Consider the following 247,082-nt stretch of genomic DNA (forward strand, 5'->3'; position numbering starts at 1 on the left):
GGAAAATAGGAGGAACGGATTCCTTGAGCACGCGTTGAGTATAACTCGTGCTCTCAATGAAAGCACCAAATGTTTGTGCAAATAATCTCACGGGAGAATATTCGCTTCTAGATCCTTCAACCTTCGATCTTCCTTCTCTCTCTTCCTCGATTCCTGTAAAACAGATTGGAGTAAATAGACCACACCTGTTGGCCAAAGGCCCTCCGATGCCTAAGTTAATTCGAGTGTTTGTAGAAAAACAATAGCTAAGCAAAGGGTACGGAGTAGTGTTTATGTAGGGTGTGAACCGGCAAATGGGCAGTGTGTGGTGGCGAGCCGTGTGGAGAGAATATATGGAGAGTGGAGAGGGAGAAAGAGCTTCGGGTATTTTTCTCGGGTATAAGGAGTAGGTTTAGATGTACCTTGAATGATGAATGAAGTCATCTATTTATAGGAGCCTCGGGGCTAGGGTTTCGTAGAGAATATACTGAGTTTATTCTCTACCCAAATTCGTAGGGATCAAGTTGGAGTGAGATAATATCTAATTAAATGATATTATCTCTTTTTATGGAGATAATATATGAAATAATGACATTATCTTCTCTTTATTATGATAATATCTTAATTAATGATATTATCTTATTAAATAAAGATAATATCATGTTAATTAAGATATTTATCCCAATTAATTAATTGGCCAGATAAACTGGTTCAATTAATTAATTAAAAGAGATAATCTTCTTTTCCACGTGGCGAGCTGTGATTGGAGACGGAAATATCTGTTCCCACAGATGCTCCTTGCACAGTGTGAAATTCATTTTGCTCTTTTTGGGTCCAAATCTGATGTCCCAAACGAGAGAGACAAATGCAAAGGAATACAAACAGAGTTGGATCAAGAAACAGTTAGGGCTCAACGCAAGCGTAGAACAAAGCTCCTAACCCATACAAAATTGAACTCATTAATACGGGGGCATGGGAGCCCATCAGAAACAAGGACACGCATCAGAGACGAAGGTGGTCGGTTGACCCAACTTTCCAGTTCCACAGCTCTTACACCGATCAATGCTGAAACGTGGGCAGCTCAATTCCTTTTACGGGGGATCCTGTTCCATTCGATATGGGGGAAGACATACGAGACCTTCCTTATCTCCTGAATGAGGGGATAGATTGTCTAGATTCTACTGCCAACAGCCCCTTTGATCCCATCACACAAAACCTTAGAGTCAGTTTCAAAAGACACACGATCAAATTGCATTAGTTTTGCTAACGCCAACGCATAATTTTGCTTGTTTGCAATAGTTGTGGTTTATTATTTACAAGAATCCCTTTTTAGGGTTGTGTTGTTCATTTTTTCTGTATCGCAAAAGGTATAGTTAGGTATTATCAATGTTTCACCAACCTCTCCCACCCTTTATATATTAGCACCTTGACCGTATGTCAATTGGGTGTTTTTGTTCTTTTTTTTGTTCATTTTTTTTTTTAAAGTTTTAAAAAACTGGTTTACGATTCTTTTGTGAAAAAAAAAATCCAAAATGCCTAAGGAGAAAAATTGCTCTAAACCACTACACTAGTGGGTCTTATCCTTTTTTTTTTTTTAAAGAATTGTGAATATACTATTTTATCCTGATTTACTGAACTATCTTATCTTTTGGCATATTTGTTAACCAATGGCAATTTGTGTGATTTTGAATGTTTCAAGACATTCTCATATTTATAAATATAGATTTTTTATTTTTTATTTTTATATTCTTATTTGGGCAAGGTCGATCTTGAAATCACTTTCTTTTCTGAATTTCTATTTACATGGGAAGAAGGGAAGTGTTTTTCTTCCATAAAATAAAGCTAACGTTGGCACGCACATGTGGGCCACAAAAAATTAAAAAAATTAAAAATAATAATATAACTTCTATTTAATCCACATGGTGTTATATAATTGAATTTGTGGGCACTACATGCATGCCACGTCAACAAACTAATAGACTTTTTGACGAAATCCAATAGCATGGACTAAATTGATGAGAACGTGAAAGATGATCCATGACCAAAAAATGCTATAGCTAATAGTTTCATGAATCTGAGTGACATTTTGTAAGTAATTTTTTCCTTTTTATTAGTGGGGAAGGGGCATTTAAACTTGGAATCTCTCACAATGTTGGAAAGAAAAATATTATCTTATAACAAAATGAACTAAAATATCCAAATTAATATGTTTATAGTCATGTTAACCAATGATATCATTTTGGGTTTTTAATCACAATGGTCCCTAAACTTAAACTAGAGTTTTATTTTTTATCCTCCAACTAAAATTTTGTGCCATTTTGGTCCTCTAACTCTCTCATTCGTACTGATTCAGTCAAAAGTTTTTTTTTTTTTTTTTTTTTTGGTCTGAATAATTCAGTCAAAAGTTAGGAAGGAATGGGATAAATTCACACATATCACGAGACTTGAACCACCGAAGACCACTTGGAGTACACCAAAGCCCTGACCAATGCAACTAACACACATTGGTTATGTATTCTGCCATACTTCTAACTTATTGCCGGACTTGTCAAGAAAATAGAAATGCCACCCTTTCCAGTCGTGTTCTAGTCTAGTCCAAGTTCCAACGCTCTGTTCCTAGTAGAGCTGGTTTCTTCTCTGCTACCTCTACAACTACAACCAAGCTCTCTTCTGTAAGGTTTAGGCTACAACACCTCCGATTATGTTCAATGATACATCGTCGTTTATGTCACTTTCGGTCTCTCTCCACTCTCTCTGTACCAACTTCACTAACCCATCTCTTGCAATGCAACAAAGATATCCACAAGCTCTCTCTACTCGGCCGAGTAACAGAGGCACGCCAGATGTTCGACACAATGCCTCGAAGAGACTCGGGCTCTTGGAACACTATGATTTCAGGGTACATCCAAAACGGGCTTTTGAACAAAGCCCAAGAGCTCTTTGATTCATTCCAAGGCAAAAATGTGAGAACTTGGACCATTTTGCTATCTGGATATGCGAGACATGGGCGTGCACATGAAGCTAAAGCGGTGTTTGAGTCAATGCCTGAGCGTAATGTAGTTTCTTGGAACGCTATGATTACTGCTTATGCGCAAAATGGTTTGTTAAGAAGTGCTAGGGATGTTTTTGATCAAATGCCTGTGAGAAATACAGTGTCGTGGAATTCAATTATTACCGGGTACTGTCATTGTGGTATGATGGGCGAAGCTCGTGAGCTTTTTGATCAAATGGAGGAGAGGAATATCGCCTCTTGGATGGTTATGGTTTCTGGGTATGTTGAGATAGGTGAGTGTTGCGAGGCTTGGATGGTCTTTTTGATGATGTTGAGGAGCAGCATGCGGCCAGACCAGGCCATATTAGTTGCCGCATTATTAGCAGTGATGAGGTTCAATAAATTGGAGTTGATCGAGAGTTTGAGGGTAATGGCTTTGAAGACAGGGTATGAGAGCAATGTGGTTGTGGGCACGGCATTTTTGAATGCTTATATAGCAAATGGGAGTTTGGAATATGGGGTGAAACTTTTCGAGAGAATGCCAGAAAGGAACGAATATTCATGGTCGACAATGATTGCAGCATTTTCACAAGGTGGTAGATTGGATGATGCCATTGCATTGTATGAGAGAGACACTGAAAAAGGTGTTGGTACACAGACGGCAATGATAACTGCCTATGCTCAGAATGGGAGGATTCAGGAAGCAAGACATATTTTTGATGAGATTGCCAACCCTACTGTGGTCACATGGAATGCCATGGTTGCTGGGTATGCCCAGAATGGAATGCTTGAAGAAGCAAAAAATATTTTTTACAAAACCCCTGTACCAAATGCTGCTTCATGGGCAGCCATGATTTCTGGGTTTATCCAGAACGGACAAAGCAGAGAAGCTCTGGAGGTCTTTGCTGAGCTTCATAGTTCAGGAATTGTTCCAAATTGTTCAAATTTCACCAGTGCTCTCTTTGCGTGTGCAAACATTGAAGATGTTGAGATGGGTAGACAGATACACTGTTTTGTTATTAAAACAAGGAACCAATTTAATTCATTCGTTGGAAATGGGTTGATATCCATGTATGCAAAGTGCAAAAGCACAGATGTATCACAAGCTTGTAGGATAAAGGGAGTGGAAGACTCCATATCTTGGCTTTCAGAGAGTCTCACATTGGATGATGCTCGAAAAACTTTTGAACGAATGCCAAGACGAGATGTGGTGTCATGGTCTGCTATTATATCAGCTTATGAACAAGCTGGGCAAGGAGATACTGCCTTCAAATTGTTCTTTGAAATGCTACGGAGAGGATTGAAACCAAACGAATCAACAATAACCAGCCTCCTCAGTGCTTGTGGGTACCTGGGCGCGACCAAGCTTGGGGAACAAATTCATGCCTTGATACACAAACTTGGACTGGATACATGTTTGTTTGTGTGCAATGCTTTGATAACAATGTACTTCAAATGTGGAATTCTAGATGGCCTTGGTATCTTTCGAGAGATGCCTGATCGAGATATTGTCACTTGGAATGCTGTTTTGACTGGCTGTGCTCAAAACGGATTAGGGAAAGAAGCTGTTGAAGTTTTCAAACAAATGGAAACCACTGGGATTTCTCCTAATGAAACTAGTTTTCTGGCACTTTTATGCGCTTGTAGCCATGCTGGGTTAGTAGATGAAGGATGGACCTATTTCAATTCCATGAGCCAACATTATGGGATTACCCCGTCTGTTTATCACTATACCTGTATGGTTGATCTCCTTGGGAGGGCTGGATGGCTTTCTGAAGCTGAAGATCTCATTCGGAGCATGCCAGTAAAACCAGATTCTGTCATTTGGGAAGCACTTCTTGGTGCCTGTAGGATCCATCGTAACACTGAACTTGGCCAGAGAGTGGCTGAAAGGCTTTTCCAAATGGGAACAAAGAGATCCGGAACTTATGTCTTATTATCAAATATGTATGCATCTAGAGGTATGTGGGGGAAAGTGAGAGAAATAAGGGAAATTATGAGCGATAGGGGAGTGACCAAAGAACCTGGAATCAGCTGGATTCAGATCAAGAATAAGGTTCACTATTTTTTAATGGGGGAGAAGGCACATGATGAGATTAAAGAGATTAACATGGCAGTAAATGAGTTGTACAGACGCTTCAGAGCAACAGGTTATGTGCCGGACACTAATTTTGTTCTACATGATGTGGCAGAGGAGCAAAAAGAGGATGACCTTCTCTACCACAGTGAGAAACTTGCTGTTGCCTATGGAATCTTGCAGACACCAAATGGGGCTCCAATTCAGATTTTGAAGAACCTCCGGATATGTGGTGACTGCCATTCGTTTATGAAATTTGTCTCCAGTGTTGCCCAGCGCAAAATTATTCTTCGAGATGGAAATAGGTTCCACCATTTTCAAGATGGTTTGTGCTCTTGTGGTGATTATTGGTGACCTTGGTGGCTAAGAAGAAACCTTGATTTCTACCTAGTTGGAGAGTGCAATCACAATGTTTCATATTAGAGGGCACAATAATCTCTTCACTTCCAAATTCCAGTTAAAGCCCTTTTTCATGGCCATAAATGGATGAGAAGAGTTCCAGATATGATACCATATATTTAATCTCACAGGAAATGTAGTTGTCACTGCCTTTTGATGTTCAGAGGATGGTCCTGCTAAATGTCAAAATTCAATTTTATAGATACGTAGGGGATTTATTCAGAATTTTTCTATCGTACAGAATGATGATTAGGGATGCACGGATGCTGCATTTCTTGTTTGTATATTAATACCTGTTCTTTAATACTAACTGCCTATTGCATCTATTTAAAGTAAAATTTCATATATTCAATTCTGAGAAACAGAGGCATCACTCGAAAAGGAAAGGCCAAAGGGGAAATTCAGATTGAAAGAAGAGAGAGATTACACACCAGTTATACTCTTGAATTGAAAATTTCTTTCTAACATCTGGTGATTGTTGAGAAAGGGCACATTAAAAGGGATATTGAGAATTTTCATTAAAAGCAGGATGTTCAAACATAGTATCATCCAAAAACATAAAATTTTGATTACTGGAGATCAAAAACAAAGTATCACTTACAAAACAGCATGTTGCTGATCATACATTTACAACAGTATTTAATGTGGGGGAAAAAGAATGGAACAAACGGTAAGTACTTCAGGACCAAGGAAACAATTGTGTGACTACTTTTGAATTAATTTCAATATAACCTACAAGTGGTGGCAATGACCATAGAAGTATTTTCCTCCCAAAACATTCCATGAATTCTGAATCAACCTATCAGAATTCCTCAGAAGTATAAAACAGAATTATAACTGGAACAAGGGCACACCCCCTCACCCCCTTCAACCTTTCCAAACTCATCTTCCCACCTTCTAACTTCCTGATCAAGGGTCTACTCGTACCGGTTTTCCTTCAACTGTTCAAATCACATAGGCAGCACCATACCCACATAAATAAGAGTAGTCTTGCCTGTGAAAATCTGCGTAAAACCACCATATTTTTAAGAGGCAGAAGCAACCATTCTCAAATCTTTACAAGAAGGATCATTCAGATTTGCTTCTGAGACTATAAACATTGCCAATTATTCCAACAATGCTGACGGCTATTGCAATTATTAACATCAACCATGACAAAGTCTTCTCTACAAGGCTCAAACCATCCCCTTTCCGGCCTAACTTTAATGCGATAAGGGAAGGAAATATAAACCCCAATGACACAGCTGTTGTTGCCCCTGTAAATTTAAAAGCCGTCCAAATGTTGGGAATCACGGTAGATCCTAAATAAATAAGTCCCAACAGGACCAGTGTCAATATGAAACATCTCTTCCTACTCTCCGTGAGTGGTGGCGATCCCTCAAACACCAAGGCATCCACAGTTTGCCTCAAGGAAAAATGGACAACGGGGAAAACAAGAAGCAAATGAAAAATGTATCCAACCCTGACAATATAATTTAGCACTGAGCTGAAACGGATTCCAAGGTCCCTATCAAAGTTGGTCAGAATATCAGATTCTGTATCTTTCCCAAAGAGTAGATACCCTGCTATGGCTGTCAAAGAATAGATCACAACGCAAAGAACAGTTGTTATCCTTCCAACCCGATTCATCTTCTGAGGAGACGGCCCTTCAAGCTCATTATATATAGGTTGAACATTAAAGTGGCAAACATAAGCATTGGTCATGATAGGAATCACCACAAGCAAATCCAAGATCGCCTTTTTTGATCCGAAATCCGGTGTCATCCTTGGAGACTCGATTTTCCCTTCAACAAGCTTAATAAAAGCAATGCCACAAGCAACCACAACAAACACAACTGCAAGAGCTACAGATGCAGCTGAAGTCAAGCTCAAGGAATCAATCTTATCCAAGGCACAAAGTGGTGCTAGAAAAACCACCACCGTAGCAAAAATCAAAAGCATTCTGTGATCCCAGACCCCATGCCCCAACCATTGATCAAAAACCCCCATATGATGAAGTGAACCAGACATAACATCACCCATAATTATCAAATACACCACCAACACGCCTGCATTGTTGACAATTATGCAAATCTCCGATAAGATCCTTGCCGGTCTCCCCAAAGCACATTGGACAACCTCCCCATACGATGAGGCCTTACACGAAACTGAAAATCTAACCAACAATTCAACACTAATTTCTGACAAAATACCCATCAAAATTATCAAGATAAAACCCCAAACCAAGCCAAGAACTTTCATGGTAGCAGGCAAAGCCATAATCCCAGCCCCAATGATAGAAGTGGTGAGATTAAACACGGCCCCAGAGATTCCAGACCCTTGTTTAGACCCCTCAACAATAAGGGGATAACTAGCAATATCAAAATCAAGATTATCATCAAAGTCATCACCACCATCCTGCCCATTTAAATTCTTCGAATCTAGAAAGCTTTCCTCGTCAAAAGAGGACAATTTAACATGGGATTTGGGAGGAACTGCTGGGTTTTCAGAATCATATCGTGATTGCAATTCTAAATGTGAGTTCTTGGGGATAGCTGAATAGTTACTATCCATTATAATATGAACAAAGAAAAACGATTTAGATCTGAGAAAAGAATAGGAAGATGCATGAAAAAACTTACACACGGAAATGGGTTTTTAGAATTCTGATGGGAAAACCAAAAAAGATTTGAGCTTCTGATGATTTTCTCGGCGTGATTCGATTAAGAGATGCGCTGGATCTTTGGATCGCGAGGTCAACAATTTCTCTCTCTTCTGCGACCAATGGAAGAGAGAGGTGTGGGAAGTAAATAAGGTTTCCAATTGGCTGATATTTCAAACGTGGACTTCCGCGCCGTGGATTTTGGAATTATTTTTTTTTTTGGTTGATGTTTCAATTTGGAATTCTTTTTTGTTGATGTTTCAATTTGGATTTTTATTGGTGAATTAAAGGATTTCTGTGAAACTCAACAGATAGATTCCCCACACAAGATGCGGGCTGGGCTAGACATATGGTACGAACAAAGTAACACTATTTATATAAGTATGTGAAGCCTTTGGGTTTGGGATACTTAAAGATTAAGATAGGCCATGTGATAGAAATAAAAATATAGGCTATGTCTTTGGTATTTAATCTGAAAGCTTCCAAAGAAAAGGTTAGTATATAATCTGAAATTTATGTAGGATTTGGTATTTAATCTCATAGCTTCCAAAAATATGTGAAAATTTGGCGTGTTTCATAAACTTACAAGCAATTGCTCGATTAAAAAAGTATATGTGGGTTAAGACGTTGGTCAGGGCAGTGAGTCTGTCTCCAAGTTCGAATTCTCATCCTTATAAATTAGAGTAAATTAAACTGTCGCTTGTATTAAAGGATAAAGTATCGCTCTATTAAAAAAAAAAAAGGGTTTCCTAAACTTAATAAATAAACAAAAAGGAAATTATGAGTAATCAAACAAACAGGCCCAACTCATAAGACATAGTAGTTGTCAGAATCCATTGGAGCCCAAAGGAGCCCATTCAATGAGCCTGTATTTAGCCCAGCATAAAACCACCTAGGGTTTGGATTAAGAAAAGACCAGATTGATTTCCTCCTTTCCTTCACAGAAATCTATTTCTTTCTTCTTAGATAATGTATTCACTTTTTAATTACTTAAAACAGAAACAAAAGCAAAACATTGGTAGGTTAAGCTGATCCTAAGTTATAAGGGGACCCACCGTTTTTTCTTCCCAGGTACAATCATAGTGATTAGGCTCCTCAGTCAACAAGGAGAATTTTTCTTTTCTTTTCTTTTTTCTTTTTTTTGGGTGTGTGGATAATTCAGCTTTGAGGGTGCTTCTAGGAGATTCATGTAAAAAAGTACTTGTGTTCAGATTCATCTACTTCAATTTAAGATGTATTTAGATGTGTCAAATCACACTCATTCAACGGTAATTAACTTAATGATAATATATTTGTATTAAGTTAACTATTTGTGTGGTTTGTGTATATACTAACTCTTAAAATTATTGTATTATATTGACCCTTGTGGCTGGCGACCTTTACGCCTGAATTATGAGTGCAACCTTTCGACTTTCAAAAAGGGTAGTGGTAATGCTGTACCAAATATCATTATTTTGGTCAAATTTGTCTTGTACAAGTGGTTGTAATTGGAAACATGGTTTAGTTTCTTAAAGTTAATCAAAATTGTGGTTTGACTCCTTTATGACATGTACCATTTGAATGTGACTTTAATTTAATTAGTCTTTGGTTGAACCTGTACAAATACAATTCCAAAGATTTCCAGATCATGGGGGAGACTGGGGAGGGAGTCTTAATCAACAATCACACACCATATTTTGTCCCTTCTTTTATGCATTTCTGGTCCAAATAATTCAGCCTCTCTCTCTCTCTCTCTCTCTCTCTCTCTCTCTCTCAATACCTCATTCTGGACAATGACCTTTTCCCCTATTTTTCGCATTATTGTTTTCTCAGTTGGATCAAAGGATAATAATCTTCCAATATTTTATTTAAATACATCTTATGATAAATCCATGCATGAGAAATTGTGATTTACTACTCATTTGTCGAAATTGATTTAATATATCACGATATCTCATGGATGAGAAATTGTGTATATCTCAAGAAAGTGTTGTCCCTTTCTAAGCTGAATATGGACAGACAGAGAGTGGTGCACCATACAAATAACATAAATGAATGGATGAGGTGGATAGATTACTGGAGCAAAAACAATTTTTTTATTTTTTTTTCAAAAAATTTCCATATGCTGTCTATAGGTCATTACGAATGTCTACGAACTCTATCGATCGCAACCAGCCCCACCAACCAAGTGAAGGTAGTCAAATGCTTAAGTTGTACTGTGTTTAACTTGTGAAATCTCAGTGGTTAACGTAAGAACCTTGGTTAACGTAAGAACCTTTACCACCTAATAATACGGAAGGTTACAATAAGTTTGATTATGACAAAGGAAGAACACAATGAATAGGAAGAATATCCTTCCATTGATAATGATGAGAGAGGTTACAAGTATATCGCAAGTAAACAAGGCCATTGTTCCCTTTTGGGAGTCTAAGTCCTTTTTTATTTATTAAGGAGGACCTTCTATTTATTATGGTATATGAAAATTTTCTTTGAGTCGTTTAGAGCGGCAATTTGCCCATTGTATCTCGCTATATTTATCAAATTAAGACTGTTTTTTTTCGGCTATTATGCGACTTTTATTTGTCTTTTATGCGTAGTTAGATCGTTGGAGACTGATTATTCTCTGCCCTTTGTTCTTACATGTTCTTCTAGGTTAGATGCGATGGGTTATATGGCGGTGAAGCTTCTATATATGGTGGTAGTCATGATTTAGGCATACTATGTTAGATTTTAGTTATTTCAGTTTATTAGTTGTTTATGTGGATTTTCTTTTTAGGTTGTTGTCACTTTCGGTTGGTTTTCTTTACGAGTCATTACTTATGCAATTATGTTGAGATTTGTATCTTATACACGTCTTTAATGTAATACTGAAGTTGTTTAATGAATATCTTTGTTTGTAAATAAAAAAAAATGAAGAGATTTAAAAGAAAGAACGTGAATTTCACGGAAATGCATGAAATTTCACTCAACCGCTCCCAAGAATTTCTCCTCACAACCAGCCCATCCTATCATCACTATCGATTCAAAATAAGCATCAAACTTTTTTTTGTGGGTGAAAAGCATCCAGCTTATTAGACTAAAATGTGACGGACCCACCATACTTAGAATAAATTGTAATGTGGGGCCATGGTGCCGTATCCGAAGGGTGACGATAGTAAGCACCAACTTGGCTAATGCCGACATGCGGTTCAATGAATGGCAGACCCACAAGGCTCGACCAAGAGAAAAAACAAAGAAATTTAAAAAAGGTGAAGCACCTGCTTTTTCTGTATATATTAAGTACAGATGATGGGGATCACCGACCATATGGACAGAAAAATCATGTTGATCGCAAAATTTTCGATTCAAATTTTATTTTCGAAGATGATCTAAATTTTGTATAAAAAAAAATATTAGCAGTAATTATATTTAATAATTGAACACAGAGGCCAAATATTCATTATAAAAGGTTAATACAAAAATAGATGCACAATAATCACAAAGGATTAATTCAAATACATTTCAACGTAACAGTCACACACCTGAGCAAATTAAACATGAAATTCAATGTAACGTAGAGAAATGAGGGGGGAGGGAGAGGAGATGGGAGGGGATGAAGAGGGTAGCGGCTGAGTTCTCTTTTATTTTTTCTCTAGCTCTTTAGGTTTCTCTCGGTTTTGTTTTAAATTAACACATTTTCGTCCATATATCGGTTTTGTTTTAAATTAATAAGAATTTTCATGCAACGGAGATGTCACTATGACGGTTTTTCAAGCTAATAACACATTTTTATGTGAGAAAATTGAAATGCATGATAGCGTATGATTGGCTTGAGATACTGCCTGCGATAGTAGCATTCCCGTTTACTAACACTTATTGAACTTAAAAAGACAATAATTTTACCCTCTATATTTTTACTTTGATTTTCTAAATTTAAAACCCAAAATAATAATAATAATAATAATAATAATAACAAGGTTGACCCCATGGAACTGGCGATGGCACTTGTTCGCCACGGCCGCGGGTCACAATCCCTTCCAGTTAATAGAGAGCTGAAGGGTTGCGTAGGAGAGAAAACCTTTTTGGCGTGTTACATGTTTTTGAATTGGGCCCCATCCTTATTTCTGTAATTTTCCCTCTGTTTTATATATACAAATTAAGCCTAATTGTCTCCTATAAAAAAAATTTAAACAAAACTAATTGTCAATCCTAAGCTGCAGTCTCAATCCTGCCCAATTTAAAGCATGTTTGTTTGATATGTGTGCATATATTTTTTTAAATAAATTATTTTTGTATATATATTAAATTGTGATTCACATAAATAATGAGTATTTTTTTTAAGGAGGAAGGAGACAAGCAATATCCATTGATAATCCTCACATCTTTCTTATATTTGTTTTTTGAATTTCTTTTTGTTATTTTTTCATTCATTTGGTCCCCACAGGACCACAAGAAGGTCATAATCAATGATCATTTCACTATCAAATGCACCAAATTTTAAAAGCCAAAATTAAATAAAACTTCAAAGTACCTTGGTCAATATATCACGATAACTAATCAATAATGCACCAAATTAGTCAATATATCACGATAGTATCATCAGTTTATGTCGTGATACATTAACAATAAAAATAGAGGAGAAGATTACTCGCAATTGCTTAAGGCCAAATCATGATGTCAAGAAAGTCCTTGTAATCAAATCAATGATAGGATGTGGAGAATTAAATTAAGAAAGAAGCCTTTTGCTAGAAATTACTCGCAATTTCTTCGTATAGTTTAATGGACCTCACTTGCAATTTCATCGACGCATTCTTACCTATGTTCTGTGTGGTCCCAAATTTTCTTTATCACGTCTATTATTTACTTCTAATCCAAGTCATGCAATAGAAACCTAAGGTTGCAATCTACTTTAGAGTGCAATTACTAAACTCTTAAAAGGGACAAGGCCATCAAGAAAAGAGAAATACATGGACAAATTAGTAAGTTAGGTTACACAATAAGTAATGGTTGGAAAACTAGATTAAAGTCACTAGCTCGTGGCCCTGTGATGTGTTTTTAAGTTGCTTATGCGTGTGAACTGTAAACTACGTTACTCAATAAGTAATGGTTGAAAATATATCAAGCTCCCACGAGCAACTAACGTTGAAAGTTTTAAAATATAATATATTACACCTCGATGGGACAAGAATACTATTTTGATTGTTTGACAACATGAAGGCATGCGGAGTTAGTTCATAGTTGACAACAACGAAAATGACCATTAGCTTCAGTTGTGTCATATATTATAAATTCTCCGGTGCGAGATAAATGTAATAAGATTGTTGTTTTTTGAGTACAAACGATAGTCTAAATTATAGGAGATGAAGATTTTTCATATACATACAATTATGATGTTATGAGGGTTCGAACCCGAGATATCTAGTCTGCAAGTGAATATTTTTTTTCACCTGGACTAGACTCCGTTAACAATAAGATTGTTGTTAGATGTGAGTGGATGGTAAACTGACTGTATGCGACTCACATTTCACAACCATCCCTCCCCATTTATCTTGGAAAACCTCATCATACGCACAGTATATATACGATGCATGCACAAGTTCAAATACAATCCAGGGAGAAGCAATTCGAGGACGGTGGCTTTATCATAAATTTGTCCCTACCTAAAAGAACAATTGTGAGGCCTTTGCATAAAAATATTCAAATAAAAAAGTGAGATAAGGATGAGAACTGAGAAGAAGAAAGGGCCACAAAAGGCTCTCTCTTTTTTTTTTTTTTGTGTTATAGAAACATATATAGATAATTATAATTTTAAAAAAAACGGTGACAAAAAATCTCATCATTCATTATATTATCTATAAATAAATTGTAGAAAAGTTACTTACCTCCTCCTTGATGATGATGACCAAGGATGTCCTTATCATAATATAATCTTGTATCTATACTTTCTATGAATATGATACTGTATTTATGTCCGAAACGACATTGTTTGAATATTAAATAGCATTTTGTAAAAGTGAATTAGGTCAGTTGATCAAGATATTGTGTATGCCATCTTGCACTTAAGTTCAATCTCCCAATCCGTTTAGAATATAACTTTGTAAATAAATACATAAACAAACTATAGAACTTTTCCGTTTTGGATTTAAATTGAAAACCATACTGAGTATTATGGAGAGAGAGAAAAAATAACATATAATACGAAATGGCATCAATTTATAAACACAACACAATATCACTAGCAAAAAGAAAATTTTAACAAAGAATCCAAAAACGCACATCTCATTAAACTAAAAAATCCAAACACTTTGTCATGCACGTGTACAAATTAACTATTGTTTTTATTATTATTTTTTCAACAATTGTTCTATATGAATGAGATTCAAAACAAGAATTTCCACAATAAAGTGGAGATTGAATTTCATTAAATTAAACTATTATTGGCAAATCTTATAAATTGAAGAATTGAACATGCAGAAAATAGCATTTATTCTTTTGTTCCAATTGACTTGATCACATGATAAGATATGGATGGTGGTAATTGGCAAAAACAAAGTTGACCTTCACCCGCTGATAACGACCCACCCATGGATGGAGGAGGGATGATTTTCATATGGGTTGGGCTAAAATAGTTTCGTGGGCTGTGGAAAATGACCTAGAAGATTCTCCTTTTCTTAGTTTGGGTTCCGGAGTATAGCACAACCACTCTTTTCTTTTTCCCAAAAAGATAATAAATAAATAAATAATTATTCAGTGACCATTTGACACTTGTTGACTAGTGATATCAGGTTGAAATCTCATAACACCTTAGCAGTGTGTGTGAGAAAATCTTCTTAACTTCGACCAAAAACGAAAAACATAATGCTAAGAACACTAAAATAAATTTCAAAGTTTTAAATTCGAACTTATGTCGTAGTGTTTCATTTATTCATATTTGAGTATGTTCACGTATTGCTTATGTTACCTTGACGTCATTTGTGACTACATCGGAAAGATAATAATAAAAAAATGTTTACGGTGGACCAATAATGAAGTAATATAATTAGATAAATGCTCTCAAGACTCATTTGGGTGTAACCATCACGCACTATGGTCAAGAACCTAATTCCAAAGCAACGTCTTTTTTGGTTTTGACAGAAAAGGTAAGAATTGAGATATGGGGGTCTAATTGTAATGACTCATATGGCATTATGTAAGAAAGAAGGCAAGAGAAAGACAAGCCAATGGTGTATATGCTAAGAAAAAGACTTGTACGTGAGACAATGGGACAAAGACAAGCCGATAGAGAATTTCCTAGTACTATTCGCCTTAGTCTTTTCTTATCACTTGAGGTTAAGATCTTAATCTACTATGAAAATAAACACTTCTCGTTTCATTTCTCTTTCTCTCCCACTCAAGAGAATATGGCCTTTGTTTTATTCTCATTCAAGGGCGCAAGTCTTGTGCCCTGTCACAAATGGGACCACCTCTGTATGGGACTCCGAACTTGACCACTTTTATGATTTTTTTAATAATATTGTTATACATGTTATCAATTTACTCATATATATTTTATTTTTGAAACAAGCGATAGTCTAAAACTACAAGATGAGGAGATTTCTCAAGATGCTTTTGAAATTGAACTGAGACTACTCGTCTGCAAATTAAGATCATTTTTCACTGAACTATATTTATTAATAATCTAATATAAACTTCGTCCGCTTATATCATAACACGTGATAATAACACCATGTGACATGATTATAGTCATACCCAAAAATTTATCACAAGTCATTAGTTGGAGAGGTTTTGAAAATGCTTTAGGTCAAACATCACTTTACCTACTTTAGAAAAATTGGTTATATGGTACTATCTACTTCATGTTATGAAAAGAAAATGGAAAATATTAAACAATCGTCACATACAAAAATTCATCCACCCCTTGAGCACTGCACATCCTTTAAGTCAACCCCATAACATGTCACAAATGAAGTGCTCGCCAGGGACTTCATTTTCTGAACATGCATTGCCTCCTTTTAAGATAAGAAACGTGTTCATATTAGAAAGAGAGATGCTAGATTCCTAGCTATAGTAACTAAGCCACGCATGATGGAGAAAAAACTTACATGAATCGGGTTCATGAAATCCTTCTCTCTTTCTTAAATTAAGTTTTTTATGCATGCACGATAAGTAATTATTCAATAATCAGCCACCCGATTAAGTGGGTACATATATAGTAATTTAACTTGTCAATTAAGTAAAACAGTTTAGTATAATGCTTTTAACTACTTGAGTTATTTTAAATGAGAGCTAGCTTATCTTTCCGAAAACCCTAGCTCCTTATGTCCCAAAAAACATTTTAGAGCCGTTTTCACTAGGAATGGGGAGGAAGTCACTGTTCTTCCTCCCCTCTCTCATTCTCCCTTCCTCCCTTCTCTCTTCCCTCATTTCATAGACAAAAAGTTTCCCTTATTTGTCTTCATTTTGTTATAATTTTCCTCCACTCATCATAGGCGTATGCGTCTCGACATCGGATCTCTACATGCGTTTTAATATCGGATCTCTACCACTATCCTTTTTGCGGTTTCTTCATGTTTGGAATGAGTCACATAAATTTTTTGAGTTTTCTATGTAGTTTTCACCTATACTTTTGTGATAGTTTTTCACCTCTTTTGTATGAGAGTTTTCCACCTCTCTTATGTGAGAGTTTTATTTGTATTGTTATGACTTGATATTTTCACTTTTTGGTTGTTTTGAGTTCTCAATTTTAATTGGGATGTCTATGCCAGAATTTCTTTGATCATGCATGATCGTTAGTGGAGGAGCCTCATATTGTTAAAATTTTGATGTTAGGTCATTTCGTTATTGTAATGACCATTTGTGGTTAGTTTATATTGGTCATTTGTGACTAATGGTATTTTTGATTGAATTATGAATACAATTCCATAATTTTTATATAAAAAAAACACTTCAACTACAATTTTTTATTTATTTAATTTTTTATGTTGTAAGAGAAATAAAAGGATGGCCACGTATATCAATTAGACCACTAACGTAGTTAATGCATGGTCCTCTTTGAAAAGAATGTGTTTGTCAACCAACACCAACAAATTAAAGAAAATATATTAAAGACAAAGGACATGACCAGCGCCAGCTATATGAAGAGCGTGGTTGTCACGCATAACCAAGCGTGGGGTTAAATCCTAATATATCCTTCGCTGGACGTCACGCTCAGCCTGTGAATCTTTCGTCCCTCGTTCGTGTGTCAACAACAACTACAAGTCTACAAAGTCACAGTACAGAAATATCTGTAATTTCGGGGAAACTTTAGGGGCATTCTTTCTAGTTGAGGTTAGTAGAATAACGTGGCAGTAGGTCATTGGTTCGGGGCATGAACATGACGTTTCCGAACCGGACGGGATGACCGGCTTGGATTCAAAGACCAAATCAAAGACTGTGGGACTGGGCAGTCACCGACAGGGTTTCGAAGTGCCTGAGGGAGTAGGTGTCTTTTAAGAGTTACGAATTTAGAACCCACTCTATAGGTTATGGTTCATACTTGTACGGCTCAGATTCCATCCTCCCATTGGTTGAAAAATCTTCATTATGGTTCGTACTTGTAAAAGTAAATGCAACCTTAATTATTTTTCTCTTATACTCTTACGGCCCGTTTGCTCATTATTTTGTGATTATTAATTATTAATTACTAATTTCTAAGTTTTTGTTCTAGTTTTTATTATTATAGAAAAAGCGATGGTATTTATTGATGAAACAGAACATAGTACAAAGCCACAAAAGTACCGAAATAGTTACAATATATCTAGTGACCTAATACAACATGTTGGTTTGATATGCAGAGAATTACACCTAAACCAACAAATACTCAAACTCATAATTCAGTAACCTGAAGAGCATGTATTCATACTAACAATATAGATCCACCACGCAATAATAGAAACGGCAGATTCGTATCGCAGCTGAAAACGAAAATACAAAGCAAACTTCTAAAGAGTTCCTGAGAATTAAAATCAAATACAGCAAACTCATAATGCTTAATAGACTAAAACAAACAAAGAAACATGATCACCACTCCACATCATCTCCGACAACCGAAGAGACCCATAACGCCATACCAGCTAAACCCCAACCCACACAAACCGTCAACTTCCATTGTTGTAACTCCAAACTATGAATTGTAGCCAAAACCTTATGTATGTGGGCCAAAAAGGGTGGCGACAATGATGTTTCGCGGTGGCTCTTCAACAACAACTACAAATTAGCATAGCAACCGCTGCTACCCCACTGATGTCGACATCGCCACCTCCGCATGGATAGAGAGCACCACTGACAACTCTTATTACAACACCGAGTAAAAAAACAACCAAACTAGAAAAACCTGCAACCATAAACAAAAAAAACAAAACCAAGAAGAGAAAAATAGGGGTTGAGAGAGGAAGAAAAAAGAGAGGAGATTGTTTTTGGTGGGGGGGTAAGGGAGGAGGGGCAGAGACCACCTCCCCCCTTGATGCTGCGTTGAAGGGTGTGGAGGGCTAGGGTTTTTTGAGAGAGAGAGAGAGAGAGAGAGAGAGAGAGAGAGAGAGAGAGAGAGAGAGAGAGAGAGGGTGAGTTAATGAGATTAATTTCTAAGTTTAAGATAGAAGAAAGAAAACTATATGAGAGAAAGAAGCAAAGAGGCTGGTTGATCCTAAAGAAGAGGGAGGAAAAAGGAGGAAGGACAAAATGTAATGAAAATGCTCATATAAAATGAAAACTAAACATTGGCTCGGCCTTGACTAAAGAGGGGTTGAGTCCAACTCAATTTTTATGAGTCTCACCGTGTTAACATTTTATTGTAAGACACAATCACTTATATACTACTGTAACAACAATAATAATAAAATACACATGGGCTATAGCCTAGGTTAACCATCACCTAGGTTCGTCCTGAAATATATTGAAGTGTTGTCCAATTCAAGAAGTCTAATCCCACATTTATAAGTCCACCAAACAGCAATCAGGACACTTGTACAATCTAATTGAAATAGTCCAGTATAGTCTGAGCCACCAAATACGGTCAAATAGAATTATTATTGGCACTCCAAAACAATTATCATAATATCATGCACTCCCTTATTATAATAGGATAAGGGGAGAATATTTTCTCTGAAAAAAAAAAAAAGATAAGGGGAAAATTTCACTTTTGGAGAAGTGTTTGAGGACCTTTTTAATTGCCAATAACAGTTACCAAATTTTAAAACTAAAAGAAATTTCAAATAGGTTTTATTGTTTCAAACATTCTCCTTCATTTCTTCATCCTCCCTTCCTCCTCTATTTTGTCTCCCTCCTTTCTTCCTCAATTCTCTTAGATGTATCTTTAGCTAGAAAAATGAAACTTAAATTCATATATATACGGTTCAATGCAGATGTGTGCATTGCATTATGGACTACGAGTGAGCCTTCACATGCTCAACATATGACATTGGAATAGTCAGTGGTGAATCCAAGAATCTTACATCAAAGGGTCATAGTGTAAAACTTCCAAAATAAAAATTAGGATGATATGGAGGCACAACCCTTCGATGGCGGTGACAGCACCCATGTTTGCAAGGGAGGAGATGGAGGTTGAGGGGTTTGGGGAGATTGGGGTTAGAGGAGATAAAAGAAAATTGAGTTTTGGAGGGGTTCATTGATATCGAGTGGGTGGGTTTTGTTTTGGGATTCTAGATGGCTCCTTTTTTTTTAAAATTATTTAAAATTTATAACTTAGGCCAAAATAACTTTGTTTTGGCCAGGTCATTTGAAATAAATAAATAAAATTGTCTTGATCAAAAGGACGTCGTTTCGTTTTGCCCAGGCTGTTCAAAAGAAAAAAAAATTAAAAGAAGCTACTGTGTAGCTTCTCTTCTTCCCAGCACAGCCTTCTTCTTCCTTCTCAGGCCTTTCAACAAAAAGAAGCCTATTTCCATGGTTGCCAAATGGTCCCCGATGACCCCCCTTTGGATCTGCCCTTGGGAATGGTCACTCACCGTTTATAATGCATACATCATAATGAACTACTTTCGTATGTATACGTGTGTGATATATACAACTTGAAATTTAATCTATGAAACTGAAATGGTTAGGTAGATCTTTGTATGACCCGATGATTGGGGCCTAACCTAGGAAGAAAACAGCTCTGCTACATCCCCAACGAATGTGTTATCATGTTTTTATCATGTTTAAGTAAAACGTTATTGTTGTGGTAGCGTACTGAATAATGCTATGGAATGTGAGAAGGGTAGGTAGGGGACCATGGCCGTACCCCAAAAAAAAAAACACAAAACAAAAGGTTTGGGGAGGGTGGGCTAGGGTAGGGTTAGGGTTTACGCGAGCATCGCTCTCTCGCACAATGCGAAAGGCAAAAAGACCATATTATTGCCACAATAATATTTTATTCTTTTGCTTTAGCAAAACATGTTGCATTACATTATTATTTTTAAACAAATCCTCCTGAGCCGTGGACCCAAACTGGCCAGAGATTAGTCTTTATCCAACAAATGGAGAAAAAAAAAAAAAAAAAAGAAAGAGAGAGAAAAGTCTTTGATAGAGAGGATCACCACTTTCCCAATAAAAAAGACCGACCCAGTGGGCTGCTCTCTCACTGACAACTGACCACTGGGAAAAGGAGAGGCAAAGGATGAAGGAGAAGGAACCAATGTTCTGTGAAAATGAATCATTTTCTCATTTCTCTTGATATTTTCCCATTCGTTCACGATATTCACGGGAGAAATTGGTTTGGAAAATGTCGGGATCTGGTGATCCAAAGCTTGACTCTCTCTTGCTAGTTGTTGCCCCTATAAAATATGCATCTCGTTTTTTTGTTTTTCTTTTGTCTGAAAACGTACATGTCATCGAATAAGAAAAAGAAATTAGTAGCGGGGGAAAGTGACTGGTCGCCAAACCCTTGTCAAAAAGCTGGGCGGGCTGTCACATTTGCTACGTGAAAGCCCCTATACATAAGTAGGGTTAAGTTCACATTAATGCTTCTTCAGCTTTACGCGTGTCTCATTTTAATTCTAAATACTACTTTGTTTGAGTTAGTTTATACATTACTAGTCTCTAATTTGGTTTATGATCTTAGGCTAGAGACTACATCAGACGGTCACACACGTAATTTATTAGAATTTCCGAATTATCTATCTCATTACGTACGCTTGAAATAATACTAGAAGAACCAATTGCTTTTAGTCAATTATAGCGCTCTACTACTCGAGCAATAATTCTCACATAGTAAGTAGTTGTTTAAGACATATCAAATCACAAAAACGAATGGTAGTCTTTTTTAGGTCTCTTACTCTTGTCTTTTTTCATTTCTATCTCCAATCAAACGTCATGAATCCTTCTCTTTCTTAGGCCGCTCTTCAACTAAAAATTCAAACACTTGAAAGTTGTTTAGCCATTTGATTCTCATCATGATCATTTCAATGTTTAATTAAAGCATTTTGCTCGTTTATTTATTTGATAACAATTACATGATCAATTCGGTTTGATTAAGTACACAAATGATCTTTAGTTACAAGGTAATTTAAGAAAAATGAAGTTTCTAGTCATATGTTGATACCGCATTACGAGATATATAGAAAGACATAATTGAGATGATAAAAGAGGGAGATAGTTAGATTTCTTAAATTGTGAAACTTTTGCAAACAAAGTGATTATGCAGCCTTTTTCATCTGTGAGATACTATGTAAGATTTATTAATGAGTATAATTATACAGCCAGCTTGGTAGCTAGGGTTTTTGGCTTTGTTCATTTGTCTGTTTGTTGGCATTAGACTAGACTTGTGCCGTAATTGTTTTATATTGAATAATGAGTACAAGTGGAGAATTTGATTTGCCCATGAGAGTACTCCAACTTTAAGCCATCCCTTGATGCTGCTAAAACAATCACCCCCCAATTCTCCAAAAATCCATGCTTTTTCTATATAATAAAAAAGGATTACTAAAAGAATCTTCAAGATGGCATAATAAGAAATTCTTCTTTCAATAATGATTTTTACAAAATGGGCCAACGCGATCTTTTCTTGCTGTCAGGGCCAACTAGATCTAGTAAAGTGAAAAAAAAGGTTTTGACTTGCAAATTAGTGATCTTAGGTTCAAATCTCCATGACACATTAATAGTGTGTGTTAGAAAACTCCATCTCCTATAGTTTGTATTATCGTTTGTAGTAAAAAGAACCGTTATATTAGAATCCATGCACACATTCCTAGCAAAAAAGTAAAATGCACATTCATTGTATCTTCTTGATTCAAGTCACATCTATAATTTTTCACATGTAAAATTAACCATACAAAACGGCTTAATTTGTGTAGGAGCTGCGAGAGTAAATAATACAAGGGTCATTGTCGGTTTCCTTTCATACTTGTTTTCTTGTGTTTAACTGAAACAAAAAACTAGCCGTATGGATAAATGGTCCCTTTCAAGATGAGTTTCTTTAATGTGTAATGAGTTTCCTTGGCATTACCAACACCTTTCCTTTTCTTAATCAATTTTATGGCGTCTCAATCAATCAAAGTTCTTGACCAAAAAAAAAAAAAAAAATCCAACCAAGCTTATGTCTTTGACGAAGGCAACAAAAAGGAAGATCAACGGGGCTAGGTTCTTCATCATAATAAGTTTTGCACAAATTTTTTTCCTCAAATGATAGAAGATACATATTAAAGACATATATGAACCTTTTGTGGGAAAATTAATATGGGAATTGCTATATTTTCATTTAGAAATATTTACTATTCTATCCGAGGTTCTACTTCCGATTCTCTTCTTTTTTAATATCGCTTGTATTCAGAAAGGACATAATCTCTCTTCACAGATGTCTAAAAGTTTGTATTTACGTAACTCATTTTCTTGCGCGGTTTTCTTTACACATTTAGGAAAGGCTGGTTCTTGGTTTGGAAAGGCTTCGAATTTTCATCATTTGACGGCATTCTCATATGTGGTGGATATGGGCATCCAACCGAAAGTAAAGGCCGACAGTGCATGCCAAAATAAAATAATAAAATGAAATTATGAGCTGGAAATCGCTAGGAAATTATTCCAAAATTGAAGTCCAGAGTCGGGGCCACAACAAACACTACGCCATGGAAAACTGTGACTACAGTTGAACTGTAGAAGAGTTGTAGAAGGCCAAAAAAAAAAAGAAAAGAAAAAAGAGCCCACCTGATACATACGCCAAATTTCTTTTGTTTCTCTGCCGAGTGCCACGTGCGCACCACGGCGAATAATAGAGCGTGAGACTTTTGGCATTTTCTTTTGTCGAAATTTTATATATTTATTTATCTACTCAATGGCCTTGCTTTCAGGTATATATATATCTATATATATATATAAATATCACGAAGTGTCCTTATATTTGAGAGTGGAATTAATTTCTGCTATGGGTTCGGTTTGTTCCTAACTATAAAGTGCTTTCAATCGCTTTAGAACTCCTGTCATTGAGGCACCAAATAGCTCGTCAACTGAATATGGCAGTTTACCAACCGCACTACATCTTGTAGTTTTAGATATAATTGATATATATATGTATACAAATGTATTTTAATTTGATAATTTTGTTTTCTTACATGCATGATGGCGTGTGTTGTGTGGTGTCAGATATAATTCTGAAAAGAAGAAAAAAAAGGGAAAGAGAAAGAGATGGCATGCTTAGATTGACATTTTCCTTTGTTTAAAATAGTAGATGCTTTAGTGGTCTACGTACTCCTGAGACTGAGATGGACAAAACCCCACGTTACGACTAGAAAACCGCACCTTTTATTATATCATTATCTTCGATAACCATCCATCAAATAAATTATTGCCACAATAAATTTTCAAACCAAATCCCGATATAACGCGATACGATCCGCATTTTATCGCCCCCAAGATTAACAACTCTTTCGCAACTTCATATCTCATATCGCAATCATGTCCTGTCTCACTGTATCACGTGATATAAATAAGTACCGGGAGTGGCCTAGTGGCATGCTCTGTAATAACTGCCAAAATCTGAGGGTGAACATTTTTGGGGACCGTCCAGAAAGCCTGTCGTTTAATTGAGGTATCTGATGGTAGTAAAAATCGCTTTCCAGGTTAATTTCATCTCCTTTTCAGCTGGGCTTTGCTTGAATTATAGCCGTCGATATATCTTAAAAATTTCCTGGTCAATACTCTTAGATGAATCCAACGGTATATATTGCATTTATAGGCTGAACGGGAAGTAGTTGATTATTTCTCTGGCTCTGGTTCTACATTAGCTGAAGGACAGTTGTCAGCTACAGATTCCGCGCCGATGAACTCGACAAATGTAGCCGGCTAAGTGGGACCCGTCTCCATTTGTACCTATTTATAAGTTCATCTACATATCAAGAGGACCTATCATAAGCTACCATAACCTATTGCTTTATGAGTTGATAAGCAGAGCTACTTATCATCCTCCTTATCTGTCGCCTCCTATAAAAATCACCCATTTCTGCAAGTTTAATGTCTCCTTTCTCTCTCTCTCTCTATATATAAATACAAAAATTTCTGGAGAGAGAATCTGGAGAGAGAAAGAAAGAGAGTTTACTATAAGTTTCTAGAGAGAGAAAGCTTTCTCTGAGCTCTGTCTCTGTCTCTCTCTCTCTTCTTCGTCTTCTGGATGTGTGGTTGTTTGTTCTGATTTGGTTCTCAAGGTGAGAGCTTCTCTCTCTGTTTTGGAATCTCTAACTTTTAATTTCTTTTAAAGTCCTTTGTGGGTATTTTTAGGTTGATATTTTCTTTGGGGTTTGCTCATTTATACCTTTTTCTTTTGCATCTTCGATTCCACATGGGTCTTAAAGCTGCTTTCTTTGCCTCTTTGATCCTCAAAAAAGTTAATATTTTTTATGACTGTTTTTTATAAAACCTGAATTTTATGTCGATGTGTAGTCAAATTTCTGAAAGAATTGGTAAAAATGGTGTTTTAGTCGTATGATCTAGTTCTGGGTATGCACCTTTTGAATTTTTGCTGGCTGTTTGTTTTAATTTTTTAATTTTATTTTGAGTTTTGGGCTATTTAAGTTGACCCTTTATATATTGATTTGATTTATAATATTATTTTATTTTTGCAGATCTAGTTATAATCTTAGTGATATTTCTGGTTCTGGAATCAAAGACGAGGGGTCAAGATGTCTTCTCTCAGCAGGGAGCTTGTGTTCCTGATCTTACAGTTTCTAGATGAGGAAAAATTCAAAGAGACTGTACACAAGTGGGCTACCTTCTATATATATTTTTAATTTTTTTAATTAATGAGTTTTTATTGTTATACTTGCTGATTGTGTACTGATGCTGCATCATTAATTGCATTTTGATGTAAATAGGCTGGAGCAGGAATCTGGGTTTTTCTTCAATATGAAATATTTTGAGGATGAGGTGCATAATGGTAATTGGGATGAAGTTGAGAAGTACCTGTCCGGATTCACTAAAGTGGACGATAACCGGTATTCCATGAAAATCTTTTTTGAGATACGGAAACAGAAGTATCTTGAGGCATTGGACAAGTAAGCTTATTATGTTTCACTTTCAGTTCAGTTCTCTTATTGCAACCATAACTTTCATGGGAAATTTTTGTCTGCATTTGAGGAATTCTGTGGTTGGATTGCATATAAATGAGACTGTTTGGACTTTAATAGGCATGATCGGTCCAAAGCTGTGGATATACTAGTAAAGGATTTAAAGGTTTTTGCCACATTCAATGAAGAACTTTTCAAGGAAATCACCCAGCTCTTGACATTGGAGAACTTTAGGTATGGGAATTGTGTTATATGAATAAAGTCTTAGTCGAACACCAGTTGTAGCATCATGCACTGAAAAATGGTATCTTGCATTATAGGGAGAATGAACAACTATCCAAATACGGAGATACAAAGTCTGCCAGGGCAATAATGCTGGTTGAACTTAAGAAACTGATTGAAGCAAATCCCTTATTCCGTGATAAATTGCAATTCCCCAACCTCAAAAATTCGAGACTACGGACTCTCATTAACCAAAGGTAATTTCTCTGAAACCGTGACTTCAGTTAGATAAGATTAGCTGTGCACTTCAGTGACTTATGGATGCTGTTGCAAGTGGTATCTTATTTTAATGTTTTCATGTATGGAGAGTGCATTTGTCTTCCATGGCGTTCAGAATGAAATTTCATCAAGTTCATAGCACAAAATTGTATTGTTAACTACATTATCATTATTGCTATTCAAAAAGTTGGTTATGACATTGAGTGCTGTGAAGAAAAAGAAGAAATCATCGAACTTGACAAAAAAAATGCAGAAGAAATCAACTTTCTTGCAATGCCTAAAACATGTGCTGTGAACCTATTTTGGAGATTCTGCATTGACACTAGCACATCACTGCTTGTTCCAGCTTGTGGTGTTAGATTTTTTTATTTTGGGTGAACAGTGTCTAAGTAGTTTTACACGCTATGAACTATTACTTGTGAAAATTTTGGACTTTCTGGTTGTGCTGAGGGTAACTAATTTTCCTTCTGCAAATTAAAGCTTAAATTGGCAGCATCAGCTTTGTAAGAACCCAAGACCAAATCCAGATATAAAAACTCTTTTTGTGGATCACTCGTGTGGACAACCGAACGGTGCGCGGGCTCCATCACCTGCAAACAATCCACTGCTTGGATCCTTGCCAAAAGCCGGAGGATTTCCTCCGCTAGGTGCACATGGGGTGGGTAATCTAGCTTAACTGGCGATATATTACTAAAGTAGCAACTCTTGTAATAAAAATACTTCTTGTGTGGAATTAAACATTCCCTTTCGTTTAGAAAGAAAAGAAATAAAATTATGTTGTTATAAAGGTCTTATTGATTTGTTTGGCTTTGCATTTCAGCCTTTTCAACCTACACCAGCCCCAGTTCCAATACCCCTTGCAGGTTGGATGTCTAATCCTTCCACTGTTACTCATCCAGCTGCTTCTGAAGGAGGAGCTATTGGTCTTGGTGCTCCATCAATTACAGGTAAGATATCCTTTTGTTACTACTGAGGTTCTTAGTTTTATCACGATGCTGATGACATGGTTGAATGGTTCTGATTGAGGTGTTTCATTACGTTGTGCAGCTGCCTTGAAACATCCAAGGACTCCCCCAACTAATCCTTCTGTAGAGTACCCATCTGGGGATTCTGATCATGTATCTAAAAGAACAAGGCCCATGGGGCTGTCTTCTGAAGTATGCACATATTTGTATAGATCGAATTGTGAACGATGATCATTATCTTCTTCCTGACTTACCTTTTATTGGTATTTGTTCTTTTGAGCAGGTAAATCTCCCTGTTAACATGTTGCCAGTAACATTTCCGGGTCATGGTCATGGTCAAGCTTTGAATGCACCTGATGACTTGCCAAAGAATGTCACACGGACTTTGAATCAGGGTTCATCTCCCATGAGCATGGATTTTCATCCTTTGCAGCAGACTCTGCTTCTTGGTTTGTATTTTTACAGTAGCTCCTTAATTTAAAAAAAAATATTTGCAGACCTTCAGGCAGTAGAGCTATGTTTGATAGTTGGTTTGTCCCTTAGTTGCTTTCTGTTCATATGTTTTGACGTTTGACTGTTCTCCCTGTGATGCTGCAGTTGGTACTAATGTGGGGGACATAGGGCTGTGGGAAGTTGGATCTAGGGAGCGACTAGTTTTGAGGAACTTCAAAGTTTGGGATCTTGGTTCATGTTCAATGCCTCTGCAGGTATTTCCCCTTTCTATCCTTGTTCATAAATGACAAAAAAACATTGTTCTGTATTCTCTATGGTTGTATTATTTGGTTGACTGAATAGTAAATGTCTTCATGAAATTCAGGCTGCTCTAGTTAAGGATCCTGGCGTATCTGTTAACCGTGTGATATGGAGTCCTGATGGTTCTTTATTTGGTAAGCTTGACAATATTGAAGTACCTGTGGTAAATGTGATATGCACACCATAATTATTGAAGTAGTAAATTAGATATTTATTTATTTATTATTTACAATCCAAATACAGGTGTTGCTTACTCAAGGCACATTGTTCAAATATATTCTTATCATGGGGGTGACGATATACGACAGCACCAAGAGGTATATATTGAAGATACTGTTTTCAGTTCTTTTCCACTTTTTGCTATACTCTTGAGTTTCCTGTACTGATGCTGACCTCTGAAATTACTGTCCTAGATTGATGCTCATGTTGGTGGAGTAAATGATCTAGCATTCTCCCACCCCAATAAACAGCTTTGTGTAATTACCTGCGGGGATGACAAGACCATCAAGGTTGTTTAGTTGTCTAACATGTTGCTTGTCTAATTGTAAGAACGTTTTCTGTTCCTTGCTGATTCCGTTTATAAATTTAGGTGTGGGATGCTACAACTGGTGCAAAACAGTATACTTTTGAAGGTCATGAGGCTCCTGTTTATTCTGTCTGCCCACACTACAAGGAAAACATTCAGGTCTTCCTTCTTACTAATTACACCTTTCCATTCTGTCTCTGGTTCCCACTCTGTCCTTTTCTGATGCTCATTTTTCACTTTTGTGCTTCAGTTTATCTTTTCAACAGCATTGGATGGAAAGATAAAGGCTTGGTTGTATGACAATTTGGGATCTCGGGTTGATTATGATGCTCCTGGTCGCTGGTGCACAACCATGGCTTACAGTGCTGATGGTACAAGGTTAGTATACATAACTCAGGGTTGCTTCTTTAAATTTTGATGGATGGCAGACTAGATGATTATTTAATTCTTTTCCCTTTTTGTCCTTTTGTGGTGGGTGAATTTTTGCAGGCTCTTTTCATGTGGGACAAGTAAAGAGGGTGAGTCATATATTGTTGAATGGAATGAAAGTGAAGGGGCCGTGAAGAGGACCTATCAAGGCTTCCGCAAGCGTTCTTTTGGTGTTGTGCAATTCGATACTACTAAAAACCGATTTTTGGCTGCTGGTGATGATTTCTCTATTAAATTTTGGGACATGGACAATACTCAGCTTCTGACAACTGTTGATGCTGATGGAGGCCTCCCAGTAGGTTCATTTCCTTCAAGTAAATTGAAATAATAGCGATATAAAATAGTACTTGCTCATCTTCTTTACCCTTCTTAATTCCTAGGCAAGCCCTCGTATCCGCTTTAACAAGGATGGCAGTCTCTTGGCTGTTTCTGCCAATGAGAATGGGATTAAAGTATTGGCAAATGCAGATGGAATTCGATTGTTACGAACATTTGAGAATCATCTTTCTTACGATGCATCAAGGACCTCTGAAGTTGTGACAAAGGTAGTTTTTTTTCTTTTTCGTCATATGATTAGTTTTTTTGGTACCTTATCCTTTATTAAATTAGCTTTTGCTAACACTTGACCTCTTTCAGCCTGCAATAAACCCTATTTCAGTTGCTGCAGCAGCGGCAGCTGCTGCTGCTACCAGTGCCGGTCTGGCTGACAGAAGTGCATCTGCAGTTTCTATTTCTGGAATGGTTCGTTGGATATGCATCTTCTTTTGTATATATTGGACCTTCATTACTTTGCTCCATATGCATTTTTATTTTAAATTGCTTATTTTATTTATATGTATTTAGAGTTGAAATACCTGCAGTTATGATTCTTCTAATTAATCAAACTATTATTCATACCAGAATGGGGATGCTCGGAACTTGGGGGATGTGAAACCTAGAATAGCTGAAGAATCCAATGACAAATCAAAGATTTGGAAACTCACAGAAATCAACGAACCGTCTCAATGTCGTTCCTTGAGGCTACCTGAAAACATGAGAGTGACCAAGGTATGATGTATGCTAACTGCCTTTATTCTTGGAAGATTTCACTTCATATTGATGGATTTATAATAAGGTTTTTTAGGTTTTAGACATAAATTTTTTTTCACTTTTGGAAAAAGCCAAAGCTTTTTCAAAAAAGACAAAAAAACCACTCAACTTTCAAATCAAAGACATACAAATGTATTGGATTCCTTAGGAAATCTAAAAATAAATAAGGGCATTTTTGTCCATTTTTGCTTCTTTTAAAATTTCTCTCTCCTTTTGCTTTTTCCAAAATGTCCCTTTATAATATCCCTGGTCCTGCTTCATCGCACCATAAATATTTCATTGTATTCTACAGTTTACTATATTCATTGTGTGTGGAAAACATTATGACCTTTTTCTTGGCCATGACCTTGGCTCTAAATGATAATTCTGTTCATAGGGGTTAAAATATGAACAAGAAATATTTTATTTTCAGAATGGTGCTTCCCATGATTTCGTCTTTTCATACTTAAAAGCATGGAAATCATATATGATCTTTTGATGAAACACATCGAAGCATGTGATTAGGCCAACTTCATGGAGCAGCAACAACTTAGCTATAAAAAGAACATCCTCTTTGGAAGCCTAAGACTAAGGTTGTTTGCTCAAGTTTGACAATGGCTCCTTTTCATCTAAAGAGAAATGTCTATGGTGAGCAAAGGGTTGGTCAATATAAAACAAATGAATAACCCAAAGGGTCAATCTAAGAGTAACTACCAAGAGTTGTTAAAGAGTCGATTAATTCAGGTCTTAGAACGACTTGATGTAAAGAAGAAACTTTCTATTTACAAAATGGTTCCCAGATGGGCTCTCTAAATTCTCATTTGGATTTATGATGCTGTATCAATGGGATTTCTGAATGGGACACATTCTGTCTTCAATATATTCTCATTAGGTTCCTTGATTTTGTTTTTCAGATATCGAGGTTAATCTATACTAATTCAGGAAGTGCAATTTTGGCATTAGCATCAAATGCCATACATTTGCTCTGGAAATGGCAGAGGAGCGAGCGTAACTCTACTAGCAAGGTGTGTAGATGCATAGTAGTTTCCATCAATCATTTGTAGTTCTTTCATAATAAATCTAAAAGATGAGTTTCATATTATCAATACCACTGATGTACACTGCAGGCAACTGCTAGTGTTTCACCTCAACTCTGGCAACCCTCAAGTGGCATTCTAATGACCAATGATGTTGCTGACACAAGTCCTGAAGAAGCTGTTCCTTGCTTTGCTTTGTCCAAGAATGATTCTTATGTAATGTCAGCATCTGGTGGAAAGATTTCCCTATTCAATATGATGACATTTAAGGTAACACGCCTTCAGAGTAGTTAGCTTGATTTTTCCATATATATATATATATATATATATTTTCATTATACTCATTGAAATTTCTTGTTGGCAACTACAGACAATGACAACTTTCATGCCGCCGCCGCCTGCTGCAACGTTTCTTGCTTTCCACCCTCAAGATAACAATATTATCGCTATTGGAATGGATGATTCCACTATTCAGATATATAATGTCCGTGTAGATGAGGTATGATGTAATCTGTGGACAATTTATCTCAGCACCTGCTGTTTGAGATGGCTATTATTTAGTTTTAATTTTCTTGATGCAGGTTAAGAGCAAGCTTAAAGGTCACTCTAAAAGAATAACTGGCCTAGCATTCTCTCATGTACTAAATGTGCTAGTTTCATCAGGAGCAGATGCTCAGGTATTAGAACCTAATCAGCTTTTGTACCTTGAATTAATATTTTCTTATATGGTTTTCCTTCTGGGGTAGACTGAAATTGAATCAAACTCCCAAATATGCTTATATTACCAAAGTGAGATAATTTCTCTGACAGGCTTCGAAACAAATTAACCATTATAAGTGTGGCCTTTTATTAATAGTTATTTTTTATAAGTGTATTCCGTGTTCTAGTTTCTGATTCAACATGCATTTATTTTTCCTATTCAAGCTTGTTCGCTAAACTTTCCAGTGACTCCATTTTTCTCCTTAAAAAGTTTTAAGTCAATTGTTAAATCTGGAATTACCATGACAAAAGTATTTCTCTGTAAATATAATCAGGTCCTTGTGAAGTAATACTGAAATCACTAATAGTAGTTTGGTTATTATTTCTTTTTTCTACTTCAGCTTTGTGTATGGAATCCTGATGGATGGGAAAAGCAGAAGTCCAGATTCTTGCAGCTTCCAGCTGGGAGAACAACAGCTTCACAGTCAGACACGCGTGTACAGTTTCATCAGGACCAGATGCACTTCTTGGTTGTGCATGAGACTCAACTTGGCATATATGAAACAACAAAACTAGAATGTGTAAAGCAGGTACATTTGTCTCTAGGTGCATGTCATGGAGATTTATGAGTGTCCTTCCAAGTATTTTTTAAATTTAAATTCCTTTTCCTCTTGCTTGTTTAGTGGGTCCCACGTGATTCTGCTGCACCAATTTCCCATGCAACATTCTCATGCGACAGCCAGCTTGTATATGCCAGCTTTTTAGATGCAACCGTGTGTGTGTTTAGTGCTGCAAATCTCAGACTACGATGTCGTATTAATCCTTCTGTTTATCTTCCTGCTAATGTCAGGTAATTCCCTCTTTCTGCTGCCCAACTTCAACTGACTTTCCACCTTTATTTCAATGGTGCTTTTCAAGATTTAAATTTGGGTGGTACTTGTTCAGTATTATTTTACAAGTCCAGGACATGTTTAAACCTGATTTTTCTTAACAAGAGTTTAAACACCATTTTAATGTTAGATTTTGGAACATACACTTATTAATCTGGTTGTGCCCGTCCTGGGCGGAGGGTGGTTTATGCTATCATGGTATGGCTAGAATTGTTGCATATGACAAAACAAATACTGAACTTTGTAACATTTTAAAGAAAAAATTACCAATTTTAGCTCCCCACTTGTATGATTTATTTACCACTTCTATAAAAACCCAAAATTTGGTTGCTTACACAGCCTAATAGAATAGGAATTAAACGACACTTGTCTTCAAGGCTTCAACCATACATTAGTGTGTTAATCTCTATATGCATCCTAAGCACAGAAGTTTTCTTCCAATATATATCGGTATATGAGCTTTAATTACACATTTGACACAGCCTAATAGAATAGGAACTAAATGACACTTGTTTTCAAGGCTTCAACCATACATTAGTGTCTTAATCTCTATATGCATTCTAAGCACAGAAGTTTTCTTCCAATATATATAGGTATATGAGCTTTAACTACACATTTTATGAAAATCATATCAAAATGCAGACATTAACTCATCCATGCATCTTTGCTTTAACTAAGGAGATCATCTTTGGACTTCAGACTTAAAAAAAACGGAAATCTTTGTACCAGTCATTCTATTTGTAGCATGCCTCTTTGATTACTTTTCTGTATAAATGTCAAGATACTGGTTTGGGAAATCTAAATCCTCCCAGGTTTGTGATAGCTGTGTTGACAGTTCTTGACTCCAGCACTTTGCTTCCCCTTTTGCAGCAATAACGTACAGCCCCTCGTGATTGCGGCACATCCACAAGAACCAAATCAGTTCGCATTAGGACTATCGGATGGTGCTGTTCATGTCTTTGAGCCCCTCGAATCTGAAGGCAAATGGGGCGTGCCTCCACCCGTTGAAAATGGGTCAGCAAGCAGTGTGCCAGCTACTCAAGTTGGAACTGCAGGTTCAGATCAAGCACAGAGATGATCAAAAGGCTGGCAGAGCACAAGTTCTTTTACATGCTTGGCTTGCTGGCCCATTCCAAATATAGGTATTTTGCATTTGACTACTTGCTATTTTTCCTAAGAGTGGTATTTATATTCCTTTGACACATTTTTGCCTTTTTGTTCTTTGTTTTTTGTTTTTCTTTTAACGCATTTTTGTTATGTATTGCTGCAGTTTGTGTTCTTGATGCAATGTAATTTACTCAAGGAATGAATGATGTGCAGATATGTAGATTTAACATGTTGGTTCAGAATATCAGTAAGGTAAATGCTGTAGGAGTATTGGCAGTGATCATGTATTTATTTTCTGCGTCAGAAAGGAAGAGTTTAATGTCTCTCCCTTATGCTTTTCGTCTTCCAATTGATCATGAATATATAATTCTTGTTAATTTTCTATGTCAATTTCCGTTGCTGTCTCAGTTTTCTTTTCTTTTGACTTCGGCTGTTGTTAGTTGGATGTTAACCTGCAAGTCATTGTAGGATAATAATGGACCTTTGTCCTTTTTTAAGATTCTGGTTTCTCTTGAGGAAAATGGTAGGGAGATGACATTATTGAACCGTATTGCCCTTTTTAAAGATTTCCATTTCTCTTTAGGCATGACAACGTTATTGTATCACATTGTGTACCACTTGTCTAATAGCGGTGCGACATACTTGTTTTGCCCGACTCTTCCTCTATTAGAGAGGGGTGGCACACAATGCGTTACAATAATGTGGTCTCCGTGACATAAACCCTTTCTTTTTATGCAGAAATGTGGACGCACCTTATGAATCTATGACGAAAAATCAAACTGTGACATTAGAAAAAGCGTCAAAGAAAATGCATAAACTCTTGCATTTACCACATAACAATAAAAAGGGAAATCAATGTCATAAGAGAAAAACTGGATATCGTAAATAATGTGTAGTGAAAAATATAAAAAAGGTATACAACAGTTATTTTCTAAAACCCTACTAACTTCTAATATGCATTTTGAAAACCACATTCTTGTGCAAATTACCGCATACGCAATTTTCCCTACATTCCGTAATGCTTTTAAACACGTCATTTTCTATCCATGCTGGTGCTGCAAAGCTTGCAAACTAGGAAGGTGAGTCGACTGAAGCTTCCTAATACCATACAATCCTGCACGACTCAAGCATTGATGCGAGTGCCCAACTCAGTATCCCAATCAAGTAGAAAGTAGCCACGAGGGAAGCATCTTTTCACAAATAAAAGTTATTTCTTCCTTGTTAGCGAAAGGATAGAGGCAAGCCACAACAACATTTGAGCAAGAAAAGTAGCTACTGTTGTTTCAGTAAATTTCCCTGTCTTCATAAATTAGTATCGGCAGTCCAATAATTGTGTACATCCAAGATTCCTCTGTAAAATACCAGGAATGCCCATGATGGTAAAATAAATATCATGTAATCTCTTAGGATCCTTCCTTTTTTTATAAGTAAGCATCTCCATGCAAACTTGGGAGCACGGTTGAGAAGAACATTGCTCGCCTGCTCTCTAGCTTCCAACAAAATTTTCCTTCGTTTTCAATGTTTTCCATTCCTACTAGCTTCCAAGTTCCAAGCAACATTAGCAATATTTTAAGCAAGTGTCCTTTCATGCTTTATTTTCTGTTTGTTTTTCTTTTGTCGAAAAGAAGTTCCATTAACAAGGAAATATTACATTAGGGCAGTTACACAAAAGTAGGCTCAATAAAATCAAATTTGAGAGATCTAAGCATGGTGCCCAAACATAAGCCAACCAAACGCCGAACAAGACATAAAGCGTACCAATTACCAAAGCCCATACATACGGAAGTCTCTCTTCTAACGGGGCCTTAACCAAAATACAACACTATTTGAGTAAACCTAGGAGACCCCATACGCACTTGGGTTTGATTTATAGGCGATAATTTTGAGGCAATCCAATATAATACTCTCTCCCCTTCCCTAGTGAATGACCCAAACAAAAAAAAAAACTGGGAGAAAGACCCTGGCCGTCACTCTGAGCAGCCTGCCTTAGTTGGAACTTGGGGGATGTGAAACCTAGAATAGCTGAAGAAATGACAAATCAAAGATTTCAAACTGAACTCAACGAACCATCTCAACACCATTCGTTGAGGCAGTATTCTTGGAAGATTTCATGTCATATTGATGCATTTGTAATGTCCTGCCCTATCATTCCTATGGAACTTAAAAAATATATCAATATGTTGTAAAATTTACGGTGATCTTGTATTCTCATTGCCAAATTTGTATGAAGCACAAATTTACAGAGTTTTGTAGAAATATCAGGCTCCAACCGAATGTAGAACAAAAAATAAGTAGTTTGTTCTTGGGGAACAAGGAACCAAGGAAATCAGTATTACTAAGCAGATGGATACAATCTGTTGTTTCCATTGAATACCAAATCTCTAATAAAGAGACAGAAGAACCATGCCTGGGAAGCTTTTCATTCCAAAATAGATTTTAGAACAAAACTCAATATGAAGCAGAGATAATTTATAAAGCTACAGTTGAAGAGAATATGGAAACCCACATCTACCTCCAACCATATGCACAATAAGGTTCTTTTATACATGATTAAAGTCTATTCCTGCTGCCATTAGCTTACAGACTACTAATTAATACTTCCGGGAACTACTTAGGTCACTTAAATTGATCTTCAAAATTCTCAAATGGAAACAATTAAAGGAAGGGTGCGAGAGATTTTGAATGTTTCAATCCTGCCGCCATTAATGCTTCCGGTGAAATGAGATTTTGAAGGTTTCAATCCTGTCACCCCTGCATTCACATGGAAGGATGCGAGAGATTAAAGGACAATATACTGTTTTGGGTTACAATTTTAAGCCAGGTTTAGAAGGCATGACAGAAACATAACTTTTCCAATGAGTACATATACGCTTGGTGATGAACAAGTCTCTCACGAATCGCAGGGTAGCTTTCCAAGTCCATCTTGATCAGGTTATACAAGTAAGGTAGCAGTCATTGCCAAGAGCAGTAATTGCACTATTTCTTCTACAACTCAAGTTTGACAGATCTGAAGGAATTTAATAAATAGTCATGTTGAGTTGATATGAACAGCCTAGGAAAAAAAGAAAAAGAAAGGAAATTAGCTTCTCACAGAAGATTATGTGGTGTTGGGCGTACGACTGCAAAAGCTGGATGTAACCACTTGACATTGCTTCTCTAAGAAGATCTTCCTAGTGATTACCGGAGAATACGAAACAAGAAAGAAACAAAGGAATCTGATGACCATAGATAAAAAAGGAACTTGAGAGGAAATACAAAACAAAACAAAGTAAATATCTTGGGTTAATTACCAATTTAGCAAGAAGAGGTGGATGAGAATAGCAGAGCCCGTTGCCATCATCAGTTCTGATCTTCTCTTCCTTCTCATTCTTCTCACACCCTTATATCTTGAAACAAAAGTTGTTCCAGTTTCAGAATGAAAATGATGATGTCAGCTGCGGTACTAAAAATTCAACTCCCACACCTTTTTCACACATCCCATCCACCTTATTTCCAAAATATCAAGGCACCGCAAGTTCCCCAAAGCAGGCAAAAAGTCACAAAAATCACTGTCATGAAGAACTAGCCTCCTCAAATTTTGTAACGACATCATTGAAGTAGAGGAGCGATACAAGAACTGTAAGCCGCAGGCATACAATTTACTTTTCACTGAAGATAATTGTAGTGAGGATGTAAATTACCAGAGCGGATATAAATTAACAAAACTTGTTCAGTACCTTGGTGATCCACAGGTCCTTCAAAGAATCGCAAGGCATCCTTCCAAGTCCATCTTGATCAGGCTATATAATTAAGGAAGCAGCGGTACTCATTCAATTTCCAAGATCAGTGACGGTAAATAATAGCAATATTACTTCTACAACTCAAGTTTTTGACATACATGAAGGAATTTAATGAATAGTCACATGTTCAGTTAATATGAATAGCGCAGAGAAAAATTACAAGTTCTTGTGGATGGGATCATTAGAAAAAAGAAAAGTTACCTTTTCATACATACAAGATTATATGCAGCCACATGACATTGCTTGTTCAAGAAGATATCGTCTTCCTAGAGATTATCTGAGAATACTACTAAACAAGAAAGAAACAGAGAAAGCTGACGGTCATAGACAAAGAAGGAACTGGAGGGAAAAACAAAGTAAACATGACGAGTTAACTTAATTACCAATGCAGCAAGAAGAGGTGGATGAGAATGGCAGCGCTCATCGTCGTCATCAGTTCTGACTCCGTTTCCAGTTTGGCTGGATCGGAACTCTGTCTTGGTTAATTTTAATGTTTGGGATGTGAGACGTCTTGTCCCACAGCTTGCCGCTTCCTATTTCAAAACTTGTTTGAGAATCTCACTGATTTCAGCACCACAGTAAGTCATGTTTTCAGCAACTTATTTCTCCAAAATCTCAAGGGACGGAAAATTCCCCAAAGGAGGCAAAAACTCACAAAAGAAATTGGTTTCAAGAGCTAGCCTCCTCAAATTATGTAACGACAGCATCCATTCGACATGCCAGTTGGTGCCATGGTAATGCAGGATGGTTAACTCTTCCAAATTTGGATGTGGTTGTAAGGCATTCAGGATTTGTCCATCCCTCCATATTTTCTCATAATTTTTATCTAACTGAGAAAGACAGATTCAACTCGACCAGGAGTTCCTTCACCAATTGTGCCTCTTTAGCCTCACTCACAGTGTTTATATCACTCAACCCATTTATACAAAGACTCCCTCGAAGCTGGTTCATTTCTCTCAAACTTCCCAACTTAAATGTTGTTTCATTGTTGTCAGTGTCACCATAGCCATGGCCTCTTGTGACAGAAACATAATCTAGTCTTTCCAGACTTGTTAATCTCTCAATCTCTTCTGGTAATTTTACACTACCAGAGAGGTAAGTATAAAGATGCTTTAAGTTAATCAGCTTTCGCATAGTGGCTGGTAATTTTACAAAAGACTTGCAATAAATGAGACAGAGTCTGCAGATTGTATAAATTACCAAGAGCATCAGGCAATTCTTTCAAACAACTATTTTTCGATAGATTGGGATAACGCAAATGAATGAGTTCACCTATCGCTTCAGGAAGTTCTTCAATCGAGTTTCCCTTCAAACTTAATGTCCTAAGACATTTTAATTGTAAAATTAAATCCCAGCTTATTGTTTCAACGTTCAAATCACAAGCTAGGAGAGTGCGTAGCTTTTTGTATTTGCAAATTGAAACAGGCGATCCATTATAAGGGGTTGATGTTGCCTCTGGGCCCCTTATTACCATTGCTATCCTCCTTAATATAACAATAATTTTTTGGAAATTATCTTGTGACATCTACATATCAATCATAATAACTTAGTAATAATGGTTGGAAGAGTTTTTGTTCGACCTCTTCTAGTTCCCAAATCTTACTGTTCAAAACATTCAACCATTCTCTCCTTGTTTTCTTAAAGCGCATTAGGCTCCCTGAAGTCTTTGCCGCAAGAGGCAAACCTTTACACTTCTTTACAATCTTTTCTCCAATTTTCTCAAGTGCATCATCTCTTTTTCTGTCCCCAAAATCCAAGTGATTGAAGAGTGACAAACAACTTTGTTCGCTCAACACCCCCTCTTTTCGTGTAGTCACCAATATCCTACTGCCTACAAACACCATTGTACAAAGATAACCTTAATTGCTCCCACTTTCTATCGTCTTCAGTCCACACATCATCTGGGACAATATTGAGGAACTTCTTACCCTGAATGAATTCAGATATACATTGCTATAGAGTTTGCAACACATTTGAATTCATCCGGGTATCAGATTTTTTCAGACCTTCAATGATGGCTTTAGCAATCTTGATCTCAAAAGGGTTTGAGACACAAACCCATACTCTATTCTGGAATTGGTTCCTCACCCTTTCATCATTATAGGCTAGTTGGGCAAGAGTTGTCTTGCCCTTTCCTCCCATCCCTAAAATGGAGATGACAAGAGGACCCCTCTCCTCTTTGCTGCTCTCACTCAGCTTCTTCACTAAATTATCCTTTTCAATTTCCCGATCAAATATCTTAGATATATAGACTAAAGACGAAGTTTTCGGGCATACTTCAAGTTGTTCAATGCTTTTTTTGTCTCTTGAAAATTATACTTTTTCTTTCATTAGCAGTTTCAGTTAATTTTTCGTTCAGAGCTTTTATCTTATGAGCAATGTCACGACGAACAGTTACCCGATTCACTCGCCTAAAACGAAAGTTAATGAGAGGGGTGGAAGAAACGTACCACGGTAATTTTTTGTTTCTTATAACTTCTTGTTTCAGAATTCCAGTGTTCCATTCATCCAGAACGTGGTCCACTCATCCAAAACGTGGTCCATCTCGTACGATAAATCTTTTAGCTTATCCAACCAGTCTCTAACACTGGCCTCCTTCACTTGCCTCTGCTCTACATCCTCCACTCCAGGAGAGCATGAATAGCTTTGAGATTGCTTCTGATAATTTCAACTTGTCTGTCTACACCCACCACAACTTTCGCCTGGTGTTCTATCCGTTTATGGATAATCGAAGTGAATCGATCTAGAAGTATGGAAATGAGTGCTTCAGCCATTGCTATATTGTGCTGGTGATGGAAATCCAAGAATGGTATTTTTTTGAAAAAGAATTGTTGTGCTATTTCCTTTCCTCTACCTAAGTTTATGTAGTGAGACTAAATTGTCCAGGCCAGTGCATGCATGATGTAATCCTTGACAAGTACTCCACATGATTAATTATCAGCTAATTGCCATACTTAAATTTGAGATCAACTCTACTTGCTGCTTAGCAAATAGAATTTTGTAACTGGACAAGAAACGAATAAAAGTGCAAAACAAAGGTTCAAAAAATGACAAGAAAGATCATTGGATCACCTGGTAGGAAGACAACTGCAAATGGATGCTTTTACTTGAAATATACAGGCTAGATATTTTTAATGATGAAGCCAAATAATATTTTTGCTTCTTAAGAAAATTAGGTATCACTAATATTTTTTTCTTCTCTTGAATCAAGATTTGAACCTAGGGAGAATTCAAGCATTAATCTTAATTAGTCATGATCAAGGAAGGAACTAACTTTTAGAGGACAATGCATGCTTTGACAAGTTGTCTTTCTCAAACATTGATTACTATTATTGCTCAGTGAAAAAGAAAACCATGGACCTAGCTTTTGTTTTCATTTTTTTCTTCTTGTATCCAGATGTTGACCTAGGAAGGAATTTTAGAGGTCTATGAGCCAAGCTGTCTATGAGTAATACTACTCTTACCATATTTGCATACTACATTCTCATACCACTTCATATAGTAAATGAAGTGAGCAACCACCTTAATTAAAAAGTGCCAATAAATAATAAAAGAAAATGAAATATTAAACTAATTTTAATTGATGTGATTGTTCACTTTATCTGATGGCACACAAAGTGGTATGAAAACGTGGTATACAAATGTAATAAGAATATGCATTATTCTATTTTAAAAGGCCCAAGGGAAAAAACAAATAAACCAAAGGAAAATACTTCTTAGAATCGGGTAGTCAGAGACAAAGGAAAATGAACCCAACCATTTGCTTCTCATTTTTAATGTTGTTTGATGTCATTGCTCAATAGAACATTATGTCTTCAACATTGATTTTTACGGATAACAGGGAAATTTTGTTTTGTCCAACATTGATTCCCAGATGAAGTATGGAATTGTAACATTCTCTCCATTATCGAATGGCTTCATAAAAAACGGAGCAGGAAAAACTTCACGGTACTGTAATGTTTCGTTGTGTTATAAAGCATTCCATCAAGAAATTTTCGGTACATATGAAATGCACCTAACACCTAACTACTTCACTAACGCATGACATTTGGATGTGCATATAAAACGCATCACAAATCACTGATTAATAAATTAAGTTGAAGAATCCATTGTTTTTAGATAATGTACAAGGAAGCAACTGAAAGCAGCAAAACTTTCAAGCAGGTATATACAACGGTTATTTTCATAGACAGCCTAAGGATTTAAAAGCGGCGGAAGTGCCATGCCCAGGAAGCTTATCCACATTTTCTTCCATGACAATTCGATTTTGGTAGAAAACTTCACATGAAGCACATAGAGAATTTCTACACCTGTAGATCTAGACATTTTGAAACCCACATACACGTCCAACCATATACAAAATTTACCAGATCCCTTCCATAATGTATTTATATACATAGTTGTATGTCCATGCTGCCAGAATCTGAAAGTTAACTTAAATTACCTCCAGAACTATTCAGGCCGGAAGCTTACCAGGTTGGGAAGGTCAGTCAACTGAAGCTTCCTAATCTCGTTTGCTGTCACCTTGCAGGACTCCAATGTCAGAGATTTTAAATTCTTCAGTGTTTTCAAATGCCGAAGTCCAGAATTGGTGATCCGAGAATTTGAAACGTTTAAAGAGATCAATCCCGTCAGCCCTGCATTTCCATAGAATGTGAAAAATTAAAAGATAATAATGGCATTGGCTAATATGATTAAAATATGATCCCTCCCACAGAATTGAAGATCCAACCAAGGTTTTAAAAGCGGGTCAAGATCACTGCTAGAGAAAGAAGTAACTCCCTCTTATGAATACAAGTGCACTATCAGAATTTCTTTTATACTGTGATACTGCCAACTTTATAACTTCAATAGAGTAACAATAATTACATGCTTTACTTTTTTTAACTAAGGAACAGGTATGTCTTCCTATACTTGGAAGGCATTCCCAACCCCCCACTCCTCTCCCCCTTTCCTGGCCATCAAGGCATTTCAGGGATGAAAAAGAATGCATGCATGCAATTGTTATGGCCATAATTGCAAAACAAAAAGCCAATCCCAGTATCCATGAAAAGATCGAAGGGTCACACTTCTTACAAGACCATATATATCAAGAATACAGTGTCACCAAGTGGAAATAAAATTTTGACCACATATTGTCCTCTGAACTGATACTGCCATCATTGGCAACAGTGAGTATGCATTTATATCTTTTGCACTTGAAATTCCCATGTTTGGCCCACTAAAATGGTCCAATCTCAAACACTGCCAAGTTCCATTCAATAGCCAATATAATAGATAAAGCTAGCATATCCATCATTCTTATAAACCAAAGTTTATAGGCATACCAGAAATCAACTCCAAAGCTTTATCAGTCAGGTTGCAGTTTTGAGACAGATTCAGTAGGGTCAAGGATGAAAGATTTTTAATATTTTTTATTCCAGCATCCGTCAATCCTCCACCGCATATTTCCAGGGACCTCAGGTTTTTAAAGCCTGAACATTGCAAATACAATGGTATAAAATGAACTAGTTTAAATCTTGGTAAAAACCAAACTCAAAACTGTTCTGTGAATGTCATTTAATAAAGAAGGCCTCTTATAATCCGCTAGTGTGTGACCAACAGCCTCTCAGGTTAACTATTAGAAGACCAATTTGTTTCCATGCTCCATGGTATTTCCCGGCAAAATTACCAATAGTATGTATCTCTGATTCATATCAGACATAAAAATGCAACCATCATATACAAAAAAACATAGAAAATTAATTATCAAATTGTCATTACAATGATACACTTGACTATTGCTCTATAATCATATCCTCCAGTGTTTCCCATCTATAGCGTTCCAAAACAAAAATACCTCAAGTTCAATATGATAACAGAACTCAACTCTAGTTTACAAATGGTAAGCCTGCTACTTCGGCAATACCAATTTCCAGGTACATTGAGAAACTAAAGGGCTGAATAACTCGTTCATTTTAGAGTCTCACGAAACAGAGTGTACTTACAGAGGCAAACTTGAAAACTGGAAACTACAAATAATGGATGTATTTCAAGGATGTTACAACTTGGAAATTCTCTATTTTATTTATACCACTTAAGAGGGTGCGAGAAATGTTTTCGGAATAAGCAATTAAATTAAATGCAAAATGGTACTTTTGTATTTTGAATAGGTTAATTTGGTTTTTATGTCCCATCTAGAGTTACCAACATCACAGTACTTCTGGGTTCACAGTATGGTTATGTCAACGCAATCCTGTTCCCTGTACATGGTACATTGTGCACATACTCGGACAGCAATTTGGTGTTGCAGTTTGAATTGTTGCACTTACCACTTGGGTTGCTAGTGCACATCTTGAAGTATGTTTCATAAATGCAAAATCACTTAGAATCACATCAAATTAGTAGCTTACATGTATTCAAGGTAGAATAAGCATCCTTCCCTTAAATTCCAGTATGTCCACATTTTGTCACTTGATTCCTCCCCATCTATCAGTACAGTGTTGGGAAAGCCAGTATTTCAGAATCGGATTGCCAAAGTACCACAATATGGTAAGCACAATCCAGATCGCTATTCCCAAGAGGATAGGGAAATCTGGTAAATTCTGGTCTGGTCCCATCAATTGGTTGGTTAGCTATAGGCTTTTGGCTTGTGGGAAGAGTGGGTTTTTATTTTATTTTATTATATATATATGGTCTCAAGTCCAGGTGATACTTTGAATAAAAAGAACCCTGGGATCTATGTAAGTGACACCATATTATGAATGTGTGATGTAAAACTTCTCTTAGATGTGAAGTCTTGGTACTATTCATGTAAACCTAAACAACCCTGCATCACTAGTGGCTTGCCAGGTTCCATATATACTGCTGATATCAGCAGGTCCATAAGTGCCCAAAGCAGTGGTTTCTGTGTGTGCGCGTGACATTGTCAGTAACTAACATGTGGCTAATTTAAGTAATTGAACCATTACAGTGTTGCATAACATACTTCGCAGATAGTGTGTTCCAGAGTCTGTAATTCGAGCTCCAAATAGATCGAGGTGTGTCAATCCAGTTAAACCTGCATCAACAAAGAAAAATGTGTGCAGCATTTATAAAAAACCAGATGACTTACTGGGAAACCATAAAACTTGAACCACCACCACCAAGTATCCAATTATTCAACCTTAAAAGCTTGGAAAAGGCATCCGAAATTTTTGTCATCAAGGGCTAGATCTAGTTAGCATACCATACATCAGAATGCAGTTTCCATCTAAGGATACTTACTTGTAAGAGCTGCAAGTCCACTATCAGTAATTTGGCGAGCGTCCAAATTAAGTGATTTAAGAGACGACAGGCCAGACAGTTTCCTTAAACCACTGTCAGTAACAACAGTGAATGAAAGATTTATACTTTCCAGATTAATTAAACCTACAAAAAGCAAACACTAATCAGGTTAAGAAAGAATAAAATCCACAAATTAAAATTGACAAAATATTACCTTAAAGAACAATAAGAACAGAGGTTGGTCAGTGATGCAGGATGCGTAGGACCTAAATTTATTAGTTTCCTAATGTATTTGTTAGTTTCCTAGATACTGTAGTTTTCCAAATTCTAGTAGGATTTCTACTTTTCCAGATTTCTAGTTTTAAGTTTCCTATTTTATTGGGGTTATGATTTCTGTCTAAGCAAGGGATTTTTATCCTATTATGTCGAGGTTTTAGTTTGCTATAAATACCCCTATGTAGTTCTTTAAAAAGGGAGATTTGAATGTTGAGTAAACCTTTTCCCAGGACTCTCTGATTTTGTCCCTTCGATCTATATTTCTTCTCCTCGATCTCCGATATTCTTCTTTGTTCTACTGTTTCTGTCCATTATCTTGTCTTTTCAATCTCTATTTCTCCTCCTCGGTCTCTTATATTCTTCTCTGTTCTATTGTTTGAGTGCTTAATCTAATACAACCTACAGGCTGTACTACATCTCATTATTTTCATCTCCTGCATGGTGGCATCAGATAAGCCAGCCACCCATTTTTACATGAAATAGCCTAATTCAGCATTTTATTCCTAATAGTCTTAAACATCACTAGAAAACACCTAAAATCCAGAGGGTTTCCTTTGATTCAAGTGCATCTTTAAGAAACCAAATCAAATTCTTAATTGCCATATACAGGAAAGAAAAAAACACCAGCAGGCAGGCGAGACAGAAAACGCTGGCACTACTAAACAAGCCACATATAATGAAAACAGGTCTTGGTCCATGGAATCCCAAAAGGGTAAATGCACAGTTATGCACAATTTTACCCTGTCTGCCAAAATATTAGCCTGGAACCTCCGATGTTTTCTCTATACATTAGTGACAGTGACACAAGAATGTTTTTGCTAAATTAATTATACTACTTATCAATACCAAAGAAAAAGACAGAATGTGACTCAACCCAAACTTTATTTTTCTGTTTATTTTTTCTCAAAATTTAGAATACCACAACTTTCATTTTACATACGTTTTTCCATTAAACTTTTCTGTTTGTAAAGCATTTGTTGAGATCCATAAAACATTATGTATTAAAAAGAAGTCAGGATGATGCATCTATGGGGAAATACACTCACATGATATGAAAAATGAATTATGCTGCGTCATGTTTTTGTGAATTTCTGAGACATAAACTTATTCACTTTTATTCGTTCATAATTTTATATTTATTGCAAGTTTTATTTGATAGATCTTGACAAAAGAAAATTTAAAATTTTATGAAACAGATATGTAGAATCAAAGTCATGATATTCCAGACTTTGAGGAAAAAAGAAAAAGAGAAACTATGGTGCAGTAGTAGTTTTTAGTAAGAGGATGGAGATTTTGTCAATTCTTTGTACTTGTATGGATGTCTCATTTCTTTAGTTTGACATTTCCATTGAAAAGTATATAGCAACCTTGGACGATTAGAATAAGCCATTGTGACTAGAGGCCGGAATCTAAAAATCCCTATAATTGGCTGACATCTTATCTTAAGCTTTTGAAAACATAGGTAAGTTACCAAAAGTATAACCATGTTAACTTGATGATCAAACTAGACATAAAGACAATTTAGTGAAAAATAAGTATGCTTATGGATAAACCAACTACTACAACTAAAAATGCACGATACTCAGTTATAAACACAGTTCCTGTGTCTCTGTGTGTGTCAGTGGGCAGGTACGGCGAAAACTGAATCAAACTATGGTCACAAACCATAATCAAAGGAAAACGTCTAACCTGACAGATGGCGGAGCCCGTTGCTTCCAACTTCAGTTTCTGACAACTCCAAACATTTCAAACGCTGAAGGCCTAAGAGCATATAATACAAATATCAATATTCATCAAAATCAGAGGTGGAAAAATAGGAGGGAAGAAGAGGCATCCTCATCTTTAATTTCATAAGTGTAGCTAAAGAATTGGCAAAGCTATTCAAAATCAGCATGTTGCCATACTTAAAATTGTAAGGACGATTTTAACCTAAAATATCACATGTATGCATAAGTCATGCCACCAAGATACGATATAAGCAGAAACCATAATGCAGAAAACCCATAATGAATGCATACCAAGATTGTCCTTTCATTAGGTGCCACATGTTGTATTGGGTATCCATCATAAAAACCCAAATGTTGACATTGATTGAAATTCGAATTGACAGTGGAATCAGCAGCCATTAAGAAGAATTTAAAATTTAAAATTTATTTTATAAAAGCAAACCAGAATAGATATTTCAACTTTTCCAAGCATTTTAATTACAGTAGTTCACTGCAGGTGTAGGATCATTTTTTGAAATCTCACATGATGAAGTCACCAAAAACCATGTAACTTGTGTAACCAAAGGAAAACAATAATAATAAAAACTTTTAGCTTGAATCAAATCCTTGGATTTATGCCATCAGACTCAATGCAAAACAGAAGTGGATGTTCTTTTTTTCTTTTTTTGAGAAGTGGTAGTTCAGTTAGCGAGGAAAAAAAGAAAAAGAAAAATACAACTGTGCATGGAAACTCTCATCATCTTTGCAAATATTCTGGAGACATTCCAGTTTGATATTAGAGACAATGTACAAAAACATGTTTCCATTACAGAATTTCATGAACATAAACATAAGGCACATAAACTATCCATATTATGCATCTGCTAAACACTGACCTGTCAAGTTGACCAGCCCTTCATCACCAATCTTACATGAATCCAGGTTCAAGCTTTCCAAATTTGTCAAACCTACTTGAAGCAAAGGAAAAATCACAATGGTAATATATGCATATAATACAGCAGGGAAATGAAGGATTCTGATATTGTAATCAATATAAAAAGGATGAGCTAAACTACAGCACCCTGAATGAATTAGGAAATTGCAGAGTGTATGTGTCTGCAGACCATAGGTTGCTTTCTAATTTTGAAAGCTATCTACTATTGATGAAAAAATAAATGCCTAAAGAAAGTCTTGATCAAAGTTTTTCACTCAAACACAAAGAAGATTTAAAACAAATAAACCACCTTTCAAGTGCACCAGGCAAGCATCGGTGATCTCAGTGAACCCCAAGTTCAACACTTTTAAGTTCCCAAATCCTGCAGAACATAAGGAATGCTACAATTTCAAGCTCAGGACTGTACTAACAAATAAAATAAAAAAAAAAAAAATCAGTTTCTAGGTACAACTATATTTCATGACTACAACAGCAAAACACAAATGTCATTAGATCGTTGTAAAAAAAACTTACTGGAAAACTTCTCGCATCCTTCATCAGTCAGATGACGACATCTGCTCAGATTCAGATATAGCAGGGCATCAAGAGCTGGTATGCAAGCAACCCCATTAAAATATCAGGCCCAGCCTACATTCTTAGGTTAGAAAAAAGGGCGAAGGTCTTCATATTATTTAGTTTTGGCATATAACGTGTATAACTTTGAGAAATGTTGATCTATAAGTCATGATTTATCATTAAAAGATCAACAAAAATCAGATTCTCAGCCTAATTATGAGGGATTTCAACACACAATGCGTTTAGAGAACAAGAAACCTTCAATACCCCAGAAAAAAAGATTTTAATATAGTTTAACATTAAATTTGGTCATTCACTATTTACTAGTTCTATAGGCATTTCCAAAAAGTAAGAGAAATGAATACATAAATAATACAATCACATAGATGCACTCAAACACGAATGGTATACATAATCAAATACATAACACAAACACATATATGAATCATTGATAGTAATTGATTAACCTCATCAATGAGTCAAAGATTACGCGAAATACAATTACCAAAGCACAATTATAATGGCCAAGAAAAAGTCCAAATACTTTGGAATGCAAACCTGAAAGAGAGTCCAAGCATGCAGCAGTAACTGGGCATCCCTCCAAGTTCAAAAGAAAAAGTTTGTGCAGACCTGCAACACATAGAGATGATATACATAGTTACATGGAAGGAACAGCCACACAATACACCTTGCTAGGTACCTATATCCATGATATCCAGTTAAGTAAACTAGAATCTATTTTTATTATCAGTAAGGGCAGTTATTAAAAATTGAAGACTCCAAATGTAGTACATGAATTTTATATCAATGAATAACTAAAATGCCTCGAATTCTTTAGAAAAAGTCCAAGTCAAGAAGCCCTAGGAGGTGAGGTGATGGGGTCAAACCATTAGAACATCATACTCAGGATTCATCTTTATTAAACACTCCAGAACTAAATTTAGCGGCCAATATTCTTTACTGTTCACACCCCCTATAAAACAGCATTGGCTTCTGAAAACATGCATTCACAGCCAAACAAGCATGCCTCCAGCACACAGATAGAATCTTCTTTGTTAAACCTTACATGGTCTGGGACCTGAGCCCTCATAATAATGACGCTATTCATGTGGGTTGTTACAATTTTTTTGCCCTACAGATAACGATACCATTTGGAGGAGGTACGCTCAGACACCTTTTTTATTTTTTATTTTTCCAACAACTGCATTTTAAAACAAGAAAAATATATTAGCTTTATTTCCTCCTCTTTAAATGGCTTTCCGGGAGGAAGTCCACTCCAGAAAGCCCTTTTTCCTGGTTTATTTTACTTCCAAGAACAATTGAATTTCAAAACCTGAAAGTTTCTTCTTGTTATTTCTTTTCATCTACCTATTACCATCGTTATAGACTATCTATATGCTTTCCCTAGGACAAACTTTCAAATCTTGATAATTAATATTGCCAAAATGACAAAATTTCAATATCAATTACACACTATTTATCGTAGAAGAAAAAATTAAAAAAATTAAACAAATCATTATCACTTATGGATTATAAGGTAGTACTAAATCATCATCACTTATACTTGGAGTTAGTTCGAACATTGATGAATGGGTTAGTCAGCTGGATACAGCTGGAACTTCTGGTTAATGCCACTTAGTGGTTTCTAGTTGATCAGAAGTGTCAGGCGAAATGCCAACTCTATATAATAAGTATAGATGAATCCTTTCTATCAAAGTTATCAACTCTCAGCCTGCCACAACCCTAGTTTTTTTTTTCTTTTCAAAAAACAGATACAAAAGGTGTAAGCTGTACAACCACAGAAGTATCAAACTATAAAAGGTCCATGGACCCACAATTATTGCACAAGATTTCTCCTTGCAGCACAAAGATGTAAGTTCTGAAGATAAATGAATTACAAAAGCAAATACCTTTCAAGTAAGTAATGCCAACATCAGTCACCTTACTGCAGGAAACTTGTAAGCATTTCAAATTTGTAAGCCCTGAAATACAAATGAATAATTTTTTTTTGAAACAATGAAACTATAACAAAAATTTTAATTCACATTGAAAACCCGAACACCCACAAACATGTACATAATTTTTTATATGGACTCTTCTTGAAGTTCTTGAAGAATGGTAACAAATAATTTCCATGAGTTGCTTCGAATTGCTACTCCAGTTATGTCTATTTCCAGATTTTACTAATCTCATATTGAAAGTCATCTGTGTCCAAGTGGGAAGCTCAAAAGTCATGCTCTAGCTTTTAATAAAAGCCAGACCCTAAAACTGAAAGACTAAGGCCTACATTTCTTTTTCAGTGTGAACAAAAGGAAAACCAATATGTAAATTACCTGAGAGAGGTTTCATGTCAGCATCATCTATGCAATTACACCATTTGATATTCAGAGACTCTAGTTTTTTTAAGCCTGTAAAAAAAAAAAAAAAAAAATATGAGACATGATTAATGTATTCATCAGTAGTGAGAATGGTGGCATGCTGATGTGAAAGCATTATCTGAAGACCGTGGTTCACATCCAATGTGCACCACAGGAGACAAATCATGCAACATTCTATGGTGAATAATAATCAGAAATTGAAGACTAGAAGTTTGAGGACCTAAGGCCTATCATAATATTTTTAAAACTCATACAGGTCCACGAACTCCACTAAATTGTTGTCATACAGGCCCAAGTGTTTCATTATTGAGTCACACATTAATTTTTGCTTGTGCATTAACTGACTGTAAGCTGGTATTATTATCACTTTGAATGGTTGCCCAAATCATATGCCAAAACAACCCATATGTATGATAAACCTGTGCTAAACTGTGTAGACAATTAAAGCACCAGCTCCAATTGTGCTGTAGAAAAAGCAATGCACTGCAACACAGTTTTCTTCGGGAATGTTTTCTCATCATGTTCAAGAACATCATAAAACCACTTTGAATATTATTATACTTTCTAAACAGCATCATCAATAAAGGCTGATTTTTTTAATCCCAAGAGTCAGATATACATTGAGGGTCTGAAACAAAACATGTTCAAAACCAATTCCATAAGTCAAACAGGTGAGTTAGCATGTACGGAGGAAAAGAAATAGAAGTTCACTTTCCAGAGAAGTGGATTTAGAGGCAAACATACCTTGGAGATGAACAAGCCCACCATGGATTTCAGGACATTTCTCCAAGTCCAACTTGATCAAGTTAATCAAATTAGCAAAGGCACTCATCCCATGAGCAGTAATTGTACTATTTCTTCTAAAACTCAAATTTGTCAAGCTAGACAGACCTGAAAGAATCTAACAAAAGTCAAATGGAGAACCAAAAGGATCGCAAGCCAACTCTCATAAATATTCTTCCATATTCAAGCGAAGATACAACAATATTGAGCATAAAGAAGAAAGGATTAACAGAAAAAAGAAACAAAAAAGGGAAGAATAAGTATAAGGGTGTTGGACCAATAATGAATGTTTTTAAGGGTGCATAATAATTTAGTCTTGTAGAAATAATTGCACACATGATACAAACTCCAGTTGTGTATGCTGCACAAAATTTTATAATTTAGCACATACAAAAGAATATATGATGACCTGTCGTCCCTCCCCAATCATCTCCTCATTATTCACTTGCTTCTCAATTTTTTTTCTTAATAGAAAGCTTAATTAATTTTAGGTGATAAATAAAAGGGATGTGCTAATCCAACAGCTATGTTGGCTGGCCACCAGGGCTAACCAAATTATATACTTCATCTTACCCAAAATGGCCTTTGGGAATTGCACTTCCCCAAAAAGAATCAAATAAACGAAAATCGATTTAGTGCTAGAAAGGAAACTTATCAAAGAAACAAAATAAGGATTAAGATGGACTACCACTGATGTGTCCGAGGCCATGGTCCGATATGTGGTCACAATAATTAAAATTTAATGCTTGGAGACTTGTGCAATCTTTCAGAAAAATTAATCCATTGTCAGTAACATCAGAACCAGAGAGATCCAGAGAGAGTAACGATGACCCTTGCGAGGAGATGACATCCATCCAACTATCATTTACACCAGGGTATTCTCCCAAGTAAAGATCCTTCCAAACAAATGACAGAAACTTTCAAGGTCAGCCTGACTGACAACAAAAGAGGAACAGGACAGCACTGACAAAAAAAATTATAAGAATTAGAAGGTGATTGCCAGTATTATTACTATGAGCTACCTGCAAAGCACAGTCCCGAAAACCTTCAAAAGAAACATCAGTTAGGCATCCGGAGTACACCAACTCATTGATGATCTGTTGACTAATATCTCTTGGGAGCATAGAGAATGTGTTATATTTATCAATGTCCTGTTAATCAAAAGAAACCATTGGCGTAAGCCAAGAAATACTGAACCCTAGTCCCTAGCCCAAAAAAGATTCAGAGAAGTAAGTACCTCACATATTTTACGGATGCACAAGTCCATGAGGGATGGCCCTCTGCCTGGTTGAATATCTAAAACAGGGCGGGTGAAGGAGGTTGTCAACCACTTCGAACTCCCACTTTTGCAATATCTTCTGGAAACACCTAGATGAAAATCATGTTCATCATCTCGGTGGTCTCTCTTCCTAGAACAAGCTCCCCCCATCGAGAAAATGTCTTGGAATCAATATATCTCACAGAAACTGAACCAGAACACTACTCTATCCATTCAATCACCAGACTTGGAACATGCACCCTACTTCATGCTGTAAAAGTAGAGAGTAAGGAAAATAAGTACTCAGTACATTTGACCAGTTGACCTTAAGAAAATGCTTCATGCATGTCATTAATTTATTTGATGAAAATTACAACACATTCAACAGCAGTCAAGATTTTTCTGACATAATAGTATGAAATAAGGCTTTTCAGCACCAACTTAGTAATTCAAACTGGTGCCTATCATGTTTATGCTAGAATTAATATATGTGATGATTACATTAAAATAAATGGAAAAAAAATCCTTAATCTACAAAAACACAGTTGTGATGCACGATACAAGGTCCACAAATGGAAACCTCAAAACCTCACCCCAATTAAGCCTCTATATCATCCATTAGCATTCCAACCCCCCACTCCCCTGGAAAAGGAAAAAGGTTTGTCACCTGACTCCTTTATCCAAACTATTGGGGTTGTAAACATGAAACTTTCTAGTACTCATTTCTATGCAACGCCATATTCTCCCCCAAACTATACTATAATCATATTCATCCTCACTTCTACTCATTGACAATATGATTTAGATATTAACCAATGTAAAGCCTCAAGATTCAATTTCCATCTGAGAAATTCCGTGCCAAATCTATTTCCATCATTTCATAGCATCAACATGGAATGATTATATAAGAAACCGCAAATAAACAGCATTGCAGCTAAAATAAACAATGAAAGAATTAAATATAGCAAAGGATGTATATAAAGAAGTAAATATGGTAGCCATTAATCTTCGACATCGGTTTTGCAATAAATGCCCATGCAAGCACTCAAACGCATAATCAGTAAGCCCTGATTTTAGGATTGCTTTCAGGTAACACCCACTTTACAAAAGACTTGTCACTACCAAAGCAAACAGTTGAAGCAGAGGAGTACATCTGTACTACAAGTTTTACTACATTGGCGATCCTATGTCCACCATTTTACAAGATGTACTTAAGCTTGCAATTCGGGTTGGATTTTTTATCTGTCAAGTTAAGGGGAAAAATTGGTTTATATGTTTGATTCGCATTAATTACTTTCCTTTCCTCCTTCGCCTATTTCAGACTAGTTTCAGTTATTTCATGAACACTCAAAGAAAACAACTACAATAAGAACTGCAATTGCAACTTTTAAATAATGCTTATTTCACTTACTAAATTTTCTGAGCAAACAAACAGAACCCATCATCGGTAATGAAAAGAAAACTAAAATCGTAACAGATAACATAGAAGAGAAAGCCATGATCCTCTTATAGTAATACAATAGTGGAAATGATGAGAAAAAAATACAAAATCCCATGTAAAAAAAATCAATGCTTTCCTCAAACAAACTCGCTTTATGTGTTAATGAATCGAACAAAAGGCTTAAAGCAGGAAAAAATCATCACTTTCCACGGGAAAAATTGGTTTATATGTTTGATTCGCATTAATTACTTTCCTTTCCTCCGCCTATTTCAGACTAGTTTCAGTTATTTCATGAACACTCAAAGAAAACAACTACAATAAGAACTGCAATTGCAACTTTTAAATAATGCTTATTTCACTTACTAAATTTTCTGAGCAAACAAACAGAACCCATCATCGGTAATGAAAAGAAAACTAAAATCGTAACAGATAACATAGAAGAGAAAGCCATGATCCTCTTATAGTAATACAATAGTGGAAATGATGAGAAAAAAATACAAAATCCCATGTAAAAAAAATCAATGCTTTCCTCAAACAAACTCGCTTTATGTGTTAATGAATCGAACAAAAGGCTTAAAGCAGGAAAAAATCATCACTTTCCACGGGAAAAATAATAAGATAACTTCCAAAGAAAAGAAACAAACAATCCATAACCAAAAAAGAAATTTAAAAGGAAAATGTTTTTTTTTCCAATTATACCTTAGCATGATCAATTGCCTTGTACTCTGATTCTCCAGAAAGAGCGAGAGAGGATCAAAACTCTGAAAAGTCTCTGTTAAATGATTTCTAGAGAGAGAGCTAATAAAGAGAGTGACGGAGACTGAAAGCGAGGTGGCGTATGCCGAACCAAAATCCGAAACTACGGATGGTTGACACGTGGGGTTTAGTAAGCCGAGATGGGTCAGAGTTTGGTTGGTGATGGGCGGGATAAGCGGGAAGGTTGGGCCCAACGGTTGAGCATTATCCATTGGGAAGATCTGGGCCCCACCCGTTGATCCTCTGGAAGACTCTGCACGCATCAGGAGGCTGAGGGGTGGTTGATGCAATTGTATGTCCACGATTGGTACCAACACTGTTTCTTCTTTTTCTTTTAATTTTAAAAAGGAGCTATTATTAATTTATAGGGTATTTGTTGAAATGTCACCTAAATTTATACCTTAGTTTCAATTTGTCACCTGAAAAAATAATTTAAGTGAAATGTCACCCGGATTTTTCAACATCCATGATTTGTCACCTGAGTTTAACATCATATGATTTTCCATCTATTTTCAAGGGTATTTTAGTCCTTTCATTTTCAAAGATATTTTAAAAATGGAAAAAATTATTATTAAAAAAATAAAGCTTAAATGTAAAAATGGATGGGGATTAAATGTGAAAAGATATATAATTTTTATAATTTTCAAGGGTCTTTTCATAATTTTTTTATAATGATTTTTCCATTTTTAAAATACTCTTGAAAATAAAAAGACTAAAATACCCTTTAAAAATAGTTGCAAAATTGGATGATGTTAAAGTGAGGTGACTAATCATGGATTTTGAAAAATTCAGATTACATTTCACTTAATTTTTTTTTTCATGTGACAAATTGAAACTAAGGTATAAGTTCATGTGACATTTCAATGAATATCCCATAATTTATTCATACTTCAAAAAATACTCACCATATATACTAGCCCCTTGGAGTTGGTGTGTGTCAATTGATTTTTTTTAAAAATATTTTATTTTATTTTAGAATTAAAAAAAGATAATGCATAGTTGTATTTGATAAAAATATAACTCATGATATGATTTTGTTTTAAATTTTAAATTTTTTTATATGAAAAAGTGTGAAAACCACATTATCCTCATTTAATTAATAATTTCAATTCTTAATGTTTGCATTAACCAAATATATTTTTTGATATTTTAAATGTTTTATCATTCTCTACTATTTGCTTTATATATAACTAGCCTCTCTGCACGCACTTTTGCTCTTGCAGAGGCTTTTTTTTTATATAAAAATTTTAAATTTATTTTATAATTAAAAAAGATAATGAGTAGTTGTATTCCATAAAAATAAGATCATTATGATTTTTCTTTTAATTTTTTTTTAAATATGAAAAAGTGTGAATTTACCATATTATTCTCATTTAATTAATAATTTCAATTTTAATGTTTGCATTAACTAATGGCATTTTCTGGTATTTTGAATGTTTTACCATTCTTTGCCTTTTTATATATACTAGCCTCTTTGCACATGCTCACACATGTGACAATTTGTTTTTTATTATTTTATTTTATTTTATTTTATTTTTAGAATTAAGAAAAAATAACATGGGTAGTTATGTTCCATAAAAGTATGGCATATTATCTGATTTTGTTTTTAATTTTAATTTTTTTAATATGAGAAAATATGAATTTAACATATTATCCTCATTTAATTAATAATTTCGATTCTTAATATTTGAATTAACCAAGGGCATTTTCTGGTATTTTGAATGTTTTACCATTCTCTGCCTTTTACTTTATATATATAGATACTAGCTTCTCCGCACGTGCTTAGTGCCTGCGAGAGACTTTTTTATTTTTATTTTTAAATTTTAATTTATGTTAGAATTAAAAAAATATAATGGGTAGTTTTGTTCTATAAAAATAGGATCAATTATTTGATTTTTCTTTTAATTTTAATTTTTCTTAATATGAAAAAGTGTGAATTTACAATATTATCCTCATTTTATTAATAATTTCAATTCTTAATGTTTGCATTAACCAAGGGCATTTTCTGGTATTTGAAATGTTTTACCATTCTCTGCATTTTGCTTTATATATATATATATATTGTATTTCTCATAATTTCCTCACTTATTCATTGAATTAAAGGCTAAGGTGCATTTTTTGTAGTTGTGTTTTGCTAAGTCAATTTTGGTAATGTGTTTTTATCTTTGTCAATTTTGTCATTATATTGTGTTTGCAAATCAAGCCTATTTCTTTTTTTCTTTTTTTGCCAAAAATCAAGCCTACTTTCTAACTTCTATTTGTTTATGTGCAATTGATGTTAGCTTTAGAAAGCAAAATTGAGTTAAATTTATTGTTTCACATTGAAAGAAAATCACTTCTAAATGGGACCATGGCCCATGTGGGCTTGACCTTGTAGCCTTGGGGCATTCAGGCTTAAGAACCATGAAAAACGTGAATTTGTTGTAAAATGAACAGTATATGCAGGAATATTAAGTTGTACGTAAAGTAAATGAGACACAATATTTAACAGGGTTTGGTCATACCTACGTCCTTGGAGAGAAGTAGCAATAACTTTTCCATTATGTAAAATAATAGGGTTACAACTTTAGTGTTTACAATCTCTGTGGCTCACTGATTTTTCTCTCTTGGAGAATTTCTCTCTGCTCTCTTTTCTCTCCTATCACTTTCCTTTCTTTCTTCCTTTCCTCTCTGCCTGGGCTCTCTTCTCCGTTGGTTTTTGTGTGTATTTGCAAGTAGTGAGGATGAATTATTTATAGGCTAATTGAATGGAAGCAACCAAGCTTCACATGGGTGTGTAGAAAATTCTTCCAAGATGTGACTAGCAAAGAATCCAATATGTGGGTTCCACCCACTATCTTTACAACACTCCCCCTTGGAGACCACAAGTAACTAACATGTCATCTCATTAAATTTTGTTAGGAGAAAACCCAGTGAGGTAGAGAATTGATGGAAGGAAAAAGTGTACATCAATCAGTGTAGCATACTTCTATATGCTCCATCTGATGAATATCTCCCTCTGATATCTTCATGACTATCTTTTTGGAGGGAAAATCTTTCAGAGTGAGTGGAGGATGTACTCATAAAAAATTCCTTAGTTTATTAAGTAAATATATTTCCAATGAGTGATCTTTATGTAAATCATAGAAATTTTCAGAGTCTGCATATCCAACAAAACATGGGCTATTTGTAAGTTCACTTGAAAAGAATATGCTTGTATATGGTGTTATGCTGAGATAGCATCAAATATGCCTCACATCATCCCAAAGTGGTGGTGATGGAGCTGAGCTTTATATGGAAAATACAATGTCTGATCCAGTATACTTTCGAAAAATTATTTAAATGCCCAACGGATAACCCATATAAAAATGTTTCAATACTTTCTTAGTATAAGCAAGAATCTCGTTGGCATAATGCTCAATCTTCAAGCCGAGATAAATATTTCTTGAACTCTTCAAGAGTTTTAACCAAGTATTAACTCTTCAGGAGTTTTGATCAATTATCAACTCTTCATGAGTTGTAATGTGTTGCAACCATATTATAATGAATGTACTCACTAAGACAATTTATACATATTAATATTGAGTACAAAATTTATGCTTTAGGCACATGTCCTTTAGGGACTTGCTTCATGCAATTTCAATCCTTAAAGGACTTTGTTTAAGGGATTACACTTCATGACACATTTATAGCTTTATACCAGCTATTTGTTCTGCTTGTACATCTTTATGGAATCGCTTCTGGCGATATGCTCTGTGCATTTAATAACCCTTAAAGATAATATATTGGTCTCTGTAAATGTACAATAAAAAGGTACGATTGCATCTGTAAACATGGAGAACCCCAACATTCATTGTTTCTAAAAGAAACATTGTGTCATATAAAGTAAGCATATTCCTCTTTATCCTGAACACCCATGCATAACCTTCAGGGTTAACATCTTTTTGGGTTTGTACTCTAGGGTTAGTTTTTCATGTTCATTATCTTCTGTAATGGAATTGCCTCTTTCCATTTTGGCCAATGATTTTGTTGACATTTAATAATAGAATGTGGTTCCAATCAACACAACCCATTGAATAATAGGTACTATTCATGCATACGTCACTATTCATGTATACGATACTATTCATCAATTCATGAATACAGTTTTGTTCATGCATGCAGTATGTTTGCCAGTACAGTTACCATTCATGTGTACGACACCTTTCATGTATACAGTTACTATTCAGAATACATTTGCCAGTACATTTACTATTCATGTGTACGACACTTTTCACATATACGGTACTGTTACATTATCAAGGAACTTCAGGTCCTTATTTACATGTCAATGATCAAGGATCTTTTAGTCCAATCACTTGTTTACAAATATAGTACTAGAGAGATTGTCAGCTATCATATTATTATCATAATCAAGGATCTTTAGGTCATGATGTAGTTGTATGATGAGGATCAAGGAACTTTTGGTCATGATCTCTATATATTGTAAAACTCATCATATTACACAATTAATTCATAACATAAATTGCTATAAATTGCTCGTAAATAAATTGTTGGTATGGACAATAAACTCATACCATACTTTAAATAAAAGTTAATGTGCAGTAAAATAAATTCATAAAGTAAATTACTTGTTGTATGGATGTTAATTCCGCACCACACTTTAAATAATAAAGTAAATGTGTAATAAAATAAATGTGCTTGTATGAGCACTAATTCTACTCCATACTTTTTTTAAAAAAAAGAGTAAAGGAAGTTGTGTGGACAATGAACCCTCGTCACAAATATATACTGTTTTTATGGGTATAAACCTACACCATATTGTAAATAAAGTAAATATGAGGATAAAACCACCACCGAATATATATATATATATATATACACATAAAGTATATTTTCATAACTCACAAAGGTTGTGAGAACCTGTGTTTAAAAAAAAATTATATAAATTATTATTTTAAATAAATATTCGTACTACATATTAATTATTTATTAATATAAATTTTCTTTATTTAATATTTATTGTGAAAACCTATATGTTATTAAATTTTAAGCCTAGTATGAGATTATTCCTTTAGTTGAAAGATGACACCATTTTTGTTTTCTACGTGTAGAGACTTGGAATTGGTTTTAATCAAATCATTATTGTCATGCTACCTTGCATGCTAGTTTTGGTAACCAAATTAAATCAAAACCCTAGGTCAAATAATTCATTCCATTTGGGGATTATTTGACCTAATTGTTAATTAACCTAATTGGGAGTTACTCAATTTAATTGGGGATTACCCAATTAAATTGAACGTTGAATTGGGTTAAAAATTGATTTGGTTAATTACCATTCCCAATTAAATGAGGAGTTACCTAATTGAATTAATTTGGGAGATGAGTCACATTATTTCCTTACTTTTTTATCTTATCTTTTTTCAACCTCAAATGAGTTTCCCAAATAAACCTTATCATCCCCAACTCTTAACCTTACCCCTCCACACCTAAACCACCATTACCCACACCAGGCTTTTCTCTTTGTGTTTATTAATACTTATATATACAAGTAAATATTATTCATTCAGGTTGTATTCATCCATAGCCTAAGCCATCTCCTATAAGCCATACCAATGGACCATCCACAATTTGTTTGGAAAATTAATTTCCTTATTTCTAATAAATTCTTTGATTTATTTATTTGTATATATTTTTAGTTTTTAATTAATTAATAAAGATTGTTGTGGTTTGATTAAATGATTAATATGGTGAATCCCTTTTAATATCTTTAAATTATCAGGTTATTTGGTTGTTTTTGTTTTGTTAAGCTCTTAACCTTTGATATTGCCCCTTCCTTACTAGATCCGCCGTTGCTTCCATGAATTATTCATCTGAAACCCTAGCCTCCAAGACCATTATAAAAGATAGACACATAAGAGGTAGAAATTCCTACTGAAATTCTGCAGAAATCATTTCTCACAAACCCTAGCCACCACTTTCTTTCTCTCCCTTACACAAGGCTCAGAGGCTCCGGCCACCCGGTTTTCCTTGAAATACCTTACCTAACTTAGATCGGAGGGCCTTTGGCCAACACCCGAGAGAGAGAGAGAAGAGAGTAACAAGTGGTTCGTGAATCATTGGTCAAAGAGGGATGAGTCACATTATTTCCTTACTTTTTTATCTTATCTTTTGGTGGTTTAAATATTATATATATAAATATTATTTGGTTGCATCCATAGCCTCTCTTATAAGTATAATCATTCCTTATTTCTATAATTCATTCCAATTCTTTATAATAGATTTCTACCATGAAGTAGTGTTTGAGAGAGAGAGAGAGAGAGAGAGAGAGAGAGAGAGAAACAAGATGAAGAACGTGTGTATTTGTCTTGCAATATTTCATACTTATCATGGTGAGTAGGTTATGTAATGTGTTCTAAAAGTTCTTATTTTGTGATAAACGTTGAAAATCATGGATTTATTCTATTTACAAATCTCTCTCTATTTACAAGTCAAGCATGTCTAATTTGTGCAAATTACACATAATATATATTATTTGGAGTTTTTGTGAAGTACATACTATTTATGGAACATGAAAATTTCAGTTACAGAGTATCCAAAGAATAAATGTACTAGATGGGGACATAGGGCAGTGAGGCCGATAGGGTCACATGTTGGGTACAATTTGTGAAGGATAACCAAGATATGAAGTAATGATGTGATATGATTTGAATTATGTATCTTTTTATTATATTTTCTTGAGTGTGAAAAATGGCATTGCTTGACTGGCATATTATATAATCTACTCAATAAACGGGGGTTTGCTCATCCTTCACATATTTTGTTTTTCAAATTACTTAGAGCATCTCCAACCGATATGTCAAAAGTGTCACATAGACATTTAACGGCTTGAAATAACATTTTACATCACTCCAACCGAATTGTCAAAGCTGATGTGGAATCAAGGTTGGAGGTGCAGCTGTTACTTTTAACATCCTAAAAGCAAGATGTCAAATGAATATTTTATTATTTTTTAAAGACATCTGGCTATTACTTTCATTTATTATTTTCATTTTTCCTTTTTTTCCTTTTTTATCTTGAATGATTTGACTGTTACAATAATTATTTATTTAATATATCGGGTGGAGTGTAAAACTGTGTATATGTCAAATTGTCACATTAGCCATCAAATTTAAATTTGATGTTCGGTATTTGACATCTCCCTTGGAGATGCTCTTAGTACGAAATCAGAGAAGTTGGATTAGTTTAGAGTGATAAAGTTTTATTTATATCTTGTACACTTGTAAGATTATTATTATTGTTATTATTTTATATCAGGGAAATGTATTGTAGCCAATTTTTTAGTCTTTTTATTTTATTTCATTCAATTCACTCACCCTGATTCAAGAATATTCTTTATTTTCGAATCTGGGCGTGACAAAGATTATCGTGGGCCTTATATAAAATAAGATGTATGCCTTAATATCATACTATAGTAATATTATACATGGAAATGGTCTTTGTGCATATGTGCATGCTTCCAATCTTGTTGTTTTCTCACTTGCCACTAGTACCAACTCTCTTTGTAACAACCCGGTCATTAATTAATATTTAATCATTAATTTATTCTAATAAAAGACAATTATACAATTAGAATATTTTAATGACTTAAAAGTTAACTTTTTGACCGGGAATAAATTTGGGATTTCAGTTATACCGTTGCGTCGAGCGCAGCGAGATGAGTCCGTAGATACGTAGTGGGCTCAAATCGGAGTTGTAACGAAAGAGTTACGATCAAAAGAAGTTCAATGGCAAAATCGTAAATATTTTGAAGTTGAGTTCTTAAAACCCAGATTTCTCCTGTCGGCAACTCGACCAGCCGATTTTAAGAGATGATTTCTCTTAGCTCCGAGCACCAATTCGAGCAAGACTGGTGCTAAACGAACCACCTCACTCCCCTCTTTAGTCTTAGCCCATCCCCGCGATCCGCCATAGTCGCGGAAAGCGACCACAAATAGGCGGTGCTAGTTTTAACAGAACTTCTAATTGTCCGCCACCAAATCGGACGAGTGAGGTATGATTTTCTAGCTATTTTTCATGCTCTAGTTGCTGGTTGGGTAGGATTTCAGAAATTTCTAGAGTAGATAGCTCGATTTATGAGTTAGGTTTCAATGATTTTGGGTCATGTTTGCCACTTCCGGCCAGTTTTTGGGGTAGGTCCAAGAACAAAAGTGGCTTCAAATGGGGTGTTACACCTAGGATAGGAGTCTTGATCCTAGATGTTGAGTTTTTCCGGCGAGGTGTTATCGCTTTAGGCACCACGCACGCCAGCGCATGTGGTGGCGCGTGGGCAGTAGGGTGGGGACCACAATCAGTCATAGAATGATCTTCTAGTTCTTACGAGTGCGTAGGATTTCGCGGATCTTAATTCGGATATCGTTTGAACCTCGAACGAGTTTCGCCTCTTGTGCGATTTTCCGGTTCAATACGTTTGAACCGTTAGATCGTAGTTAATTCCAAGTATGTTAATCTAGACTTTCCCAGGATCGTATAATATTTGACGGATCGTAAACGGATTCGGATACTCGAATGGTCAACCCTAGAGCGATTTCAAATTGATTCAGTTAGGAATAGAGAAAAGAATACGTGTGGCTTGATCCTCGAAGGGTATGTAGGCAGCCTATAGTTATCAGGCGTAGCCATGAGTTAGGGGCTCGAGTTTATGTTACTGTTTTCAGGGCATTTTGGTCATTTACGACCCACATTCACCATGTGTCGATTTTAATGTGTTTCACCCATTCCAAAGTGAAAATTGGGTCAGTGGTTTCACTCTTTGTATAGTCAAGCATGAGGAAGTGGTATTGAATAGTATAGAATAGCAATAAAATAAATGAATAAGGTAAAGAGACATAGAGCTTATCATTTTTCGGTGGCTTTGTTCACATATCTCTCTCCTATAAAAGTCAGTGGCTCCCTCTCTCTAGCGACCACGCTCTTCCTCCAAAGCTTCTCGTGCTAATAACGTGTTGTCAAATGAAAGGTATATGCTGGAATATTGAGCTGCACGTAAAGTAAATGAGACACAATATTTAACAAGTCGGCCATGCCTACGTCATTGGAGAGCAGCAGAATAACTTTTCCACTCTGTAAAATAATAGAGCTACAACTTTAGTGTTTACAATCTCTGTGGCTCACTTATTTTTCTCTCTGCTCTCTTTTCTCTCCTCTCACTTTCCTTTCTTTCTTCCTTCCTCTCTACCTGGGCTCATGGGCTTCTCCGTTGGTTTGAGATTGTGTGTCTTCGCAAGTAGTGATGATATATAATTATGTATAAATAAGCACTATTTATAGGCTAACTGAATGAAACATAATCATACTACTACCACCAAATATAATCATGAACACATCACCAAACATTTACATATTTATTTATACCATCCTTTAAAAAAAATATCTTTTTGATACTTATTATTTTTTTAAATTATTTCTTAAAACGATTACCAAAATAATACTTTGTTTTATTATTTTTGTGGAAAATCTTATTAAGTTGTGTGACTTTATAGAGTATTTTATAAATTTGGTTTGATGTGAAAATATTGGAATTAAGTGAGTGTAATCTCAAATTTAGACTGCCCTTATGGTGATGTAGAAAATTCCTCCAAGATGCAACTAACGAAGAATCCAATATATGAGCCTATTTATAGGCCACCAAGCTTCACGTATCCTTTAACAAAGAATCCAGAGCTCCACCTACTATCTTTACAACAGAATTTGCTATTTAAATGGAAAATTTGAATAAAATTGAATTTTTTTTTTTTGTCAAAATTGATTTTTTTTTTTTCAAATTGAAATTGATGTAAATTTAGGTGACATTTCTAAAAGTTTTGCATGAAGTCCACCCGACATATATTTATAGCACAAAAATGTCAACTTTATTATTTATTTTTGTTATCTAAAAAAGAGCTATAATATAAATTTAATTTATTATATGATTATCATCTTCAAATGCGAATAATGGATTGATAGATCAAATCAAATTCAAGGGATTATCATCTTCAAGCAGGATCCAAGAACAATAGGAAGAAATACCAAATCAATTTAGGGTGGTGTAGTAAAGGTGTGGATGATTTGCGATGAGACCAAGGAGACCACTTTTGTCACATGCTTCATCAAATGCACTGAAACAATTTGAGTGAAATAGTGTGGCTGTGTATGTGGGGTGACATAATGTAGACGATGGTATTTCTAACACCAAGTGTTTCACATCATTAACATTGCATGTGGAGTTTGATTTTCATCTTCAAGCATTGAATGATATGTTTGTAATCTCCACATATATAAGGGATGTAGGTTGTAATATTGAGACATTCCATTTACAAGTTGAAGAATTAGCCTAAATTCAGATAAAGAAATAGGGATCTTATTATCATATTATGCATATTTTAGAACAATTATCTTACCCGTGGTCTCAAGTTCAAATCCCTATAACATCTCGATAGTGTGTATGAGAAACCCTTGTATTAAAAAAAAACCAATCATCTTACTTTTAAAATTTTGTATTTTCACAAAAAATAAGTTTTACAAAAGAGATTAGAGCATCTCCAATAGCCTCTTCAATAACTTTGAAATTCTAAAATAGGTGAGCCACATCAGAAAAACTCTCTCCAATAGCCTCTTCAACCTCAATCATCAAAGTTGCAACATCTTTTTCTCTCTTCAAGACTGATAAGTTGATTTTGACTCTTCAAATATTTAATTTTGTTTTGGAAAAACAAAATCTACCTTGCAAAAGTTAAAAACATGTGTTTGTTTTTAGCTTATTTTTCTTTTCAAATTGCCATATAAGTTAATAAACTTCAATTTAAAAAAATTATTTGCTATTACTGTCGGGTTAGAGATGCTCTTAATAAGAATGTGAGGAAAAGATGAATGGTTTCATAAATTAAGTAGGTAGGTACAAAACAAATACAAACAAAAGATACTTACAAAAAATTAAAAAGACAAAACCACCCCCTAAAAATATATGAATAAAATTTAAAAAATCTAGATAATTGGCGAACAGTCCACAGCTACTTTTTGCCGCCGTATTAGTATATCGCCTCTTCCGTCTTCAACCTCACATAAACCCTCTCTTTCTGTGCCTCTAAACCCCAAAACCCAAACGTCGCCGTTTTCTTCATGGCTTCGATATCGGCCGACCTGGCCACCACCCTTCTCGGTCTCACTTCTCGCCACTCAACCCGGCTCCCCCGGGTCGGAGCCGCGGCTCTGTTCCCTCTCACATGGAGACCAAGAACTCCCCCTCACTCCCAAAGCCTACGCTACTCGACGTCGTCGTTTTGCCGAACAATCGTCGCCAAGCCTAAGCTCGGCTGCAGAAGGTTCACTGTGGCTGCGACCGCAACGACGTCGCAGAGCGAAAGCTCCGACGTTTTGACCCAGATTGTCCCCGATAATCGCATCCCCGCCACGATAATCACCGGCTTCTTGGGCTCCGGAAAGGTTCGATATTTTCTACTCATACTCTCTTTTGTGATTTAAGTCGCTAAATTTATGGCCGTTTTTATCCAAAAGTTTCATTGTTTGAATGCCACTATAATCTTCATTATTTACTGAAATGCACTTTTGAAATGAAAATGGCAGACGACATTGCTTAACCATATACTAACTGCGGAGCATGGGAAGCGAATTGCGGTGATTGAGAACGAGGTATGAGGCTGAATTTTGCACTTCTTGTCGTTTCTTAATTTATGTTATGTATGTGAAGGTTTTGAGTTTTTTGTGGATTTTGCAGTATGGTGAAATAGACATTGATGGTTCTTTGGTTGCTGCAAAAACCACTGGGGCAGAAGATATTGTTATGTTGAATAATGGGTGTCTTTGCTGCACTGTGAGGGGTGACCTTGTTCGTATGATTTCGGACTTGGTCCATAAGAAGAAAGGGAAGTTCGATCATATTGTAATAGAGACTACAGGTATGAAGTTTGTTTTGTTTTACTGCACTAAGTTTTGGTTCGTGGTTGTTTGTTTGCAACTTGTTTCGTAGGGTGTATGAAATCGTTAATTCATTGAATTTGCTTGGCCTTTCTTGTAACTATTGAACTTCATGTGAAATTTTTTTCTTCTTATTTATTTGTAGGATTGGCAAATCCAGCACCGATCATTCAAACATTTTATGCTGAGGATCAGGTTTTTAATGATGTCAAGTTGGATGGTGTTGTCACGTTAGTTGATGCTAAACATGCTGTTTTTCATCTGGATGAAGTTAAGCCAAAAGGAGTTGTCAATGAGGCTATAGAGCAGATTGCTTATGCTGACCGTATCATCGTGAATAAGGTACACATGATTACTATGATCCATTTGTGTATCAGGTTTACTCTGCACTGCACTCAAATTGAATAGTTATGATTCTTGAAAACTGTAAATAGTGTGGCCCTAATATTTCAACATGAACGTTTTCTATGTGTTTGTGATGGTGTGGTTACTATTTTTTCTTACTTTTTGTTCTTTCCTTTTTTAAGGCATCATTAATTGATAAAAAAACAGTTAACTTGAAAATTATTATAGAATATTGGATGAAGAATATATTCAAAATAGTTACAGTTTTTGCTGTAATGGCTGACTAGTGTACTTGTCCTTTTTTTTCCTAGACCGATCTTGTTGGTGAGCCAGAAATTGCTTCTTTGGTGCAACGAATAAGGGTTTGTACCTTGCTGCTTTTTTGTTTTCGTCATTCTTGTTAATGATTATTATATTAAACGGAATGTGTTATCATGAAAATAGAACATCAATGGTATGGCTCAACTGAAGCGGACAGAGTTTGGAAAAGTTAACCTGGATTATGTTCTTGGTATTGGAGGATTTGATTTGGAGAGGTAATTTTTTACACCCATTTCATTGTTGTTGGGTTTAGACAAGTCTGACCTTGCTGATGGTTGTTGATTTCTTGTTGCTGCTTATTGGACATTACTCCCATTTATTTAAAATTAGGTTCTTAATGATGATTAATGGCTTTAAATGTTGTGCACAATTTGCATGTGAAAAGAAAGGTGGATAGTATCATAGTATAAGTTTTGAATCATTTAACTATTTCTAACAAGATCATTGAATTATTTGTGTCCTTGTGTTTGTCTAAATAGAGGAACATTGAGGGGGACTTGTGAATCTGTTTGTAAAAATTAGTTTACAAACAGATTCGTGAGCCCATTGGAGTTCTATATGAAATATTTATTTCCTTTTCTTTAGATTTTGTGTCTGTATGCTTTGTTCTAATCTCCTTTTGTATACTGCTTCAAACACGTGTTGTTTACCATTGGTGCTGATTAATAAATGATACACTTATAAATGAGAATTATTTTGGGAGCCCATGCTCCCTCAGTGTGTTAATTTTCTTTGTTCTTCTGTGATATTGCTCTGTTATTAAATTGATCTTGCTCTGTGATATTGTTCTTCTGAGAATTATAATGTGCCGAACATGCTTCCATGCTTCATAATTTCACACCTTGTGTTTTGGAATCTTGATATCATTTCCTTATCTTGGCTGTAATCTTGCCAGGATAGAGAGTGCTATTAACGCTGAAGGTGAAAAGGAAGATCATGATCATCACCATGATCACCATCATGATCATGATCACCATCATGATGAGAAACATGACCACAAGCACGGTAAATCCTTCTGATCATTGAAACACATACTCATCATGACATGTTGCTTCTCTGTGAAAGATCCGCTGTTCTTCTTCCTACACATTGAATATGTTGATGATGGCTTTGTGGGTACTATTGTTTATCTGTTGTCAAATTAAAACTGAATAGTCTACAAAATCTGTTTGTTGCACACAAACAAATGCATTTGTGGAATCTTGGGTCCCAGAGGGTGGTGTGCTTGGCGTTTGAAAACAAACCATTGTTACGTATGGGTGAGAATTATTGCAGGTGTGGCGGATTTAACTTTTTAGCTATTAAGTTATTGAATGATCATATGTACGCTTGCTACAGGCATATAGATCTTGCAAAATAACAACTAATCTTCAGAACATATGGAATCTAAAAGGGAGGGCATACTGTGGGTCCAGTTATATACCCCATAGATATAGGATATCGTAAGAACAAAATAAGATATCTGCTCTGCCAAAACATAGTTTTCTTCTCATTTTCATTTACTCTGGGTTTAGTTTAATCTAGTCTTTGAGGCTTCAGTATTCCCATGGTTTAGAAAATCATTGCTACCATTTTCTGTGGTGTGGACAAAGGGAATGTGTAAAAGCTTGTATGCTTCCCTTGCCCTTTCGTTTCCATTATTCATATGCATTTAATTTCATATGAGGTTTTCAGTGTGTAATATAAGTCCTACTTGCAACTTGGAGGCAAATGGTTCATGTGAGGGAAAAAGTATTGCAGTGTACTTCTTGGGGGCAAGAAGTAAAGCAAGAAGCGTGAGTAGGTTCGAGTTCTGGAGAAGTGATTATTAAGTGTTCTTCTTTGTATTCAGTTTTGCTGCAATGGGTGGAAAAGATTGAAACTTTAACTGCAAGCAGCATGGTGGACAAAAGTGTCCTCCAAATTGCGATGTTGTAGCTCTTGTTAAAAAATTTCCATTGCCATCCCTGGATCTGTGGGTGCTGTGGTTTCAGTCCTTCTGAAAGTGGCACTAAGAAAGGTGGCAGGGATAGCTCCCTGTCATTTTTTTACTGTTTGTTTATTGCCTTGTGTTGTGTGTAAGAAAAGTCGTGGCCAGGTCGGCCAATAGCTTTAACTGGACTGCCTTAACCACTTGACATTGCTACTATTTTTTTATATAAAATTATGAACTGATATCCTTGCATTTGGCACTGATATGCAGAACATCATGATGATCACCACACCCATGACCATGTTCATGATCCTGGCGTTTCTTCTGTCAGCATAGTTTGTGAAGGGAACTTAGATCTTGAAAAGGTTGGATCTCTACTTTGTTGTAGTTATTTGCCATCATATATGATATTTGACCTTATGATTTTAGTAGTACCTGTGGACTTTTTTATTGACCTGTTGCTGTGAATGACACAAGTACACATTTTATGGCCAGTTACAGGAATTTTATAATTTAGATTCTTTGTCTGGAATGTATAAAAGAAAACCTAACAAAGATTGTAATGATGTTGTCTCAATATGAAATATATACAAGAAAACCTGACAAAGATTGTACTGATGTTGTCATAATTTGTTTCAGGCTAACATATGGCTCGGTACACTGTTGTTGGAACGGAGTGAGGACATATATCGTATGAAAGGTCTCCTATCTGTTCAGGGAATGAATGAGAGATTTGTCTTCCAGGTGAGTTAAATCCTGAAAGTGTTAATTATAATGAACCAAATTATTTTACTTAAGACTTGGATATTTGAGATAATGGGTATGAGATCTCCTTCTTGTATAAGAATGTCCGTTTCTCTATTTGAAATTTGGCTGTGAGGATATTGAAGTTGGAATTTCTGAGCATTGCTGTTTTCGTTGGCTACATAAATTATTTATCTTCTTGCTCGATCTAGGGTCATGTTTCCTGTCAATTTTGAAGCTATATCTTGTTTTCTTCTCTGTTTTTTCAAAGCAATGGTTGATCCTTGTATTTGTCTTAGAGTCTTATATGATGCTTTACCTTCAATGCCTTATTAGTGGTCAATGCAAAGGAATAACCAAGTAGAATGGGATTTTATCGTGGAACGGTTTAATTTAAGTGAGGGGAGAGAAACTTGCTACTAATGTACATTGACATTTTTTTATGTACTGGATTTTGTTAATCATCTCTAGTCATTTGATATTCTTGTTGCATGTCAAGTTATGGGTTGGTGATGTTGCTGATAAAGGAGTTAGAAATATAGTTCCAAGCAATTTTAGTCAATGATTTTTGTGTTGGTACTGTATATTTAGTGATCATCTTTTTGTTGTGTAACAGGGAGTTCATGATATATTCCAAGGCTCACCTGATCGGCTGTGGGGCCCCAACGAGCCAAGAACAAACAAGATTGTTTTCATAGGGAAGAACTTGGATGCACAAGAGTTAGAAAAGGGTTTTAAAGGCTGTTTACTATGATTACTTACAATTCTCATACTTCTATTTCTCCAACCCCCCCAACCCCTATTTTTTCTATTAAAATTTGAACGAGGGATGTTTTAACATTATGATGTACATGTGGTGTCTTCGGTTATAGTGAACGAGTCATGAGAATCAATCAAATATTTGATTTTTTTCCTCATTATTGACCAACATTGATTTGGTGGGTTGTTCTAGCCTTCATAACCATGCTCATAAATGCCGCCTTGGCAACAAGACATATATTCCAGTTCATGTTATCAGTCAGAACCTTGTCTCTTAAATACTTCTCATTCATATATAACTGAGAAATCTTATTTGTATTGATATTGTATCGATATCATTGAAAAAGTTGATCTCTGATCTGACTCATTCTGAAGAGCTTCCATGTTTGAGTCGCCCGTCTCCAAGATAAAAAAAACTTATTTTCTAAATTTTCGCATAATTTTCATCCTCTCTCTTGAAAGTTTAATAAATTGATATTTTCTTTGACCTTTGATATTTTGGGTTCCAATAACCACACCTCACCCCAAAATAAAAATAAAGGTTGCACCCTTTTCAAACACTTCAGCACTCATACGCTGAATAACACCACCACTATGACACGTATACAAAGCAAAGGATTACATAAGAGGCAGATAGAAAATAAACCTAGCAAAGGATTACATGAGTTGGTGCTGAAACTCCTAGTTAGTAACTGCCGATAAACTGCCCACGCATGACATCCGCCCAAGCCTGACTCCACCGAGCTTGCTGCGCATGCCGGGCCATGCCTTGTCAAACTTGTGTGCAGCGCCAACGCGGCCTTGTCTTGCATCCGTCTTGGCATAGTGCCAGGCAATCACCACATCTCAGACTGTCATGGTCTTAGCTGTCCAACAATGGCCAAAGTGTAACATGTTAGCACAAGTAACTACTGCGACGAGGCTTCGACCATTACAGTTTACTCCTTGAGAAAATATTGCGAATCAATCTTAATCTTGATGCATGCACAGTTTCATTTTTTTTCCTTCCCACTCCACCCGAACTCTGTCGAAGCTGAGTCAATTCTTCTATTCCCAAAAATTAAACTCCAACCTTTTTCAGAATAGGCATATCATTTATTCTCAAATTTTCAAGGGACGGCAATTTCCCAAGAGGAGGCAAAACTTCAGAAGAGTAAGGCTTCTCAAACTGTGTAAAGACATCCTTGGGAGACAAGGTGCTAGAGTAATTACAAATGTCTAAACTTTTCAATTTCTGAGGTAAGACATGAATTTCAACATCACTTTTCCTATCCCCCTCCGCATCATCTCCATTCCAAAAATCCAGTCTCAAATGAAGGATGTGTTTTCACAGTTGCTTTCTTAACCTCACTTGCATCTGTCAGGTTCCCAAGCTCGCTTATAAAAAGGCTGCCCTCGAGCTTGTCCAGCAGTGTTAGATCACCTAACTTTGTCATTCTTGTCATCACCACCACATAAATGAAACCCGTCTAATGCTCGTAGACTTGTTAGTCTCCCAATCCCTTTTGGCAAGTACTTTAGCTCATCACAGCACATAACATGGAGATGCTTTAGTTTAATCAGTTTCTCCATGGCCTTGGGCAGTGTTGCAAGTTGCCGGCAAAAATCCAGGCACAAGGTTTGCAGATTGTATAAATTGCACATAGTGTTCGGTAATTCCACTAAAGGATAATTACGAGACAAATCAACATACCTCAAGTGTATCAATTCACCAATCTCCTTTGGAAGTTCCGCGATTCTGTTATAACTCAAATTTAATGTCCTAAGGGCTTTCAATTGCAAAATAAAATCTGGTTCTAAAGTACTGATTCAAGCAACTAAAAATGCAGTGTGAGATCCATATGGATCCTCGAGTGCAGTCAAATGGCGGACTTTACCTGGTAGCTCAATTCGTTAGCATCCTTAACTTCTATAAAAAGCTACTTTCTTGGTAAAAACTGCACAAAGTCCAAGTCCATAGTCATGCATTTTGAATCTAACATTCCCTATCTTCTGCAACTTGAAAAAAAAGCCCAACTTATTGAAATAATTTTGACCAACAATTTCTTTGTTTCACAAATTAAGATAATCTTGTGACATCCCAAAATCAATTCTTTTGTTGATCCTTCATTTTCTAATTAAGCTTGTCCTGCCTGCCTTCAGATGGTCCAAAGATATGTCGTGTCGTGCCGTGTATTTTTTAAAAACTAGTCCTCTCACAGCTCATGGTAGGGAGTGCTAATCATAGACTTTTTCCTATTTTTGTTTAATTCGTAGAGCTACCTTCACCCATCAATCAATTAAAAAGGAATCTTCGACCCTTGCAACCAAGTCAATATTTTCAGCTTCATTTCTTGCTGCCTTCGTTCGGGTATGCATATGACATGGTTAACTTTGAGAAGTTTTTTTTTTTTTTTATTTTTATTTTTATTTTTATTGGGTTTTGGTTATGAATTCTATGAGAAGGCATAGGAAAACTTTGTTTACCCCTTTTTTTAAGTGTCCCTCTAGGAAAAACGTGATGCGCGTACTTATGAGCTCCAAGGCTCATGTGCTTAGGAACAGACATTGTTTACCATTCCTTGATTAAGACCTTTGTGCATCAACTCATCAGAAAAGTGAGGTCGGCGCTGCCTTCCTTCACATTACTATTTGTGTTAATGAGTCTTGTTCGTTTCGTTTCATTTTTTCTTCGAAAGCTAGTCCAATCACAGCTCATTGGTCCGGGAGCAGGCCAAAACAAATGAGCCAACAGAAGGGGCTTAGGAAAGATGGCATGAACTTCCAGTCCTATTCTGTTTCCGGGTAGAGCATCCAAATCAGCTTCCATGCCATGAAAAGCTTCAGCCGCTGAAATAACAAAATCCCATGCCTATGACATGGACATTCGATATCACAACCTAGTAACATTTGAATTTCATAACCAGCAACTTTAAATTTGAGCCTTTAAACTGCATCATAGGAATAAGATTCCAGAGGATACTGAAAATCAGTTACCTGGCTTAGTTAAGTGCCTCATCAATCAGTCAAATGTTTGCCAGAATGCTGGACCAGCTTCCTTGATGATGTTGCACCACTTGAAAATCTTACTTAGGATCTGTTAATCAAAATGCAAATAATTGGTTTTTCCTGCTTGGTTCAATCATAATATGACAGTTCAGCAAACTAGTAACCAACAGACTACTGAAAATGATTAAATATGGTAATCAAGTATATCAATACACAAATAAGAGCTTAGTTTTTTACCAGAAGGAGTGAAAGGGGATTGGCAGAGCACCTATGGAAATGCAGCTAAGATGACTTGTAATACACGACATCCTATTCTTGTGCAATCCCATCATCATCCTCATCAGATTCAGAACTATCAGTTTCCTCTGTTTCATCCTCTTGCTGGATCCAAACTCCGTCTTCTCGAACACTCTTATAATTAATTTCGATGTTTGGGATGTGACAAATCTTGAGACGCTCCTCTCCTCTGCTTTCTTGGCAACCGCGTTCAAGAAATATAGAGCATTTATAGATAGTCAAATCGCGCAGTGGCGTCTTTCGCAGGAAGTCGGGCAGTGTTCGTAGGCTGTCTGCCTTAAGAATATCCAATGAAGAAAGGCATGGCATTATTCTAACTTCAGAATCCTCTTCCGCCAACCCTCCCACTCCTCCCCATTCTTCCCAACTACACATTCCAGAGAAGCTGAGCTTTTTCAATTTTGGGAATGAAACAGTTGGTGAGGATGATTTTAACAATGCTGAAGTTTCTTCTATTCCCAAAAATTCAACTCCAACCTTTCTCACACTAGGCATATCATCTATGCTCAGTGTTTGAAGGGACGGCAATTTCCCAATAGGAGGCAAAAAATCACAATTTTTCCAAGAACGAAGAACAAGGGTTCTCAAATTAGGTAGAGAAATCATCCAGTTGGGAGAGCTGAAGGAGCCGCCACAGTAACAACTAATGCTTAAAAATTCCAAACTTTGAGGTGGTTCTAAGAAACTCAGCATTTCTCCATCTCTTTCTCCTTGTCGTCGCTTATCTCCATTCCAAAAATCTAGTTCCAAATGAAGGATGTGTCTTTTATTCACTAATTGTGCTTTCTCAGCCTCACTAGCGTCTCTCACATTCCCCAGCCCTTTGATAAAAAGGCTACCCTGAAGCTTGTCCAAGATTCCCAGATCACCTAACTGGAGTGTTTCACTGTTGTCAGCAGCACATACACTAAACCCATCTAACACCTGCAGACTTCTTAATCTCCCAATCCCTTTTGGCAAGTACTTCAACTTACAACAGTTCTTAATATGAAGATGCTTTAAGTTAATCAGCTTCCCTATGGCCTTAGGTAGTTTTGCAAGGTGCCTGCACCCAGTGAGGCGCAAGGTCTGTAGATTGTATAAATTACACAGAGTGTCTGGTAATTCCTTCAGATGATTATTACCAGACAAATCAAGGTACCTCAAATGTATCAACTCGCCAATCTCCTTTGGAAGTTCATTGATTTTGTTACCACTCAAATTTAAAGTCCTAAGACATTTCAACTGCAAAATGAGATCTCGGTCTAAGGTAGTGATTCTTGAATCAAAACATGACAGGGTGCGCAGAACTTTGCAATGGTCAAATGAAAGAGGAGGAACAGGACATGCAAATCGATCATCCGATGCAAGGATTAAGGTCAAATGGCGGAACTTATCACTTGGTAGCTCAATTCTCTTGTTAGCATCCTTAACCTCCATTATGTAACATTCCTCTCGGTTAAGAAACTGCACAAAGTCATGCACAATATCATGCATTTTGAACGTAATATTGCCGTCGTCATCTTCCTTAAAATCTTGAAACCACGACCGCATTACTAAGTTATTGAAACAGTTTTCACCTACTATTTCCTTTTCTTGGTTTCTTCCCAGACTAAGATAATCTTGTGACATCCACAACTCAATCAAATTAGCTTTATTGAACTCATAATCTTTTGGAAAAATAACACAATACAAAAGACAACGTTTGACCCCCAACGCCAAATCATAATAACTTAGCAATAACGGTTGAAAAACATTCTTGTTCAACCTCTTCAAGTTCCCATATCTCACTGTGCAAGACATCTTGCCATTCTTTCTTAGTTTTCTTAAAGCGCATGAGACTACCTAAAGCCTTTGCAGCAAGAGGCAAACCCTTACACTTTTTGACAATTTCCTTACCAATAGCTTCAAACACATTAGATTCATCTTCTTCCTTGTCAAAGAATGCAAGGTGATAAAATAAGGACCAACATGATTCTTCACTCAATTGCTTCAAATGGATCATGTGGCTCATCTTTGCTCCCATCATAATAGCAACTTCCTCTTTTCGTGTGGTCACCAGTATGCTACTACCCATAGCACCTTTCAGCAAAGGTAACTTTAATTGTTCCCACTTTCTGTGGTCTTGAGTCCACACATCATCTAGGACAAGGAGGAACTTTTTCCCTTCTATAGATTTTGACATACATTGAAAGAAAGCTTCCAATTCATCTGAGTTTGGGGTTCCATTACCATCAATGACGGCTTTGGCAATCTTTATCTCATCAAAAGGGTCTGAGACACAAACCCATATTCTCCTTTCGAAATGCGCTTTACATTTTCATCATTATAGGCTAGTTGTGCAAGAGTTGTCTTTCCCATTCCTCCCATCCCCACAATGGGGATAACAAGAGGACCCCTTATAATTTCTTGACTACTCTCACTCAACAACTTGCTTACTATAATATCTTTTTCATTTTCTCGGCCAAATGTCTTAGATATATCAACAAACGATGAACTTTTTTGCCGTTCAGGTTGTTCAACTCCTCCTTCTGTGTGTTGAAACTTATATGCTTTTCGTTCTTCAGCAATCTCAGTCAACTTGTTATTCAAATCTTTTAGCTTAAGCTTAATGTCGCGACAACGAATTACTCGACTGACAAGGCCAAAACAAAAGCAATCGAAGGGAATAAACAAACATACCTTCTTCTTGGTAACAAGAAGAGTTATATCACCTCCTTTTTCTTGGTTGTCAACTTGTTGCATCAAAATTTTAGTGTTCCACTCGTCCAGCACGTAGTCCATCTCGTACGATACATCTGTCAGCTTATCCAACCAATCTCTCACGACGGCTTCCTTCACTTGCCTCTTCTCTGCATCATCGAGAACGGCTTGAATAGCTTTGAGATTGCTGGTGATTTTTGCAACTTCTTTCTTAACATCCAAGACCAACTTCACCTCTTTCTCTATTTGCTGATATGTTGTTGAAGCCAATTGTTGTAGAACCACAAAACAAGTGCATCAGCCATTGTTGGTGTAGGAAATTGGCCCTTGATAATAGAAAAACAAATTCAAGAGATGTATGATGGAGTAAGAAATGCAGAATGGTTTGTGTGTTATAGCCTTGGTGTGCAGAGCAAAACTCCAAGTCAATGACTCCAACGCAACATAAAAAATGAAACTTTAAATACTGTAAAGTCCATTAAGTTAGGTATCCTGATTTCCAACTTCAAGCCAATTAGACAGGGACACTCCATTTAATTGAGCCAAAGATCCCAATTCTGTAGAATATTAATTTTCAAGCCACAAATTTCAACCCGACTTTGCTTACCTTTTAAATAATTAATGAACTTTTTTGACACTCCATCTACTTGTCTGGCTTTACCCTATTTTTCGAAAAATATTAATAAAAAATAAATCAAATTTAATATTTTAAATCAAATATGTAATTTTTTTTTAAAATTTTTTATAAAGAAGATTAAAACAAAAAACTGCATCCCCACCCCTACCCCTCCCCTTCTGCCTTGTCCTCCTTCTCTCTCTCTCTCTCTTAGTTGCGACCCAAACCTCAGCCCCCCTCCCGGACCCACTCTGAGCCCCTCTCTGCCTCCCTCTCTCTCTCTCTCTCTCTCTACTAATGGTCCCTATGTTTTTTTTCTCCCCAACTCTGATCCACTCTTTGCCTCTCTCTCTCTCTCTCTCTCATGGGAAATGGTCTCTCTAATTTTTTTTCTCCCCAACTACCCAAACCACCCTCACCGCCACTCGCAACCGACCCCCGAGCCTTACCCATCTCCCAAACATTAGAACTATATTAACGTTTTTAATATTTAATCTAATTTAAATTTTTAATTAATCGAAAAAATTTGAATTGGAATGAAGCATCTTCTAAACGATGAAGATCTTGTGTTGTGTCAATCTTGGTGAGTCATGTAAGTGAGAGCCGGCCTGGAGAATCAAAGATTGGGTTCTATGGGTTGGGCTAGAGGGGCCTTGACAAAAGCAAAGGCGAACATTGGCAAAATTTGACCGATGAGGTAAAATATTTATAATTGCCATTTTAATGGGCCTATTTTTTTTTTCTTGGTGCACCTTTAATTAAGCATAATCAATTTTATTTTTGGGGCCGTGGCACAATTTTAGAGGGTGAAAATCTTATCAAAATTTAATTACAAAAGATTATTAAAATTTTTATATATTATACAATGAATAGTAATTGCCTTAGATTGCCCTAGACTAACCACAAATGCTACACTATTCACATGATTAGTGGCAGCCCTGCCTTAGACTTAGCCATCTCCCAAACATTAGAACTTTATTTATAATCTAATTTAAATTTTTAATTAATATTTTTGAAAAATGAGGTAAGTGAGCCGGTTCGGGGTGGGCTAAAAAAAAAAAACAGAAACATGCGATTAAATTAGGTTTCTTTGTTTCCTCTTCCCAAAAGGTTTTTACGTTTCCCATACAGAAACAGAAACAACATGTGCTTGAGAAAGGCGATTCCTCTTCCCAGGCGATTCCTCTCCTAGTTAGTTTCTCCATAGAAAGAACTCTATTTAATCCATCCCATCCCATCTCTTAATAATCTACCACCTTATTTTCCTCCGTTTTCCTCATCTCTCTGTCAATCCATCCATTATTTTTAGTTTCTCTCATCCTTTTTTTCTCATATCATATTGTGACCCAAAGAATCAATCTCACACTGAAAAGCTCACAAATTGTCTTTGAGATTGATGGTGACCAAGAGAGGAGGAACATGAGAAATTGAAAAGGTAATCATGTTTATAATTTTTTTTTTATTTGTTCATATCCATCAAAATATTTTTTCAATTTCCAGATTATACACAGGCAATGACTTTGTTGTTAAGAGACTTAGACTCTGCTTTATAATTGACCAGATAGGATTATGCTCTATAATTGTTTATCGTAAAATCATTATTCACGCACTCTATGCGGTACGTAAAATTATTTTTTATTTGATGTTTTTTCGCAATTGTATACTAAGGGAAGGGGCCTCATTTAGTTTATCGCCTAAGGCCAACCAAAAGTCAGGGCCAGCCCTAGGTAAGTGAGACAAGTATGTGTGAAAAATAGGCAAAACAAAATACACTCAAATACACTTTCAGGGGGTATATAAAAAATTAATCCAAGACTTTTAGCCACTCGAGTGGGTTGAGTGTTGCTAATTAAAGGGGTCCAAGCATTGCTCAAGGCTACTTGAGTGGTTATATGTCTTTTTATTTTATTTTTTTGAGAGAAAAACGATAATTGTATTCATAAATTAGGCACAAAGACCATCAGCCACAAGGGAAAATACAAATGCCCATAAAAGGGTGATACAAATATAGAAGCATAGTAACCACATATGGTTAATCCAGATACATGCCACAAAAAACCCAGAGAAATTTTGGCATAAAAGCTGCATGGTTGAACATACCAGACATGAATCACAGCGCCAAAATATACCAATACAACTACAACTTTTAACTCTCATAAGTACAAAATACAAGTAGAGACTAGAAAACAATTAAATACCCAACTCATAAGGAGTTGATGCAATTATTACAAAATAAGAAAACTACAAACAAACAACCAAAAACCAACAAAGCCACTACTGTCATTGTTGCCACCGCCATCACATCGTTAACTGTAAAGATTATGTTAGATCAACAGAGACAATTTGTAAGATCCCACATCAACCAACGGAGAGGGGGTGATGTGCTTTATATGTGCACACTAGCATCCATATAGCACGAGGCCTTTTGGGAGCTCACTGGCTTCGGAGTCATGGGAACTCTGAAGTTAACCAAGTTGGGGCTAGAGCAATCTCAGGATGGGTGACCTATTGAGAAGTTGCTTGTGAGCTCCCAAAAACAAAACTGTGAGGGCAGATAGGGGTCCAAGCGGACAATATCGTGCTACGGCGAGCCGATCCCGGATGTGACAATTTGGTATCGAGTCACTTTGCCGTGTGGTGCGAGTGTGCGACGAGGACGTCGGGCCCTTGAGAGGGTGGATTGTAAAATCTCATCAACCAACAGAGAAGGGGTGATGTGCCTTATATGTGCACACGCATCCATCTAGCACGAGGCCTTTTGGGAGCTCACTAGCTTGAGTCATGGGAACTCCGAAATTAAGCGAGTTGGGGCTAGAGCAATCTCGGGATGGGTAACCTCTTGGGAAGTTGCTTGTGACGCCGAAAACAAAACCGTGAGGCGATATGGGGTTGGCGGACAATATCATGCTACGGCGAGCCAATCCCGGATGTGACAATCGATATCGAGCCACTCTGCTGTGGTGCGAGTGTGCGAGGACGTCGGACCCTTAAGATCGGCTCCGCCGTAGCACGATATTGTCCGCCCCCCTATCTGCCCTCACGGTTTTGTTTTCGGAGCTCACAAGCAACTTCCCAATAGGCCACCATCCTGGATTGCTCTAGCCCCAACTCGCTTAACTTCGGAGTTCCCATGACTCGGCCGATGCTCCCAAAAGGTCTCGTGCTAGATGGATGCGGGTGTGCACATATAAGGCACATCACCCCCTCTCCATTGGTTAATGTGGGATCTTACACAATTCCTTGAGTATCAGGGCTATTACACTTGTTTTAATTATATTGTGGATATGGATGAACTAGTGAGCTATAAGGTTGCAGGTTCCTCTTCTCATTGGCAGAAGGCAATGCAAGAAGAAATTGATGCTTTGCATATACAAGGCACCTGGCTTCTTGTTCCTAATCCTAATAACAAGAATATAGTAGGTAGCAAATGTATTTTTAAAATTAAAAAGAATTTGATGGTTCAATTGCTAGACACAAGGCTCAACTAGTAGCTCAAGGCTTTAGTCAAGAGCCAGGATTCGACTTTGGAAAGACTTTTAGTCATGTGGTTAGGCATACCACAGTGAGACTTATCTTGAGCATTACTGCAATGAATAAATGGAAATTGAGGCATCTAGATGTCAAAAATACATTGTTGCATGACGACCTTGGGGAGGAAGTCTACATGCTCAACCACAAGGTTTTTAGGATTCAATTCATCCTAATTTTGTTTGCAAGCTTCAAAAATCTCTATATGGCCTAAAACATGCTCTAAGGGCATGGAATGCCAAATTCACTGGTTACTTACTAGCTATAGGTTTTAAGTCCTCACACTCTGATCCTAGTCTGTTTATGAAGCATGATGGTGTTGGAAAAACAACAATTAGTATATTAACAATATATATATATATATATATATAAACCAACAAAATTGTATTTATAACAAACTGTAATTCAAAATACAGTAAACAAATAATAAATGAAATTGACTTGTATTCGAGATAGAGGCTTGCATATTTGATGCAATGTCCTTAAGACAGTAATTTCACTCTTCTTCTCGGTGCTTGAAGTTTTATAGGTGATTGCCTCACAGGATTCAACTATCTGTATTCTAAGCCCTAGTACTAGGACTTAGAATCTGGCGAACTTTTGTTTTCCTCTCAGACAATGTGAAATGCTTGTAGAATGCTTTTCTTTTATTTTATTTTTTGTGTTTTACTAATGAGGCTTTGTTTGATTTAAATAAACTTCTGAAATCTTATCAGAAGAGTCACAACTGTTAAAAAACAGTTAATTAAACTAATCCGAATTAATAAAAAATTATTAATTCGAAACTAAAAATTTAAATCTGAAAATTTATCAGAAGAGTTACAATTAAATATTATATATTATAGTGCTTTTGTTATATGTCGAATTTAAATCTGAAAATGCCCATATTTTTACCCTCAATGCCCAAATAGATTTTGAAGCCCAATTGGCTTCCATTTGGCCCAACTTCTATTTACTAAGTGTGGGACTTCCACACTTATAAAGACCTTACTATTTTTTCTTTCTACCAATGTGGGATAAATGTCCTTGAATTTCATTCAAACTTCCAACATATGGCACATATATTGTAGTGCTTTTGTTATATGACGATGATATCATTCTCACGAGATCAAATGATGTGTTGGTTCAGCATGTGGTTGATGATCTCAATTCTGTTTTTGAAATGAAAGATATGGGAAAACTAACCTACGTCTTAGGATTACAGATTTCATATAGTGTAGTAAGAGATATTTTTGTCAATCAAGTTAAATATGCCAAAGACTTATTGAAAAGAGCTAGTATGAGTACGTGTCGAGCTAGTCCTACTCCTTGCAAGCCTCACACTCAGGTCTCAAAGACAAAAGGTGAACCTTTATCAGATCCTATAGTCTATAAAAGTATTTGTTTACCCCGAAAAGGACTCGCCGGACATTCGCTTGGGGTTTGGCCTTGGAGTTTGCTTTTTGCGATTGCAAAGGCGTGCCACTGTTGGCAGTGAAAAACTCCAACATACTAAAAATGGTAAGACTGGAAAATGGGCACCGATATTGACTTTAATTAATCGATTATGGATTGGGCGGGAATTGACCAATACAAGGTTCTTTTCTATGCCTCAATTAAGAGGACTTCAATATTCATCTAGCGCAAAAATGTTAACTGACATAAGCTAAAATTGAACGATAATGGAAAGGACAGAAGTTTATCGGAATATTTATCTATTAAGAAAACTTGAAAGAAAAAGGAAGTACATAAACAACACAGCTTGAAGATTTCTCTATTCAGACCTAGTACATAAAATTAAAATGGAGATTGAAGATTTCTCTATTCAATCTTGTACAAGGAAAAATTATACCAAGAGTTGGCAGAGCAGGATAAAGAAAATTCCTCAAGAGTTGTCAACTAGGAAATTCAGAGAATGAAAAAGGACGGCTATTTCAAGCTTTTGAGCTGGGTTTATAGACGTTGAGTCTGATTTTTGTTGGTTGAGTTGTGTGTGTTTTACTAATGATTTCTCCTTCAATTTATAGAGAATGGTTGGTTGAGTTGTGTGTGTTTTACTGATGATTTCTCCTTCAATTTATAGAGAATGGAGGTCGGTTGAGTATACCAGCAGTTAATTTGAAGTACCCACTTGCCATTGGTTTTGGTGGGTGGGTTGCTGAAAATATAAGTAAACCCAAAAAAAGTTGCTAAGAGGCTTTGATGTGATTTGACAGAAGTTATCACTATTAGACTTAAAGAAATCCAAAGTATTAGTCCACTTGCCATTGATTGGTGAGTGACAACCAAAAGTAGCTGACTAAAAGACAAAAAGAAATGGAAAGATAATGACCACCATCTCTACTTCTTTCTTTATTCATTCTTTAAACCCACTTGCATATTATTTTATTCTTCTTTCAACTTTGTGTAGACTTTTCACGTGTTGAACTTTGGCTTTGTTTTAATATTCTTCATAGAGAATATTAAATTGTTTCCATCTACCACATCTTCATTTTATTCTTCTTTGAATCAACTCACTTGTGATGAAGTCCCTCCATTGATAAAGTGAAACTTGATTTGCAGCCACTGAGTTTCTCCTCCGAACATGCCTTGATGCATAATGAACTGGGAATGTTAGATTGATCCAATTGCTGCAAATTTCGGATATGTTGTTCTCCACATAAGTAGGAACAACATTCATGAAGAACTTAATTCCATTTGAGCAATGGAAAATCTGATTTAGCATGGTTGCAACTGACTGGTCGTCATGCACTGCTCTCACGAACAGAAATCATGATTAGTGTTCTGAAGATTCAATACTTGTGCAAATGATGCCAAATTCGGATATGTTGTAGTAGACATCCAAATGAACAACTTTCATGAAGAACGAATATTCATTTGAGGAATGGAAGCTGGCCCGAATTGGGCCATAATTATGTCCGAATTGCCACTGTTATCAGATTTCGCTGTTGCTGGTATGCTTCTGATGTTTGATGTCGTGAAGATTCCACATTTGTCCAAATGATCCCAACTTTGGATATGTTGCAGTAACATTCTAATGAAAAACTTTCATGAAGAAAGAAAATTCATTAGAGTATTGGAATTAGGCCCGAATTGCTGCTAAGCGTTGTGCATCTGGTATTTTCAGCTCTTAGGATTCAAAATTTGTCCGAATAAACCCAAATTTGGATATGTTGCAGTAGACATAGAGATGAACAACTTTCATGAGGAACGAAACTTGATTTGAGCGCTGGAAGTTGAATTTTGGGCTCACTCTATCTGACTGCAGCAAAGCATGTCTAGCCATATTTTGGCCATTTTGATGTTCATGGAACATTATCTTCCATTTTAGGCAAAAATACGATTTTTGGTACAAACAGTATTGTAGGTGCATTACAATACTTGACTTTTACCAGGCAGATTTATCATATGTTGTGAATTCAGTTTGTCAATATATGACTACTCCAACTGATGCATATTTTCATTTAGTCAAAAGAATACTCAGATATGTTCAAGGCACTATGAAGTATAGGATCAGTTTCACCAGTGACCCTTGGGAGTTGACTGCCTACAGTGATGCAGACTGGGCAGGGGACATTGATACACTGAGGTTGACTATTGGATTTGTGGTGTTTTTAGGAAAGAATCCAATCTCATGGCAATCTAAGAAACAAAGTTATGTATCAAGAAGTTCAACAGAGGCTGAGTATAGAGCTCTTGTAAATACCTATGCAGATTTGTCTTGGGTTAGAAATGTGTTGCAGGATTTGAAAGTTTATTTGCCTCAACCTCCTCTTCTTGATTGTGATAACTTGTCTGCCTTGGCACTGAGTTCAAACTGGTATATCACTCGATAATTAAACATCTTGACATAAATTTCTACTTTGTTTGTGAGAAAATACAAAGAAGGATTTAACTGTGCAATACATTCCAACAGAGGAACAGCTTCCTGATATATTGTCGAAATTTGAGACTTGGTAGTCCATCTAACTCAGAGGAACTTGGTTAGGTTTGAGGGGGAAAGTTAACAGTAAAGATTATGTTGGTTAGACTCTTATCGAATCATGTGCAAGGCACGTGCTCTCTGTTAGAATTGTTAGCAAATTGTTAGTTCGTGAGGCTCCTATATAAGCTTGTAATCATTGTACGAATGGTTAATATCTGATAATAAGAGAAGTCTACAATTCATTCTCTGACATTCTCCTTCTAAATTCTTCTTCATTCTTTGTTTCTTGCTATTCCTTCTCAACTGTTATCACAGACATCGTCGCCATCTTAGAGACAGAGAACACCACCGAGATTGCAGCATCACCTTACAACTAAAACAATAACCAACAAAACTACAAATCCAAACAGATCTAGACACAAGTAACATTCTCACAATTAAAACCCCAAATCCAGTAGATGGGGAATGAGGAAATAAGTGTGGAGGTAAGAAAAAGAGGTTTGAAATAGAGAAGGGAAGCTAGTAGAAGCTCTTTTTATAAAATTTGCTTCCGAGTGATTATATTTCTAAATCTTGAAAAAAATAGGACAAAAGTCTAGGTCTCATTTGGTGTCTTGGCCTAGACTACACTACTTATTTAAATTGGACTAATATCTAGTCATTGATAAACCAATCTTGTGTCTTACCCACCTAGATAAGTGAGATTCATCAGAACTAATCTTGACATAATTTCAATTTCAATAACTACGGTCCTCCACTCTCAATAAATTAATAAATAAAATACCCTAAATAAAAACGATCTCAGCCGCCCCAAGTCGAAGACCAAGAGGAAACAAAAGGAAGTCAAAATCCTGATCTTTCCTTTTTAGCCAAACATAGCCCACGCTACACCAGAAGCTCGACGCAGTTCCCAAAACGGCCTCCACCGCTCCTCTCTGTCTCCCTATAACTTACCTGTATTTATTTCCTACACATTTATATACAGTTTTAGTGCAATGGAGATCCAGAGTTTCTGCCACAGTGCTGATGATTTGAAGGGCATTATGCGCTGTTTGGTTGAATCTTTGATGGTGGAGACTGCTCTTCTTGCACGCAAGTCTCTTCTTTTACTACTTCTGCAGGTACTTCATTGCTCAATCCCAAATCATCTTTCTCTAATTTTGGCTCTGTGAATTATCTTTACCTTGAAGTTCATACATTGATGATTGATGCAATTGAATTATGAGGAATTCCTTTTTCTGGGTAGTTTTTTGTTCACAATAGTTTGAAGAATGCTTTTGTTCATTAATTGTTGCCCATACACAAGTGTTTGTGAATAGGTTTTGTTATAGTTGTTTGGACTTAAATTTGTGTAATTTGGTTACTTTTACTTATTTGGGGCTTCCTCTGTAATAGTTTTCTGGGCAGAAGGAAACAGTTTGGACTATCTTAATGCTCAGGTTTACATTAGGATTTTGGTAATCAAATGAAATCGACAATTTATAGAGACTTTTAGGACCCATTTGGATGGAGTGATTCCAAATCTAGTGGTCTAGATAACATTGTAAGGTTAAAATGTTTGTTTTAGATTATAACAATTTACTCATGTCCAAATGGAGCCTTAGGATAACAGAAAGTTGAAATCCCTATCTAAAAGAGCGTAATAGCTCTACCGAGGTTGGGGCCTAACATTTTCAAATTTCAATAACCAAATACAGTAAGCCCTTTTAATTTATATCCTTACTGGAAATGAATATAAGACTTATCAAATGTAAGTGTGGATTGAAGTGGCTTCCTTGAAAATTTGTCAAACATAGGAATTATCAAGATTGAGAATACAGGCTACTGGTGAAGTAAATGTTCCTTTTTTTCTTTCTTATAGTTTCTCAACAGCAAAAGGAAAAGGGTGATAAAATGTAAAGCTTTCATATTGAACTGTTTTCTTTTCCATAATTGAAGCATTAATTTCTCTTCGAAATGTATCATAGGTGCTTCATTTCTGCTGAAGCAAATTAATTTTGATGAGCAAGTATGTTTGGCTTCATTTTTATGGAAGTAATTTGTTACCTGCTCTAGTGGTGATGGGTTTAGCTTTATCTTAGTTATAGTAAGAAAACTAGTATTCAGATGATCTTGCTCTCTAAACATGTATTGTATGAGCATTTCTGATGTTACTTCCTGAAAGAAAAATTACTCTGTTTATTTGTAGTTCATTTTCTCTTCGTTTTTTCTATTTTCTTTTAGCATTGAAAAATGCTTATATTTCTAAGTATTACCATTCTGGGATTACGTAGATAGACATAAGTATCTCCTAACAGTCCATCTTCTTTCTTTTGAGTTCTCTTCACTAGCTTATGTGGAACTTTTCTGCTTGCTTTCAGTGGAGATTTCTGTTTGCCCTCTGCATGATTTTGAATATTCAGCTTGCTTGTTTTTGCGATTTTTACGCTTCTCTATGCATGTTATGTTTTTTAATATATGTCTCATGTTGGCTTTATGTTTGTTCTTCAACAGATTGGGTCTTTGCCTGACGATCATGACATATTTCAAAACTCAGTGAAAACATATCAGAGGTGGGAACGACATTTTGGGTATTTTTAAAAGTTTGAATTTTTAGATTTCCTTCTTTTATTGTTTTCTCTATGGTCACGGTATGGGGGATGGAAAGTTATAGGGCAGTGAGACTGCATTTCAGGTTTCCAATGTCTGAACTTAATAAAGTGAAAGAGCCTGATGCTGAAAACAACGATGCAGGTGAAACAGAGGATGATGATGACGATGATGATGATGAGGACAGTGATGATGATGATGAAGATGATGGTAATGATTCAGAAGAAGAGAGCGATGATGATGAAGAGGATTCGGATGACGAGGGTGAGGTTGAGGCTAATGGCGATGAGGAAAGCGATGACGATGACGACGATGAAGACGATGAAGACGATGAAGACGATGAGATGATGATGATGATGATGATGAAGAGGATGATGATGATGAAGAGGATCATTACCAGCTACCATCGACAAGAAAGAAGTGAAGTTAATGGTTCACCATGTTTTATTTAGGCTGCTTCTTTACTAACTTGGGGCAGGTTGGAAATTTTTTATTGATTATTATGTTATATTTGTTAAGATAAGAGCGTTCAATTGCTTTTATGGTGGTAGAAAGTGTCTCTTCTTTTTATTTATTAAATTATAATGTGTCCTGTGGCGATTGTAGTTGTCTGGAGTTCTGTTATCCATATATACTGGCTCATGATCATGTATGTTAATGAGTGGCCTGCCAGTTTGTCTCCGCTGCTAAACTTTGTACCCTATTCAAAGTGCAACTTATCTTACCATATGCAAGTATGTAGTTTCTTGTTCTTTTTTCCTTGTTTTGGTCGCAACTAGTTGTAGACGAATAACAGACTAGGTTTTGCTATTCAGAGGTTCGAAGTTTGCAATTTTTCAGTCTGGGAAGTTGCAGTATCTGTTTTCTTTTCTAATCTATTCTTATCATAGATAGTCTTTCAAAATCAGATGGTCCCTGCAGATTGTCATCCCATTTCCGCAAGGAAACTTAAACTTGGAATCATGCCAAAGGAAAAAACAGAACAAGCAAGCCATAATAAATAATCTCTACTATTTCCATAAAGGATGATAGACAATAAATAATCTCTGTAGAAACCACACATTGAAGAAGAATGCAGAGAATCTGCCTTCTCCATTGTCTTCATCTCAAGCTCAATTACACAGTTTTCATTTATCACACAGTTTACATTCCAAGTATCATCAAATGTCCAAAGCCTCACTCCGGCAACTTCCCAGACTGGAATATCGCAAACTTCGAAACCTCTGAATACTGAAACCTAATCCCATTCTCCTCCAACAACTTCTCCAAAATCTTCTTATCCCTCTCAGGGTTCGAGCTCTCACACTCCACCTCATAACACGTCCCAAAATCATAGTTACTCTCGTCCACCTCTATCTTCAACCCCTTCCACTCATACACACCCCTCACATTCCTAAACCCACCCAAGCACACAAACCCTAGCCCTTCCTCTCGGACCCCGTATTCCTCCCTCACGCGTGTTAAGAGCGCGGAGGAGTCGACAACAGAGAACCGCCACGGCTCCGCCACGCAGGAGCGGCCGAGGACCGGGTCGAAAGGCTCTTCGAGCTCTTGGACGCGGCTGACGCCGTCGGAGATGACGGGTTTGGCCTTGAGGGAGAGGACGCAGGGCGAAACGCCGTCGTAGAAGCGGAGGCGGAGTATGGCGCGGTTGGAGGAGAGTTCGGCGTTGGAACCGTCGAAGAAGATGTTCTCTTGGATTAAGGTTTGGACGTGGAAGGGGGAGAGGAGGTCGGTGAGCTTTTGGTGTGCGGAGGTGTCTGAGAGGCGGAGCTTCACTTCCACCTCCATTGTTTTGGTTGCTAAAGGCCTGACGAGTGAACAATGTCGTGTGTGCTTCGCTGATATTTGATATGGAGCATATGGTGGGAAGATGAGGAGAGATTTTTATTATTTTTATTTCAAAATAATAATTTATTTATATCTTTCTTGTTTATTTCTTTTGCCTATCGAATAACAAAGCTTTGTAGCTTATGTAGTTAAGAGTAGTTACATTATCCCGAGATTCTGTATTTGAATTTTTCCTTCTCAATTTAGCTCGTTTATAAAAAATAAAAATAGAAAACCAAAAATTTGAAGAAATTGAAAATGGCATTACTAATTTACCATATGGTAAAGGTAAAATAGAATAAAATTATGGTTCTTGTATTCCCACTTAGTACTAGATAGTATGATGACAAGTTTATTAATTTGTAATCGGATTATGAGGAATTGAATTGAGAAGGAGTTGGATTGAGGATAATTAGATTCCGGATTCCTATTGAAGTTCTTTACTAAACCATATGGATTGAGGGGAGTTAGATTTCGGATTTCTATTAAAGTTGTTTACTAAATCATATGGAATTGAGGTAATAAAATGTCATCGTTGTTGGGTTAAAGTAGTTGGAAAATTTAGAATTTTAAAAATTATGTGAGGATATAATGGGTAAAGAAGATGAATTCCTAGTGGGTTAGTTCTCCAGGAATTAGAATACTACCTCCCACCCAGGAATTGAATTCCTCCAAAATCAAGAATTCAATTCATAATTTTGTGTGAGCCTCACTTGCTTTTTAATTTCTTGATATGAAGTAAATGCAGGAATCCTCCATAGATAGAATTCAATTCCTGATGAGAACTTTAATTCCTGATTAGTACACACACAACTATAATACCGTAGGAATTTGAATATGAGACCTTTGGTTTGCAAATTGAGGTCATTTTTCACTAGGTTAGACCCCGTTGGCACGAGGCACGTTCTATATCTTAATGAGAAAGTGAATAGAACTTGACGTATGTAGTAATTAAATTGGTCATGTTAAGGATACCATCTTTAAGAGAAACACTTGCATGAAATGAGGACAACACTATTTTGCTATCCCGATCAATCACGATATGTCACGTGTGATCACTTTTCCACATGTCAGTCTATAATTGGTCAGGGATAACAAAATATTGTTATCCCCATTTCATATAAGTTTTCTGCATCTTTAGAGACTAACTTGTGTACCATCTCTTTAATAGAAGTGAAGCCTACCAATACAATGGGTCTCACCTTTATTAGAGAGATAGTACACAAGTAGGTCTCTAAAGATGCAGAAAAACTTGTATGGAATGGGGATGGCACTGTTTTGTTGTCCCCAGTCAATCACATATTGAAACATGGAAAAATGATCACACTTGGCATACCGTGATTGGTTAGAGATAGCAAAATAATGTTATCCCCATTTCATGTAAGTGTTTCTCCTAAAGATGGTCTCCCTATCATTTTCCTAATTAAATATGTATTACATGGCACATGCCACATCATTTAGGACATAAATTTAGTGCACAAATTTGGTGTCGCTAGTATTATTGAGATTTTATATACCTAATATTTTCTTTTGTGGAATAAATCTGAACATGTTCTGATGTTCAAAAGCAATGAAATCTTTGAAAGTAAATACTTTTTTTTTGTAAATTTTGAATGAAAATAATTGGTTTTCAATTAACCATCATGTTGAGTTCTCCTATACTATATTCTCTTGCTGAAGAGAGAGTTAAGGATAGATACAGGAACCATTATCACCTGTAAGATTTAATGAACAGTTGATATGGGACGGGTTTTTCAAGTGGCAAATGGGTAAGTAAAACCCGTAAGAAAATGAAACAAAACAAAACCCTCACTTAGGGGGGTAAGTTGGATTGGAAAATCCAATTCCAATTGATTTCGGTACGAAAATTTCCAAAAGAATCTGACTTTGATATCCGAATATGCCGAAATCAGAAATTTCTGATAAAATTTGGATCTGAATCGAAATGTATCCATAAATTCTGAAATTTCCGAAATTCAGATAAATTTTTTTTTGAAGTTCTCCGAACCCATTTTGATCCGATTTTTCTAATTTTTTCCTAAATATTCCGAATATTAATAATACTGTCTAAATTCTAATTCTACTTGCATTGTTTTTAGTTTATAAGTCCTATATATGTTTCAATTCTTATTTGTTATATTTCAATACCCACGTACAAATAATCATATATGCATATATACCAAACATAAGAATATATAACTTTAAGAATATATTTTTTACAAATATGCTGTTTTTTTTTTTTTGGAAGGCATTGAAATTCCCTATAATGGCCAACCGATTTGTTTCTTGATACTCCACAACAGGATTGAAATACTGTAACAATCTTGTCAGTAGAATTCCATTAGACGCAACAACACTAAACTCAAACAAAAGAACAAGGGACACAGGATATGTTGACGCAATAAAAAACCTCAAGATTGGGAAAAACAAAAACCAAATCATTATGAGAAATAATACAAAAAGGTCTTACAAGTCTCAACTCACAAGACTAACACTTACATGGCAAACTTGCCAACTCACCTTTGCTACTTAACCCAATCAGCAATCTTGTCTTCCTTTGTCAACAAGAGATGGCACAACACTGGTCTCAGTTGCTCACACCTCAAGGCACGATTGTTGATCACTATCATGCATAATGCTCATGAACTCAAACATATATGAAAAGATGATGATTTAATCACTCATGGAGGCTAACAAGGAACAACCACATGAGTTTTCAATATGAACGCTAAAAAAATATTCTCTCGTCCTTTTCTTTTCAAAGTCGCAAATAACAAAACAGCTGAAGTTCCTTTCTTATTTTGCACGCTTAAATCTAGGCCAGAGACCAAAAAGGCTTTTAGCAAAAATGGTCTTTTTCACAAATATATTCTTTCATTAAAACAAATAAAGCCACTTAACTAAATACCCAACTGAAAACACATAAGAACCCTTTTATCAACACAAAGCCGCGCATAAATAAACACCAACTAAAGAGTATTAACTCATTGTTAAAAACTCACTTATGTTTGGCATTGGATTATGTAATACTAAAACCATATATCAGTCCTATAAATTTGACAGCCACTTTTGATGAACTTCCAAATATGCAAATATGAATTAATGCATGGATGCAAAACATACATTGGCATTGTCTCTGAGCCACACTGATCCAGGATAGCAGAACGTCACTTAAAAGCTATAGGTTACACTTAAAGACCTACTCTATATTTTTGTAATAGGAAATTGCCAATATACAAAAATTGGTCCTAACAAATATGCTTGTTTGAATTTTTTTTTTTTAAATGCATATGTGTGCTTGTTAAATAGGAGTACATAACTTTAAGACTATATATTTCTGATAAATATGCTTATTTGAATATAACAAAAATGCATATGTATGTTTGTTATATCCAAACCTTGTATATGTGAAGAAATGAAACATTGTTATATAAATTGAGATATGAAAGTTTGGAATTTATTTTGATGTTTTCAGCATTACTCTGATCAACAATGCATGTAACCTCTATAAAATGGTATGATCACATATTTGAATTGAAACTAGATGTTGACTAGATATGCAACTTTGTATCCCAAGTCAGATAGAGGGTTCTTGGCATAACGCCTATAGAGAAGTTTAGAGGGAGAAACTGAGATGATTAGTTTTCTGGTGGACAAGGGAGTGGTTGCCATCCCACATCGTTTTTATCAAGCGGTGGGGATCCCACATCGGTTTCTTAGAAAACCTTATCTGTTTTCTTCTCTATAAAAGCTTCATCCCTATGAAGTCATCACTTGAAAGTCAGACCTCATCTTGTTTTTGGGCTGTACAAATCTTTGTCTATTTGGGCTTTCTAAATGCCCAGCTGGACCTGGAGTCTTTCAAATTTTGACGACTTAAAGTTCATAACAATTAACTAGTATTAATCATATCAAAGCCCGAGACTTCCGAAATTATTAACTTTCCGGAATTTCCAAAATTTCCGAAATTGCCGAAAATTCTATTGCGGAATAGGAAATGTTTTTTTGGGTCAGATAATAACGATTGGGTTCTTGCCCGACCTCACTTCGATATTTAAAGCTTCGATTTTGCGTTCAAATCAAACCCAGTATCCTCCTTCGCGGACTCACCAGAATTGGCCTGAACCGCTCTGAACCGCTTTGTATACAGACTCAACCAAGAACATCAGACCCATTTGGGTTTGCAGAAGCTGTAGCCATCACGCCCTCTATCGTTCTTCTTCTGCTGTAACTGTATGTTTTCTGCCACCTTCTTCTATTCTCTCTTCTACTTCTTCTGCAACCCTAATTTCTCTGGCACTCTTTTATTCTCTATAATTCAGGGGTCTAATTTGGTATTGTTGTATTAGTTTGTGAATTGGAGTTCTTGTACCCTTAAAATTAACTCAAATCGATAATCTACTCACAAAATATGGCCTGATTGGATAAATGTTTCTTTGTTAAATTTTAATACTTCAAGTTCTCCTGTGTATATTTATGCACGTATGTCATAATAATTTTGGTATTAGGGAATTGGGTTTTCTTTGGTTTTACTGTTTTGCATTTGGCAGTTGGGTTTGCTTTTGTTCAATTCAATGATTCCTTAGAATTTTGTTCTTCTATAGGAACTTTAACCATGGAAGAAGAAGATGACTATTCTGAGTACGTACCTGTGGCGAAGCGGCGAGCTATGGAAGCTCAGAAGATTCTTCTGCGCAAGGGAAAGTCTTCCGGGCTTGAAGAGGATTTGGAGAAATCAAAGCTTGCTGAAGCCAAACCTAGTCTCCTTGTTAAAGCATCACAGTTGAAGCGTGAAGCTCCTGAGATTACTCCAGCCGAGCAGATGGTGCAACAAGAGAAAGAAATGATTGAGAACTTATCGGATCGCAAAACGCTTATGTCAGTTCGTGAATTAGCAAAGGGCATCACTTATACGGACCCTATACCAACAGGCTGGAAATCCCCGTTGCATATAAGAAGGATGCCAAGCAAGCAATGTGATTTAGTCCGAAAGCAATGGCATATCATAGTTAGTGGTGAAGATGTTCCACCACCTATTAAGAATTTCAAGGATATGCGATTTCCTGAACCGATTCTGAAGATGTTGAAAACCAAGGGGATTGTTCAACCAACCCCAATTCAGGTGCAAGGTCTTCCAGTGATTTTATCAGGGAGGGATATGATTGGTATCGCATTTACAGGTTCAGGAAAGACATTGGTTTTTGTGTTGCCGTTGATTATGGTGGCATTGCAAGAGGAGATTATGATGCCAATTGTTCCAGGTGAAGGGCCTTTTGGATTGATTATTTGCCCATCAAGGGAGCTCGCAAGGCAGACTTATGAAGTGGTGGAAGAGTTTCTCATTCCTTTGAGAGAGGCTGGATATCCAGAGATAAGGCCTTTGCTCTGTATTGGAGGAGTGGATATGCGGTCACAGTTGGAGATTGTGAAGAAAGGCGTTCATATAGTTGTTGCTACTCCTGGAAGGTTGAAGGATATGCTTGCAAAGAAAAAAATGAATCTCAATAATTGCAGGTAAGGACTGTCATTTTACAAACTCTATTTCACATGTCCTTTCCATTGACGGGCTTGTTTGATATGATGGATTTCTTTTCTTTCTCCCTTTCTTGACGATCTTCTATCTGCAACTTTATTGATGTTCTGTATAATTACAATTATAATGATATTAAACGCCACTGATTTCTTTTGCAGATATCTGACTTTGGATGAGGCAGATAGATTGGTAGATTTGGGCTTTGAGGATGACATAAGAGAAGTGTTTGACCACTTTAAAGCTCAACGACAAACACTGTTATTTTCAGCCACCATGCCCACAAAAATTCAGAACTTTGCTAAAAGTGCTTTGGTAAAACCTGTCACTGTAAATGTGGGAAGAGCTGGAGCAGCAAATCTTGATGTGATTCAGGAGGTTGAGTATGTGAAGCAAGAGGCCAAGATTGTTTACCTTCTTGAATGTCTACAAAAGACCCCACCTCCAGTTCTAATATTTTGTGAAAACAAAGCTGATGTGGATGACATTCATGAATATCTTCTGTTAAAAGGAGTGGAAGCAGTGGCCATTCATGGAGGGAAGGATCAGGAAGAGAGAGAGTATGCCATTTCTTCCTTCAAGGCAGGGAAGAAAGATGTCTTGGTTGCCACTGATGTTGCCTCCAAGGGTTTGGATTTTCCTGATATTCAACATGTCATAAATTATGATATGCCACCAGAAATTGAAAACTATGTTCACAGGATTGGACGAACTGGAAGATGTGGCAAGACTGGAATAGCAACGACATTTATAAACAAGAATCAAACTGAGACAACTCTTCTTGATTTGAAGCATCTCTTGCAAGAGGCAAAACAAAGGATTCCACCTGTTTTGGCCGAGCTTAATGATCCAATGGAAGATGTGGATGCAATTACCGATGCAAGCGGAGTTAAGGGTTGCGCTTATTGTGGTGGGCTTGGTCATCGTATCCGTGATTGCCCCAAACTAGAGCATCAGAAAAGCATGGCAATTGCTAGCTCTAGAAGGGATTATTTTGGATCTGGTGGTTACAGAGGGGAAATATGATAGTTTCACTTACACCTGTCTGACTGTTCACTTTACAAGTCGAGAAGGTGAAAAATTTGATCTTTGTACTCTTTTTGTTTATTAATGCATGTACTTTAGCTTTTCCTTAAACACGAGCCTAAGTTGAAATTTGATAGTGTAATTGGATGACCATTTTCTGCAGTATCTCAAGTGGCTGTAAGCATTCTGATAGATGTGTACATACATGTTTTTGCCTTGAATATGGGAAAAGAGTATCTTTGAACATATTTTGCATTTCTTTGATCCTCTTCTTTAAAATAGGAGTTAATGTGAAACAAGTTTTTCTTTTTAAACAAAACCCTGTTTAATATAGAGCTGCGCTGCTGCGCAGACAGCTTGAACTTCACAAATCCAAAGCCCCTGGCAGACTATAAATATTAAGTAATAAACTGAAGTTTCATGTCCATAAAGGATGGTAAATATCAAGTAATATGATATTACAGTGATATTCTGAGCAAAGAAAAGAACAGAACATGGTTGGCTACATATACTATCTGAGATTACATTTTGATGGAGATGGATTCATCTATCTAAATAGTATATCCATTACATCAGCAGTGCCAAAGCATTAGCTCTAAGATTTCTGGTGACAAGAGATGGATGTGGATCTTGGTGCAAGATATCTGACAAACTAGTTCCCATTCTCCCATCCTGTTCATCCATCAAAACCAGTCAGCCAAAAATCATGAAAATTATGTTACAAACTTACAATTAACCCATAATTCATATGCTTTCAGGATATAGCAAAAGTACTAGGGTTTAAATTACCAAAGTGAACAGCATAATTACCTGTGAAGAGTTGACACTTGTATTTCCATCAGTAGACTTGAATTCTCTTGCTACCAGATATCTGGGGTCCATTTCTAGCATCTGAAACTGCTGATATATCTCATTCATCAACTTCTTTCTCTCTTGTGCACTCTCAAATAACTCTTGCTTCATGGTTTCAGTTTCTTCTTCAAGAATCCTCAACCGCTCATTTAGTTCTTCAACTTCACTGTTGCACACTACAGCTTTACTTGTTGAACAACCAAGAAGCAGCGGTTTCGTCACTGCCTTTTCAGCAACCCAAGTCCTTGAATCCTGCAATGGTTTTTTCCCATTTGACCTGGCCTCCAAATTGTACCGATACGATTCTCTTTCCTTTTCGATCCTTTGGCGCTCCGGCATGGAACCATTGTTAACTCTTTGCTCACTACTGCTTGCACACTTCCATGTCGAAAGCTTCTTGATTGATGAACATATTTCGAACTCATGCTTGACAGTTTCCATTCCAATATTTATTCGTAGATATATGTGTATATATATAAAGACACACACAAAATACTAAGGACTTTCCTTGGAACTTAGCAATTTGGCCTGAACTTAATTATATGCGTGCGGCTTCCGAGAGGCCATTTAAAGAAGAGCTTTAATACTCTTGAACAAAATTTGGGCATGTACCAGACAGTTGGTTAGAGAAAATGTGGAAGTGAATGATGATAGCTTCCGTATACTTTTCTTCACTTCTAAGAATGCTGGTGTTTGGAGTGTTATCTGTTATGGCCTATGGATGCGTATTGCAGACTTGCAGTAGTGACAGACAGAACTGAGATTTAAGGATTAGCTTCTTCTAGGTGAGAGAGAGAGAGAGAGAGAGAGAGAGAGAGAGGAAATTGCTTAGCACTTGCTGAATGAAGGGTCTTTCCTCGAAATTTGTCTCCATTCTTATTGGGAGGCAATATCAGCAGCAATACAAGCGTAAGTTATAAGTCAGGCCTTCCCTTCAGAAACTGATAATTAAGCAATCGTCAGCTCAACTTTGGCTCGCTGTTAGATATAGTAGGCAAATTTTGGTTCCATTCTACCAGTACCAGCGGCTTTTGGTCTTACGCTGAATTTTCAGTGACCAATAGAACCAAATCTTCAGATGGTATTTACTAGCAAGTCCCTTCATCACCTTCCTGATGACAAACAAAAAAAATTACCTCGAGTCTTTTTTTCCTATTCACCCAATATCTCTTCTTTTCTCTGTTTTTTTTTAATCAGAATTCACCTGATTTCATCGTTCACTAATCACTATGCATCATCTGACATGTCTAAAGACATGTCTAAAGTTAATGAATCACCCCATGCTACCGACACACATAAAATATTCCAAGATAAAACGCGCGCACAAACACGTATAATGTTCTCATTTGAAAGATCCAACTCCTGTGCATTGAACAAGTGTCATAGTGGATGAGACACCGATAAAAGATACAAAATCATTTACAAGGAACCTGGAGAAGGCTATATAATAAATAAATAAAGGAAAAAAAAAAACCTGTATAATAGAGGCTTCACGTTTTATTGTACTAAATACACAGGTTGCTTACTCTATTTTTTTATTGAACTTGATGAAGATTTGAAAAAGACAAAAAAAGGCATTGATACAGGTGTGCTTCGAGTTTCATCTCATTTGTGCAGTAGGAATGTAGATGTCGTTTACCCTTCACTTCAGACTTTTCATCTTGAATTGATGATGGAGGGGAAAAAAGGGAAAGAGAATAAGAGAACCAAAGCATCTTAACTTAATCAATTGGCACTTCAACCTCCATTTTTACGCCATAACTGCCAAGAACCTGTATCACATACAAAACCATAATGAAATATGTAAAATGCCTAATAGAATTTCAGAAGTTAATAAAACCATGCTAGGTATTCACATTAAATGTCACAGGAGCCATCAGAACTTTAAATTCGCTGATAAGAGAAAATGAAACACTGCCATAAACAAATGCCGGCTCTTATAGATTTGCAAGTTCAGTTTCCAAGTGTACAACAAGTAAGGTAATCAGATGATTCTGTCATGGTTTTTAAATGGGAAAGCAGACAACCAAATGTTTGATAGTTCTGGTGTCCTCTTAAAAGTACATAATGCCGGACCCAAGAATCTAGAACTAAAATTCCAACCAGCAAAAATATTAAATACCTATGCATTTGGCAAAACTTCCATCTCTATGCCTAAAATTCCTATTAACTTCTGGTGAGATAATTGCTTGCACTAACTGAACCTAAATATTCGATGACTGAAAAGGTTATTTAACTTTATAACATATGCTTCTGTAACATAGTCAGTCCAAAAAAATTAAATTTATGTGATATGATACATCCTCACTCGTTAGCAACAGGCTAACTGTCTGAGCAACTGTAATGCAATATTCTTGAAACTACCTTAGGAGGATAGGTCATGAGCAAAACACAAAGAACTGCACTTGCTTTTTGAGTACAGACTGCTCGCTAAGGGAGACATTTGGACCTTCTAAATTGCATGCATCATTGGGTTGTTAAGATGGATAAAGCAATGACGTATACTTCATTTTCCCTTTTTCCTTCCAAGTAGTGCAGTTTTTAGTTGGACTAAAGACTACAGCAATTAATTCTTAATGCAACTAGAGAATGCTGAAACATTTCAAAAGCCTTTCAAACTCTTCAAGGGATAGAAATGCTCAACTTTGATCTCTGGTGAACACCCAAAGATTAATACCTTAATATAGATAAGCATCAATTATCACATATATTTGGGCAAAAATCAGCCATAGTAAGATTCTGTAGCTGGAGAAGTTGTCTAGGAGTTGTTCTCGTGCCACTTGTGCTTACAAAGGTATTTCATCCTTAGTGTTTGAAAATAAAAATGATATAAATAATGGCTATATCATGTCAGCCCTCATTTAAAGCCTAAAAAATTTGAGCAAGATATAAGCAAGTGTACCCATGGTCCACCCCGTTCTCTATATGGTAATGGTGGTCACAAGAAATACATGATAGTAAAACATAAAATACCTTAACGAAGTCATCTAACGTCAAATAAGATTCCCTTGTATATCCTGCTTCTTGTAAGACTTGAGTCAACACTTTCTGCAAATGAAAGAACAATATGAACATAGGATACAACAGAATTCAAAATTTGCTCCTTGACTAGAAAAAACATATCAGTGTGATAAGCATGTCAGGAATTGTAGATAACTAGGCTGAGAATAACTTATCCTAGTCAGGAACTACCAAAAACATGAATAAAAGAAATTAAAGATGCCAGGACCAAGACTTACACCCAGACCCACATATGTGACCAAACATGCATGCCTGATCATAGGTCAGATATGGAGCAACAATGCTCAAATTTATCCGAAATAACTAGTCTAAAAACATTAGAAAGGTGTTGGCTGAAGAAATTAGGAAAGCAGATTCAAAATTTGCAATGACACCAAATATCACTCTATGCAGCCAAAGTAACAAGGATAAGAACTTTCAGTTTCTGCATCAGACTAAGGTATTGATAACTTGATGATACTCACTGCACAGCTCATGAGTCACCAATTGATAGTTTGAGTACAAAACTCAACATACACCAATTAGGTGAGAATCAATCAAAACCATTAACTCTTCTCTTGCAATGTTATGACTGAATGATCAAAGAAAGCGAGAAAATGGATAAAACCATGATATTACCTCTCTTTGCTCGTCAGACATGAAGGAACCAGACAAATCACGCAGCACTTCTAATATATCATTGAAAGACACCTTCCCATTACAGTCTGAGTCATATACCTTGAAAATAACTGAAAAAGAGACCATGTTATGTTAACCCAACACACAAACATGCTAGAAGATTTTCCCTAATTGTCATGAATACTAGAAGAATATAAGCAAATATCAAGAATGGCAGTAGAAGCAGTAACAAGTTAGTTGCAAAAGGAAAATAAACAATGATTATAATAACAATATTAAAAAACTTTACCAGCTAACAGTGGTAATGCCTGTATGGCTTCAAAACCACCTACCCAAACTACGTAATCTCATTTACTGGTACCAGTTTTCCTGTTTAGGTTTAGCCGTTTATTTATTCTCCTTGATAGAGCTTGTTTCAGAGAAACAAGCAAAGATTACTTATCTATTGCATCCATGAGCATTAGAATAACTATTTGCAAGTACCCAATACTTGAACGGTTCATATTTTTCACAAGTATTCTGCAGAAAATCATACCAACACCTATTTTTTACACACTTTTGTCATCCCTTCAAGAACGAAATGTGTTTACTTTTCTTCCACTTTCATGTATCACTCTCTTTTCAGTCCTGATTATTTGAAATGATAAAAGACTTATAGCAAGGGTGGAATTTGATTCATATGCCATAATAAAATTTCCAACGTAAAGCGACAATAAAGACTGGACCAGAATAAGCAATAACATATACAGAGTTCTTTGACTCTGTTTCAACAACTGCAGAGTTATTTTACTTCCTGCATGTATTCTAAGTGGACTCCTTGTACACAGGCATGCAATTATTGTCAGTATTAATAAAATTTTGTTCCTTCTCAGAAAAGAAAAAAAGTAGAGTTCTTTTGGCATAAAATATAAAAATGAAAATTTACAGAGTTGCACCCATTTGAACAGATAACATCAATAATCCACACAGAATACACTAGCCACTAGCTTTACCCATTCCTTAGAACATGAAATAACTCATCTGGAACATATTATATGATTTCAACTCAAAATAAGCCAAATACATTTCACAATCGTAAACGAATCAGTTCACTATAAAATACTAAGCTTAGTGGGACCAAATAACTTACGTTCACTTTTCTGCTGCATACTAGCTCTAGCACTAAATGCAGACAAGAAGGCCACAAAGTCCTTAAAATTCAAACCATCCACCATCTTAAGCAACCTCTGAGGAGAACATAGCAGAGCCATAAGTCAGAAACTCACACCATGCATTACCAATGATACAGAGAGCGTGGATTGAACAACTAAATATAAGCTCATCCTAGCAGTGGACTACCTGAGAGAGTGGATTCATTGCAAACTCGGGGACCGACAAGAATTCATCAGCTGAGATAAAACCCTTTGCATTCCGATCAAGTTGACAAAATCTTTGATATAAGGATACAATTTCTTGTTGAGAAACTGATTTTCAAAACAAAACCAGATCAACTAAGTATTAGCATTGATAACAACAAAAGCAAATTGCAACGCGTGAAAGAGAGACAAAGAAAAAATAACAAAAAGAAATACCCACATAAATCATTGCAGTGTTCCTGTACTTCTTCAATGTCATACTGAGTTAGCATGGATGAAGCACTCCCCATTGGTTCTCACTTCAAAGCTACAAAATTTGAACAAAGAACAAGAACCCATTCATCACTTACCCCTGTAAGTCAAATGCCAGAAACCAATAAACAAATAAACACTAATTTTACACTTCAGAAGGTTTGGGTGCTGTGTTAGATTGCTTAGAAACGGTGGCAGGCAAAAGCAGGAAAAATTAAAACTTTACAAAATCTGAACTTCTCCTGTCGCTTACATAGTTAGTTTTATTCATTTCTTGGGAAGCAGTTCAATAGCGAAAACTTAAAAATCAAAATGGTCATTACCAGAATTCCTTCAATTCTTTTTCTCGGCAACCAACAGAAAATGAGAATAAATAGGAAAATGAAAGAAAAGGCACCTGGAATTCTGAGCCAAAAATATGGCTGGAGGCTCAGATAAGATGATACGATTTGTTGGGAAAAATACAAGAGATGAGCTTTACTTTGTCAGCAACGATAACACTTGAAAATCAGACATTGTTTTTGTCCAAGGAAGTGACTCGGCGAGGAGGTTATTTTGCTGGCAAATTCCCGAAAGAGTTCGTGATCGAATGCTTGCCTATTGTATTAAATAATTTTTTAAAGGGTGATTTTATTGGCACCCTATTATTTGCTCTTTCCACTCTATGTTAATTTTAAATATAAATAACTTATTTTATCATTATACATAAATACCGTTAAGGACAAAAAAAAATTTAAATAAAAATTAAATTTGCTTGCTTACACCACACATATGTTCATGCAACCCTAGTTAGAATTTTTTTTCTCAAACCATCATGTTCCTATAACCCTAATGAGGTTTATACATTTATATTGGTGAAAAAATATCTTGTATTTATTCATGAAGGGTGAGACTAAAGTTAGAGAGGCTTCAAATGAGGTATGAGTTTATTTTTTAACGTTTCTCAAGTTTAGAATTTCATGATGGTCATTAGTTGCGTTCAACATACCAGTACCAAACGCGATAAGTATATTCAATGGGATGCCACTAAAACATTGTACATATTTCGGTTGTGTTTGACCGGCCATTAACTTAAGATGTGGTGGATATCCACCATAACATGGACAGTGTTCGGTGGTGTATTACCGAATTTTTACCTACAATTCAGTGGCAATGAACCGAAATATTTATTTTTTCAATAACTTATTGTCGACCACAAATTTAATGCAAACTATTTTGACCTTACTACCATTGAAGGAACAAAAACAAGAAGATGCCCCCAAAATAAATGACACATCATCCAATGTAATGGTCATCTCACCAAAAGGCATGTGAAAGGTGTTCGTTTCGGGATGCCACCTCCTCGTTGATGTTGTGGGACGTTGTTTATCAAGTTGAGATGATGAAGCCTCAGTAGTACATCTGCAAGTCCTCTTCATATTTAAAAAACAATATTAAGTACAAACTCAATAACGAATTTGATAGATGATCACTCAAACAAGAAATGAATTCAATATACTACCACTGAAAAATGAATTTGAAACAACTTATTTGGTGGACTAAAATGTCCACAAATGATTTAATTAAAATATTTAGCTCTAAACAGTAAGTATTGAAATTTAAGTGTTTTATATACTAATTTTCTAGATTCGGTGGACTACTAAAAAATGGAAACACATTCGGTGGTCACCACTAAAAAATGGAAACAAATTCGGTGGACTACCACTGAAACAAGATAACGATTTCGGTAGGATTTACATAGGTAAGTTAAGGAATGGAGTTCATGAGGACAATTTAGGAAAGAAAAATGGGGTGTCAATGAGTAACTTTAAATTTTACTAAAATTTAGTGGGGTGCAAAGAACAAATATTAGAGTGCCAATAAAATCATCCCTTTTTAAAATGTCATTTTTGAAAGTTATGAGCTCATCATTTCATTGATTTTTATAACATTTAGAGAAACTTTTTTTTTTTTTTTTTTTTGGGGGATAAAGCACAACCATTTCTAAACAATCTTAAAATTGCTAAAAATATGACGATGGGTAAATTTCTAAACAATCTACATGTGTGTAAATTTCTAAACAATCTACATGTGTGTGTGAATTTTTCCCCTTCCTCACCTTAACTTTGGCCCCAAAAAAAAGAGTGGTATCGCTCACCTGCTCCATAGGGAATGAGGAATTCCACGATTAACCAACTTTTTGGACCTACTTCACATTGTAATTCAATAATCTAAATGAATCAAAAAACGAGTATGTTTTTAGACATACGTTGTTGAGCATGTGTGTTGAATCAAAAAACTAGTAGCTCAAGTAGTTAAGAGCATTTACTCATGCACTCAAGATGCTTTCTTTGATTCTACCACCCTCAATATCACTTGTATATCAAAACTAGAGAGCGAAGGCAAAAGCGTGCAGGCATAGAGTTATGCGCATGACAGTGACACAGTACAGGCTCTCCTTCTTGTAAATCTCAAAGTCGTTTTCATGTATGACGATTTATCAAGGCCTCAAAGTTGTCTTCATGTATTAAGAGTTATCAAGGCCCCATATCTTTCCAATGTACAACAACTAAAGCTTTGGCAATTCAGTGATTATAAATGAAAGCAAAGATTCAAGTGGTTTGAGTTCTGGATATCATATAAAGTTGTGAAGCATAGCAGTCTGGAGAACAAATGGGAGCAGAACAAATGGGAGCAGAACAAATGCTTCAGTGCTCACAGTACTAAGGCAAGCATTCGGCCATAAGAAAGATCTTCCGGGCAAGCCCATGAAAACACTTGAAAAACTGTATAGCTTAAACCATAGCATATTGAAAGATCAAAACATACAGAACTACATCACTGGCAGAAGTTAGACTGCCACCTCAATACAAAAAATGGTTGAGTATGTAACAACAATTCCAACGAGTCCCAAAGCAATGGGAAGCCTGACAGCATTCCGAGCTTTGCATTATTAGAGACAACATTTACCATAATATTAGCATGCATCAAGATCCCGGCACGGAGGAGGTTTGGGCTCACCGAGCAACGTAGTATTTCCTCCTTCTGGTCCACACTTAATGCGTTTAGGGTTTTGAGTGCCATGCTGTAAATTTGGAAATTATATTACACTATGTTGCAACAATATAGAATCATAGATAATCTAAACAAGAGACCTCAATTAGGATGAGGGATTAAAAAAGTTCTAGAATATAACAAAACCTGGGAAGAAAACCTAATAAGTATCTACACCTAGTTTCCTTACCGGTGGCTTCTCGCCCTTTCTTAACTTCTCAACTATTTCCACAACTAGCTCTGGAGTAACATCTTCCTGAAATTGACATAGAATATAAATATAAATTCCAAAAAAATTCAATCAGTATAGCATCCACGTAATAATGAATAGAAAAAGTCTTGACCCACGTAGTAATTGTATGTATATCCCTCCGATCCATTGGAGTAATCAGCGACTGTAATCATAGGAGCATTCACACAGCTTCCCTGTAGACAACCAATGACTTAAATCAGAACATGCATCACTCCTTCAAAATGAACAGCAAAAAAATTGAAGAAGAAGAGTATGGAAAACAAAAATCAGTAAAAAGAGGGTCTCATAAAAATTAATTTATCCCTATTTAGGATCACAGGTGGTCAACCAAGGAATTATGTGAATGGCATGATAGTGAGGGAAACTAGTGAAATGCCACACCAACATTAACTCATAATTTCTCTTGGTATGAGCCTTTTGTCTGTCAGAAACTGTAACTTAAGTTTTCAGGCACCTTACAAACTTTATCACCTGACGCTATATTAAAGTTTCATGGACCACCAGTAACCAACATATTAATTCTTTTTCTTACTGTTATTCTCATCTTCATTCCAGCATGAATCAAGCAAAATCAGTGCTAAAGACTAGTCAGAAGCTGAAGGTTTGGATCACTAAACCGTTGAAGAAAAGACTCACCATGCATTCCATTTCTCCAACTGAGAATAATCCATCCTTGGTTACTTCTGCACATGACCAATTCAAAGTTTATTTTCACATGCTCTTTTATCTACTAATACCTTAGAATGGTGTGCATTGAAAATTAGAAGAATTTTAAAACCATTTATAAGACTCACCATTGCGCTTCACTCCTAAGTGATTCAGTAAAGCTGCTTCAATGTCTCGTGAACCACGAATCATACATGGTGTTGTGCCACAAACCAAAAGGTGGTACTTGCCCACCTAAAACCAATCAGAGAAAAACACTTGGGTACTGGAATTTGCATAATGACAAAATGATACAACAATATTAAAATGTAAAATTTCTTACCTTCGTCCGATTGAACATTGAATAAAATGTTGCAACTTCATATACACGTATAGGTGCAACTTCGATAACCTTTGCTACCTGGAACATCCATGAAACAATAAAATAACTAAAACTGTTCATGTAGCCTCTTTCATTCTCAATAACTGGAACTTCAACTCAGCACAACAATGAGCTTTTAACATGCTATGCTGTGGAAAAATATTATACTCAATGATCAAATTTCATTTCAAGTACAAAGTTTGGATATCACATATCTGTGATGCAAAATTGGGGTAGAACTTTGGTTAGACCAATCTGACCAATCTGAATTTCAGCAAATCAAGTGAAGGATATTTTATAAATAGACCAAATACAAGATAGACACTAACCCCCCCCTAAACTTCTCATGTCCACCCTTAATGCAGAAAGAGTGACACAACATAAAATGACGCTCACCATTGAGTCAACAAATCCCCACAATAGATTTAAAAATTGAACAAACACATAACAAAGCTTATGCAATAACAATAGATAAAGAGCCTGGCAATTATAGACTAAAGGTAATACAGCAAACACAAAATCTAAATATCAGTGTCTAAACGCATTCAACATGTTAAACAAACCAAAAGCAGGAAAGCTCATATGCTGGCTCTGCATCATATTCAGAGATATTCTAAATTAAAAAAAAAATTATGTCTAGAATTATCCAATGGGTACAGAAATCATGTCCTAGCAGAGAACAAAGATTGCTCAAGGAACAAGAACTTCAAATCTTTAACTCTTGCTGATTACTTCAGTACTGATTGCAACATTACTATTGTGCTGTTAAATTCTACAATTAACTATTTGAACCAGTGTGCCAATTCAGTCTTAGCACAATCACTCTGATCTCTACTCCTTTTGAACAGAACACACTTGAATCTTTGTTTGATCTAACTATAATCCATATGATCCAAACTGGTTTTACAAATATTATATATACTTCTAAGCTAGATGAGATACGAGACCAACATATGATATTATCTCAAGCTGGGAGTAAATATTATCCAAACTGGGTTTACAAATATTATTATCTGACAATAATTATATTATCTCAAACCAACATATGATATAATATTTATCATGTTTCTCTCACACACAGAAACCAGAATTGTATAGATGTGTTATAGAGATATGTGCAAAAATAAGTACAAGATATACATAATTTTAAACAACCGCTCATGCCAACATACTGCATTCATTGCTGAAACAGGGAGCCATCCTCCATGCTGCTGCTGTGCAAGATCCAACAGAGGAATCACTGCAGATTGCTTGTAGTTGGATGGATAATGAGACAGTATCTCTTTCGCCTACAAGTAAAAGGATGACACTTTTTAGAACTTCATTAATATGAAACAATCTTACATGTGCCAAGTGAGACAGCCTATATTCCAAAGCTCAATTCAAGAACTTCCACAGCAACATCATCATCATAAATATGAATCCATAAGAAAAAATGTGTAAAATGCGGCGCATAACTTGGGGGATTTAAACCCTATGGACGATACAATTCTAGAAACTTAACTTAAATACAAGGTTGGAATCGTTCAACACCGACTAGGCTCTAGTAATGTGGAAATTTGGAAAAAACAAATCTTGGTTGAATTGAGGGGGCGAAGAAACCTAAAAATGAGTACACATCTTTGCTTCTTGCAATGTTAGAATTAGATACCAAAGCCTAAAGCACACATTGGCAACCACATTTTTTAATATTTTATTTTTCAAAAATTATACATGTTTCGCCACATTTACTGCATTGCTTCGCCAATGAAGATTATGCTAATACAATAGAAAGGGGAAACCCCAAGAAAGGAAAAAAAAAATCATACTTTTTATAACAAAAAAGTAAGAATTTTATGGATTACCTTCTGTTTGTTAGCTTCGTTGAACTCCCATGGTAAGTCTGGATTGTTATCCGGAGAATCAAGATGCTGCTCAATGTTTCAAATTCCATTCAATAATCCAATCCGTTCAATTAATATATATAATTTCAAAAGGGCAATATGTAATAATGAAGAACTATGAGTAGAACTCACGTAGTTGAGGGCAGTGGAGAAGGATCGGGCAGGCTGCAGAAGAATCGAAAAAGCGAAAATTGTGAGATTATGGGAGTGATTGGGAGGTGAGAAAATGAGAAGGAAAATGGGAGAAAGTAACCTGACTGAAAATCCGACGGATCTCGTGGAGACGATTGGAAGCGAGGCGAGCCAGCATTTTGGAACAGCTCCGAACACAACTTGCTACTACAGAAGCTGAGCGAGAGAAGGAGAGAGCTTTGGGGCTTCCAATGAACCGGACTCACCTGAAGCTGATGAATGGGATGTCGTAGACGATTAGGGACCGTCGGATCTTGTTTCGGTTTGGTTGATCCAGTGCTTCGCGGCAGGAGTACTCACTGGTTTGAAAAGTGTACCCAATTGGGTTGGGCCAATGTTGGTCAATTCAATATATTCGGGTTTGGGCCGGCTGAGTAAGCTTGCGGGATAGAAGGATTTCAACACAAAAGAAAAGTTTAAATTAAATACTTCTAATCGCAGTTACTGGATTGAATGAATTATACTATTAAAAAAATATGTAACCAACTAGCATATCTAATGGACGGCTCAACAAATATGGGATAGACAGTTGGCTAAAGCAGTGTACCACCCCTCTTGTCTCATCCTTATGGTTTCGGAAAATTTTGGAGATGTCACACTAGTTTAATTTGTCACTTTAAAAAATTAGGGTTTTTAGGTGTAATTGTCCCTGAATTTGTACTCGATTCAAAAACTGCACCAATCACTAAGTGTGAAGAACAAATACAGAAACTTCAATTGGCACTCAGTTCCTGGAGTTGGTTTCAGATTACTTACACTCGAAACTGCATACTTGCTCTTGCTTTTGTGCATATATGTATTAAAGGCTAAATTACTTTCCCAGTCTTTATAAGCAAAGATTGGAGCACATAGGAAACCAGTATGAGTGAATCAAAAGCCATGTAGCAAATGAGTAGAAAAAGAGGACATCAAGTTATCATATTTAGGCAATGGGGCATGAAATGCCATGTTCTTTCCTAGACCCTGAAGCAGGCCAACCCCATTGATTGGTCTGATCACTTGTTTCTTGATGTATATCCAGAAGATAGAAGACACCCCAAATTTTGGCCTGGAAGCCCAGCTTGCTTTAGGTGCTTGCACCTTTTCCTTTAATGTTGTTGAAATGACAGAAGAAGATTGTCAATAAATCTGAAATTATTGTCCCCAACAAGAATCTTTTTGGCATTTTTATGACTGTAATTAGCTGATTAATGCAACTATATTATGCCTAAAGCAAGAGTACTCAGCTCCTCTGTGTAACTTTCAACCCTTATTTCCCTGAGGCAGGTTTTTACCTTTCCATTGATGAGATATTTTAATGGCTATTAAGCTACCTATTTGCAACTGTGCAGGGATGTTTTGGAGATATGAAGACATTTACGGAGCTCGTATCTAAATCCTTGGAAAAATCTTTGAACTGAGATGAATACTGCTTGCTTGAATCAGGGCTATCTTAATTTTCTGATAAAGTTATTCATATCAACTTGAAAATTTGTTCCAATTATTGAAAAAACTAAGTAATTATGAAAGCCTCCTTTCTCATATTTAGATTTAGGCATGTACAGATAAATGATATTTCTTATGCATTAATTTCATAATCTGTAGTCTGATCCAAGCTGATAATGACAAACGGAATTTTCGACGAACTCAGAGAGGGAGAGAGTTTTTGTGGCCATGTTCTATACATCTGAACCCCAAAAGGATAGTCAACCTAAAGGAGGCTTGGTCAGCAAGGAAAGACCAAAGTATTCAAAATTGTGCAGGATTATGCAGATCACACTGGGAATCCTACCAGCGAGGAATAAGAGCACTTCATGTGACAAAATTTTAGAATTCTACCATCTCATTCTTGGTTTTTCATGGTTTGTAGTAACAGACCAGACCAAACTGATATGTCGCATGTAATCTCACTTGTTCTGCAGATAAATTTGTTGCAGTTTCTTTATGCATGAGAAGATCATGCTTCTTGTCAGTGTTTAGAAACTGTATGGTGCATATATACGAACTAGAGTTTGGAACCATGTCTAGTAGTTTTCTTCTTATATACGATACTTCGGGTTTTAATTACAATAGTTTACTGTAATTTAGATCCAAAGCCACAAAATCTTCATTTATTTTTTCTATCAGATTACCTTAGAACAAAACAAAAAACGTTTGCCAATGCATGGACATGATACAATCAAATGCTTCAAGATATTAGTAACCCCCAATTCTTCTTCAGAAAAACACAACCTTATATGGCATTAAACAAAAGGAGATCAACTTTGAATGTCAAACTTCAACTACAGCAGGCATGTTTCCATCATTTATGCTAATAACAATAAATAATATGAAGTAAAAAAGTCTGAAGTACTTTAAATCAATAAATAAATAAAAACATGTGCCATAATGTGCAAGGCTGAGAGGTGGTGGGCATGAGGATATCAGATTCACCCAAATGGTTGACAACTTGACATTAATAATCAAATAGAGAAATGATTCACAAAAGCCATGCATCAACCAATTTTAGGGGAATGCCAAAGCAAATATCTGACTGAAAATCATGTTGCAATGCTGAACAACTACATTCTCTCAAAATTTGAGATCTTCATTACTTTCTTCATACAAACAGAAGAAAAATAGCAACAACAAAAGAATAAAGATTTTCTTCAGCACAGCTGGAATTCTAATTACTTTAGCATACATAGATGCGTAAGCACACCTTCTCCTACTCTAGAAACAGAACATATTTACATAGAGCATATTATCTTAGAGACACAGAAGCAGAATCGAGAGGAGCACTATCTTCGTAACCTTCATGAGCACCATTCTGAGAAGCCTCACCACTTCGATTTTGAGTAACAACATTGCTTCCATTTTGAGCACCAACTGGAAGCAATTTCTGGGACTTGGCAGGCTCTTCTTCTCTTGGAATTTCAACTGCTTCTGCAGTCCCAAACAACTGCTTCCTACAAACCTCATGCAAATGCCCAAACAACTCTTTCTTAAGAGCCTCAAATGCCATATCCAACCTCTCCAACTGCTCCATTGCGTTCTTGTTATACATAAACAACCCATAATACAAATCAAAGCTGTCCCCAGATGTATTCTCCACCAAATTCAACAAAGTCTCATACCCTTTTGTACTAATTGGTGAAGACTCCAATTTAAACTTCTCCAACACCCTCCCCATTGTATGGGTCACAAATTGTGACCCTGCTGCATGCTTGTCATGTTCTGCACATGACATTTCAACCATCCTGCAACCTTCCCTACCAAAAATGTCTAAAAATTTCTCACACCTATTGAACCTAAACCCATTATTTCCAATTCTAACCTTGTCATACACAAAAGGAAGATTAACCCATGAGTTTTTACCACTCTGTGGTCCAAACATTGGGTGTGTGCAAAGAATATCAAACTCATCAGGTAAATACTCAACAACAAATCTCTTGGAAATTCTTTGACTGAAAGAACATCAACAAACAGGGTATTTCTTCTAAGCCTCTGAAAAGGGAACGACTTGATTACCTTTTCAGTGGACAAAATTGAAGTGCAGAGAAGAACAACTTCTGGGTGTTGCTCACAGAGGTCATGTGGGTCTGTGAAGAATGAAACGCCGAGGTTTTCTGCAACTTTGGAGTAGTCAGAGCGAGATTGGGCGAGGACTGTGTGGCCTTGTTGGACCAAAGTTTTGGCCAAGAACTGGCCGAAATTGCCGAACCCAATAATGGCGATTTTGAGAGTGTTGGATTTTTGGTAATGGGTTTTGATTCGGGTCTCGTAGTCAAAAGGCTGAGCTGCGTCGATGGCTCGAACTCTGAGGCGTTGGAGATTAAGATGGGTCTGGTTTTTTTGGGGCTTGCGAGCGGAAGAAGGTGTGATAAGAGAGTGAGAGATTGAGTGAGAAGATGGGTAGAGATTTGGAGTGAGAGGAGAAGGTTTGGTTTGTGTGGAAGAGAATGAGAGCATTTTTGTTGTTGTTGTTGTGTTTGTGTTTCGTTTTTTATTTTAGAGGAGAAGAAGAAGAGAACAGAGAGGCTGGAACGAAATGGAAATGAAAATATTGGAACCTCGATGAAACTGGCTGTTAAAACTTAAACTAGAGAAACGAATTTCTATTTATACAACAGAAATTGGTAGGAACAAAATGTGTGGAAATATATATATATATATATTAATACAAGCGATATCATACTGGGTAGACCTGGCAATATTGTACACAACCCGTTAACATAACACGAATTCACACAAAAATCTTAGTATTCGGGTCCAAGTTATTGTGTCGTGTTGATATTGTGTTGAACTATTAGCCACACATTAAGCTAACATGTCGTGTCGTGTAAATTCGTGAATACCCATTGTTGAACCAAAAAAATTCACCAAAAATAATTTGTGGGTTTGGATAAGCCCCACAACGTTGTGGGGTACACTACACTTGTTTTCAAAACAATTTTGAAACAACATGTATATCAAATTGTCCATGATCTTATCCCTAGAGGAAAGAAAGGAAAAAGATAATTTGATGAAGTGGGAGGAGGAATCCAATTTGAACAAGGATTGTTCCATCTCAAAACTCTTTCTTGCAACCACTCTATAAAAGAGAGGAGACAACTGGGAGGCGAGGGAGGAAAAAAAGAACTGAAAAGCCACAAAGGTAGAGAAGGACAGTCGTGAGGCTGCAGAGGAAAAAGCAGTCAGATACATGCTGCATCTGCAACAAGGCACCTCTCTTGATGTCTCCCATGATTGGGTATAAAACCCACAAATCAAATTTTGGGACGGCATCCCTTGAATCAAAATTTCTTGGATGTTCAATCCATCATTAGGTTATAAGCCCTGAAATCAAAGCATTGAGTTTTGCACCCCGAAAACAAAGCTTGAGTATTTCACCCTGAAAACAAGTTTGGGTATTGCACCGTAGAAATAAAGCTTGGATGTTTCACCCTCAATCAAGGCTTTGGGTTTTATACTCCAAAAAAATCTTGGATACAAAATCCATCATTGGTGTGTAACCCTCCATCAAAAACTCTTAATGATATATCCATTTTGGGTATAAAACTCATACACTAAGTTCTCTGGATGACGGATCCATTTTGGGTACAAAACCCACAAACAAAACCATTGGGGGTTTAATCTCACAGCAAATAAAAATGGGTTATACCTCTGCCTTCGGAGAATATGATCAACTCTCTCCCTCTTTGACAAGAACAAAAGCCCACTAATTTCTTTGAGTGTGCTGCTTTGAAACGAAAACAAAAAGAAATCAGCTGTTTGCACATAGGCAACACAAAAAAATAGGGAAGTCAGCAAACGAAAGAAGTTTGGAGGAGAGGCCACGCATAGCCCACGTTTTGCTTGAAGTACTCATCTTGTGTTTGTATGTATACCAACAAAACAAAACAAAACAAAAATAGGCAGCAGAGAAGAGAAAGAAAAGAGGCCAGACAAAACACAGTAACCAAAAAACAAAAAAAGAAGAGAGCCAGCGGAGGGAGAAAGAGAATGGAGCCAAAAAAAAAGGAATGCTAGCAACCTTCTCTTTAACCTTTTTGGACCTTCTTCTTTTTGACATGACATTCTTTACACTTAAAACAATGTTAATATATTATATAACTTTTGCTTTCCAAGTTTACTCTTATTAATTGTATTCAATTTATCCAAAAAAAAATTCACAACGTTCTTACCATATTATTATTATTTTTTTAATGACAAATTTTTTTTATTTAAGAGAATGTCTGCTTTTTTAAAAAAAGAGGAAATGTCCTTTTTTTTTTAATAATAAAAAAAGGACATTTCCTCTCTTTTTTAAAAGCAAAAATTTTCTTTAAAAAAAATTTAATAAGATGGTAAGAAAGTTGTGAAATTTGTTTGGATAAATTGAATATATTTAATAAGGGTAAACTTGGAAAGCAAAAGTTAGTTTGTATAATATATTAATGACATTGTTTTAAGTGTAAGAAGAATGACACATATCAAGCAAAAAATGGAGAAGGTCCAAAGAAGAAAGTTAGAGAGAAGGTTGCTAGTATTCCTCAAAGAAAAATAGTGGATTTGCTTGACAAAACAAAAGGCAACTAGAAAAATAATAATAATAAAATAGAAAAGGGGGCTGTGCTCTTGGATGATTGTGCTTGGTCTACTTTTGAGTTAAAAAAATGAGAGATTGGCAATAACTGCTACAGTAACAAAAAGAAAAGAAGAATAGGCAAAGCTGATACTCAAACAGGCTTTGTCTTTGGTTTCCGAAGCAAGAAGACAAATTGCTTTCTCCACAAATAAAGAAATCTCAAAGCCTTCAGTATGGCCCATGGCAAGGCACAGTCTGTACATACAAAGAGAGAAGACAAAATTTAGCAACATGGAAACAAACAAAAAAGAAAATAAAAGAAAAGGAAGATTATGGACATGTGGGTTACCACGTGAAATCCTAGAGTCGAAGAAACAACTTGTTTCTTTCTTTTGTTATGCAACACAATCAAAGCAAGAAAAAAGAATTAAAGGAGGAACTCTTCCTCAACACCTGCAATGAGACATTTGATGTATTAAGTGGGATATTCCAACCGGCTTGAGACAAACAGAAATAAAAAGAATGAATGTGGACGTGGTGGTTCGGCCACCACGTAAAGCCCCGTTTGGTTTATGGAAATGAAAAATAAATTGTTTTTCCATGTTTAATAAGTCTAGGTATGGGAAATCGTTATGCTAAAAAGTATGGGAGAAAGTAAAGTCATATTCCCAACTTAGGTTTTGTTTTCCCTCCTCATGGGAAAGTTTGGGAAAATGAGCTAACATTAAATACATATTTTTTATGACCATTTTATCCTCATTAACAATTTAGAATTATAATATATCATTAAATGCATTCTTTTTTTATTTGATTTAGTATGGGTATAATTGAAAATTTATACAAATTTTGTTTTCTCATTCCCATTCATTGGAAAATGACATGGAAATGATTTCCCCTCAAATTCATTCCATGAACCAAACGGAGCCTAAGGATTCAAGCCTCTCTTTATGTCATGCAGAAGCAACTAAGAAATAAGGGAAGTCTATGATGGGCCGCACACATTCAGAGAAAGGAAACCAAAAGGAAGAAGACTTCTTTCTCTCTTGGCTTGCAGCAAATAAAGTTAATTACAAGAAGGAGATAAATTACTTATCACCTGCCTAATTAAAAAATGGGTACAAAATATATAAATATCAGGAGTCTAAGATTTCGCCCATAAAACATGACTTCGTTGCACAAAGTCACAGACCATGAGACAAGCCTCAAAGCCCAAATAGCAAGTGTTATATGCCCATGGGACTGTGAAGATGCCAGACATGTACCATGATCCAGCAGTCTCGAACCAACGTCTCAAGGCTTGGCGGTCCAGAATATAATGCGTGCATTCCATGGCAAGTTTCAAGCTCAGTGGGTTTCTCTATTAAAAATTCAATTAGCGAACACTTGGTACAAAGTCTCAAATTCGCAAATTATGGATTAATGGGCTTAAATTCCAAAAAAATGGGCTTAAATTCCAAAAAAATGCCCATTAATTCCCAAATCGTCAAGTGAAGATTCAAGTAGTATAAAACCAAGCCAAATCTCAACTGGTACACAACCACGCAAATTAAACAATTAAGTTGGAATTACGTTGGTTTGATCTCGTTAAGGATATGTGAGCAGTCTAGCATTTCAATAGACGCAACCACAACCAAATTTGAATCTCTGGTTTATCCTAACCAAATTCTCCAAAACACTTTTCCAAGTGCAAATGTCAATTTTAGAAAATTAGTGGGTTAATCAAAATTGCTCATTATTTTTCTTGGACATTGACAATAAGAAAAATGGTACAAAATCATTCAATTTTTCTCATAGGTGATCTACCCATGCAAATTTCAATGAGATTAAATTCAAATATCTCAAACACAAATTCTCAATTAGTGGGCCACACTTATCTATTAATTTCTAATTTTTCCCATGAGTCATCTACTTGTGAAAATTTCAACATCTCCAAATTGTCTCAAAGACACAAATTCTTAATTAGTAGGCCATACTTACCCATTAATTTCCAAATCAATTCTGAACTATGTTGGTTTGATCCCTTCGAAAGGGTATGTAGGCAATCTAGAGACTCAATCTAGATGCAACCGCCCAAATCTTAAATCCAAACAGAATCCCTGGTTTATTCTTAACCAAATTAGCCACAAATACAATTCAAAATCAAATCTCTTGTTTATTTAGCTAAATTCACTCAATATAATTCAAATCAAATTTTCCTTGCAATGAGTGATTTATTTGTTGCAATTATTTGAACTAAGAGTGGCTTGATTCCCGTAAGGGGTACGTAGACACCCTGAGGTTCGACTTAGGAGCAGCCGCAAAACCAAACACACACGTTTTGTTTCTATATGATGGAATCAAAAGGTGTTCCCTTGAAGTAAGGGATTGTAATTAACAGACACCGCGTCTCCAATGGGTAGAACTTAAAATAATATAACTTCATTATTTAATTAATGGTGGTTAAATTATGTTGGGAGGTTGACATTTTTCTTCAACACCCATTAACCCGTTAAGCTCAGGGACATTTTTGTAAATTTATATCTTCTTTTTTTCTCCTTCTCTTTCTTCTCTTCCAACCCAATTCCCCCGGCTCTCCCACTGTCTCTCTCCCACTGTCTCTCTCTATAAGTTTCTTCTCTTTTCATTATTTTCCCAAAAACCGATCATAGCTCTCTCTCTCTCTCTCTCTCTCTCTCTCTCTCTCTCTCTCTCCTCCTCCTCCTCCTCCTTCAGTGAATCGTCTCTCTCACCGGTTGCATCATTAATTGAGGTTTATGAATTGGGGAAGGAGGAGAGGAAGAGGAAGGGGGGAACTGCGCAATGGTTATGTACGTGGTTTTTTTTTTCTTTTTCAGTTTTCAATTTTTTAAATTTTTTTTCATTCTTAACGGGTGAAATGGCTCGTGTCATGTGATTCTTGAATTGTAACAAGTCGTGTTCGTGTTTGACATTTTTCACCCATTTTCTTATCGTTTCGTGTCGTGTCAACTTGTTAAGAAAAGCGGATTGACACGAACACTGCAAACACGACATGAATGCTAGGTCTAATATTGGGGAACTGGTGGAATATCAAATCTATGCTCCACTTGAGCTACGAGTCTCTTGCTTTATAACCCAACAACAACAACAACAACAACAAAAATTGTCAACCTATACGATATATTGAAATTTTGCCTATTTATTATATCTCTTTTACTTGTCATATTGCTATGATTTTGAGTTAAACTGTTGGTTTTAATTGAGTTAAATTGAACCTAATAGCAATTTTGAGCTTAAATGGAGAAGAATTGAATGACAAAGGTAGTTTGGCAATTACCAATTAGGTAGTTCGGTTTGGAATGGCAATTCTCAAGTATTTGATTGTCGACTTCCAACTTGATGTGCCCGAGCATAAGCAAATTGGAAATTTCACTATATGGGCTGATTTTGAGTTTCAAGTGACGTAGGGGAGCTTTCCAAGTGGCTTTGGGAGACTTAATTAGCTTAATTGATTTTATTTCTTTATCTACGTTGTTGAATAAGGAAGTCTAAATAAGGTTAGAAATAGCCCATTATTCCTCTCTGTTGGGGGAAGTGTTGATTCCCAACTAGAATAGTGAGTTAGGAAGCATATAAATAGGAGGTTTTGGTAGATATCTTGGAGGAGGTTTCGACAGGGATGTCCAATTTCAAGTTTTGCTTTTTGTAATAGATGTCATAGGTTACATGATTAGACATGGATATATGTCATGACTTATGTGGTTGTTTTGCAAGTTTTCCAAGGAACTTGATTAATCTCTTATTATCTTAATTCCATTACTAGGGATAGAGTGGGTTGGTAAAGAATATTTTTGGTATAACCAAGGATGGAGTATCGAATACAGTATGAAAAATCAACTGTCAACATGGAGATTAATTAGGATTAACATGCTAAGGGAATTCGGTAAAATTGGCTATGGTGAAATTGGAAGCTCTAATACTCTCACAATCGGTACTTAGTAAATTAAATCACTCTTCGTGGAACGATACTTAACAACATCACACCACCGAATTCTCAAGTAGAGGTTCAACCAACTATGGTGGACCGTTACACCATTGATCTGACCCAAATTTTCAATCCAAAATGCTCATTCTTTGGTGGGGGGATGCTATTACCTTTTTTGGGTCTCAATCTCACAGTTTTGGTGGTTGGTAGTGGAGATGGATGCTTGGGTTCCGTGGACAAGGAAATCTCACGTCTAGTGGGATTGAGTATGGCGTCGATGAGATAGTGTAAACTACAATAGAGTGGAATTTCTCACACACACACAACTATGTATGATGTCATTGGGATTCGAACTTAAGACCTATAATTTGCAAATCAATGCCTTTTTTCATTAGATTAGACCCCGTTGGCAATAAAAATATAATTAACTTAAGAAAAAGTATGTCTAAATAGAAGCTCCCAAAGAAGAAACACACATTTTTGACATAAGGTATAATTTGTAATCAACATTATAAAGAAAATCATAAATCATTTTTCTTGAGCCTTCGAATATAAAACCAACCACAAAAATATAATTGAGAAACATATGGGGTTTGAATCCAATTTTGCAGTGCAAAACGTGATGTCGAATGATATTCCAAAGATTATTAGTTGTTTATGGTTGGTATCACGAAATTATTCATTGATCATTGGTAGTACAACAATAATGGATTTGAACAGGGTTGGGCATTCAAACCGGTAATCCGGTCAAACCACCCAAACCAAACCGATGGTTTGGGTTGGTTTGGTTTTTTTTCAATCTTTTTTTGGTCATCGATTTGAACCCAAACCAAACCTAAATATATGGTTCGATGTACGATTTGCAATATTCAAAACTACGGTTTAACCAAACCAAACCGAACCATATTAAAAATATATTATATATAATATTATTATAAGAAATATATATATATATATAATACATAGTTTCAATCTTTTATTTTTCTTCTATCTCAATCTCTCCGTTTGTCTTGTCTTCATCAGTCTCTCTCTCTTTATTTTTTTTCTCCTTCTTCTTACGATTGTCTTCACTCCGTCTCCCTCTTCTTCTCCATCTCTCCATCTTTTTTTTTCTTCTTCTCCTCTTCATTGCTTTTATTTCTTCTCTCTCTCTCTCTCTCTCTCTCTCTCTCTCAGAAAGCCAAAAAATCGAAACCAAACCAAACCAAACCATCAAGTCCAGTTAACCGAAGTGGTCGGTTTTCATCAATTATGGTTTGGTTTCGGTTTTCAAAATAGCCAAATTGATGTCTACGGTTCGGTGTTCGGGTTGAGCCCAAAGCCAAGCCCACCCCTAGATTAGACCCGTCATCTTGACTTTAAACGTTTGTGTGCTCTGAATTGAAAGGTAAAGATGGCGCATTTCTAACTAGACATGGCCTTTATAATTTTTTATTTATTTATTAGCTTAATTGATTATTTGCCCCCTAAACTTGTACCTAAGTTTCGTTTTACCCTTTATTCTTCTTCTTTTTTAAGAAAATTAAGGACCCGAACTAATTTTTTTCACCAATTTGACCCCCGACGTCAAAATCTGCGACTTCCCATCCATTCTACCGTCAAGTTAGTTTTTTGGTGGAGACGCGAAAGGACAACAATAACCTCCAACTTGATGACATGATGGATGGGAAGTGATAGATTTTGTTGTTTCGGGGCAAATTGATGAAAAAAAATTAGTGCAGGTCCTCAATTTTCTTTAAAAAGAAAAAGATATGAGATAAATTGAAACCTAAGTACAAATTCAAGGGCAAATCATCAATTAACCCTATATTTATTTAACAACTATTGTTTATGAGAACTTTTATTTTTTTCAATGTTTCATTTGTTAAATTCATCCTTGCAAAAATCAAATGATAAACTTAGCTTCATCAGATGAAGCCGCTCTTCAGAAATTTTTATGAACCAAACTAGGATTTCAAAAGGAGGCACCATAATTGGGGGGAAAATGAAATTTAGAGTCCAAGTTAGAACCCATTTTCATAAAAACGTTTCAATTGGTACATCTAATTTTCGTCATTAAAATTCTCAGAGTTGACAAATTAACAGAAACACTAACTAAAAGAGGGAGGGGAGAAGAGGGATGAGAGATACTGGTACAAGAAAAGGAAAAGTTAATAATAAAACCTCAGCCCGCCAGACCAAAAATAGAACCAAATGATATTATAAGGCCATTTTCCCCTGATACAATAGCCATGGCAGAAAACACACACTCCCTCCAACTCCAACTCCTCAGAAGATCTTGAAAAGTAGGCCACCATGAGTGGCAAAGAAGGGAGCAAACACAAGGGACTCCACTGCCATGAGCTTGATGAGGATGTTGAGTGATGGGCCTGAGGTGTCCTTCAGTGGGTCCCCAATGGTGTCACCAATCACTGCTGCCTTGTGTGGGTCAGATCCCTTTGGCCCAAGGGTCCTCGCATGCTCTGAAGCACCAGCCTGAAAACCATACACCAAGATAATTTTAATAAACAGATAACCTATTTACCCCAAAAAATAAGAATTAAAATAATAAAAACCAAAGAGAACCTCGGCTTAATTAGAAAGAATGAAATGTTTTACCTCAATGTACTTCTTAGCATTGTCCCATGCACCACCTGTGTTGGAAGCGGATATCGCTACCTGATAGCCAAAAACATATGCACATAAAATCAGTAATTGGAGATCAACACATATTCAGCAAATCAAAATTCCCATTTGTTCAAAACCAAGTTGGAATATCCACTAGCATCCACTGTATTCTATGTTCAACATTACCTGCACACCGGAAACTAATGAACCAGCAAGAACACCAGATAGGGTCTCCACGCCAAATAATGTTCCAACAATGAGAGGGGTAAGAATGACAAGAGCACCCGGTGGAATCATCTCCTTGATGGATGCATCAGTGGAGATCTTGACACAAGTAGCATAGTCGGGCTTAGCGGTACCCTCCATGAGACCTGGAATGGTATTGAACTGCCTGCGGACTTCCTCAACCATTTTTAGTGCTGCACTTCCCACACTCTTCATGGTCATGGCAGAGAACCAGTAAGGAAGCATTGCACCGACAATCAGTCCAATAAAGACCTTTGGGGTTAAGACATCAACTGTTGAAATTGCTGCGCGACTGACGAAGGCACCAAACAGGGCCAAAGACACCAGAGCAGCAGATCCAATGGCAAATCCCTAGAACCCAATAATTCATTGATAAGTCAAAAGGACCTTTGCACATGTGAAACCAAGAAAAGTAAAACAGATACAACTAAGCACAATAAACTCTTATAGGGTGCACTTCGAGTTAGCCAAGCACTCTACTACCGCTGAAACACTAGGCTCAATAATGCTGAGCCAAGGCAACCAGAACATGAAGCAGGTAAAGAATATCCGTCCAACCATCAATAGACAAAAAGCAATTTATGGAGGCACACCATTATTACTTCTCAAAAAAAAATAATAAAAATACAGAAACAGATCAAATATAACAAGACAGGTGACTGATGAATGGTTTTCAACTACGATACCGCACATGATTTATGCTGACTCTGCACAACTCAAATAGACGACAAGCTACATCAAAATAAAAGGATAGGCACATTCTGAAAGAATGTCAATTACCTTCCCAATGGCGCAGTGGTATTGCCGGCAGCATCAAGAGCATCAGTTCTCTCACGGATTCTATGGCTCATGCCTGCCATTTCAGCAATGCCTCCAGCATTGTCACTAATGGGACCGTAAGCATCAATGGCCAAACCTGTAGCGATGGTGCTCAGCATCCCAAGTGCAGCCACTGCAATGCCATACATTGCAGCAAAGCTAAAACTAACAAAAATGCTGACTGCAATGGCAAAAATTGGAATGATGACTGATTTGTATCCCAGAGCAAGCCCAAAGATAACATTGGTGGCAGCACCGGTCCTGCAGGAATCAGCAACATCTTGCACAGGGCTGGGAACAACAGAGGAAATGGACAGGTCAGGACAGGAAGTGAAAATAGCAAGAGAGGAACATTTTTGTGATGTATAAGTGGTACCTGTATGCATTGCTGGTATAATACTCAGTGACGAACCCAATTATAAGCCCAGCCCAAAGACCAACAGCCACACACAAGAACAATTGCCTGCAAAGTTAATCACATCAATGACGTACTTAAATAATGTGGCATATCAATTACGGAACAGCCAGAAAAATTGATGCACATCCAGGTATCCTCACAATTCACAAGTAGTTACAACTTGAAAGATCAAATGGTGCACCATCTCTAAGTACAAGGTCTTAAGTAGTCTAATTTTGTTATGACATTGACAAATTCACATGGCAAATAAAGTCCACGTAAAATTCACAACATCAAATTCAGAATAGGATGATAGACCAACATGGCAAAAAGGTACTCAAGCCAAAAAAAATTCACATAACCAATACCACGCAAGAACATGAACCTTGGACTGTTTGCAATGATCAATTGAATGCAAGATGTGTGTGTGTGTGTGTGTGTGTGTGTGTGTGCGTGTGCGCGCGTGTGAGAGAGAGAGAGAGAGAGAGAGTAGAAATGAAGATTAATGCAAGAGAGAACACATATGAAGATTGATGCATATCAGAAATCAAGTCTACTATAATTTTGAAAGGGGAGAAAATGAAAAAGAAAACATTTTTCCTCTACAAGTTGGCAGAAATTATATAACTAAAATACATTATTTTGTGGCTTGACAATTTAAGGGAAACACTTGACTACACAAGATCACCATTTTGGTAAAAGAGTTTTACACAGATCTTACCAGTTCTTTACAACTTTCTGAACCCCAAAGTTATAAATTGTGAAGGATGACGGCAGAGCAATCCAGCTAATAATTGCAATTCCAACAGTCATGAGAACAGTGGAGATGATAAGCTGCTTTTTCAAAGCTGGTTCAATTTCCTTGACAGCCTTGATCTCAAAGAAATCAGTGGCAAATAGGGTTGTGATTAAACAAATAAGGATGCCCATAGAACTGATGAGGAGAGGATACAACATAGAAGTGAATTCATGGTTGATTCCAAACGAGGAAATGGAAGCAACGACTAGGGCAGCACAAGATGATTCAGCATATGAGCCAAAAAGATCAGATCCCATCCCAGCAATGTCCCCAACATTATCACCAACATTGTCAGCAATCACCTATATTCAAACCAAAATCCTGAATGTCAAAACACCATATATATCTTAACAACCAAGTTTAAGAAATTTTGAGATTGCTTACAGCAGGATTTCTTGGGTCATCTTCAGGAATGTTTCTTTCAACCTTTCCTACCAGGTCAGCACCAACATCAGCAGCCTTGGTATAGATACCACCGCCAACTCTTCCAAAGAGAGCCATGGCTGATCCACCAAGACCATAGCCAGTAATTGACTCAAAAAGGCCTTCCCAGTCATCACCATAGTACACTTTAAAGACATTGATAGTAATGTAAAGTACCAAAAGACCATTTGCAGCAAGGAGAAATCCCATTACTGCACCAGACCTAAATGCAACAATAAAGGCCTTCCCAACACCTTTTCTTGCCTCCAATGTTGTCCTAGCATTGGCATAAGTGGCAATTTTCATGCCAAGAAAACCAGAAAGGATCGAGGTAACACCACCAAGTACGAAAGCTACAGTGCTGAAAACTGCAGTTGCAAGTGCTGGCTTGCAGGTCCTTTGCGCATCATAAGTGCAGGGTTGGCTCTTTGTGCTGAAACCCTCCACAGACCCAAGGAAGAGGAAGATCAAGATTGCAAAAACAACCATGAAGACCCCAACATACTGATACTCAGTGAAAAGAAAGGATGTTGCACCTGTACAACCATGCATACCGCTTTTTAATAAAATGGAGACTCATAGAAAGTGATGTGATATAAATATGAAAATGAATGCAACCATTATCAAACCTTGTTGGTCATAGAAAGTACAAAGGAAAATATGATAGTGATGTGATATGAATACGAATACGAAAACAAATGAAACCGTTACCAAAACTTGTATAGAAATTGCAAAGACAACATCATATTGTCTTAATCTATCAGTGCTGGATAAGTAAAATTAGGATACCATCATCCCATGTTAAGTGTAACTCCCAAGTTACTAATCAAACTGACGTCCTGTTGACTCAAATAATTTATGTCCAGTTAAATTTACTAACAAGTCAGTACCATCATTCATGTCCCTTTCCACAATATATTTTTGGTTCGTACACTAAACTTTAAATGGGGAATGCTAACAACCTTCTCCCTTCTCCTCATAACACGTGTCACTTTGCTTACTCTTAAAACAATGTTATTAATGCATTACACAAACTAATTTTTGTTTTCCAAGTTTATCCCTATTACAAAAAGAAAAATAAGACCGCCTTTTTTTTGGGCAGAAGAAAAATAAGACTAAACATCAATAAAATAATTTTTTTGACCAACCATCCCCATCCATACGCCCTCTCCATTTCTCACGTCGCCACCACCACCTAAAGTCACAACCCCAACCAACATAGCCCACCACAGCATTCTCTCCCCTTAATGTTTTAATTTCAATTTCTTAAAACTGATCTGTTTATAAAATATAAAAACATAGAAAATTTGTGCTTAAATGATTAAATATTTTTTTTATTAATTTAAATAACATTTATTAATCTTTAAACAGTAATTTAACCACACAAAAAAGGTCACAGCTGTCTATAAAAAAAACACAGAGGATTTTGAAAAAATAAATAAAGCAATACACAGGGACAACAATGCATTTAATAGGGATAAACTTGGAAAATAAAAATTAGTTTGTATGATGCATTAATGACATTATTTTATGTGTAAACAAAGTGACATATGTAATGCGAATTGAGAATGTCCAAAAGAGAACGTTAAAGAGAAGTTTCGTAGCATTTCCCACTTTAAATAGTCAGAATGTGCTCAACTGCATTAGCATATGCCATACCAGCAGTTACACTGGCATTCTGCTGCTAGTGGAAGTAGAAAGTAACTCTCTATATCAGACAGAATCAATTCAAAGTAACTAACACAGTAATTTGAATAATAAAAAATAAATCAAACTTTAATTTAGATACGACAAAAAAATTAAATCATGCTCCCGACAACCACACAGTATACCCATACAACAAAAATATAAAAATAACCTTAATTTATAATCAACGATGCCCTACCACATGACACATGATACATCACGCACGTGCAAGACACATGTGGTGCACACTAGTAATAATAAGGATACTGATAATACCCCAGAAGCCAAATGACTCTATTGATACAGGACAAAATAATTAACTGCGATTTATAACAATAACAACAAAGACGAGAGGATAAGCTGTATTATTACTCTATTCTTCCCAATATTAAACTAGATCTAAAAAATCTAAATGAAGAAAAAAGAATAAATATATGTTAAATAAACGCAAAAGCAGATCTTGAACATGACCCAACTCAGATATGCAATCAAAAGCTCAAGCTTGAGCTAACATAAAACCTAGAATTCCATGAAAAGGCATTCTCTTTAACCAGATGCAGGTCAAAATACACAAAGACAGGAGGAAAGAAAAATCAGAAGTTTCTAGGTCTTTCTCCCAACCTTAGACTTCGTTTGGCTGCTGAGAAATTGCAAGGAAAAATTGAACTTCTACTAATAGATACCGCTCAAACTAAGTTTAATATAACCATTTGATTGAACCATGATAAAGTTTCTATCCAATTTCTCCGTTTTCTCAGCAACCAAACGCGAGCTAAACTGAAAGCCTTGAACTTTCCTTTCATTTCCTCCGTTTTCTGAGCAAACAAACAAAAACAGTCTAAAGCTCCAACACTGTTGGAGTTCAAAGAGTGAAAATTTCAAGAGAACCACCAGATCTAACAAAAAGCTCAAAAGATCTAAACAAGCATAGAGAACCAAGCTCTACCTTCAGAGATAGCGTTCTGTATCTCAGCGCACTTAGCGACGACGTTTTGGTCATGGAGGCCTTCCTCCTCCTCAATGAGGTAGTCGTTGAAGCCGTTCTTGTTACTGTTGGGCCCAGCCGGAGGCGCGTGGCGCCCTGGCGTGACCTTCACGCGCGATACAATGAACCACTGGACAAGCGAGAACACGATCCCGATGACGGCGGCGACGGGGATCACAACCTCCGTCGCGAGGGTAGAAAGAAGAACCGCCATCCTCGCCGGAACCCTAACTTCGCCGGTGACCGTACGCCGGAGAATTCAGAACTCAGAAACAGAGAGACTCTTCGAGCTGATGAGCTTCGGAGAGTGAGTAAGATAAGAAGATGGAGAGCCTTTCGCGAAGGCTCGGGTGGATTTTATATTCGGAGAAATGTGAAAGATCAAAAATTCGAGGAGCATATGGGCATTGATAACATAATGTCGCGGTTGCGTGGTATTATGTAGCGTCAGGGATCTGGACCGTTGCTTAAAATTTTGTTGTTTGATTGGACGGTGTGGATTGAGGAATATGGGATCAACGGTGGATGATAAAGCGAGAACGGTAGATAAAAAAAGCTTATCGCATATTTTCGACGCATAGATGTCGGAATCACTTTTATTTTACTCAATTCTTTTCAAGTGATGAGTTGCTGTTTGCATCTCTTTGGGAAGGTATGCCCTACTTTGCAACTTCAGGCCTCAAGATGCATCCAAGTGTGATTTACCCTTGTGATATGATCATATCCCATCAAATTTGTTTAGTGTGAGATTAACATTACGCACACGAAGGGACGGTTTGAATAATGTTATACTATCATACTTATAATTAATCTTATGTTGCTACTTAGTTCGACGAGAAATATCATTTTTCTGAATAATTATATGTTTATGTTCGATTGAGAAAAAATTTATCTTTGTCGCACGAATAAATCGAGTAAATTTAACAAAGTGATGACTAAATGCCCTAGAGCAAAATGGTCATATAAAAACCTAAGATTTAGATGCTACGAGATCTAAAATGTACATGTGATTTTAGTAGGTGGTACGTTCATTGTCCATAAAGTCATAGGTGGAGGAGAGTGCCCGCAATTGTGGTCCCCACCCCACAGTGAAATGAAGTGGGCCCGTTCCTAAACTGATGATGATTATTTTTCTTTGTTTGTCAATTGGAGTATGCTACAGCCGAATCGGGAAATTTGCCATCCCGCATGTGGAATGCGATGTGCTGATCTGTCATTAAGTTGTTCTGTTGGGGAGCGAAGCAGAGGATCAATGCCCATCCCAGCTGCATTTAGTAGGTTGAGGATATTGTGGGGTGGGTTTTCGAGCGGTTGCAGAAACTCCTGACGTGTAGCGTGTGTTGAATGGCGTGCAAAGCATCCTATCGGATAATTCTAATTTTCCATCCTTTTTTTATTTATTTTTTCAATCCTCTTTCCTTCTATATCCACACAAGCATTACACTCCAACAATATAGCGGTTTTAGATTAACAACTGGCGCATTACAAGATAAATTATCCAAATATCTCCTGTTTGTTTCTTTAGATAAGATATTGAGATATGTTTTTGGTAATGTTATTTGTACTATATTTATTGACGAAAGCCTGTGTAAGGAAATGTTCTAAACCAATGGAGTTACAAAATTCCACAATTTGTAAATTAACTCGTTATGTCGTTATAATTTAATCTAGTATAATTGAGTGGGCACCTTATGTGGGGACATAATATTTGTTGATATGTTACGAAACACTTTTTAATCGTATGGACTTCATAACTAAATAGTCGATGATAATTTGACATAATGATGTCTCATTATTTGAAACTTAGATCTAATTATTTATTCTTCAACTAATAAATAAACTAAAGTTTTTAAGTTTTCAAGTTAAAGGTTTCTTAGTGAACGTACCAACTAGAAATGTTCCAACTCATATTTCTTATATTATTAGTACCTAAGTAAATTGTTCCATCCCGAATATACATCACACTCTAAACTTAAAAGATTAAATGGTATAATAATTTAGGATATAGACATCTAACCAAAAGGTAATTAAAATTGCAAACAAAATTGATTCAACCTTACTCCATGCAAATTGTACTCAACTTTTTTTTTTTTTTTAATTGAAGCGATAGTCTTAATTACAAGGAAAAAAATGGCTAATATGTTATGAGGATTCAAATTAAAGATCACTTGTATGTAAGTCAATACTGTTATTAACTGAGTTAGATCTCGTTAAACTCAATTGAATCTTACTATAAAGAAACATTAAAATAATGATTAGAAGCCATCATAATTCACACGAAGCCAAACCCTAATTATGCAAAAGAAGACCAATAAAGTGGGGAGTGGCGTGAGCAAAAGTGGAAAGGCACGCAATGGGTATGGCAAGAAGGCTTTTGTGACCTTTTTGTAAGCATACAACCCAAACGAAACAAACAGACAAACAAGCAGTGGGGTGAGGGGTTGGGGAGGAGGGAAGTCATGTTATTATTATTGTCTTGGCTTCATAAAGAAGCGAAAATTTTGAGAAGAGTGTGGGCCGTACAAAGTAAAAATGAGTTCAAAGACCCTCTACCCACTGAGGAGATAATTGATTGCCTCTCTGGTCCCAGAAATGTACTGTTTTGCTGGTTTGCGATACTTTGATTGGTTTATGATTCTACTCATGTCCAATAATTTTCCAGTTATATTCCAAGTTAGCCTTGCTGTTGTTTGGCTGTAATTTAACCTTTAACCTAACCCGGACGGGCCACCATTCAAGTACTTCACCTTGCTAGTTGGGGTTGAAGCCTCAACACTTGAGGACACTGTACCTTACTTATAAACAAAACCCACCTAGCAAGGAAAGCGACCACTACTTACACTAATACGGCAATGTTGGAAAAACTTACGTGGGGTTGTTTTTGTTACGGGAAAGTGAATAGTCATAGAATAATTCCGTTGAAAATGAAGGCATGTTTGTTTAATAAGTAAGAACTCATCATCAACTTTGCACATGTGATATTTTAACGGAAATATTATACCTTTATGTACGTACTGCCACGTGATAAGAATAATTTCACATAAGTTTCAAATAATTTTATCTGATACTAGCATGTTCTCTTATCAAATGATTTGGTATCATATGTATTCAAATCATCAAATTGAATTTCAATTAGTTTTTATTGAATTAAGTCCAAAACTAGATTGGATTCGACTAGGATTTACGATCCAACTACGATCTACTAATACAATTGCAAACTTTCTGAAGATTAATGGTTTACAAACAAGCTCATTTAGATTTTTTGTTGTAGCTTTTACAGAAGTTGAATTGGGTAATTTGAAGATATATCATGATTATAAACCAAATCTAGTCCACTTTAGCACAAAGTAAAAATAGAGCAAAACACATTCATTTGCTTTACAACCTAATTTTATATTTCCTTCCGCTCTTCCTTTCTCTCTCTTCACAACCTCCTCGCATGCACCTTTTCTTTTTCTCCCTTCCTCCCTCTTTTGTGGACGAAGTTTTTCATGTGCCATGGAAAGTGCGTGTTGTAGTGTTAAGCCAAATACAAATTTTGGTATATGCCTTTTGATTCTCATCTCAAAACCCACCCCATGTCCCGAACTCTTTCTTTCTCAGGACCCACAAAAAACTTACCTTTGATTGTTCAAAATTTCAAACCTCGTATAGTACCCAAATTCAATATACAAAGAAAGTGATGTTCCCTCCTTAACTCTTGATCTAACTGGTCTCTCATAATAAATAGTCATGATCATGAGAGATCCATTAGAGCACTTTCAGCAGTGCCCCCAGCCAGGGGCCACAGGGGGCCCAAGCCCCAGTTTGATGTTCTAGCGGACTTCAACAGCCTGGACAGCTGGGGGGCTCCACAAGCCTGGGTAGGCCAGAAGGAATAGCCTAGGTTTGCTAACGTCAGCAACAACAAAAAAATAATTACAAATCGAAAAAAATACTAAAAATTTCATAATTTTTTTAATAAATACCATGTCATATTCTTCACTTCTCACACTAAAACTCTATACAAATTAATCTTCTCATATCTCATGTAAATAGTGGTTGTCCTTGGATTGCCATGGATGGAAACACCACAAGCCTTTGGCTACTACTATTCACGTGAATAGAATAATCATTGCCTTGCCATTTTGCCATGACAAATGGGTGGAAGTACTCTTATATAATATTGATTGTAGTTAGGGAAAGTTTCTCCAAACACATCTCAAGTAAACTCCCTCATCTGTGGCGGACTCAAAATTTTGTATACATAAGGGCATGGTGGATTGTGGACTAAATTACATAAAAGAAATTATTATTTTTTCCCATATAGCGAGCTAAGTGGGACTTTGTGAGGCTGAAGCTATTAATAAGTAGTACTATGGGCAACCATATCTTTATCTTTATCTCTCTAATCACGTGACATGATCATGTGAAAAGAGAAATGAACACATATGTGCATTATGCTTGTAACATGGAAGTTAAAAATAACAATAATTAAACTTTCAGATTTTGATCACATAATTATTCCAAATCTGGCAAAGGATGTGTACTTACTAGGGAAGGCTTATCCAGGCACGAAAGAAACAAAATTTCCTGAGAATTCCTCTGAGCAATAAATTATCAAATTGAAAATTTCCTGAGAATCGTAAAATTTTAAATGAGTGCATAGCACGTGTATTAGTGGACTAAATTAAAAAATTCAAACAAACTTGAAGGAAAAAAAAAAATTATCACATCAACTCTATCTCTTTCTCATGGAAGATATTTTGCTTTTCCTACGGAGGATGTTCATCCTAAGAATGGAAGATATTTTGCTTTTCCTACGGAGGATGTTCATCCTAAGAATGCTTTCAAGCAGGTCAATTTTAGGCAAATATTTGTTTCTCAAATTTCATTTGTCTTGGAAATGTCATTTTCATTCCTTTAAAGAAGAATCAAAATGAATGAGGGATTCTCATTTCCCCGTTCGAAAATGCTGAAGATTCATTATTTATAAAACTTTTTGGAATATATAAATGGATGACAAACCCAATAGGGCTCTTGGGTTTTTCATTCTCAAATTTCATGTAAAAACTAGTTTATACCAAACATTGAAAAGAAATCTCGTAGATGGATTCTCAAAGTTCAAATTCTCACAAAACTAATATTATCTTAGAATTGACGTTTCGACTTGTTGAAAGAATGGGGTTATAATCTTCATCATCTATGCTCTAGAAGAAATTATAGACTAGTACAAATACATGTATATGTTTTCCTTTGGTATTTTATGCATTTAGATTTTAGCACATTGAGGAAAAAAAAAACTGCATTAAACCCCAGTTTTGGAGTCAATGAGGTCTAACTCAATAGAAAATGACATTAACTTGCAGACAGTGGAGTTCGAACCCCAAGGCTCATTGGTAGTGTGTGTGTGAAAAAACCTCTCCCCTTTTAGTTTAGTCAAGTTGGTTAGAGCGGATGTGCTCCCACTGCATCCGAAATATCTCTCCACGTTGTTTAAATTAGATTAAAGTAATCGTTTTATTAGTCCTGAACTTGACCCGATTTGTATTTGAGTATCTCAATTTCCAAAATAGTTCGTGGTCCTTTAACTTTAGTTTCGTTTGGACAAATGGTCATGCCATCAATTTTGTTAATTTTTTCTGTCAAATGCAGGGGCAAAATGGAATTTTTATATTAAAACAATAAAAATAAAAAAAATGATATCTTTAAAATAACAATAAAAGAAAATCAAATAAAAAACTAACCCAAAAAAAAAAATTGGGGGGAGTAGAAATCGGGATAGAGGGGGAGAGAGAGGGTTAATTTTTTAGTTTTTTTTTTAAATTTTTATTCATATTTTAATCAAATTTGATAAAAATACTATTTTGTCCCTGCATTTAACAGAAAAGTTAACAAAATTGAAGGCAGGACCATTAGTCCTAACGAAACTAAAGTTCAAGGATCACGAGAATTATTTTGGAAATTGAGGTATTCAAATACAAATTGGGTCTAAATTCAGAAACTAATAAAACGATTAATCCTTTTGAATGCTAAAAATGTTGCATATGTTGGGCCTATTACAAAACATTGGGCTTGACCCAAAGGTTTACATTGACAAAAGAAAACCCAAAACCCTTTCTAACTTCACTTCTTTTTTATTCCTTTTTGGTCAGACATTTCTATTGTCAAGCACTCTGACCTGACACCTCTACACTTTCTTGTGGGAAAAGTTAACCACACAACAAAGGAAGATAAGCCCCAACAGAAAATGCCAAAAATTCCTTGACAGCTAATACTATACATTGCAATTTTATGTGACAAAATAGTTCTGATGCATGATATGGACATGAAATTGTGTCCTACGCAACAATAACAATATATATATATATATATTCGGCAATCGGCATCTTTGCTCTATGAAAGACAACTATTGTGTGCTGCACAAGTTGGCATGTAATTACAAAGTAGCTGCAGAGAAATATAAATCATTTGGAATCTCTCTCTTATTTTATGGAGTGGTGATATTAATTAGGATTTGCTTAGTGATAGTGATTATGGTGAAGATAACAATTTCATTTTTTTTATTGGTTTAACTTCAAATAACTTTGTGCTTGTTTCTTGGGTTTAATATTTGTTGGGGAAGCTTAAGGAGACTATGCTTACTGCTGACTTGTAATCTCCTTGGTATTTTTGTATCTCCTTTTTTAGTCCAATGATATTGATTTACCCTAGGGGAGAGAGAGAGATAGAGCAGTATAAGTGGGTGCAACGTGAGACAAACTGCAATTTATTCAGATTCACTCATATTATAACACATGTACATTTATCAATATTATACTATAAAGTCTAAAGTATAGATAGACCTAACGCAATTCTATTTATTTAAAAATTGGAAAATAAGAAATCCAATAAATGTAGGGATGTGCATATTGAGATAGAATCGACAACTAATTTGGCCCCTTTAATTTCCTCTCTTTTTTCTTCTGAAAACTCTGTCAACATCTAATAACTAGTCTTCCTTAAACTGAAAAAGAGGATTTCACAAAAGAAAAGAGGATCATATTAGACAGAACTAAACAACTCATAAAAAGACATTGTTGGCAGCACAGGTAAGACTATCAAATTTTATGGGAATGTTGCTAAGCTGCTCATTCCTAATTTTCTAGTATGTGGTCGTTAGCCAACTTGGATTTGATTTGAAACACCATCTTAAATGCCTCTCAAAAAGTAGTTTCCTCCATCAATTGGAATAGATCACATAATGTCAAGTCAAATTTCAACATCATCTGATCATCAGACACTTGTTTCCTTGACTTTATCCACAAATAATAGGGCAGTCAGTTGAGTGACTTTCAAATCATTAATCTTTAATCTACTAGTAGTTGTGTATGCATGGTTGGAGGTTTTCGGTTTAACTTGCGCGGACACGAAGACGCTATATATTTCTAATGAATTTGATATCTAATTGTGATTAGTTCAATTGTGGCAGCATTTTATATTAAATATATGCAAAAATAGATCTATAATTGAGAAAAGTGATACATTATATAACAATTTTTTTTTTGTTCGATGTGAATAAATGAAGTCCTTAATAAACTCATATAATAATAATACAATCTCAATCTCTTGGACTACAAGGTCCAAGAGATTTATAATCACTCACGTTAAATGTAAATTCAACTATTCACTCACTCTTACACTCATTTTAAGAAACTTTTTTCAACCATTGGATTATATCCAATTAGTAATTATAAATCTCGTAACCTTATAGTCAAAAAATCGAAACTAAATAATAATAATAATGAAATATTACTAAATTAGTTGGATCATACGTTGTGCGTATAGTACTATCCAAATTACGAATTAATATGCAAAATTAACATGTGACATGGTGTATGAGATACATAAAACATTTTCATTTCATCTAACATACATCAACCACTGTTAATCCTCGACTTGTAGCAAGCCTATGTTAGTAAATCATTTTGTGAGAGAGGGGTAATAAAGTAATTTCAGTTCCAGCATGCAGCGACCGTTGAATTTAAAGTTGCATCATCAGCATGTCCCCCGTGAGAATATGCATGAGGAGGCAGTGCACCAAGTCAAACGGAGAGAGAGAACCTCATTAAAAAGTTGCCACGTGGCAATAAATGGCTCCCAAAGTTGTTCAGCGAACCAAGAACTCCGGAGAATTACATCACAATCTTAAAGTGCAAGGCCCCAAAAACCTCATCCTCTCCGCCAACCAAGGACTTTGTACTAAATCCCAACCAAAAACCAACAAAATTATGTCCCTAAAAAATAATTAAAAAAGTGTGACTTAAATTTATTTCCATAAAACCCCATTAATCAAATTCAGAAAAAATTCAAATATTTGGATTAATTGTCAATCTTATCCAATAAAAATGAGATTTTTCAATAAATATTATGTTAAGAATTAGTTATATATTTCTAATATCGACTGTTGAATTGAATGCATATACATTTTAAATCTACCAACGCATATAATGAATGCAATCAAATGATCGAAATTAAAAGACTGTTGAATTGAATGTATATACATATTAAATCTACCAACACATATAAACGATTGAAATTAAAAATATATAACTAATCCCTAAAATATAATATAAATGTGGCCTTTGAAATTTCTGAGTTTGACGAATTTGGTATTTTGTTTGCATTTCTATTTTGGTGATTGGATAAACATTGTCCACAATCCCAAGAACCACTCTCCTACTTAATAGCATTTTGTCAGTCTTCTCTTCCTCTGTCTCTCTCTCCTGTCTCTCTCTCTCTCTTCAGAAACCAGAACAAAAAGTTTGGATCTTCAAGACAAGAAACAAAAATGTCGAAGAAACCAGAAGCCTCAAAGAAAACAGATGATGTGTTCGTCGGGTCGATTGACCAAGGAACCACCAGCACCAGATTCATAATCTATGATCGTTCGGCGCGCCCAATTGGCTCTCACCAGGTCGAGTTCACTCAGTTTTACCCTGAAGCAGGGTAAGCAATCAATCAAAGACTCCACCTTTCTTCTCTTTTTTCTTTCTCGTTTGTTTTCCTCTAATTTTGATTTTTGTTGTTGTCTCTGTTGTTTTTGTGTGTTGTGGTTAGATGGGTTGAGCATGATGCAATGGAGATACTGGAGAGTGTGAGAGTGTGCATGGCTAAGGCGCTGGACAAAGCCACGGCTGATGGGCACAACGTGGACAGTGGGCTGAAGGCTATTGGGTTGACTAATCAGAGAGAGACGACTCTGGTTTGGAGCAAATCCACTGGCTGTCCTCTCTACAATGCTATTGTTTGGATGGATGTACGTACTAGCTCTATTTGCAGGTACTGTTTCATTGTTTGTTTTGTTTAGGATTTTGTATATTTGAAATCAGGATCTTCAATTGCTCAGTTTGTGATTTCTCATACATATTCATAGATTGAATTTTTTGATCCTGAATTGGGATTTTGTTGTTTTTGGATTTGGATGAATATGGTTGATAGTGTTTTTTTGGTCAAGGTAGGAATATTGATTATTAAGATATGTAATTCTGCACTGATTTTCCTGCTAATGATTTGTTATTGTGTTTTATTTATTTATTTATTTATCAATACCCCTTCTTGGATGATTTGAATGGTAGCTGGATTTCCTTTGTTTTCGAATTTTGATCAATGCCCATATGATGGAGTATTTATGGTAAATTGGGTTTTCATGTCGGGATTGTTACCATGTTTTGTTTTTTTTTTCAAGTTTCTATTTGCCTGTTATTATCATCATGTGCGATTTTGGAGTTGTGTTATGATTGTAAATTTTCTGGTTATTTTCTTACAGAAAATTGGAGAAAGAATTATCGGGGGGAAGAACTCATTTTTTGGAAACATGTGGGTTGCCCATAAGCACCTACTTTAGTGCGTTGAAGTTGCTCTGGTTGCTGGAAAATGTGGATAAAGTGAAAGAGGCTGTGAAATCAGGGGATGCTCTCTTTGGAACTATAGACACTTGGTTAATCTGGAATTTAACTGGTGGTGTCAAGGGAGGGATACATGTTACTGATGTCTCAAATGCATCACGGACAATGCTTATGAACCTGAAGACCCTTGAGTGGGATAATCCTACATTGAAAACCTTAGGAATTCCAGCTGAATTTCTTCCCAAAATTGTCAGTAACTCTGAGATTATTGGAAAAATTACCACGGGATGGCCAATTACTGGAGTCCCAATTTCTGGATGTCTTGGTGATCAACATGCAGCAATGTTAGGGCAAGCTTGCAGGAGAGGAGAGGCCAAAAGCACATATGGGACGGGTGCTTTCATACTTCTCAACACGGGTGAGGAGATAATTCGGTCAACGCATGGGCTTCTAAGCACTGTGGCATTCAAACTTGGCCCTAAAGCTCCTACAAACTATGCCATAGAGGGATCAATTGCTATTGCTGGAGCTGCAGTTCAGTGGCTTAGAGACAGTCTTGGGATTATTAAGAGCGCAAAAGAGATCGAGGATTTGGCATTACAGGTTGAGTCTACTGGTGGGGTTTATTTTGTGCCTGCCTTTAATGGATTATTTGCTCCGTGGTGGCGTGATGATGCTCGTGGGGTTTGCATTGGTATTACAAGGTTTACAAACAAGGCTCACATTTGTAGAGCAGTGCTTGAGAGTATGGCCTTCCAGGTGAAAGATGTGTTGGATTCAATGCACAAAGATGCTGGAGAGAAGGGAGAGGTTAAGAATGAGAAGGGGGAGTTCCTGCTCAGAGTGGATGGTGGTGCTACTGTTAATACCCTTCTAATGCAGATTCAGGTTTGGGCATTGTTCTTTTTCTTTTGTTGCTCTAATTTGCACTATGTGGCTCAATTTTTATCAACTTTACCTCCTTTTCAATTTTGTTTTTCTGTTCATAATCTATAAGTCTTCTCTGAGTTCTCTCTTTAGTTTTTGAGTCATCCATAGTGATATATGTTTTCGTAACTTTCTATGATTTACAGCTGTGCTTTCCATGGCATCCTCTTAGGTATGTTGTTCACGTGTCAAAGTGAGCGTTAGTTGTGTAATCTAACAACTAACCAGGAAAATATATGTTTGACCTTTTCTCTAGTATGTGAAAACTTGCCAGATTGTGGTGAGGTTTTATCTAATGAACCATTTGCTTATGCATCTTCTAGCTTTACATGTCTCAACTAAAAACTGGGCCCTTGAAGGAGACTATTTGGGATGGATTTTGAAACTATCAATAAACAGTCTACCATGTATTTGTATTATGGTATTATCGATATGAGGCACATTATCAATCCTTTCCCTTTATTCCTGTAACAACAACAAACCATCCTCAGCTTTCCTCAAAGAACTATACATAGATATTAGTACTACTTGCCCTGCAAACATGCAGTACTGCAAGTTTCTTACAGGAAGTGTTCCATTTTCTTTCGTATTAGAAATGGATAGCCTTTAGTAACCTTTAGTAAAGTGTCTTCCACTCAAATTGATTGCAGATTATTTATTTATTTTTTCACACCTTTCCTACCTTTTCTTTTTAACAATTTTGTAGAAGACCATTTCTGTTGTTATAACTCTATGCTGTTCTCTTGTTATTGTTGTTCGGTAGGCGGATCTGTTGGGGAGCCCAGTGCTAAGACCAGCTGACATTGAGACAACAGCTCTTGGAGCAGCCTATGCTGCTGGATTAGCTGTTGGCATTTGGACCGAAAAGGAGATTTTTGCTGGTGAAGAAAGGGCTAAGGTTGCCACCACCTTCCATCCAAAATTAGATGAAGGGTTGAGGAAGAAGAAGTTGGATTCATGGTTCAAGGCTATTTCAAGAACTTTCGACTTAGCTGATCTTTCACTTTGATGTACTCTCCTGACTTCTTTTTATTTTTATTTTTTTTTATCCTTAAGTTTTTCTTTTTCTCTTCCTGTGTTGTTTAGTTCTGGGATGATGTTTTCTCCCTCATGCAGATTTTCATAAAATATACGGGAGCAAAATAATTGCTAACTCTGACTGTTGTTGGCACGAGGATCAAATCTTTGTTGGCACCAGCACGAAAGGACCAAAAGTTGGAATGTCTTGCTCCTGACCTTCTGCACTGGTCAATGCATAGTTCATCTATTGATATGTTTCTGCAAGTCCCTATTAGTTGGCGCTTTCGGCGATTTGACTTGCTCAAAGCCATCTGATGCTTCCCACTAGTATAGTAATAATGCCATAGTTTGGCTTCAAAGAAATAATGTGATAGTTGCTCAACTGAAGATCTTAATTGTTTGGTATCAAATTGGTGAACTGCTTTCAGTGTTTCCTATTAAAGAATTACTACAGTACTGTGATATATACAGAAAATTTACACCCCAAAAAGAGGCACTTCAATCTTGACATTGCCAACATCCATTTCTCATGCTCTCCTTTTAGATTGGCAATTGGTCTTGCTTGTGAACATTCTCAATTATCTGATTCCAAATTGTTAGACAAGTGAGTTGGATTCAGTGTTAAGTTGGAAACCTCAGAATGAATATATGTCTGAGCATATAAACAGTACTTGGACTATGAGTTGGATTCGGTGTTAAGAATTAGGTTTTTTTAACCCTCCCTTGTTCTTGGACCAAGACATATAAAAGCCCTTATATCCCCGTAACATAATTTATAGTCCACAACAGTACTTGCCTTTTTTTCCTTGGTCAACAACCTCTGGTGGCTTATTTAAAGTACGAACCAATCTCCCTTCTCAAGTCCCGGAGCAAGGAAATCAACAGCAAAATTATGTTCATCCAGATGGAGTCATTCTATAGTGAGGGCCTAATCTAAGGCCCTTAGATGAGGACCTTACTATAGAATTCTTGCACCCTGATGTTGCCTTATCCTCAAAGCACTGATTCATAATAATCCACTGTTGAAAATGAATTATAGTCCAATATTATTTACTTCATGACTGTGGGGCTGTTTTTGTTGGAATCACTTATAAACGTTTTTGCTAGAAATGCTTTTATTGGAAGCACATAGAAATTTTTATTGAAAGTGCTTAGCACTTAGCCTGCATTTCTCAAGAAAACATTTATGCCAATCTTGTCATAATCGCATTTTAAATATTACAAAAGCAATTCCAAACAAACCCTTAATTTTCTTGGATAACAACCACTAATTTAATTATTATGTATGTATGTTTAGAATAATCACTTCAATCAAGTGGGTTGCTTGGCAAGACCAAACCAATAAATAAATTACCTTTGGTTAGTTACCAACCCACTCAACATTTCTTAGTACACAGTCCACTTTGCAATGATATTGTTTTCAACCCATCAATTACAATTTACACATGGCTCATATGATTAAATTGTTCCCCTGGCAAGCATCCACCATGCTTTCTGGGAATCCAAACAGATGACATATGATTAGTGACTTTTTAACTAATGTAAAAGCATAATGTATTATGTATATGTATATTGTTCTTTGGAAATTGAGGAGGATCAAACTCAAAGTCCCCTCATCAAATCTCCACCGTTCGATCAATTCATCAACGGCCATAATCTAGACACGTGGTCGGTTTTTATTAAGATAATAGGTAACTTCAGCAAATGAATGGTGGGTGGGGACATTTTAATGGGCATTTTAGGAAACACAAGACATCTTGTTTTCATTTGAATTGAAGCTTTGGTTTAATTAGATTTAGCTAAAGTAATTTATGGCATCCATCCTACTCTAATCATGAGATGCCACTATCCCTCCCTAATTTTTCTTCTTTTCTTTTTGTGTTTTACCTAAAAAAAATATGAATTGAATTGAGAGATAGAGGGGTTATAAACAATCAAATGCCAATCCAATCCATTGACATCATAAGCATATAGCTTAAATTAGTAGCTAGATTGTACAGAAAGAATGGATGCTTAAAGGCGGAGAATCAGCCCATTTTTTGGTTGTCAAATGAACTTACGAAAGCTAAAATGCTATTTCTTGTTTTGGTCTAATTAATAGTTATTAATAATTCTGAGGTTAATCGTTGTAACCCACAATCACAAATGAACTACTTTAAAGTCACACTTCCACTAACTTATGCGCATATACTATTCGTTTTTAGTACCATTTTTATTGCGGAACCCTTCCATTTTCTCCATTCTCCTCCTCATCCTGCAATGTGGTTTGATGATCGAACCATTTATTTTTTAGGCTGTCTTTTAAAGATCTACAATAAAAGTCAACCAAATCAGAAACTATTATTAGACAAATAGACGAATATGATGTTTCAATACTAGAGTTTTGACAATGTTAATCAAATGACTAAACAATTTTCAACATGATTGATTTACTTTTCCAGCATTATGCTTGATGAATGACCTAACAAATGGACGACTCGATAATTTGACCACATTACAGGATGAGAAGGAGATGTAGTTAGCACTCCATTGTTACATGGACGCTAAATATTGTTACTAAAAAAGAGTTCATTACAATATCAATGGTGGTAGAAGAGCTCAAAGTTAGTTATCGCCAATGTACTATGTTTACTGTTTAGCGCGTTTACATTGGGATGTCTGACGTCTTATATTGAGTTTTTATTCTAAAAGAAAAGAACAGTGTGAATTTTAGCAGATTTACTATGAGGCAAATTCACACTTTAACTAATAATGATCATGGTCATCATCATATACTGAGTAATTGCTTTTGTAATCATACAAAATAGAAAAGTCATCACTATGATACAATATTGGTGCTACCTTCATCCAATTTGTTCAGTAAATTTGCTCACAAAATATGTTACACATTTTAAGCATGTAAGCGTATAATTTTAACAACAATAAAGTTTCATAGGAATCATGACGTGTATGACACTAACTAATAACATATAGACTAAATTGTAGCAATAGTCTCTGAACTATACCCCGTTTACCATTTCAATCGGTCTTCGGTTTTGTTCCTAACAATTTCATACTTGATATAAAAAACCAAAAAATAGAATTGAGGAGAGGAATAGCTCAAATGAGGAGGTGGGTGAGAAAGGAAAAAGGGAAGAATTCCAATGAAGCACGAAACTACAAATGTCAAAAAGCACACAAAACGAAAGCATCACAGCAAAGCAAAGCAAGCCCACCACATAGGGGAGAAGAAGATGATAAAGAAGAAGAAGAGTGAAGTAAAGAAATTACGACGAAACCAACCCAATCCAAGCCAAAAAGAGATGGACCTTAAAATGAGAGAGCAGAAAGCTGAAGCAAACTTTCACTGCCAACTTTGTCAAAATGCAATCCCCTCACGCAAACAACCAAGAAATATCAGAGACCAAAACAGAAAGAAAATTTACAACTAGGTCAATAATATCCACAGAATCCAATTAAAATCCAAGAAAAATGGAAAAAAGCTTTTCTGCAGAGTCAGACTGTGAAGTCGTCTCGCATCCTCGTTCCTTGTTTCAATGCCCAGCTGACCTCCACGACTCATCATTCAATGCCAGCTACACCAATATTATTATTTACCATCTTTTCTCCTCCTCCCATTTTCAAAAGTTCAAAAGCACTTTTGAACTTTTTTAAACAGTGATTTACCAGACCACACAGTTATTATTGCTCTTAATTATTACAAAGTCAAGTTTTCTTGGTGCTAATTATGAATTGATCACATCAGGGTTATGTATGTTATGCTTCTGCTTCACTTAATGGGAAAGTTCAATTGAAGTTTCAAAAACGTACACAAAGTGCTTGACTTTCTTTTGGGCCCATAAAGTGAAAACGCGGAATGCTGGAAAATAGATAGAAAATAACAGTGGGATTCTCTCTCTCTCTCTCTCTCTTCCTAATTCATAAGAAATAAATAAACTTATATTTTGGATTCTGACTCTGCCTTTCGCCGTATTTCTGACATTTCCTCCTCACATCACCCCATAAAGCAAACAACACAGAGGAAATAAACCAGAAAAGAATCTCATACAGTACAAAATAATTCAAAAGCAAACCCAAACAGAAAAAAAACCCATCTCTCTCTCTCTCTCTCTCTCTCTCTAAACAAGAATAAAAACCCAACATTCCTCTTCCCGCTTTGTTTCTCATCTTTTCTCTAAGAAGAAAACCTCTTTGGCTCTTCCGCCATGAACACGCCCGCTTGCGGACCCGACCCGGTTTCACCCAACACCACATACGTCCAAGCCGACCCGGCAACTTTCAGGGCCGTGGTCCAGAAGCTGACCGGAGCACCCGAAGACCCATCAGCCCAAAAGCTCCCTCTCACCCTCCCAGCCCGCTATTCCAACCCAAAGCCCACCACCGCCACCGAAATGGGGCCCCGGCGACCCGCTTTCAAGCTCCACGAGCGCAGGCACGCCACCAAGAAGCTAGAGCTCAACCTCAACACGGCGAGCCCATCCGCCTCATGTGGGCCCCACGGTAGGCCCAGAGGGTTTGTAGGTTTTGGGAGCCATCACGAGATGGTGATGGTTTCGCCCGTTTCGACATTGGACTTTCTCGCACGTGGGAGCCCGAGGACGCCCGCGTCACCATGTGAAGATGAAGATAGGGCCATTGCTGAGAAGGGGTTCTATTTGCACCCAAGTCCTCCGCTAAGTACACCCAGAGGCTCTGAGCCTCCTGAGCTATTGCCTCTGTTTCCCCTCCATTCTCCACGAGATAGCCAGAACTCTTCTTCTGCTACTTAATTAGCAACCCAACCAAATTTTTTAATTTTTATTTTAATTTTTGATCAATTTTTATGTTGTTCATGAGGTTATTATTATAGTGGTAATTATGGGCTTGGATATTTTTAAAATTTTCCCTTTTAATCTTTGTGTTTTTTATTTTTAAAAACTTTGCGTCCATGATAATAATGTAGGCTAGAATTTTTTTGGGAAGAATGAGGAGCTGTGCTTCTTGGTCTACTGCTTAAAAAAAAATGATGTAAATGTCAATTTGGAAAACAAAGAAAAAAAGAAGAAGCAAAAGCTGTTAATGTGTGAGGCTATATCAGAATGACAAAATAGAGACAAGACCAAAATGCTGTAAATGTGTGAGGCTTTTTTTTTTTTTTTTGTCAGAATATGCGAGGTTCTATCACAATGGAATACAGTGGCCAAAATAAAAGTGGCATGAGGAGGCATGGTTCCTTCCTTGTCTGCAGCCCTATTTCTCCAATTTTGTCACCGCACACACAAGAAGCCATATTTGGTCCTTTAGTCTTCTAATCAGACCACTTGTAGTCTAGCTTTGGCCTGGGCCAAATTTTTTGTGAGTCCAGTGCATGTGATTTCTAAGAAGAAAAAGTATCGCGTGTGGACAAGAGCATAAAACATCTTGTATAACTGTAGATCCAACAGCCAATATTAAAGGCGTGCTGACGGCTAGCCGTTAGGTTTTTTTATAATAGCTTTTAAAAATGATTTTAAACTCATTTTATTTTTTTATAAAAAAATATATAATTGGTTTCTAACCATTGGATGTTAGAACCATTGATTGGAAAGTTACTTTTAAAAAAAAAAAATTAAAACCTTTTAAAATGTTTTAAATTTGTTTTGTTTAAAATATATATATATATATATATAATTAGTTATGACCATTGGAGTTCAAATCAATTGAAATGCAACTTTTTATTTTTATTTTTTTTTTAAAGTTTCCTTTGTTGGCTTTATTATTATTATTTTAAATTTTTTAAAAAACCTAAAATATGTCTATAAATACCTCAACATTTCTTCAAAAAATTTCCCATTCATTTCATTCCACATTTCTTACAAATTCTATCACATTCTCTACTTATTCATAACTTTCCACACTCTTTCTTTTTTTCAAATATTTTCCACGCTCATTTCATTCAAACATTTCCTACAAATTTATTTTCTTTACTTATTTTGTTACTCATATTGTTTGAAAAATGTCCCGGACTTTGAAGGGACGAAATTGGTCACGAGTGGAAGATGAACATCTTTGCAAGGCTTTCATAAAAGTCTCCGAAGATAGCATTGTGGGTACTAACCAAAAAAGCACTGGGCTTTGGGAACACATCTCACAAAAATACAAAAAGGCATCATCAATCCTTCCATTTACAAAGGAAGGAAATGAAATTGTGAGACATTGAATCGAAAACACTCCACTTATTGACATTTGAAGATGATGATAAGAGGTGCCACATCGACAAAAATTTAATCGGAAATTTGGGAGTTGCTCTCGAACCGACACGTGTCACTCAAAAATCATATCCAAAAAATTAATAAGATTCCTTCAAAATAAGACGTGCCACATGGACACAAAATCTTATCAGAAATCTTGTTAAATGCTTATCAACGTACACGTGTCATATATGAAATATTGTCTCTAAATAAGAGTTTAATTAAATTAAACAGTACATAGTTGTGGAACGTATGAGTGTTGTACCATAGTTTTTCTAAAAATAATAAAATATGAAGGGCAATAAAATATAAACCTACATAACTGGAGATGGAAAATTTTAACCTTACTCTATTATTTAAAAAATTTATATTTTGGAGGGCTAAATTTATAGCCCTGGACTACATTTAACCCTATGACTGGAGATGACCTAATATATAGAAACAAAGGACTAACTTCATAATATTAAGCCACCAAACAACATTATCATCCATGCATAGATTCAAGGGAATTCGTTGAACTTGTACCCAAAAAGGAACAAGATGGGTATCAATTTCTTCCACCGCCAATGCCAATGGCCATCTTTTAACCGAGAAGCATTGACGCATGGCAGACCATGGGCCTAGCTCCAAAATCTTCCCAGACATGTCCTCATCCTGGACAGTAATAGCAAATAGGTTCTCTCTTATCCCAGTGATTTTGCTTTTCCGAACTCTTGCCAAGCCGTTTGATTAAGTATGAGAACCCCAACCAAGCCATAGGCTTCATGCGCCTCAGAGTATAAATAAACATCACCTAGCCTTTTCCAGTTGGTTTTTGGCTCCCCAGTGTCGACGGCTCTGAAATTTGGCAGAACTGCAATACGAACATCTCTTTGATTTCTGTTATAATTGTGGAAAACTGGGGCATAGCAACACCGAGTGCCAGAGGGGAAAGCAGAGAAGGGAGCTGAGGGATATGGTACATAGAGGAGAGCCAAGGTTATCAGAGAGCTGTATGAACAACCCAAACCAATATCGGTGTCGTAAGGTGAGAGAAGGACAACAACAACTTAAAATCAGAGAAGAACCAATGGAAGTAGACGACATGTGCACCAAACATATGAGCCCAGAGAGGAGATTGTATCATAAAGAAGAGATCAAACCAGCGAGATATACAGTCCTCTCATGACACGCGACCCAAGAATCTAGCCATTGCTAACATATGAGACTGACGATGTAACTCATTTCGAATGAGACACGACACAACAGCAGATTTTGAGCAACTTAGTGAATGCCTCGAGCCACTCACTAATGGCAGTCTAGAATCAAGGAGAAACAAACCAGATCTTGGGACAACAGGATAATCCTAGAGGAAATTAATTTGCCTTCCAAGTTTGTTTGGCTTGCAGGCAGAACTGTGCCCATTTCAGAAGAAGAGATAATGGAACTATTGAAGGCCCAAATAACAAAAGAAGCATATTTTATAACTGATTGGACTAGACTAGGCCCACGCCCAAGTTACTGATTTCTAAACAAGCGATTATAAATTTGGGTGAGGAATATATCCCAAGTAAGTTCTTTTTCTTGCCTCAGACTGGTGAGGACTTCACAATTTATCTAAGTATAAAATTGGTAATTCTGGCTAGAGTAATGGATAATAAAGTGGACTGTTTTAGACAGAACTGACTTTTACAGAGCTACAAAGGAAGAAATTAACTCTAGAAAAGCAAAAGGAACGCTGGAACTCCATTTCTGTTTGGATAGAAGCTTCTAATCCGAGCTGGATTGGGTATGTCTGGACTGGACTTTCAACAACTTCAACTGCTAAGCTTCAGTGTAAATCGATACCAAAGTTCAATTTTGGCGAGCTTTAATCTATTTCAAGCTTTGGGAGGCTTTTGAGCAGACAGAACTACAGCTTCTTCATCTGAAGGGGCGTAAGTGTTCTTAAGGATTTAATGAGTGGAGATCTGTAAAATTTGTTGAGGTTTTCATATTTGGGAAAACACAAACTCTGCTTGTCTTTGGCTTTTGCTGAACCAAATTTGTAATGAGTGGGATCTCGTTTTGAATGACTTATCTCTCTAAGTCTGAACTTTGGGAATTCTGATATGAAGCTGGTTTCTCTTGGGGCTCAAGTGAGCTTTTGGTTGATTTCTTGTTGTTTTGTTTGATTGATGATTTTTTGTGTGTGTCCTTGATTATGTTCACCCTATCTTCTATTTACAGGAAATATTTTCTGAAATAGGGTAATTCTTTTAATAATGGGCGGCAAAAAGATCTTTCATCTTTTTATATGCAAAGAAAAAGGGGTTTATCACCTTTGGTAGATAAGCTCTCAACAGTCATTTTTTAAGATCACTTCTTTGTTTTCTTGAAAGAGAACCTAACCCTTCTTTTAATACCAACTGCCCCATCTAAGAGCTCAAATCGTGATGGTTAGTTTGTTTATCTAGTTTCGAACAACTCCCTGTCCTCTGCTTATCTCCTTTCTGAAAACATAGCCTGCGTATTCCTGGAAAAGATGGTGCCTCCTTGGAGTGGAAATAATATTTTTGAATATATAAGAGGGATTTTGATCTTCTGATGGTATAGCTTCAGAGAGAAAAATTTGCTAATGGCCTGCATTCCTTTAATTTCCCAATCACTTCTTCCATGACAGTTGCAATTGTTGGTTTTTCTAAGTCAGAGATGTCACGTGAGTCTGTTCTTGCTTTGGGCTTCTTTTGATCATATCGGGCCTGCTTTGTTTTTGGGGCCCAGGGCTGGTTGCGCTTTTTTGAGGCCCAAGTTTGCTTGCCATATTTCGATAAATCTTGGGCTGGCCATTTCTGGATTTTGGGCATTCGATTCCTATTTTGCACAGTCCATATTTTGGGTCCTGTGGCCTTTGTTATTTTGGGCTAGGTGCGCCAGATTTTGGTCCGAATAGAACCCAACTTATTAAATGAAGTAAAAGGAAATTCAAGAGTAACAAGATCGAAATTGATAGCTTGGTGGATCACTAAACCTCATGGAACATAGCTGGGAGGAGAATGGCGATAATATCTCTCATATCAAGACCAAGTTGAATGACATCTGGAGAAAAGAATAGTGCTATTGGTAGCAGCGATCTTGAGTCAAATGGCTGGACAATGGGGACTCCAACACCTCTTTCTTTCACCAGATGACTATCCAAAGAAGGAGTCAAAACAAGATCACAAGAATAAAAGGTGAGAATGGAAATTGGGAGTAAGAGCAGAAAGGAGTTCGCAGGGCTTTTGAGGCGTATCTCAAAGAGCTATTTACATCGAATAGGAGTAAAGAGTGGAATTCCATCCTGGATTGTGTTGACCTAGTGGTGACTGAAGAGAAAAATAGAGAACTGATTAGGCCCATTACTGCAGGAGAGATTAAAGAAGCTGCTTTTTAAATGGGGGCCACTAAGGGTATAGGACCAGATGGTTTGCATGAGACCTTTTATCACAAGTACTTGGGAATTATTAACAATGATATTCAAGGATTCACTGCTGATTTCTTCACCAACCAAGCCATCCCTAAATCATTGAACTCCACACAAATTGTCCTTGTCCCAAAGGGTCCTAGTCCTGAAGCTGTTTCCCAATTCAGGCCAATTAGCCTATGCAAATTAATGTAAATCAACAAATACAAATAGAAATACTTACAACTCTAGCGATTGAGGCTTGCAAGAATTGCAATGTCCTAAAGACAGATTTCGCCCATACCCTTGTGCTCGCAGTTCTATAAGCGTCCATCTTTTATGATTCAACAATAGATAATCCTAAATTGAAGCACTTCAATTTAAGATTTTGATGAACCAATTATATATTTGTACTCTTAAGACAAAATTAGGAAGAATTTAACAATAGAGTACTAGGGAATACTCTTTGTTTTTCAAGGGTAAGAACTCTCTTCTTTTTTTAAGTCGGTGAGGGTGTTTGGTTTATATAAAACTCATTACACCTCTTGTTGAAACATAAGTAGCTTTTCATTTGAGAAGTTACAGGTTATAGACACAACTCTATGCAAACGAGACCACTTCATCATTTGAATCCCACCGTATAATTATTAACAACTGCACTTTAAAGGATAATTAACCAAGTGCAAAACAAATACTAAGACACACGACACTTTTTTTTTTTCCATTCCCTATAGAAATTAAAAATGATACTCTTTTTTTTTCTTTTCCAACGGTACTTCCTTCACCTGAGATGCTTATGGGTGGCTCTCTCAAATGGTTGACCTCCACCCAAAGAAAAGAGGGAGTTTTCTCTCTTACTAAATGCAGACGGCACACCCTACAAATAAGAATAAATTGACTTATACAAATGAGAATAAGATGACTTATATATGAGAACAAATGACTAACTTCACAACCCTAAGTCGCCAAACGAATGGGGCACGTGCCGATTGCATGATATCAGAGTTGATTAATATTCTGGTCGTACCCATGTGTTTAGTTACAGAGTCATCTTTACACATGCATTTTGGTTTGGGTTCGTATTTCTTTGAATTCGTTGTCAAATGTAGGCCATGCAGAAAGGGCAAAGGGAAGGGAGCACCCGGACACAGGCTTGGAAGGAAAGGAAGGATAGAGAGATATGCAGTTATTTAGCACTCTGCCTCACTCATTTTTTTTTTTAAATATTTGCATTTCTTACCTTCCAGGAACAACAACGCCAAAAAAAAAAAGAAAAAAAAAGAAAGGAGAGAATAATATAAATGGATCCAAGAGCGGAGAAATAAATTGTTAAAGAGGTGGACTAGCTGATTTTAAGGGTTGACTGCTAACATGAATTTGAATGACAAATCAATGGAAAATTTTAGAAAAGATAAACACGGGAAAACCAATTGGAGTGTTTTCTTGCAGATATTCTATTCTTTTTCATTGTTGGCAAGCGAAGATGATGTCTTACTTTTCAACATAGATATAAAGATTTACTTATTACAGTAATTAGTCTTTTACTAAAGAATTGCCCATAAAATGCGTAGGCCCTAACAACCTAACCCGAACCCAGCCCAAGCTAGAACTTTTAGAGCCTTTTCATCGGACAGTCCTTGCCAAGACAATAGGGGGCCCAAGCTCCAGGCCAGCCCTCAAGCAAAATGAGTCCGTGCTCAAGTTTGGATTTGCTGACGTTAGTAACAAAAAAAAATAAAAAATAAAATAGAAAAAAATCTACAAAAAATTACAAATTAAAAAAAGATAAAAATACTTAGTCATATGTTTCACTTCCCACACCAAAACTCTATACAAATTTCTCTCATCATATCTCATGTGAATAGTTGTTCTTGTAATGATGGATGGAAACACTTTTAAGGACTGCCACTATTCATTTGAATAAGTAATCTTGCTTTTTACCCTTTGTCATGACAAATGGATGAAAGTGATTGTCAAGTTCAATGATGAATTCTAAACTAGTTTACAAGTCAAGATCATTTTTGCAAGCCAACAAATCATAACAAAAATGCATAAAAGTCAAAGCCGAAGGCGCAATGAAATTTCCCGAAAGTCGACGGTAATTATTGCATATATTTGATAATGCATGTGGCAGCTTGACCAAAAACTCGATCTCCTCTCTCTCTCTCTCTCTCTCTCTCTCTCTCTCTCTCTCTCTCTCTTAAGCCGTTACGAGTTGCATAAAGAGTCGAAATATTCAAGTAATAATCAGAATCTATATTGGCGGCAAAATAAATCTCTTCCTTTGATTTAGTCTATTTAATGGAATTGATGGTCAACATAGACTCTTCCTGGTTAGTTGAGAGGGAGAGAGAGAGAGAGAGAGGTCCTCTTCCTCTATATAATGTGCCAGGAAGCCATCCCATGCACAAACCGTAGCTTTTTCTTTTTTCTTTTACATTATCAATGGCAAAGCTCTTTGGTGTAGCAGTCTCTGCATTACTGTTTGTCATCCTACTGCTTGGCTTGTCTTACTCTCAGGCAGAAACACACGCCCTAATAACAGGTATCCTTTGCTTAACTAATATTGTTGCAACCTTGTTGAATCAGCATCGCCTTTTTTGTTTAAATCATGGGGGATTGAGGTTTGTTTTGCGTGGTATTTCTGTGAAAGTCATCAGAAAAGAAAATCATATATAAATTATTGATGCATCATACCATGGACGCAATGCCTCGAAGTGTCGGGTTAGGTTTCCCATTCGGCCAGTTTGAATTGGTACCTAACCAATTTTTTTTTTTGGTCGAAGTACCTAACCAATTTGAACAAAAAGTTTTGGTAGTTTTGAGCAGTATTTGTACTTTTCAGCTTTTGTAAATTTTCGGTAGCTTCAATTTTGTGGTGTATTTTGACAATTCGGTTTCCAATAGTGTCGGTTTATCATTATTTGGGCTAATTAAACACATTTTTAGAACCCTTCTCTTCTTCACCACTATCATAATGACATTGGCTACTACTTTTGCGGGAACAAGTACTTTTAAATTGACTTGGGGCTCGCAGACGTGGGTATAATTTAACTTGGGACTCTTCATTAATGATGTATATATAGTACCAATATACTAAGAGCATCCACAATGATGCTCTCTATTTCTTAGCTAAAATTTGGTTAAGAATATAAAAAAGCTATTTTAGGAGCTCTCTAAAAAATTTCAACTCCAACCATACTCCATAATTTGGAGAGTCATAAATGTTATAACTCTTTTTTGATTAGTCCATCTCCATTAAAAATAAAAATAAAAATAGTTAACATTAAATAAAGGTTTGAAAAACTCATTAAATAAAACAACATTAAATTATAGGGAGCCACTAGGAGTCCTTTCTCTCTCCTCAGATTTAGGAGCTCCTAGAGGACTCCCTATTTTAGGAGGTGGATAGAGAGCGTGGTTGTAATTGCATTTTTACGATTCCTCCCTAAAATTTGTCTAAGGAGCCCATTGTGGATGCTCTAAGAGCATCTCTAATTGTAGTAGCAAATAAAACTCTTTAAATTGAAGTTTGTTGACCTACGTAATAATTTGAAAAGCCTTATTTGCTATGTCAATAATTTTTGCTCCAACATACTCTTCAATTTGATTAATGCAGTATCATAGAAAAGAATGAAAAATATGAAAACATGTGAAAAATGTCTTTGTATTTATTATATGAAAATAAAAAAATGCATGCTTTTAACATTTTCAAGGTTGGTTTTGTTTTTCCAAAGTAAAATTAAATGTTTAGAGAGCCATAGTCAACTTACCAGTCCTGAAGAGAGAGAAAGAGGTTGCAGCTTTGATGACTGAGGTTGAATACGCTGTTGAAGCGAGTTTTTCTAATGTGGCTCACATATTTTAGAATTTCAATATTGTTGAAGATGCTGTTGGAGATGCTCTAAAATTATACCGACATATTATATATATTTTATTCAACAAGGAAAAAATAAAACTTGGGACTCTTGATATTAAAATGTGCAATGGTAAGTATGACGTCAATTATTTCTCATCAGTGATTTTGAATGTGTGCAGAAAGCAAGGAAGCGAATGTAGCAGTTACCAGTGAATATGGGTGTAGGAAAATCAAGTGCCATTGGGACAAGCAGCGATCTTCCCGAATTTTGAGTGCCGGTCGGGATGAGGATGATCCGAGAGAAACTCCGTCTACTGGTGGAGCACCTTATGGCCCACGTCCCTAGTGTCATCAATCAAGGATCATGTGTAATCGTTTCAATCTACATATATAAGATGTCATCAGCACTGGCATCATTGAACATAAATAAGGGTTGAGACTTGTTATTATTCTGTAACTGCTGCCCTCTCCCATTCTGGAGGAGAATTGATTGTGGGCTGAAATTCCTTGTATTTGTCTTTTCAATGCTAATAGACATCTCAATCTCGAATTCTCTCGTGATTAATTAATTAAAAAAATGTCACTTGTAAAATAATCTAACCTAAGAAGGCTTAGAATCTGTTCCCCCAGATACATGTTTAGGAAGTAAAGAATCTATGAGAAAGGATCCTAAACTGAAGTCGCTTCCCAATTCTTTTTTCGCAGTGGCAACTGTACAGACGGTCTGAACGACGGCGAGGTAAAGAGCTAAGCATGCACCAAGGGTTGAGATGCCAACTAACCAGCTACTAAAATGGTGGTGCACCAGGAAGGCTCTTACTTTTGCATATCTACTATTATAGTAAGCATCGACATCGCGAACCACCTCGTATAAGTAGGACTGGGACATGTCCGAACCGACTTCCTTGCAAAGGTTGTTGACAAGTTTAGCCACTCTTCTGTTGCTGCCTAGAGAGTGGAAGAGGATGCCGTGGTAGTGCAGAAGCCCGACATCCTTGGCGGAGTTGATGAGGCCGTCAAGAAAAAACAAATATGTTGTAACATCTTGGTGCTGGCAATACCGGTGGCATTTCTCAAATGCAAGCATGTTGCGGAACAAAGTGGCTCTATGATCATTAATATGTATTGCAGGGATTGTAAGTACCCTCCTCCTAATGTCGAAGGTTCCACGGCTGAAACTGATATCTAGTGGCCGACATGGTTTCTTGTTACTCTTGAACTTAACTCCAGCCTCTTTCAGCTCCCGTATGGAGAGGATTAGCTGGGTCTGCTTCCCTTGTGGCTTGAGATCTTTGTTCCAAAGGATCTGCTTCCGTTGTCGCTCTAGATCTTTGCGCGAAAGGGGCAGCTTCCTTTGTGGCTTTAGATGTTTGCGCCAAAAGGTTTGCTTCTCTTGTGGCTTTAGATTGTCTTTTACATCTGTGCGTGGGAGAGTATCGACTTCTTTTTCATTATGTTCAGGACAAATATTATGGTGGAAAAGATCAAGAAAGTGCTTGCCTTGTCCCTCATGTTTTGGTACAAAATGTTGTAAAGGTTTATCAGGATCTACACGCCCTTGTAGTAGTGGCTTGAAGAAGCGAATCGAAAGCGCTTCCAAGTCTGAAGATCTGGGTTGCTGATGATCTGAAGCACTACTAGAGGTTTTTGTGATGATCAGCATATCGTATAATCTGCGAAGAACAAACAGCGGGAGCTGATTTTCAAGTTTGATCAAATCCTGTCGGATGGTTGGCAACATCCACCTTTCAACGGTGGAAGGTGTATGCTCAAAGCCCTGCTGCGAGGCATCTCTTAGAAAGCCTATGATGAAACAGCCATCCATTAGCATCATCTTCACAAATTCCTCGCTACTTAGCTCGGATTCTTCTGAGTAGCAGCTCCGCGCTTTCTCCTCCAATTCCTGCATTGCCTTCTTCGCATCATCTAGTAATTGCATCATCTCCGCCTTCTCCTTCACCGAAACCACGCTACCATCATCGGTGTTTGGTTTAAAGAGGCGCCGAAAATATATTCGTTTAACCTTTTCCATTTCTTGCAAGCTTGCTACTCCATGGTGATAAGGACCAATGGAGACAATGTTGGGCTCGTACGCCTTACTCTTCATCTGGCGCATGGCGTTCGGAACCTTGTAAATGCATATAGACCTACTATCTCGCTCTTTCGGAACATTATTGCCCATCTCCAGGTCTTCTATCAGTGACAGCGAAGCTTTCCTCCCATTTGATGATGAGCCATCGCATACTCCATGGAAACCTCTTGCTCTGCTCACTCTGCAGGTTATCTTCCGCAAAAGAAACCAGCCGCCGGTAAAAAGGGTGCCCTTTCCCATTTGCATTTGGATGAAAAACCAATTACAAGGAGAGATTTACAGATACAGGTACTGCAAGTTTTAGGTAGATGATGAGTACTGGTAAGTTAATCGTCAGTGTTTATAGAAGGGAAATCATGAAATCAATGCTTAAATTATTAATTGAAGTCTTTCTTTATAAGTCAATGCTTCAATAAGAGTGCGTGTTTCGCATGGCTAGCTACTATTTCATCTGTCAGTCTTTTCAACCCAACCCAACCCAAGTCACCTGCTTTTAATTTTCTAGGTTCACGTGAACTAGAAAAATCAGGCATCGTACAACTGCTGACTTTAAAGTTTAAGTTATGGTCTTCATCCTTGTAATGAATAATGAATTATAAGTTGCAAGTGGGGTTTAGACCTAGTCCACCACCATAGTTAGGGCTAATTAACGACTTACTGTGGGAACATGACTTCCACCCTCGTGCAAACTAACTTAATTATTTAATCCTTCTTTCTCCGGAACGATAAGAGGTCAAAAATACTCCCTCTTCAATAAGGACGTGTGTTTTAACTTTTAATGACTATTAGACCATCTCCAACCCAAGGGATGGAAACTCAAATTTTGAGTTTAGCCTCCAACAAGCTTCTCCAACCCATGTATTTTGGGAGGTGAAGATTTGAGAAATCTCAAAATTGGACTGGAATTCCAATCTGATTTCTGCCTGAACTGATAAATTTGTGGGCCCAAAATCTGTTAAAATTTGTATTTTTCTTATTGAATGCTGGAAGCCCATGTGATGGACAATTGATGCTTGGCCCGCTGAAATTGATGGACAAGTGGGAAAAGCAGATTCCCATGTTTGAACTTGATGGCCAATGGCTACTTTTTCAAATAAATGTTATGCTTTTTTAAAAAAGTGAAATTCTATTATGTTTTGGAATTTTAATTTTTTTAGGTTAAAATGTTTAGAAAATTAAATTATGAGTATTGAAACAAAAATAATGTCAAGAAAAATTAACAAGAAAAAAAAAAGGTTAATCATTCTTGAACAATTTAATAAAGTTGCGGACTCAAATTATGAATCTGCAAGGTTGGAGGGAAAAAAATTTTGAGTCATGAAAATACATGAATAGTTGTATTTTGGAGGGTGAAAATTTGAGTTTAGCCTCAACATGGTTGGAGATGGTCTTAAGATGAGCAATTCATTAGATATATGAGTTAGTGAATTAAATATATATATTTTCAAATATATACTATACATGACATTTAATGGTTGAGATTAGACATTTTTTCATATATATATATTCTCATATATATTAATAAAATAATTTTTTCCACATCGTAGGTTGTCCTTCTTTTCACACTACACTAATTATTTGGCTGAGATTAGACATTTTAACCGATCCTTAATATAAAACCATTAATGAAGACTTTCCCTCTTTTTGGCCAAGTATGCCAAAGGAATGATGTTTTGGTCCTTCTGTTGAGATCCATAGGTGTGCCATTATCAAGTCACTTGATGGCTTGGATGGAAAGATTGTGTGAGTGTGTTTGCGCTTCTGACTTCTAATCAAACGATTGATCGGCCAAGTAAGGAACCTCCTCTTGGCCTAGTTTCTTTCACTTGCTCGTGGTCAATGATGATTGAGCTTTGTATGACTATTTTTAGGATTTTGGTGATAAGTGCAATGAATGTAAATGCAAGAACGAAATGACAGTAATGTAAATGCAATAAAATAGATTAAAATGATAAAGACTTGAATTAAACTTAAATTTAAAGAAAATTGAAAGTAAATTGCAAGAAAGTAAGCTTACACCAGGAAAATGAAGAACTTGGATAATCTAAAGTGCTTGAAAGATAAAATCCTTGACTAGGAATTGAAAGGTGCAGGATAAAAAGATAGGTTTTGTGTGTTGAGTTGGAAGTCCTCTTTTCTTCTTCTAATGACCTATTTATAGAACTTTCTTTAGCTAACGGGTTTGGCCATTAAATGGCTAGAACTAACTCTTCCTTGAAACTCCTTCCAATATTAATGTTTTTCGGGGCTCTAAGCATTTAATGAGAACTTCCCAACCACCACCAACCCATATGGTTGGTCAATAAAATGAAATTTGTGATTGTGAAACTCTTCTCTTGAGCTGGGATACAATAAGTCCTGGTAACGAGTCTTCCCATCTTTGGATTCCACCACTTGCAAGGAGACTTTTGCTGGAACTTCTGAACTTAGCTTCTTGTGTTGGGTTTGGACTTCTGAGTGTATGATCCAACTTCTGGTGAGACATCGTGCACTCGGAGCTTCTGACTTAGTTGAGAATCCCCTCAATGTTAGAGTGACATAAGGCCATCTCCAGTCATAGGGCTAAATGTAGTACATGACTATAAATTTAGCCCTCCAAAATATTAATTTTTTAAAGAATAGTGTAGAGCTAAATTTTTCCATCTCCAGCCATTCAGATCTATATTTTAAGGTCCTTCATATTTTATTATTTTGAGAAAAAACTATTGTACAACACTTATACATTCCACAACTGGAGCCACTCCTAGACTGGAGTTGGCCATATTTTTATCACTCCTCTATTATATTATATATAATATATCGAATTTGTAATAAACAACTTAGAATTTAAGTTAAAATATCCTCTAAAACAAATTAGATATGACTTAATTAGAAATATTTAGCTCAAAACATGTAAGTATTGAATATTTAGGTGTTTTATATACTTATATTTTCTATTTCGGCCCCCCTAACTTTACAATTCTAGCTCCGCCCCTGTCCACAACTATGTATTGTTTAATTAATTAAACTACTATTTAGAGCCTATATTCCATATACGACACGTATATGTTGATAACATTTAAAAAGGCTATTTAAAAAAAATATCTTAACAGCTAGTTGACGTCAACGATGGCATCAGCTTGCCTTGAATATTGGTTGTTGGATATGCATTTGCACGAGATGTTTCGTGCTGTTGCCCACACTTGATCATGTCTCTTATGGCTGTAACTTTCACTTAATTACATTTCAATGTGTATACCACAAGTCTGCAAAGCCATTTGTAATTCGCTGTTTTCATCCAGACTCTTGAGTGTAAACTCCGACTTGGATTTGGGATTTAAGTCCCGACTTGGGGTTGGTTTCCATCTGAACTTGAACTGGGGTTCCAACCTAACTTGGAAGCTTGGAGGTGTCATCTCTTCGATCACACCATTCAACTTTATCAAATATATGATTATATTAATTTGGTCTTCTTGACCTTGGAGCATCAGGCCGTAAGTCCTTAGAACTTGCTAGGCCACACTATATATAGCTTACAATAATATTATTATAATAGCATATGTCCATATGGCTTTTAGCTAGCATGCAATATACAATGCCAAATAGGCCATCTAGCATATGTCCAATGGCCTTCAGTTAAGTCACCAATAACCCAGCCAGTCTCATGTTTTTTCTACTTCCACGACTGAAACCCACCATGAATCCTCACTATGTTTGATGGAATATATTTAGGCTCAAACACAATTAGAGATTTACAGCTACAGGTACTGCAAGTTTTAGGTAGACGATGAGTACTGGTAAGTGGTTAATCATCAGTGTTTATATATATAGAAGAGAAATCATGAAATCAATGCTTGAACGAGTAATTGAAGTCTTTCTTTATTAAGTCAATGCTTCAATAAAAGTAGCGTGTTTCGTAGCTAGCTACTACTTCATCTGTCAGTCTTTCTTTATTAGTCAATGCTTCAAAAGTACTCCATCTCTAATAAGGACGTGTGTTAAGAACTATTATGATGAGCAATTCATTAAATATATATGTTAGAGCATTCAGGAGAGTCTCCAAATTTTAGTCAAATTTTAGCTAAAATAGCTAGAAAGCTATTATAGCAAAAGGTAGCAATGTTCTCTATTTTGGCTAATATGAAATATTTTATTATTATTTTCTCTTTCTCTTGCTCCATCTTTCTCTTGGAAATCAAATACATTAAAAAGAAAAGTAGAAACTCAACCCCACCAACGTCCCAAATGTCTCTCTCTCTCTCTCTCTCTCTCTCTCTTCTTTCTTTCTCTTCAATTTGGCGAGCCTCCATTTCTCTCTCCTCCTTGTTAGATGTAGAGAGCCAAAAGTTGGTTCTCCAAAATAGAGAGTCAAGTAGGAAGTCTGCTGGAAGGCTGATTTTCCTTCTTTTTTTATTATTTTTTTATTTTTAAAATTTATTTTTTTTATAGCCAAAATAGCTAGGGATGAGAGGACAGGGAGTCTGCTAGAGATGCTCTTAATAGACTAAATATATATTATACATCACATTTAATGGCTGAGATTAGACATTTTTTCAAATATATATTTTCCCCTCTTTCCCATCCCATCTACCATTAAATTTCCCCACATTCCATCTAATTAATTTCTTGTGAAGTCTATTATTGGAAGTGTTCAGTTTGGTGTGAGGGTTCCCCCTGTGTGGTCCAGTCACGTATGGGTCTAGTATCATAGTCATCTCCATGTAATAGTGTACTAGTGGTCTTTTCAGCTCAGTCAATCACCTACATCAACAAGTGTAATTTATATACTTTGTATAAGAAATACTCTACTGACGCCTGAATCATCTGGATGGCACTCCAAGCAATGTCCAAGAGCACTAACCAAATGGCTATGTCTCAGTTTTGAAATCTGCTCAAGAAGGTGTGTGTAGACCTGTGGACTCTGCCTCTTTCTCATTTTCAAGCCTCTTATAGCAACAAAGGTTCCATCAGGGAGCTTCCCTCTATATATCTGGCATTGTTATTTTATTTTGAAGCAGTAAGAGTGAGAAAATTGCTTGCTGAAAACTCTCAAGATTTCTTGAACAAAGTATATTAGTCAATAGTGCATAGGACAATTTACTAGAACAAACATATTCCAAATTCTTGTACAAATTCAAATGATAAGTATTGGACCACTTTAACATTTATAGTAGACTTTCCGCGAACCATTGCAATATGCATAAGATCTATCTGATGGTATAACATCAATGAGTATCTTCTCAGAACGAGCAGAGTTTCACAACCCCTTGAAAAATTCCCATTACCATTTCAGATTTGGATCCGATCCAATCGTTGAAAGTTTGATTCAAATTAAACAAAACTCAAAGGATTTTTTTAAAATAATTTGGTCGATTTGAAAGGCTGATATATTATAACTTAACAGGAGTAGCATATCTTAATATATGTTTCAAGGACACCAGGAAATACATAAGTAACCTTATTTGTTATGACATGGATATAATAAGGTTAGTGTGTCCGACGCGCCTAAATTGGTAGCATGCCTTGAAAAAGGCTGCTTGAAAGGACTAGATGTGCTCCTGCAACCTCTTTTGAAAATTAGTCTTTTGTTCTCTTTCAATTTCTACTCTTTTTTCATTAAATGTGAGGCCACCTTGGAGTTTTAAAGGGAATCTTTACTCAACAGAAGCTTGTTTAAGGTGGAGAAGTCTCACGTTTTAAGCATATCAGAAGTTCTACAAAGTAATTCCTAAATCTATTTACATCATGCTTTTGAGGAGTATGAACTCTAAATTAAATCGAGATAACTAAATCTATATACACATTCATACACACAAATCTATAGCGTCAGTGTGCGTATTTAAGTTGCTTCAACTATGTAGTTCTTCAATTGTGTACCAAGAACTGGAGACTAGCTAGATGAAAATCAAGAAACTAGACACACAGGAGAACCCACCATGCATCGGTGAGCCATCGTAATTTAGTCCGACCTGTATATTATTTATTCCCGAGTAGTTAGATAAAGCTTGTTGAAATGTATCTTGTCCTAAATTGTATTTAAATTCAACATCTACATAATATATATTGTCTCTTATCTGAGGTTCTTCAATCCACAAAGGATCTTTTGCATATCCAAATGGATGGAATTATATAAGCAAGAAACATAAAATGTGAAAGCAGGTGCAAATTAAGAGAGAACATCGTATTACTATTACGATGTACTGAATTAGTTAGAATTGTTTTGCACCTATAAAGAATGAATACCTGTCCATGTGAACCTTCACCTAGTAATGTTGAATCATCAAAGTTATGGGTGGCTTCCTGAAGCTCCTCCAAAGCAAAAGTTCTATAAGCAGGAAGGCTAGCTCCCAGCTTCATTGTGTCTGATATATATTCTGCAAAGAAAGGATTCTAGTGTTATGACTTATTATAAAAGGAATAGTAATGCTAATTTATTTACCTACTGCCAATTTGAATGAAGTAGTGCCTGGGGTTTTAGTAAGAATAAAATTTTGAGCAGTCAATTTGAGCAAGAAAAATTGCTTTCCTGGATGTATAAGCCAGAATTGTCGAGTTTATCATTATAGCAAAAATGAAAGATTCACGAATTGTAACACGCTAAATTAGCATGTGAAAAATGCTTCATTTGAAACTGAAAAGCATGGACCTGAACAAGATTTACCATATTCTCCATATTTCTGAATTTCAGAATATCCAAGGAAAACTATAAGGATTTGGTGGTACAATAAAATATAATTCTCTCCATCTTAGTTCGAACCTAAAGACTCCAAAATAAGCTAATATGTCTTTTTGGGGTAGCAATATAGTTTTTGGAAACTATTTTCTATAATTAGTAGTTCTTCCTGGAATTTTCTGGAAACATACATCAGTCTAGTTCTTGGACTTCTATGGAAATCATAACCTTCATGCTACTCAAATAAAATAAAAAGATCACATGGAAATGGTTGCTAATCTATACAGCAAGTTCCCTTTTTCATTTATTTTCTTCGCAAAATCAGCCTTGATCCTCGTACATTAAACAGAAGCAACAAAAAGTTGGTACCAAAAGGAACAACTATAAAAATATTTATAAAATAAATAAAATAAAATAAAATAAAAAAAGTTAGAAACTTTAAACTTACTTGCATCAGAGAGTAGCTTAGCTGTGTTCACTGCTGAGACTGTATCTGAAATTACCTTGTTTGGGGAGTTTTAGTAGTGTGCTCACTATAAAACTTCTTAGCAGCCATGAAAGCTAAACCAACAACTGCAATTGCACCCACAATACCTCCCACTGCACTTGATGCAACAACGTGTTTACCATAAGTTCTCCTATGCTTTTCCTCACTCGGAGGTGGTATTCGCACAGCCAGAGCTTCATTGTGGCACAAGTAAGAAGGGTGCTGCTTCTGATCTTCATTTACTAAACAATTCCCAGAATACAGAACAACCCTGCTGTTAGAATCCCTTTTCAGACAAGTGGGCAAATCCCCTGACAAAAGATTTGAGGATAAATTGACAAAAGCAAGCTCAGAATTGCAAGTCATGTTCTTATAGGGAAGTCCAGTGAGTTTATTTCCAGCAATGTCAAGATATTTAATGGAAGGCAATGACAACCATGATGACAAAAATGGCCCTACAAATCCATTCAATGAAATGTCCAGCTTCTGGAGCTGATAGCATGAGCCTAATGCAGTCTGGATTCCCAAGCGAAACTTGTTCTTTCTTAGCACAAGTGTGACCAACTTGGAAGGCATACTTGGAAAATGAGGCCCAAAATAGTTGTCTTCCAAATCAAGAACTTGCAAGTTTGTCAAGTTTCTGAGATCAGGCACTTCCCTTGACAAGAAGTTACTTGATAGGCAGAGAACTCTGAGAGTTTGTAAAGATGCCAAAGAATATGGCAAAGAGCCATTAAGCATATTGTTTTTCAGACTGAGAACAGCCAAGACTGGAAGTGAACTCAGCCAACCTGGAACTTGACCAGTGAACTTGTTATGGTCAAGTATGAGAGTCTGAAGGTTCCTCAGATATGAAAGTTGGAGAGGAACTGTACCACTTAAGTAATTTGTGCTTACATTGAGAATCTCCAGTGAAGACAAATGCCCAATACTTGCAGGCATTGGCCCCCATAAACCAAGAGAAACCAGTGAAAGCACTTTCAAGCTTGGTAAGCCAACAAGAGTGGCAAAGAAATAGTCTGCTGAGAAATCACGAGGCAGTGGAGGAAACCCATTAATTTGTTGCCAATAATGTGCAGCTGGGTTATGTTGCCTTCATAACAGGATAGAGTCAAAGATGGAGTTGGTTCAATTTTGCAGAAGTCTCTGATGTTGCTTCTATGGCTGAAGCTGGTTAAGGCTGATGGGTAGTTGAGAAGCTGCTGGATCTTCAGAAGGGTTTGTGACTGAGTGTGTTGTTGTAGCTGGCTTGAAGGATGGAGAGAGAGGAAAACTATGATAAGCAGAAGAAGATGTGAATGGCAAACTAGCTTTGCCATTAGAACCATCAACAAAACCCAAGTTGCAGAAACAACACTCAATAGATGAATCTATTTCTCCCATTCTTTCTCTGCTTCACTTCTTCCAGGAAGGCTTAAAACTTAGCTTTTGGGGGAATGAAAACCAGATTTTGCTAGCAAAACTATGATGACATTTTCAATTGCACCAAACTGACTTAGCCCTTCAAAATCTATCCTTTTCTCTCTTTGGTTATGTTTACTAATTACACATCTGAACCCAACAAACTTAGTGTGCTAATTATGGAAAATACTTCTGTACCACCTAGTTCCTTACAAAGTGAGAGTGGGTGTGAGTTATTACCCAGTTCATAGAAACCCATACAACCCAAACCCAATTTCTGAGCAACCCCTAAACACTAAAACCCTAAACCAATTTCTTACAAATCCATACACCATAAACCAAATTCACAAAAACCCCAAATTTCAAAGAAAAGGGTTATGAACAGTACCTCGTGGATGTCAACGATGGAGTTACGCTTGGATGAACAGCCACTGTTGACGGAGAACGAGCATTGCGTCGAAGAGAGAGAGGTACACTAGGGAGAGACGGGCTGAAGAGATAGAGCGAAGAGAGCGAGAGAGAGAAGCCAATTTCTGAAAAATTGATATGAGTACAATAAGTGGACAATAATTTTATATTTAAAGGTGTTAGTTGTAAAAAAATTGGGAAGGGGTGGTATTTTTAGTTAAAATTAGCAAATGGGTGGTATTGAAGGTCATTTCCCAAGTTTATTTTAAGAATAATGGTGGGGAAAAAAGAGTTTTTATCAATAATAGACAGAATTTATACCTCAATTTCTTAAATATAAGCTTTTATAAAAAATTTAAAATATATCCAAAAACTCACTTAAATTGACACAAATACTCTCAAAATTAAACCAAATAACTCACAACTATGGTGGCCAAGCTTATTGTTGACCATTTCTTCTTACCTTACTAGTTATGGCTACGAACCCTAAACTCAACTTAAAAACTCAAAACCCCAATTTTATATCAAGTTTGATGGACTTGGACAAATTCAATCGCTCTTCTTTCTTCTCTCACTTTAAAACTAAAAAACCATATCTTTCCAAGCCTTGATTAAATCTGGTGTTGAGCTTCTTTGTAGTGGTGTTGAATAAAATGCTTTTGCCTTGTCGTATGTGCTTTTCCCTTTTAATTTTAAACTATATTAATATAATAATCTCCCTTGCACTCTTTTCAAATTAAATAAAATGAATCTGCGTCTGTATTCCTTTGTAACAGAAAAACCGACGGAAGGCAAATATTGTTGCGATTTAGCTGTGTTTCTCTTGATATGGGTTCCATTGTTTTTGGTTGAAGGTTTTTTATTCTTAGAAAGGGGAAGTTTTAAATCTACAAAAGTCGAGCACAAAAAAAAAGGGATTTTTGACTTTCTTCATGGTCAATCTTTGAGGTTCTATGTTTGTGTTGTGGTGATAATTAAGAAGCAGCAAAATTGGGACTTTAGTCTTTGTTTGTGGAAAAATTCCCCCCTTTTGTTTTGTTGTTTTAGTAAATATAGATAATGTGAAGAGGTTTGGTTTATGGGTAATTATGTTTTAATTTTGAGGGTAATTTTGTTTCAATTTTGGCTATTATTAATAAAACCTCGTGGAAAAATAGGATTATATTTGGGTGAAAAGATAAGGTAATTGAGAAAATAGGATAAGGGGTGGATTTTTCTTCATCTTCCCCATTTGAAACTTCAATTCCATCTCCAAACTTCGACCCAATCTTTGGCAGGTCCTCTTTAATTTTGCCTTTCCTACAAAAACCCACTTGAAAAAACGGTACCCACTTGGGCCAAAAGACTTAGGCTTGATTTTTCCTGGAAAATGGCGGCAAAGCAGGGCATTTTGGATCCATTCACACAGTCGTCAGGTCGAAGCTCCAGTCCGCTGGGCTCTTAGGGGTTTCGACCTGCCTTGCTTGGAGGACTGTCAGACTCGGACCTGCCCCATGCACGTGACTTTAGGAGAAGAGGGCTCTTGGTTTCAATGGCAGTGCTTTTTTTTTTGCTCACAAACATTGGGCTCGAACGTAACCGCCCTCTGCTTCTGCTCCCAACGTTGGTCCTCAGAAACCTCATCAATGGCAGCAGGAACTTATTAGTTTGATTCGGACTCGATATGGGTTTTGCAGATAGCTTTATTTTTTTAACCCATCACCCGCCTGGCACCTTTCGCCTGCTTCGTGACGTGACAAAAATTGACAGGATCCACCCTTTCAAACCGGGCGGATCCGTCTTAATCACACCGATGCCCACTTACTAAAAACCCAAGACATCCTACAAAAATTTGGCGAGTCTCTCGCGTAAAATCTCAAACCCAACATTCAACCTGCATAATTTACATAATATAAATCCCAACTGCCAGCATGCTTTCAACATACATTTCACACACAGACGCTAGGACAAGTATGTCGTTCAAATAAGAATTTATTTAAATAGCTTGAATCTTCCTAAAGTAAAACCCTTGTGGGATTCAGGGTATATGCATGTGCTTGCTTTTTGTTTGAGTTCTTGTTTATTACTATCTATCTCCATTATTATTTTCTCTTGTAGTACCTTATCCTTCCAGTCTACCATTTTCTTTATAGGCATCCAGGAAGGCTCTGTGCCAGTTTGCTCAATCAGAAACATAAGGCAACAACTGTGAAAATGAAATGTAAAGCTTTATATTTGGGAAGATTCATAAAATGAATTACACATGAATTACAACTGTGACAAGAAAATTAGGTGCTTCAGGAAAAAAAAGAAAAAAAAAAGTGAAGAACTGATTTATCGTTCATTCTAAATCCGAGAATAACATTCTTCTTCCCGCATAAGATGATGCGCTTGACTGACTCCTTGAGCTATCATATCCTGAATGTGTTAGATTGGTGTCACTTATCACATCCTACAAATAAGAACAAAAACATAAAATCAAAAAAAATGTTAAGAAAAATATTAGATGAAGGCAAAACACAACAAAAACCAATAGTATTATGATGCTTCCTTTGGAAGAATGATCCGTGCAGTTAATTCAAGCGCAGTGCCAGTTTTATGCTGTGCAACTCACTTGTCTTGTGGAAATTGCGCCTTGTTTTTCTGAGAACACTTGGCTACCGCCAAACATGAGCCGATTCAGGCTATCTTGACCAAATTCTCTGAATCTATTAAGCTCCGGTAGAAGAACCTTCCCAAGATCTGGTCTGTCTTTTCGCCTCATTTCAGCACACTGTAAAGAAAGCTTGGCAAACTTCAAGGCTTCCTCAATAGGCCAGTCAGAAACAGCAGGGTCAAGCACCTCAGCAAAAGCCCCTGTGTCAATAGCTTCCTCAACAAGATGAGTCAAACCCATTGGTGGTCTGGCAGTTATTATTTGTAGAAGCAGGACCCCAAGTGAATAGACATCAGATTTTACTCCAAGCAGTCCTGTTTGCTGATACTCTGGGTCGATATAACAGAATGTTCCGGCTGTTGATGTCATGTGATACTGAGTCACAGTATTGGCAACCGATGCAGGAACAAGCCTGGCCAAACCTACATCACTGATCTTGCTCACATAGTTATGGTCTAGCAAAATGTTTCCTGGTTTTAGGTCACGGTGGACAAGGGGTTCTGGCTTGGTCTGATGAAGGAACAAAAGCCCTGTCGCAATTTCTGCGGCAATTCTGAACCTTAACTGCCAAGGAATAACTGGCGTGTTACCTCGCCGGAAGAGACGGTCTTCTAAGCTCCCATTAGCCATGTACTCATAGACCAGACAACCAAATTCTGGACATGCCCCAAGAAGGAGAACCATGTTTGGATGTCTTATGCAACTCAATACTTCAACCTGCATGATAATTATGAGTTATCATAAAAATTGTTTAGAGAGACAAAAGTGCACAAGCGTGGAGAGAGAAATATTAGTAATCCTTGCTTGAACTGAAGAAAGTGGAGTAATTTGGAAGATACTAGTTAAAAATTTGATTATGTGCAAAGCCACAAACCTCTTTCTTGAACTGCTCCTCTCCATGAGCTGCATCGGGCCGTAGAACTTTTATTGCCACTGGTGTGTGGTCGAGCTCACCTCTATATACAGGCCCATAGCCTCCTTCCCCAATCTTATATCCCGCTGAGAAATCGTTTGTTGCTGTTTCAATCTCCTCAATTGTGTATTTCCTGTACCTGAGGTCATATGCGTTTGATTCTAGCGCCGTCTTCCTGTGTTCAGCTTCTCTAAGGGCTTTCAATTCTACATTTCTCCTTTTTTGTGTTTCCAATTCAGCAATCCTTTGAGCTGCTTCTGTTGCCTCCATGGCAGCCCTATACTTTGCTTTCTCCTTCCCTACAAGTGACAATGCAGCTTCCTCAACTATTCGTGCCTCTTCTAATCTCAGTTCTTCTTCCAATTTCCATCGGTTGACTTCCCTTGCCTGTGAAAAAAAAAATTTATTTGTTCTCACTACTCGGAATTCAGTTTACCTAAAATTGAAACTTCGGAGATGATACCAATACTTGTGTATAGTCTATGCTCAAAAAAAGTTTCAGATCAATACCTTATGTTTTTCTGTGACTCCCTCCTTGCAGGCTGTATTGTACATATCCCTTGTGTGCTTGAGCTCTAGCCTGAGCCTCCTCATCTCGGCGTCCACATCATCCTGTTATTTTCAGGCAACAGTTTAAATACTCTGACCTATTTCTGCATATGTATATATGCTACAGTAATAAATCTGTGTCTTTATGCACAATGGCATGAAAACCAATCAAATGGAACTGATTTGTGATTTGAGATATATAAGTTATTGAAGAAACATCTAAACTGGCTCCTGGGTCAAAGAATTTGGGGTATATATCAGCTTCTGATGACAAGCTTATAGGAGGCATGCTCCGAAGCTTGTAGGTTGGTAGTGCTTCGAGTTTACTATACTGGGAAATTATCTTACCGCATTCTGTGACGATGACCACGAGTTTCCACTTTCAAATGAGCTTGATGAGAAATCATGTTGCGGTGATGAGAAATTACGAAGTGGTGATGAGAAATCATGTTGCAGAGAGCTCATGTCGATAAACTTGGTTCCAGAGTAAGATGCCGAAGAGGTGGAGCTTCTGCTGTCCAAATCGGAGTTGATTGAAAAACGCGAGGTCATTCCTGATGACATGCTGTCATGGAATGAAGGAAACATGTGATCCCTGCCTGGCGTTCCGCTGCTTACGTAAGATATATCACTGTCCGGTGGAAGCTCATATGATTTGTTCAGTGCAGAGTTTCCTCTGCTGAAAGGTGACCTGTATCGTTTTTGTTTGGTTAGTCCTCTTATCAATCGTGACTAAACACCTTATTTTCTAGAATTACTTATATTTGTTGAACATCTATATCTAGAAATTCTTAATGGAAACTTCATCTAGGCAGCCTAACAATCCAATGAGGAATAATGGTTAAAATAGGAGATTGAAAAAAGATTACTGGAAACACTCCAGAGTTTGTAGTCTAAAAACATTGATGGTTGTTAGCATCACTTCCATGATTAATTGTTTTTAACATGACTACCTAAACATCTATAAAAATCTCCACTCCTAAGTAATCAATGTATCAGAGCTTACATGATTTCGTTTTCGTTTGGATGCCTACGGGCTGAAAACTGTGTCCTTTCTGGTGCTGTGTAAATCAAAGAAACTTGAGTAAGTAGGGACAAAAATTAAGCACTCTTATGAGGTGGGAAATGACACTGCATAACGCTAGAATTAGAGAAACAAACCTCTGGGTTTATGATTGCTCATCATCATTTGTGGATAAGATTCAGAAGTTTGGCTGGAGTAATGCTCTATTTCATGAGGTGGTGGTGAGACTCTTTCAGGTACTGAACCGGTAGCGGATCGCACAATTGAGATTTTTCCCCGGCCAATGACATACACCGTGCAAAAGTCGGGTGCCTTTTTCGACACAGTGGTTGGAACGTCCGTGGTCATGAACCTTTTGTGAAACAAGATTGATGAAATTATTAGGACTACTAAGGTTAGATTAGAAGATATGCATAACAAAAATCTCAAACAGAAAAGAAATATTTATTATTGTGATTAATCATACCTGAAAAGACCATTCTTTGATGGTGTGCCAAGCACCAAAATCTCAATTAAATTAGTGGTAACATAGTTGACGAGGGCTTTAGATATATCAGTGTCCTCAATTATGATCTCATGGCATTTAATCTGCACATGAAAGATGAATTCATAAGGAGATGAATTCTGGTGTGGAACAAAATTAATGATGTATAAATTAATTAAGAAGCATGTATGCATTTACTCACAGCCTTTTTGGTGCAATAGCCGCGGAATGGAAGAAACAGTTCTTTGGCTTGAGCATCAGCTTGGCATTGGTGCACCTTTCCGGCCTCCTCTGTCCCATGCCCGGCTACACGATTATGTGAGTAAAACAGGGGAAATTAGAATATAACAATATGCAATTGCAATTGGATTTTCTATTTCACTCAATTGAATTGTAAACATTAATTACAGTTGTTTTTGTTCATTTGATTAGGTACATTATTTTGAATATATAAGGATGAAAATCTAACTACTCAGCCCCGTTGATTAAGATCATCATTCATCATCATGCATGCATGCATATATAAGAAACAGATAACAGAGAGAAAGAGAGAGAGAGAGAGAGAGAGAGAGAGAGATTGAATTACTGTGGTGATGGTGGTTATGGTGGTGAGATGCAGTTCCTTTGACATGGAGCAATGTGAGATTTTGGCCCCTGCTGAGAAGATTATCAACAGTCCATTTGATAGCATGCTGACTGCCTTTGTCCTTGTCTACTGCCACAGCCACAGACTCTTCCTTCTTTCCAGGTTTCCCTCTAAGTCCCATTTCTCTTTCTCTTTCTCTTTCTCTTTCAATGAATGAAATAAACAGTTGATCTCAAAATTTTCTCCAACAAAGTACTCTAACCAGCAGCCAATGCCAATTACAATAGAATGATATGTCTGAGAATTCACTGAGATTCTAACCCACAATAAAAGAAACCTGAATATATATTTTTCTTCAAAAGCTTATCTTTGATACATACAATAAAACTGGAAATGGCTTGGCACAAATCTGTGCTACAGGTACTTTGATTATTATAGAGGAACTTGGGCAGAGTTTGTTGGCTCTGCTAACAACAGAGAAGAAGACAGACAGTTAGTTTGTTCTGTTAAGAGTGCCAAATTCCTTTTCTTAACCATCTTCTCTTGTCTCTATATTAAGCTAATCTGACTGATAAAATCTGAATCTCGAATTTAGAGCCTTTTTCCAAAATTAGCTAACTTGCAGGCCCTTTTAGCTATGTAGGCCATAGAGCACAAAATCTAGGAGTTGATAGCTTCAAGTTTCAACGGATATTTGTTAATTTGAGGCACTTCCATGTTCTAGATTTCTTGACGCAAAGCCTAGCTAACAAATTTGATCACACGGCTTTTGACCAACAAAAATTAAAAATTAAAATTTTTTGATCACACGGCCCAACAAAAGGTGTGTTGAACATTTACCTAACTAGAATATTGCATATTTTTTTTTCTATTTTTGGTACTATCATCATAAAATACAATCTTACCATACACGTAATGCAACAATGCCAACATGGTGTGTTATGAACCCACCAAATTTTATGGCATGTAAACAAAATTAATTACAAAATTTTATGGCAAGAAAGCCAACGCAAAAGCCGCCGTTTAGTGGCGGAGTCAGAAATTTATCACATTGAGAATGTGATAATTAAAAGCTCACAACCTCAGCCAGGTGTGCCTCACAGCCTCAGCCTTTTCTTTGCACCTCAGAGCTTATTTCATCAAATTCCTTAAGGTTAAGATTGAATATTGGGGTCAAGATTAGTGGAAGAAAAGAAATAGATATTGGGGTCGTCTCACCCCCATTGATCACATACTGCCGTTGCAACTACCTGCACAGAAGCTAGATAGATTGCTGATCTTCTAGTTGCCCCAATTGGTGGGTCGTTGGCATGAGTAAGTTTTTGTTGTGATCATAAGTTCATCACATCGTCAACAATTGACTCATGTTATAACACGTTCGGTGACAGCTATGAGATAAAATTATTATGTGAGTTGTTCCTCCTCGTCAAGAGAGATTTATATGTAACTCCATAATCCATGCATAACGATAACCTCTTAACCAAAGCTGAGTTATAATTGATGAGGACTTTCCAACAGTGATAATGACAAGTTCAGCAACGATGAAGGTGGGATTGGTTTTTCAAACTCATACTCAAGGGCTTGATTTTGGTTTGTAGCTAGTGAAGGTGGCTGCATTTCAAAAGTCAAGAGGGGTGAATTGCTTTGTGAAAAACACCACTGCCACACAGATTGCCCGTTTGATAACCATTTCATTTTTTGTGCTAGAGTATAAAGGAAATGGGAGTGAGGATGAGATTGAGAGAGATGATGAAAGGGGAGTATAGGAGGGGGGAGTAACAAAAGTGAAAACAAAAACTTGAAAGTGAAAACAATTTCAAATAGAGTTCTATTTTTAGTTTTTGTTTTCACTTTTATTACTCATCCTTCCCATCATTCCCTCTTATTTTCCCTCTCAATCCTATCTCCACTCTCATTCTCACTTCCATTCTCCCACTTTTTCCTTTATACTCTAGCGCACAAAAATGATAACTAAAAACTATATTGAAATGGTTATCAAACTGATTAACTTGACGTCTCTTGTCTTTTCCATAAAAAGCAAAACTAGACCGACCTCTCTTTCCTTGTTATTGTGCTGCTCAACATTTAGACTTCAATTGTATGAAAAGTTTAAATAAAGAGACTTCCCCAGGAAGACATATATATTATCAATGGCAAAGCTTTCTCTTCAGCGCAGCCACAGGAGCCTATAGAAGGTAACATAGACTCTAACCAACTGCATGCACATTGCTCTTTATAATATTGAATTCAAATTGTGTGCAGAAATTAGGCAGGAAGCCAAAATAAAGGAGCAGTTGAGACCCCTGGCTAGAACGAAGTGTGAGAGCTCTCGTTTTTTTGTTCGGCGATTTGCTTGGATTTTGGGAAGGGCAGCTCAACCTCCAGACCCCCTTCAAAACTAACAGAGCCGATTTGGGAGTTTACCTAATAGCAGAGGTGGGGACTTTGATCATCCAAGAAAAAAAACCAACTCCAGCCCCTAGAGCACATCTATACTTCTAATATATAAGAAGATTCTCCTTTCTGATTCAAATCTTACTTTCTGATTGGTTCCTACTTCCACTCTCATTTTTATTTTCCAACCAATTCACTCATTACGCATGTCTCACTTCCTTTCTTTACATATTCAACAAAATGTGATGAATCAGAAAGGTGCGTAGTACTCCTGGTGTTAAATTGGGCCTTATGGAGTTTAAATGGGCGGGTCGTTGGCCGGCCAGGCTATCTAGTCGTCGGTCAAACGATGATTCCTACTATAATCTATGCTTAATCACTAGATTTAATTGCAAATTAACTAATCAAAGATTAATTGACTCCTAATCCCATGACTATTTTATAATTGATCAATGCTTTCCAACAGGGACAATGACAAGTTCAACAATGGAGGTGGATTTGGATTTCCAATCTCGCAAGCAATGATTTTTTTTTTTTTGACTAGTTTGCTTTCGCTTTCGTTTTTGTCTCTATTTTCCCCTTAAAAGTCAAGTCAAGGGTGATTTGATTTGTCAAAACAGCTGTGTGAATGTATCACACATCTTAACTTGACCTCTCTTTCCTCGCAATTGCCCTTGTCAACATAGCCTTCAATGTCTGCAAACACTAAACAAGAATGAAAAATTAGAATACCTAGTTTCTCTCTCAAAAAAACTGAGAAACTTTCTACATTATAACTTGTTATGTGAGAGATTTGAGGAAGGAAAAAGCTGATGCTTCTTGGTATCCTGGTTTCAGGTTTTTGATCTGTATATATTCAATGAACAGAAGCCGATATAGATTGCTGATTGTACAACCTAGTTACCCCACTTCTGAGCTGCCGGCTTCTTCTCCTCTACATGACAACTGTAAATCCTTCGGCATCACCTTCCTTTGTATTTACATCCGTTGTTCTTGGTTGCTCAGAGCCACTGGATTCAGAAAGCAAGTCCTTCTTTCCTTCATTCCTTCATTTCCATAGTGAATTTTTATAATTGCACTATCCTTTTATATGTCATCTGAATGTGAATGGTTTTCCTGCTTACTTTCGGTTACAGGATCCTTATTCTGCTGGACATATTTTATCATGAAGCTGAGCAATATCTGCCTTGCAAGCTCAAAGGATCCTTGTTGTGTGGCGAATTGGTTAAATTTTTGCTACTTTTTTCTTTTGGCTTTATGAATTTTTATTGTTGTTTTTATTTTTATTTTTTTCTAATTTGTTTGATTAGTTTATTGCTTATGTGGAGTCCACGTATGCATGAAATAGCCCACGCGTATAAAATTACTCAAACACCATTGCCACGTCATAAGATTTAACAGAGTTTTAGATGAAATTGACGGCATTGGGTAAAGTGGGTCACCAAATCACAGTAAAGGAGGGGGGTAAGTGGGTCACTTTAAGTTTAAGGGGGCAATGTGAGATTTGACCATAGTTTCAAGGGGCATTAGTGTAATTAAGCCTTACAATAATTGAGTGGGTGATGTGGCAAGTGGAGCTTACTTCTACATAGATAAAAACATAACTAAATATTTTAATAATTAAAATAAATCAGAAAAATTACATTAAAAAAAATTAGAACTAGATATTCTAATTGTAACAACTCAAACCTAAAATTAACATTTAATTATTAATTTATTGGAGGAAAAGACTAAAATGCCCTTAGAATATTTTATTGAGGAAAAGTTGACTTTTTGACTGGGAAGGAATTTAGGAATTCCAGTTATACCGTTGCGTAGGGCGCAGCGAGACGAGTCCGTAGACACGTATTGGGCTCAAATCGGAATAATGACGAAGAGAATACGGTCAAAATACGTCCAGGGGCAAAATGATAATTTTGGGAAATCAGGATTTTTTTAAAACCTTACTTCTCTCTCTCCGATCTCCCCTGTTTGTCCGATCCGTCCTCTCCTCCCAGCCACCGCCACAGGCCACCTCGACCCACGGATCGGACCCAGAACCACCGGCGTCACTCGCCGACCTAGCCTCATCTTCCGCCGCCTGCCGCCTCGAGCCGTCGGAAAAACCATGACAGAATTTTGGAGAGCGGTTTCTCCCTCCTACGGCCACCAATCCGAGCATATGAGGTATGGATTTCTAGCTATTTTTCCTGCTCTAGGTGGTGGTTGGATAGGAATTGGTTGATTTCACGTGTAGGAGAGCGATTTCGAAACCTAGGTTTTGACTGAGTTTCGGGGCACTATTTCGGCCACTTCCGACCTCTTTTTGGGGTAGGTCCCAGAATAAAAGTGGCTCCAAATAGGGTGTTATACCTAGGATAGGAGTCTTGAGCCTAGATGTTGAGTTTTTTCGGCGAGACGTTATCGCTTAGAACACCCACGCGCTGCGAGTGTGGCGGTGCGTGGGCAGATTGGTCGAGACCCCATTCAGTTCCAGAATGATCCTTGGGTCGTCATGAGCGCGTAGGAATTCGCGGATCTTAATTCGGATACCATTTGAATCCCGAACGAATCCCGCCTAGTGTGTGAGTTCGGGTTCAGGTTTGAGCCGTTGGATCGTTGTTAGGTCCGGTATGTTGACCTAGGTATTTCGAGGATCGTATAGTAGTTGACAGATCGTAAAAGCAGTCCCGTTACTCGGGAATGTCAGCCCTAGGCGAGGTTTATAGTAATTGAACTCAGTCGAGGCGGGAGAGAACTACGTGTAGCTTGATCCCTTAATAAGGGTATGTAGGCAGCCTACGATTACAGCGCAGCCACGAGTTAGGGCTCCGAGGTTTGTGTTATCGTTTTGGTATTTTGGTCATTTATGACCCACACCACCAGATGTCAGTTTTAAAAGGTTTCGACCCGGATTCCAAAGTGGAAATTGGATTAGGTCGTTTCAATTGGTATCAGAGCATTAGGTTAACTTCCTGTAGACACTGCATTACATATGCATCCGTATTTTCAGAATTGTTGGACAATTATTAGGTTGTTTTATTCCAATTGTTATTTCAATTGTTATTTTATTATGTTATTTTATTCTATTGCATTGGTGTGACTGAGAAAACAGATATCCAGAAGATTTAAAAAAATTTGTTGAGATTTTCATAGGAAAAATATATTATACAGGTTTTTGTGTATATATATATATATATATGCATATGGATATATTTTAAGTTCAGTTGAGAACCAGTTTATTAAAAGTTTATGTAAATAACAGATTATGATTTTCAAACCCACCACAGGTACCCCGATTGCCTTGAGACAGTCGATTATTTTCCACATGAGTTTTATGGCACGATATAAATATATATATATATATATATTTAGATATGTTGCCTTCAGATATGATGATGTCCACGGACATCAAGGTTGCCGGTAAACATGTTGCCTTCGATTTTATCGATTGCCTTGATTTAATCGGCATGCTTGCGATTGGTTATTTTGCCCCACGAGTTCGGAGAGCGCTGAGCCGTGTGGTGCCGATGTCTGATCGATTATTTTGCCCCACGAGTTCGGGGACGCTGACCGTGTGATGCGAGTTGCGGCTCGGATTGAGAGGTTGTCTCGAGACCTACGATTTGTAATCAGTGACTACGGTCCTCTAAGTCCTGCGATTGCGGCTCGGGTTGACTTAGTGTTCCGAGACTGCCGGGAATTGTGGATAACGAGGAATTGTGGAATATCGAGGAATTGTGGATCGATATGGGGGTACGCCTAGGTGGAGAGGATTTTATACAGTTACCATTATTTTCTTAAGCATTACATCTATATATATACACACACATGGTTACTTATGAATTTTAAATGAGTTCGATGCAAGTTTATTCAAAGTTTGTTTATTTTATTTTATTTTCATCAAGGTTGCTTTAATTTATCTTATTTTATGTTATTTAAATTGTTGACTGTAATTTTTATTGTTGGTTATGATATTAAACAGTTGAAGTATTTCTAGCATATTTTGCCCCACGAAGCTTACAGATTATCCAGACCGTGGGAGTCGAGTGCGGATCAGTTGACGGATGTCTCCGAGTCCAGCCATGATTACAGAATATGATGAGTTATACATTCAGTATTTTTCAGCAGAATTATTATTTGATAAGTCATGCATGAATAAGAATGCTCAAGTTAGCATGTTGAATAGCTAGAGTATCTTTGTTGATCAAGAAGTTGAGATGAATTTTATTAGCAGATTGATTTATTTGAATTGTTGTGGCCTGAGGCCAAAATATTATGATGCTTGATTATTTGGATATGATTTAATGCATGCTGGCAGATAAGTTATATAAATATATATCCTTGTTTTACAGGCCGAATATTTTTGGGAATGTCCAGTTTACAAGGAGACTACTGCAAATTTTCGGTAGAAGTCGCACTTGCATTTCATTAATTCCGTTAAGAAGGGCAAATTAGTCTTTGTGCCCAACATTAGCAGTGTCAAATATTTAGAGGGAAAAGAGTTTTAGCTGATTATCAGATTAAGGCGATAGAGTTTTAAGTTTATCAGAAATTCAGTAAATTAGCAGATCTTTTAGAGTTTTATATTTCCTTAAACAAGCTCAGGTATTCAGATATAAATGTGCGGCCCTCAGATTTTATTGATTACCCTATAGATACAGTGATATTGAGATGAAAGAAGTAGTACAGTACTAGAAGGACAGACTTGAGAACCCGGGTAACAGATGTAGGCTTAGTACCCATCACTCAAAAAGGTGAGGATATACAAATATAAATAGGTTGCTCCCGGATTTTATTATTCGAATAATAGATGCAAATACTCAGACTTATAGTTGCAAACGAGTAGCAGTTGTGGGTCCAGTACCCTCACCCTCTCCGATAGAGGGAAAGTAAATTTCAAGGACGAAATTTTATAAGGGGGGAAGATTGTAACAACCCAAACCTAAAATTAACATTTAATTATTAATTTATTGGAGGAAAAGACTAAAATGCCCTTAGAATATTTTATTAAGGAAAAGTTGACTTTTTGACTGGGAATCAATTTAGGAATTCCAGTTATACCGTTGCGTAGGGCGCAGCGAGATGAGTCCGTAGACACGTATTGGGCTCGAATCGGAGTAATGACGAAGAGAATACGGTCAAAATACGTCCAGGTGCAAAATGGTAATTTTGGAAAATTAGGATTTTAAAAAAACCTCGGCTTCTCTCCTTCCCGGCGCGATCTCCCCTATTTCAGTCCGATTCGTCCTCTCCTCCCAGCCACCGCCACAGGCCACCCGACCCACTGGACCGGACCAGAACCACCGACGTCACTCCACCGACCTAGCCGGTCATCTTCCCGCCGACCGCCTCGAACCGTCGGAAAAACCATGGTTTCGACCGATTTTGACAGAATTTTGGAGAGCGGTTTCTCCCTCCTACGACCACCAATCCGAGCATATGAGGTATGGATTTCTAGCTATTTTTCCTGCTCTAGCTGGTGGTTGGATAGGAATTGGTTGATTTCACGTGTAGGAGAGCGATTTCGAAACCTAGGTTTTGTGAGTTTAGGGCACTGTTTCGGCCACTTCCGACCTCTTTTTGGGGTAGGTCCCAGAACAAAAGTGGCTCCAAATAGGGTGTTATTCCTAGGATAGGAGTCTTGAGCCTAGATGTTGAGTTTTTTCGGCGATGCGTTATCGCTTAGGACACCCACGCGCTGCCGGGGCGTGTGGCGGCGCGTGGGCAGATTGGTCGAGACCCCATTCAGTTCCAGAATAATCCTTGGGTCGTCATGAGCGCGTAGGAATTCGCAGATCTTAATTTGGATACCGTTTGAACCCCGAACGGATCCCGCATAGTGTGTGAGTTCCGGGTTCAGCAGGTTTGAGCCGTTGGATCGTTGTTAAGTCCAGGTATGTTGACCCAAGTATTTCCAGGATCGTATAGTAGTTGACAGATCGTAAAACAGAGTCCCGGTTACTCCAGGAATGTCAGCCCTAGAGCGAGGTTTACGATAATTAAACCGATTCTGGTCAGGGCAAGTGAGAGAACTACGTGTGGCTTGATCCTCGATGAGTGCGTAGGCAGCCTACAGTTACAGGCGCAGCCACGAGTTAGGGCCCCAGAGTTTGTGTTATCGTTTTCAGGGCATGGAAAGGTGTCTAGAACTTCCCCACCCGGACCTACCCCCCAACCTAGAGTAGCTAGGTGGGGAAGTAAAATTAATCCTTGTTCATCCACGCCTGAAACGTATCTTAATGCCTGAAAGTTGGATAGGATGGCCTTTACGTAAGATTATATTGCCCCTAATTTTTATGAAATACAAGATGCAGCATTTTGGTCATTTATGACCCACAGCCACCAGATGTCGTTTTAAACAGTTTCGACCCAGATTCCAAAGTGGAAATTGGATTAGGTCGTTTCACTAATAATTAAAAACCCTACCCAGCCGCCCTAATCCTCCTACCCAGATCCCACCCAAAAAATCTTTATCACTCCCCAAAAAATCCTTCACGAAGGACTCCACCATCACTGTCAAATTCGCCGTCACCACCACCTTCCTCTTGCACTTGTCAAACACTTCGAAACTACTTCGCCCTCACATTCGGCACATAAAACCTAATCAAATTAATAAATTTAAAATTAAATTTAAAATGTAAATGAATTATTTTGGACAAACTACAAAAGAACCCACCCTCATCCCCCCAAAAAAGATCATTTTCAAGTTCATACTCATTTTTGGGGACATTTAGAGCATCTCCAATAGTATGAGATTAGGGCTTACATTTGCCACATCAGCATTTAACAGATTCATTAACGGTTTGTGTAACAATGGGGGCAATTTGTAGGTTTTTTTGTGACTTTGAGTATGAACTTGGTAAATATCCCAAAAAAAATGGGTTTGAACTTAAAAATGAGTTTGGGGGATCTTTTGTAGTTTGTCCAATTATTTTTTATTTGATTTTTGCGTACCAGGGGAGGGCGACACAGGAGGTGAGCTCGATGTCATAGATGTGGAGGCTGGAGAAGGAGATGAAGATGGGGATTTGGATATGCTGAGGGCTTCAAAGAAGAAGAAGTAGGCGACGATGACAAGGGGGTGGGGAGAAGGGGGGGAGGAGGCAGCCAGCTTCAATGGGGACAAGCATGAAGTAAGGGTGGGATTTGTGTGGGAGGATTGGGGAGGCTGGGTAGAGTTTTTTTAATTATTAGAATATTTAGTTCTATTTTTTTTAATGTAATTTTTCTGATTTATTTTAATTATGTTATTATCTATGTGGAGGTGGACTCAAGTTGTCACGTCACCCACTCAATTGGTATAATGATCTATGTGTATGAAATTACAAAAACACATTTTCCATGTCATAAATGTTAACAAACTTTTGGATGGAGTTGACGGCAGGGGTAACATCAAACATTAAACCTTGGTTAAGGGGAAAAGTGGGTCATTTGAATTTTGGGGGACAAACTGAGCTTTGACTGTAATTTTGGGGGTATTGTTATAAATCAGCCTATTTTTTTATTATAATCAAGCACCTCATCAACTTTGTTAAAAATCATATCAACCATAGGTTCTTGTGTTGTTTCTTCTTGGGCTCATTGTATTCTCCATTTCAGTCTCACTATTTGCAATCGTTTTTTGTCAAACGCTAGAGAGATTGTATTTATAAATTACGTCATAAGTGCAGTACAAATACAAAAGCCTCAAGGGCTAGAACAAACGCCCCTGAAGGGCTACACCAAACACTAGGGAATCTAATCACAACATCAAACTTATATGGTACACCTCCACTTAAAGCCACATAGGGCCAACTTAATGCCACACAAGGCCACAGACAGTTGGGCTTAATCACCTCAAATCTATAATAACCAAGTATATAACCCATAACGCAACATATAAACCCAAACTCACCCGAAGAGAAACCACAACCACAAATCAATAACTCAACAAAGTTGATGCACTTATTGGACCAAAACAAAAACTAAAAACCAACAACAGCCAACCCCAGCCCATGAAAATGGCTCAAAAGAAAGCAGATTTGAATGGATTCTTGAAGATTCTTCCATCCTAAATCATTCAAAATATAAACTTCGGATAACACTGTAGTATAATACCAATTAATTTAAGATTGTATATATGTATGTGTATGTCATTTAAATTCATTCAAAATAATAATAATAATAATAATAATAATAATAATAATAAGATGAACTATGTATAAATAAATAAAGGAAAACATAGAAGAAATCAAATGAGACATGAATGGGAGGTAGAGCTGGGCATATGGGACCGATAACCGGCCAAATCGGCCGAACCAAACCGGTCGGTCTGGTTTGGTTTGTTTTTTCCCTTCTCTTTTGGTCAACGGTGTATGAACCGGACCGAATCGATGGTCATGGTTCGGCGCTCGGTTCCTAATTTTAAAAACCATCGGTTAACCGAAACAAACTGAATATGTTAAATTATATGTAATTAAATAATTATAATACACGTGAATGGTGAATGATGCATATGGTTTACTTTGAAACTTTGGATGGATGTGAATGATGAATGATGCATATGTTTTAGTTTGAAAGGATTGATTGAATGAATGAATTTGAATATGTTGTGATGTGAATGGTGAATGAATTTCAAACAGGTTTTGAATGAATGTTTGAGTTTGAATGAATTTAGAGTCTAAATGTTTTCAAGCAGGTTTTCACCAAACCAAACCGAGGTAACCGGTTAACCGAGATGATTGGTTTCCCACCTCATTGGTTCGGCTCACAGTTTGAATTTTCTTCAAACCAATGTTCACAGTTCGGCACACGATTTGAGCTCAAAACCAAACCAAATCAAACCGAGCCCACCTCTAATGGGAGGTACAGATAGAGCCCACTTTGATAGAGTCAATCGTATAAGCCAACTTTGGTGGCCTCACAAATATAACTAGCAATTCCAGTCATTAAGGCCTTCCCTTTTTCCTCACCATAAATGCAAAGACAACTAGATATGACCAACTCCTTTTTTTCCAATTCAAATTCCTCATTCAAGAGCACCTAATTTCAACTTATATGAAAAGTCCATATTTGAATATTGGTTAATAGTTGTCTTAGTATTATGAAATATTTACAAACTATATCATCTATCTTACTTGTCAAAATCCTGGAGAGAGAAAAATTCTTACTTGTCAAGTCCCTTATTTTTAGCATTTTATATTTAATTTTTAAGCTTAATTTGGTAACTTGCTAAGTTGGATATTAATAATCGGGTTCTTCTTCCTTCCTTCTCTGTGCGTCCTCCCCCACACCCAAGCCTTGCAACTTTCTTAAAAATTGAACCAAATGATTTAGAATATTTGGTTTCTTTTATGTTTTTATGCAATTCATTTAATTTAATTTTCCTATTGGGTTTTGGGTTAAGGTTGGCATTCATAATTCTTTCCATTGATTGCTTGAAGTTGTTTGGGTGCATGAAGCCCTAATCTTTTTTGCCCGGAGCTTGATCATATCTTATCTCTATCTATTTCCATGGTTTATATCTTATCTCAATCATTTCTTAATATTTAACACTAAACAACAAATGTAAAAAGAGTTTTAGTACAAAAACAAGACAGTCTCATAAATTTTGGGAAATGCACCAACTCAATTCATCTCAACACTGAAGGTTTCAATCATAACATTTATTGTGATGCGGTAGGTTTAACACCATTTCTTCACTCCACCATCGCATCTTGTTTCTTTCTTACTTCCATATTTTACTTTTGGACTAGAAGCGGCCTGGGGTGGTGCAAGTGAGACCATCGCACAGGACTCCTGATTTTTGAAGGCTCTTGAAAAAATATATTTATATATATATATATTAATATTATAAGAATGGTATATACTTTAGCATGCTACATATTATCACAAAAGTGTATGTGGCGGAGCTGGCTTTGTAGCGCGTATCTCTTAATAGAAGGGCCCGTTTGGACTCCACCATTTGAAACACGAATTTGAATTTGCTTTCGTTTTTGTTTCCTTTTGTCCCCTCAAAAGTCAAGGGTGAGAATGTACCACATACGCATAGCTTAACTCGACCTCTCTCTTTCCTTGCAATTGTCCATGTCATTGTCAACGTAGACTTCAATGTCTGCAAACTATAAATAAGAGACTTGAAGAAGTTCCCATGCATAACTCAAGCTTTCTTCATTAACAATGGCAAAGCTCCTTCTGGTATCAGCCTCTGCACTAGTCTTTGTCATCCTATTGCTCGAGCTTAGGTTGGCTTACTCTTCAGCTGAACCACAAAGGCCAATAAAGGGTAAGGTTTTTAACCTTACATATTGCTCTAGCTGATATATATTTTCCATCGTTCAATTGATATTGAGTATATCAGTCATGTGTTTATATTAAATTTTGTGCAGAAACTTGGGAAGCCAATAATGCAGCTGTTAACACCGGTGGCTGCACCACAAAGAGCAAGGCCAACTTTGATAAGCAGCAATCAGATTTAGGCATGGCAGCTCAACCTCCTCCACGCCCTTGGAGACCAGTGGATCGAGGTAGGGACCATGATCATCCAAGACCAGGAACAAGTCCACCACATTCTACACCTGGCGGACGTCCTTAGTACAAGGATCATGTCTTGTCTAAGATTTGTAGTGACAGTAGGGATATCATTGGATTTCACAGCAAAAACTCTTACCTGTGTATCCATTGCAGTGTCTTCATTCTTGATTTCCTGCCCATATATATGTATGAAATTGTTTAGTTAAATAAAATGTGTAGTGACCTGACAACGTGTCGGTCAAATAAATTTATTTGAGAATCTCTCAATAGAAGAGAATTTTACAAACAATAAATAATTTAATTTTACATAATTCAGGCCATGTTTGTAGCTATCCCCGCCTGTTCCCACTATTAGTATTGTTAGGGCCGATCTGATTCGGATTTCCAACCTCGCAAGCAAGGCTTTTTTTTATTTATTTAACCAGTTTGCTTTTAGTTTTGTTTTTTGTTTCTTTGACTTCTTGTTTTTATTTCTTTTTTCCCCTCGAAAGTCTCTTTCCCTGTAATTGTCTTCGTCAACATAGGCCTTCAATGCATGCAAACTCTAAATAAGAGAGTTGAAGAAGTCATCACATGCATAAGTACTCGAGCTTCATTGGCATGGCTCCTTGCGGTATCAGCATCTGCACTAATATTTGTCATCCTTTGGCTTCAACTTGGATTGGAATACCATGTGGCTGTACAGAGACTAAGGCCAATTTTGATAAGCAGCTGTCAGCTCGGATTTTAAGCATGGCCCCCTCCGACACCAACAGATAAAGGTAGGGATGGTAATCATCCCAGAACAAAAGCAAGTCCAGCACCTCCTCAAGCTCCACCGGGCAGACATCCCTAGTACGAGGATCGTGTCTTGTCTAAGATTCGTAGTGACAGTAGGATATCATTGGATTTCACTGTGACCACATAGACAAAGAAGAGGGACTCTGACTTTTGTATCCGTTGCATGGTCTTCATTCTTGATTTCCTGCCCATATATGTATGAAACTGTATGTTTCCCAGGAAAAGTTAACAGTGAAGTTAACTGCCACCTTATGAATAAACAAATTGATAACCAGTTACCGTGGTATTACAATTGCAATCTTCTATTTTGTGCTAATTTATCTTGATTGAACCTGTTTCGTGAATGTAACTGTTGAAAAAAATTGTTACAGAAACTAAACTGAAAGAAGAAAAAAAAAAAAAAACTTGTCACATTGATCATTAGTAAAATTCTGATATAGTGATGCCAGACACTGAACTCGAGAACGGACAACTTTTTATTCATCTGAGTCTCCAAATTAGTAAATAAAACATAAACATGAGGAGAGCTGATTGACAAACAAAGAAAGTAAAATTCCAAGTTTCTCTCTCAAAAAAAAATGAGAAACTTTCTACATTATATCTTGTTATGTGAGATTTGAGGAAGAAAAAAACTGATGCTTCTTGGTACCCTAAGATCTGTATACATTCAATGAACAGAAGCTGAAATAGATTGCTGATTGTACAACCCAGTTACCCCACTTCTGAGCTGCCGGCTTTTCCTCCTCTTCGTGACAACTGTAAATCCTTCGGCATCCCCCCCTTCTTTTGTATTTACATCCGTTGTTTTTGGCTGCTCAGAGTCACTGGATTCAGAAAGCAAGTCCTTCTTTCCTTCATTTCCATAGTGAATTTTAATAATCGCACTATCATTTTCTATGGCATCTGAATGGTTTTCCTGCTTACTTTCAGTTACAGGATCCTTATTCTGCTGGACAGATTTTACTATGAAGCTGAGCAATATCTGCCTTGCAAGCTCTGACTTCTCAGTCTCAGAGATGCTCTTTCTCAAAATGCCATCTCCAGCTTTACTATTGGAGTTTACATCCCGTTCCTCCTGTTGAGACCTAGTAATTTCAAGTGAAGGATTTGATTCACTTGCAAGTTCTGCATATTCATCTATAGGATCCGCTTGCCAAACTCTCCCAGGAACAAACTCAGGAGCATGTGGATTCATGATTTTTGGAGGCCCAGAACCACCACTTTCTGTAATTTGTCTTTGAAATTTCTGAACACCTTGCCGCAAGCGGAAAGAATAATTGGTTTTATAATACAAAGGCGACCTTGGCCCACAAGGAACTCTAGCAGCTGCTGGGGGGAGTACAGGTGCTGAAAGCATTACTTGACTGGCTCTCACATCGTATACACTTGTAACAGCTGCCGGATTGAGAGGGTGAGTCGTTGCGAGTGGTCTTGGAGTGTATGGTTCTGCAGCAGCTGAAAGCTTACTTCCATTTCTTTCTCCAGACTTTTCCTCAACAATTTCAGGGGCTGTAGCTTCCAACTGGGATGCACTTTCAAGACCTGTTCCATCCAACTTGTCATCTGGAATTTCTTCTACTACAGAATCTCCTATGCTTTCGTCTATTTTTAATGTCTCAGGTGGAATTTCGCACGGCTTGGTTTCAGGGTTTTCCACATTTGGGTCTTCAACTTTATCCAGCAGTGCCTTTAGAACTGTACCTGGAGGTGCCAAAGCTACTTCTTTGTAAGACACAGTTTTCGAAGTCAAGTTCGTAGTGACTGGAGTAGTGGGAACTTTAGAAACAGAAGTTTTGGAATTAAGTTTAACTGAATCCTCCCCAGCACTCAAAGTACGAACCTTTGACTGTTTCGGTTGAGATAAATCAGTCAGAAAGCTCTTAGGAGCTGCATTCTGCGGTGATGAAATGATGTCCCTCCAGTATTTGCCTTCTCTAAAATTAGAATATTCACTCTCTGGCCTCCTTCGACCAAACCTCCGGCCTGTAGCGGTACTCCCAAACCGGACCTTTGAACCGGCTTCTTGCCAACCTTCATCTGAAGTTGTTTCTTCAACAGTTAAGCTTGTAATTGGCAAACCAGTTCCAGAAATTTTTTCTTCCTCTGGTTCCTGATGAACCGATCTATCCTCAAGTACTTCAGTATTACCATCTAGCAAAATCTTGTTCCCGAGGTCATCATCAGCTATTACATTTTGATGTTCCTGAGATATATTATCACTCGACTGATGTACCTGAAAATAAGGAGAAATAATGTAAGGATATCAAACATGAAAGATGAGCTTAAATAGATATCATATTACAGTAACATCACCCGCTTCCATTGGATCTCGCCCAATGTCCAATTCAATGTTCTATGTCCAAATGAATAAAGACTCTAAAGGGAAAATAAAAGAAGAAACCTATCCACCTTTGCACGCCGCTGCTTCCTATGAGCATCATTTACTTTCGAATCTTGATCGGGACTAATGAAATCTAGGAGATCTGACACACTGCACAGAGCCGAAAAGGGTTAATTGCCTGTACATATGATCATATAATTTGGAAGAAAGTAATCTGGGAATACCATATTAGTACCTAAGGTGACCTTTGCTTGCAATTAATGCATCTGGCTTTGGGGATCCATTTCGTGCTGCTTCTTGCTGCTCCAGAGATTTAGATTCAAAATATTCAAGCCATGCAGCTGCGTCCTGCTCAGGAATATATAATTCATTAATATGTCGACTATGCAACTTCAAACTATGTCTAATATAAGCCATGGCCATTTCATTTCCTTGTAGTGAGTAACAGAGAAGGCCAATTGCACATAATGTATCAAATAAATCCAATAAATATAGACAATAGCAAAGATTCTGTAGTCAACCTGAGTACGAAGATCCTCCAGCCCAAGTTTGGCCTGAAGTATCTTAAGCGTTGTTTGCTCATGCTGCACACTGAGGGAATATGCTTCCATCAACGAAAGAGCTATGGCTATGGCATGATAGCTTGCAGCAGTCTAAAAGGTGAAAACCATGTAAGAAGTTCAGCTTACCAGAGATTACATATTCTAAGTGTTTACAGAAGAAGGTGGGCCGTACATGCAGGCATGCAGGCTCACGAGTACGAGCACAACCACACACACACAGAGAGAGAGAGAGAGAGACCTGTATATGATCTGCTCCTAATAGTCTCTGATTGCATTTGAGAGCTTCGTGCAGGTATCTGAGAGCAACATGTACATTTCCCATGCCCTCTTCCATCATAGCCACATTTATGTACGTTGCAGCAGTATTAGGGTGAGATAGTCCACATGTAAAATGAAGAAGATACAAAGCACGATTTACATACCTACCAAGAACACACAAATCAGAACCGTAAAGAAAAAGTGAACACAAAATTTACAGGAAATATGTTAGTAAAAATAAGTATGAATCACAGTTGCCAATTTCATTGAAAAGTTATACAAGAAATGATTAATTCAACTTACTTTAAAGCCAATTCAATGTATTGAAGACGATAATAGAAAACAGAAAGATCCCCATAGCTTTTCATGGTATCTGGATGATCAAGCCCAAGTTCCCTTTCATTAATAGCTAAAGCCTTCTGCTGATAAATGGTTGCCTAGACAATGACAGCGAGGTATAAGATATACGGTATATAGAAGAACAGGATAAAAATATAAACGCGATCCATTACAGTTGAAAGTAATACCTGATTAAAATCACCAGTGTGGTAAAGAACTACCGCTAGAAGGCTGTAAGCACTCGCTGTAACTCGATGATAGGGGCCACAAACAGCTATCATCTTTGCTAGTGCCTTAAAATGGAAGAGGGAAAATCAGTATCAGAAAAGAGCTGGCACAATTTCAAATTAATATAGAGGTGGTACCTTTGTTCCAAAATTAACAGCATCCTCCAGCTTCCCTTTATCAAGAGCAATTTTGGAAGACTCCAACAAATTCCGTCCATCTGCTGAAGAGCATGCTACATGCTGTCAAAGAAGAATTAAAGAAATATTAGACATTTAGAATCCGCCAAAGCTGGGTTACTAAGAGGGGACAACTGAACAGAATAACACCTTACACACTGGAACCATGCTAATAATGTCGTATTTGCTGAAAGGATTTCGGAAATCCATGTCATAATCTTTCGGGGCCAACTCCAGACCAACCTGGAAAGAGAGACATGTAAAAATCATGACTCTGCTTTAATTGCATATCAGTGAGGCTCTCAGTCAAAATTAAAATACCTTATGACAAAGTCCTCGGAGAATTGATAACTTCCTCAAGTGCTGAAATTCATCTTCTAGTGTCCAACCAAATCTTCTGGCCAGGAATAATCGTAACCATTGCAATTTGAGGACATCATCTTCCATCCCCGAAGCACCAAGTAGAAAATTTAGGGTTGAAGCAATTGCCACAGGTAAGTCAGTTATGTTGTCAACACAAGCAATGACGGCTTCAAGCATGTGCTTGAAAGCTCGAATAACCATCTCATGAATACAAAGTGACTGTATATGAGGAAGCTTCTCCGACAGTGCAACCTAAGTTGTTAAGACAACATTAGGAACAGAAAAAGAAAACAAAAACTCAAATTCACTCCAGGACAGAGACCAGTGTAAAAAGGAATGGTAGCAGTAGCAGAAAGAGACAGAGAGCTGACATACCACACGACCCAAAGAGCGCATCTTTAGTCCCCTCAAATGCATGAAGTCTGTTAATGTACGGCCATCAACTGGTGAAAGTTCAAGGGACCCAAAGTCTGTTACCTAATGAAGTGAGAGATTTAGATCATAAGCTCTGTAGAAGACACTTCTTGTATGATAAGAGTAAAGTCACTGTAAACAGAACATTACCAGCTTTGGCAGGGCAATTTCATCATAATATTTGTGTGCCATCTTGATAAGCTCCTCTGCTGACTGCCAGTGTCACAACAAGCAAGCTTAAACTGTTAATATCAATGACGCAAAAATAGTACTACAAATTGGGAAAATGTGGCTTTTTTCTTTTTAAATCAATGTCACATAGTTGCAAATAATTGCAGATTCAAACAGTTGTATTTGAAATAAGTCTAGTAAACCTTCAGATGAAGATTAGTTCCAGTTTCTTTCAGACGCAAAAAGGCTTCTTCTGAAAGTAACTGTTTCAAGTCAGAATCATTGCTGATATCTCCATTGTGTAGCTCTAATGTTCTGTTGTTGCTACTTCTGCTTTCACTAGCATCAATTTCTTCCTCATCATATGTTCTTTCGCCACTTGTTTTCTTTTCCCTCTTCTTCAATAGTTTAAATTGCTTTCCTAGACCTTTCACAATTGCTTCAGCTTCATTATTGTCATCAAGACTATCAGAGTCGCTAACTACAGAGGATTCCTGCTTTTGTAAATGCTGCACCCAGCAGGAACCAAGTTCCCATCTGATAGATCTTTCAGAATTCACAGGTTCATTCTCAAGTTTTGTCAAACTCTCTTTTATTACTCTTCGAACCAGACACCTAGAAGTTTCTAAGCTATCCAAATCAGAGGAAGCCAATGATTCAGTTTTGAACTTTTGAAGCAGAACCCTCAAGCTGTACAAAAATTTCCAATGAATCAGTGAGTATAAAGAAATAACATGCATGATACTATATAGCATGTTCCTGAGAGAGGAAGAACAGCTTCCTATGAAGCTTCAACCATATACACTGCTCCCAAAACAAAATTGTTAAAAAGAAAATGGTCTGAACCTGTTGACATTAAGAGAATTGGCTCCTCCATCTGGTTGATCTTCAACATCAATATCTTTAGCCTGACGGTTCCCCTTCTTTATATTACCAACAACTTTAACTGTTGCAGTGTATCCACAGTGCCTTACATTGACTACACCCAAGGAGGAAGTATCCTGCAAAAGTACTATTTTGTTTCATCTCTTCACTCTAACAACTTATATTGTACCAAAATACAACCCTCATAATACACCAAAAAAATAAATGAACTTGACCTAAACAATGACTGTAATAAGAAATTAGATCAGGAAAAATAGAAATTATAATACAATGGAAAAAATAACATTCAAGGATGGTCAGTGGAGTTGCATTTCTTATTTATTGAACAGGCATAGATACAGATACATATATACCGACAGTTATAAATATACTTACATGAACAACCACACTCTCATCAGAAGTTAAACCCTTAAGTAAACACCTCTGAGCAACTTCCTTGGCGGACATACTGCATAAATGGTCGCCATTAGCTTTCACTTCAGACTTCGACCATGCTTCTGTTGTATCACGTTTTACAACTATGGACAAGTCCCCAACACGATCCTCAAAAAGAACACAGCCTTGAGAACAATTCACTGTCTCCTTTGCATTCATACTGGAGCCTATTAAAGCACGTATTGCTGAAGCAGCTTTAAAGACTGAGACATCAATAAATTTGCTATGAAGCAAAAAGGCCTTCCGGTCTCGGACTACCCTCTCCTCCTCAGTTTTGCAAGGAAGGCAAGCTAGTATTGCAAAATCTGTAGCCCAGGGTCGAAGATCATATTCACCATTTCTTCCCTGGCCTCCACCATTTCCACCCCAATTTTCATCTTCAGTTGGTAGGGGTGGAAAATCTGATGGAGACTCAGCAATTGATGGAGGCACAAGCCATGTATTTGCTCGAAAACCATATGGAAGATCACCAAACTAAATAAAAGAGGAAAAAGGGAAACAAAACACACATTAAATGAGGAAATAACTCAAATATTACTCGTTTCAATTAAAGTACATAGACATTAAAATTATTTCTAACCTTGTTATGATCAACAAAAGCTTTTGTCAAGGATTCATATGCCTGCAATTATCAGACCATATCTAGTTAAACAGATAAGTAAAAAAAAAAAAATTCAAGAACAGAAAATTAACATTAGGAAGTTTCAGAAATGCACGCAAGAAGTATCCATCTGAACTATTGCATGCACCTTGGAAGTAGATTTACTGATTCAAAAGTGAGGAAGGAGGAGAAAATCATATCTAGCTTCCTGAATCTCACTACATTTTTTGAGTGAAAGGATTAGATTGAGCCAAATCCAAAATCACCAGAAGTACATATGTAACATATGTTGCTAGCCGTTTTAATCATTTTTGCTTGGGCTGACGCTATGGATTTATAATTAAGGTATAACAGAAGTACAAGTACTCACATTCGCAAAAGCTCTGCTGAGCTGTTGCAGAAGATCCACCAATGAGTGGCTTTGTAAAAACTGTTTCCCCACAGTGTAGAACCCTTTGACAGATGCAACCACTTGTATTTGCTTCCCATTGCAAATCTTAATCTGCATGGATTGACCACATTTTCAGAGAGGGCAGAGGTTGTCAAAACAATATCGTATGAACAAGAAAATGATGAAAGAAAAACAACAGCGATAGTAATATACAAAACTACTCAGACACGAAGATAGATGTAGATTCCGAGCCTCTACATTTACAAATTATCTATTTACCCACATTTCGCAACATTTAGACCATTCTAAATGGATGATGTTTAGGTAAGAAAAAATTCATGCATGTAACAAATTTCTTTTTCTTATTAATTGTCACAGAGAAAATGATAAATAGATCCTCATTATTTTCAAATAATTTTCTTCCGACCAATCTTCTGTCACACGTACCTCAAATTGTCTTTTCCTACTGTAATCTCATAACACTTTACACGTGTTTTTGGGACCCTACCAGGATAATGTCATTGATGCCTAACTTTTCAAGTTCCTTTTTTCCATAGTTATGTCACAATAATACTTGTTCCACTCACTCATCTATCAATGATTTATCGAAATTATTACACAACGTATATAATAATAATAAAATCATGTAAAATATTTCAAAATCTTTAACCACCCAAAAGAGATTCGGTTTCGCACTTGGTTACCGAAATTTTACTACAATGTGAAAGGCATTATACCCGTGTTTGACCGCCCATGTTTAGTATTAAATACGTACAACTTTCACGTGCCTAAAAATTTATGTTACATTCCAGGCCTGTGAAGGTCGTACAATTTTTTACTTTTTTTTTTTTTTTAACTTTTAACGAAATAGAAAAAATATATATATATATACCTGAATTTGAAAATAGTCACCATCGCGCCTCTCGTGTGCATCGTCAGCGTCCAATCTCCTCAAATCTACAAAACATTAGATTAGTGAAAAAAACGAAAGGTGGATATTTTTCCACGTTTTCTGAGGAACCAAACAGAGAACTCAGAAAATGAGTTGAAAGAAGAAGACTCACGGAGGATGGGAGGGGAGAGGTGAGAAAAAGAGAAGAACTCGTAGAAGTCGGAGAGCTTCGGCGTCGGATGAATGGCTACCATCCCGAGGCTCTCCGAGATCGCAGAAACGGACGGTTCGGATCGCGCTGAAGTCGCACGTGCACTTCCCCCATTGGACGGCGAAGGTGGCCCGGAGCTCCTGTTGTCAAGCCTACCGCCGTTCTTCTTAGACTTCGAGTCCGGGTTAGAGGCAGACCGTTTGGGCTTGGCGAATCGGGTCGTGCAGGCTACCAGGTCGAGCAGCCGCCGCACGTGGGCCTCGGCTTGGGCTTTGTCGGTGTAGTCCTCTGAAAAAGTTTAAACACTTTTAACATATGATGAAATTTGGTGACCTATCTACTAATTGGGAAACGAAACAAAAAGGCTTCATATTCTTTGCCTTTTCCTTCTTTTTGTTGTCTTGTTGATACAAAGAAATTAAATCATTACAAAAATATATAAAGTAAAATTTTAAATTACTAAATTATACAGAGAATGATTCAAACTCGGGTGCAAAAGAATAAAGCAACTAATTAGACCATGAATTAGAACAAAAACGTATAAAGTAATATTTTAAATTACTAAATTATACATAGAATGATTCGAACTCGAGTGCAAAAGAATAAAGCAACTAATTAAACCATAAATTAGAACAAAAACGTATAAAGTAATATATTAAATTACTAAATTATACATATAATGATTCGAACTCGGGTGCAAGGAGCATAAAGCAACTAGACTAACCTAAATTTGCAAGAGTTAAACTCCTTTCATAAATATTTTTTTACCAGTGAGATTATAATAATCTAGCATGCAAAGGTCCAAAATCTATAGACTAATAAAAAAATGTTGTCCTTTATGTATTATTCTAGTTGGGAGGGAGGATCATGCTAAACTATCGTACACTTACACTTTGTCTTTGTGTGACAGTTAACTTTTTGGCTTTTCTGATATTTAAAACACTTAACCCAAAGTAGTAATTGACTTAAAATAATAGAACGCCAAAATGGCACCAAGATGGTTGTTGCCAGTCTGGTTGATGCTGAATTAGAAGGATGCCGATTTCACCTACCTTCAACCATTTTCAGAAGACAGGGTTTCAGACTAACAACCTCAACCCTATCATTCAATCTCCGCCCCTTGACCTGAAAATGCCAAAAACGAAAAGGCCAAAACAAAAAAAAATCAGTTTTGAATTTTCAAATTGGATTAAAATAAACTGAGTGCCATAAACAAAGTTCTTGGAAAGGGAAATTAAATCATCAAGTTTGAGAAAGGCTTACTTCATGAGACAAAGAAAAGTTTGTGAGATGGCATGTCTCTACATTCACAGCCAGTAGCCTTCTTACATCAAGTATCTTGTCAGTGGAGATACCCTTCATAAAAAAGTCATCAATTCAGCCAATGAAATCTTTTGCTAAAATGAAATGAAATCTTTTGCAAAAATGAAATGAAATTTTGAAAGAAAGAAAAAAAATCAGCACCTTCAGAATGACTTGTGTGTCATAAGGGGTAGTGACAGTGATGTCAAGAACACTGGGAACTGCCAATACAAGAGATGAGAGTACAAGTTCAAAACCAGATTTTTAATTTAGTGGGGAAATTTCAGAAAACTGGGGAAATAAATTTTACCCTTCTCTTCTTTCTTCTTCTTGTCAGACTTGGCCTTGTTGTTCTTGCCTCTACCTGACTTTGGGGCCATTGGATTGGATTGGATTGGATTGGATTGGAGTGGAGTAGATTGGATTGGATTCTCCTCTTGCTTCAGTGAATGCTATGTGTATTTAAAAAGAATTTGAGAAACCCAGTTGAGAAATTACTTAAACACCACTCAAAATTGACCAGAATTAGTGGAACACTGAACAAAATACTGATGAACATGCAGAAACAGAAGAGGAAGAGGAGCATGAAAATAGAAAAGGGTCCAAGAGACTTTAGAAAGAGAGTGAGGGGAAGTAAACAAAACTTTTTTTGTGAAACGTCTATCAGGAAAGATAGGATAGGGCTTTACCTCCTTTTGGATTTGTGAGCAATTGTGGCCTCTCCTTCTGGCTAAAAAACCTGATATTGCACTCTCTCTCTCTCTCCCCCTTTCTCTCTCTCTTTCCCTATCTGTGAGAGAGATGAATGGGTTTGCCTTATGAAGAGCAGAGGAGGCCCATGACATGCACTATGACAGAAAACAGAACCGGTGGAGTGAGATTGACCGTTGAGTTCGTGCCACGTGGCACACGATGGTGAGGCCGTTCAAATTTTGTTTTTTCACGTGTTGGGGCCTCAGATTTTCCCACCGGTTAGGGGGTAATTATGGGCTGTTGATTGTGGCAGTTTGAGCAAATTCAGAGAATCTCTTGGTCTGTTTCGTTATAGAAAACCAAATTGTGTCACATTTTTCATGATTATTAGTGCTTGTATTTAGTCACAGGCAGCTACAGTGTAGAGCAAGGTTGTTTTTTTTCAATCCCACATTCCTTTTCGGTAGGATTCTCTTTTTTGTCCATCTTCTTTTGGTAGGATCAAGCTATGAATTTCGGTGATCTTCAATTACTGATGCATATGAATCTGATGCACACGTTTAAAATGGGAAAATACATGTACCTCTCGTTTAATCGTCATCTACTTTGATTTTTCAGCTAAGTTGACTTCTATTCTAAATACGTCACCTCATTTAATTATTATTTAATGACTAAACTACTCATAATATACATTATTCAAAAAAAAAAAAATTAAAGCAAAGTAAATTTTCTTTTATATCCGTTGATGTTCCCTCTTTTAAATTAAGTTCTTGATATTTCGGGATAAGGTCATTATTTGTCTCTTTTTTAAAATTGTTTTTTATCTAGTCAATGGCTTATGCTAGGGTATCTGAGTTTTCTGTGAAACATTCATATATGAAAAGTATACAGGAGAACCTGTCCATTGGCCATCAGAACCAATATAAAATGCCAGTTATTAATATAAAAAAAATTGTGGTTAAGTTGTAATTCTGTGAAATTTTGATGAAGTTTTTGGTTGTAGCTAGTGTTGTCAATTATGAAAGGTATTTGACAATTGAAGGATTTAATCTCTTTTATTTCTTTCTATTTTAAATTTATTAGAATACGGAATCACCTAAAAAGAAAGGAATTGATTTGGGAAGATAGTTCCAACTTTTAAGCCTTTTTTTAACAAAAAATGTGGGGCGTTAGTTCTGTTGGAAGATATTTAAACGAAGTAGCATGTAAAGTCAACGGATTCTAGCCGAGAAAATTCAAATTGAGGAACCGAATCCTTTTCTCCAAGACTAACAACCTTTGAGGCATTGACACATATAATATATATCCCTTTCAAATAGTTTGAACAACAAATTTAGTTTGACACATATTTTACCATTTGAGACGAAATTAAAAAAAGTTATTGCACATAAAAACTTAATGGAAAGAGTTATTAATCGGAGAGAGATAATCTTAAGATTAATATATGGAGAGAGCCTTACATTTTTTCCTCTTAAAAAAATATTTCTTTCTTTCTATTAAAAGAGGTTATTGATGTCCAAAATAATGGATTCAACTTAAGTGAGCTGCCTTCGGCCTCAAGTGTCCTTGGGGACCTGCAAGGTGTAAGAGGATCAGTGAGGGAAATGATATTGGTGTGATAAATCATGTTATCTATAAGTTAGGAATATAAATTAAAAGACTGTTTATAAGTCATATACAAAAATAGACAAATAAAATTGTATGTTACCTATTTTAAAAATTTTAAAATTTTATAAAAAATGGTACAAAAAATACTATTACACGTTGTGGAAAATATGAAAAAACACATAGATACCTATGTAATAGGCAATAAGACAATATACCTACATCATATGATAATATATCTACAAGAGTATATAATATACATCTACCATAGGATGAACAAGAATTTTTAAAAATTATTTTGTTGTATCTCCAAAATAATAAATTGTCCTAAAATTATGGGATTTATTAACCTGTGTATATCCCTATATTAAAATCATAATAAAATCTCGTAATTATTGTCCTATAAATTAATTTTTGCACGATTTATACTTAAGGGGCATAATAGAAACAACTAGATATTTTACAAATAATAATAATAATAAATCTACATGACAAAATACAAAAAAGAAATGTAATCCTATTTGGCGTAAAGTCATATATGGTGTTGTTTCTTCGACACATGGAGTTGTTCAATTAGATAAATTCTCTCGTTAAACGCTTAAAACAAACCATTATTAAATTATAAGGAGCCACTAAGAGTCATTTCTCTCTCCTCATATTTAAGAGCTTCTATAGGTTTCCCTATTTTAGGAGATGGTGGATATGGAGTATGGTTGAAGTTGTATTTTTCCAATTCCTCCTAAAATTTGTCTAAAGAGGTGGTTTAGGAAGCTCATTATGAATGCTCTGAGCATCCACAATCAAGCTCCCTATTTCTTAGCTAAAATTTAGCTAAAAACACAAAAAAACTGTTTTAGGAACTCTCTGAAAAAAATTCAACTCCAACCATACTCTCTAATTTGGAGAGTCGATAAATGATTTACTTCTAATTGTCATAAATAATTTACTTCTTTTTTAATTTAATTTCTGATTTTATAATAAAATTTTCATATTCAAATAATGAATATTGCCAAATAAATGTACGTTTAATTGTTATTCAATTTTGATATTCTATGGTTTTCTGCTTTGAAAGAATTGGCTGTTAAAACAAGAAATCATATGAAAAGAATTATTTTTAAAAAAAAAGTGTTTGTGTTTTGCAAAATACCTACGGGGGAAAGAATTTTTTTTTATTTTAAAAAGGTGTTTGTGTGTTGCAAAATATCTACAGCAAAAAGAATTTTATAAAAAAAAAAAAAAAAGTGATCATGTTTTGCAAAGCACCTACAGCAAAAAAGAATTGAAAAAAAAGAAAAGTGTTTGTGTTTTGCAACAATATAATGCAGAAAAAAAATGATAAAATTAAAGACATCATTAAATAAATGCTTCAAATAATAATAAAATATAGTACCATTTAATTAATTATAGGAAGTTACTAGGAGTCTTTTCTCTCTCCTCGGATTTAGGAGCTCCCAGAGGTCTCCCTATTTTTGGAGCTGAATAGGGGGAGCATGGTTGAAGGTAGGTTTTTCAATTCCTCCGTAAATTTTAGCTAAGGATGTGGTTTAGGGAGCCAATTGTGAATATTCTTAGTAGCTATTTTCCCAAGGCATACCTACAAATGGACATTTGAGTCAAGAGGTAAGTTTTCTGCTCTCCAGTGGCTTGTAAAATATTAACCCATAAAGAAAAGTTGTACCAAGAACAGCTATTTTACTCTTAACATATCTAATATTTACAAGCACACTTTACAAAACTTATATAAATATATAATGAAGAATGAGAATTTAGTGAAAATTTCAAAATACTAACAAATACCCTTACGAGGGTAGACTAGTAAAATTAAATAAACAAACAAAAATAAGTCACGGAGATTACGTGAGAAAGTGAAATAGCAAGTGAGGAGGTGCCAATGAGCTGATGATTATTTAAAACAGAGAGTATGGTTGAAGTAGGAGCTTTAAAAGTGATTAAGCTCAATTAACTGCCTAGACATTTTAGCTAAAATTTAGCCAAAAAAGATGCTCTTACAAGTACAAGTAACTAAAACAATGACAAGGAGAGTATGATAAGAAAGAGAAATGCTTGTTGCGCATTTCACTTTCCATCTTTCCAATCATCCCCTTCTCCCTGGCCACACCCCCCACCAACCATGCATGGCATTGCCATCAGCACATCCCAGTATTACCGTCGCTGACTCTTTCATGGGTCCATCCATGACTAAACTTTTCTCAATTATTATTATTGCTATTTGAAAAAACAAGGATGGATATAATAAAGTGAGGGTAAAATAATGGGAAATAATGAAAAACTTTTGAGTGAGGAGGTGTGTACCGTGTGTTGCGCAATTCTGCAAAAGATGATACCCATCTTTCTCTTTCTAGATTTACCGACAATCCTAGCAACCTAATTTCATTAGGAAAAAAACGAAAAGAAAGAGTACATATGAAGCTGCAATATTAATGAAACCGATCCACATTTACTTATATGGATTATTAATATATGCGTGTATTGTATAGAGAGGGACCGATTATATTGAGTTATAAAATAATTATACTATTTATGACTCCCTAAATTAGAAAGTATGATTGGAGTTCAAATTTTATATTGAATTCTTAAAATAGTTTTTTTGTGTTTTTAGCTAAATTCTAATTTTTTTTTAAAATGATTGTAAATAGACAATTTACTTCGAAAGCGGTTGGAGCAGCTAAAAAATAAGTTTTGAATTCAAAAAGTAAAATTAATGGCTAGCATGCATGATTGGAGTAGCCACCTCTCAACCATGCATATGTGGTGTGTGGTATATTTATTTTTCTGGGGTGATTCAAATTTTGGATTTCTGATACCACGGTTAATATGAACATCCAACCAAAACGGATTGGCAATAACTAGGAAGGCCCAAAATAATTTAAATATTAAACAAAATTTTAATTCTTCTTCACACTTTCAACATCTAGTTGGTTACTTAAAAATGCTTAATTAAGTGTGAAAGTTTTTATCAAAATTTTCTCTCAAACGCTCTTCATTTCTCTCCCTCTCAAACTCTAGCCGCCTCTCCTATCCTAGGGGAGAGGGAGGGAAGGTCACTGCCTTTCCTCCCTTGTCCTTCCTTCGCCTTCTCTATATTTTCTCCTCCCATTTCTGACTCTTTTCTCTTGCCTTCCGTTTGGTTTTTTGGTTGAGCTTGTGGTCATTTCTGACTCTTGGAGGGTTTGATTGTGCTTTCTGCCCTACTTTCTTATTGCCCCAGATCTCCTTAAATCTCTCTCACATTGTGATGCCCCTTTATTTTGCGGCTTTATCTTGGTGTTGTTTGGGGTTCTTTTTGCAAATCTGTGGGGTTTGTGTGTTTTTTTTTGTAGGTTCATGTGTGGCTGAGGTTTTCCCCTCAACGTGGGCTTCGACGGTAGGTTCTTGTTTTCGTGGTGGCGACTCTACTTGTGTACCTGGGCATACCCTATTTCAGAAAAGAAAATACTTGCCTATTTTTCATGAAGTAGGAACTTTGACTTTTGTGCCAATTACAGTTTGACAAATGTGTATAATTGTTCTTTTTATATTTTTTATGAATTATTTTTGTGCAGTTTAACCTTTACCACACCATAGTGAAGCTTTGTGCCCTTATCCTTACCTAATCTAAAGGGTTAGTTGAGTTGATAAAGATCGTTCTCTTCGCTATCAATGCCTAAATTCGAGTCCCATTGTCGACAATCTCTCTTGGGATGGGATAGCCTCCCCTCTCCCTAACTCTTTTTCACCCCAAAAAAAAAAATTGCATAGAACTTCTTAGGTATTATCCTAACTCGGTATTAATTTCATGCTCTAGGAAAATTCGCTTATGTCAAACTGTAATTTACAAGAATAAAGAACGAAAAAGTGACAAGCAGTATCATTTTAGAAATCACAACATTTAACCATTTTCCTTAAAAACGACGAGGTACAAAAATCTTCAATTTTTGCCAGTGGCCTGATCACTTTGTCCCCCGTTAAGTGAGCCCGTCCGAAAAAAGGTGCTCTTTAGGCGTACAAAGGAAAAACAATATATTGAAGTTATTGTCCGCCTGCAATTCCAGGCTGTTGTGCAAGCCTCACCAAACTTTGCAGAAAAAGGCACACTTCAGCTCTCCTGTCGTGTCATGTATAGGATCATCAACAACCACATGCATGCGGGGGAACTTATAGCATATGTTTCCTTCTGCCTTGGGCCAACTTGTTGAGTATATATTCAACAAAAGAGTTTTTAAAATAAATTGTCTATAAACTTATACCCGAATTTTAATTAGGAGTTTCACTAAAACACCCAAAATGGGGCTGAAATTATAAAAAAATCCAACACCCAAAACACTCACACCCAAAACCCATTTACATACACCCAAAAAATATACAATTGTTGATTTTGGAGTTGATTTTGGGTGTGTTTCTATGTTTAAATAGTGCTATAAATACATGTCATTTTTATTTATAAATTTGTAATTTTAATTTGATATTTCAATTTTTTTATTTCTTTAATTTAGTCATTTCGTTAATTCGAGGAGTAAAAGTGTCAATTTGGATACAATTATTCTCTAAAAACCAATAAACAATATTACCAAAAAATTAAATTGAAACATGTGCGAGAGTTGAATGATCAAATTAATTACGAAATCAATTTAAAAAGCAAAATGAAACGCTGGTATAAATTCAGGAACCATTATTTATAAAATCCCTTGAACAAAAGTAACAATAATGATACGGCCCCTCCCAACTAGGATCTCCTAAAGTAGTTGGCACCGCAAAATTTAGATGGTTAATTGACAATGTGTTAAAGAAGAGTAGAAATTTGATTGTTCTTTTTGAAGTTGCATATTTTATTTTGATATAAGTGATATTAAGAAATGGGAAATCGAACTAGACCTTAGACGCAAATATAAATATTCTTAACTGCTTAAACTAGAAGTCTCCGCCAATTTGATAGAAACAATCCTGCCAACTTGGGAGAGGGCATAAATAGAGGTGGGGTTGGATTATTGTGAGACTTTTAGAGGTGGACCAATAGACCAATAAATCAAAACATTTGTCAACTACTTTCTCCTTGCATGGTCAATGTAAATTATTTCTAAGGCAAAATTGGAGCTTCCTTCGTTTTTCTTGTTTGTTCATTTTTTTCGATCTGTGTTTCATTCTAAGCAAGGCCTGCACAAGTGTATTTGTATATTAATAGGGTCAAATGCATACACAGTTATTCGGAGAAATATTTAAATCCAAAACGATATACATCCAGAAGGAATGCCAAAATAATTCTCTAACTTACTTGATAAATAAAGTACCTAAGGGCAGCTTACTAAATTTATTATTAACTTTTCATACTATTTTGATCGATTTATTCTATGTTATACATCATGTTCTATCTGCCAAAATGTCTCTGTATATGAATTTTTTTTCTTAAATTTTGGGAAATGAAGAGGTTTTTATATTAGTTCCTATAAGAGAGGAAGAGAGAGAGAAGCTTATGCAAGTACATCCAAGAACAAAAATACTCTTTTTTGCTCCAGCCAACAATCACCTCTAGTCCAACGAAAAAGGACTTTGATTTGCAGATCAGTGGTTTTAAGTTCGAACCCTCATAGTAGCTAGTGTGAGAAACTTCACTTCCTCCTTCTAGTTTAGACTATCTGTGTGTAAAAAACTCCCCCTCCTCCTTCTAGTTTAGACCATCGCTTGTATTAAAAACGAAAACAAAAATCCTTTCTTACTCCATATGAGATTTTTGAGGACCATAATACAAATGGGGCATAAGTTAAAGGACTAGTGCTCTCAAAAAAATCTTTTAATTTTTTTTTTTTTGAAGGAATATTTTGTTAATGAAAAATAAAGCCCACAAAATAGCAACTCAAAGGTGCTAAAAAAATATCAAGGAACATTGCACAACACTAGACAAGAAGAGTGCCTACCAAATAATAAACCAAACTGAAGGCACAAACAAAGGCATAACAGAATACAAACCTTTTCATGCATAGGAGAAAATGCATCATAAATGAAGGTGTACGATTTTGTATAGGCCCCAAAAGTTGAAGTATTAGAGCACTTCCAGCAGTTTGCCCTTTGACATGGCAAGAGAGGGCTAGGGCAGCTACTATTCACATAAATAGTGCCTGCCTTTGCAAAAAATTGTGGTGTTTCCACCAATTGCTATGACAACAACTATTCACATGAGATATGTAAAAAGTATCAAGGAACATTGCACAACACTAGACAAGAAGAGTGTCTAACAAATAGTAAACCAAACTAAAGGCACTAAACAAAGGCATAAAAGAGTACAAACCTTTTCAGGCATAGGAGAAAATGCATTATAAATGAAGGTGTACGATTTTGTATAAGGCCCCAAAAGTTGAAGTATTAGAGCACTTCCAGTAGTTTACCCTTTGCCATGGCGCCGGAGGGGGGGCTATGGCAGCTACTATTCACATGAATAGTGGCTGCCTATGCAAAAGGTTGTGGTGTTTCCACCAATTGCCATGGCAACAACTATTCACATGAGATATGAGGTGAGAAATTTGTATAGAGTTTTGGTGTGAAGTGAAAACTATGACTAAGTATTTATTTTTTAAAAATCTGAATTTTTTTTTGTATTTTGTTAAGATTTTTTTAAATTTTTTTTGTTGCTGACGTCAGCAAACCCGGGCTTAAACTATGGCTGATCTTGCTTGAGGGTTGGCCTGGTTTCGTGAGCTCCACCTCCTGCCAGGGCTAGCCCTTGCTGCTGGAAATGTTTTTTGGCCCAAACCCACCCAGCCCGAGCCCAGCCTTAGCTGCTGGAAGTGCTCTTAATGGATAGATATCTCCTTGGGACGTATCATATGTACAATATGAACTATACAGTATAGGTTATTGAATACAAGGCCCATTTCTACTTTCAGAATTAATTGTTTTCCTGTTTGTAGGTTTTTTTTTTGGTCAAAACTTTTTATAGGTTGGATGAGTGCTCTTGGAGTTCATTTCTTACGTGCCATAAACTTACGTGCCTTTGAGTTCATTTCTTAGGTTATTCATGCAACGGAAGATCCTAAATTTGAGACTTTCTACACCAAAAAAATTCTTTTAAAACTGCGCTTCTGGGGGTGGTGATGAAGTAATTGAGCTTATTCCATTGCTAGTCAGCTCGTGTACAAGCCTCTTGAAGCTTGGGAGGTCAGTGAAGTTAGACCACGAACACAAGAACCTTATCAAACTATGATATTTGAAAAGTTCATAAAAAATGAACACATTACGGGATGAGTAGAACAACGGAGAATGTGTATAGGCAAAAATAGTGTTATATGTAGTTCAATCTCTTGCTCACCATTTGTTGATGACCCAAAATTTGGCACAACAAAGTAAGACCGACATAATTACACCAAGAACACGAGTGAAGCATCGTGGTTTACTGAAGTCGGGTTACATACACGTTGAGTAGTTTTGCGATTTTCATTATGATAATGTAGGTTACATTTTATAAGAGGAGAAAGCTTGTAAAAGTAAAAATAAATAATGTATGGGGAATTAGGATACAATGTAACCGTTGAGTACTTTCGAGATTTTCACAAAGATAATATAGCTTACATTTTACAATAGCAGAAAGCCTGTGAGAGTTCCCTCAAATGGGCAAAGGCTTGGGCCTTCTTCACTTGTGAGCTTCCGGTTTAAGCTAACCCCATGACTATGATAATTTGGACCAAGTTTGAATGCCAACCACATTTTGCTTCAATGGTTGGTTGTGATAAACTTTCACAACCAATGTTGCTATCAAGAAAAAACAAGAAAAAGAAATAGTAAAGATTTTAAATAAAAACACTTACATTTAGCAATGGATGCTGTCCCCAACAGCCCATTGACTACACCAAATCTCAGCCGTTGATCCACATATCTCCATCACACAGCCATTTTCTTACACATCAACGGTTCATGTTCCACACACTCATGCACCAACCGCGCCAGATTCCACCTTACTCCACTTTGACTCCCCCACAAAACCCCAAAGACCTCCATTGGATACGCATTCCACCCTCACTCTGTCACACGGACTCCACCAAAAAAGCGCGCGAACCGAAGCGACGAAATGCCCGAGCTACCGGAGGTGGAGGCGGCCCGGAGGGCCATAGAGGAAAACTGCCTGGGGAAGAAGATAACGAAAGCGCTCATCGCCGACGACCCCAAAGTCATCGACGGAGTCTCTCGCGCCGACTTCGAGGCGTCGCTCTTGGGAAAGACCATCGTCTCTGCTCACCGCAAGGGCAAGAACTTGTGGCTCCGCCTCGACTCTCCTCCTTTCCCTTCCTTCCAATTCGGTGCCGTTTCGATACTTATAATCACCATTGTTGTCAATTTTATCATCACTGTGACAATGTACTGCGAAAATTCATATGTAATAATGTCTGGTGTTTGTGGTTGTATGAGTTTCAGGGATGGCGGGTGCTATATATATTAAAGGGGTCGCGGTCACCAAATATAAGAGGTAAGGGTGTTTGCCCATGAAGTGAAATAAAATAGAAAGACTGAATTTTTGGGTTCCCTTTGGTGTTTTGGGCTGACCCAAACGAAGGGTTCAAGTAAAGAAGTGATTTTTTATTTTATTTTTATTTTTACATGATGTTTGATTGAATTGCTTTCAGGTCTGCTGTAAAGGACACTGATGAGTGGCCTTCCAAGTATTCCAAGTTATTTGTTGAAGTACGTAAGAATTAATATTCTAAGTCACCAACGGTGATGTTTTTTTGGTTTTTTGTTTTATATATGCTTATTTGGTAATGATTTTATCAAAATGAAATTACTGAGGCTGTGAGGGTTTCTCTGAGTCTGAGTCTAGTTGTTCGTGGTTTTAGCAGGAAATGTATTCGAATGAGAGACAACTTATTAGCGATTGTAATTATAGCTACTAAACAAGGTCTTTGGTTTCTGAGACATTTCAGAGTACTCTAAGTTAACAGCCACTCTTTGAAGGTGTATATTCTTTTAGGATTTTCTGAATTTTAAATTATCTCACATGCGAATGTTGAAGAAGGAAAAAATAAAAAGGGTGAGGATTTCCTTATAATTTTTTAATGAATGTGAATATTTATGTGTCTTCCATGCTGCAAGCAACAATGGTGCGGACCTTTCTTTATCTGAGATTTTATGTGCTTGAGAGCAGTTGGTAAAGGAAATAGTTGATGTGAATATTCTTATGTGATTCTGCTTCATGATCAAGTTTCACTTCAATTGCAATTAGTTCCTTTCTACAATAGTTTGAGCCATTAAAACTCATGGATGTATATTTCTTTTTCAATTTCTTTTCTCAAGTTTGTTTCTTATCCCACTAGCAATCAAAGTGGAGTAGTAATTGTCTGACTCATTTATTTGTACTGATTGTAAACAATTTTATGAAGTACTTTCATGGATTTGATTGATCTGTTTTTTTGAATAAAATATGGGTCATATTGTGCGTTAACTTATCCCATTATGACTCACATACTCCTTGGGCAGCTGGATGATGGTCTGGAGTTCTCTTTCACTGACAAGAGGCGGTTTGCTAGAGTCCGCTTGCTCAAAGATGTATATAATATCCTCCTTAACCTCTAAAGTTTTCATGTTCTTTTAAGCTGGCACTCTAATAAGCTTTCAATTTGTTGGTACAGCCAGCATCTGTGCCTCCCATATCTGAGCTTGGGCCTGATGCTCTCTTGGAGCCTATGACTGGGGATGAACTTTTTGAATCCTTGAGCAAGAAGAAAATTGCAATTAAGACTCTATTGCTTGATCAGGTTAGTACAGCTTACTTCATTTTTTTAGCGTGTCAAATGATGGATAATATTACCATGGAATACAAATAAAAGGCTATTCTACAAGTGTATAGTTGTATGTGTAGATATTGTTTTAAATTCTCTGTTATGTGTTTACAGTATAGATAATACCCTTTTTTTACATGTTTGCAGAGTTACATTTCAGGAATTGGAAATTGGGTTGCTGATGAAGTACTATACCAAGTCAGTTTGGTCTTTATACTTGTCCTTTTTCTTATTTACATTCTAGTTGACATGAGATTGAACTATTCTAGGGACCCAAATGATGGGGTAAGATTGAGATACTGTATGGTCCCAGAAAAATGATGAGATTGAGATGGATGAGTTGCAATACTGAAAACTGAATAATTTTCGGTTAACTAGAATATGAGCTGGTCTGGATAAGAGAGATATATTGATGACCTAAATTTACAAGGGCCGTAGGATTAGGGATTCTTTGTATGCTCTTTTAACATTTGATGCATCCAATTCAGAATAAGTAGTTAATTCCAAGAGTCTTGTCTAAAAACAACATATCCAAATGTAACCTAAGATGATTTGGTCATAGTGAGTAATTACTGAGAATGGAAACTTGCAAGAGAGATAGTATGCTTCGGGTTAACCAACCTTCAGAGTCTAAAATGACTTCTGGTTGTGACAGGAAGAAAGAGCATGCACTTTGCTGACCTCCATTAGCCAGGGTTTATGGCTTTGTGAAATTCAATTATTTTTTCCAGGGGATTGGAAATATGCTCAATTGAATTCCTTTTATATGATACGTAAAGAAACTTCTAATTTACGCCTGGTGCTGATTCTTAGAGCTAGAAGCTTTAAATTATTACTGGTTTTCTTTTGTAGGTCTAGATTATGCCTGATGGTGGACTTTTACAGTTTATCTGATTTCTTACAGGCAAGAATTCATCCAGAGCAAAGTGCTGCCAGCTTGTCGAAAGAAAATTATGGAAATTTGCACAAGAGCATCAAAGAGGTGAGAGATTTAACTTCTTGTATTGAGTCTCTGCTAGTACCTGTACCTGTACTTTTATTTTTTATTTTTATTTTTCCAAGAGGTGAATATGCATTCTTCATTGCAAATATAGAGGATGAATACCTGTAGGTTATTGAATATGCGGTTCAAGTTGATGCAGACTCTATCCAGTTTCCCTGTGAATGGTTGTTTCATTTTCGGTGGGGCAAAAAGCCCGGAAAAGTTAATGGTAAGAAACTGGAAATATATGTGGTCATTTTGACAAGAGTTTATTTTACAGGTTATCAAAAAATCACTTGAAGTTGGGGCAGATAGTAGTCAATTTCCAAGTAATTGGATTTTTCATTCCCGTGAAAAGAAGTCTGGAAAGGCTTTTGTTGATGGTTTGGTTTCTGACCCTCGTGTGATTATATGTTATTGCCTAACATTTGGTTAATTTATGTTTTCATGTAATGCAGGGAGGAAAATTGACTTTATCACGGTTGGTAGCAGGGTATGTCATGCTAAAAGAGGCCCTCTTGTATTGCTCTTGTGGCAATTCTAAGTTTTTCTTTTCAGTGGTCCTTATTTATTTTTTACTTTGGGTTTTGTTCTTCTAGACTACAGCGTATGTACCAGAGCTTCAGAAGTTAAGTGGACAGCAAGCTGCCAGAGCAGGGAGTAAACAAGCTAACAAGAGAAAAGGGCATGGTGATGGTGTCAATGATGATGTTAATGAAGCAGCGAGTGATGAAGAAGTTAATGGAAGTGTGCAGTCAAAGAAAGGGAGGAAGCCTAGAGGTCAAGGTAAGAGGTCATCAGCAAAAAGAAAATCTATAGAGAGTGATGATGAAGACAATGCCAATGACAGTGAGGACGATGACGATGATGACAATGATGATCGTCATGATGAAGATCAAAAGAATAAAACAAGAAAAGTGACCAATAATAAGCAATCCAAGGTAGAGAAGACATCAAAGAAAACAGTCCAGACCAGTCAGAATAGTAAGAAGAAGAAAGCAAAATAGGTAGCTACCGAGATATATTCAACACCTATGATGCGAAGCCCAGCTCTTTTTGGAAGTACGGGATGATGGGCGTACAAGCGGATTCAGTTTTTGTAACTAACTCTACCCAGCGGATTCAGTTATTGTAGCCAACTCTAGCCAGTAGTAAGCCTTTTTTTATTATGAAATTGGCCAGTGCTAATTATGTGGTTATACTAATGACTTCCATTATGTATTATATGCGCAATTGTTGTTGGAAAATATACTCTCTTTGCTTGCACCTAAAGAGGCGAATAATCTTGACTGGACTTTCAAGATACAAGACTACTAACAATGGCAGAACAGAAAGAAGACAATTATGAAATTCTTAGTTTTTATTTATCGTTGTTTACTATAATGCATGTAAAAAAGAAGAATATATTTTAAAAAATCCGAGTACAAATGTTTACAATATGATACACACAACAAAAAAGGAGAAATATTTACACACGAACTGCCAAGGCAGCTGGTAGGATCTTTTGGCAGTTTAATGAATCCCCTCAAGTCATGCAGCTGTTTAACTGAAAGGAAATCAGAGAGTAAAGGAGCATTGTTAGGTGAATTCTCCTCGTACTTATTGTTATGTCATTGACGACTTGGAAATTTAAGAACAGAAAACAATCGGGCATTCCAACAGAGAAATCATATCACTTCAAGTCATAGAACTAATGAGCACATTAATAGAATTATATATAAACCATGCAGCTCTAGTATGCTCATGCAGTCTGCAGATAATTATATGCTGTATCGGGGGGAAAGGGTAGGCTTCTGATGTACAGCAGTCTCCTTCGAAAATGCAACATGCTACAATTAATTGCTTCTGGAATAATATGATCACTTGATTGTAGCGAAACATATGCTACTTTATCAACTATTGTTTCATGTTTACCAGGGCACAAGGAGACCCTTCTCAAGTAGGTATTTGAATAATTTGCAGAAGTAATTCAACTAAGTTGACAGAAGATTTACAGGAAAGGTTTTCTTACCTATTAACTTGGAAGATGATGCTGATTTCCAGATTAAAGGTGGATTCGTGCATTGAACTTAAAAGAATACTCTCAGAGCAGTAACAACTCTCTCTGGCCTGTTGCATGTTTGTCAATACTTCATTGAGAAAAGTGAAAGAGGCAAAATGGTGTGAGACACATGAATTCTAACTGAAATCTGAAAGTCATTTACCAGTCCTCCTGTGGCATATGCCCAGCACCTTCTATCAACTTAAGCTTGACAGCAGTAGGGTTTCCTTCCTGAAACTCTTCCGCCACAGATTGAGGCAGATACTTGTCTGCAATCCCCCAAGCAACTAGAGTCGGTATATCCCAACTGAAGTCCAGAAGCCATTTTTTAGCAAGTCATCAGCAAAAAGTAAAATACATTATCAGAAACATGAAGATAAATGAAGTTAGAACAGTTATACAAAATTCAAAGTTGTCTTGTTGACCATGAAATGACAATCATCAAGTTGATAAGAGACCTATCACTATGGATGCAGTAAATGGCCAATCTGAGGTAAAAACAGAACTCTAGATACTTTATAAATTTGAATTGTGCACATTCACTCTCAGCTAAATGACTTTTTATACAATTCTTTTTTTGGACAGATTTTATACAATTCAACGATATTATAGAGGCACAAATAAAACGCTAAGCTATCTATTCTTGGCTGAAACATCTTGTGTCATAGAATTCTTTAGACTTCGTGCTAGAGGATGCAAAAAAGGTGCAATTTTTTAAGGTATAATGTTACTTTGAGGCAAATATTAGTCAAAACAGTAAAGACCAATGGATGTACAAGTTTCTCCTCTTTAACATCTGAAAAACAGAAATAGAACCCCACAAAACTGTCTATGATTTGACCATCGGAGCCTTTCTTCATATTATCATCTCTCCACGTTAACTTGAGTTAGGTATTGACTTATAACACACGAATTTTCCTTTAGGTTTTAACAGAGTCTGGCAGCTGTTATTCTAAATTCCAGAGAACTTTTTTATAGGCTCAAATTGTCATTTTAAATCTGTCAACCTTTCGAGTTCAAAGCTATAAACATATGACAAAAGCATGCAAACGAGAGCCAACGTATTTAAAAGATAACACAGTAAAGGTATACCTTCCAGATGCAAAGCCAGATGCTATTTGGGTTGATATATTATTGAAATTGGCCTTTCTTGTCGCTTCAAGTATAGCTGAAACATTGATAAAAAAAAATGATATTTGAAAGGTTAAGAGAACCTTACTTCTGCTCATACTCATAATTAACTTCAACTCAACATTACTTCAGAGATTAAAGGGCCCAATTATTTATTAGAAATCTAAAAATGTAAACATTGAATAATAGGGTCCTCTGAAGAAATGGATTACAAACCAAATCCAGGTCCACTGCTTGAAAGATATGGTAACCGGTACACATCAGCCTTTTCCAGCTTCAAGACGTAACTGTTGAAAGAAGACATGCTTTTTGTAAGAGCTACGCCAAATCTCATTAGATATGAAGACATGCTTTTTGTAAGAGCTATGCCAAATCTCATTAGATATGAAGACATGCTTTTTGTAAGAGCTATGCCAAATCTCATTAGATATGTCAATGATGCTCTTTTTCTTTTTTCCTTCTTTAAGTTTTATTTACTTCTAATATTGTTAGAAACTCGGTTGTCTGATAAATTTAGTTTAGTCTGTTACATGCCTTTTGCATTACCAATGCTTTGGTTATAGCACCATGGAGAATATGCATATCTTGAAACCTAAGATTTGACATCTTTATCCACTTAACACAATGCCTAATACCAACTACTAGCATCCTCAGGGCCTAAAAAAAGTACAAGCATCCTCAGTTTAGCAGCAAGGTTGTTAATATGCTTTCCATGGCCAACAAGACGGATATATCTTATGTGATTCCACAGAACTGGATAAAAGAACTAGATACGTACGCGCTACCTGCTTCAATAAAGCGCTCTGCCATAACAGCATTCTGGCATGTAAATTCACCAAAAAGAGGAATTCTGAAAAGAATCAAAAGACAATTGGAATGAAAATTTAGAAATAGATAGTACAAAGAAAATTAGAAACTAACTGTTAAATGTCTGATCAGCTCAAAAAGAGAAAACGTGTAAAGTCTCTATCCTCCTTCATCATGATGCAATAAATAATTGAACTTTTAATCATCCATGTTTTCTACTTGGAAGTGCCCTAGCGTTTGGTTAAGCATGCCTTTCTCTTGAAATATTTCAATAAATATGTCGTCTAATTAACTTGAATTCGAGGATAACGTAAAAACTGTAACTAGTATTTTTACCTTCATGGCAGAAACAGTTCTTCATTAGAAAAAACATGTCAAGAGGTAAACCTGGCTTTTAATATCATGTTATTTTTTTCAAGTGAGAACATCAAACCTTAGTTGCTTAAACAGTCCAGGAACAGGAGATGAAACTGTGAGTGGACTATTTAGAATTGCGAGCTTTGATATTCTGCTTCGGTTTTTTAAGGCCCATGTCAATCCATATGAACCTACAAGAAATCCCTTCAAGGGGAGAATTAAAGCATGTAAGATACATAGTTTAATTACAAGAGAACCTATAACATAGATTTAACAATAGCTTGACTAGACTTTACTGAAATCTTTTGAACCAGAATATCTTTCATGACAAACACCAGTCCAATAGCTTGTCTTCTACAAGTGTTCAAACCTGAACGACCAGATAGAAAGGAGATTTGACCCCCAGCACATCTAGTAATTTGTCAAACTCTTCATGGAACTCCTCTTCTGTAGCGGAAACCAATATTTTTTTATATACAAAAAGAGCATTATAGGAGGCTCCCCTCGAAATAAAAATTCTGACATGAAAAGTCTTCTACTAAAAGAATATACCTTTGTAATCAAATCCATATCCAGGCTGTGGCTTGTCACTGAAACCAAATCCTAGCCAATCAGGTGCAAAGCAGTGGAACCCAAGTTCTGACATCTATTCAAGATAAAGGTAATAATTAAGAAGTTTAGCAGCAATGACAGCTAAGGCAGTCTAAGTCACAATAAAGACTCAAATTACATGAACATGAATTTTTTTTGAATGATATTCAAGAAAAGAGTAGTCTAAAAAAATTCATAGACTAGAGATTCAAGAGAATGTCTGAGCATGTAGGTGTGGTCAAAAGATTGTAACATGGATTATCTACTCTACAGTTTCTTAAGCTTTCTGCCCTAAGTATTTACAATAAGCCAAAATCAGCAAAATAAATAGAAGTAGTCTATAACATCGAAAACGAAATTCAGCTAGACCTGAGACATAACGTTTCTGTAGCTATAAGATTGTGTGGGAGCACCATGAAGAAAGATAACTGTTCCACCTTGGCTCTCAGCTGATCCTGCAAAGTAAAACCGCTCTTATAAAGTTAAAAAGAACACAAAGAGGAACTAGTATAATGTGGCAACATAATTTTTTTTACCAGTTTCTCTCACAAACCATACATGCTCCCCCGATCTGACGTATTTTCCATATTCCTTCCCCTTGTCTTCTATCCTCTAGAGTCAAAAGCAAGAAATTAAATATTTACAAATATCTGGCTATATATCAACTTTCAAATAATAGCATGTCACATGAAAAATTTAGAGCACATTTCTGAATGACTACAAATTCAAGAACTCCACAGCCATGATGGTATTGCATACTATTTTCTGGTGAAAGACTTTTTTTTTTTATGAGTCTGGTGAAAGACTTTTTCCTTCATAGTATGCTATAACTTCTATCTTGTGCATCAATGGCATTCCAAAGTCCAAAATCCAAATTCCATCTTTCAACTTTCGTTAAAGCTACGAGTAATTCCAAAGCAAACATTGACTCAACTGCACTCAACATTCACAACCCTGTGTGGTTCCCTTGTATGATATATCTATACAATTCTCAGAATTGCTTTAACAATGACACTATTTTAAATTGAATTGAAATCTGTTGACAAATAGACAATATCATAAGATTGAATACATCAATAAAGAGAATTCGTCAGCAATTCTTCATAAAAACAGTTAACTCAAACTAGAGCTCACATAAAGCATTTGGCCGACATTGCCAGACTCTGCAGGGCTCTCAATGATCTGAATGGCGCTGCGGCTTGACGGGTTATCAGTGACAAAGCCAAAGGGATTGAAAGCTGACGAGTCTTTGTCTTCGTCTTTGTCCTCGGTTTTTTCCTGGTCTGCAGCACTGGCTATGACTCTTGCTCTTCTTCTACTGCCACTACAACTTGCAAGCCAGCCTATTTGGGATTTGGGTTTGAAAGGATTGAGTATTGAGGACAGAGGGGAATAAGAGGGAGGGAGGTTGAGAGGCAGAGAGAGAAGAGCCCAAGCCATTTTTTCTGGTTGTGGCTGTTGGAGCTTGGAAGTTGAGAACCAACGGTTTGAAAATGAGTAGATACAGGTACAACTGTAGTCTGTTGCCAAAGTTTAGCTTGCTCAAGTTCATTCTTTCCCAACCACGCGTTTATAATTTGCACAACTTTTTGACCCAAACTAAAATCACACAAAGGAATTTTCTTTCTGCCAACTAGTGTGAATTTACTATGAAAAAGTATGAATTTACCATATTATCATCATTTAATTAATAATTTCAAATTTTAATTTTTGCATTAATCAATGACATTTTCTAGTATTTTAAATGTTTCACCATTATCTGCTTTTCGCTTTATATATATAGATTCTTTATGTATGTCTTGTGCATGTGTTTAAGTGCCCTTCATCAAAATATGTTACCTCTAAGAAAAATTAATGACAAAAAAAAAAAAATTATTTTTAAACAATTTAATAAAGCTGTGAACTCCCATTTTGAATTCACAGGATTGAAAAAAAATCGTTTGAGTCGAGCAATACATGTATAGTTGTATTTTGAAGGAGGAAATTTGAGTTTAACACAATTTGAATCGGAGATGGTCCAAGTTTAATGAAGAACAAAAAATGTTACTTCCAACCCAAGTGATCGAGAGCATTCATTTTATACTTGCATTGCGTTTGATTTTCCGCAATATTGCTTTGTATGAAAATTGTTTCAAATCAAATTAATGGCTCTAGCCTCTAGCATCATTGAACCAATGCAAATACGAGATACTATCATGTCTCAATACATATGTCGTGGTTCAAATTCTCATTTTTTATTTACATTTTTCATTGTATTAGAAAAATCCAAAATACTGAATAAAACACAAAACCTTGAATATATATTATAAAACATTGTACCTACGCCGCTTTGCATTCATTAACGGGAAAAAAGAAACTATTGATTATTTAATCCATTTATTAATTTGCAATTACGAGAAAAATGAAGGACTTAAATCCAAAAGAAAAAAGAAAAAAGCAAAAAACCGGTCCCAGCAGTTGAGGGTAAAACTAAGGTCACACAACTTTGACAGAAGGCGTGCTCAAAGCTCAAACCATGACCGGCGAAAACACTTTTTCTCCGAGCGACCAGGCCTTCTCAGCAAACTCTAACCTCCATATCACTGTAAGCTCGCGTTACCTTCTTCATCCACTCTGCTTGTAATTGTTCTTACAATTTATCTTACATTGTTCACTTTCTGTTTGATTCCTGAAAAAATTAGGGTTAAGAAAAGGAATTTTCAATGGAAAGGTAGATAAAAACCATTTGGGATTCAAAATTTAAAAATTATGGAGTAGGTTTGGAAATTCAGATACTGGGAAGTACTTAGCTTGCTTGAATAAAGCTGTGACAGAAAAAAAAAAATCGGAAATTTACAGTTGGCAACCAAATGGAAGAATTCAGTTTCTTTTTGAATCACTCTAAAATTTAAAAAAGATCGAAACTTTAAATGAAAGTAGCAGAGAATTATGCAACGGAGCTTTAGATACAACAGATAAGCATCCGAATTTTGCATCTGGTCTGTGCGTTGAGGGGATTGACAGGGAGGGTACTGACGAACTGAGCTACATTTATTGAAGATAGATAAACATCATATAGTGAATAATAGGATTGAGATTTTTCTATCACTCCGCAATAACAAAGAGCCTACTTTTTTCATAGCAAAGGAACAGCCAGAAAACAATATTTAAGGGAGTTTTCGATACATCATAAACGCATCAGAGTTTTGCGTATGTTCTGTACGTACATGTAGAGAGAGGGGCAACTGAGCTACGCGTATTAGAAGAAAGATAAGAATCATAAACTGAACAAGATGAGACTTTTCTGTCACTTTGCAACAACAAAATGGCGGTCATATGCATGCTTGGTTTGCAAGCTATTTACTTGATAAGTGACAACAGTTCATTTAGAAAGAAATTAGAAAACAAGATGGACTAGAAGTCCATCAGGAGCAATGCATCTAAAAAGAAAACCAAGCAATGACTTGATTGGCATGCTATGGTTCCATATTTTTTTTCTTATCTTTCATAAATTCTGCTTGTCTTTGGATTATCTTAAGAATTAATGACTTGTTTACTATTGCAGATACAAGAAGGTTCTCAAAACAGCGAGCAACTGCTGGAGAATGAAAACAATGACCTTGAAAATGACTGCGAGCAATTGTTTGAGATTGAAGGCAATGAGCCTGAAAGTGAAAGAGATGATACAAGTGATCAATTATTTGACATTCAAAGTAATGACCATGAAAATGACGGAGGTGATATAAATGAGCATCTGTTTGAAATTGAAGGCAATGACCATGAAAGTAGCAGGGATGATAGAACAATAATTGATTATCAAAATGGTGGATCTCAAGAAAAGGCCTATCCCCCACCAGTTGTGGGTTTAGAGTTTGATTCATATGATGATGCTTACAATTATTATAATTGCTATGCTAAGGAACTTGGATTTGCTATCAGGGTGAAATCCTCGTGGACAAAGCGTAACAGCAAGGAGAAGCGTGGTGCAGTGCTCTGTTGCAATTGTGAGGGTTTTAAAACAATTAAAGAAGCAAACAGCCGCAAGAAAGAAACAAGAACAGGCTGTCTAGCAATGATAAGGTTGAGATTAGTAGAATCAAACAGATGGAGAGTGGATGAAGTCAAGCTTGAACACAACCATTTATTCGATCCTGAAAGAGCTCAGAACTCCAAGTCGCACAAGAGGATGGACTCAGGAGCTAAAAGAAAGATGGAGCCAACTGTTGATGTTGAAGTACGCACAATCAAGTTATATCGGACGCCTGTCGTAGATGCAGTTGGTTATGGAAGCTCAAACTCAAACGAGGGAGAAACTAACAACCATGTTGATCGGTCCAAGCGATTGAAACTCAAAAATGGAGATGCAAGAGCAATTTATAAGTATTTTTGCCGGGTTCAGCTAACCGATCCTAATTTTTTCTATGTGATCGATCTCAATGATGAAGGGTATTTGAGGAATGTGTTTTGGATTGATTCCAGGTCTAGGGCAGCGTACAATTACTTTGGTGACGTGGTTTCATTTGAGACTACATGCTTGTCAAACAATTATGAGATTCCACTTGTTGCATTTGTTGGAGTAAATCACCATGGACAAACTATCTTGCTTGGTTGTGGTTTGCTAGCCGATGAGACACTAGAAACTTATATATGGTTATTTAGGGCGTGGCTTACATGTATGTCTGGTCGTCCTCCACAAACTATCATCACAAACCAGTGCAAGGCCATGCAAAGTGCTCTAGCAGAGGTATTTCCCAGGGCTCATCATCGTCTTTCTTCTTCACATGTCATGCAAAGTATTCTTGAGAATATGGGAGCAATACAAGAATATGAGGCATTTCAAATGATTTTGAGTAGGACTGTATGTGACTCAATAAAAGTAGATGAGTTTGAATTGGCTTGGGAGCATATGATTCAGAGATTTGGAATAAGGGATCATGAGTTTATTCAAACTTTGTATGATGATCGAGAGCGATGGGTTCCAGTTTACTCAAAAGACACAGTTTTTGCTGTAATGCCCAATTTTCAGAAAGCTGAGTCCACAAACCCATTTTTCGATGGTTATGTGCATCAACAAACTTCGTTGGAAGAGTTTCTTGATGTTTATGATGTAGTTTTAGAAAAGAAGCGTCAGGAAGAAGCTCATAATGATTTTGAGTCGAGAGAATTGACTCCAATGTTAAGAACAAGATGCTATTACGAGTTGCAACTCTCTAAGTTTTACACAAAAGATGTATTCCTAAAGTTTCAACATGAGGTTGTGATGATGACTTCTTGCTTTAGCATAACTCAAGTTCACACAAATGGACCACTTGTGACATACATGATCAAAGAACGTGAAGGGGAGGAAATTATGAGGGATAATAATAGGAACTTTGAAGTTATGTATGACAAAGCAGGAGCAGAAGTTCGTTGTATGTGCAGTTGCTTTAATTTAAATGGCTACCTATGCCGACACGCCTTATGCATCCTGAACTATAATGGTGTGGAAGAAATACCGTTTCAGTATATCTTGTCGAGATGGAGAAAAGACTTTAAGCGGTTGTATGTACCAGATCTTGGGAGCAATAATGTTGATATCACAAACCCAGTTCAGTGGTTTGATCATTTGTATAGAAGAGCGATGCAAGTTGTTCAGGAAGGGATGATTTCTCAGGATCACTATATGGTAACTTGGCAGGCGTTTAAAGAGTCTTTGAATAAGGTCCGTCTAGTAGCAGATAAGCATGTATAGTTTATAACAATGTGTATCTGAAGCCTTCCATCGTTCTTGCTGGAGAGATGATGTGCTGGTATTAATCAATACCCAGAAAAAACAAGAGAGAAAAAGACCGGCGATCTACTATATGAATAGAAGGGTAGAACCAAGGAAGACAGCTGAATACCGGGAATTCAGAGAGAAGGATCTGCAGAGGTACTTATGTGGATTATAAACTCAAATAAGATTCAAGCTAGTTGTTGACGACCTACCTAGTAGTAATTGGGGGTCATCATCTCCTAGGAGCCTATACAGAACTAAACTAGGGACCCACCAAAATTTAGTGTATAAATTTTTAGGATCAATAATTGAACCATCCGACCAGGCAAACTAAACACTTTTCTTGGAAAATGAAAGAGATTACTTGTTTCTGGAAATAATGTTGAAGGCAGAATCTCTCTTCTTTTTTTTCTTTTTCTTTTTTCACGCACTCACAAAGCTTTCCCTCCTCTCTTTCTCATTGGGAGGAAGAAGATAAGGGTCGGAAGCCCCCAGTTATAACTCTATCAAAAACCCAATTTGACAAGAAAAAAAAGACGTCAGGGCTTGTCTCTTTTTTCCTTTTGTTTCTCTTTACCTTTATATACGTTAGGCCTTATATTGCTTCTGCTTTTGTTAGGCCCTTATTGTTAGTTTCTTCTTTAACCATTTGTAAGTGTACCTTTGAACCTTGCTTGTGTTGCTGTCTGTGTATTTTGCTTGTTGGCATTTTCTGCAAATCAAGCCTTGCGTTTATGTTTTGGCATGGCATGGGGTTTTTGTTTAGTGTTTTGTAGTTAAATTCATTGTCAGGGATTGTTTTTGTTGGTTTATAAGTGTACTTAAATTTGAATATGTGGGACTGACAGAGTGTATAAATTTACGTAGTGTTATGAAGTGTCCGATTCTATTTGAGTATTTGTTCGTCATTTGTGATTGCATGGGGCTGTCTTGAGTCAAGAAAATAGCAAATTCTCCTTGATTATTCTTGGATCACTATTAATCTCCATCTTGATGGTAGTTATCATGACCGATAATCTAAGTGATATGTCTTGTATCGGAACTCTTTAGTTTACTTTTTATCATAGACAAGAATCGTGACCAAATTGTTGAACATAAGAACAACTTATATTGTCCTTGGATTATCTCTTCATTTTGTTCAATTGACACTTGAGTATTAATTGAATTTTTCAATTACGCATTGGCATTGCTAATGCTGTGTAGAAACTGCAGGTGTTTCTGGCACGTGCAAGAAGATGAAAGTTGTCGTTGAACAGTATAGAAGGTTAAGATCTACCACCAGGTGCAGAATGTTTGTAGGTTAGACACATTTGTTTCTTTCTTTGTAGTTTACATTGGAAGGGATCAAACCCTTGCCTACCATATCGGGCTTGACAGAATCAGTGGGGAAAGAAGACCCTGTTGAGCTCGACTCTAGTCCAGCTTTATGAAATGACTTAAGAGATGTAGTATAAGTAGGACCTTTGGAATCCTAACCCATTTCCATACCCTCCCTCTCCACTTGGGCTAACCCCAAGGGGTTCTAGACATTTGTTTCTTCAAGCTAGTTGAGCTGATATTGTACTCTCTTAGCTTCTTCCATTGTAATGTAAAAGATTGTATAGTCATTTAGTGATTTAGCATCCTTGGCTCTTGGACTTGCATGGTATTGTTCCCTTGAAGATAGCTTTACTCCTTTAACTTAGTAGTTTGAGTGTCATTGTTAACTTTGAAGGCTGTTTAACTCCACATCTTGTCAGTGAGTGTGATTGGGATTGGACAATTTCAAATGCCTGTATTCTTTTGGGGTCACAGGTACATATACGTGGTAGACGGAAACACGGACATGATATTTTTGGAAAAAGTTTACATGCTGTGCAATAATGCTAGGGCGCCAACTTTGTTACCAACTTATATGGCACGTGACATAATACTTATCATTTTAAAGGTCATATTTTTCAGTTTTATCATCAATTTTAATTTGCCCAATGATGGTACACGTCGGTAACTAGAATGGATATTGCCAATATAGCATGCATTAGCACCAATATAGTGGGCTTTCACGAAATAAGTAGTGCCAATGTTGTAGTAACTAGGCCGATAAAAACGAAAATAACCCTTACAGAAACATCTTAAGTAACAATCCCAGTAAATGGCCGAAGTGGTTGGAATTTTAGACGAGCACTTAATTAATCCTACATGCCTCATCCAGCACCGTGATTCGTGCCCAATGAAACGTGCGTTTCATTAATTTACTTGATCACCAAAGGCATGATTTTGAGGGGGAAGCCCAGAGAAGGAGAGAGGAGAGAGATCAGGAGGAGGGAGAGACCACCATTATTATTACTACACCAAGCTTCCTCATACTGAAACCACATCTATATTCCTCTTGTTTTGGTTACTTTGAGAACCATACTTTATATAGGGGGCCTATTTGATTTTGTAAGGCCTAAGTTTTTGTATTTTTGAATAGTTTTGAGAGGATTTTTTCAAAGCTACAATTTTTGAGTCAAGTGACTTTTGAGTCGAGGGACTTTTGGCTTGAGTTAAGGTCGATGAATCTTATTCAATCACTCTCAAAGTCAAAACACTTGCAGAATATTATAAATATTACAGTTGAGTAAAGCATTTTTGGGCACAATTGGTACGAATACGATTGTATTTTCACCGCAAGTTTTTTGGTATCCTTTTTTCTTGTCGGGGTCAATTACATTTTGCACCCCTAGTTGTTTGGGTCATCTAATAGAGTTTGGTTTCTGTCTTTTAAAAGTTGGTGATGTGAACCCTTACAAATTACAAATTGTTACACCATTGGTCCTTCCGTTCACCCAACTATCGAGTAAACCACTATTTATTTACATGGCTCTCGGTTGGCCTTTTTTGTTTTGCTTACTTAAGCACTAGGTTGATGCCACGTGGATTGACATGTGTCAGAGGAGCAACAAATAAGAACTTCTTTTTTAAAGACAAAATCACATAAAATTTGTTCAAAAATTCCTATTTATAATTGATGATTAGCACAACAACAATGAGTGAAACTACATGTTTTCAAAACATTTACAAAAATTAATGTTAATTTTTTAAAATTATTTCTTAAACGTATTATGGTCTAATTATGTAATAACCTTGATTATTTTTGTGGAAAATCGGAAGGGCCAATAGTGTATTAATTCATAATTTATAAAGTTGTAAAGTAAGAACTAGACTTTTAAAAAAAAAATACGTGGACCAAACTGTTTGTGTATATTTTCAAGGAATTAGCTTTCCATTCTTTACGGCTTATTTTGGAAATAGAAATTCAACATTTTAATTATACTTTGACGGTCAAATCCATTCCTTATGGCTTATTCTGCCTTTTTCCAATCGGATGATGGTGGTGGTTGTTTGGTTTTTTTAAAACTTATTTTTAACAACTAAAATAGTTTTTTTTATGATACAATTATAATTTTTAAATTAGTTTTTTTTTTTAACCTTTAGATTAGATCTAAGGGTGATTGACCACAGTTTCCTTTGACTACGAGGGTTAGGAGAACGGGATTGAGAAATATGGTATAATGACTGGAAAAAAATTGTTTATTAAATTATTGGACATTAATTAACAATACATTAAAAAAAAACAAAAGTCATTTTTGGTCCCTATAGTTTGGCACTTCAACCACTTTTGACCATGTAGTTTCAATTCTGTCAATTTTGCCATTGTAGTTACGTATTTGTAGCAATTCAAGGACATGCTAATATTCTTGTTAATTTATTTAATGATGCAAGGGACAATTTTGTCAACGCAAAACCCTTGAGAGTAAAAGCTTGTCTAAAATTCTCCCCATTTTATATTAGGGCTCGAAATTCAACCATTAATTCCAATTTTTGAAGAACCATGAACCCAAATGACTAATTTCAAGCTCTAATATGAAATTAGGGGAGTTTCAGACGAGCTTTTATACTCAAGGATTTTGGGTTGACGAAATTGCCCTTTGCACCGTCAAAGAAATTGACAAGAATACTAACTTGTCCTTGAATTGCTACAAATACGAAACTACAAGGTAAAAATTGATTGAATTGAAACTATAGGGTCAAAAGTGGTTGAAGTGCCAAACTACAAGGACCAAAAGTGACTTTTAGCATAAAATTTTTTTTTAAGAAGGAAAGAGAATGAAAGCTTAAAATTCTTTTAAGTTTCAACTCTGATGTCAACGTCATTTGGTCTAGTAGTATTCCTTCTTCACTTTGTTGAAGGAAGTTCTGAACTTAAATATGTTTGTACCATAATCAACCGAGCACATTCGGTACTAGGAGACTGGTGCATAGACAGACCCACTACCTACCAAAAGAAAAACACTTTTAGGGCAATCCCCAAAACACTGATGACGTCATCATGATCCCAGTCCGCCAAAAGGATACCTTCCTCCTATGAGGCAATTGCTTGTAGAAGGCGGTTGTTGGGCTTTCAACTACAGAACCTAAGCCTTAGACATGTGTCGCCACCATAGTGATTTGCACAAAGTTCCATATCGAAATTTTGTGCAAACTCCCACTTTCATTTCTCTATAAAATAGGAATAGTGCCTAAGTAAAAAGGTAACTACTTTTTACCTTTATTGTTACTCTGTCAAAATTATTGTGTACCCCACACTCGTTGACTTAAGCATCGGAGAGCATTCGACAAATATTACACCAGTACTCGAAACTTGACGATTTCTGCTTTTATCCTTCTTCTGAAGGATCACTTTGTGGCCGAAGATCACTTTTGCTGAAGGTCCACAACCCCCAAATCCTGCTGAAGAGTCCACACTTCTTCTATCTAAATTGAATTCAATTTTGGACATCAACAATTTGACGCTGTCTGTGGGAATCGACTTTCAAATCTCACATCTCTACTAGCCCCACTGGCTAATTCGCCTATCGACCTTTTCGCCTCTTCAGTCCATCATACTTCGTCATGCCGAGCGACGCTAGCCTTGGCACTCAGCATCAAATCCCTTATGTGGAATGTTGCGTCTACCCAAGTGCAAGTAGTCACACGCAGTAATAATCTTGGAAGTCCAAGTATCGTATCCTCAAGGAGCAGGTAGGCAAAATGGAAAAGTAATTTGATTTGATTGTTGTGGAAATTAAGTTTAAAAATGAAATATCAATAATGGAAATGCTAAGGCATCAAGGTTCAATTCTTTAAACAAAATATGTTTCATGCTCTTTAATCCAAATTATAACTCGATTAAAATCATCATTGAGAAACTTTAACCGGAAGATAAAGAAATTAAAACCAATTTAATTTTGCAATGTTATATTTTATTAATGATTGTTTAGAAAATGGAATTGCTTAATATCTACTCTTTTAATTTAAAAGCATGCTAAGTCAGTTCTTAACAATGAGAAAAATATAATTCAACTCATGAAAAGATAATAACACTTAACATCAATCAAAATAAAAAGATATGAAAATATTGAACAACAAAAAATAAAAGAATTTAGCAATTCATACCGTATATTGGATTAAAGAACAATTCACAAACTTACTCAAAGAACATTCCCTTTAGCCTTAGCTAGAGTTTTAGCAACTCATTATAAAGGAAAACATAAACTAAATTTTGAATGAAATGGATAAATAAATCTGTCGTAGTGGTGCCCTTGCCAAATAAGTTGATGGTTGATTTATAGTAGTCAATGAGGTGAGTGGGAAGTTAATACATTCTTGGTGGGTAATGAAGGGTTTAAGTGAGGGATTAATTGGATTAAACATGTGTTGATGGTGGAGAGTTAGTGGAAAAGAAATAACGGGGAGGTAAGTGAGCGTTAAATGGCTATGAATGACATGAAATAGCCTCTTTAGCTTCAACGGTTTTGTCTTTTCTTCTCCCTCTTTATTTCTCTTTATAATCACAATAATCCCATAATCAATTCTTCAATAAAATCTGCCAACAATTCTCTTCACACCTAGCTTGAACTTGGACAAATGTATGTCTTCATCTTTTGGCTTTCCAACTTCCTACAGAAGATAAATTCACCTAATAAGTTCACCAAATTAATATATAAATTTCATAAATCTAGTTGGTGAGAATAAAATGTAACAACAAGTGAAATTATATTTATTAAGCCAAAATTATATCATAAAGTCTCCAAAATAATATTAAAAAGATGTAATTTGAGATTCTCATCATGGAATTCTTCTGTAGGAAACTTTCAATCGATGCGCATCTTCAAGCAGAAGTGGAGTGACTTCGTGCCAATGTTGCCAAAATGACGGAGAACTACGACAACCTCCTCACCAAAAATGTCTAGTTGGAGCATGACTGCCAAATTTGAAGCATAACTGGGAGAACATTTACCACCTATTAGCCTAGCACTTCAACAACTATCATTCTGTCGGAACTAAACCAGACACATTAACAACTACTAGCCCACATCACTACAATTGAGTATAATCTAAAATAAAGCTGACAAAACCCAAAATAACAAAACCATAAAACAACACATGGCCTAAATGAACACTACTGCCACCAAAAGCGTCGCCCTCAAACCCACCATTACATCTAACCTTTAAGAAAATGCAGAACCTTTGACGGGAAAACAAGGTTTCTAGTTATCCAACAACTATGTCATTCGAATAATCATGGCAACAACCAATCGAGTAGATGAGTTTTTTGTTCATGTTTTTCATCTCTTATATTAAACTCTTCTTTTAAAAAATAGTTTTAATAACCAAAATAGTATTTTACTGCAGTAAAAGTAAAATAAGATATGACATATTGATATTTAAACCTTTTTTTTTCCCTCAGTTCTTAGTGCTAGTTTGGCATTGCTTATTTGAGATGATAAGTGATTTTTTAAAAATTTTGAGAAACCCAACCAGTTTGGTAAACTGTGAGAAAATCATTTATTGTTAAAAATTGATGTGAGAGAAAGCTATAAGGGAAAACAACTAATGATGTGCTTTTTTTCTGATTATACATGAATCAGTTTCAAAGAGGCGTTGGGTTTAATGATTATGCGGCAATCATTTTCTAATTATGCGTAAAATCAATACTAACAACACTTTTAACAAAAATTTTACCAAACGCCAAATTGCTTTATCATACAGCTGATTTCTCTCGCAAAATCGACAACGATTATTTTTACAAAGACAACAATACAAAACTGGCCCAGGAGAACGAGACTGAATTCTTGAAACTAGAAGCATTAATTTTATTATATTAACACACCCACCCACCCAATCTCTAGTACGTTCGCCCTTAGAGCACTTTCACCCATTTTACATGGGGATTAAGGTAAATAAGGGCGGTTATTGTTCACTTGAATAGTATATGCCTTAACAATTTTGTGTGTGTTTTTTTACCCATTTCCATGACAACTCCAATTACTATTCACATGAGATTAATTTTATTTATATGTATAAGATTAATAAATAAAAATTTACTAAGTATGCACAAATTTGTTTTTGAATTTTTTGGTAATTTTTCAAAAATAATTTCTTCGCAGACTTCAGAGCCTATCTTGCCTTGGGCCCTTGCCGGATGTCACTGATTGGGTGACTTTGGGAGACCGAGGGCCTTTTGCCTGGGCTGTCTCTGGAACTCGCTCTTAGAGCTTCCACAATGATGCTCTTTATTTCTTAGCTAAAATTTGGCTAAGAATATAATAAAACTATTTTAGGAGCTCTCTAAAAAATTTCAACTCCAATCATACTCCATAATTTGGAGAGTCATAAATGCTATAACTCTTTTTTGATTGGTCCATCTCTATTATAAAATAAAATAAAAAATAGTTAGCATTAAATAAAAGTTTGAAATATTCATTAAATAAAGCAGATTAAATTATAAGGGGTCACCACTAGAGTCCTTTCTCTCTCCTCAAATTTAAGGCCCCTAAATTGACTTCTTATTTTAGGAGGTAGATAGGCCTGTTCATTTATCACCCATCCCACCTCTTGGAATCTATTCGTCCCAAAAAATGCTCTCCGAACCTAATATCTTCCAAGAGGCCAAGAATCAAATGTGGGCTCATCAGCTATAGCACTCTCCCTCATGTGCCCTCGATTGCTCGTCTGCCGTCGGCGGTGAGGTACTGTTGTGTAGCAGCGACGTCGTCTATCAGGTACTGTTCTCTCCTCTGGAGCTGAGTAGTTAAATCCTTCGTTCCAGATCGACACCGTACAGCGATTGGGTACGCTCAATCCAGATCGAAATCCGTAGGGGGTGAGCGAATTAGGCAACTATGTTTCTGATGGTTAAAGTGAGTACTTATTTGTTTGATCTAGCGTTGTTTTTATTAGAAGTTGTGTTTGGAGTCTTGGACAATAGATTGGATGGTATTTAGTGTTAGCCGAATAATATATATTAGATTCTTTGTTTTTTCCTTTTTGTGTAGATTGGTTTCTGAATTTATCACTTGTCTTTCGGATGGAAGTAGCCTCTGCTAACATTGAGCTAGTACCAGATGGTGAGTGCAATGAGATTGTAACTGATAGAGATGGTGTCCTGACAGAATTAGATGTTCAAAATGGTGTCCTTGAAGGAAGAAAGGAATTTGTTGCCCCCGCTGTTGGAATGGAATTTGAGTCTTATGATGATGCTTATAATTATTACAACTGCTATGCTAAGGAAGTGGGATTTCGTGTTAGAGTGAAGAATTCATGGTTTAAGAGGAACAGTAGAGAGAAGTACGGTGCAGTACTTTGTTGCAGCAGCCAGGGTTTCAAAAGAATTAAGGATGTAAACCGTTTAAGAAAAGAAACAAGAACTGGCTGTCCTGCAATGTTAAGGATGAGGTTAGTGGACTCCAAGAGGTGGAGGGTACTTGAAGTTACACTTGAACATAACCATTTGTTAGGTGCTAAGATCTACAAATCAATTAAGAAGGTGGGAAGTGGAATGAAAAGGAAGTCACAGTCAAGTTCAGATGCAGAAAAACGAACAATTAAGTTGTACCGAGCACTTGTGATAGATTCAGGGGGCGATGGGACCTCAAATTCTAATCCAACAGATATCAGGAATTTTCCTGACCATCCCAATCAGTTGAACCTTAAGAAAGGTGACACACAAGCAATCTATAACTATCTTTGCCGAATGCAGTTGACTAATCCGAACTTCTTTTACTTGATGGACCTCAATGATGATGGGCGGTTAAGGAATGTGTTCTGGATGGATGCTCGGTGTAGGGCAGCCTGTGGTTATTTTGCTGATGTGATATACTTTGACAACACATATTTGTCAAATAAATATGAGATCCCACTTGTGGCATTTGTAGGGATAAATCACCATGGGCAGACAGTATTGCTTGGTTGTGCCCTGCTTGCTGGGGAGACGACAGAATCTTATACTTGGTTGTTCAGAGCTTGGCTTACATGTGTATCAGGACATTTTCCACAAACAATTATTACTGACAGGTGCAAGGCCTTACAGAGTGCAATTGCAGAGGTATTTCCAAGATGTCATCATCGTTTTGGTTTGTCACACATCATTAAAAAAGTTCCAGAAAAATTAGGAGGATTGCGCAACTATGATGCCATTAGGAAGGCATTGATTAAAGCAGTTTATGAAACTCTGAAGGTGATTGAATTTGAAGCAGCATGGGGATTCATGATTCAGCGTTTTGGGGTTGGTGATCATGAGTGGCTTCGTTCTTTATATGAAGACCGATTTCGGTGGGCTCCAGTTTATTTGAAAGAGACATTTTTTGCTGGAATGTCGGCTGCACGTCCAGGTGAAACCTTAAGTCCATTTTTTGACAGATATGTGCACAAACAAACTCCACTGAAAGAATTTCTTGATAAGTATGAATTGGCTCTGCAAAAGAAGCATAAGGAAGAAGCTCTTGCGGATATTGAGTCACGAAGCTCGAGTCCCATTTTAAAAACAAGATGTTCCTTTGAGTTCCAGCTTTCAAAAGTTTACACCAGAGAAATTTTCAAGAAGTTTCAATTTGAAGTGGAGGAAATGTATTCTTGTTTTAGCACTACACAGTTACACATTGACGGGCCAATCATCATATTCTTGGTCAAGGAGCGTGTTGTGGTTGAGGGAAATAGGCGAGAGATTAGAGATTATGAAGTTCTGTACAACAGAACAGCAGGTGAGGTTCGTTGCATTTGCAGTTGCTTTAACTTCTACGGGTATTTATGTCGACATGCATTGTGTGTGCTTAATTTTAATGGAGTGGAGGAGATCCCTTCCAAGTACATTTTGTCGCGATGGAAAAAGGATTTCAAGCGTATATATATTCCAGATCACAGCTCCGGTAATGCTGATGACACCGACCGCATGCAATGGTTCAATCAGTTATATAGAAGTGCCTTGCAAATTGTAGAGGAAGGTGTGATTTCTCCTGACCATTACAAGGTAGCATTGCAAGCATTTGAAGAGTCATTGAATAGGGTTCATGATGTAGAGGACAAACACGAATGAGTTGTAATGTTAAGGTGCGACATCTTTTGTAATTATGAATTTAGTTTTATATACCTTTTCCTCCTCTCTCTCTCTCTCTCTCTCATCCGATGGCGGAAAGGATAGCTTCAACCTGTTATCTGTGAAGAATGCCAATACCATATATAAGTAGGGAGCATGAGAAGGTCAGCTTGTATGTATTTTTCCTCATCTTTATCTGTGATTGTCCAAGCAATTTTGCACGACAGATATGAACCAGTCTTTGTTTTTACTTTTGGCTAGCCAAGATCTCCAGCTGCCTGCTGTGCCTGTTTACCATCAAACCAGACTCTTTATATTTTGGGGAGAGAAATTGGATTTTATTAGAGGCCTCTCTCAATAAAGTTGAGAGAATGAGTGTGAAAAATATAAGTAGACAAAGAAAGTATCTCACAAAATGAAAACGCTTCATGGCCCAAAAAGGGGTCGCTGCTTGAGTTCTTATATTGAACTTCTACAACCCAAATGAAACCAAAAAAGGAAAAAAACTGGGTAGCTCTTTGCTGGCTTCTTGCCTCAGTAGGGTTATGTAGGATAGAACGTGACGCTTTTTTGTGAATTTGGTGTGTTATGTTGTCAAATTGTTATACTTACTTTATACATACTAGAACATATCAAGAAAATCGAAAGATATAAAATGTTGATTTTGTCCTTTCAGTATTAAAAAAATACAATATAAAAAGTTACCCACTACAAATTCAACTGCATAACATGTGTGTGTGGAACGTCTAAATAATTCAAGTTATATATATGTGTAATTTTTCTTTATATAAGCGATATTAGAGGAGGAGAGGGTTGAATTTAAAAGAAGACAAAACTCAAGTCATAAGTTCTTTTTTTTTGGTGGATAAAAAATTCAAGTGATAATTTAGTTTGTCTTTACAGACACAAAATTCTGAGTCAAATTAGGCACAAGAACAAAACGCCCAAACCCGGCAGGGAGGAGGCCAATGATATTATCGAAAGGGCAAAAGAAACCATAGGGGCATTTTTGATATTTTAGCCCCATATCAAACTTAAGTTCAGTTCAGTTAAGAAAAAAACCTTCAGTTCAGTTCGATCGGACTAAGCCACTTTGTACGTCACGCGCCACTTTCCTTGCTGAGCGAGTGTACTTGCCGATTTTCCGGAAACTCTCCCGCGACTCTCCGATCAGGTAAACCCTGAAGACTCATCGAATTCTAATTCAATTTGCCAAAGCATTCACCTGCTCTGTTATCTGTTGTTTGTTTCCCGAGAAAATGAAGAATTCGAGAAAAGAAGCCAAAATTCTGAATGTTATTTGTATGTATATCAAGTTAGTACTCAAATTTGTGTGGTTGTCTAGTGGACTTAGCTGGGTAGAGTGTTATTTTGTTAGTTCCTTTTTGTTTGATCGATTTTCACTTTCAAATTCAGTGAAGTTTAACTTATGTTTGTCAAAACAACTAAAAAGTTGTACCTGGGTTGATTGCTGAGAAAATGGAGGAAAATCTTGAAAGGGCTGTTGGCCTTTTTGCCTTTTTTGGTGCTTCAACTTTCAAACAATGTGAGGAAAAGTTTACTGAACAGTACCCAGAAATTTAAACTGAAGTGATGTTTGTTTTTCCAATTCATAACAGTGCAGATTTTAGAATTCAAGATTAGTTCTTGGGTTTCTCGTTTTTAAGGACCAAACCCCAGATATGTAGGGTTTAGTGCTCTGGATAGTAAAGAAATCAGTATATTGTTACTAACTTTGAATATTTTTATTCAAATGTTCAATGAAGGTAGCTGATTCTATTAGGAAATCGTTTGAGAGATTAGCTTTGAGAGTTGGAAAGTGGAGGATTTATGCTAAGTGTACCTGGTTTTTCGACTTTATTGTTACGTATTCTTGTATGGCTTTTCCCTTCCTTGTTAACTGGTTTCCTGGCTTTATGTCTGTTTAGATATGGATGAAGTTTCACTGAACACGGAGCCAGCGGGCGATGATGATGCTGATGAATTTGAGATTGAAGGAGACTGTGCAATGACAGATTTTATCAGTCAAACTGGCATTATTCAAGGAGAGAACCCTCTCCCTCCTGTTGTTGGAATGGAATTTGATTCTTATGAGGATGTGTATTACTTCTACAATTGTTATGCCAAGCAACAGGGATTTGGGGTTAGGGTAAGCAATACATGGTATAGAAAGAGCAAGGAAAGATACAGAGGAAAACTTAGCTGCAGTAGCGCAGGTTTCAAAAAGAAGAGTGAAGCAAATCGCCCAAGGCCAGAAACTAGAACCGGTTGTCCAGCAATGATAAAGTTTAGGTTAATGGACTCAAACAGGTGGAGAGTTATTGAAGTTGAGCTTGAGCACAACCACTTGATTAGTCCAGCAAGTGGAAAATTTTATAAATCTCACAAGAGCGTAGGTGTTGGAACTAAAAGAGCGTTGCAGTTAGATACTGCTGAAGAAGTGCAAAAGATCAGGCTATTTCGAACAGTCATCATTGATTCTGAGGGTAATGGAAGCATAGATGTTGATGAAGGAGAATCTGGGAATAGAGTTGACTACTCCAATCAATTGAAGCTTAAAGAAGGAGATGCCCAAGCAGTTCAGAATTACTTTTCTCGCTTGCAGTTAATGGATCCAAACTTCTTTTATGTGGTGGATCTAAATGAGAAAGGATGCTTGAGAAATTTGTTCTGGGCTGATGCGAGGACAAGGGTTGCTTACAGTTATTTCTGTGATATAGTTGCCATTGACACTACATGTTTGGAAAACAAGTTTGAAGTCCCGCTGGTGTCATTTATTGGAGTAAATCATCACGGACAATCTGTGCTGCTAGGCTGTGGTTTACTTGCAAGTGAGACAGTTGAATCCTATACATGGTTGTTTAGAGCTTGGCTTACATGCATACTGGGACGCCCTCCTCAAGCGATCATTACCAGTCAATGCAGAACATTGCAAACTGCCATTTCTGATGTTTTCCCTAGAGCTTCTCATTGTCTTTGCTTATCACATATAATGCAAAAGATTCCAGAAAATTTGGGAGAATTGTTCGAGTATGAAGCAATTAAAGAATCTTTTAGTAGAGCAGTTTATTACTCTCTGAGGGTGGAGGAATTTGAAGCAGCTTGGGAGGATATGGTCCAGCACCATGGAATTAGGGATCATAAATGGCTTCAAGCATTATTTGACGATCGGAAGCGGTGGGTTCCAGTATATTTGAAGGATATATTTTTGGCAGGGATGTGCCCTGTGCAACCAGGTGAGGTTGTCTCTTCATACTTCAAAGAATTTCTTCATAAAGATACTCCTTTAAAGGAATTTTTAGATAAGTATGATCAAGCTCTGCAAACGCATCATCGGCTGGAAGCCTTGGCAGATTTGGATTCAAGAAATTCGAGTTATATGTTGAAGTCAAGATGCTATTTTGAGTTGCAACTCTCCAAAGTGTACACGAATGACATTCTTAGGAAGTTTGAATCGGAGGTAGAAGGAATGTACTCTTGTTTCAGCACTAGTCAGTTAAATCCTGATGGGCCAGTCATAACATACATAGTGAAGGAACAAACTGAAGTTGATGGAAATAGGAGAGAGGTGAGAGACCATGAGGTTTTGTATAATCCATCTGAGATGGAGGTCCTTTGCATCTGTGGCATGTTCAACTTGAGGGGATATTTGTGCAGGCACGCACTATCAGTCCTTAACCAAAATGGCGTGGAGGAGATCCCGGCTCAATACGTCCTTTCGCGATGGAGAAAGGATATTAAACGCAATTACATTTTTGATCATAGCTGCAGTGGCATTGACATTAATAACCCAGTTCACAGGTATGACCATTTGTATAAATGCATTGTGCAAGTTGTGGAAGAAGGGAGGAAATCACAAGACCGATACAAGGTTGCATTCGGGGCTTTGGATGAGATATTGAATAAGCTTTGTCTTACAGAGGATCCTGCCCTGTAAGTGAGAAATTATGTACAGAATGAATGGTGTAACACATAACATTAAGGCACCACCTCTTTGTAGCTGGAAATTTATGTACAATTTCTGTCATTTTTCTCTCATTTTATTTGTTTGGTAGAAGCTAAATAGAACCGAAAGAATATGACATGGAAAACACAAATCACATCCCCCAATAAGGAGAGTCTAATAAAATTCAGATTGTGTTTTGGTCTGAATATGAAATTAAAGTAAATCCTACACACCAAATTTATTCAAGAGCAAATTTTTAGGAGGTCGTTTTTTCAATATTTCTCATGGTTGCATTTGTGATCAGATGCTTCAAGCATATTACAAACACTCACGACTAAAGGCACCAGTTATATTGGCTCTTCATTTTGTCAAACATGTGGCAGGCACCAGACATTCTAAATCTTGGAGCTTCTTTTTATTTTTTTTGGGTCAAGAAATCTTGGAGCTTCAATTATACAATAGCTTGATGCTTCAAATCACCCAAATGTAAATACAGAATAACAGCAATCTGTGCTAAGAATCATCTATCCTTGCAACTATTTGACGTTATATTTTTGCTTTCATAACAACTCAAGTAGACATTTCCTTCTATTTCATCATGTCATGACCAAAACTTCCACAACCAGCTTGTAAAGGGATGTGCATATTCACGAAGAAAATGAGTCATTGGTCTGAAATGTCATTGGCAGAATACAACAATAGCATGTACGGCTACTCAAACCAAAAATCAGGATCAATTTGTCAAGATATTTATCAAACTGACTATTTAACCCAAAGTTCTGAAGCTTAACCATGCATGGCAAACCCACCTAAGTCCCTCAACCTGACCCTTGGTCCAGTACAGGAAGTCTGCAATGTAGACTGATTGACTTGTCCATTTGATGGGAACCAGGAATGAAAAACTGGAAGATCACTGTCAAGCAAGCACCTTGCGGAGCAATCCCATAGAAAGCGCAATCTGGCTTAGCCAAGTGGCACTGAAGGCTCTTGCCAAAATGCTTCACACTCACTTGCACAGATTGAGCATCTCCCCTCAAAATAGCCCTTGCTGACCGAGTCTGAGCACTGAGGTTTCCATCTTCAGATGGAGCATCAGCTCTTTCACCTAAGACCAACAGCTTCTGAAACTCAGCACCAAGTGTGATTAATGTTGTGGAAATCTGAATGTGTAAATCCCCATACTTGCTTATGGAAATATTGAGCAACTCGCCCACATGCCTCATCCGATCCACAAAGTTCTGCAACTGATTCAAATCCGGAATCTGAACCAGAGTCTGAGGCAAATCTTGAGCCATATCAAGAGCAGTTTGAAGTTCAAGAACCTGAGCTCTGGACAAAGGTTTTGAGATTGGCACATCCTGAATTACAGCAGATTTATAACCCTTGGTCTCAAAAGTAAGGAAAGGCATTGGTTGAGTAGAATTTGGAGGCAGCTTCTTAACCAATTTAATCTGGAGACGATTGGCGGTAGGCCCATTTCCAAACTCAGTACAGATGCTGACACTACTACGAAGAGCACGGTGGAGAAGAGAAATGTCTACTGAAAAGGCAATGCGGTCCTCATTCTGGCTGGAGATACGATAGTCATCGAAAAGAGCTTCTTTGCGAAACTGAGCAATAGACTGAACTCCATCACCATTGAGAAGGTTGTGGAGGAAGATAGCATGGTCTCTGTTGAGGTAGAGATGGCATATCTTTCCCATCTTGTCTAGTGCTGGTAGGAACCTCTTTTCCAAAAGATTTACACCATTCTCTGTAAGAAATGCCTTGAACTTCATCTCTCTATACTTTTCTGTTCCTGTCTCACTTCTCAAGAAAATGATTGAAGGCAAGCCAAAGAAGGGTTAGTGCATTTATTCATCAGTGCAGAATGTGATTAAAATTGCAATCTTAAGATGGTTCCACCCATAGTTTTTATATATGCAAGCCCATTCTTTTATTTCCTTTATTCCACCCACAGTTGCCTAATTCGCTCACCCCTCTACGAATTTCGATATGGATCGAGCGTACCCAATCGCGGTACGGTATCGATCTGGAAGGAAAGATTTAAAGACTCAGCTCCAGAGGAGAGAACATTACCTGATAGATGACGTTGCTGCTACACAACAGTACCTGACCGCCGACAGCAGACGAGCAATCGAGGGCTCATGAGGGAGAGTGCTATAGCTGATGAGCGCACATGATTCTTGGTCTCTTGGAAGATATTGGGTTCGGAGAGGGTTTTTTTGGACGAATAGATTCCACGAGGTGGGATGGGTGATAAACGGGTAGGCGTAAGAGCAGTTCCAGCGGACAGCCCACCCAGGCAAAAGGCCCCGGTCTCCCAAAATCAGCTCCAGCGGATAGGCGCTCAAGTCTGCGAAAAAAAAAAATCGAAAAAAATTCTGAAAAATTACCAAAAAATTCAAAAAAAAAGTTGTACATACTTGTAAAAGTTTTATTTATTAATCTCATACATATAAATAAAATTAATTCTATGTGAATAGTAATTGTCCATGGCTTGCCATAGCAATGGGTGAAAAAACACACAAAATAAAAAATAAAAAAATGATAGGGCATATACTATTTAAGTGAACAATAATCGCCTTTACTTACTCTTATCTTTTGCTATGGCAAATGGGTGGAATGAAGTGCTCTAAAGGGGAACGTACTAGAGATTGGGTGGATGGGTGTGTCAATATAATAAAAGTACTACTTCTCATTTCAAGAATTCATTCTCGTTCTCCTCGACCCTATGATCCAAGGAAGTTGTGATTAGCTATCCTTGGATCTAATCTAAGAGTTGAGAAAAACATGGTTTAAATATCACCATTACATCTTTTATTTTACTTTTACTGCAGTAAAAATACTATTTTGGTTATTAAAAAATATTGAAATTAAATTTATACCTTTTTAGCGCTTTGCTAACAAAATGTTCCTAAAATTTATATAGGAACCGTGTGTTACACATGCCATTGTATTAAATCCTAAAAGTTCCTATAACATGTTATCAACTAACAAAAATGGAGATTGGACTCATAATTCTAACGAATGAAACATTGTTTGGTGAACTGAGTTTGGTACTATATATTGCTCATAATTAATATTGGCACTAAACATTAGAGTTTTGGTTTTGATCTTTTTACCTGAAGCTCATATTCTAGGATAATGAATATAACACCAGCGATAATCCCTCTGATTCCACCTCCATCAATACTAAAAATAGTGATCAGACTCGTTAATGGGAGAATGATGGGATGATTGTATTTTCTTCATGAGTGATGGAGATTGAAGAAAAGGAATGCGCAAGGCTTAATCTATCGATGGCAAATGCCAGAGAAATTATCACGTCTCAATGTTACAATCATTCGAACATTAGATATTCGGTAGAGAGTGAGTTAAATCACCAAGTTATATACTCTTTATCTTTTATTAAACTGTCACCAATAATCTTTACATGAACACGAGCCTTGTCTGAAATGGTGAAACCGAGTTCCATCCCTAACAATCACCTCTCTATCATAAACCTTGGAGACCAACTTTGCCATGCCGTGGCAATCCACACAGATTCTAAGATTATTCATGATTCTAATTGTCACACCAGGTCCTGAGCTGATCAGTCCAAAGGCAAGTGCTAACTTCTCACACTGCCTGCATACTGCACTCTCTTTATATCCTCTCCTATATCAAGAAAAACCTCCGATGTATCCGGAGAATACCCAGCAAATTTCAAGTCTTTGATCATTTCATCCAACTTGGAATAGATTTTTTCGGATTGAGGATGTGACCGATCCCCAGCTACGAACTCATGGACAACACCATTCAACTCTATCAAACTGCAACCAGGGGTTTTCTTGATTCCCCTATTCATCATCATTTGCCTGACTTCACGCAAATTTTCCCATTTATTGCAAGCTGCATATATATTGCACAAGAGAATGTAAACAGCCCCATTGTCCTGCTCCAACTCGAGCATCTTTTTAGCTGCCATTTCAGCCAGTTCTGCATCTTTATGCATTCTACAAGCGCCAAGAAGAGCTCCCCACACAACTGAATTTGGTTTCATTGGCATATTCTGTATAACCTCAAAAGCTTCGATTAGATGCCCTGCTCGGCCAAGAAGATCCACCATGCACCCATAATGTGTAACATTAGGCTCAATACCATGTTGGGTGATCATACTAGCAAAAAACTTTCTTCCTTCATCCACCATGCCAGAGTGAGTACAGGCACAGAGAACACCAATGAAAGTTATCTGGTCTGGAGTTACCAAAGATTCTAACATCTGAGAGAACATGCCAAGAGCTTCTCTACCATTTCCATTTGTAGCAAGGCCAACAATCACTGCCGTCCATGTAAATTTGTCCCTATGAAGCATCGCATCAAAAACCCTCAAAGCTTTTTCAGCATTTCCACACTTGAAATACATGTCTATTAAAGCATTTCTAACAAAGGTGTCATTCTTGATCTTGTTTTTGTCAATGTAGGTTTTTATCCATTCTCCTAGTTCAAGCACTCCTAGATGTGCACAGGCTGTTAAAATGCTTACCATAGTGTACTCATCTGGTTTTACATATGAAGTCTGCATTTGGCAGAAAAGTTCCAATGCCTCTTTGAACCGGTTTACCTGGAGGTACCCATCTATTATTGCAGTCCAAGAAATATAGTCTCTTTCTGGCATCTGATCAAAGTAGTTTCGAGCTAAATCAACTTGTCCTGAATTGGCAAACCCCTTAACAATTGTAGTCCAAGAAATTACATCCTTAGTTTTCATATTTTCAAAAAATTTAAGTGCAGCATTCATTTCCCCACAAGCTACATACATATCAACCAAAGCATTTTCCAAAACTAAAGTGGGTTCGATCAGGCACTCCTTGACACACTTATGAACCTGTTTCCCGGCATCTAAATCCTTCAATTTGGAGCAGGCTGATAGCACCGAGACAAGAGTAACTGAAGTGGGCAATACTCCCTCTTTCTGCATGCAATTGAAGAGCTTCCAGGATTCATCATACTTCTTGACTCTATTGTACCCAGAAATCATTACATTCCAAGTAGCAACCTCCTTCTCACAAATCATATCAAAAACCCCACGTGCCATATCAATTAAACCACAAATAGAATACATGTGCACCAATGCATTTTGAACAAAAACATTAGAATCAAACCCATACTTCAACACAGAAGCGTGAAACTCTTTGCCACATTCCAAAGCAATTTCACGCGTAAATCCCTTCAACAAGAACGGGAATGTATAGCAGTCGGGCTTGACACTCAACCTTTGCATTGTGAAATACATAGAAACCCCATAATCAGGGTAACGTATCCTACTATAGCCTTTCATCATGGTATTCCAAAGAAAAACACTTGGTTCAGGAATTGTGTCAAACACCCGATGGGCATACTTCATGTCGCCAAACTCATCAGTACAACAGAAGACTATAATTCTGTTAAGCACCACTGGATGTGCTGTGAGGCCTGTTTTCATTGTTTGGGCATGGATTTGCTTGAGTTGGTCCATGGACTTGCAGTTCTCAAAGAGAGTAATTGGTGGGTTTTCAAAAGACTGAAGGTGGGTGTGTGTGGGGAAGTGGGTTCGAGTCACAGAAGCCATAGAGATCATTTTCATGTACTTTAAAGAATGATGAACTGAAAATCTTAAAGATGAGTAGAGCCTGTGAGATTTGACTTTGAGGGCAAGAAAGAAAGTCATACAAAGAGAAAAGCATCAGATGTTGTATGGGTTGTTTTTCTCTTTGATATGATGAACTGTCCAGAGATGAAGTTAAATATGTACACACAAATTGACGTAGGCTCAAATCCTGTTAGATGTGATTTCTTTTTAAAGTAAACCAATATGAAGAAGAAGACAGCATCATTATATATCATGAACAAAACAATGGGGAGAACATCTTTTCAAAACCGTCCCTTTCAATTTTTTATTTATTTTTAAAGAACATCTTTTTAACAAGAATTACTAAGGTAAAAGAATCAGTAACTCTACTCTACAATTTCATCCCAAGGAGAATTGGATGGCTTCAAAAAGTATTAGGAAAACGTAAAAAGAAATTTACTGCTCATGAATGATCATAACATAAAGCTGCAAGTAAAGAAAATCAACATTGTAGGAAGATAACAGAATCAATGGAAGAATATGATTGCACTGGACCAATTAATCTTGCAGCTGATTTACTAATCCAAGAATGTAAACAAGTGCTATACTAACACAAAATTTTGTAACTGTAAGCATCCTAAGATGGAGGAAAAACAAAATTTAACTAGCATTGTGTTAACATCTAAAAACCATCAAAATGAGACTCCCAATGATCTACCTAAAGAACAAAATGAAACCTATGCCTAAAATTCCATTTTGAGAACATAACTATCAGAAACTTAAAGTGCTGGAGGTTGTGGGAATGATCCATATTTAAGCCAATCTTTGGCGCAGATAAGGGCCTCAAGAGTTGCTGGACCCAATGAAGTCCGGTAACTATCCATTCTTTTTATTTCAGTGTCAAACACAGAGTCAGAGGCAACGGTAGACACCGATATCGACAAAATATCAGAAGCCATCCTAGAGAGAGTTGGGTACTTCATTCTGTTCAGTCTCCACCAAACCAGAACATCGAAGTCTTCCACTCGATCCGTAAAGGCCTCTTCCAGATACTGATCTAGTTCTGACTTCATTTGCTGGCCACCTGTGATATCAGATATGTACAATTCAAAATCTTGGAGCCCATCCACAGAAGACAGCAGAGACCCCTCCTGAGATGCTTCTTCAGGTGCCTCTGTTTTGATGATGCTGTCATTCCCTTCATCCATTGGTGTTTCAGGTAGAGTAAGCATTTGCATCATGTAATCAAGGAACAGTTCATGAATGCCATCATCAATAATCCTAATCCATGTCTCGGCATTCTCACCATAGATTCTGTTGAACTCGAGCTCTACAATTTTCATTTTGTACCTCGGATCCATAATAACAGCAACTGCTAAAACAAGGCAGCAGTTTTCCCAATATTTGTCAAACTTTTCATACAGAGGTCTCATCAGGTAGCTGACAAAGGGATCCACACTCATGGCTGCATGCATCAGTTCCATTTGAATTCTTGATACTTCCTGAAAGAATACATTGGCTGAAGGGTACACTGGGGCAGTTACAATGTTGGCTGCATCGAACAAAAGCTTTAAGTATGTGCATAGAGTCTCTACCTGCTTCCATTCCTCCGACAATATATTTATGTTGTAATCAAGATCATATGTATCCAAGCAAGCAAATACTTCCCTCAATTCACAAGCTGCCACCAACATATGATAAGTTGTGTCCCATTTAGTTAGGTCATCGACTGAAAGGTTCTTTGTGCTAGGAACTTGAAGTTGTTGCTTCAGCTGAACAAACTTTTCTTCATGGGATTCTGAAGTTTTCACAAACTTGACGCTTTCTCGAACTTTCGCAATTGTTTCGCGCATTGCCACCAGTACATCACATGCAAGACTACTCAAAACACGGGCATAGCAATTTCGTAGCAATAACTGACTGTTGAGCATGTGTGGGTTCTTGACAGAAAGGAGTCCTTTAAGATTTCCAATTATGGTTTCATTAGAGAGGGATTGGTCAAGTGTGAGGGTAAACAACCTGCCCTCCAGATGCCAATCGGATAAGCAGGTCAAAATAGCTTGACTAAAAGTGTCACCTGAATCTGGAGATGGTACCATAACGACATTAAGAATCTGACGATATAAATTCCAGTGATCATCAATAAAGTGTCCTGTTAAGAATACATAGCCCAGGTTCTGATTTGAAGTCCACAAATCCACTGTAAGGCTGACCTTCCCTGGAATTCCACTGATAAGATTCAAAAGGTTTTGTTTTTCTCTAAGGTAAATACCCATGCATTCATTTTGAACAGTGTTCCAGCTTACCAAATTGAACTGTGGTTGAAGTGTTTGAACAAAATTGACGAATCCTAGTTGTTCAGCAATGTGAAGTGGATACCCATGCATAATTATCATCTTAGCAATGTCATGATTGCAACGGTCCTGATCAAAAGAGACTCTCGCATATCCAGAATTTGCTCTGGATCGTCGTTTTGGTGGATCAGTAGCAGCAGTCTTGGAGCCTGGTGTAAAAGAAGTCATCTGATTTTTCTGACGACTTACTGGGCAGATTCCCAAGGCAATATGTCGTTTTAGGTGGCTTGTGCCTGCGAGCTTTGAACCAGTAATGTAAGCAAAAGATCTCTTGCACTGCTTACAGAAAGCCTTAGTACTTCCAGCCCCAACAGTTTCAATTGTGAAGTACTCCCAAACAATAGACTTCTTTCTCCTGCGCCTGTTTGTCTGGGTTTCTGAACTGGGTAACCCATTATTATCAGTTGGAGTAGTAGGAATATCCATCTCCCAGTAAGCAGGCGAAGTCCTAAAACGGATTGAGAATATAATGAATGAATAAGCAGATGTCACAAGCAAATGAAAATGCCGGGTTGATCTACCAGTAACAGAGGAACACAAGCCAAATTCAGCATCAAAGAAAAAGAATTCAGAAAAGGAAGTACTATGAAATTCTTTTAACAGACCCACAAAACTAAGTGAAAATACAGATCCATTTTAACATTAATTGGAACCAAAGTCCTTATCAGAGCCTGTTAGTTGACAAAAGATTTACCTACATGAACATAAAGATGATTTAAATAAGTCTGAAAAATAGCATATTGGGCTAGTATTAGATACTTAGGTTCAACATAAAGATGCAAAATGCATCACCAAAAGCAGAACAATGAACCACAGGGATATAATTCTTCCCATCATTACATCACCTAAAACATGAGCACAACTTTTAAATTGAATGATGAATTTCCACGAGACGTTATTAAGTATGCAGTGGAATTATGAATCACAGTTACATATGTATACAAACTTGCAAATTCTGGAAAAAAAAAAATTAAAATTAAAACTAAAAACTGCTAAAAACAGAGCTATAATCTTCTTCTTTTTTGGCTAAGGCAGTGTAACCAAGACCGAGTAGTTATATAACTTAGGCTTTAAATTACCACCGTGACATCATGACATGCGTTTCATTATGGGCCTGAAAAAGAAAATGCCCACTACAGACACGGAGAGCCTTCGACCGAAAAAAAAAGACCAGAGCCCTGCTGCACGTGACTTGTACCTTATGCTAAAAGTACAAACTGTCCTACGCAGAAAAGCAATTGTACCTTGAACATAAATACTACCAAAAACAGATTAAAACGCGAGGATACTTTTGAAGTTTCGCGACTGCAGCTATATCTGTGTTTTTGCATATTTTAGTTATAAAAAAACCTAAATAAAGCAAGTAAAAGGTAATTAGGTTTCTGCATCAACCAAAAGTTAAAACTTAAACCCTATAAACACAATTACTCACGCCACACAAATTGAACAACATAAAGCCCTAATTTTTCTTTTAAATTGATCAGAACCCAGAGAGCTTAACCATTCTGAACAATCAGAGTGAACCTTTTAAAAAAAAAACCAGAAATCTGCGAGTAAAGAATACAGAAAACCAACAAGTTCAAGATCCAAAATTTCAGAAAACCGAAGACAGAATTAAAAGGAAAAATTTCTTACCCTAAATTGCAGCCCCGAAGATGAAGAACCCGCCTCTGCAACTCCAAATTTGAATATTGGTTAATTTCGAGTCAGGAGAAAAAAAAAGAAATTCGAAATTGGGACGAAGAAGACGAAGTTGATGGGCTTGAGCTCGAAGGTTTTGAGCTTTCGGCCGATAAACCCTAATGGACCTAAACCTGAAATTAGGGTTCGGGCTATGAGCTTTTAGGCCTTTTTGTGCGTTTTTGGGATTACGAGAACGAAACGACTTTGACTTATTTTGCGGCTTTGGGGTCCATTTTATATAAATATGGGTGATGGTCCATTACACCAATCCGTGTGGTCGTACATAGAGCCCACTTTCACTTAGCTTGATCTGGACCGTCCGTTTCAATGGATCCCACCTGGCTTAGGTAGGAGTTTGGCTTTGCCGTGGAGAGTAAGAAACGGCTAGGGAAAGGAAAGTTATATTCGAGGACTAATTGGAGTCCGCCACGTGTTTTTACTCGCCCTACGGTTTGGTCAAAAGGTTGGATTTACACACTTTCCATTTTTGTTATTTAACTTTTATGGCAAGTTTTACTTATTTGGATAGAAACCTGAAATTATTATATTAATTAGAAAGAGAAGGTAATCCAATTCCAATTTATTTTCTGTTTATATTACTGATTTCCTAATTCATGCCTTCCCTATTTACTTACAACGCTCACCAATCCTACTTCCTCACATCGTTTTTCACAAACAAACGAAAAGATGATATTATTTCGATAAGAACTTAGAATTATTAGATTAAATACAACGAGTACTTCATCCAATTCCAATTCATTCTCTGTCTATATTACTGATTTCCTTAATTCATGACTTCCTCATCACAAGTGACTAAACACTCCCCAATCCTACTTTCTCACACCATTTTTTACTAAAATAAAGGAAAGGAAAGGAAAAATGAAGGAGGAAGGGGTAGGGAAATTTTTGAAATGATGGTGGGTAGGATGAGCGTACTAATAAACCTTAAGGCCCCGTTTGGTTCACAGAATGAATTTGAGGGAAAATCATTTCTCATGTCATTTCCCAAGGGATGGGAAATTGAAGATTCTTTTCCCACGTTTGGTAATGCTCGGAAAGTAACCGGGAGATATCACTTTATTTCCTTTCCCATGTTTGTTTCGAGTAGGAATAGAAAACAAAGTTTGTATAAATTTTCAATTATACCCATATTAAACCAAATAAAAAAGAATGCATTTAATGGTATATTGTAATTTTAAATTGTTAATGGGGACAAAATGGTCATGAATAATGTTTATTTAATATTGGCTCATTTTCCCAAACTTTTCCATGATGAGGGAAAACAAAACCCAAGTTTAGAGGATGACTTCACTTTTCCCCCCTACTTTCCCATGAGACAGACAATGATTTCCCATATCTGGACTTACCAAACATGAGAAGACAATTGATTTCTCATCCCCAAGTTTCCTTTCCTATGAACCAAACAAGGCCTAAAATGAGGAGTGAAGAAATAAGATGAGTGGGAAGATATGAATGGGGTGGAAATAACAACATTTGGTCGAATTGGGGGTGGGTATGCCATTCTCATCCTCATCCCCATTAAGCATTTTTCCCCCATCCTTGCCTTCATACTCGTAATAATCAAATTGGGGATTCTCCATCCCTACTTTCATTAGGGAATGGTTTCCCCGACTAGCCCTATTACGGGGAAATAAAATAAAAAACTACTCTTTTAAACAAGAAAAAAGCACTATGAGCACAAGATATGTATCAATTCCATTTTTATTAACTAAAAATCTAGACTATTTAAAAAAAAAAAAAAATACATGTGAAAACTACATGTTCAAGAATGATCATCATTATAGAGGTGGCACTACCATCATATATTTTAATAATATAATTGCATGATAAAATAAATTATATATATATATATATTTTCTAAATGGGTAGGGTTTAGGTTAGGGATTCAAAAACCATTCCCGCCCCTCCCCAAACACCATACTCGAAAAATTCCCCAATCTTGCTTTTTATCCTTCATACTTGACCCAATAAGGTCGATTCACTGCGAAGATCCTTACCCGTGGGGAAAATTGTCATCCCTATCGTCAATGTGTAATTTTTTTAATTTTTGGGAACAAATAATTAGAAACTTGGGTTTGAAGTCTTTGTTTGTTTTATTATTTATCAGCAATAAGTTTCTCATTTAATAACTTTAATATCAAGTACTATACTATTTTTATTATTATTTTAAGCAAAGCGACTGTAGTTTCTCATTACTACATTATATAGTCTCGCTCACCTAATGACCTAGTAACGAGGTCATGCGAGCATTTAGGCCGTTAGGTGAGTGGGATTGAGATTATATATATCAAACTTATCAATCCAATACAAAATCAAAACCAAAAGATTTTTTTCTCTTCCCATACCACCACCGGCAATAAGAATTTTAGTCACCTTTTATTTGGATGGGTAGGCTCGAGTTTAGCCATTTATGTTTTATGCTTTCAGTTTTGTTTTTAATTTGAATAACAGAATGGATTAATCTGATCTTATTTCTTTGTAAGTGGACATTGAGAAAAATTAAGCAAATAACTATTGTTATTGAAGCCAGGTTCCTCCATTAACCTTTTCTTAATCTTGTTCTATCCATATTAATTTCCATAAAAAGCTTGTTTTATTAGCCTTCCGCATCATATAGGTTCTAGCAAGCAAAAGAGAACCAACCCTCAGTTCATACCAGCAAGCTTACAATGTAATTTTTTGTGAACATATATGGAAAAAGTTAATAATTAATATATATATATATATTTTTTTAAAGGTAATATTTTATATAAATGTAAGACCATAAGCAATATATTTGTTTGGTGTTTAGGACTGAATTGGATAACTCACTAAATTGAAGGCATGTTGAAGAAAGATATAAAGAAATTTTTTCAAGTTGAAGGTTGAATATGAATTACTCACGAAGAAAACTTACCAATCTAATCCTTAAATAATGGTAGGATATATCAACATCTTATGACTTGAACCTTCTAATTCACCTAAAATGAAAAATTATTTACCTCTACCTTAATTTCCTTCCTCAACATACCTTAGGGGCCCGTTTGATAACTATTTCAGTTTTTAGTTTTCAATTTATAGTTTTTCAGTTTTCATTTTTTGAAAATTAAAAATTGAAAACTTGTTTCGTAATTAATTTCAGTTTTCGAAAAAAAAGTGCAAAGTGATAACTGAACAAAAGTTGTTTGGTAACAAATTTCAGTTTTCAGTTTTATGTGGAACTTGAAAATGGAATTTTTGGGGGTCAAATTGTGAATTTCAGATCGTTGAATGAAAGTGCATGTTACAAAGAGTTTGTAGTATTTTCAGTGAATTTTTTGAATTTAGGATGATTTTTTTGTGAATTTTGGATTTGGAGGTTTCGAGGCTTGGACTAGGTCTATTGCCGAATATAAGAATCGAGCTGCCGAGTCCAAGTCGGGAGGTCCCAAATGCTGAGTTTTAGTAACTAGAGTGTATTTCATGTGTGGTGATGTAAAAATAGTGAATGAAAAAGGAGAGCAAAAAAAAAAATTTATTTTGAAAACACTTTCAAGTTGTTTTCTAAAATAAAGGTGTTTTCGAAAACTAGATTTTACTTTTTTTTAACTGAAAATGAAATCTTTTACCAAATATGTTTTTTGTTTTCAATTTTCAAAAAAAGTGAAAATAAAATGGTTATCATACAACCCCTTACATTTATCGAGTTATCCAATTCAATTCAATCTTAAACACCAAACGAGGATCTTGGTACTCAATTGCATATTGCATGAGTTGGTTCATTTATATTAAATTTCTAATCTCCCATATGAACGAAAATTGATACATAAAATGCAGCGGAACCCAAAAGAAAAAGGGACAAGAATCCTATAGAAGATGGTGCAGATGAGCTCCGTGAAAGCAAAAAAAGGAAGGAATTAATTTTTTATTTTTTTTTTTAACTTCCAAATTTAACGAGGATCGATCAATTTATTGTAGTTGCCTACACACATCATCCAAAGAGAAAAAGAAAAACCAACAAGCACACTTCACATGGATATCTCTCTTTTTACAACTACCCAAGTCTAATCCCCCTCATTGATTTCAAAGAAAAAATTATCATTACAAATAAAATAAAAAATTTATTAGTTTTAATTGAGAAACTATTATACGACCAAAAACTCTTATATTATAGAGTGATGCTATTTTTACTCTCCAGTCTTATTTTCCCACTTACTTTATCTTCACACTAGCCTCTCAGCATGCGCTTCAATCATGCGAGAGCCTTTTTTTTTAAAAAAAAATTTTAATTTATTTTAGAATTAAAAAAGATAATTGGTAGTTGTGTTCCATAAAAATGGGATCCATTATCTGATTTTTCTTTTAATATTAATTTTTTAATATGAAAAAGTGTGAATTTACCACATTATTCTCATTTAATTAAAAATTTCAATTCTTAATGTTTGCATTAACTAATGACATTTTCTGGTATTTTGAAAGTTTTACCATTCTCTGCCTTTTGCTTTATATATATAGATTTATCACATAAATTTGAAAAAACACAATTCTATCTTTACACCTACCATTATTTCTAAAATACCATTTAATTATTAATTCAAGTAAATTCTCCTTACTTTAATTCAAAGCATGCTTCAAACCTTCAATCCCTGTCAATCAAAACACGTGGAAATCCTCTGTAAAGTCTTATTAAAAATAATTAAAAAATAAAGAAAATTGCTCTAAATGTTCATCTCTCTTCATTGAATGAAAAACAAAATCCAGTATTTTCTTTTCTTCAGTTTTCTTACAACAAAATTCAATCTTCAGAATCCTCAATCCAAAGAAAAGGAATATGTGAAAACATAAATAATAATAATAAAATAAAAAACAAAATCTTCCAGTAAGCATTTGTTGCAACTTCAGTGGATTTTACTCTTTGATATTGATTTATTGATATATTTTCCTTGTGGGTAGCTTCAGCCTTTTCTCTTCTCTCGAAGCCCTATCTTCATCAATGCCATAAACTATAACGGGTATGGAAGATTTGCACATATTATCATTTGTTCAACATGAGGTGCCAAGCTTGTTATATTCGACTCAGATTTTGCGTGCATCATATTTAAATGAATCAATATATGACAACAGAAAATTACAGATACTAACTTGTAGAGATGATAGAGGCTAGCAAATTTGCTATGTCCTTAGACAGTATTTCTCCCCCACTACTGTGATGCACACGACTGTCCACCAAGATACAACTATCAAAACCAAATTCTTGCACTTGAATTTTGGTATATGGCAAACTACAGTATGGGTACTCTCAATGGTTTTCAGTGTTGTGTGAGATGTATTGGGTTTCAAAGTTTGTTTTGTGCTCTGTATGTTTGGCTATTTAAATAAGCCTAAGACACCCCTTGGACATATTTGTCTGTCTAAACTTTGAATTTCAAACTAACAGAAGTTATCCGAAGTTTAAAAAACTTAAATATATAAAAATATATATTTAATTTAAATAAGGCCAACAAGTCCAAAGCCCACTTCATAAAAACCTAATTGTGTTTATTATAGTGAAAGATCCCTACTCTTATAAGAGTATAGGAAACTCTTTTCCCACTCAAACTCTAACAATATCCCACATTTGAGTGGGAAAAGTAAGTCTATGTGTAACCATTGAAAATACGCGTTAGATGTAACATACATCAGGAGAAGTGTCTTTTGGACTTGAACCTACCTTAGTGAATACTTATCAGATATACAAGGTGACGCAGTGAATATCCAATCTTGAACTGTTGACCAAACCAGTATACCAAGACAACAAGTATCACATATGTCACATCTAGGACACTGTGCGTTCATACATTTGTGTTCATTTTGGTCCTGAACAGGTCATGGATTCATGAGAGCTTTAGAGAATGTAGCCATATAATTCTCATAAATGCGACCCCACATTTACTCTCATATAGGTGACACCAACTTGGGAATAGTCTGCCATATTCCCCTTAAATACAAATCATTAGTGTCATTAAACATAAGTACCTAAAAACTTCAGCAGACAGCACACTCTTCCACCATAGGAATGCGGCATATAACATGCCAACGACTTGATTTATACCTAACCAATTTGCCTATTGAACCTAGACCATGGGATCTCCAATCAGCTAGGTTAGGTTTCTATCAGGCTAAATCATTTATTCTATTGGCTGTAGCCCCATTCCCCTCGATGTAAATTTTATTTGCTTTCTTGATAAACCTTTAGTAAGCAGATCCGCAAGATTCTCTTTTGACTTTATATAGTCAATGGAAATTATTCTACTAGAGAGAAATTGCTTTATTGTATTATGCCTTCATCTAATATGCCTAGACTTTCCATTGTATACACTGTTTTTAGCTCTTGATTGAGCTGCTGTACTATGACAATGTATGCAGATTCTTTATTACTGACTTAGGCCATATCAGAATATCTTCTAAAAAATTCCTTAGCCATTCTGCTTTTTCTCCTGCCTTGTCTAAGGCAATAAATTCCGATTCCATCGTCGATCGGGCTATGCATGTTTGCTTAGAAGATTTCCAAGACACTGCTCCTCCTAATGTAAACACATATCCACTTGTGGATTTAGTTTCAGTATTGTTGGAGATCCAGTTAGCATCACTATATCCTTCCAATATTGGAGGATATTTAGTATAATGCAATCCATGATTCAAAGTGTATTTTAAATACCTTAACACTCTAATTAAGGCATACCAATGATCATATCCAGGATTGCTAGTATACCTACTCAGCCGACTCACTGAATATGCTATATTAGTCTTGTACAATTCATAATGTACATTAAACTCCCAATAACTTGGGAATATTCACGTTGTGATATAACATCTCCAACATGTTATTTTAGTTTGCAGTTGGCATCAAATGGCGTAACGACATGTTTGCAATCATATTGACCAAACCTTCGTAATGTTGTCTTTATATAGTGAGACTGTGAAATGATATAGCCATTTGAATTTCTCTTGACTTGTATACCAAGAATCACATCAGCAAGACCCAAGTCTTTCATATCAAAGCTTGAATTTAACATTTTCTTTGTTGAATTAATTATATCCTTATTAGTTCCCATGATGAGCATATCATCCACATACAAACATACTATGGCACATGCATTGTTATGTGTTTTAATGTAAACACATTTGTCACATTCATTTATTTTGAAACCATGTTTCAGCATAGTATGATCAAAATTTTGATGCCACTGCTTGGGTGCTTGTTTTAATCCATACAAGGATTTGACAAGCCTACATACTTTATTTTCTTGACCTTTAACCACGAAAACCTTCTGGTTGCTCCATATATATTTCTTCTTCTAAGTCTCCATTTAGAAATGTAGTTTTTACATCCATTTGATGTATTTTCATGTTATAAATTGCAGCTATAGCAATCAACATTCGTATAGATGTTATTCTCGTTACAGGAGAATAGGTGTCAAAGAAATCCAACCCTTCTTTTTGACGATAACCTTTTGCTACTAAACGAGCTTTATATTTATTGATTGTATCATCAGGTTTCAATTTCTTCTTGAAAATCCACTGATACCCAATTGGTTTGTTAC

General features: G+C 36.5%; 25 protein-coding genes, 3 long non-coding RNA genes and 6 pseudogenes across 50 annotated transcripts; 14 read left to right on the forward strand and 20 right to left on the reverse strand.

The window, feature by feature from the left end:
- The first annotated feature begins 2,401 nt into the window (after window positions 1-2,401).
- Window positions 2,402-5,785, forward strand: LOC103328128 (putative pentatricopeptide repeat-containing protein At5g52630 pseudogene; annotated as a pseudogene). Its single transcript, XR_016126207.1, has one exon. The product of XR_016126207.1 is annotated as a putative pentatricopeptide repeat-containing protein At5g52630 pseudogene (transcript).
- Window positions 5,786-5,992: 207 nt separating this feature from the next.
- On the reverse strand, window positions 5,993-8,314 carry LOC103328126 (Transmembrane amino acid transporter family protein). The gene has a single exon (XM_008230516.2). It carries the CDS (start codon window positions 7,998-8,000, stop codon window positions 6,516-6,518), a length of 1,485 nt encoding a protein of 494 aa, XP_008228738.2. The 5' UTR covers window positions 8,001-8,314; the 3' UTR covers window positions 5,993-6,515.
- A 16,209-nt stretch (window positions 8,315-24,523) lies between these two features.
- LOC103328125 (protein TOPLESS) lies at window positions 24,524-33,953 on the forward strand. 2 transcript variants are annotated; one of them, XM_008230515.2, is made up of 27 exons: window positions 24,524-24,713; window positions 25,131-25,267; window positions 25,380-25,559; window positions 25,692-25,805; window positions 25,892-26,050; window positions 26,553-26,730; window positions 26,893-27,019; window positions 27,120-27,229; window positions 27,321-27,486; window positions 27,635-27,744; window positions 27,855-27,924; window positions 28,034-28,107; window positions 28,204-28,299; window positions 28,380-28,475; window positions 28,567-28,694; window positions 28,806-29,040; window positions 29,126-29,290; window positions 29,382-29,486; window positions 29,646-29,792; window positions 30,728-30,838; window positions 30,941-31,120; window positions 31,221-31,349; window positions 31,432-31,527; window positions 31,951-32,139; window positions 32,233-32,399; window positions 33,310-33,581; window positions 33,710-33,953. In XM_008230515.2, exons 2-26 carry the CDS (start codon window positions 25,188-25,190, stop codon window positions 33,515-33,517), a joined length of 3,420 nt encoding a protein of 1,139 aa, XP_008228737.1. In that variant the 5' UTR covers window positions 24,524-24,713; window positions 25,131-25,187; the 3' UTR covers window positions 33,518-33,581; window positions 33,710-33,953. The 2 variants fall into 2 exon arrangements, with proteins under 2 accessions (XP_008228737.1, XP_088906406.1); XM_089050280.1 differs by having other exon boundaries at window positions 33,760-33,953.
- Window positions 33,954-36,412: 2,459 nt separating this feature from the next.
- Window positions 36,413-36,973, reverse strand: LOC103328124 (uncharacterized). The gene is made up of 3 exons (XR_016126067.1): window positions 36,837-36,973; window positions 36,638-36,716; window positions 36,413-36,553 (listed from the first exon to the last, which is right to left on the reverse strand). It is a non-coding gene; the product is annotated as an uncharacterized LOC103328124 (long non-coding RNA).
- Window positions 36,974-36,981: 8 nt separating this feature from the next.
- LOC107880892 (putative disease resistance protein RGA1) lies at window positions 36,982-40,099 on the reverse strand (annotated as a pseudogene). The gene is made up of 4 exons (XR_016126105.1): window positions 38,157-40,099; window positions 37,709-37,858; window positions 37,263-37,325; window positions 36,982-37,162 (listed from the first exon to the last, which is right to left on the reverse strand). The product of XR_016126105.1 is annotated as a putative disease resistance protein RGA1 (transcript).
- Window positions 40,100-41,386: 1,287 nt separating this feature from the next.
- On the reverse strand, window positions 41,387-54,997 carry LOC103328123 (Leucine-rich repeat family protein). 3 transcript variants are annotated; one of them, XM_008230514.3, is made up of 16 exons: window positions 54,622-54,997; window positions 52,461-52,752; window positions 52,246-52,374; window positions 51,912-52,119; window positions 51,185-51,331; window positions 50,396-50,470; window positions 49,973-50,044; window positions 48,621-48,692; window positions 48,021-48,095; window positions 47,797-47,868; window positions 47,449-47,520; window positions 46,536-46,607; window positions 44,571-44,714; window positions 44,293-44,364; window positions 42,653-42,799; window positions 41,387-41,962 (listed from the first exon to the last, which is right to left on the reverse strand). In XM_008230514.3, the coding sequence occupies exons 2-16, from the start codon at window positions 52,650-52,652 to the stop codon at window positions 41,778-41,780; spliced, it is 1,734 nt and encodes a 577-aa protein (XP_008228736.1). In that variant the 5' UTR covers window positions 52,653-52,752; window positions 54,622-54,997; the 3' UTR covers window positions 41,387-41,777. The 3 variants fall into 3 exon arrangements, with proteins under 3 accessions (XP_008228736.1, XP_088906408.1, XP_088906407.1); XM_089050282.1 differs by lacking the exon at window positions 54,622-54,997 and having other exon boundaries at window positions 52,466-52,605; XM_089050281.1 differs by lacking the exon at window positions 42,653-42,799 and having other exon boundaries at window positions 41,527-41,962; window positions 54,622-54,761.
- Window positions 54,998-65,691: 10,694 nt separating this feature from the next.
- PTAC17 (plastid transcriptionally active 17) lies at window positions 65,692-70,869 on the forward strand. The gene is made up of 10 exons (XM_008230445.3): window positions 65,692-66,138; window positions 66,280-66,345; window positions 66,431-66,611; window positions 66,776-66,972; window positions 67,287-67,337; window positions 67,420-67,511; window positions 68,192-68,301; window positions 69,479-69,573; window positions 69,848-69,952; window positions 70,569-70,869. The coding sequence occupies exons 1-10, from the start codon at window positions 65,815-65,817 to the stop codon at window positions 70,704-70,706; spliced, it is 1,359 nt and encodes a 452-aa protein (XP_008228667.2). The 5' UTR covers window positions 65,692-65,814; the 3' UTR covers window positions 70,707-70,869.
- A 2,479-nt stretch (window positions 70,870-73,348) lies between these two features.
- LOC103328074 (putative disease resistance protein RGA1) lies at window positions 73,349-77,416 on the reverse strand. 2 transcript variants are annotated; one of them, XM_089051301.1, is made up of 3 exons: window positions 73,937-77,416; window positions 73,688-73,787; window positions 73,349-73,540 (listed from the first exon to the last, which is right to left on the reverse strand). In XM_089051301.1, exon 1 carries the CDS (start codon window positions 75,776-75,778, stop codon window positions 74,009-74,011), a length of 1,770 nt encoding a protein of 589 aa, XP_088907427.1. In that variant the 5' UTR covers window positions 75,779-77,416; the 3' UTR covers window positions 73,349-73,540; window positions 73,688-73,787; window positions 73,937-74,008. The 2 variants fall into 2 exon arrangements, with proteins under 2 accessions (XP_088907427.1, XP_008228683.2); XM_008230461.2 differs by having other exon boundaries at window positions 73,349-73,562.
- LOC148917856 (putative disease resistance protein RGA3) lies at window positions 76,232-76,983 on the reverse strand. Its single transcript, XM_089050421.1, has 2 exons — window positions 76,969-76,983; window positions 76,232-76,927 (listed from the first exon to the last, which is right to left on the reverse strand). The coding sequence occupies exons 1-2, from the start codon at window positions 76,981-76,983 to the stop codon at window positions 76,232-76,234; spliced, it is 711 nt and encodes a 236-aa protein (XP_088906547.1).
- Window positions 77,417-85,495: 8,079 nt separating the features above from the next.
- On the forward strand, window positions 85,496-88,067 carry LOC103328060 (uncharacterized; annotated as a pseudogene). Its single transcript, XR_016126410.1, has 3 exons — window positions 85,496-85,847; window positions 87,220-87,278; window positions 87,401-88,067. The product of XR_016126410.1 is annotated as an uncharacterized LOC103328060 (transcript).
- Window positions 88,068-88,309: 242 nt separating this feature from the next.
- On the reverse strand, window positions 88,310-89,142 carry LOC103328061 (triphosphate tunnel metalloenzyme 3 pseudogene; annotated as a pseudogene).
- A 3,791-nt stretch (window positions 89,143-92,933) lies between these two features.
- On the forward strand, window positions 92,934-97,130 carry LOC103328063 (DEAD-box ATP-dependent RNA helicase 35). 2 transcript variants are annotated; one of them, XM_008230450.2, is made up of 4 exons: window positions 92,934-93,378; window positions 93,750-94,659; window positions 94,837-95,748; window positions 96,673-97,130. In XM_008230450.2, the coding sequence occupies exons 2-3, from the start codon at window positions 93,761-93,763 to the stop codon at window positions 95,699-95,701; spliced, it is 1,764 nt and encodes a 587-aa protein (XP_008228672.1). In that variant the 5' UTR covers window positions 92,934-93,378; window positions 93,750-93,760; the 3' UTR covers window positions 95,702-95,748; window positions 96,673-97,130. The 2 variants fall into 2 exon arrangements, with proteins under 2 accessions (XP_008228672.1, XP_008228671.1); XM_008230449.2 differs by lacking the exon at window positions 96,673-97,130 and having other exon boundaries at window positions 92,935-93,378; window positions 94,837-95,947.
- Window positions 96,125-96,994, reverse strand: LOC103328062 (uncharacterized). Its single transcript, XM_008230448.3, has 2 exons — window positions 96,512-96,994; window positions 96,125-96,373 (listed from the first exon to the last, which is right to left on the reverse strand). Exons 1-2 carry the CDS (start codon window positions 96,992-96,994, stop codon window positions 96,269-96,271), a joined length of 588 nt encoding a protein of 195 aa, XP_008228670.1. The 3' UTR covers window positions 96,125-96,268.
- A 768-nt stretch (window positions 97,131-97,898) lies between the features above and the next one.
- Window positions 97,899-102,393, reverse strand: LOC103328076 (uncharacterized). Of its 4 annotated transcripts, none has more exons than XM_089050172.1 (7): window positions 102,197-102,393; window positions 101,768-101,854; window positions 101,531-101,655; window positions 101,322-101,418; window positions 100,193-100,302; window positions 99,527-99,601; window positions 97,899-98,325 (listed from the first exon to the last, which is right to left on the reverse strand). In XM_089050172.1, exons 2-7 carry the CDS (start codon window positions 101,835-101,837, stop codon window positions 98,275-98,277), a joined length of 528 nt encoding a protein of 175 aa, XP_088906298.1. In that variant the 5' UTR covers window positions 101,838-101,854; window positions 102,197-102,393; the 3' UTR covers window positions 97,899-98,274. The 4 variants fall into 4 exon arrangements, with proteins under 4 accessions (XP_088906298.1, XP_008228684.2, XP_088906300.1 ...); XM_008230462.2 differs by having other exon boundaries at window positions 101,768-101,899; XM_089050174.1 differs by having other exon boundaries at window positions 102,123-102,393.
- Window positions 102,394-104,532: 2,139 nt separating this feature from the next.
- On the reverse strand, window positions 104,533-108,443 carry LOC103328064 (NADH-ubiquinone oxidoreductase 24 kDa subunit). Its single transcript, XM_008230451.2, has 10 exons — window positions 108,249-108,443; window positions 108,128-108,160; window positions 107,957-108,022; window positions 107,285-107,401; window positions 106,074-106,151; window positions 105,880-105,985; window positions 105,722-105,768; window positions 105,181-105,258; window positions 105,023-105,088; window positions 104,533-104,863 (listed from the first exon to the last, which is right to left on the reverse strand). The coding sequence occupies exons 1-10, from the start codon at window positions 108,303-108,305 to the stop codon at window positions 104,756-104,758; spliced, it is 756 nt and encodes a 251-aa protein (XP_008228673.1). The 5' UTR covers window positions 108,306-108,443; the 3' UTR covers window positions 104,533-104,755.
- Window positions 108,444-110,732: 2,289 nt separating this feature from the next.
- On the reverse strand, window positions 110,733-112,267 carry LOC103328066 (arogenate dehydrogenase 2, chloroplastic). The gene is given in 2 exon segments (XM_008230453.2): window positions 110,733-111,589; window positions 111,592-112,267. Coding segments are annotated over 2 exon segments (1,206 nt in total). The 5' UTR covers window positions 112,118-112,267; the 3' UTR covers window positions 110,733-110,909.
- A 7,864-nt stretch (window positions 112,268-120,131) lies between these two features.
- LOC103328067 (pyrophosphate-energized vacuolar membrane proton pump) lies at window positions 120,132-126,550 on the reverse strand. Its single transcript, XM_089050422.1, has 9 exons — window positions 126,082-126,550; window positions 123,411-123,985; window positions 122,949-123,328; window positions 122,207-122,293; window positions 121,792-122,121; window positions 121,495-121,519; window positions 120,952-121,362; window positions 120,757-120,816; window positions 120,132-120,633 (listed from the first exon to the last, which is right to left on the reverse strand). Exons 1-9 carry the CDS (start codon window positions 126,332-126,334, stop codon window positions 120,427-120,429), a joined length of 2,328 nt encoding a protein of 775 aa, XP_088906548.1. The 5' UTR covers window positions 126,335-126,550; the 3' UTR covers window positions 120,132-120,426.
- An 8,272-nt stretch (window positions 126,551-134,822) lies between these two features.
- NHO1 (Actin-like ATPase superfamily protein) lies at window positions 134,823-138,423 on the forward strand. Its single transcript, XM_008230455.3, has 5 exons — window positions 134,823-135,087; window positions 135,199-135,420; window positions 135,908-136,874; window positions 137,677-137,923; window positions 138,030-138,423. Exons 1-4 carry the CDS (start codon window positions 134,930-134,932, stop codon window positions 137,920-137,922), a joined length of 1,593 nt encoding a protein of 530 aa, XP_008228677.1. The 5' UTR covers window positions 134,823-134,929; the 3' UTR covers window position 137,923; window positions 138,030-138,423.
- Window positions 138,424-141,865: 3,442 nt separating this feature from the next.
- On the forward strand, window positions 141,866-142,803 carry LOC103328069 (VQ motif-containing protein). The gene has a single exon (XM_008230457.3). It carries the CDS (start codon window positions 142,139-142,141, stop codon window positions 142,700-142,702), a length of 564 nt encoding a protein of 187 aa, XP_008228679.2. The 5' UTR covers window positions 141,866-142,138; the 3' UTR covers window positions 142,703-142,803.
- Window positions 142,804-149,815: 7,012 nt separating this feature from the next.
- On the forward strand, window positions 149,816-151,951 carry LOC148917857 (uncharacterized). The gene is made up of 2 exons (XR_016126325.1): window positions 149,816-150,087; window positions 151,581-151,951. It is a non-coding gene; the product is annotated as an uncharacterized LOC148917857 (long non-coding RNA).
- LOC103328070 (UPF0481 protein At3g47200-like) lies at window positions 151,818-155,657 on the reverse strand. 2 transcript variants are annotated; one of them, XM_089050977.1, is made up of 2 exons: window positions 152,902-155,657; window positions 151,818-152,820 (listed from the first exon to the last, which is right to left on the reverse strand). In XM_089050977.1, exons 1-2 carry the CDS (start codon window positions 153,737-153,739, stop codon window positions 152,003-152,005), a joined length of 1,656 nt encoding a protein of 551 aa, XP_088907103.1. In that variant the 5' UTR covers window positions 153,740-155,657; the 3' UTR covers window positions 151,818-152,002. The 2 variants fall into 2 exon arrangements, with proteins under 2 accessions (XP_088907103.1, XP_008228680.2); XM_008230458.3 differs by having other exon boundaries at window positions 151,818-153,784; window positions 155,511-155,635.
- A 1,753-nt stretch (window positions 155,658-157,410) lies between these two features.
- LOC148917858 (putative inactive leucine-rich repeat receptor-like protein kinase At3g03770) lies at window positions 157,411-162,409 on the reverse strand (annotated as a pseudogene). Its single transcript, XR_016126478.1, has 3 exons — window positions 160,594-162,409; window positions 159,716-159,846; window positions 157,411-158,462 (listed from the first exon to the last, which is right to left on the reverse strand). The product of XR_016126478.1 is annotated as a putative inactive leucine-rich repeat receptor-like protein kinase At3g03770 (transcript).
- A 2,277-nt stretch (window positions 162,410-164,686) lies between these two features.
- LOC103328078 (U-box domain-containing protein 52-like) lies at window positions 164,687-169,095 on the reverse strand. Its single transcript, XM_008230463.3, has 10 exons — window positions 168,633-169,095; window positions 168,249-168,352; window positions 168,029-168,150; window positions 167,700-167,914; window positions 167,545-167,599; window positions 166,887-167,229; window positions 166,500-166,601; window positions 165,951-166,376; window positions 165,035-165,793; window positions 164,687-164,872 (listed from the first exon to the last, which is right to left on the reverse strand). Exons 1-10 carry the CDS (start codon window positions 168,811-168,813, stop codon window positions 164,762-164,764), a joined length of 2,418 nt encoding a protein of 805 aa, XP_008228685.2. The 5' UTR covers window positions 168,814-169,095; the 3' UTR covers window positions 164,687-164,761.
- A 1,465-nt stretch (window positions 169,096-170,560) lies between these two features.
- On the forward strand, window positions 170,561-178,071 carry LOC148917859 (uncharacterized). Its single transcript, XR_016125988.1, has 3 exons — window positions 170,561-170,827; window positions 170,895-172,250; window positions 177,966-178,071. It is a non-coding gene; the product is annotated as an uncharacterized LOC148917859 (long non-coding RNA).
- A 3,045-nt stretch (window positions 178,072-181,116) lies between these two features.
- On the forward strand, window positions 181,117-181,767 carry LOC103328112 (uncharacterized). The gene is made up of 2 exons (XM_008230503.3): window positions 181,117-181,272; window positions 181,376-181,767. The coding sequence occupies exons 1-2, from the start codon at window positions 181,167-181,169 to the stop codon at window positions 181,579-181,581; spliced, it is 312 nt and encodes a 103-aa protein (XP_008228725.2). The 5' UTR covers window positions 181,117-181,166; the 3' UTR covers window positions 181,582-181,767.
- Window positions 181,768-182,758: 991 nt separating this feature from the next.
- Window positions 182,759-192,714, reverse strand: LOC103328111 (Tetratricopeptide repeat (TPR)-like superfamily protein). The gene is made up of 24 exons (XM_008230502.2): window positions 192,560-192,714; window positions 192,181-192,322; window positions 192,033-192,091; window positions 191,832-191,924; window positions 191,621-191,693; window positions 190,530-190,856; window positions 190,358-190,422; window positions 189,445-189,576; window positions 189,054-189,095; window positions 188,414-188,947; window positions 188,000-188,154; window positions 187,357-187,843; window positions 187,133-187,195; window positions 186,944-187,045; window positions 186,527-186,820; window positions 186,356-186,448; window positions 186,167-186,268; window positions 185,990-186,094; window positions 185,766-185,899; window positions 185,443-185,626; window positions 185,163-185,294; window positions 184,877-184,989; window positions 184,710-184,791; window positions 182,759-184,533 (listed from the first exon to the last, which is right to left on the reverse strand). The coding sequence occupies exons 2-24, from the start codon at window positions 192,248-192,250 to the stop codon at window positions 182,968-182,970; spliced, it is 5,007 nt and encodes a 1,668-aa protein (XP_008228724.2). The 5' UTR covers window positions 192,251-192,322; window positions 192,560-192,714; the 3' UTR covers window positions 182,759-182,967.
- A 9,429-nt stretch (window positions 192,715-202,143) lies between these two features.
- Window positions 202,144-206,149, forward strand: MMH-1 (MUTM homolog-1). 4 transcript variants are annotated; one of them, XM_016794039.2, is made up of 11 exons: window positions 202,144-202,450; window positions 202,566-202,617; window positions 202,775-202,832; window positions 203,625-203,693; window positions 203,777-203,902; window positions 204,074-204,124; window positions 204,831-204,908; window positions 205,038-205,130; window positions 205,189-205,291; window positions 205,367-205,401; window positions 205,508-206,149. In XM_016794039.2, the coding sequence occupies exons 1-11, from the start codon at window positions 202,222-202,224 to the stop codon at window positions 205,913-205,915; spliced, it is 1,302 nt and encodes a 433-aa protein (XP_016649525.1). In that variant the 5' UTR covers window positions 202,144-202,221; the 3' UTR covers window positions 205,916-206,149. The 4 variants fall into 4 exon arrangements, with proteins under 4 accessions (XP_016649525.1, XP_008228723.1, XP_008228722.1 ...); XM_008230501.2 differs by lacking the exon at window positions 205,189-205,291 and having other exon boundaries at window positions 205,038-205,137; XM_008230500.2 differs by lacking the exon at window positions 205,038-205,130 and having other exon boundaries at window positions 202,145-202,450.
- A 101-nt stretch (window positions 206,150-206,250) lies between these two features.
- LOC103328108 (alpha/beta-Hydrolases superfamily protein) lies at window positions 206,251-211,370 on the reverse strand. The gene is made up of 12 exons (XM_089050214.1): window positions 210,970-211,370; window positions 210,372-210,447; window positions 210,205-210,290; window positions 209,797-209,890; window positions 209,615-209,691; window positions 209,321-209,448; window positions 208,859-208,930; window positions 208,297-208,367; window positions 208,042-208,117; window positions 207,113-207,256; window positions 206,920-207,017; window positions 206,251-206,454 (listed from the first exon to the last, which is right to left on the reverse strand). The coding sequence occupies exons 1-11, from the start codon at window positions 211,273-211,275 to the stop codon at window positions 206,978-206,980; spliced, it is 1,170 nt and encodes a 389-aa protein (XP_088906340.1). The 5' UTR covers window positions 211,276-211,370; the 3' UTR covers window positions 206,251-206,454; window positions 206,920-206,977.
- An 897-nt stretch (window positions 211,371-212,267) lies between these two features.
- On the forward strand, window positions 212,268-217,212 carry LOC103328107 (protein FAR1-RELATED SEQUENCE 8). 2 transcript variants are annotated; one of them, XM_089050213.1, is made up of 3 exons: window positions 212,268-212,419; window positions 213,380-215,725; window positions 216,773-217,212. In XM_089050213.1, the coding sequence occupies exons 1-2, from the start codon at window positions 212,351-212,353 to the stop codon at window positions 215,543-215,545; spliced, it is 2,235 nt and encodes a 744-aa protein (XP_088906339.1). In that variant the 5' UTR covers window positions 212,268-212,350; the 3' UTR covers window positions 215,546-215,725; window positions 216,773-217,212. The 2 variants fall into 2 exon arrangements, with proteins under 2 accessions (XP_088906339.1, XP_016649292.2); XM_016793806.2 differs by having other exon boundaries at window positions 216,782-217,212.
- Window positions 217,213-223,496: 6,284 nt separating this feature from the next.
- Window positions 223,497-226,194, forward strand: LOC103328106 (protein FAR1-RELATED SEQUENCE 6-like). 3 transcript variants are annotated; one of them, XM_089050062.1, is made up of 2 exons: window positions 223,497-223,635; window positions 223,909-226,194. In XM_089050062.1, exon 2 carries the CDS (start codon window positions 223,941-223,943, stop codon window positions 225,942-225,944), a length of 2,004 nt encoding a protein of 667 aa, XP_088906188.1. In that variant the 5' UTR covers window positions 223,497-223,635; window positions 223,909-223,940; the 3' UTR covers window positions 225,945-226,194. The 3 variants fall into 3 exon arrangements, with proteins under 3 accessions (XP_088906188.1, XP_088906187.1, XP_088906186.1); XM_089050061.1 differs by having other exon boundaries at window positions 223,635-223,773; window positions 223,882-226,194; XM_089050060.1 differs by having other exon boundaries at window positions 223,635-223,773.
- On the forward strand, window positions 223,500-229,982 carry LOC148917860 (protein FAR1-RELATED SEQUENCE 6 pseudogene; annotated as a pseudogene). 2 transcript variants are annotated; one of them, XR_016125992.1, is made up of 2 exons: window positions 223,500-223,635; window positions 227,873-229,982. The product of XR_016125992.1 is annotated as a protein FAR1-RELATED SEQUENCE 6 pseudogene, transcript variant X2 (transcript). The 2 variants fall into 2 exon arrangements; XR_016125991.1 differs by lacking the exon at window positions 223,500-223,635 and adding an exon at window positions 226,869-227,118.
- Window positions 229,983-230,283: 301 nt separating this feature from the next.
- LOC103328104 (Hus1-like protein) lies at window positions 230,284-232,248 on the reverse strand. Of its 2 annotated transcripts, none has more exons than XM_008230495.3 (2): window positions 231,970-232,248; window positions 230,284-231,696 (listed from the first exon to the last, which is right to left on the reverse strand). In XM_008230495.3, exon 2 carries the CDS (start codon window positions 231,666-231,668, stop codon window positions 230,709-230,711), a length of 960 nt encoding a protein of 319 aa, XP_008228717.1. In that variant the 5' UTR covers window positions 231,669-231,696; window positions 231,970-232,248; the 3' UTR covers window positions 230,284-230,708. The 2 variants fall into 2 exon arrangements, with proteins under 2 accessions (XP_008228717.1, XP_088906189.1); XM_089050063.1 differs by having other exon boundaries at window positions 230,284-231,699; window positions 231,970-232,247.
- Window positions 232,249-233,267: 1,019 nt separating this feature from the next.
- Window positions 233,268-235,714, reverse strand: LOC103328103 (Pentatricopeptide repeat (PPR) superfamily protein). The gene is given in 2 exon segments (XM_008230493.2): window positions 233,268-233,542; window positions 233,545-235,714. Coding segments are annotated over 2 exon segments (2,271 nt in total). The 5' UTR covers window positions 235,583-235,714; the 3' UTR covers window positions 233,268-233,309.
- A 313-nt stretch (window positions 235,715-236,027) lies between these two features.
- Window positions 236,028-239,736, reverse strand: LOC107880951 (zinc finger BED domain-containing protein DAYSLEEPER-like). Its single transcript, XM_089050704.1, has 2 exons — window positions 239,473-239,736; window positions 236,028-238,285 (listed from the first exon to the last, which is right to left on the reverse strand). The coding sequence occupies exon 2, from the start codon at window positions 238,261-238,263 to the stop codon at window positions 236,263-236,265; it is 2,001 nt and encodes a 666-aa protein (XP_088906830.1). The 5' UTR covers window positions 238,264-238,285; window positions 239,473-239,736; the 3' UTR covers window positions 236,028-236,262.
- Between the last annotated feature and the right edge of the window lie 7,346 nt (window positions 239,737-247,082).

Source organism: Prunus mume, linkage group LG4, assembly GCF_029339155.1.
Source record: "Prunus mume cultivar Tortuosa linkage group LG4, ASM2933915v1, whole genome shotgun sequence".
Taxonomy (NCBI): domain Eukaryota; kingdom Viridiplantae; phylum Streptophyta; class Magnoliopsida; order Rosales; family Rosaceae; genus Prunus; species Prunus mume.

Coding starts and splice junctions, on each gene's coding strand:
- LOC103328106 (XM_089050062.1), top strand. CDS start 223,941: ATGGAAGTAGCCTCTGCTAACATTGAGCTAGTACCAGATGGTGAGTGC.
- LOC103328126 (XM_008230516.2), bottom strand. CDS start 8,000: ATGGATAGTAACTATTCAGCTATCCCCAAGAACTCACATTTAGAATTG.
- LOC103328125 (XM_008230515.2), top strand. CDS start 25,188: ATGTCTTCTCTCAGCAGGGAGCTTGTGTTCCTGATCTTACAGTTTCTA. Junction 30,839..30,940: donor AGCGTAACTCTACTAGCAAG/GTGTGTAGATGC, acceptor TGTACACTGCAG/GCAACTGCTAGTGTTTCACC. Junction 31,121..31,220: donor TCAATATGATGACATTTAAG/GTAACACGCCTT, acceptor TGGCAACTACAG/ACAATGACAACTTTCATGCC.
- LOC103328063 (XM_008230450.2), top strand. CDS start 93,761: ATGGAAGAAGAAGATGACTATTCTGAGTACGTACCTGTGGCGAAGCGG. Junction 94,660..94,836: donor ATGAATCTCAATAATTGCAG/GTAAGGACTGTC, acceptor TTTCTTTTGCAG/ATATCTGACTTTGGATGAGG.
- LOC103328108 (XM_089050214.1), bottom strand. CDS start 211,275: ATGGCTTGGGCTCTTCTCTCTCTGCCTCTCAACCTCCCTCCCTCTTAT. Junction 210,291..210,371: donor ATGGTTTGTGAGAGAAACTG/GTAAAAAAAATT, acceptor TTTACTTTGCAG/GATCAGCTGAGAGCCAAGGT. Junction 209,692..209,796: donor ATATGGATTTGATTACAAAG/GTATATTCTTTT, acceptor TTTCCGCTACAG/AAGAGGAGTTCCATGAAGAG.
- LOC103328111 (XM_008230502.2), bottom strand. CDS start 192,250: ATGGCCCCAAAGTCAGGTAGAGGCAAGAACAACAAGGCCAAGTCTGAC. Junction 186,269..186,355: donor GCATGGTTCCAGTGTGTAAG/GTGTTATTCTGT, acceptor CTTCTTTGACAG/CATGTAGCATGCTCTTCAGC. Junction 184,792..184,876: donor GCAAGCAAAGGTCACCTTAG/GTACTAATATGG, acceptor GGCTCTGTGCAG/TGTGTCAGATCTCCTAGATT.
- LOC103328104 (XM_008230495.3), bottom strand. CDS start 231,668: ATGAAGTTCAAGGCATTTCTTACAGAGAATGGTGTAAATCTTTTGGAA.
- LOC103328076 (XM_089050172.1), bottom strand. CDS start 101,837: ATGGGGAGTGCTTCATCCATGCTAACTCAGTATGACATTGAAGAAGTA. Junction 99,602..100,192: donor TGTCTGACGAGCAAAGAGAG/GTAATATCATGG, acceptor TTTCATTTGCAG/AAAGTGTTGACTCAAGTCTT. Junction 98,326..99,526: donor CGTTAGATGACTTCGTTAAG/GTATTTTATGTT, acceptor TATGTGATACAG/GTTCTTGGCAGTTATGGCGT.
- LOC103328123 (XM_008230514.3), bottom strand. CDS start 52,652: ATGGGGGGAGCTTGTTCTAGGAAGAGAGACCACCGAGATGATGAACAT. Junction 52,120..52,245: donor TTCGGGACTGTGCTTTGCAG/GTAGCTCATAGT, acceptor TTTGTTTGGAAG/GATCTTTACTTGGGAGAATA. Junction 44,715..46,535: donor CGGGCTCCGCCATCTGTCAG/GTTAGACGTTTT, acceptor TGCTTTTTGTAG/GTTTAATTAATCTGGAAAGT.
- LOC103328112 (XM_008230503.3), top strand. CDS start 181,167: ATGGCAAAGCTCCTTCTGGTATCAGCCTCTGCACTAGTCTTTGTCATC. Junction 181,273..181,375: donor ACCACAAAGGCCAATAAAGG/GTAAGGTTTTTA, acceptor AATTTTGTGCAG/AAACTTGGGAAGCCAATAAT.
- LOC103328074 (XM_089051301.1), bottom strand. CDS start 75,778: ATGTCTTGCACAGTGAGATATGGGAACTTGAAGAGGTTGAACAAGAAT.
- LOC103328078 (XM_008230463.3), bottom strand. CDS start 168,813: ATGGGACTTAGAGGGAAACCTGGAAAGAAGGAAGAGTCTGTGGCTGTG. Junction 166,377..166,499: donor GAGTCACAGAAAAACATAAG/GTATTGATCTGA, acceptor TTTTTTTCACAG/GCAAGGGAAGTCAACCGATG. Junction 165,794..165,950: donor AGGAGCAGTTCAAGAAAGAG/GTTTGTGGCTTT, acceptor ATTATCATGCAG/GTTGAAGTATTGAGTTGCAT.
- LOC107880951 (XM_089050704.1), bottom strand. CDS start 238,263: ATGGATATTCCTACTACTCCAACTGATAATAATGGGTTACCCAGTTCA.
- LOC103328064 (XM_008230451.2), bottom strand. CDS start 108,305: ATGCTGGCTCGCCTCGCTTCCAATCGTCTCCACGAGATCCGTCGGATT. Junction 108,161..108,248: donor TCCGTCGGATTTTCAGTCAG/GTTACTTTCTCC, acceptor ATTCTTCTGCAG/CCTGCCCGATCCTTCTCCAC. Junction 105,769..105,879: donor CTTAGGAGTGAAGCGCAATG/GTGAGTCTTATA, acceptor GGTCATGTGCAG/AAGTAACCAAGGATGGATTA.
- NHO1 (XM_008230455.3), top strand. CDS start 134,930: ATGTCGAAGAAACCAGAAGCCTCAAAGAAAACAGATGATGTGTTCGTC. Junction 135,088..135,198: donor CAGTTTTACCCTGAAGCAGG/GTAAGCAATCAA, acceptor TGTTGTGGTTAG/ATGGGTTGAGCATGATGCAA. Junction 136,875..137,676: donor CCCTTCTAATGCAGATTCAG/GTTTGGGCATTG, acceptor GTTGTTCGGTAG/GCGGATCTGTTGGGGAGCCC.
- LOC103328070 (XM_008230458.3), bottom strand. CDS start 153,739: ATGCAAATGGGAAAGGGCACCCTTTTTACCGGCGGCTGGTTTCTTTTG.
- PTAC17 (XM_008230445.3), top strand. CDS start 65,815: ATGGCTTCGATATCGGCCGACCTGGCCACCACCCTTCTCGGTCTCACT. Junction 66,346..66,430: donor TTGCGGTGATTGAGAACGAG/GTATGAGGCTGA, acceptor TGGATTTTGCAG/TATGGTGAAATAGACATTGA. Junction 67,512..68,191: donor GGAGGATTTGATTTGGAGAG/GTAATTTTTTAC, acceptor TAATCTTGCCAG/GATAGAGAGTGCTATTAACG.
- LOC103328062 (XM_008230448.3), bottom strand. CDS start 96,994: ATGGAAACTGTCAAGCATGAGTTCGAAATATGTTCATCAATCAAGAAG. Junction 96,374..96,511: donor CAAGTGTCAACTCTTCACAG/GTAATTATGCTG, acceptor ATGGATGAACAG/GATGGGAGAATGGGAACTAG.
- LOC103328069 (XM_008230457.3), top strand. CDS start 142,139: ATGAACACGCCCGCTTGCGGACCCGACCCGGTTTCACCCAACACCACA.
- LOC103328107 (XM_089050213.1), top strand. CDS start 212,351: ATGACCGGCGAAAACACTTTTTCTCCGAGCGACCAGGCCTTCTCAGCA. Junction 212,420..213,379: donor ACTCTAACCTCCATATCACT/GTAAGCTCGCGT, acceptor TTACTATTGCAG/ATACAAGAAGGTTCTCAAAA.
- LOC103328067 (XM_089050422.1), bottom strand. CDS start 126,334: ATGGCGGTTCTTCTTTCTACCCTCGCGACGGAGGTTGTGATCCCCGTC. Junction 123,986..126,081: donor ACAGAACGCTATCTCTGAAG/GTAGAGCTTGGT, acceptor ATGGTTGTACAG/GTGCAACATCCTTTCTTTTC. Junction 122,294..122,948: donor CAGAAAGTTGTAAAGAACTG/GTAAGATCTGTG, acceptor TTAACTTTGCAG/GCAATTGTTCTTGTGTGTGG.
- MMH-1 (XM_016794039.2), top strand. CDS start 202,222: ATGCCCGAGCTACCGGAGGTGGAGGCGGCCCGGAGGGCCATAGAGGAA. Junction 202,618..202,774: donor GCGGTCACCAAATATAAGAG/GTAAGGGTGTTT, acceptor AATTGCTTTCAG/GTCTGCTGTAAAGGACACTG. Junction 205,402..205,507: donor TTATCACGGTTGGTAGCAGG/GTATGTCATGCT, acceptor TTGTTCTTCTAG/ACTACAGCGTATGTACCAGA.